Source organism: Ursus arctos, unplaced genomic scaffold (genome assembly GCF_023065955.2).
Source record: "Ursus arctos isolate Adak ecotype North America unplaced genomic scaffold, UrsArc2.0 scaffold_27, whole genome shotgun sequence".
In the NCBI taxonomy this organism is placed as follows: Eukaryota; Metazoa; Chordata; class Mammalia; order Carnivora; family Ursidae; genus Ursus; species Ursus arctos.
The window spans coordinates 11,626,951-11,915,308 of record NW_026622952.1 but is presented as its reverse complement, the minus strand read 5'-3'; the positions used below and the strand labels follow the sequence as shown (position 1 = coordinate 11,915,308).

Here is a 288,358-nt window from a genome sequence, read left to right as displayed (position 1 = left end):
GCAGCATTATTCGCGCTAGCAAAAATGCAAATAACCTCAGATCCATTCAATCCCATTCAATGAACTATTATACAACCATAAAAATAAAGAACCAGGACTTCATGCACTAATTTGAAAGGCAATATAGTTCAGTGGTTAGGAGATTAAGTTCTTAAGCCAAACATTTTAGGATTATAGCAGATCTATACCACTTTAAAAATATTTCTAAAAAGATTTTAAGAGATTATTTCACAGTAGAGGAAGTAAGTATCCAGGGAAAATAAAATTTACTTTCTTTTCACCTTGCTGTTTTTTTGTGAGGACAACTGATGTTTTCAGTGGCTCAGGCATCTGGGTTTGTAATTACAGATGACCAAGGAATGAGCCCAGGCTAATCGCGGCATCAGCAGAACTCGTTAAGGCCCACATTGAAATAAGACTTAGGTAATTACCATGAACTACCTAGAACAAATTTCAGGAAGCAAATGTGAGCTCCCTGGGGCAATGCTTCAAACCACTGGCCTCGATTCTATAGCAGGAAGTAACCTATGAGAGAGTCAGCTATAAATATCAAGTATGGGGAGCTAAAATAGAGCAAAGTGTTAATACATCTCCGGACTTCATTCTACCTGCCTTCGTATTTTTGATTTTTTGTCTGTCCTTCCAATTTCTGTCAGGTTTTTAAGAAGAGCTCATTCTAAAGTCTTCTTGCAAAATCCTTTGCAATATGGGACTGAAGTTCTGTGGCAAAACGGAGAGGGCTGGGGACTCGCAGAAGGAGGGAGTGCATATACATGTTACACAAGGCAGCCTTGCACGGTTGTGAGTACCATCTATGCATCAAGCAGCCCAGCTGTGGCAGACTGACAGCCATTTACCTAAAACCTATTCTCTCCGTGACACTTATTAACAGAAACCCACTGTTGTTGGGGAGGGAAAGGCATCCTGCTCTGCGAAACAAACCACCCCTCCCATCCTTCCTTGAATCTCAAAAAGTCTCCTCGAGACTTCTTGGAAATGTTTGCATTCATAAATGCGGGTCTTTGTTCCTTTCTTCTTCCCCCTTGGAATGTGGACGTGATGTTAAGCACTGCGGAGGCTTCTTGGGACCCTGAAGGAAAAACCAAGAATTCACAGAGACGTTGGCCCCAACATCCTTGGGCCATTGAGCTAAGAGTAGCCACTACATGTGCCCAGATTTCTTGGTGCATGAGGAATCAAAAGAAACAAACTTGTGGGTTTGAAGTATTGGTAAATGATAACTTCTGCTCCCTGGGGGAAAAAAAAAGCCCAGATTTTTAGCATTTGCTGTTTTCTGTTGTATAAGTTCTCCCACTGTGGCTGATTTCAAGCTAGCGGTGTGATGTCACCGAATGCAAAGATGAGAAGAAAGGCATGCCACCACACCAGTATACAGCATTGCATCTAGAGAGAGAAGACAGAGGCAAATAATAGTGGCAGCACAATGGCAAAATGTGCTAAAATAATAGGGGTGTGAGGATCTTTGAGTATTTATTACCTTTGTAATGTAATTTCATGGTACATTTATACGATTATTTTAATAATGACTGTATTTTAAAACTGGCTTGCAAGATTCCTGTAGATTCAATACTCAGTTCTTGTGAGCCAGGAGGCATCCAGTCTGACACACCCGGGCTTAAGCCTGTTGCTCCTAGGGGAATGCAGTCTGAATTAATACATCAGCCAAGGGTACGTCCCACCAGTCTTCAATCTGGCCCTCTTAAGTCATCCAGACCCGTCCCTCACCAAGTCCCTTCTTGCTTTCAAGCTCTGTCACCTCTCTCTTTCATTATTTTCCATCTTTCAAAAAAGTGCAAATACAGTTCTTTGTACTGTAGAAGTCCTTCTGGAAAACTCCATGCCTGTGATGGACAGACCCTAGGGTCTCCCACATGTCCATACCCTCCATAATCCCCTACCCTCAAATATGGCTGGTGCCTGGGACTTGACTTGCTTCTATCCAGAATCCACTGGCGCCTCTAACCCATAGGATGTGGCTCCCAAAAAAGTGACCGGTTGTCACTCCCATGACTGCATTAAGTTACACATGTATGAGGCTCCATCTTGCTAGCATGCACTGGAGGGCTTCTTCTTGCTGGCTCGAAGTACTACACAGCCATGTGGAGCTGACCCAAGCATTAAGGAACTGCTGGTGGCCTCCAGGACCCGAGGGCAGCCTCCATCTGATAGCCAGGAAAAGAATGGGCCCTCAGTTATACAGTCACCTAGAAATGAATTCCAACGACAACCTGAATCAGCCTGAAAGAAGATTATAGCCCAGGGCAGCCTCCAGCTAAGAACGCCTCCTCACTGGCACACAGCCTGTGTGATGCCCAGCACAGAGCCAGCGAAGCCATCCTTGGGCTTCTGACCCACGGAAACTTTGAGGTCATGAATGTGTTGTTTTAAGACACTAAGTCTGGGCTGACCTGTTGCGTGGGCTATAAAATGAATACAGTGCCTCACCATTGGTCTTCCTCCCTGCTTCCACTACCACTTTATTTCCATACCAAAAAAATTCACATAACTTAGTTCTGTGATATCGGCTTAGCATTCATTAATTCCAAAAGTGTCACCCATGTTAGCGATGTGTGTACATGGGTCCCTCCTGCCTGGATACATTCAGACCCGCCCTGTTCCACTGTTAATTGTCTGCATGACACATATTCATCAGGTGCACATGCAACGTGAGGCAGGGAGGGACAACTAATTTTTTTTGACTGATGGAATAGATGAGAATAGTGAGCAAAATGACACAATAATCGTTATGTATGTATCTTCAAGTTCAAGAGAATAGAACGTGAGAGACCTGAATTAGCAGCCACATGGATGGATGTTTGGAAACAGTTGACCACAGAAGGAATGAAGAGTCAAAAGACCTGTCTCTTGTGTGTTTTTCCAACGCTGTCAAGCAATGAACTCAATTCTGACACTATCTCCCCGAGCCTGTCCCTCCAGGTTGTCCCCTGTGCTTCTCATTGGCTGGCTACACATTGAAAGTTCCCACAACCTCATCCTTTGGTTCATTCAATTACTAGAGTGCCTCACAGAACTCAGAGAAACACTTTATTTCTTAGATCGCCAGGTAATTATAACAGGTTCTTACTCAGGAACGACCAGATGAAGAGTCTCGTAGGGCAAAGAATTTGAGAAGGGGCGTGGAGCTCTCATGTCCGGAGTGCACCACTGTCCCTGAATCTCCACATGTTTACCAACTTGGAGGTGCCTGGAACCTTCTCCTGGTCCCACCCAGTCCTTTTGGGGTGTTATGGAAGCTTTATTATATAGGCACGATTGATTTCATCATTGGCCATTGGTGATTGAATTCAATCTCCACCCCCTCTCCCCTCCCAGGAGAGGTTTGGTTGGTGGGAGGATGGGAATAGGGTTTGAACTGGAATTTCCAACCCTCTAGTCACATGGTTGGTTCCCCCAAAACCAGCCCCCATCCTGAGGTTACTGAGGGGCTTTCCAAGTCACTTCATTAATAGAAGCTCAAAACGGTTCCTTACGAATGACAAAAGACACTCCTATCACTCAGGAAACTCCAAGGGTTGGAGAGCTTTCTGCCAGGAACTGGGACAAAGACCAAATCTATTTTTTTTTTATTATACTACAACTTGTAAATCTATATGTTGAAGAAAAACTTAGGCAGGAGGAGTTCTGAAATAAGAAGTAGTTGAATTTAGCATTATCCAAGATGCCATTTAAGAATATGATTCTATGTGGGGGAAGTATATTGGTCCCAAGGCATGCAGAACAATTGTTAATTGTGGTTCTTACTGAATCTAATTTGAAGATGTAGACTCATTTTAACTCGTGGCTTGCCCATCAGGACTTACAGCACTGCACGTCCCTCCCTCTCTCCTTGGCTTGGTCAGTCTTGATATAGCTAATTGTGCCAGTTATTCATTGCTGCAGAGCAAAGAATTCAAAACTTAGTGACTTAAAATAAAAGCCATCCTATTTACTCATAATTCTGTGGGTCAGTAATTTGGACTGAGGTCGGCTGGGGAGGTGACTTTTGCCTGTGTTGCCTGGAGTCACTCAGAGAGGCTGCAGTTTTGGGGGGTGGTCAGCTGGGGGCTGGGTGGTCTAGGGAGTCCCAGCTAGGATGGCTCATCTCTGTGCTATATAGTTTCATCCTCTAGTGGGCTAGCCTGGGCTCCTTCCTGCAGCAGTGGTAGCATTTCAGGGGGACAAGAACAGAAGGTGCAAGACCTCTTGTGGCCGAGGCCTGGAAATCGTACATCACTTCTCCAACATTCTATGGTCAAAGAAAGTCACAAGGCCGCCCAGCTGGAAGGGGTGGGGAAATAGGTTTCATCCCTCGATGGGACGAGCGACAATGGCTTTGTCCTATTTTTCATCTCCCATATCAAGAAATCCATCTAACTTTATCATCTCGTGTACCAGTGCCTGGTCTCCTGTCTGTATCCGTTGGTGATGATAGTCCAACAGGATGGGAGTGAAAACCCTTTCCAAAAAGATTCCAGCTGTGATGGGGCAGCTGTAGCCTCGTTACGGTCTTTGTGGTTGTTGATAAGGTCGGGCACATTCAGTGTTCTGAAACTCTGTTGCCTGTATCTCATATGAAGAGGAGGCAGAATGGTCCCAATTTGCTACCCACGACAGATTGCTAGGGAAACGGTTGCTTTTTTACATTCAAGTGCCTTTTTCACAGCACCCTTGCTGATCAACTAGTGTTAGTTGAAGACCAGGTAGCGTGCTGACGTTTCACTAAGAGCTGTTATCTCTAGACACCTGTGGATAAACGTGCTAATGAGAGACTTTTCTTAAGGGCTCTTAGATCCCTGATTATTCCAAGCCATGGTTGAATGCAAACATCCAGAACAGTGTGTTATGCTTGATAGCCTAGAATGTCTCAGTAATACTTAATTCCTTTTGTGTTCATGACAGATCCTCCTCTGAAATAGGAACGCAGCCCTGGGGGGGGGAGGGGTGCGGCGAACAGCAGCTTAATCATCAAGCCTCAGGTAGGAAACACCAACAAGGAACGACTTCCCAGCCCTGGGACGCGTACAGAGTCGGTCTATTTCCAGTCTAATCAAGACAGCAACCAAAGTGATCTTCTTCCATCAAACGTCATAATTCATACCATTTATGGAATAATTCTTGAGAGGAGCTGTTTCTTACACTTCTTTGGTGGAGTAAGTGGCCAGTGGGAAGATTCCATATATCCCTCAAAAGCTCTAATCAAAGAGACTTAGGGACCCACACTGGTTACACAGATCTGATGGCCAAGCATCTGCAGTTTGTTCTAGTTCCTGCGGGATCAGTGTGATCCTTGATGTCTCGCTAATACCGGACCTTAAACCCCGACCTCAGGGCAGTTTTACTCTTCCCTTCTTGAGGTTTTCATGTTCTGTGCCGACTTACATCAATTGTGGTTGTTACTTTTATCAGTTAGTTGAAAGTTTTTCTTTCTTCTTAACCTCTTACACCTTCTCTTTCCCAACACTACCTCTCCTTTTATCTTCTGTCTTCCTTCTCCCATGGGACTTGTTTGCTGGATAAGTTAGGATTTGGTGCTTAAAACAGAATCCACAAAGGGATTTAACTAAGGAAGGGGTGGGAAAGCCAGAGAAGTGGTGTTTTAGGTGGAGTCTCCAGGGGAAACTTCTAGAATGCCAAAGAACTGACCACCAGAGAGTGGCTCCCTCTGCTAAAAATCAAGAAAGTAGTGGGGTGCCTGGGTGGCTCAGTCGTTAAGCGTCTGCCTTCGGCTCAGGGCGTGATCCCAGCATTATGGGATTGAGCCCCACATCGGGCTCCTCCGCTCAGAGCCTGCTTCTTCCTCTCCCACTCCCCCTGCCAGTGTTCCCTCTCTCACTGGCTGTTTCTCTGTCAAGTAAACAAAATAAAATCTTAAAAAAAAAAAAAAAAGAAAGAAAGAAAGTAGGGAATCGGGAGGCTGTCCTAGAATCTATTGAGTTTAAGAACATAGCACCATAGCTGCTGTGATCTAGGGCTGAAGAAATAGGGATCTGAAAGTCTGGATCAGAAAATCACTGCTACTCATCACTCACAAAGCCGGACAGGTGCTTCAGGAAATTCCACCATCCCTTGACCCGGCTTGCCTGTAGAAAAGAGTGAAAAGCAGCATGAAAATGGTCATTCTCTCGCGTCCTCCTTGCAAATATCACACACGCAAATCTAAAGAAAGGAAGCAATTTTCTAGCTGAAAGAATCTGGGAAATGGGGTAGTTTGGGGTTTTCTACCCTCTGCAGTGAGGACACCCTAAAAGGAGAATGAACGTGAGTGCCTGTTGACCAAATCCTGTAGGACGACTCTCACTGCGCATGCTCCGCTCTGAGACGTTAATTAGAATGTCTAACAGACGAGCACGTGCCAGGCACTCTTAAAAACTCATTTTCAACATTAGTGCGCTTGATACTTACATCTCCTCCCTAAATTAGGCATGATTGCCCCTGTTGTCCAAATGAAGAAAGGGGGGTTCAGGGAAGTTAAGCAATTTGCTCAAGGCTACAGAGTAGGAAGGGGAGACTGGGAATCGGACGCAGGTTCGTGTGATGCCGAAGGCTATACGAGTCAAACCCTATCTGGTGCCAAAGGCTATGATCTTAACCACTACGTTAGACCCCCTTACGGAGGTGCCCACCCCGTTCCCCAGAACTGGGGCCCGGCAGACCTGGCACATAGAATAATTTTCCATTTCCCTTTCTGGAACTTCGAGCTTCATTCACTTAACCCACTCCAGCCAGCTCTAGATCCCGAGGAAACACGGGCCAGCTAGAAGTCTGATGATACTCTTGCTACACGATATTAACCTTGTTCTCACCACCCAAATGCCAATTGGTTTTCTAAGGAAACAATTGTTCTTACAGAGAGACTTGAAAAGCACTTAGACACTAATGGCATAAAAAAGAGCTTGAGAAGGATTTTTAGCTCTGAGTTTGTAATCATCCCATATGCATAATGAGTATCATTCACAAACGTCAGGGCAAAGAACACAGGCCCTCGCATGCACTGTTGACCCAATGATAAGGAGCCTCTCCGTAGGTGAAAATCAAGGCAAGGGCATAGGCTTATCCACTTGATCGGGCGCCAAGGGTTATTTACAGCATCTTCCTCTACCCTGATAAAGAATGTAATTCAGAATCTGATGGAAAAATCCCCCTCGGAGGCTGCTGGAAGCATCTTTCTGTCATGGCTGATTACCAGACTAGTGTTTATTGTCAGCAAAACAAAAACACAAAAATACTGTTCTTGGCACTGTGCTTATTTTTTTTTTCCATTATAATTCAATCAAGGTTTAAATCCTCTCAACTGAGCAATTCTTCATTCAAAGGGAATGCTGCAAGAATCCACGATGGACGGAAGCGTGCGGCCGCTCAGACATGTCACCTGACTCAGAGCCCGGCCGGTCCTTTGGGCGATGGGGAGGCTGGCCTCCACACTGGAGACTTTTCCTTCTTGGACACAAACGCCCTGAGAGAGCTTCTGGTTCTCAGAGGGAATCACTTGACACACACCAACTAATCAGTAAGAAATGCTTTCGGGAGACAGGCTCTTCCAGAACTATCACTTCCTAAAAAATGTAGCAAAGGATGCCGAGAGGGGTTATTTTTATCTGAGGAGTCCCATGGGCTACACCCTTCTCAAGAGGATATGATAATGAAAATACTCCTTCCTTCTTCCTCTTTTAAGATCTCTTTACCAACAGTAAATGGTCTCAATGAGCCATGAGGTACCTTTCTGCCTAGAAGTCTCCTCGGCATGTGTTGGCACTTACTAACCGTGGGTGGTGTTTCATCGTGAGTAATATTAATGCTTCGGCATCGTCAGCCGGGAGGGTAAGAAGTCCTCTCGTCAGTCAGCTTGTCTGCTCTTTACAGCTTAACGGATAAGAATGTAATATCCCACACTCGCACCCAAACACTCAACTCCTTTTTTTGTTTCTAATATAATTATTTGGAAACTCTTCCTAACAACCGTGCGACACACCTGTCTCGATGGGAATTGTTACTGTTTTCAAATACGAATGTATTTATTCTATGCAAAGTCCAGTCTTCTTGGGGTTAAATAGTTCTAGTTCATTTGGCCTTTCCTTTCCCTCCAACGTTAGACAGTCAGCTTTGTGACTCATCTCTAAAAGTTTCTCCTGGTTGCATATTTCTGTTCTCTCTCTCTTTTTTTTTATTGAAAGATTTTATTTATTTATTTGACAGAGAGAGAGAGAGCCAGCGAGAGAGGGAACACAAGCAGGGGGAGTGGGAGAGGGAGAAGCAGGCTTCCCCCTGAGCAGGGAGCCCGATGTGGGGCTCGATCCCAGAACGTTGAGATCATGCCCTGAGCCGAAGGCAGACGCTTAACGACTGAGCCACCCAGGCGCCCCTGCATATTTCTGTTCTCTAAAACCCTGGGTGAGTTCTGATCCTTCTGAGTACAAAGTGTCCTACAATGTCCCAGCCTCCGTATGCGTGACCTGCCCTGAACGGGGACCGACCCTTCCTTACAAATAGGGACGTAAGTTGGGCAAGGGATTTATCAGCCCACCTTGCATGTGAGTGGAGAGGTAAATCGTAGGATCTGAGCCTGGGCTCAAATTGTGATGGAGCCAAAAATATATCATAGGTGGACGTGTACACTCAGCTATGTTCCTGGCGCAAACCCAAAAAGAGTGACTCGAAACTTCTCCATTCCAAACATTCCTTTACCAGCTATGTTTCCCAGTATGTCTTGTAAACTACTTTCCTTTAAAGTTAAGTGTATTTACATTTAATCTGTTTGAAATTCCATGTTTTAGGGGCGCCTCGGTGGCTCCCTCGGTAAGCATCCGGCTCTCGATTCCAGCTCAGGTCATAGTCTCAGGGTTGTGAGATCGAGCCCCCAGTCAGGCTCCACACCGGGCACGGCGCCTGCTTAAGATTCTCTCTCTCCCTCTCCCTCTGCTCCCCCCACCCACAAAAAAGAAAAAGACATTCAGTGTTTTAATTTTTTAATTTAACGGATGGTTAGCATTCTGCTAGAAATTTATGTCTACTAGCAAGGATTCAAAATAGATGTGCTATTTCACTTTTTAAAAATGTTTTCTTGTAAAATGAAAGATAAATAGTGCCTGTGGGGAGGCCCACACCCTGAGCTCGCTCGGCTCATTTATCTGTCGCTGTCTCTAGGGAGCGTTATTTTATTAAACCTGAGTCATGTCCTGACACAAAATTCATGAAATAATCTCCCTGTATGAGCACAAATCGTATAACAACAGAACCCACCCAGGGCTATGGAATATATAGAAAAAAACTGGTCAGTTTGTCATGCGGTTTAAAAAAAACAAAACAAAACAAAGGATGAGGGCGAAGATATCCCCTCATATGCCGGGGAGCGAATATTTAGTTTCCTTAGCCGCCATTCCCTGCCCATATCTAGGGTGATCTAGCATCTTCGGCTACAGGATTCTAAAAATAAACGACCGCTAAATTCCCGATTTTCTGTCTCCCTTACCTTCCTCAGTGTTTCTTCAGAGGTGTCGTCCGTGAAGTCAGTGGGCTTCATAGCAAGCCCTGGAGAAGTGTAAGTGATTTTTAAAAATCTGAGGGACATGTGCCTTCCTTGATTACACTGGGAGATTCCAGAATGTCTGACTTGAATAGTAAGTATCATCTGCATAAATCGCTCTATCATATTGGCCGCTCACACCTGTTGAATGAAGCTCCGGACACCAGACGTTCGACACTGATGTTCCAGCCTGTCCCCAACCAGAAGCTCCACGCACAGCCCCGGCCCTGTGAGCATCATGGAGACTGTTCGTAAGAGTTTACAAGAAAAGTGCATCTCTTCATAATGTACATTTCCCAGTTTTCCTCATCAAATATGCCAGTACGTGCCCATCAGATGTTTTGATGAACGTAAGATGTTCAGGATTCTGTAACGAGTTGAGAAAAATCGAGTCAAGAGCACAAAAGCTCGAGATGTTTGTTAGTCCACAGCCTTGCTGTGAGTCAGTTTAAGGTACTGGTCTCACCTCTACCACGGCCGACTCCTGTGGGTTCTTCCTTTACAGAATCTAAGGGTATAGGGTCGCAGCCCGGAAGCTCTGCTCCGGGGCACAGAACCTGGAAGACTTTCTTAGGTCGCCCTTCCACCCAGTAACGCCAAGGCCCGTACAGGAGCTGCAAAGCCCAGGAAAACACAAAGCCACCGCCTCCGGAAGCTAAAATGTAACCTGGTCTAATAAATATGGAAACCATGCCACGGGTGGGATTTCGTGGTTGATGATGTTGGGTTGAAGGGGAGTATTTGTTACTGCTGTTTTGCTTTGCTTTTTCCTCCCATAATGTTCGCTTATTGAATGAGTCTGGGGCCAGTTTGGTGACCGTGACCTCAGGCACTCTGAGCTGACTCTCTCCCTTTCCTCTATCCTCCCAGCCTCTCATAAACCCCCAGTTGTCTGAGAGTTCTACTCTTTCCCGGTCCTCATCCTCCTTCCTTTACCACCTCACGGCAGGACTGGGGGCTTCAGCGACTTTATTATTAAGCGAGGATGCTGGCAGGGCTGAAGCTAAGCTTTTAATGCATCTGGCACTGAAATTAGACACTTGTCCCCGCTGACTTGCGTGGGACTAGGGTCCCCTAGGGCTCAGACATTTTCAGGCACATCTAGAGACTAGGGGGGTGGGCACTGGGGAAAAGACAAAAGCCAAACTAGAAAAGGGGATTTTAGGTCTCCGAGAGAAAACACAAGGTGAGGGAAGAAGACGAATCATACTGTCTCAGCACCTAATGGTAGGAGGGGCAGTGAGGTTCCAGAACCAGGGCGGTGGCCCTGCCCGATGCGCGGGCATCCTCCCCAGCTGCGTGTGAGGAGCTGTACGCGTTCCTCTGGGAGGGGGAAGGGGGCCACGTGGGAAAATTGAGCAGAGAGCAGGAGCCGCTCCCACACCTGTCCTGGGTGTCCTTTGCAGGCTCACCTGCAGCCCCTCCCTGCGGCGCTGGTGTGGCCCAGGGTCCTCTTCCCACCTCCCTCCAGCAGGGTCCTCTCACTCATTCTCCTGGGTCCAATTACCGCCTGTACCCTGACGGCTCTCAACCCCTTTCTGCCGCCCAGCCTTGCCCTTTGTGCCTCCGGACGTGTATACCCGCTGCTTCCTCGACCTCTACAGCACAGGGCCCCACCGATATCCAAACCGAACTCCTTTTCCTAGCACCCTCCGCCTCCCCCCACCTGCTCCTGTGTTCCCTACCTGCCCAATGGTGCAATGTTGTCAGAGACCAGGCGAGCATTTAAAAACTGTGGTTCCCTGACAGGGAGAGCTTAGTGCTTTTTAAGTGCTGAAAATGAGGAATTTGTGATGATTATTCTAATTCAGGATTGAAAACTATTCCTCTGGAATGGCCAAGAGGAGTGGACGAATCTTGGTGACAAGCCAGCCCCATACAGAAGGTAGTTATGCTTGTGGTGAGCAGAGCATACCATACAGAATCGTGGAATCACCGTGGGGTAGACCTGAAACGAACGTGACCCTGTGGGTCCACGACGCTTCCATAAAAAACACACGCCCGTTAGGTCACGGGCGGCACTCAAAGTGTCTGTCTTTTCTGTTTCAGAGTTGGTGGCCACCAGACACAGCTTTGATAGCTCTTCGTAAGTCCTGCTCTTGCCAAGTGAAAATTTTCCTTTTACAGCTTCTACTTGACCACCAAGCAAGAAATCTGGGCAATGTGGGTTGTCTCCATCCCTGGGCACGCTGCCTATCAAGCATTGATTGCCCCTTGTCCTTGAGACTCAAGGTGTGGCCAGAGGAGCACGTCCTTGCCATCACCCGGGAGCTCGTTGGAAATGCAGATTCTTGGGCCCTTCCTCGGGCCTATGCAATCAGGGTCAACTTTTCAACGACTTCTCCAGGCGATGAGCACAGGCAGGTCAGAGAAACACTGTCCCCGCTCATGTGCCTCTGGCCATGCTTCTCCAGCTCATGCTCCAGATCCTTTAGACCTTTCTAGAGCGTAGCCATAACCAGTGCACTCTGAATGGTTTTATTTGTATAATATCCTGCATCCTGACTCCCTTTTGCTGAAACCTGTTGTTTCTAACCCTGGCTAAACATTGGAATCACAAGGATGGCTTTAAAAAAAAAAAATACAATGCCTTTGCCCTAATCCCCAAAATTCTGATTTAATGGAAAGGGAGGTGTGGTCTAACGCCTAAGTTTCCTTTACGTAATTTTAATGAGTAGCCAAGAACTGAGAACTATGGACCCAAAGATGAAGTTTCAATTCTTTATTAGGGCCCGTGAGTCCCTCTAGCGTTGAGTCCCTTGCCGGCCTTCTCCCTCTCACCACATTGTGTCCGGCATGCCTAAGACATAGTTGGTGCCCCAATGTGTTTGTTGAATGAATGAGATTTTGCACCTCCTACACCTGGCATGGTGAGTTCTGGAAAGAAAGGGTTCTCCCTGCATTCCGAAAGACACAGAGGCTGCAGTGTTGGGAGGAACCAGGGAAGGATGGAAGATACATTTTTCAATTTATGACAAAGCAAATGCCTCATTTAACACCTACCGGGGACTGCAAACAACCGTGCAGGAATCCCCTTCATGGTCCTATCAATGATTCTACACAGCTCTTCTCCTCCCAGACTGGCAGGCGAACAGGAAACAATGGCTCTTGCTACCCAATCAAATATTTTCTGCTTTTAATTGGGTAGCAACAGAGCTTTATCAAAGGCACTCAATCCTAGAGATAAAAACATATACGTTTTTATTTTGCAAATGGCTTTATTGTTTTTTTCCAGGTGCTAAAACATAACGTGCTTGTTTGTGTTTTTTGGAGGTTTTTTTCTCATTTTTCTTATATTCCTGACTGCCAAAGAGGCCACTGCCAACCACACCTTGTACACAGAATGACTGTTAAGAATTTGGCCTACTTCGTATTTTTAAAAGCAGATCAGAGGCATTATGACATTTTATCTCTCCAGCATCTCTTAAAAGTGTGGACATTGCTTACATGCCGTCATGCTGCGATTAATCTAGAAGCATTAGTGCTATCACACTAACAAAACCATACGCCGGTTGCTGCTATCACACCCAACACCATTATCCAGGATTCCTGCTTACGTGTCTTCGGTTTCTCTCTTGAACAAGCTCTCTGGATTCTGTCGTTGTTAACCTCATCCCTCAAATCCTATGCCCTGCTCCATCTGTTCAGAACAGACCCTCTGGAAAAGTACTTCCTGGGAACACCCAGCTTCAAAAGAAGAATGAGTCACATTGAAAGTACATCGTCATGTCCATTCCTGCCTCACACACCATTTGTGGAGAAAAGTCATAACATTCTGATTTCTGGGAAATTTAGGCACCTGGTTTTTCTCTTAAAGAGGAAAATCAGTAGGTCAGCTCACTTCCTTCATTCTCTATTTTAACATAGGCTTTTCTCGAATGATTTCCTCTCCTGCCACACCATGCCCGCATTTCTCCTCTCCTCGCACTTACCTTCCCCTCACCTGTTGAAGACCGGCAGCTCAGTGTTCAAAATACCGAGTTAACTCACGAGCACTTCTCTGGAAAACTGAGATTTGATTTCCAGTAACTTGGATCAAGGGTTTTCTTAAGCATTTGATTCTCAGGCTTGAACACAGTCTATTGATTATCCCATTAGCAGTGATGAACCCCACTATGGCTCTTCTCCCTTAGGGCGAATTCATTTAGTGGAAGCTGGGCTTTCCACCGAGACCCATTTAAGAGAAAAGGACATTAACATCGAAACGAATTTTTAAATATAAAATAACACTTATTTACTAACACCGAGTTCATTCTGGACAGGAATGCTCTGCGCATGGTTGAAAAACCATTGCCATCAAAAGTCCAGAAGTGTTGGGACCACTGGAGGCGAATTCCAGAACACAGCTCTATACTATAGAAGCAAACACATGGTGTTTAGGACCCACACTGAATTTTCAAATAATTCTGCTAATATTTATTGAGCAATTCGCCATGCTTCCATGAGTCCTTAAAACAACTCCAAGAGGTAGGTATGATGGTGTCCATTTTTCAATAAGTGACTTGCCCAGATTGCACAGGCAAATATGACCCAAAGCCCTTCTATTTCCCAGCCAAATACCCAGGACTCCGGCTCTCACACACCATGCCCGTCACTCTGAGGACAGTATCTCATTTGTCTTCAAACTGCATTGTTTCCTCATACCTCTGAAGAGGCTTCTGGAAACATGAGACCATTCAATTGCATGCAAATGTTTAGGTCTGTTTACACTTGTTTATTTTTCTGGGGAAAAGGACTAAGTCCAACAGAAAAGTAAAAGTTAAGAACCACCCTTTAAAACTCTATAATTGAAAGCTCTGGCTGTGCAATTGGCACCTTCGACCTCTCCCTCCCACAATGCGGGCGCACGCACACACGCATTCACACACACGAACACACAATGCATGTACACGCACATGGATACACATGTGTGCACATATGTGTGCACGCACATACAGGCACACACATGTACACGCACACACGCACACACAATACTTCCCTACAGAACCCCCACATCCTTAGTTTAAGTACCACATATGGCAAATATTCCTCTGACCCAAGGGGTATTTTCAAGACCAAGGTTGGCACAGCTCATGTAACAACTAAAAATATATCCAGGGGAAACCATTTTTGCCTGGAACAGATTGCCTTTAGAAATGAAAATTCAGAGCAGTCGTTCAGGTGAGAATTTTATTACTCCTTCAGTCTGCTCAGAGGACAACAGTAATAGATACACAAATCATCGGCTATAGATTCATTACGGACTCAACAAACACTAATTAAGACTCCTTTGCTTTCACAGCCTGTGGGATTTTTGCCATTAAAGGTATTCCCTCCACCAGACTTGTGTCCCAGAAAGAAAACAACTACCTACTGAGACGCCCGAGTGGCCAGGAAGGATGAGAGTCAATCATTCGAACGAAGGCCAGGGAAACAGTTATTGCAGGTGAGCTGGACATCGGAGGGAAAAAAAATAATGAGCCTCAAACTCCAGAATCCTGCAGCTTAAAAATATGATTTGTAAACTGAAAATTTTAGTAGCTGAATTCACCATTCACATCTAAATTGGTGACCTCAAAAGTCAAGGACACCTCACGAATAGAGAGAAGAAAATTATGGGAAGAAGATAAGAGACTCAGATGATAGATTCAGAAAGCAACATGTGGAAAGTGAATGCTGCACAAGCTGGGTGTTTACTATCAAGGCATGGCAATAGTATTGTAGTTATGTTATCGGTGAGATCAATATTGTCATTCTTATGAATGGAATGATAAAATGTCAAGGACTTGCTTTAAAATTCTCAAACAATAACAACAACAACAACAAAACAGAACAAAAAACCCATGAACAAACCCAAGCAGAATGAAGGAAAGTGCTATGTGATGAAATAAGCGTAAGAATATGTTGATAATAGTTGAAACTGGATAATGATGCAAGGGAGTTCTTTATCGTGTTTTGAAAGGAGTTAAGTTAAAACAAAGCGACAGAGAAGGGTAGAAGGTCGAGGGAGGCAACGGTACGGTAGATCGGTTGCTCTGAATCTCCCACGCCCACTGAAATGTACCTAGTTTCTTAATCACTTACAACAAACAAAACCCATAATGATAATGTACGTAGGACATGCTAGAACATGAAAGAAATGTTCCAGAACCAGAAAGAAAAGAAAAACAAAAGCAGAGACCTAAATCTTGAGTTGGGAACACAACCCATACACGGGTAAGTAGGAAGATTAATAACATATGGCAATCCAACGAAGAAGGGGAAATCTTTTGAACAGATAGTTCCCGAACAATTTGACTTTCATATGTAAAAACGTGAACAGTTACATAAGCCTGACCCTTCCCTCACGCCATCTACAAAATGTAACTTAAAATGAATCATAGACCACCTTGACATTTTTAAGGGGATCAGGATTAGACTTGATATTTTCTTTTTCTCTCTCTCTCTTTTTTAAAAGATTTTATTTATTTATTTGACAGAGAGAGAGACAGCCAGTGAGAGAGGGAACACAAGCAGGGGGAGTGGGAGAGGAAGAAGCAGGCTCCCACTGGAGGAGCCCGATGCGGGGCTCCATCCCAGGACTCTGGGATCACGCCCTGAGCCAAAGGCAGACGCTTAAGGACTGAGCCACCCACGTGCCCCTAGACTTGATATTTTCTTTTCACCAGGTCTCAGGGCCTTTCTGTCACCACCTTGGATGAATTCCTGATGAAGCCAACACAATAACTTGAAGCCTTCTTATGCCTAATTATCACCACTAACCACGAACTGCTCTTCAGGACAAAAGTCAATGTTGTATCATTCATATCACTGGACTCCTACATCCTTCGGATGTCATTACTGCTATTTGCCAAATAATTCTGGATCTACATCCTTCCAGTCACGTGATAGAAGTGCACCTCCTGTCTCCCTTGTAGTTCACTGGGGCCACGTGGATCGTTCTGGCCAATGAGTTGCGAGCAAAGAGATGCGCATCACTTCCAGTGTCATTGATGGAATGACAGCGCAACCAGGAACATTCCAGATAGGAGCAGCTCCATCAGCCTGCGTGCGCGGCAGTGATGAGCAGAGGCCCCCACAACCAGTGACGAACGCAAAGTGAGAACAAGAAACAGACCTTTTTTGTTCAGAACTGCTAAAACCTTGGGGTTCTGTTACCACACTGTAACCTGTCCCATTTCGACGACCACCACCCCAGGTGGAGGACATATCATTTTAATCACTTCAGAGTTTCATTCGTTCCTTTATTTACCAAGCCCCTACTTTGCACTAGGAATCTATTGGCTCTGGGGACACAGAAGTGCAGAAAGCACTGGCCTAGGGCCTTTGCTTAGGTCTGTGATTATAGATATAAAAATAGGGGGGAAATAAAAACTCTATTCACCTAAGTAACTTGGCTTGTCCATTAGCCTCTCTGAGGTCCGTTCCCTCATCTGTAAAATGCACGTAATACCTACCTTACGAGGGTTTTATAAAGATTAGCAACGATGCCTGGTATATGAAGAGGAAATTAAACAATAGCTATAAATATTTTCTTTCATATTTCATAAAAAATATTTTTGGCAAAGGATGAAAAGGTAGCAGACAATAAGAACTAAGTTCTCTGAATATCAGTTGCCATTTTCACATTATTCTTTACCCTAAGACATCTTGGTGTCTGTGTTCCTTTTCCAATGTAGTGATTGGTACCAATTGGCCTGCCAGGCCCGAGCCGACTAGTTCCAGGAACTGTAGCAAGTAGCCTGGGCTTCCTTGGAGACGAACCACCTCAGAGATGACCCTGTGTGTCCATGGGCCGAGCTTGCTAAGGACAAGTACCATCTTCCCACAAGCTCTCAGGAAGATCTGTGTGGAAGCGAACCTCTGACGTGTTGGGACCTTTTCTGCATTCGGGCCAGCTCAAAGGTGGGAGAGGGAAGGCGAGAAAAGATGTGGTCCCCAGAGGATCAGTAGGCCAGAGGGACCTGAGAAGGTATGCATGTGGCCTACACAATGATTTTCATCAGAATGAATGAATGTGTCTCTGTGAGTGGGTGTCCATGATTCAGGCCAGGCCCCAGTGCCTAAGGAAGGGTGTGCATGATTTAGAAGTGCTCCCCAGCTTCCTCTGTCAAACAGAAATTGAGAAAAGAGGCTGCACATGGAGGTACTTTTCTTGAGATAATCATCACTGCCATCTCGAAAACAGTCCCTCAACCCTCCCAGCAAGAGTGATGACATTTGGACTGTCTAGAAAACATGCAAAATAGCCAAGCGTTTGCTTGATCGTTAGGACTTGAGCAGCAATGGAAAAACAAATTCAGTGCTCACACCCTGGGGAGCTAAGCAAAGCCAGTGAGCTGTTGACTAACAAGCGTGAGGAATGGGCAGGTCTTCGGGGGTGAGGACAATGCTTTCAGCGTGCTGACATACTACATTTGAGGCGCCTAAGGAGCTGGTGAGTATGCAGTCAGAAACACGAATGTAAGCCCGGGTGAAAATGTTGGGGCTAAAGAGACATATTCGGGAGCCATCCTTACATAAATAGTAATTGAATCCTTGAACGTGATTGAAGATAGTCCAGATTCTGGACAATGAAGACAGGAGAGGTAAGAGGATGGCGTGAACACCATCAAGATTGCGAAGAACATCAGGTCTTCTCTGCAGTGCCGCTAGAAAAGACATAAGAAAAATAAAGAGGAACTTCAGGTTGGTCCCTGTCTTTTGTTTCAGCCATTAAAGCCTCAAAGTGCCAGTTCTTCCCAAGCAGTATAACATAAAAAAGTAAGAGCGCAAGGTTTTCGAATCAGGTAGACCGGGATTTGAATCGGTTCCAGAATGTACTACATGTGTGACCTTGAGCAAGTAATTTAATCTCTGAGTTTCGGTCTCTTCATCTATAAAATATGATAACACCTACAACAAATAGCTGTTTGTTAATTAGAGAATGACATTAGATAGTGCGTATATATACGGTACAATGTCTTGTGAATAATGTGTGCAAAAGATGTGCCATAAAGATAGTATGATTATGATTATAAAAGAAAAACAGCTAGGTGTCCAACAAAAATCCACACACCCTCTTCCGTGGTGTAGAATTGTTGCTAGAAAGTGGATGCCCAGGGGCACCTGGGTGGCTCAGTCAGTTAAGCATCTGAGTCTTGATTTTGGCTCAGGTTGTGATCTCCGGGGTCGTGGGATCGAGCCCCATGTCAGGCTCTGCGCTGGAGCCTGTTCAAGATTCTCTCTTTCCCTCTCCCTCTGCCCCTCCCTGACCCTCCCATCCTCTCTCTCTCTTTAAAATATACAAATAAATAAAATTAAAAGAAAAAGTGGCTTCCTAGCCAGAAACTACATTTCCCAGGCTCCCTTGCAGTTAGGTGGCCATGTGACTGAGTTCTGGCCAGCAGAAGGGGAGAGGAACAGACACACACAACTCCCAGGTCTGGCCCATAAAATCCTGCCATGCAGTGCTTCCCCATTCTTTTCTCCTTCGGACTGATGGCATGTGAATCTTGGAAGCCACATGTTGGAGAGAGTGGAGTGAGGCCTGGGTCCCAGAATTATGATGTGGAGGAAGGTTATCCTGCTGAACTCTTCAATCACAGCAAGAAATGAATTGTGAGTGTGTTAGAGCCATTATATATTCGGGGGTCTATTTGTTACAGCAGGTTTAAACAGCCAATAACAAATAAGGTAGCAGTTAGCCTCTTCTGATGGGTTTTATTTTTAGGGACATGGCTCCTGAGAGTCAAGCATGTTGGTAGATAATAGTATCATGCTCATGCCTTCAGGCCCCACTTCTGTACTTGTTCGGGTGCTCAATACTCAGAGATATATGCTCCAATCTTTTTTGGGGGAAGAGAAGGCATTGACCGTGTTAGGGTCAGATATCACAGGCTTTTAACAATACGCCATAGGAGACAAAGAAGGCTCTGAAAGAGGGCAGGGCATAGGAGGTTGAAGTTTGCAGAAGTGTGGTCAGTAAGGACTTTCTTGTGGCAATGTGCCAGTGGGACTCTTAAAAACAAAGGTGTCCGGGGGCACTGACTGGCTCAGTGGGTGGAGCATGTGACTCTTGATCTTGAGGTTGTGAGTTCAAGCCCCACGCTGGGTGTAGAGAATACTTAAAAATCAAATCTTTTTTTAAAAAAACCCCAACCCCCCCCAGATGTCATATATTCCTTTTTATGTTACTTACATTGCTGAAACGTAACCGTCCTTCTCCCAAAACTTAAACGAGGTTGCGATGCGCGCACCCACCCACGCACACACACTACGTCTCTATAATAACATCTCTAAACGTAGCACATGGTTTTCTGTAGAGCTATGGCTGAAACGCTTTGGGAAAGCCAAAATTTAAAAGAGTTACTACATTGTGCTCAGAAGGAAGGAAGGGTAATGGTCATCATGAAAACTTAGTGGAGCGGGGTGGAGAGGAGAAAGTGAAAAAAAAAAAAAAAAAAGAAGAGTCAGACTTTGCCAGTGTTTCTCAGTGTCCAGGAAGAAATCACTGGGCCTGGTTGATTACGGTATGTCCATACAATGGAAAAATGAGACGTCTTGGAAAGATACCCAAGGTATAATGTTAAGTGAAAAAACGAGGCATATGATGGTGTGTCTAGAATACTACCAGAAGTTCATATAAAATATGAATGAAAGACACACACAAACATGTATGTCCCTACACACATTGAATATCTCTGGAAGGAAGCAAGGATATTGGCAGGGATTGGAGAACTGCGAACACAGGTGGGAGCGTGATTCTGTTTTCACTGCATCCTCTTTTTTTATTTGAATTTTTTAGCATGTGCATGTTTATTCTTATTTTCCAGGAAAAATAGTAAGTAGTAAATAAAAAGAACAGCAGATAATCTGAAAAATTGTTTTGTAGTTTTGTTTTGTTTGACTTGAGCAAGTCAGCTACACACACAAAACAATGAAAGGGTAGATAAAATTGGATGTGCATTCTAAATTCACTCCTTTCCCTCTGATTCTAGCTGTACCAAGGCCCTTACTAAAATTATGATTGGCTTTTCATATACGTAAGTGTAAAGAGAGAAAATGAACTGCCCAGTGAGTGCCCTGTCTTCTGGTTCCCTTGTGGTTATATTTCTTATTCTAAATCGATCATCTCCTCTTGGAAGTTTGATTATAATAATTGTTCCTCTATGCCTCATCAGAACACCTACATCTGAAACTCCAACCACAAGAACAGATCTGGTAAGGGGATTTGCCCAGGAGAGCGACAGCTGGTCAGTCTGGAACATTCCATTCGCTGAGGGGGTGACTAATGGCCAGAGGAGAGGAAGAGCAGGTTGCCTAAGTGGCCCCCATGCCTAGGTCAGCCATGCTCCCCACCTCCACTCCACAAGCTCTTCCACTCACCATTCATCCGGCCCTTTATCCCATGGAACCCAGGCCATTTCTGGCAGGAAAGGGAAGAAATGCAGCTTTTTCTCATTAGCCAATGGTTCTGTACCTCAGGTGAGGGCTAAAATATTAGCGAAGGACCTGTCGTGAACCAAAAGACACAAAACAACAACGAAAGCAAACTTGGGCTATCTGGAGACTGTGTCATTAAAAATGATTTCATCCCGCTCGGCTCCAGAGACGTGATTTACAGGAGGCAGTCAGCCTACCCAGGTGGTGGGAGCTCATTTTTAATAAATGATAGCGAGTAGGTTTATCCTGACCTGTGACTATGAGTCACTGTATTTGAAGCTGCCTGACAAACACCACCAGGAACAGATGACCTTGTCCAGGGGACTTTTTCTTTCAGAGAAACTAAGTGCATTTCCTGATAGTGGGACTGAGGCATGAACGTCTCAGATCAGATCAGCCAGAGAGGCGTGGGCCTGTCAACTGAGGACCAGAGCACATTGTCGCCAGGGTCCCTTTCTCCTCAAGAGGTCTGTGATTCAGCGTGCTTGGAAACCTGGTGGGAGGAACAGCATTTCATTCTGACTAAAACTGAACTGTGGTGGGAGAGGAGGCTACATTACCTTTTGGGGGGGGAAAAAACCATATGCTTGTGATTCCCGCTGTCATTACTAATAATAGTGCAAATGAATAACAGGCCTGAAGCTCAGCAACCATTGGTTACTTCAGAGTCCCTTCCACTGTGACCGAGCACCTTTCCCAAGTATGAAATGAGGAGACTGTGCACAGGTGCACGGGTATCTGTGATGTGTCAGGCTGTGGGCCAGGGACATGAGGGAGGGATTTTGTGTGAATCCCCACAGACGTAGGAGTGACAGGGACATTGCCCTGTCAGAGGCCACAGTGTCACCCCTTTGACAGACACTCGCCTTCCACGGTCTGGGAGCTGCGCAGAGCACAGCTTGGGGCCCTTGGGGTCAGCTTCCCAGAGGCAGTAGTGAGTGGCCAGCTCCAACCCCCTTCTTTCTCTTCTCTTCTCTTCTCTTCTCTTCTCTTCTCTTCTCTTCTCTCCTCTCCTCTCCTCTCCTCTCCTCTCCTCTCCTCTCCTCTCCTCTCGTCTCTTCTTTCTCTTCTCTTCTCTTCTCTTCTCTTCTCTTCTCTTCTCTTCTCTTTTCTTCTCTTCTTCCCATTTCTTCTGCTTGTTTGCCTCTTGCTTGGAAGTACCATTCTATCATCTAATAGTACATTTTTTTAAAGGCAAGAAGAAGCAGGTGTTTGGGCTCAGAGATAACTGGGAATGGTGCTTTCTCACTCAGCTAGAAAAGGGAAGACTGACAGTCTGAATCTCAATCCCAAAGAAAAAGGTAAAGTATAGGGGAGCTAGGTCAGTCCAAAGCTGGGCAACCTAAAACTCATTTTATTTCCAGTCTTTGTTTTGGTGTAGTTTTGGCCCAAACAAAGGATGCCAAACAGATGTAGTAAAAACTTGTGTGTGAGCGCCCGTGCACACTTGCTTATATAGACAAGAAAAATCTCTGGAAAAATACACAAGAAACATAACTTTGCTTCCAGGAGGGAACTTCTTGCACGTTCCTAATGTTGAATCAGGTGGGTAGGTTACCTATCGGAGCTATGCATCAATAAAATGTATAGAAAACAGAATGCTTCTTAGCTAATGGGTATAAGGAAACGGTGATTCGCACGTGAGAAGTAATGAGTTAATGTTACAGGGAAGCGAACCTATCAGCAAATGGAACACTTGCAGATGAGGGTCACGGTAGGAGGTCTCACAATCAGATACACGCACACACAGACACACACAGCCCATTTCCAGTACATGGCGGGGTAAAAAGGTTGTGGTTTTTGAGACTCAAGAATATGTAAATCTTTAATATTTCTATTTCAATAACTGTATAAGTAACACATACCAGATAGAGAAGATATTGAAAATATTTTTTTAAAATAAAATTACACTTACTCCCACAATCAGAATGAACTATTTCAAGGCCTTGCCCTGCCTAGAGGAAGTAGAGTCAAGATACAAGACCACTTTTTGGTCATCTCTGAAAAAATCTTGGTGAGGAATTGGCCCAGAGGGAGAAAGCCCTTCAAAAAAAAATCTGCCAACCCCAAATCCATAGCTTGAGGTTTTGAATGTTTTCCATTTAAAGTCTTTCAACAAATAAGGCAACATTTTTTTCTCTCTCTCTTGGGATCATCAAGTACAGATTCCTGCAGTGTGGAAGATTCTCTAGGATCCCTTCAGAAAATATCCGGGCTTTTCCTAATCTGGATAGACCAAGGTTGAGTTTTCCAGAAAAGAGGAAGCGGGTCGCCATCAACCATGGCTTCTCTATGGCCCACCAATGATCGAGAGGTTCTAACCTTGAAGTAGGCCTGCTGCACCCCTTTGCCACCCTGTACTATTCACCCAACATTCCCTCCAAAGAAATACAATTCAATTTGTTTACTGCATTATATTTCTTAAGTTAAACTCCCTTTGGAGGGTTAAAGTAAAGTGAAATCCCGAGATGCCACAAACAGAAGGAGGAAAGGTATATTGTTTTACATTGTTTAGAGGTATAGTCGCTCAATATGGCGCCCACGCGATTCACACCATGCGCACATTGGACTCACTTTCCTTTACGTCGCTTTGTGATAGAGTTTTGCGGTTAAAAGCAGGGCTTTGAAGTCAACCAGTCTAGGATCCCATTATTGGGGCCGCCAATTATTTAATTGGGACTTTGGGCTATGTTTTGACACTCTTAAGTCTCTATTTCCTCATCTATGAAATCAGAATAATAATACCTTCCTCATGAAGTTTTTGGGAGATTTAGATGAAAAGGTATTAAAAGATGAACCCAGGAGGGCATGGTGCACAGTGAGTCAACATTATCTGTTATCCTTGTTCACATATTGTGGAAGCGAGAGTGACTGTCTCGTAGGTGAGTCAACATTGGTCATAGTTTCCTGTCCCTTTCTGCCGTTGCCAGTCTTTGACACTTGTTCTCGTCCGCTGGGAATAGAGAAAAAAAATCCATTTAATTCCGTGTGTCTGGTTTACTTTATTAGGTTCAAACAGTTGAGTGAAATTGGGTTTTAAAATATCTATGAATTTCAAATGTCTCTGGGAGTTTTGGTGGCATTTCCTAGCAATCACCGAGAGCCGGTTAGTTTTTCTTTTATTTCATACAGGTTTAGCCATGTTTAGCCAAATTCTTATGTTCTATTTTTCCAGGTTCTAGAGCCCTTTACTTCTCAGGATCCATAAAGTAACAACTGATGTCTTGAGCCCCATCTAGTTCTATCCCCGCCACCACCACGACCCACCCTGTACGAGTAAGCAAACACCACGTGGTCAGAAAGGAATGCGCTTTATTGTTTAGGATCACAGATCCCAGGTGAGCTGTCTTTAAGAAAACTCCAAACAGGGCGCCTGGGCAGCGCAGTTGTTGGGCTTCTGCCTTTGGCTCAGGGCGTGATCCTGGCGTTCTGGGATCGAGCCCCACATCAGGCTCCTCCCTTGGGAGCTTGCTTCTTCCTCTCCCACCCCCTGCTTGTCTTCCTCTCTCGCTGGCTGTCTCTCTGCCTAATAAATAAATAAAATCTTTTTAAAAAAATAAATAAATAAAGTTAAGATTTAAATGGTTTACTTTAAAAAAAAAAAGAAAAAAGAAAACTCCAAACAATAAAAAGATGGCTTCCAAAAAAATTTTTTTTTCTAAAATCCCAAGGAGTCTGGGAAGCTTGGCAAGGAGTTTTCAAAATCCTCTCTTAGTCCCATGTGAAAAATGGAGAGTCCACCAACATCAGCTCCCGGCTTCCCCAGACAAGAAAAGAACATCCCAGTTGTGCAAGGACCCAGCAAGTGACTTCAGAGGACTCTGGAGTGCCCAGCCACTCTTTTCTAGATCGTTGTGCGAAAGGGCCCAAGGTCATAGAATTTGGAATTTTTTTACATAACAAATAAGACACAGTTCCTATATCCCACAGCACTGAGAAATGTCAGCATATAAGGCACTTTGTGTTCAAAACGAACACTTTCCCACCAAAATAAAGATAGAGCCATGTATATTGGCTTAATTCCAACTTGCTTGATATGTTCTGTAAATTCCTCCAGTGTGTTCCTAAAAGGAGACTATGAGAACCCGTACTGTACTCCCACGGCTTTTCCCCTTTGCCCCCCATTCCACTCCTACCATTCCCACCCCAGCCCTACCAAATAACAATAACTTAAAAAAACTTAATAAATAGGATGCCTTGCATTTGCATGATAGGTTTTCCTAGAAGGAGGCTGTATCCTGTTTATTACGAGGAGGGAAACTAGAACAAAGTAACTTAAGCCATTAATACAAGGCACGACTGTATTGAATGAAACAAGGGCTGCAGGACCAAAAGTAAGTTCTACTGCAAACATCTCAACATTGAGGAAATGAAGAAAAAAGAAGAACACAAAACGCCAGCCCCAGGACATCGAAGTCTAGTAAATGGTGTTTTTTAATCTAAATTAAGAAGACTCTATAAGCTAGGAGTCGGGCACCAGCAGGACAGTTGCTGAGAAGGCAAAGCAGGTGAATAGAGAAGGGGAGAACTTGTGTAAGGCTGGGGCGGGGGGGGGGGTGGGTAGGGGAGGGGTGGCTGTCAGGAGAGGGAAGTTAATTTCCTGGTCGGGGGACCATACATCCCAGTTGGCCTGACGTGATCACAGATTATGCGTGTAGACCCAGTTTAAGGAGCAGTGGCACCTCCTTTCCCTCTCAGAAGTGTCTTTGTTTGGATGAGAAGTTAGCTAGTCACCCTACCAATGGGAAACGTTATCAAGACATTAAATCTTGCACGAGGGACAATAAGGAAGACTCATATTTTTTTTAGAAGAGACAAAATATGGTGAGTTGATTGATATTCCATAGAGAATGTTTCAGGGCATTGATATCAATACATAAGAGTTGATTTGGCACAGAGCAGAGCCCAGGGCATTATTATCCCTCGGGGACATCACAGCCTATTACCATCCTTTGCCCTTGAACTCCCTGTGTATTTGTACTTGCACCACTGCGGCCATGTGTAACAGTCTGTCCTATACTGTGGCTATGTGCCTGTCACACCTATTGAGTATTTCTTCTATTCAGAGGTAAATTCCTTAGGGTAGAGATCATGCTTTTTTCTCCTCTTTGTATTCTCGCCCAGTGACAAGAAGACACAGTAACCAGAAGAAGTTTGTACACAGAGAAGTAATAAATTCTTATATCTCCCACTAGAATGTTATCATTGAGGCTGCTAGCTGCCCACCAAAATCCATTTCATCCTTATTTCTGGGCACATAGCTGACCGCATTTCCCAGACTCCTTTGCAGTCAGGAGCACTCCATGACTAAGTTCTCCATCATCAGAATGTGAATGGAAATGGTATGTGTCACTTCTAGGTTTGTGCCTGAGAAAGCGGTTGCGTCTCCTCTGTATTCTTCTGTTCCTTCCTTCCAGCAAACCCACCCACCTTCCAAGCTTCACCCGTGTGGCCATTATAAGACCCTGGTTGATGGTACAAAGGACTAGTAGAAGGAAACTTGGTCCTTGATAGTTTGCGTGGAGGAGAGCTGTCTGCCACACTGGAATGTTCCCTTGGACTGTTATGTGAGAAAAAAATTAACTTCTATCTTCTTTAACCACTGAACTATCACCACGTCTCTATTATTATAGCTAGCCCGACCCAGCTAGTAGAAATATAAACTCCAGTAGGCTGGGGATCTTGACTACTTTGTTTGCGTCTGGCAGGAAATAGGCATTAAAAGTATTTGTTAAACTAATGAATAAAATCACCCCCCTGAAATGAGAATGACAGAAAATTTGCTAAGACTAGAAGGCTCTTCCTAGATACCACTAGAAAATGGCTTATCTACTATGGGAATATTTCTATGTACTTTATGAACCTAGCATTGCAGCCTATTGTGAAATTAAAGTAATACGATAATGTTGAGCCTTGACGGGAAAAATTAAAATGTATTCATCAGGCAGTTCTTTTCCGATACTATTAATGAAAGATAGTCCCTGACCAAGTCTGCATAGTATATATGCCTCTTTCAAGAAGAGATTGACTGATAAACCTGGCACAGATTAATGTAAACATGTTAAGATTATCCAAATCCTTTTGTTCTGCTTCTGATTCCATCAAGCCACTGTGTGATATTCTTTGATTTCATAAGCAAGATTTCCTATCAGAAGAAAAATAAGAAGCAGTTATTCACCAATGTATATGAACTCAACTGTTATTCGTATCCATGTAGCAGTCAGTATAAGCTGGGTTATGCTGCAGGAACAGAAACTCCCCAATCTAAGTGCTGTATAAGAACAAGGTTTTATTTATTGTGATTGCTTACCTGCCCATCATGGGTTTACAGGTGAATCCAGGATCTAGAAAGATGGAGTACCTCCCAGCTAAATGTTGTCAGTCACTGCCACAAGGGAAAAAACATGGCCATGGAGGGTCTTGAACTAGCAATTAAATGCTCCATGTAAAGTGACGACTGGGGCACCTGGGTGGCACAGCGGTTAAGCATCTGCCTTCGGCTCAGGGCGTGATCCCGGCGTTCTGGGATCGAGCCCCACATCAGGCTCCTCCGCTAGGAGCCTGCTTCTTCCTCTCCCACTCCCCCTGCTTGTGTTCCCTCTCTCGCTGGCTGTCTCTATCTCTGTCAAATAAATAAATAAAATCTTTAAAAAAAAAATAATAAAGTGACGACTGGCCTGGTTTTCTAGAGACTGTCCCAGTTTAATGCTGTAAGCCCCACATCCTGGGAAGCCTCTTAGTCTCAGGCAAATCGGGATGGTCCGTCACAGTTCTGGCCTGGAAGTGACACATATCATTTATATTCACAACTCAATGTCTAGAATCAGTCACATGGCTTCACCTAACCGCAAAGTGAGGCAGGGAAGTACAATCTGAAAATATGACCAGAAGTGGGAAGAACCAGAAATAGCTGCCAACCAGCATTAGCCTAACCCCTTATCATGTATTGGTATTCTTGGTTTTTTTTTAAAGGTTTGTTTACTTTTTTTAGAGACAGAGAGTACATGAGTAGGGGTAGAGGGAGAGGGAGAAGAGAAGCAGACTCTCCACTGAGCAGGAAACCTGACTCAGGCTCATGGGGCTTATGGGGCTCAATCCGAGACCCTGACCAGAGCTGAAACCAAGAGTCAGATGCTCAACCAATTGAGCCACCCAGGTGCCCCATAAATGGTATTCCTACTTATAAATCATTCTCTTCTGAGTTTTTTTTTTCTCCTTGCTTTTGATTCTATGGGAACTTGGTTATACACGTGAATTTTGAATTTGGCTCAGAGTATTAACTCCCCACTCTACACTGAGTTATGCAGGCTCTGTAGAAATAAATAAGCTATAAGCCCTGCCCTCAAAGAGTTTACAATTATTAAGGGAAGTAAGATACAAATATTATAATGTAAGGTGGAAACAGAAGAATATAAAGAGGCTAGGGCGTTAAGGATAGGAGGAATCACACCCCGCTGAGAAGACATTCCGAAGAGGAACCCAAGGGGAAGAGCATTACCCCCACGGTAACATCCTCTCCATTCTTCTTCATCAGAGGACAGTAGCCATGAAAACCCATCTGCCTTGAACGAGTTGAAAACCATTCTCAACTTTTCTGTACGGAAAATGAAGAAAATATTTTGCCTTGAGAGATGTTTGGCATTTTCCTATTCCCGGTTGGGATCCATGCGGCCTGAGACGAGCCAGTGTCTTACATACTATCTTGGTACATGTAAGCCCAGTGTTGAAAAAAGTACAATTACACCAAGTCAAGGAGAGAGATTTAACCACAAGTTGTGTTCAAATTGGATTCCATTCAGTTTTGTGGTGGCAAAACAGTCCCGCCTCCTACACAGGCTTTGGGGGCTAGTTCATAAATGCTATCCTTCAAAGCCCTATGAGGTCCCTCCATGAGATTAAAGTCCCCAAGAAGTTTTATGATTGAAAACTCCCCTTCGCCTAGGATTTATTTAGCTGTTCGCCTGACACACTCTCGCTAACTCTAGCTCCGGTGGGAATCGTACAGGGACATTTACTCATAAGTCACAAAACCAAGCTAATATGACAAGCAGAGAAGAGCCATCTGGCAAATTGTTTGTAAAACACTTTCCTTGTGTTTGTTAAATCCTGTTTCCTTGTAAGTCACTTACCGGGAGACCTAGCACACAGCTGAACCAATGCTAAAAGTCCCCCAAAGCTTTCTTGGTGAGGAGCAAGGGCAGGAAAAGAGTTAAAGCCTTCCAGGTATAAAATGCAGACTTAAAAAGGAAAACTTAGCTTCCTTTAGTGTTAGGCATTATGAAGGAGATGCAGGCATTATGCAAGACTCAGAAGCTTCTAAAACTTCTTTTTTTTTTTTTTTAAGATTTTATTTATTTGACAGAGAGAGACACAGCGAGAGAGGGAACACAAGCAGGGGGAGTGGGAGAGGGAGAAGCAGGCTTCCTGCTGAGCAGGGAGCCCGACACGGGGCTCAATCCCAGGACCCTGAGATCATGACCTGAGCCGAAGGCAGACGCTTAACGACTGAGCCACCCAGGCGCCCCGTTTTTAGAACTTCTAATAACTGACATTAACAAAACTAGCCTTTGGTAGGTTAAAGAGCCAGACTGCTTTCTTGGAGTTTACAAGAAATTGAGAAGGAGAGAGAGAGGAGACATGGACACACACACGCGCGCACACACACACACACACACACACACACACACACGTGGTTCCCTCAGACTTCCAGGGCAGAACCAGAGTTCTAAGACGGTTAGACGTGCAGCACAATATTCCATCCAGGACAAGAGGTATGAAAATGAAAAGGCCTCAGACTCTAACGCAGCTGATGGTGGGTAGGGAGCAGAAACCATTAGACAAAATCCAATCAAGCCCAGCAGAGTCTTTAACTAATAAAGCACCAAACTTACTCCATTTCGTTTCAAAGCACAGCTTACATCTCTCTAGTCATTGTCTTTGGGCCCTGGGACTATGAAACGCTCAAAGACTTTAAATGGGTCTTGGATTAGCAGCGGATAATTAGCAATCCCCATTTCTCACTTTGGTTTTTATTCAGGGCTTCATTAGTAAAGACCACATTGACTCTTGGGGTTTGGAATTGCAAAGTGGGGCTTCACACCCTAGCCCGCCACCCCTCTCTCCCTGCCCCCTTCCTCCCCTCTGCCTTACTCTCTCCTGACACCAGAAACACAGGTGTGGCCCCCCGCCCAGCCTCAGCTGCTCTGACCGCTCAGCAGCTGACAGCGTGGGCTGGGGTGTGGACAGCTGTTGTCCCTCGGGTTACTAGAAGTAGAGACCTGCAAAATGGATAAAACGTGTTTGAGTCAATTGAGGCGATGTCAGATGACGAATTTGCAAAACAGGAGTTTCCAGCCTGAAGTGAATGAAGGCTTTTAGCAGAGCCCCCAGTTTCCATGGACCCCCACGCATGGGAGGTGTCCCACACCTCGGTGCTCACTGACTTCCCACGAATTCGCCCCACTCTAGGGTGAGTGATGGTCCTCATGAATCCACTAGTGCTGGGAAGAAGACAGGGAAACGTACTGGCTAATATCCTGAAGTGCCTGCTGTCCCAGGATCGTGCAGGTGAGGGGGGGCGGGTCTTGTTTAAAGTCTTGTGTCAGGGATCACACATTTTCCTACTTGACTTTCTTTTTTCTTTTTCTTTTTTTAAAAATTTTATTTATTTATTAGACAGAGAGAGACAGCCAGTGAGAGAAGGAACACAAGCAGGGGGAGTGGGAGAGGAAGAAGCAGGCTCATAGCAGAGGAGCCTGATGTGGGGCTCTATCCCGTAACGCCGGGATCACGCCCTGAGCCGAAGGCAGACGCTTAATCACTGTGCCACCCAGGTGCCCCTTCTTTTTTTTTTTTTTTTTTTAAGATTTATTTACTTATTTTAGAGAGAGAGAGCACAGGGTGGGGGGGAGGAGAGGGAGAGAGTCCTAAGCACTCTGTGCTGAGTGTGGAGCCCGATACAGGGCTCGATCTCACGACCTCGAGATCACCACCTGAGCTGAAACCAAGAGTCAGACACTTAATCGACTGATCCGCCCGAAGCCCCTCTGCTTCACTTTCTCCGTCTCTCTAGGGGGCTGGTCAGAGCCAACCCCACATCTCCTGCTGGCACGTACCGTCTCCACAAACTTAGCTTTGCCATACTTTGGAGAAGAAAGTGTTGATTTTTAAAGCAAGATATCTATAAATAAGATGCATTGGAAGGATTGGGAAGCTTAAAAATCAGTTTTGTTTCAAATAAAGTTGCCAAGTCCTGGACATTTTCATGCTGGCCTCTCCAGACAGCTAGGTTTCCACGACGTATCTTCAGAAATTCTTTTTCCAACTGCGCTTGTCGATTTCCTAATTGTCCATGTTGATAAGGGCTAAAGATGTTCTGGAGACCTGAAGCTTTATTGTACTGAGCCTGAGTTGGGCTTCCACTTACTTTCAAAGCCAGTAAATGTCATCCTTTATTTTCTTCTCATTAGCCAACTGAGCGAAGAGATGAGACTGAGAGCCAGGTATGCTGTGTCTTACAGGAGTGGTGTGGACTCAGGTCTGCTGTTTATTCAATGTTTACATTTTCGCAAGCCTCCCGCAGAGATGCTCCAGGCCGCTTTGCCACCCACAAGGTCAAATTCCATTTCCATCCATTCACTGGAGCTGCTGGGACACTTGAAGGTCAAAAGCCTTTTTCCCTTTGTGCTCTCTCTGGCTTGACCCCCCTCCTGCCTCGGTCAAGTTGAAAGAGTGGGCAGATAGGAGAAGCAGGACAAAGAAGAAAACAGGGTTGTCTGGCGGGTCTTCCTCTGGTGGCAAATGTGCCTCCCACCCCTCCCCTGTCCCCCATGTCCAGCCCCAAGGTGTCGGGTTGGAAGAGGTGGGACAAAGTAATGATCAGCAGAACCAGAACGGTGAGGAGGACGAGACCAGATGGTTCACCTAAGAGGCAGTCCCAATCGGGACATCAGCAGAGTTAATTGACACATGGCGCTTCTTTGTTCCTGGACTTTGAGGAAGAAAATTCAAATCACAGGGAGCACCTGGGTGGCTCAGTCGGTTAAGGGTCTGCCTTTGGCTCACGTCATGATCTCAGGGACCTGCGATCCAGCCCCTGCATTGGACTCCCTGCCCTGAGGGGAGCCTGCTTCTCCCTCTGCCTCTGCCCCTCCACCTGACTCGTGCTTTTTCTCAAATAAATAAATAAAATCTTAAAGAAAAAAAAAGAAAGAAAGAAAATTCAGATTACGGTGTTGCACATGCGAATTACATCACAGGTCCTGGAAAGCGCCTTGCGTGTTGAGAGAGGAGGATTAACTCGGGGAGAAGGAAGCACGGAGCCTGTCTGCACCCTGCTCCCCACCCCCCTGGTACCTGCGCCCCGCCCGCCAGGCAGGGTCTTTAGGAAGACAAGTGTTTAAATACGACAGACAGCGGAGCAAAGAAAGGTTTGCAGTTAATCCAGGTATTTGCTTTTCTTTCCCCTTTGTTTTGCTCACAAGGTAGCAGGCCCCCAGATGAGTTGGGAAATATACGCAAACACAAAGTGCTCAAAAGAGATGAAATTTGTGAAAACAGATGATGGTAAGGGACAGGGGGAGGGATGGCATGGAGAATGGGTGGTGGGTGCAGAAGTGCCACTTCCAGGAATGGGTTCTGAGAAGTAACTGGGTAAATAGGTGTGAGTGTATGTACCTTAGCATTATTTATAATAGCCACAAATGAGAAAAAAACCCAATAGGACATCAGTTAAATAAATGGTGGCATGTCCGCAGAACAGAATACCATGGAGCCATTCCGAAACATTGTAAAAACAGCATCGTGCAGTTGCATTCGACATGGTTAGACGTCTACAGCGTGGTAAGTTTGAAAGCAAGTTGCAGGGGCTCCTGGATGGTTAAGCGACAGTAGAAGCTGGGACATCTGTGCTCGGGAGCACGCGTGTTGCACCGGGCAGCTCCCGGGATCACGTGAGCTGCGGTCCCCTGGGCAGCGCCGGCCGCCTCCTGATACCTGGCTGGACGGATGCTCCCAGCATTCTGCTTCTGTCCCCAGCTGCTTTATGGGACGGATTTGAAGATTTGTGATTTTGGTCACTCCTCAGAGGAAAATACAAACACCAAATGAGTCAGAGAAACTACCTGTAAGGAAAAACAGAATAAGCCCCCCGCTACCCCCCTCACCTCCGCCTCCAATACACTAGTCTGAATTTCCATGTTTCCTGGGGTCCAGTTCAGAGTGATAAAAGAGAATCGGAAGATAACCTCTGGCTTCCGTGCATGAAGACCAGATACAACCAAGCTTATTTGAGGTAAAACAAGCAGAAAAGGAGACACTGATGCCTTGTGACACGTTATGAGGACATCATCTTCCTCTGCTTCCTCTCCGCCCCCAGCAGTTTAGAGGAAGACTCTCCCTGGTGGCGGTGTGTTACAGTTTCTGTAATTTCCCCAAGCAGAGACCTGGACAGACAGATAAAACCTCTCCCAGCTGGGGAAGGACTGGGGGCGGGAGGGAGGCCCGGAGCAGAACGATGACAAGAAAGAAGGAAGGAAGGAACAGGAACACAGCTGGAAGCAGGCCTGAGGGTCCGAGTGGGGTTGGGGGGTTTGCTCTGCTCTGGTGAAGACTGAAGACACAGTGAGGACCCCGAAGGCTGAAATCCTGGTGCTTCTGAAGCCCCCAAGTCAACAAGAAAGAGGGCAGGAGAGAGGGGACAGAACGTTGGTCTGTGCCCATGTGAGTGCACCTGGGGGCTCCCTCAGTTCTCAGTGTGAAGAGAGAGTTAAAGAATCATCCAGGCTTCCATCGGCTGGGAGGAAAAGAAGGAAAGGGAATTTCCTTCTAAAGCCTCTGCAAGAGGCAAGATTCTCTTTCCGAAGCAAGTCAAGGGACAATGCAGTGCGCTCGGGTCTGGCCGGAGCCCCAGAGCCATGACATTAGAGGCTTTGGCAGTGCTCAGGGACTGAGCCTACAGAAAGGCCTTCACCTTTCTTAAGTCGGAGGGGGCCATGGAGGTGGGGAAGGGGTGGGGAGGAGATGGGGTATCTGAGGTTCCATCTGTTATTACTCCCCATTTCCTCTCCTCCTATTTCCACTTCCTGTCCCAACACGCCACCTGAGGAAACACGGCTTCCTCCCCAAATGACTGTCCTGACCCATGGCCTCATCCAGCTGGCTGGCATGATCTTGACTTCTTTTATCAAAATTTTAAAATCAGCTTTCTAAAAAAAATTGTACTTGAACAAACTTTAAGGAGCAGTTTAGGAAAGCCAACCATTCCCACCACTGCAGGCTCCAATCCTGTGATCTAAGTTTTATCACCCCTATTTTTACAGGAAGAGCCCGCAGCCCAGAAAAGGTAAGTGCCTTCCCCAAGGTTACACAGCTTCACAGGTGGGGGAGCTGAGTTGTGAATCCGAGATCCACGTGTTCCGACGTCCTTGGTGGTGTCATAATGATACCCCCAAATGTAAGAGAGCAGACTCAGGATCCATCCAAGAGCAGAAGTTCGAGGGGTTTTTGGTAAGTATTAGGCGTAAGGACATTTCATAATGATCCCAGGGCCAGGTTGTCGGGTAGCCTCAAAGGTAATAATCCCAAATGTTTCCAACCACCCTTACTAATCCACTGAAGATCTCACACTCAAGATCTATTTGGTCAGCTTGAAATACTTGGGTCTTTTCTCCTGAGCCACGGAGAGGGGGTTATTGGCCCATGGCTGGTTTAGGGGCTGGCTAACAGAGTGTCCACTGAATTTGAGGTAAGCTGATCCAAGTTCCAGGTCCCAGGGTCGTGCTGACTTGCTTGAATGAGATGGCGATCGTTTCGTTCGTTTCAGAAGGACCCTTCACCACGTGAGCCTCGGTCGCCTGCTAGGAGAAAGGAGGGCTGGCATTCTGAAGGCACAGCTCGGACCCCTGAGAGCCCGCAGTTCTGTGCTCACCTGTGACACCTGGACACGCTGTGTCCTCCCAGCATCTGTTCGCCCCTTGTCCAGGTTCTAGTTTTCTCAGCTGGCGTGTTCCCGCATCCCCTTTACCCTTCAGTCTCCCTCACTGGACATTCTATCCATAGGGGGACGTAGTTTGGACTGCACTCACTATCCCGTCTGGGGGGGGCGGGGGGCAGTGGGCGTGGCTCCTTCCCCAGACGGGGCAGTGCTTTCTCTCCTGAAGGTGCACCTCAGCAAATAAGATCTTTCACAGCTAATGGCATCCTCAGTGGGTCTTAGGTCATGGGCCTCTCAGCATCTTTGATGAAAAACTTTTAGGAAAACATCTTCGAGGAAAACTTCTTGGTCTCTCTCTTCTGAGAATTTCCCTTTTTATGTTATTTTCTACAAGGGCACGTTTCTGAAAGAAGGGTGGGAGTGTGACCTTGACTTGCCTTTCTTTTCTTTAAAACTTAAGGAACACCCCCAGTTGCCCACAACTGCCTGTATTTGGTATGTCTGCTTTCTCTTTCCACCCTGTAAGTTGCTCCCTTTCCATTCTTGGGATTCCTCAAGAGGCAAGTGTAAGGTAAGGGGGATGAGTGTTTAGGAGGGCTGTGTGCTAGCGAATGCACACACACAGACACACAGACACACAGACACACAGACACACAGACACACACACACACACACACACTTTCGTTTATTCTGTATACATTATCTCCTCTAATCCTCACAACAAACCCCTAGAGGGTATTATCGTCACCATTTTCCAGATGAGAACGCTGAGCCTTGGGGAGGTGTAGTAACTGTCCTTGCTCACTGTTACAGGACCTGGAGAGTAACTTACTGACATGTCAGTAGAAACAGTGTGATCCTTGGACAAGAGCCCTCCATCCATAGCATGCACGCATCTAGTGAGTATTTGAGGACAAATCAGGAGTGATTGACAAAGCGCCCTAATCAAGAATGAATACCTTCAGAGGCTGTTTCTTACCATTTAAATCATAGTATGTCACTGGACACTAAAGAGATTACTAATTAGCCTAAGGGACGCTAGAAATATTCCTATTGGTGAAGTGAGTAGGTGATGTATTCTAAAATAGGTCACTGGTTAGAAAGATGACCCAGCCTCCAGTGCCTTTGCATAAATGAGGCTTAAAAAGTGGGCAAATCGATCAATTGAATGCCAAAGGGCATTCCCCACCGGTCCTGAGTCCCCCCGGTTCCCTGCAGAACTACCAGAAGCCATGCCCTGAACCCCCGAGCAAACCTTCCGTGCAAGGTCCTTTCCAGAGCGCTACAAAACAGGTTGGGTGAACAGGTCGTACAAATGGACCAGTGTGCTAATAACCATTTGCATGCTTCGCAGAGCTTGGCCTATGGCTGGCTTTCACTGTCAGCTGGAACACCACTGTGGGGAAAGGGACATCAACTCACTTGTCTCTGGTCTCCAGACACCACCCCCCACCTCAGCCGCGTGGTCCTTGCCACGTGCTGAAGTGTCAGACTGGCTTAGGGGCAGTCTGCAGCCATCCCACGAAGAGTGAGGGGGCAAGGCCAGAATGTGGGGACAGGTCCATCTCCTCCGAAGCCCACGGGCCAACTACCTCTTAAAAAAAGAGGGAAGGCCAACGTGAGCAAACAGAACCATTCGAGACCAATAGCTCTGTCAGTCAACAAAGTGGGAAAAAAATCCTCTTTATTGACTGAACTATCTTTAATCTTCAGGATCTTCCATCAGGTGAATCCTTAGAAATCCTTCTCGAGTCCTAAGTTCTTTAAAGGTCAGGCTGAATATATAATCCACTTCAAGTCCTGACAGGAAACAAACGATGGCCAGCTTGAAGTATGTACTTAGAATATCTCATGTAAAATTCAGTGCTCAGGCCCGTAAACGGGAGGGGCTTGGAGTAGAAACCAAGGATACAAGTTTCTCAGTGTCCCTTTCAAAAGGTCAGATTTCTTTTAACTCTGGTGTCCCTGGACCCGGCCAGGGAAACGCACCCTTCTCTTTCATGTGGTAAGACGTCAGGCTGCTGCTGTTTCAAGCAATCAGATTGTCCAGATCATCAACAAATACTTATTTTTAGACCTGAAAGGATGAGAATTTCCTATCCTTCCACCATCCTCTGAAGGCAGTTGGGGCCTTGTTTGTGAGTATTATCAACAAGGATATAAAGCAGAAAATCCTCCAGATTTTTTTCCATCCGCACTGACAGTTGACTGAGAGCATTTCCGAATTGGACCCAAAAAAAGAAAACATTGTGAGCAGGAAGGTCACCTCGGTGGGAATGAACAGTGAGTCGCGGTCTTTAAAACGCACGCGCTTGTCTTGAGAGATTGCTGTGAGCGTTTCCCCCGAATGTGTTTATAGTAGCGAGGCCGACAGATCACCCCTGAGTTTGTCATGCTGGAAGCATAGGTTTTGGAGCCGGAAGGGGGCCTTCGAGATTGTCTAATCCAGCATTCTCACCGTACAGATGAGGAGACAGGCTGACCTGAGGTCCTATGAGCAGCTGGATACAGAACCAGGAGAATGGAGGAAAGCAAGTGTCCTTCCGCCCCCACGACCACTTACTAGAGACTCAAGTGCCTGTGGGTTCCAAGCCAAGTGCTAGAGTTCTCTGGTCTCCAGACACCACCCCCCACCTCAGCCAGGTGGTCCTTGCCACGTGCTGAAGTGTCAGACTGGCAATAGACAACAATCTCTAGATCCTTCTATACAAATCCTTTCATGATAAAGAGTCCCACTGGACACAGAGTGCCCAGCAAACCTCCTCTTCTCCACGCTTCTCTTGAGACCTTTGGGTGTGGCCTAGAAGGACTTGAAGGTTGTAATACTTGTCATTTAAGGAAATCCATGTATCCCTGCATTGTAACGAACACTCTGAAACACATTTTCTATTCCTTGTAAAATCAACTACCGATCCACCGCCAAGTGTCTGGTTTCCTGAGGACCTGAGGGGTCAGAGCCCCTGGCTGGGGCACATGGAAAGCTCTCCATCATCTGGCTTTGTTTGACGCCTTTATGAAGATCTGAAAGCATCAGCCTGAAGCAGCAATTGGAAGCGAGAGAGGCAGCGCATCTGAGACCCGGTGGGTTCCCTGGGGCTCTCCAGGTGAGTTTCTTGATCTTAAAGGGGGAAGACCTGTGCTTGGGTCTACCAGCATACAAGAATAAAAGAGATAAGGAGTGGTGTTGGGGGGCGAGAGCAAGAACCCAATCTATTCTAACCTTACTCTGGAAACTCTTAACCTCCTCACCCTTATCTCCAGACCCCTCCCCTAGACCTTTTCGCCCTTGTTTGACACTGTCCCTTTGACTCTATACCCTGAAAGATGTGTCTTTCCAAGAAGCAAGGAAGATGCAAAAGCTAGAATGACCCAAAAGCAAGAAGACCCAGTGATTTCAACATCTGACAGCCTGTTTACTCCTATTCATTCATTCAATGTGTATATTCTGAGCACTTACCCTGTGCTAGGCTCTGTGCTTATCACTGATGCTCTGGGATGAACGAAGGCCTTTATCTGTTCTGGTAACATTCTCTCTTAGCCCTGGTGAGCTGACCAGGGCTAGTCCTGACACCTCATCTCTTGAACTAGGTTTGAAGAACTCTTTATCCTTCTTTGCCTTTCATCCATTCAACAAAGACTTATTGATTCATCTACCATGTTCAAAACACTGTAAGGGTACAGTATGAATTAGGTAAGCACCCTGTCCTCATTGTCTAGGAGAGAAGATGCTTGTGTAAAAATTGAATGCCCGTTTGGGTTGTTTCCAGTTTGGGGCCATTATGAGAAAAGCTGCTATGAATATATTTATACAGTTCTTTTTATAGACATATGTTTTCATTTATCTTGGGTAAATATGTCATCCAAAGGTCCATTATCAGGTGAATAGATAAATTCAGCCAATGGAATATTACTCAGAAATAAAAAGGAATGAAGTCCTGGTATTTGCAGCATAATGGAAGAATCCCAAAGCCATGAGGATGAGCAAAAGGAGCCAAGCATAAAAGAGTTCATTCTGTACAATTCTATTTATATAAAGTTCTAGAACGGGCACAACTAATCTATTGTGAGAAAAAGCAGGACAGTGGTTGCCTCTGGCAGGGGGATTGACTGGAAAAGACACATGAGAGAAAATTCTATATCTTGTCCTATCCAGGGTGATGGTGACACAGATATACACAGTTGTCAAAACTTACCACACTGTACATTGAAAATCTGTGTACCTTATTATATGTAAATTATGCCTCAATGATATTTAATTAAAAAAAGAAACAAGGCTGCACAGGGTTTATTTGGATCCAGAATAGAAAGCTAAAATATGACAATTAGGTGTTCTTTACATGTGTTTGTTGCTTATTGTATTATTTCTGTACTTTTCCATATGCTTGAAAAATTTGCAATAAAAAATCTTTTAGAGGCGCCTGGGTGGCTCAGTCGGTTAAACGTCTGCCTTCGGCTCAGGTCATGATCTCAGGGTCCTGGGATCGAGCCGCATGACTGGCTCTCTGCTCAGCATGGAGTCTGCTTCTCCTTCTGCCCCTCCCCCTGCTCTCTCTCTCTCTCTCATAAATAAAAATAAAATCTTAAAAAAATAAAAAATCTTATAGACGTTCAAAAGCAAGAAATGAATGTAGAATAATCAAACCCTGAGTTGGAAGGGAACTTAGAGTTCATGTAGCTCAACTTCCCATCTTGAACTTGGATCTCCTTAAAGCAGATGGTCTTCCAGACTGGACTTGATCACATTGAAGGAGAGCGCTTACTACCGCCTGGGGCAGCAGATTCCAAAACCAAAATGATGAGTGTAGCAGCCAGGAAGGTACAGAGATAGGGTGCTATAAAACCCAGAGGAAAACCAACACCCCTGCATAGCCCCCCTCCTTAGGGGCAGGTTCATTAGAGAACCACCATTCTTTGAGCACTCACGAGGGGCTCCACGAGAGGCGCAGGAGTGAGCCAAAGCTGACCGCATCACCGCGAGGGGCAGAGCTGCAGCCCCTGGGTTTGTCAGGCTTTAAGTTCTGGTTCTTTCCTCTCTGCCTTACACTCTGTCTCCAGCACTGACCTGGCTCCAGGGTGAGCTGGTCTGGAGGAGAGTGGGAGGGCCAGGAAGGAGACAGCCAAGCTGAAGTCTGACCTAGTAAGGAGTCAGACCTGGGAGGCCAGGCTAGTTGCAGGCAAATGCTGAGAAGACCTACCTCCCCTCCACTCTGGACTCAGGCATAGTAAAGAGAACATTTTGGAAACTGCCGTCGAGAATGCCAAGGAATCTTCTTCCTGGCAACATTGACCACACAGCAGAAGGATGGGGCAGGCCAGCTACTCAACAGACATCACAGGGCAGCTAAGTGGCTCCGGTGGCAGAGCCCTCTTCTCGCCAGGGCTTCTCCATCAGGGGGAAAGCAGGTCCAGAGGTGCCTGTAAGCCTGACTCGTCCTATGGCCACCTCTCCCTGCAGGATCAGGTCTAGAGCCCAGCCACAGATTAGCTTTCTTACCACTTCGGGGTCTAAGTTACCAGCAACAGAAAAGAACTGGATAATCTCGGCAAGAAAATGGATGTGTTAGACAAACACAGGGTAGTTTCCAGAATTGAATCATCGAGCCTGAAAAGGGTAGGAGTCAGAGCCATCTGCGATCTGAGTATCAGAATCACATCAGCGGGCCCACTGAGACAAACCCGTGCTGGATGACCTCATGTCTGTTCGGGAGAAGAGAGGCGGACAGGCCACCTGTTGTGTCTACTGCAGGTTGTGTCTACTGCAGGCGGCCAGCCTGATCGACAATCCCACCAAAATGGAGGGAAAGCACATTGCCCTAAAGGAAAAGCATGGCGCTGTGCCCAAAGGAAGGAACGCGGGGCAAGTGGAGCGCCTGGCCGAGTTCCGCTGGGCTCAGTGCCTGGTTGTGTCCTTACCGGACACCGTGCAGGGCATTTTCCTGGTGATGGGATGTGACGAGGCATCACGGCCCACTGTGGCTACCCCGCCCCTTCCCTCAAGCCCTCTCCCTGCAGTCTCCCTGCTTGCCTCTCAAAGAGTAAGCAGAGGAAGTCAATGTCGTGCATCCCAGAAGGTTTTCTCCAACTTTCCTCCAAATCCACCAGCCAACTTATGCTCAAAACTGTGAGTTTCCGAGGACCCCCACTTCAGACCAACCTAAGTTCAAAGGGAGTGGGAGCTTTCTCTGCGATCCCAGGGATGGCCCGAGAGAGTCACCTCTGTCTGCATGTGGCCCAGCAAGGCTTCGAGCCTTCCAAGCCCTACTCCAAAGCGGGCGCTCACGAAGGCTGTGCCCTCGAGGGGCGGAGATGGGAGCGAGGCCTACGGACCTGAATGTCATCTCAGCCCTGCCCTGCGATCTGAGATCTGAGCGTGGACTCCCAAGGTGACCGGGAACAGAAGGTGGGACAAGGTTGGGGGAGAGGGCAAGGCTGGGGACAGGGGACACAGGATGATGGAATGCCCAGGGGGTCACTCACTCACCCACTAGAACGTGAACTCCCGGGCTGCAGAGTTTCCTGTGTGTTTGGTTTACAGCTTTGCCTCCACCGCCCAGAGCAGCCCCAGGCCCCCGCGGCAGTCCTGACCGATTTGTACCTTGAATGGGAAACACTAACACTGCTCTGCCTTCTTTGCAAAGCTAGTCTGGGATTCCCCCCCTCCCCGGGGAGGGAGCTGGGCCTGTGGGTGGAGAGGAGCTGGAACGTAACCCCTGCCCTTCGGTGCCGGCCGCTGCCCTGCAGTGCTCAGGGCTGGGGGTGAGGCAGGAGCCCCGCTGCCAGCGCTGCGCTCCGGAGGCCGCCACGTGGGTCGGAGGCCCCTCTGGGCAGGTGCTCACAGCAGAACCGCGGGCAGACACGCGGGCAGGAGGCGGCAGGCAGCGGACGAGGGCCGAAGGAGAGCGGGTGGTTCTGTGAGCAGAAGGGGATCAAAGACCCGCCCGGCGCGCTCTCCCGCCTTGCACTATTCTTGGGCTTCTTTTCTTCCTTCAGCTCCCGGGATGGGATGAAAAGGAGGGAAGAAACCTGCTGCTGGAAGAAGCTTCATTCGCTCCGCTCGGGAGACGAGCTGTCCTCTTCTGTCCTCTTCGCTCAGGCCCCTTGGGAGCTGACAGGGAGCCCATCCCCCCACTCCCCCACTCCCCCATCCCCCTAGCCCCCCCACCCCGGTGGCCGGGGCGGGGGGCCCTGAAACAACTTGTTCTTCTTGGGAGGCACTTCTGACAGGAGCCGAGTCCTCCCTGGCTTCCTGCCGCCCTCCTGTTTGCCAATCCCGTTATCAGTGCCCCCCCCGTGCTCTGCACCCCCATCCTGCTGTTTTGGGGGGTCTGCTGATTGTGGGCCCGAACTGCAGCCCCCTCTCGGCTTCCTTCTCTTCTGCTTCTCTCCGTGGTTTCTGTGGTCAAGAAGGACTTCCCCTGGGCAACCAGAGGTCTGGGGGTTCAGGAGAGCTGCCTGTCAAAGCTGTCCCTCCAACAGCCTAGCGAAGGTCGCCTCCTGCCTTGCCCAGCACAGCTCCTTTGGGCCAGTCGAGGAGGTCGTCTGCACCCCAAACTCACTCCTGAGCCGCCTTTGGTGCCATCTCTGCTCCCCTCACTGGTACACGCCAGGGAGCCGTAGGGAGGGGGATCAAGGGTCAGAATCTGGAGCCAGGCACCTGGGTCACACTAGTGGCTCTGCTGCTCCCAGGTTCCTACCTGGGAACCTCACGAAGTGCCCCAAACTCTGCGTGCCTCAGCGTCCTCATCTGTAAAATGGGGGTCATTGCAGGACACACCTCATAGGCCTGGTGTGAGGACGAACGGGGCTGCTGTAGCACCTAGAACAGCCCCTGACATGTGAATGCTTGATACATATTTATAATCATGATTGCAACTCTCCTCACCCCTCCTACCCCGCAGGGCCTAACCAGACGTCTCATCAGGGTCTCTCTCGTCTCCAAACTCCCCGAGTAAGGTCATCGCAGTCACGAAAGGTAAATGCTTTCTATCACATACTGGTCTTAGGTCCTTGTGACTGTGTATTGTTCCAGTCACTCCGTGAGGTTATCTTTGCTCCTCAGGGAGGCTGAGTGCCCAGCTCAGTGCAAGGCCTTGCCCGTGGATGCCAGTTACCTCGAACTCCTGCCAACAGTCTCCATGAATAGGACATTGGTGGGCGGCGGGGGCAGATTTCAAAAACAGTTTTCAAAACTGTCTTTTAGGGCCTCCATATTTAAATTCGAACAACTAAGGACTCCTTCTCAGGATCCTGTTGCGTGTTTAGTCCTGTGGACACAAAAAGAGTCATCAACCCATCTGCTGAGTTCGAGCCAGAAACCTTTGAGCCCTGCCTCCCTCCCGTGCCTCCCTTTCCCCTAGGCTCCATGTCAACCTGTCACTGGGCCCTGTGGCTTTCACCGCGTCCTTCCCCTCCTGAACTTCCTCATGGCATGGCCCTCATCCGGGGCCCTCTGTTTCTTGCCTGGACTGTTGCAAAAAGTCCTCACGGGTCTCTCTGCCTCCAGTCTCTACTACTAAAACCCCAGAGGTATCCATTCACTCCAAGAGTTAAAAACTGTTAGTGTTTCCTATTGTCTACTGTCACATTCTACACACGGCCATGATCACTGTGGCCTATGACCTCAATGGACTCAGCTCCCACAGTCTGTGCTCCTGCACACATTCCAAGTATCTCTTCCTCATGCCTGGACCACCCTCTTCCTTCTGCTGAGAACAACTTTCTTCCGCGACTCTACCTGGCAACCAGCGCCCTTCCTTCAAGACCAGATCAGATGTCACTTCCTGGAACTTCCTCCAAGTTCTTCTCTGTATCTCCGTGTTCCCATAGAACTTGGTGCAATTCTTCATTAGGATGCCTGTGGCTGTTGGTAGAATTTCCTCCCCTGGGTGGTGGCTCCCAGGGGGAAACACGGCTCCAGCTTTGTTCATTGGCCCCCACCCCCTGCACGCAGTAGATGATTGGGAAATGTGCCATTGAACCAAATAGAAATAGCACCCTAAGGGATTTACCTCCCCTCTTCTCAGCAATACTGATCAAAAGGGTGGCTTATACTCACCGCCTCAGTTTTGCTCATTTCATTCTCTCTCATCCACTCCAGCCGCAGGGCGCCAGAGACCTCCGTGTTGTGAAACCTCAGATCTCTGTCCTCGTCTTCACAGTGGGTCACCGCCTCCTCTTTGCTCACTTTCTTCCCTTGGTTCCCCAGGCGGGCATAGGGTGTTCCTCCCGTCTCCTGGTGTTCTTCCCTTCTCATTGGTGGCTCCTTCTCACACTTAGCTAGTTGCTTCTTGTCTCCCTGACCTCTTAATGCTAGAGAGTCTTAGACCTTGCTCCCAGGACCTCTTGTCTTTTTTATCTACTTTCTACCTCACTTTCTGGGTCACCTTATCCCAAGTCATGGCTTTAAGCACCATCTCTGTGTTGGCTGCTTCCGAATTGAGAACTCTTGCCTATCCTCCTCTCTTGAATGTAAGGTTCCTAAATCCAGCTATATACGCCACGTCACCACTCTGCCTTTCAAACTCGTGAAACCGAAATCCTGACCTATCTCCCCAACACCTTCTTCCCCTCAGTTCCCTCTCCATCTTCCCCCTCATGCAACCTTTTGGTTGCTTTACCCAAACCTCGAGTCAACTTGGAGTCTTCCTTTCTCTCGCACCCCACCTCCGATTGGTCACCCAACCCTGTTGTTCTCCTTCAATGTGTATGCAGAATCCTACCCCTTCTCACTGCTCTGGCCAGGCTCACCGGGCCTATTCCAAAAGGTCCCTAACTGATCACCTTGCTGCGGCCTTTGTCCCCATTGGTTTATTTCAACAAGACAACCTGATTAATCCTGTGAAAACCTGAGCCGGGTCATGTCACTGCTCTGTGCGAAACTCTCCAGTGGCTCCCGTCTCATTTACAATGGCCTGCAAGTCTCCATGTGATGTGGCCCTATTACGTTTCTAGCGGCACCTGCTACGGACGGCTCTCTCCCTCCCTCCTTGACTCAGCTTCAGCCACACTGGCTTCCTTGCTGTTCCTCAAACAGATCAGGGACACTTTGCTTCAGGGATAGTGGACTTCCTATTCTTTCAGGCGACAGTACTTCCCAAAGATGCACGCTTACCACCACCAAGTCTTTCAAAAAGGCCACTTTCCCAGTGAGGTCTTCCCTCAACACCTGTTATGATACTTGTCATTTACTTTAAAACACTTCAGGATGGTCAGTAGTGTATTACGTATGTCTCCGTTCATTTGAATTTTAAGTCTAGAGATGGTCAGTTGATATGCAATCAAGAATGCACAGTTCTGGAATGCTCCGCTGGCATTCCACTGGAAAAGGCCACACTCCAAGGCGCTGCTCCAAGAGTTTCTATTGTCCCCATCTCAAACCACAATCGACACTGCTAATTAGCACAATAAATTTAAAAAAATAGGTCTTTATTCGTGAAACTACAAACCTGTTAAGTAGCATAGTGAAAGGAAGAATTGGCTTTCTTAGGTGAAATTAAAATCATCTCTATTGATTGGCTCCAATAGTTCACTACAATCATTTAGGGACTTAGGGACACAACCTAGCCTTACATAAACAGGTTATAAGAACCCAGCAAGGCTTGCAAATGGCACCCATTGGAAGAGACTTATTCCCTACGCTGCCCCATATCCAGACATTGGTCTGGAACGATTTGTAGTTCATGATCCCAATTAGAAGGCACAGAACCTTGGAGATGTGGAAAGGTCCCTGGGAACTCAGAACAGGTTTAATGAATGATTTCAGAACTGCTTTGCTAATAATTATTTGGGTAATAGATGTCATAAGCAGAATCTGGTTTGAGATGTGTTTTGGGTATTCCCTGATGGTGACATTATGGGGGAGCGTCAAACCCTCGTACCTCAAACTTCTTAGTGGCACCTTCATCTACCAAAAAGGACCTAAGAACTGAGCATATCTAAACCAACTTATGTCAAGTTTACAAAACCTTCTTATTTAAAATTTTTACCATCCTCCCACACTGCGTATCTCTATCCCTGTTTTATTTTTTATTTTTCTCTATCAACATCTAACATCCTTCATATGTTACCTTTTGGTGTTTATTGCCTGTCTCCCCCTGTAGACGATCTAAGAGCCACAAGGTCAGGGATTTCTCTCACAATCTATTCGTCTGCTTTCCTCACTACCATAACCCACTTACAATAGCAGCAGTGCCAGGTATAGTAATAATGCCTGGATATTTGTTAACTGAGTGAATAAAAAATGAGGGAGTGCTGAAAGGGTTCGGAAGAAAAGAGGATTACTTTCAGCTGGAAAAATCAAGAAAACATAGCGTTCAATCGTGACGTGGAAGAAAGACAACCAGAGTAGTCTAAATGTGTAGGCATGAATTAATTGCTTGCCAGTCAAAGAGAGTCACGTCCTTTAAGAAAGGTCAATGAGTCTCCCTGAACTGAAAGTGAAGGAGGCAGATATAATGTCAACAGAAGTTTTGTCCAAATTTCCAGTTGATTAAAAAGTGAAGTTTGAGGTCTCTCTTCAGATGGGTTACGGTTCTGGTTTTGTATCACTCGGTTGTGGGGCGATTCTCAAACTGGTCCACGATGGGTTGCGTGAGGCCCCGGTGGGAGTGGACTGGGAATCCCACAGGGGGCAGATTCGTCTGGGCATGCTCAGAGTGGGGCAAGATCTTTCTTCATCTGTCCCCAGAGATCTGGGAGAAGGGCATCTGGGGCAGAGAACGGTGTGAGCAAAAGCACTCAGGAAAGAAAATACAGACCACATGCAAGGAATACACAGAGCAAAGGGGGACTCCAGACAAAGGGTTGAAGATGTTGGGAGAGGAGGTACACGTCTCACTGGAGACCCCTTGATTCTGGCCAGCCACAGAGCCATCAGACATTTGGAAGTCAGGAAATATGACCAGAGCTGTGTTTAAGAAGGTTAATTGAGCAGCAGTGTGGGGAAAAGGCTGGGGACGCATGGCCGGGCTGGGTGGGAGACGGGGGGGGGGGGGGGGGGGGGGGACTAAGACATCCATGACTTCACGGCTACACTGGAAAGGGCTGGGAATACCTCTCCCGATGCCGTATTTCCCTCCCCACCCCCAGCACAGCTTCAGGCGATGCTTGGGCTGCGGCATAATGACCAGTGCTTATTTAACCTCTGTCTACGTTCTGCTGCTCGGGGAAGCAAGGGGGTTCTTCTAAGGACACGATGCCCAACTGACTCTCACACAGCGGCTACCCCTGCCAAGCAAATCGTACTTGTTTCTCGGTCACCTCTTCCCCTTTTGGCACCTCCTGGAGAAGATAGGAACCAGGCTTAGAAGGGCAGGCAGAGGCAGAAGAGAGGCGGGAGAGAACAAGGCCACCGAGGGGCCGGCTTGCGCCCATGCAACGCCCTTCACGTGGCTGACCTCTCTCTCGTGGTTCCTCCGCCAGAAATGCTGCCCACCAGAGCTCGGACCACGGCCAAGCAGGAGAGTGTGTGGGAGGGACGTGGGGGTGGCACTTGGAAGGGGCTGATTCCAACAGCCCTGCAACACTCCTGATTGAGAAACTCCTTCCCTGTCTTCAGGGACGTCCTCCATGCGATGCCTTCTAGAGTAAGGAGAGCCAAGCCCTCCCCGCGAATCTGGCCCTCTCCCCTGTCGCCTTTGCTCTCCTCAACTGCTCTTAGCAATTGCTTCTGACTCTCCCGACAAGCCAGAGGTCACCCTCCACCGCCTGGGAAACTGCTAATCACTGGAGTCTGACAACAAGTACAAGTGGATTTGCCTTGGCCCCGATCCCAGGCTAGAGCTTTTCGATTTCAGTCTGTGGCCACATTGGCCTCTCCGCTAGGAGACCTCTGCCCTCCCCCCTGCCTGTCCTGGGGCAAGTGCCCTTGGAGAGAGAGGCTTCTTCCTAGCCAGCCAGCCCAGCGGGGGAAGGAGCTGCTGGAGGGTAGGTCCTGGGGCACAAAGCAGGTTTAGTTATGCAAGTGAGAACCAGGAGACCAAGATCCTTCCCTCAAAGTTCTGAGGAATTTGGGGAGGGAGGGGGTGAAAGGGCATAAGCTACTGACCCAGCAGGCAGCTGCTCACCTGATCAGAAATAACCGTGTCCGTCTGATCTCTAGATGGGCATGTCCTTGGGGGCTTCTGAGAAGTGAACGTGTCAAGAGGTGATGTGAGGCGACTGGGTCCTGAACCAGGTAGCGTGCCAGGCTCTCTTACGTCGTCACACTGAATCCTCGGCCTCACCTTGAGGTGCGTGTATCGTGTCCCGTTTGTCAGCAGAAGAAACTAGAGCTGGGAAATATGCAGTAGCCAACCTAAGAGCACACAGCTAGAGACAGCCAATCTGGGGTCCAAACCCAGTTCTGGCTGATTCTAGAACCTGAGCTCTCTCAGCTACGCAGAAGCACCGCCTGCGGAGAGCGTCAAGAAGAATGACATTGAAGATTTCAGGCGTCTTTCTGGGAAAAGGTAACAACAACTCCATTAGGTCACCAAACTTCGTATGTTAAAATCCTAACTTCCAGTACCTCAGAATGTGATTATATATTTGGAGATAAGGTTTTTAAGAGGTAATGAAGTTAAAATAAAGTCATAAGTGTGGGTCCTAATCCGACATGACCGGCGCCTTTATAAGAACAGGAAAGCAGGACACAGACACCCAGAGCAAAGGCCGTCATGAGGACACAGGGAGAAGCCAGCCACCTACAAACCAAGGAGAGAGGCCTCAGAAGGAACCACCCCTGCCAGCACCCTGAGCTTGGACGTCTGGCCTCCAGAACCGAGAAAATAAATTCCCGTTGTTGAAGCCACGCTGTCTGTGGTCCTGTTATAGCAGCCCAAGCTGACCGAGACAAGTCCCCATGTTCTGGGCGCTCATTGTTTTCTAGACTCTGTACAGGGTATTCAATGTGGAGTTACGTTCAGAATCGAGTCCCCTCCAAGAGGGAGGCAGGGAGGCCGCTCAGCCTCTCAAAACAGGACTAGAAGTGTAGGAGGGAGACGGATAGACGCTGACCCCGCCTGATGGCAGGCAGAAGCTGACTCGAGGCGCTGGCTGGCAGGGGGAGGCCAGGCCCTTCTCCCCCCACCTACTCCGAGCAAGCGCAACTGTGTTTCTCCTCCCCTTCGATGATCACAGTGAAATGCAAGGCGCCTCACTCCGGGGACACCCTGATTCTCCCTGTTCCCTCCTGTCGGTCATCACCCAACGACCGCTGCTGACCTTCCGAAGTGCTAACTGACTTTATAGAGGCAGGGACAAGTGGGAAAACCCAGACAGGAGGCCGAATAAAATCTGTCTCCGAATTTGCTGAGCGCTTAATTTGAATACCTCCTATCAGGAGGGGACAGGAGTTAAGGCACAGGAAGGGAGAGGAAGAAAGCCCCTTTGAATTGCAAGGGTGGGGAAGGAACCAGGGGGTTTTACAAAAATGAGCCCAGATGTAGAGAGGGAGGTTGGAAATGGGTGTTTCCAGAAGAAAAAAGAATTTTCCTGCACACACGTTTGTGCAGACATACACTTGTGTATATGCATGTGTGTGTATGTATTTGTGCCCACACACAGACACACACACGCACACACACACACTCGCACACTTCATCTTCTGAAGTGCAAGGTCTTGGGGAATTTCCTACAGAGAGAAGGCCTTTGCCGGAGCTGCCCTACAGGGAAGATTGCAGCCCGTCTGCCACATTTTCCTGGATTCTTCAGTCAGTTAGAGAGAAGGCACAGAAACCAGGGCCTTCCTCAGTAAGACCAGAAGAATCTATATTTTTAGCATTCTGCAGTTCGGTATCCTTCAAACTTGGTAACTCTCAAGTGGACATCCTGATCATTTAAACCACAATTTCTGTGTTTTCTCCAGCCCAGAGTCCGTGCAGTTACTGCTAAAGGTCCCCAGTCCAGTCTCCTGCGTTTCCTTCCAAACCAACAGCCACGGCTCTAGAATTGCACCCACGACATTCGTGTGCAGTATTTAACAGCATGCTTTGTTTACTCCACTTTGACTCACATGCATAAAGCAGAAAAAGGAAAAACCTCTGCCTGACCTCATAGTCTAGAAGAGAATACATTCTGACCACACTTCATTACAAGCCTGAAAAATAACCCTTGTGAAAGGGGGAAAATTACCCGTGGTGTTTGTGCCTCAGCCAGGAAGTATAGCCTTTAGCTTGGGCTCCGAGGCCCAGCCGTCCACACACACAGGCCCACGGCAGCGTGCCTGCCTTTGCACCCCTCCCCTGAGCCCAAGCAGCTGGTGGGTCAGAAGTTTGGGCAAAGCACACGCCTGTTGGTTCCGGGCAGGACTGGAAAGTGCCTGGAGCTCCTTGGAGCCAAAGGAGCCCAAGGAGCAGTTGGCCCAAGGAGCTCGCTGGAGGCTAAGCGGCTGGGTGGGTCTCTCCAGAGAACTGAGCTGTGGTCCTGGGTACCCCGGCTGCAAACATCAAAACCACATAAAAGGTGCAGGAAATGGTGGTCAAAGAAGCCAGCAACAGTGATGGGGATGGCAGAGCAGGTGACGCCCACAGGGTGGCTGAAAGAATCTCAGCAGGGCCAATGCAGCAGAGAAGCTGGGCGCAGGGGAGGGGGACGGGGAGACACAAAAACTCTCTGGGTACTTTTTCTGAGCAGTCACAGTAATGAATACATTCAAGATCTCGGTTCCAAGCAATCCGTGCAGAGCTCTGGCCTGAGGACCGCAGGTTTGCCAAGTCTCAAGAACAGAGCTGACAGGGTAGCTAGACACACAATACGCAGAGAGGTTTTAAGGTGAATTTGCTGGGAATGATCTCAGATGACTTAATTCTGCTCTTGAAAAGAAGGAAGACTCTGGGGCGCCTGGGTGGCACAGCGGTTAAGCATCTGCCTTCGGCTCAGGGCGTGATCCTGGTGTTATGGGATCGAGCCCCACATCAGGCTCCTCCGCTATGAGCCTGCTTCTTCCTCTCCCACTCCCCCTGCTGTGTTCCCTCTCTCGCTGGCTGTCTCTATCTCTGTTGAATACATAAAAAAATCTTTAAAAAAAAGAAAAGAAAAGAAGGAAGACTCAGTATAGAAGTGGGTAGTTTGCTGCAGACTAAATATTTGTGTCTCTTCAAGATTCAGATGCTGAAACCCTACCCGCTAAGCTGATGGTACTAGGAGGTGGGGCTTTGGGAGGTGATGAGGTCAGGAGGGAACGGGATTAGTGCCCTTGTAAGAAGAGCCAGGCAAGAGCTTGCTACCTCCCTCTCTGCTCTGTACCCTGTGATGATGCCGTGAAAAGACAGCCATCTGCAAACCACAAAGCGGGTCCCCACCAGAGCCCAGATCTGCCTGCACCTTGATCTTGGACAGAATTCCCAGCCTCCAGAACTGTGAGAAAGAAATGTCTGCTGTTTAAGCCACCTGGTCTGTGGTATCTTGTTACTAAGACAGATAGTTTGCCCAGTTGTAGATTTAGAGACTACCATTTTATCAAGGAAATTTCTTACATAACGTTGGTGAAAAGACAGGCACTGTGCAGAAAACAGTAAGAAATAAATGAGTGAACACGTGGAATTTCAGAAACAAAACAGATGAACATAGGGGAAGGGAAGGAAAAATAAAATAAGATGAAAATTGAGAGGGAGGCAAACCATAAGGGACGCTGAACTCTAGGAAACAAACAGGGTTCCTGGAGGGAGGGGTGGGGATGGGGTAATTGGCTGATGGGCATCGAGAAGGACACGTGATGTAGTGAGCCCTGGGTGCTATATACAACTGATGAATCACTAAATTCTACCCTGAAAGTAATAATATATATATATATATATATATATATATATATATATGGAACAAAAAGACATTAAAGAAAAAGAAATGAGTGAAAGGAAGCATGTGTTGGAGAAAATCAGAAGGGGGAAGGGTTGCCTTTCCCACTGAAGTGGTCACAGCAGGTCTCACTGCTACAGGAAGACTTGTGTGGATGCATGGGGGTGGGTGGAGACATGTCGAGGGGGTTGGAAGGAGGGGGCATGGAGAGGTCCAGGATAGCGGGAAGCAGCAGAAAGGATCTGGAGGCCTTTCACGGTGCACTGGCCAATGCGAAAATGACTGGGCAAACACTCGGCTTAAGAGCTGGGCCAACTCAGTAGTCCCACCTGATGACACAGAGCCCACCTGAGCTTTCTAATGCACCTGGCATTTTGCCAACTGCCCCTCCATGGAGGGAATGATGAATAAATCAGGAATGCTGACTTGCAGATATTGCCTAGCTTCTTAAAAAAAATTTCTAAATGAAAGGGAATAAGAGTTGTGGGATGACACTCCCGGAAATTAGTCCGGGTGTTAGTAACGCTCCCATTGAGAAGATGTGGAAAGTGAAGGTCAGAACTTATGCAAAGTTCCCCAGCTGCTAAATGGCCGAGTTGGCCTGGAAACCCACATTTGTCTGGCTCCAAAGCCTGTGTCTTTTTCTCCTGTACCAAACAAAATCCAGGTCTGGAGAGGATATAGCTCAGATTCAAAGCAACGCATCCGGATGGGTCTTCAAAAGGGACCTTTGGTCAACTAGAAGAGAAGACAGACCTCGTTGCTTTGTTCCTTGGTGGGGAGGTTCAAGACCGTGTGACAGGATACAGGACACCAGGAGTCTGGGGAAGAAGAGAAAGAGATTCGATTAAAAATGGAGTTGGCTGGGTGCAAATTAGTTAACCTCTAATAAATGGGGTAAATAGCAGGATGTAATTAACCGCTGCTTAAAGAGGACCCTGGGTATTTCCCTCAGTGAGCAAACCCCTGGGGATTGTTATGCTAATTCCAACTGAAAAGGTAGAGAGAGACTACAATTCGTAATCTGGAAAAGAATAGAGCACATTTAGCTATTTTCCTTTTGTATGTTGATGCCAGATGGCCCAAATCTTTTTTTTTTTTTAAGACAAAAACTGGATTATACAGAAGATTAGATTAGACGGAGGAAAATTTACAGTCAGAAGGGCAACTTCGCATGGTAGGCCAATCGAGGCAGATGTTGGGAGCGGGGTGCGTGGGCAGGTGGGGCCATCGTTCTGCTGGAGCGGCTCAGAACTGCCTCCCACGGAGAAGCTAGAGGGAGCCGAGTCCTCAGGCTCCTCACCTCTGCTCCTCCTTTTGTTCCTCTGTCGGGCTGGTAATCGGAGTCCCATCCAGCTGGGGGAGGTTGTTCAAGGCGCCGGCTCCAGAAAACTATGCTTTTGACCGAAGTGAACTGATCAATATCAGCCAGTGACAAAGCCTTTTGCTTTTTGCGAACATTGTTACTTAATTGTTAATTAGGTGGATATTTTTCATCCATGAATTGTTGGTTCTTGGCCTTTCCCTTCAGTCTACCTGAAAACTCAGACATAAGGGCTTCAGGGTTTCTTAATGACTAAGGGTTTCTAAAGCCACTGACCGATGGGCTAAGTGGGCCCCGCTCCTCACTCAAGCAGAGCTCAAGCTGACACTGCGATGCGTCTCTTTGCACTGCCCCGCACCTGGGCAAGCGGTGATCCAGTCACAGAGGGGATCGGGACATGCCATTGCAAAATATGCCACTTTGGCATAAGGATTGTTTTGAGCTGAAGGCAAGTGAAAAAAAAACTAGATGTAAGAAGAGAGCTCTGCTCTCCTTCCCATCCACCTAGAAGCAGAACATAAATTTCCCATGTGCAGGTGTCTCCTTCCCCCCGCATGTAAGAAAGAGAACAACCCTTATCACCAGGGACACAGACGGCACTAAGAGGAGTCTGTACAAATAAACCTTACTAAATAACCTTTATCTACCATTAGTTTCCCTCATATATTTCCTAGGTGCCCTTCCATAATTTATCAGCCCTAGAAGCCCAATCTTCCTTTGTCCAATCATTTTTCTACAATTATTGCCCTTTGTTAAAATGGCATATAAGTCCTGAAGTTGAACCACATCTTTGGTTTTCATTTTTCTGTGAAGCCCCTGTGCATGTAAAAACAAACAAACAAACAAACAAACAAACAAAAAACAAACTAACATCAATTAAAATTAAATGCCTTTTCTCCTGTTAACCTGTCTTTGTCAGTTTAATTTGCAGGCCCTGGGTATGAACCTAAGAGGGTACAGGAAAGATTTTTTTTCCCTCCCCTACAGTTATTTATTTATTTATTTTTAAGATTTTATTTATTTATTCGACAGAGATAGAGACAGCCAGCGAGAGAGGGAACACAAGCAGGGGGAGTGGGAGAGGAAGAAGCAGGCTCATAGCGGAGGAGCCTGATGTGGGGCTCGATCCCAGAACGCCGGGATCACGCCCTGAGCCGAAGGCAGATGCTTAACCGCTGTGCCACCCAGGCGCCCCCCATCCCTCCCCTACAGTTATGATGATAGTTAACCAACTGTTATACAAAGAAAACCTCAGCGAGGCCAAAATGTGGATGCAGGTAGGGGAAGAAAGGGATAAAGAAAGGGGGGGTAATCAGAAGGGGGAATGAAACATGAGAGACTATGGACTATGAGAAACAAACTGAGGGCCGCAGAGGGGAGGGGCGTGGGGGAGTGGGATAGACTGGTGATGGGTAGTGAGGAGGGCACGTGCTGCATGGTGCCCTGGGTGTTATAAGCAACTAATGAATCATCGAACTTTACATCGGAAACCAGGGATGTACTGTATGGTGACTAACGTAATAAAAAAATCATTAAAAAAAAATGTGGACGCAAAGAACAGGATAAACGTCTGAAAGGCAGGACACACACTCCTCACACTTACGGGGCAGGAAGGACTGCGTCCAGTACTGTCTACAGAATGCAGGTGGGGACATCATGGATAATGATGATCTAGGGCTGTGATGGCAAACAAGTGGCACAACGTGGCTCTTCTGTAACTTTGTTGTTGTTGGTTTTAGTGTTTCTCCAATGAAGTAATGCCCCAAAGTCCCAGATTTTCTGTGATAGTGTCAATTTGGGGCTGTTTTTCTTGCTTTCAGTAAAAGAAGATTTAGAAAATATTAAAACAAATGTGATTAATGTTTACTTCTTGGTAAGAATTTTTACAGGGATAACTTTCTAAGTCCAAAAATCCTTCCTGAGCATGTACTCGAATGTTTGGTTTGGAATATATGTTCACCAAGACTGGATCCTTAGAAAGGCGATTTAGACATTTTTTGGGGGGTCCTAAAACAAGTAAATAATAATTATGTTATTTTTCCTAGTTTTACAGATGGTAAAGTTAAGATCCAGAACAACCGACTTGCTTGAGATGATGGCAGTGTCACTAGAGTTGGGCCCACCCCTAGGTCATCTGGTATCTAGGTTGGCTCATCGGTCACAGCACAGATTTTCTAGAGAGCTTTTGCATCATCTTGGCTCTCTTACAGCTTCAGACCAATTGCTCATCTATTTTTAGCAGGCAAAACCACTGGGGAAGAGAGAGGTTAACAAATGAAAGGACAAGATACAAGGCACAAGGATGGAATCAATGTCAGAGGTGGGATAAAAGTTAAAAAAGAAAAGAAAAAGGACCTAAAAGAGAAGTGAAGGATAACATTTAAGTAGATGAAATGCATTTTATTCGAATAGGCCTTTTTCTTCCATTTCCCTAATCCCACAGCATAGTGCATCCCTTTCTTGTCTGAATCCCCCTGGCATGTTGTTTGTTCTTCCCTAATGACATTTATTAGATCCTGCCCCACAGTAACATACAATGACATTCCCACCCTGGCTAGCCCAACTAAATTATAAACTCTTTGAAGACACAGTCAGTGTTTTGGACAAATTTGTTTCCCCCCCCCGAGTTTAATGTGTTTGTTGAATAAATGAACAAAGCAATATTCACAGCTACGGTGACCATCCCTCCCCCTGCCCCCCCAAAATGCCAACTCCATTTTTATCTCCTATTTGGAGAAGTATTTGTTCCCCAAATTCGATTTTGAAAAGCTGAAGTTCTATCAAGCTGCTTGGGACATTAGCACAAAACATACAAATAAAAACTACCAACTGCAGGAGCTTCTTCAGGAGCAAAAGAGGGACAGATAGGAGCTAGAGGCTGTCCTTTGTCTTGTGGATTTGTCGCGGGCATTTTAGTGTCCCTGGCTTTGGGGAAGGAAAGGAGATGCCCGTGGAAGTTCGGGCTTGGGGTTGATGGGGAGCTCTCCTTCTCAGATTCACCCAAGGTGGGAAAGGGACTAGACCTTAAAAACTGCCCTGGCCCAACTCTTCATCTGCAGATGAAGAGACTGAGACCCTGGGAGACTGTCCTGCCCAAGATCACAAAGCTAAAGAGTGGCATAGCCTAGATGCAATAGTTTTCGAATAAAGTAGTGAACCAAGCAATGTATTAAAACCTTTCTGCAGAGACCCTAAGGTTAGAAACCTAGCATTTTAAATCATTAGCAAGTGCTACAGTATTATGCATAGAAAATAAATGTGACAAAGTCAGGACTAAAACTTGAGGCTATGTTCTTGACATTGCTTGATGTTTAGTCTAAATGCTGCAGTACCTTCATGCACTGTTTCCGAATCCTGACTTGATGGGCAGAGGTGGGCAGGGAAGGACAGGCATTCCTCAATTCCATTTGTACGTGTTGCCCGAAAACACACAGTGGACACATACTTTTCTGCTTTGAGGAGCATAAGACAGCTTCCCAGTCCTTTTGAGCATTCTCACTGCCAGAGGGGAAGCTCCTCATTCTGCTCATCTCGGGACCCCAGCCACTGGGTCCATGCAAAGCTTCAGGTGGGAGTAATGAACAGGGTACTTTCTCTGCTCAGGAAAGAGGAATCCACAGACCCTTTCTTTCCAATGCCACCTTGATTAATTCATTAATGGGTTTTCGGGCAAGTTTTATTCAGGCACTTTGGGACACGGCAGTGAGTCAGAGGTTGGCATTGAAACCAGAATAGAAGCCACAGTCCTCTTTGGGGATCTGACTCCGGGCTTTAAATTCCCAGATCACACAACTTCCTAATTGGAAAGAAATGTTCTTAAATAAGAGCAGGGGTTTTGCCAGGCCCGCCAGTGACTAATAAGGTCGGTCTAAGGACTGTCTGATGAAAGAGAAGTTGGATTTACATGTCACAGTGAATTTTTAAAGTATTTTCACCCCGAGGTTTACTGCTGAATATAAATAAAATACCTCTCCTTGGGCAATCCCACCCCAACTCCTGCAGATATGCCTCCTTAATTATATTAACTTTGAAATGACATTCAAACAATGTCTTCCTACTCAACGCCTTTGTTTCCTCCAAGATCTACCTTATAGACAAGCCATTTCACAAGGTTCCTGTGTAAACTGATTGTTTCCCACCCCCAGCCTGCACACTAATTGGAGACAAGTTTTAACATCTCTACGGCCAGTATCGGGTAGCCCTCATATTGTATTCATTAAACCGTGTACCAAATGGCTTGCACACTTAACAATACCAAACATTAAAAATTAAGAAAAAATTATTTAGGGTGCTTACAGAGGATCGGATAAATACAAAATTTAAATTTCATTTGCTTAAATTCTCACAACTGAAGGCTAATTCCCGAGTTGAGGAGAGATTTTTTTTTTTTTTTTTTTTTTTTTTTTAGTCTCTCAAAAATCAGGGATTCGCTTTCGTAATGACAGCTGCTCTTGGCGTAAATACGTTGAGTCCGAAGCCGCGGCTCCCCTCCGGGGTGCGGGCGCGCAGGCGCGGGCACACACACGTGGACACACACACACACACGCACACGCGCCCGCCCACACCACCTTCCTTGTGAATCGCCTGCGGGATTTATGGGCTTCGCCACCAAGGATTACTGTCAGGTGCCGAAAGCAAGCCTTTGTCCTTGGGCATTCCCCCCCTTCCCCGGATTTGACGGTTATTTACCGGCCACGTGAGCGCTGGGCTGGGGTCGGGCAGGGGGAACAAAGGCTAGCGGAGCGCGGCCGGTGGGGCCCAGGGACGGCTCCCCAGCTCCAGGGACACATATGAAATCAGCCCAGACCGGCCTCCGACCGAGAGGCTCCTCCAAGAGAAATCTTGTCCAAGCCCTGGTAAAGGCGTCGGCGTGTCCTGAGGCCCGGAGAGCTCTCAGCCGGGGGCCTGGCAGAGCCCGGTTCCTGGGCCGCCCGAGACGAACGGGGCCCGGGGCGGTCGGGGCTGGGGGTGCTCCTAGGAAAGGACGCACACTCCTGGTGTACCAGTGAGAGAGTCTTTAGAGTCTTACAGCCGGCTCAGCAAATGAGAAACCGGGACAGAGGCCCCCTTTGCCCCTGGGAGGAAGTACACACCCCTCCCCACGGGGGAGGACACGCAGTGAGCCTTGGACCGCTGACCTCGCACCCCGAGGGCTTGGCGCCCCAGAGCCGCCACTCGGAGGCCTCGGTCGGTGTGCGGTTGTGGCCCCTTCCAGGGCCTGATCGGCGTGCCTCTGGCGTAAAATTTCGTAAAAAGTCAGTGTTCAAAAATGCATTGCTTTTTAAAGACAATTAAAATTAACAAATTGTAAAAAAAAAAAATCCATGAACAAAATATTAAATTCTAAATACCGACAGGATCCTCGCGGTGCCGTGCTGGGCCATTTTGTAGTCCGAGGGAAAAGGAAGATTCTCCCTACTCGACCCGGGCGTCGGGGGATTCTCGGCGCAGCGGGAGGGGAGCGCGGGGGGCAGGCCTCGGAAGTGGAGACCCCCTCCCGAGGCCCCGTAGGGGAGTGGAAGGGGGGCCCTGGGGGCCCGGAGGTGAGAGCTCCGGGGAGCCGCTCTGCCAGCAACAAAGGCCGAGCGGAAGGTCGAGTTGGGGGCGGGAAGGACCCCGCGGGTTCGGCGGCCTTCGCTGCTGGGGTCGTGCTTCCAGGCGAGACCCGGAATGGAACACTCGACTCGGTTGCTACCAGCGCCGCGAGCGAGTCCTGCAGTTCCCCCCGCTCGGTGGTTAATTCTCGCTAACAAGATTTGGCAAGATGTCGGGCGAATAATTTTTGGCTTCTGTCGTGTACCCACCGCGGCGCGCACAAACCCCCTGCCAAAAGCGGCCTCTGGGAAATTAAATGCCTAAGTAAAACTGGGGGCGGGAGGAACGCTACATGACCCGGAAAGAGGGATGGAATCGCCCTCAGAACTTATTAAATCCTTTACGCGTCAATTTCTCAGGCTCTAGCTTCGCACCAAATGTAGACCCTAATTGTCATTTCCTGAGAAAACTAATTCACATGTATGCAAGAGGAGGTGAGGACTTTTCCAAAAGCCGAAAACGTCGGGTTTTTCCCCCACCCGGATTCAATAAACATCTTTAGGAAGCGTGGACGGGAGTGGCACCCCTGCCTTCCTCCATAGGAACAACACTCCGGCAATTAATGCCTGCCTCTGGGTCGTAAAGCAACAAACCCAACACCTCGCTGTTACTGGGCTTCGGGGCAGGAGGGCATTTCTCTTTCATCTTGTAAGCTGGGGCTTGCCCACGTTCCTCGGGAAGCTATAAAGCTGATTTAATGGCTTGAGATGAAAATCGATCACGCTAATGCATAAGCTAACGTCTGCGGAGTCGCGCTGATAAAACGACCGGCCAGGCGGAACGCACTCCTTAAGCCCGGGGCGAGGAGGTCCCCCCCGCCCCGGCCTTGCCCCCTGGGCAGCGGGGTTAACGGTGCCTTCTTCACTCCGGTGCGCGGGAGGAGAGCTGCGAGGCTGCTAAGGGGGAAGCACGGAGGTAAAAAACCCCACGAAACCTCCAAACCGAGCCCCGGCCCCGTTAGGCCGGCTTCCTGGCTGGCCGTTCTCCGTGCGCCGAACGCCACATAGCCGCGGCGGGGTGGAGTGGCTGCACCACGACTACTGTCGGGAGGGTCGCGCGCCGCGGAGGCCCGGGCCGGCCGGCCGGCCGGCTGCAACCCGCGCCGCCGCGCTCCATTCACAAAGTCCCGGTGCTGCCGCTCGCCTGGCGGTCGGAGGCCGCCTCCCTCTTCCTCTAGGTCTCGGTTTTATGAATGGGCCTGACGGCGAGCGCCGAGCGCCCTGTTTACTCCGCTCTTTGTGACGTCGTGTTCCCATGACTGGGCGCCAGCGGCCCTCACTCCATTCACGCGCAGGGGAGGGGGCGGAGGAGGGGCCGGCGGGGCGGAGGGAGCCGGGACGGGGCGGGGAGCCGGCGCTGGGGGCGGGGGGAGGGCGCGAGGCCCGGAATGGCAAGAGGCGGGGCCTCGGGAGGTAGTAATGAATCTGCCCCCTCCCGGGGGAGAGCAGAGGAGCTTTAATACATGTATAAGCCAAAGAGGAAACTCTGGCTGGGGCAGTGCGCGGAGCTCCGGCAGTTCGTGGGGAGCGGCGGCCGGAACGGCAGCGCCGGTGGCGGCTACGGCGGGAGCAGCACAACAGGCAAAATACAATAGAGGCAACAACAGAAGGGAGCCCGTGGTCCTCTCCCGTAAACATACTCCCCTCCGCCGCCGCCTCCCCCTCGGCACCGCGCGCGGTGCTGCCTGGTGCCCGAGGCGGCTCGGACTGCTATGTAACCGCGAGACTGCGGGAGGAAGGGGACCGGGGAGTAGAGGTCCGCCTGTGGGAGGCCGTGGGGGCCAAGTTTGCGGCCACTTCTGCACTCGCTTCCCTTAGCCCCCGCCTGCCCCTTCCTGCAGCTCAGCTGTCCTTCGCCTCCTCGCGTGCCCGGCGACCATGGTGACAGTGGAGGAGCTGCGGGAGATGGACTGCAGCGTGCTCAAAAGGCTGATGAACCGGGAAGAGAACGGCGGCGGCGCGGGCGGCAGCGGCAGCCACGGCGCCGTGGGGCTGCTGAGCGGCGGCAAGTGCCTGCTGCTGGACTGCAGACCGTTCCTGGCGCACAGCGCGGGCTACATCCGAGGCTCGGTCAACGTGCGCTGCAACACCATCGTGCGGCGGCGGGCCAAGGGCTCTGTGAGCCTGGAGCAGATCCTGCCCGCCGAGGAGGTGCGCGCCCGCCTGCGCTCCGGCCTCTACTCGGCGGTCATCGTCTACGACGAGCGCAGCCCGCGCGCCGAGAGCCTCCGCGAAGACAGCACCGTGTCGCTGGTAGTGCAGGCGCTGCGCCGCAACGCCGAGCGCACCGACATCTGCCTGCTCAAAGGTAAACTCGGGCGCCGGGGCGCGAGCGGGAGGGTAGGTGTAGCGGGGCTTGCCGGCCTACGCATCAGTAGGCAGAGGAAGTGCCTGGAGGGATCCGTGGCTGTGAGGATCCCGGCGCACTCCTTTGTGCGCGCTGGTGTGCATGGGTTTGCAAGGTTTTTGTGCGTTTGTGTGCAAGTGCGAGCGCCTGAAGTCCTCAGAGGCGGTGCGGGTGCGTTTCCTCTGTCACCTGCAAGTCGGTGCTCTTCGGAGATTTTGCGTTTATTTACACTCCCTAACCGTCAGGCCTCTTAGGCGAAGTGACTCCAAGCGTTGCCCACCTATAGTCCGGGGCGTGCTCCCAGTGCCGCTGTGCGGGTGGGGACAGGTCGGGCCTCTTGGTTTGGGGTGCCGGGGCCCTGCGCTGAGTCCGGAGAACCCCAGAGGCGGGGAAGAGAGTGAAGTGGGAATGGCTGGGTAAATGAAGAAGGGCAGATCGTGTTGCCGACATCGTGTGGAGCTATCTTGTCTCGTCCCCTGCTGCCCAACTCCGAGCTCCGCCTGGAAGGTGGCCAACTTCTCCCGCCTGGGGCTAGCCCCCAGCTCTGGGAGCGGGGCGCGGGAGGACTGAGTATTCGGGGGAACGCGAGATGGGACGGTGCCCCTTCAATTCAGGCCGCGGAAAAGTACGACCTTTTGTTCAGACCCGATTCTCGACTATCTGTTGGCTGCGTGTGCTTGCTTTAAGGGAACCCTGGAGCAACTCTTCGGGGACGGGAGTTCTTGTCAAATCTGGAAGTCAGAAACCCCGTGCTAAGTAATCCGAGGGACAGAGCGCCGGCCGCACCTGCCCGGCCTTGTCGAGCCGTGGCCCTTGGCGGTCCTCTCGTGGGGGGGGGGGGGGGACGGGAAGGACCGGCTGTGGGTAGGGGCGCCCCTGCCGCGCTGCGCCCCTGCCTCCCACCGCCGCATTCCGCGCATTCTTTCGCCGGCGTCCGGTCCTTGCCTCCGAACCCGTGAGGCGTTTCAGACCCTGGCCTTCAAAGAGCCGCTCCTTTCCCCGCGGGCGCCCTTCGCCTCCTCCCTCCTTTCCTTTTCCCTCCGGACCTGCTCAGCAGAGAGGAAGGGAGGTGGTGGCGGGAGGAGGGGCGGAAACCTCTCCCGCCGCCCTTTCCAAAAAGCACAACACTGCTCAGTGCGGGCGAGCCGGGTTTGCCCCTGCCGAACAGCGGGGGGCTTTGTTCTCGGCAGTTGTTTCCTGGCCATTTGACCTGTCAGCTGCTGGGGAAATGCTGCTGTTGACCTTCGGTTGAACTACTAAGGCGATTTTGCTGATTTTTCTTTTTCCGTGAGGGCTGCCTTTTGCACCTCCGATGGAACCTAATCCTCCTCTCTTCTCCCCAAAGCGCTTTAAGGGAAAGTGCCGGGAAGGGGTCGCACCGGAAGGGCCGGGCGCCCGGGATCCGGCGGCCTCGCCTCCCTGGTGGCGGAGCAGTGCCCGGGAGCCCCCGGCGGACGCACGTCCAGTTTCCTCCCGCGCCGGTGTGGGGGGCGAGGCTGGCGAGCACGCCTGCCCTCCCCTACCCAGTGCTGGCGTTCGTGGCAACGCGGAGAAAAATTTCTCCGGGGCGACCGTCCCCTCGAGTGGCACGGGCTGGCCGGGGTGTTCTCGGTGCCGCCCTACCCTGGACTCTCCCTCCTGATTTAGAGCCCAAGCCCGCGCCTTCCTTAGCGGGCCTCCGAAGCCAGGGCCCTTCTGGATGTCGTGCAGACCCACGTGGAGTCGGTGCATTTTGTTTTGTTTCTCTTCCTGGAAGAAATCCAGAGGGGATCGCCCTAGAGCAGCGCCGGGGCCTTGGCCCCTGGGCTTATTCCGGGCGCGAAGACACCTAAGCCCCCGGGAGGAAGTCGTATTTTTAAGGTTTCCTCCTCCGGGTCGTGGCACCCCGCTGGTCCCGCTGGGAGAGCCCATTGCCAGATCTGTCCCGAGAGCTGCCCCGCGGACTCGCCTATAGGCGCGAGGCTCATGCTCGGGGTCAGACAGGAGCCTCTGCGTAAAATGACAGCCCCTAGTAGGACAGGAGCCTCCGGGTAAAATGACAGTCCCTTGGCCGTTGACAAGCCCCTGGCCAAAGGAAAAGTGTTGTATGGGCTCTTTCCTCCCGAGGCCTGCACTGTTTCCTGGGGTCTGACCCGGTGTAGCAAGAGGGCGACGCTAGGCTTCTCCCAAGTCCACATCCTCGAGCGTCTAGGCCTGGGTGGCAGGTAGAACTAATGCCTTTGCAGGAACAGGCCCGGGCAGTAGCCCGGAAAGGTTCAGCTGTGTCTTCTAAGCAAAAGGAACCTACCTTTGGGAGCAGCCCTCTAAAATTCAGAGGGGTGGGTGGTGGTGATTGGTGGTGGTGGTGGTGGTGGTGAGGGGGGACTAGTCATGTAGTGAAGACAGAACGGCTGCCAGGTTAACAGGGCCGTATTCTATGTAACCTAGCTGCTTCTCCTATCTGTGCTGAGGAGAGGAAGTCTCAACACCGTTCCTCTTCCTCCTCTTGGCTCTCTAATGAAAAGACATCCCTAGTGAGGCCAGGAAGACCTGGGAGGTGTCTGCTCGCACAGGGCTGGGAGAGGAAAGCATGCCTCCTGAGTTCTGGCGGTGAAAATGTGGGTTCGTGGGAGGGCCCTCTGGGGGCAGGGAATGAAAGGGAAACACTGGAGGAGGAGGGAGGAAAAGCCCCTTAGATTATCTTAGTAAATGCCCGAGGGGGTTAGGGCTTGGCTGATTCGGTTCCCGTCGGAGTTGCTCATTTGAATTTTCATGTAATGGGACTTTGTGTAGGTCTCATTTCACACGTGGTTGTGAGCGTGGAGTAAACGTGGTCAGACATTAAGACCCCCAAGTGTTGGTCTCTAACAACCTGCGGGACAGAAATGCAGCAGAATATTTTCAGAAGTTATATTATCCTTCGCAGCCAAAGGCTCTCTAATTCTACCAACCAATGGTGTTTAAAAATCGGGTTTCTATTTCTGCCGCTTGGAAGGGCAGTGGTTACTCATGGAGGTGGTTAACTAACACCACGTGCAAGAATTCACCGTTAAGAGTAAATGTTATTTAATATCAGTAAAATGCTGCCTAGCCTGTACATTTCCTAATATTACCCAAGTTTCGCTAAGAGCGGTCACTTAAATCACTACGTTTTCTGGTCTTTTTGCTAATAAAAGATTCCCATTGGCGTGAACCTTTTTTTTCTTTCTTTTCTCTTCCTTCCTTCTTTCCTTCCTTCCTTCCTTCCTTCCTTCCTTCCTTCCTTCCTTCTCCTCTAAGGTTGCTTTAATTTAAAATCCTGTAAGGCATTTTTGGGGAAAGTTTAGAAATTTCAGCTTTTCAGATTTTATTACAGTCCACATCTCCTTTGAAGTCCCTTTCTCTTTCCTTCGTAAATCCTCGGATTGGGGTTTCAGACCCTGGTCATTAGAGAAAGACAGAAAGAGCATTTTCTTACCCTAATAGAAGTCATTCTTTGCCTCTCATACTTCTCAAATAAGTCAGTCTTATGCAGAAGATTTTTAGGTATAAAAATACTATTTTACTTTTCTCCTGTCTAAAATTCATCTCAGCTCACGACTTTTGTCTGTTTTCATTTGAGTTCTGATTTAAAAGTTGTCCTGGCACTGTTTTGAGAAAGGATGATCAATGAGACAGTCTAGCTTCTTCCTCCAGGTTGGAACTCACATATGGTTTAGTCCTAAGGCCTGACCATACAGATGGTGACCTGACACTTTTCTGTTGGAAACAGCCAGCAAGGCCAGTGATGGAGTGGGGAGCGCTCAGCCGGCAGCCCTGCTAACTGTGGTGACTGTCTCGTCTCTCCCTGTCCCCAGTTGCCCAGCCCCGCCCCCCAGGTCAGTGGCATCGAACAGAAGACCCTGGGGGGGGGGGGGTTAGGTTGCACCCCTCCTCCACCCAGAAAAATGAATTAGCGTTTCTTCTTACAAACATGACACAAAGCCCATGACAGCCAAGGCTTGACATCAGAATGACACAAAATGGTAGGCCTTAAAGATAATCTCTAACTTCCATTGCAGTTCGTTAAAGAATAACAACGAATGAAGCAAACTCACTGGTTTTTGCATCATTTGAACTGGATGCTTCCAAGGGACAAAAATAACTAAAGACGGGGTGTAGATACCAACTGAAAGTGAAAACCTGATCATTACTAAGCCTATCCCAGTTCCCTTGGGCTTGTTCTCAGGGCTCACAGGGGAGGGGGGCTACACTGGACTGAGGGAGGGTGGGTTTTTTTATTTTAAGATTTTATTTGGGAGAGAGAACGAGCCAGGGAGGGGGTCAGAGGGAGAGGGAGAAGCAGACTCCCAGCCAGGACCCCGGGATCACAACCTGAGCTGAAGGCAGACGCTTCACCGACTGAGCCACCCAGGCGCCCCAAGGGTGGCCCTATTTAAGGAGCCAAGAAATTCCTTTAAAAAATCACAACATCTGAAACCAGATAGCCAGTTTCCTCACTGGGAGGCGTTGCCGCCTGACAAAGGCAGTTTGACAGGAAGAAAAGTCCACTCTCCAATGGAAGGCCGCGGAAGCCCGCTTGCTGAGTGGAGCAGATAGCCCAGAAGTTCTGGGAGGGACCGCAACCCAGACCCGGCCCCAGATTGGCAGTAGGTGGCAGCCAGCTGGCGCAGGACGCCCAGGTCTGTGCCCGGGGTCCCCGCATGAGCAGCTCACTCAGGTAACTTTTCAGTATTGCTCAGGGTTTACATGGGTGCTCACCGAGGTAGCACCCACATCAAGGGACGTCCTCACAGCCGGATGACACGGACTTTCTTGCTGGGTAGCATCGGCCTTGTGTTTTTTGTGCCAGGAGAACAAGCCCCTGTCTGTGAGCCCTGCCTGTGAATGGGTGACATGCTGAGGATTGAGAGGGTAACTGAGAGAGTGACAGCCGTATTAAGATCCATGACCATTGTCACCACCAAACGACTGGCTTTCCCCATCACAGACCCCACTAAGGGTCCGATTGTGGTGATCTGATCAGCACTACATCAGCCTGCCTTTTCTAGAACACTTTCCTGCATCCTGTCCCAGCCCTGCATGGACGCGTGGCCTGTGGGTGGTCCTTTGCAGTAAGCTGTGACAGTTGCCTTGCTGTGTGAGTGTGAGAAAAAGAGTGTGGAGCTCAGCTAGGAGAGGGAGTTATTCCTCAAGAAAATTGACGGGGTGGGGTGGGGAGGAATTATGTTCCTTTTCTTCCCTCTAGCCTCTCAAGTTTCAAAATGAAGTTGAGAAAAAGAGAGCTTTAAGACTAGAAAGTCTTTTATTAAGAACACGGGAAAAACGGGTCAAAATTAGTCAGAATATCTGTTATGGAATTACATTCTGTTGGACACAGACAGAACAGGTGGAAAGTCATTGGTGTACGTGTCATGATATTCAGAAGCTCGAAAAGCAGATCCTTAGAGACACCTGCTGTCAGTCCGTAGTTTGCAAATAAAGTTCGTGGCATTTAGGGTCACAGAGTATTGGCACTTAAAGATGATACAGTCTAAAATCCTGACATCGTGGCCTTGTAGGGACATAGTCACACCTGAAACCAGAGTTCCATGAAATTATATACCCTCTTTAAACGGAATGCATTTCCAGAGGCTTCTATTCTGTTATATCCCATTTGCTGGTCAAGACTTCTAAGTGACAACCTGTAGTTTGAAAAGCCCTGGAAAGAAGCAGAGTTTGGTGAAATGTCAGGAGTGTCCTGTTCAGATCCTTTTCTGTTTTTGCATGAAAATTCTGTGTCTTCAACGGGGTGAAACCAGCAGGCTGTGCGTCCCCCAAGAGAAGAACCACCAGGAAGGCAAAGATGGGCACACAGCAGGGTAGGCTCCTGATGGCCAGACTAGCAGATGGCTTCGAGGCCAGTGGGCTGAACGCTGGCCCTGCCCTTACTTGAGGGGGGCCCTGAACCTCAGTTTCCTCTTTTGTAACATCGGGGCCAGTCACCTCAAGGGCTGCTGGTTGGACCCATGTTTGGAAAGAGCCTGGCACAGAGTGAGTATTTCCCCTTAGTAACAGTGGCTGTCTTTTTAACTAACATGGCGCTGATGGCCGTAGAGGATGGAGGCTCTTGTGGGGTGTGGGCGTGAGTGGTTTCCTAACTTGCAGGCTTCTGCTGCTACCACCCTGCCTGCATGCTCTTGGCCGGTCATTGCGTGTTCTACTCATCTGACACGTCCTGGCCCAGTGCAGCTCATCGGCCTGCAAAAAGGACCTCCTTTGGTGCTGCTCCTTGTAATGGATCCTCCAAAGCTAGGGACAGCTCAGGAGGGAAAAACCCTCTCATTGCTGCCCCTGGCCTGGGTTGCTCCAGTCCCTTGGGCTAATCTCTTCTTCACTCGATTCCTTTCTGCGTGTTCTTTAAAGATCTGCCAGAGGGAACTGACTTCAGTCATAATGATTCTGCTCCATTCTAAAGCTGTCTTCTCGCACCCTCTCTGTCCTGTTAGGAGAAGTCTGGGGGCTGTGGGGGCAGGGGATGACAAATGGCCCCCCTCGAGCCTGGTCTGGCCCCGGGTCACCTCTGTCCTGCCCAGTTGGCTGTCTGACCCCTGCCCACCATTGCCCTGGCGCCCTCTGCTTGCGGCTCTGCTGTGCTGTCTGCAGGCTGGGCTGAGCCACCTGGAGGCAGTGAATGGCCCTGATGGGGAAAGGTCCTGGACAGTGCAATGCCTGCCTTTCTGTCCGATGACCGGATCTCAGGACTGTGAGTGGAAAAAATTCAGTGAAGGCCGGGAGGAGAAGGCTGTCCAAAGTCTGGAACGTTGCCAGTAATGCTGGGTCCCCTTGTAGGTGCCAAAAAAGGAAGGCTTCATTATGTGTCTCCCCGAGGCCAGGCGCAGGGCCCCGGCTGTTCAAGGTGGTCCTCGAGGGACACTGCCAGGCCCCGACGGTTCATCACATTTTACAGATGAGGGACAGGCTCAGAGAGGTTCCATGATAGCCCTAGGCCGTACAGCTGATGATTGACTGGGGTGGGGTGCAACCCAGACCTGCGAGTCTGACGGCGTGTCAGTCTGGTTCCCTGCCCTGTACCTTCTCCGTAGTGGGAAGAACACCGTGTCAATCACTCTGAGGCCCCCACCACTTCCGGTGCCCAGGGCGGTGTTGGGGGATGGTGGTGGTGTGGGATGCTCCTCCTCTGTGACCTTGCCCCCTGGCCCTGGCCCCCCAAGACTCCCCCACTCACTTGCCTGTGGGTACTGCCTGTCTCGGTGATGGGCTTATGGAGGGCACCGCCCAGGCCTTATGTTTCTTTGAAAAAAAAATGTATATAGCTCAAATTATGTCATATAAACACAGAGATTCGTTTACTTAAACTCTTCAAATTCTGTAGAAATGTATAGAGTAACAAGTAATGGCTTTGTATATAAATGTTCACCAGCGGTGTGTCGATTGGTCCGTTTCCCCTTCCACCCTTCCAAGGGGAACACAGAGTGAGGTTTCCCGAGTCCTGTCTTAGGGACACTTGCTGGCTCTTCCCCCATCCTCCCTTCACTGCATTTGGGGCAGCTATGTTTGTAGCCTTCCAGGAAAAAGGGGTGCTAATGGGCAGGAGGGGTGCCCCTGTGCTGAGATGACCGGGAAGGCCACCAACACGCCTGAAACCGCCAGTTCTGGTTTCTCGAGCGGGTTTTCCATCCGGGGAGGTTGGGAACTGTGGCTCAGCAGGAGCCAGGCCAGTGACCAGGGAGATAGCCATTTACATCCCAAGGGAGGGAGTGGAGGGGAGTACAGAAGACTGGGGCTCAGAGGAAAAAATGTACACCGTGTTTCTGTAAGCCTCATAATGGGGCGAAGAATCATTTCCCTTCCTCAGCAAAACAGTATTTTCTAGGGGCGGGCGAGTGGGATTTGGGCAAGTCATTGACTAACCATCACACGTCTGCACGGTGGACGGTTCCCACGGATGGACTGAGGGCACACTGGCCCCATACCGCTCACACACAGACATTGAGCTGTGCCAGCCACCTACGTGACTGTCGGGTGAGCGGGTCCGTGAGAGTGGTTGTTCCGCAACCTGCAGTTTCTGTTGAATTTATGATCCACTGTGGGTCCTACAGAAAGTGCAAAATCAAAATACAAGCAGGGCCAGATGTGGACAGTCGATGCTAAGTTACTCACCAAGCCACGTGCCGGAGCTCCCAGGTGAATCAGAGACTGGCCAGGCTTTTCTGTCCTCCTGGTGTCGCCCGGCCACTCTGCCTGCATCGCTGCCCACCCCCAGCCAGCCTGCGCTTCCCTGCCCGGGACTAACCCGATTCCAGAGAAGTTGGCTGTTTATTCTAAAAAGACCTCCCTTCCCCGGAAGACGATCCCACAGATAACCATTCCAGAGCTTAGCGGCTCTCAGGGCAGGAAATCCTGCCTAGCCCCAAACCTGTATGGAGCAAGAGGGATTTCTATTTAAGCCCGTTTCCTCTTATTTTGGCCCCTTGTTGATGGAACAGCTGTTTGTGAGGCCGGGCGATTGGCATCTGTTCTGTTGCTGAGATCCAGAAGGGCTGGTGCCAGGGTAATTTTTTTCCCCCTTCTCTCCCACATCTCCAAAGGAAGGGCTGCAGTTGGGGGGTGACAGACATCTCTGTAGGTCCCAGGGCCCGGCACCAGGCTCCCTCTGTGTTCATGGAAACCCACAGTGGCCATCCTGTCTCCCATGCTTTATCATCGCCCTCAGGAGCTGCTGTGGAAGGTCCCTTCGGCATACTGCCCCTGCACGGCCTCCTTTCTGTGTCTGCATCCCCAACCCAAGTCTTGTTCCTAAAACTTGCCTTCCTGATGAAGGCCCCGCCAAAGGAAGCTCTCTCAAGGCTCCGTAGCCATTATCTCTGGGCCCACAGCGCCACCTGGTGGCCAGTGTAGATCCAGCCAGCCCCAGCTTCGTAGCCGTTCTCCTCAGTCTAGGGGTACGATACAAGTCCTTTCTGGTTTTCTGCTGTGATAATAATAGTGACCCTATTAACCCGAACCTGTTTGTCTTTTACAGGTGGCTATGAGAGGTTTTCCTCCGAGTACCCAGAATTCTGTTCCAAAACCAAGGCCCTGGCAGCCCTCCCACCTGCTGTGCCCCCCAGCACTGCGGAATCCCTGGACGTGGGCTGCAGCTCCTGTGGAACCCCACTGCACGACCAGGTAGACTCGGGGTCCAGAGCCCGGGAGCAAGCGGCAACGTGGGGGCCAGGGGGCTTATTTTCAGGTCTCTAATTTTCAGGGGTTTGGGATGCAGTGCCTCAGTTTGGGGAGAACATAGTGAGCCCTCAGTATTGGGGTGGGGTGTGAGGGAGGGTCCATTTGATCCTTGGAATTCTTCCCCTTCCCTCTTACTAGCCTCACTCTGAAAAATACAAAGACATAACTTTCTGCCTTAGCCTCGGAAGTTAGGTGCAGACAAGCGAGGACCGCTAAACCGGAAGCGTGTGACCTGCTACGTAGAAAGCTGAAAGAGCACCCCTCTTTGAAGGCGCGGCCCAGGGACCTGAGGCCACCCCCTCCATGTACAACCCACTGTAAATGCCAAGTGGACATACATGGTCGGCCAACTCCCCTAAGAAAACCAGCTCAAGCTGCTGTATTCCTTACAAGCCGACTCCTTCTAGCCCTTTCATTTAGATGGAGAGGGAGTGAATTTATGGGGTCCAGCAGCTCTATTCCCAAATCCCAGATCCTAGATCATCCGAGTTGATGTGACTCAGAAAATGTCATGAATTTAAGCCAACGTTACCTCCTGTTGCCAAGACCCCTCCTCTTGTCTGTGAGGCTGACGTACACCTGCTCTTAATGAGCCAAGCGAAGATGTATCCTACCAAGGAAGTCCCCACGCCACACACCAGATAGCTTGGCCAATAGTAGGTGTAGAGGAATGTCGCAAATGGTGCGGCAAGGCCAGCGTGGCGCCTGCCACTTCGTGTATCGAGGCGGACGGAGGTGGGCCGCTTGAACCGCTGGGTGGGGCCCGCCAGGCTTTACCGTCCTGCCCTCTCCTCCCAGTAGGGAGGAGGGGAGAGGCTGGAGAAGCCGCCAGGCCTGTCATTCCACCGGGAGCCCCATCAGGAGAAGGGGAAAGCTGGGAGGGCTGTGTTCCCAGGGGTTCTCCCTTGGGCTTATGAAAGCCCACCTCGGACAGATTCCCTCACCCCGTCCTCCCTTTTCCTGGGTGCCTTACACTCACCGTGTCCGGGGGCCTTTGCTTTCCCTTTCTGGTGCAGGGGGGTCCCGTGGAGATCCTTCCCTTCCTCTACCTCGGCAGTGCCTACCACGCCGCCCGGAGGGACATGCTGGATACCCTGGGGATCACGGCCCTGCTGAACGTCTCCTCTGACTGCCCAAACCACTTTGAAGGACACTATCAGTACAAGTGCATCCCAGTGGAAGACAACCACAAGGCGGACATCAGCTCCTGGTTCATGGAGGCCATCGAGTACATCGGTAGGTTGGCGCTGTGGCGGACGCCAAGGGCCGGAGGATGGGAGGGAACCATGAGTCCTCACCGTTGAAGGATGGACATAGGGGGCGCTGTGTCCAGCGTGTACCCATTTCCGCTCTGCCTCTAAGGGAGGCTGGCCGCCTGGATGTTGTGTTGGGGTCAGATAGGAAGATCGACTCCCACTCCCGTGCTGTTAGCCTATCCCGCCAATAACGTTCTCCTCGCGTCCGGATGTCTCTATGATGAGGCTTTGGGGATGGGGAGGAAGACAAATAAAGGGAGAGTCGGGACATTGTTTTTGTTCCTGCAAATGGAAATCCTTGAAGGTATGTTGGGATTTAAGCGGCTTTTGAACACGGGTTTTTCCCAAGCTTAGTGCATTTGGTAAAGACTCAAAAATAGCCTGGATGGGTGGAATCCTCGAGTCCCCTGCAGTGGGCTTCTCCCCTCCCCCTCCTCAGCTAGGAATGTTATTCCCTGAATGGGAGTGCCCCTCCTCCAACCGTCCACAGACAACCCCTGCCCCCCCCCCCCCACTGTCCCGGCGGGGAGGGGGCTGGCTGCCCGCACCTGCCGCCTGGCCACCCCGGGGGGCCGCGCAGGGCACTAACGGCGCCGCGCTCTCTGCCCCAGATGCGGTGAAGGACTGCCGCGGCCGGGTGCTGGTGCACTGCCAGGCGGGCATCTCGCGCTCGGCCACCATCTGCCTGGCCTACCTGATGATGAAGAAGCGGGTGAGGCTGGAGGAGGCCTTCGAGTTCGTCAAGCAGCGGCGGAGCATCATCTCGCCCAACTTCAGCTTCATGGGGCAGCTGCTGCAGTTCGAGTCGCAGGTGCTGGCCACGTCCTGCGCCGCCGAGGCCGCCAGCCCCTCCGGGCCCCTGCGGGAGCGCGGCAAGGCCACGCCCACCCCCACGTCGCAGTTTGTCTTCAGCTTCCCGGTGTCGGTGGGCGTGCACGCGGCCCCCAGCAGCCTGCCCTACCTGCACAGCCCCATCACCACCTCCCCGAGCTGCTAGGGCCGCGGGGAGCCCCGCCCCGGACCCTGCCGCCGCCGGCTCCCTGGGCTCCCTGCGGGGTGGGGCTCGCGGGGACTGACGCGGGAGCCCGGCGCCCAGGCTCCGCCCGCCCCTCCTCCGGGCCGGCTAGAATGGCAATAAGGACTGCGAATACACCTTACACGCAGACAGAACACTCCAACCGAGAGCAATAACGGCTGCCTCCGCGGGCAGGGAAGACCTCGGTTTGGTTGTGTGTCCGTGTTACTTTTCAGATAGGAATTTCTTACCTCATTTTTTTAAGCAGTAAGGCTTGGAGTTATGAAACCCACAGATCCTGGCAAATGTGCCCGCCCAGTTTTATTAAGGGGGGCGCGGGGGGAAGGGACAAAAAACAAGTTTGCCGGAAGTGCCTGGTTCTGTGTGCTTCCTTCGTTTCTTTTGTTCTTGTAACAGGTTTTTGTTTTTTGTTTTTTTTTAAGAAATCTTCCAGGATGTGGTTTTCCTTTAGAAATCACCAACAGGTGGATAGTGATGCTTAATAATAAAGGTATTTATTAAGAATTTCCTCAGCGTATGCAAGTGCAAGGAGCCTAGTGAGGGTGCGTGTAGGATATATGTATGTCCGCGCCCCGCCGCGGAGCCGAGGGCGTGCAAAGGGCCAGGCCGCTAGGAGCTGCACGGTGTCTCCCAGCTCGCACTGGTTGCGACCAAGAAGTAAGCAGGCTGGGGTGGCAGGAGGAAGAAAGGAAGGACTACTTTCTGATTCCTTTTGAAGCTGGTTCCTGGGCACAGGGAACGCGAAAGCGGCTCTAGGTCCCCATGATACAACCTTTTCTTAGGGTCAGTAATTCCGTTTGGCGGTGGGAGCCTTTTCTCACACATCTGCTGGAAGACTTGTCTATCATCTGTGATAAATGCCGCATCGTTAAAGGTGCTCCTGGAAAATTGGGTGCCATTGAGACTGTCTTACGTGGGAGTCCCACAATTGGGTGCAGTCGAGATTGCCCTACGTGGAGCGCGGCCCTTGGGGCGAGCAGCTAACTAGAGATGGACCTGACGTGAATCCTCGGGTGATGGGAAGCACCGTCTTCTCTCTTCTGCATAGATCTGTGGTTTTCATTTTAGAGGGTTTGCCTGTTTGGAGGGCAGTAGAGCAACAAGCTCTTGGCTTCTTAAAATTCCAGGTTTAGGTAGCTCATTTTTCCAGGCCCTTATTTGAATAAGACGAGGGGAGTGAACACCATGTTTGAGGTCTAGAAGGGAAGAGGGCGTGAGTCAGGAGCTGGCTGCTCGGCTTCTATCCTGGGCACCGTGGGCACGCGGGTGCCATTTTGGAATCCTTTCTTGGGCTAATGCCATTTTAAGGGGCCTCTCCAAATGGAGATAAGGCTTTTGGAGGGAGAAGGATGTTTTCTGTGGGTTGGGCTTGGGGGGAGGGAGGAGGGAAGCTACATGTGACTTCATTTGTCGTAGTGTGGAACCGTGTTGTCACGGAGTGCCAGCTTACAGGTGTTTGCAAACTTGTCTAGAAATGAGAGCATGTTTGGTCTTTGGGTTTCTTTGCGTTTGGTTGGTTTTGGTTTTCTTTTTAGCCCCTTGTGAGTCTCGATCTAAATGAACGTTCTCGCTCATCCATAAATAACTTCAAGCCTCAGTGTCAGAATAGCATTGGAATTCTCTCTTCTCCTGGCATCCCAGACAGGACCAGGTTCATTACATTTCCTTCTATAAACATGAACCTGTGTTGGCATCACTCACCCTGCCTTTGTCAAGCCCTGTCTTTGGGGGAGGCCAGAGTTCCCGCTTCCTGTTTTTTGAAAAGCCAGGGGCTCCCTCCGTCCCCGGGAGCTGCTTGGCTGAATAGGTAGGGGTGAGGTGAGGGGTTGGGGTCCTTGGACAATGGACTTATTTAGAGATGGCACAGTTGGCTGTTCCCACTTTTTCCTTGATTCCTGGAACTGCTCTGTGTTTTGTGATGAGTGAGGTCCAGTGAGTTCTGCAGCTTCGAGAGCTATGGGTTCCAACAGCCAATAGACCTGGGGGGTGGGGGAGCCTGTGGCAGGGGAGGGAAAGTCACCTGGAACAGACTCACTTTCTATAGAACAAGTGTACATTTGCCAAAACCTACGTATCGTGCTTTCCCGGACTGGATTCCAACCACACGGACATTTGGAGCTCGGGACCAGCCCCAGACATATCTTTCCCCCTGCTTCCCAATTCAAGTCTTCTGTCACCATGTCAAACTGTTATTTATAAAGCCATTTTCTTTGTACTTAATAACAGCCTGAGTCCCAGAACTCTGGGAGATAAAATAGGAAATTGGCTTGATCTTAAAAGGGGTTTTTTTTTTTTTTGTCATAATTCTGCCATCAAGAAGCCTCTTTGATGACTCGAAATAACTCTATAAGGAAGACACCACCACAGGGTCAGCTCAAATGGCCGGGTGGATTTCAGTTGGCATCTCTCCCATGAAGTGATTTCTGGTGATGCAAAATTTCTGTAATGGCCAGAAAACCTTGCCACTTTCACTGATCTGTCAGCAGTGCTGCTGGCTACCTTGGATCTTCTCTAGTGACCAAGGGATGCGGTCGGCTCCCTCCTGGAATCTTGTGTGACCCAAGGTTGTTTATGGAGCACTAAGGGTAATGGACTTGACTTTCCCATGGAGAAGTATTAGGCTGAAGCCGTTTTGCTCAGGTGCTCAATCCAGCTGGATTCCAGAGTTTTCGACAAGGTTGGGAAGCCATGAGAAAATTTTTAAAAATCTGTGGGAAAGTGGACAGAAAGGGGGTAGGATGGTCGATTCGGGTGGGAGTTGGCCACCGAGCCCGTAGTATTAAAGCAGTGGTTCGCCTTGGCTGTCCATTGACATCAACTAGGGAGTTTTGAAAACCTTGCTACCAGGCTCTCCCAGAGCAATTAAACCAGGATTTCTGGAGCTGGAACCCAGGCGTCCGTATGTTTCAAAGCTCCCCAGGTGCTTTCCACATGCGGCCAAGGTGGGGGAAACCGCCTTGCTTTCTGGAGGGCAAGGTGCTGTTGGAGGCGGGTCTCTCAGAAACCACAGCCAGGGGTTTGTCACTGTCTCGGCAGGTTCCTGCTGCCAGTTCCAGTGGAGGGACAAGATGGGTTCTCTCAGGAGCTCAGGGAGCATGCGACCTCCTGAACGGGGCACCTTTCATGCTCCTTGAAGGGCAGCTGATCTGTGGAACATTGTTAGGGACCTGAATACAGTGTCTGGATGTTGGGGTTTTGCTTAAATGTTCCTTGTCTAGCAAGAAAGATATGGGGAGTTTCACCTCTTAAAAGTATCCCCGTCCCCCAGGAGCACCCTGCCCGTCCTTAGAGCTTATGAGTCATATGAGGAAGAGGCTTCTTCGAGACAGAGCAATGCAATACTTGTAACTTTTGTAAATAGTCGCATCTTTCAGAGTGATGTCATTTCTACGTTTGATATGCTCGTATTTCTGTAGGATGTATATAGTTTAGGGGATTTTTTTTGTTTGGTTTTGTTTTTTAGAGGAGTCGACATGTCTTTTTATTTATTGCTTGAAAAAGATCATTTGAAGAAAAATAAATACATTTTCAATCATGTCTGGCCTGGTTTATCCTTTCCTTGAAAACTGCACTGCTGTGATGACTTGGAAGGGAACAAAAGAAGGTCCGGGGCATTGGATAATCCTGTGACCTTCGTGACAGAGATGGTAAGATGGTAGACCGGCTGATAAAATCAGGCCCATTTTTGTTCCCTGACCACCACCCAAGGACAGTGACAGGAGCAGGCTGACTTGCATCTCTAAGAACCTGGTTTCTCCAGGAAGAGCCTCCCGTGGAAAGAAAGACTTGAGCAAGAAGAGACAGGGAGTGTCCTTTATCTGATCTACTTTGGGCCAGGCACGGGACCCAGTGACAAGGATGGCTCCGTGGTAGGAGAGGTCATACAGCCTAAGCAGGAAGTGATTAGGGCTATAGTAGGAGAATATATAAGGCGTTACCCCCGCTGGGACACCCCCGCCCCGTTGATAACAAGGGGTCCTGCCTGGCTCACACAGAATCTTAGGACATTTTACTAACTTCATATTCCATCGGGATCACGGAAATTAGCAATATTTTTCAAGGCCAGATTGAAAAATACATGGATGAAAGTCAGTGGTTCCCCCTGCTGATCTGTGGATTGCTTGTATCAAGTTCCACTGGTACGAAAACATGTTAGTAAACTTGCATTCCCACTGTATCACTATTATTTAACCTTCTGAAAGCACTAGCCGATGTGAATAGCACGTGAAAAAAAAGGGATAGGATTTGGAAAGTTGGGAAGCCAGATTGCTTGCAGAGGATATGTGTCAGAAAAACACAAGAGAATCAACCGAAAGACCATCAGAAACAAGAGAATTAAGTAAATGCTCGATTGTAACATTAATATGAAAAAATCAGTAGCCTTCTTAGGTAAAAATATCAATTAAAAATAAAATAGAAGTCGTAGATCCCATTTACAATAGAATTTAGAGATGAAAAGCCTACAATAAACTTTATCAGAGATAGGCAAGACCCATATGACGGACATGGTAAAGCCCTGCCAAGGGACATAGAAGAACACGTAAAGGGGCGCCTGGGTGGCTCAGTCACTTGGGTGTCTGCCTTCGGCTCAGGTCATGATCCCAGGGTCCTGGATTGAGTCCCATATTGGGCTGCCTCTTCAGCGGGGAGCCTGCTTCTCCCTCTGCCGCCCACTTGTGCCTACTCTCTCTCTCTCTCTCTCTCTCTCTCAAATAAATAAACAAATAAATAAAACCTTAAACAAAAAGAACACGTAAAAAAAGTAAAGGATATACTATGTGCTGAGATAAACAGACTTAATACTGAAAAGATATTTCTCTGTAAATTAATCGACATTTAATGTGACCTCAAAACCAGCAGGATTTGTGAGGAACGTGGCGAAATGATCCTGATTCCACCTGGAGAAATAAATATGCAGAGATAGGCAGGAAAACTGATAAAGTAACAGACGGGAGAGACTCCCAAGGTGGGGGTGGGTGGGATTTACATCCTTTTGTACTGTGGGAGATTATTTAAAAAATAGAGATTCTTGGGCCCACTTAAAATTTAGAAAGTCGGAGACCCTAAAGACCCACAGTCGATTTCTGATTTAGGACTAGTTCAGGAATGTCTGATACAGCTCTGTCTTCCGTTCAATTTCCAGACCGGAACTTCCAGTTATTGTCACTATTACTATGACAATTTGCCCAAGAACTTCATGTGTAAACCCATTTTGCCCAAAACTTCATTTTGCTCACACGTTCGTAGATTAGGATCTTGGGAAAGGCTCTGCTGAGCAGTTCTCCCCTGGCGTCTCTCAGGTGGTCACAGTCAGGGACGGCTCGTGCTGCTGTCATCTGAAGGTGGTGAGGCTGGGCAGCCAGAACGGCACACTCACATGACGGTAGCCGATGGCTCTCACCTGAGAGCTCGGTTGGGACTGTCGCCTGAAGCGCCAACACAGGCCTACTTAGAGCAGTTAGACTTCTCCCAAGACAGGTCAGAGCTCCAGCATGAGGGTTCCAGCCAACGCCCCTTTTTATGACCTGGTTTCAGAAGTCACAGGATGTCACTTCCGCTCTACTATTTTGGTTGAAGCAGTGTCAAGCTTCTCAGACGGAAAAATGCAAGTTTCACTCCTAATCGAGAGACATTTGTCATCTAAGATCTACAAGCACGGAAACAGCTTTCAACCCCGACGCATACTATCAACGGTCCCGTCTGATCCAGAAAACATCACAAGGCACAAGTATTCTTAGATCAAGAAATGCTAGAAAGTAGAAAGCTGTAAAAGCACCACCCAAGGAGGGAACGGAGGTAGGAGGGTTTGAGGTAACCACCGATTTCAGGACCCCCACCTCCGCGTGAGAGTTCACCCTTACCTTTTCACATCGGTGTCCACCCAAACCGTCTTTCCTGCTACACCGTGAGTGGCACAGAGACCAGCCGAGTGCCCGATATGGAGGACAGCTGGCTAGACAGAATGTGTGTTGCATTCTCCACCAGCAGAATCCAGAGCTACCGAACCGTCAGGCAGCTGAAGCAGACAGACCTGGGTAGCTCCGGGGTCTCTGGTAAGCCAGACACGTTCCCAGGAACCCTTGCTAAAACTCCTTCCCCTGCTTCCCTTGAGCACATATGCCGTCATATGAGGTCTGGACTGGATTTTCATCCGAGGATATTATTAGTAACATCCATCAAATGGGCACGTGTCTGCTACCTCCCAACAAAGGGCTCCTAGGCATAGGAACCGCACCCAGTGGAAAAAAACGTAGTCCGATGGATGTCCTGCGTTCTGACCAGCTGGGTGGGTATCCTCTTGCTGCGAGACAGGTTTGTTAGTGAGAGGGTAGACGGGCAGGCGGAGGCACAGAAAGGGGTTAGAAACAGGTGGAAAGGATCAGTTTCTCCAACATGTGTCTTTAGGAGGAGAGGCCTTTATAAAGAAAAGTCTTCTGTTACCCTTGAGATTGGGGGTTTCCTAACTGTCCGTTCCTCAAAGTTTTGGTCCAGCCTCTAGATTCATGTGTCTCAGTGATGTGAGCTTATCTCGCAGTAATTAGCAAAGGTGCCATCGCAGTCCCGAGAACCTCGCGGCTGCCAGCAGACAGAATAGGGAGTCTTCTGGAAACAGTGCTTGGATCTCTCGTGAAAGCGGGGAATCGAGCCTTATCAGAGCAATAACTCAGGACTTGGCTCCTTCCGGGTGTCGTGGGGAAGTTCAGTGGGAAGCTACTGAACTTGGCCTTAAGGCTCCAGGTGTCTCCCATCAGAGTTCCAAGCTGATTTTATGTCACTGGTTTGGTGGTGGTTGTACAACTCTAAAATTTAGTAAACTTACTAAAGATCACGGAATGGCATACCTAAAATGGGTGAACTTTATGGTATATAAATTATATCCCAATAAAGCTGTTCAGTGATTAATATATGGAAATAGGCTCACTGCCTCAACTTTCAAAGAACACAAATACTGAGGAGTAAAAATGGAAAGTTTCTCCTCCATGTGCCTGCCCCACATCCCACTTCTTTAATTTTCGGTAACCAACTGAGCAGTTCGCGTCATTACTTTGAGACTTGTATTTATGCGTTTGACAGGATATGTCCACACACAAATGTATGTGCTTGACAGGATAATATCGTTAGCAGAATTTTTTCTCTTGTTGTTCTTTGTTACTCCTGCCCTGCCCTTAATTTGATCAGCTGGACATTTACTCTTGTTGCCCCAGGTCACGGATGGCCCTGGGCCAGAACACGGAAATGAAGGAATCACATTCTTGTCTTCTGAGTTGCAAAGGCATAAAGCAGTAGATGAGAGAGACCGTGTCTTTGCTTAGTCAGACCCTCCTGCCCTAGGGGATGCTGGTGTACACGTGTCAATCCACACACAGCCTGCTTTTTCACTTAACAGCACACTCTAGAGACGTCCTGTGTCTGTACATACGCTTCTCTTTCACCTTTTTTTTTTTTTTTAAGAGGGGGGAGCAGGGGAGGGGCAGAGGGCAAGAAAGAATCTCAAGCGGACTCCTCGCTGAGCGCAGAGCCTGCTGCGGGGCTTGATCGCATGACCCCGAAATCATGACCTGAACCGAAATCAAGAGTCTGATGCTTACCTGACTGAGCCAGCCAGGCGCCCCTCTCCTTCACCCTTTTTACAGGCTGCGTAATATTTTATAATACAGTATAGATACATGACTTTTAAATAGTATATAATTTCACTTTTTATTTCTTCTTTAGCTCAAGAATGGTATAGGAGAGTGTTTTTAATCTTCCAAGTGGCTAGGTTTTTAACTATTCTACGTGATGGGTATGGTTTTATTGCACTGTGGTCAGAGAATGCGGCATGGCTGATGGAAATGTATGTGGTGTTTATATTTATGTAATTTCTCCCCCCACACACGGCTTTTTTACCGAAATACTCACTTCGTCATAAATCTTCCTGGGTGAATCCGATAGGTAAGTTGTATTAATTTACTATTTTAACTTGCATTTCTTTTCTTATGAGATAGAACACTTACGTATTCAAGAACCATTTGTATTTTTTTCTATGAACTGTGTGTTCACAACTGATTGTCTTTATCTTACAGATTTTCAGGAACTCTGTTCTGTATGAAAGAGATTAGCCCCTTGTCCATAGTATGAATTGCAAACATTTCCGTTTGTCTTTGCTTATAATAGTGTGTTTTTTTTTTTTTTTAAACAAATACCTATTTTGAGTCCCTGCTTTCAGTTCTCTTCAGTATATACTATCCTGCCTGACTTTATTTTTTTTTAATTAATTTTTTTTATTTTGCCTTACGTTAGAGACTATTTAGAGAACAAAGCCGCTCGCTCTGTGGCTGGGTCCCCACCTCTGAGAAGGACCATCCCTTGTATTTTACCGTAATACGCTGGTGGACCCATGGGAGAAGAGCACGTCTGGCTTACTGTTCCCTTTTCCTCATAATCCTCCTGGGTCTCAACTTTGGAGCACTGATCTATAGAATCCAGCTCCGAGTCCAAAGTGGAGGAAACAAAGAATTTTCTGCTTTTCCCCTTTGTTCTCCCCAGTTTCAAACTAATTGAAAATACTAGGATTCTTGAATATATGTTTACTCTAATCACCTCCTTAAAGTCAAAGGAGTTAGGTCAAAATTAATTATTTTTATTTAGTATTTATTTCTTCATGTGCTCTCTAGGTTTCCTATCTCTATTAAAGGAGAAAGCCTATCTATCCATCTTTCATCTCTCTATGGAGCAATCTATCTATACTTTGCCAGACCACATTTCTATCCTCATCCCTCTCTCTCTCTCTCAAAATAGACTGAATTTTTAACAGTTTTAGATTTAGAGCAAAACTGGACGGTACAGAGATTTGCCATATCTGCCTTGTCCCCACATGTGTGGCCTCCCCCATGGTCAGCATCCCCCACCAGAGCGGCATATTTGTTAGTGGGTGAAGCCACGCTGACACACTCTCATCACCCAAAGTCCAGAGTTTACATCCAGGTTCACTATTTTATTTATTATTAATTAATTAATTAATTAATTATTTGAGAGCATGTGCAAGCAGGGGGAGCAGCAGGCAGAGGGGAAGAGAGAAGTAGGCTCCCCTCTGAACAGGGAGCCAGATGTGGGGCTCAATCCCAGGACCCCGGGATCAGGACCTGAGGCGAAGGCAGACGTTTCACCGACGGAGCCACCCAGGCGCCCCTCATCCGGGTTCGCTCTTGGGTGCTGTTCATTCCATGGGTTTGGACAACTGTATAATGACACATGTCCACCATCACAATATCCTCGGGTATCTGCATTGCTCTACAAATCTGTTCCACCTATTTACCCCTCTCTTCCCACCTAACCCCTGGCATTCGCTGATCTTCCATCTGCCTCCATAGTTTTGCCTTTCCCCGAATGTCATATAGTTAGAATCACCCAGTGTGTAGCCTTTTCAGACTGGTTTCTTTCACTTAGTGATATGCACGCAAGTTTCCTCCATGTCTCTTCATGGCCTGGCAGCTTGTGCCTTTTTAGGGCTGAATCATATCCCATTGTCTGCCTATGATGCAGCTTGTTTACCTGCTGAAGGACATCTTGGTTGCTTCTGAGCTGGTGCAGTTCCGAGTAAAGGAGCTATCGACACCTGTGTGCAGGTTTTCGTGTGGACATGGTTTTCAACTCCTCTGGCTAAATGCCAAGGAGTACAATTGCTGGACTGGACGGCTAGGAGTGTGTAAGTAACTTTGAAAGCGTGTACTGTTTTGCACTCCCACCAGCAGTGAGTGAGCGTTCCCGTTGCTCCACGTCCTCACCAGCCTTTGGATTTCGGCCATTCTAACAGGTGTGTAATGCTTTCTCGTTATTTCAGTTTGCATTCACCTAATGACCTGTTCAGTGGAACCTCTTTTCATAGGCTTACTTGCCATCTGTTTCTCTTCTCTGGTGTGATGTCTGTTCAGACCTTAGGCCTACGTTTTATTTGGCTTGTTCAATTTCTTAAGACGGGGTTTTTAAGAACTCTTCGTATTTTTTGGATAGCAGTACTTTATCAGATGTTGTCTTTTGCAAATATTTTCTCCCAGGCTGCAGCTTGTCTTCTCATCTCTCCAGTGTCTTTCGCATAAGTTTTTTTAATTTTAATGAAGTTTAGCCTATCAGTTTCTTTCTTTTGTGGATCATGCCTTTGGTGTTGAATTTTAAAAAGTCATTGTGAAAGACTCTGCCAAAAGACTGTTAGAATTAAATGAATTCAGTAAAGTCACAGGATACAAAATTAGCACACAGAAATCAGTTGCATTTCTATACACGAATTAAGAACTATCAGGAAGAGATATTGAAAAGACAATCTATAATTCGTTTTCTAACACTGGCAATAACCGGAGGGAAAACCCGAGTCTAACAGCGTTTAGAATCTGATCTTCTCACGAGACATTGACAATATAAAAGCAGGTAGTAGGGTCACCGCGGGGTTTTCATGCCCACTTAAACATGGAAACTTGAAAAACTTCAGAATGGTGCCTAACAATAGGTGCCAAAGTCTATACTTGGGAAGAATTCTGGGACATAAATTATGTAAACTGTTTCACCTCCTTGAGTCTCAGTTTATCTGTAAAATGGGGATTAAAATTCCTACTTCGTGGGATCATTGGGATTATTAATGACAATGTATGTATATACAAAGTACCTGGTTCGTTATAAGGTTGCAGAAATTCTCTGCCTCTAGTGCCCACGGTTCTTGGTCAAGCTGCTTGGAAGAGGCAGGCCGGACGACGAACGAAGAGGTGGTATGCAGCAAAGCAAAGTTTACTGAGCAAAAGGATAAAGCTCCCAGAGAGGGAGGAGGCCCGAGAGGGTTGCCGCCAGAGTTTCTAAGTTTAGGGGTTTTTATGAGCTCTTTTGTGGAACTTTCTTAAGCAACCGGGGTGTGCTGAGCCGTGTCAAACTGGGCTTTGGTCATGTATCTGTCCACCTATTAATGTCAACGTGCGGATGGTCTTTTTTGCTGACACCGGGGGGCTTATGTCCTAACTGCCCCTTGCCTGTGATAGGGACAAATGCTTTGTGGTAAACTGCCTTATTTTAGGACATTTTGCAGAAGTCATTTCTGCAAAGGCTGCAAATCAGAATGCTAGCGCGGTCCTAAGATGCAAAACAGGACGTCAGTGCTGTTTGTTTGTTTGTTTGTTTTTTTTTTAGCTGTCCTGACTCCGTATTTTCCTGCTGGGGACCCTGGCCTGACTACCTAACTGTCCAACTTACTCCTAACACTAAGGGCTCGGTGATAGGTATTATTTGTAGGGTTATTAGCATGCTTTCAAGTGCTTAATTCTTTCTCCTTGTGACTCTGACACTCCCTCTGGCAAAGAAGTTATGGATAAAATTCTAGCTTCCAATCTGCTACCTGATGAGTCACTAAGCACAGAGAAAGGAGAATGGAAGGAAACAATGTTGTTTGTACCATGTGCCGGGCGCTGCGCGGAGTATTTGACGCTTCCCACTGCATGAGGTAGGTCTCAGGCTGGGAATGGTGGAGGGACCGAGTTGGCTCAGTTACGTCTGCAGGCCTCCGAGCTGCCCTGGGAACCGGCGAGAGGTCTGCCGCCAGAGCCCATGCCCCTTCATTTCAGAGCTATTTCTATTTTTTTTAAATTTTTCTTTATTTAGAGCTATTTCTAGCAGGAGCCTGTGCTTCTCATGCTGTACTTGGCTAACTCCCCTGCGAGCTGAGAGGTGCGGATAAGGCCCTGCCGGGACAGATCTCAACAGGAAGACCAGAGGGACAGTCGTTATTTGTATTCTGAGTTTTAGGTCAGTTGTGTTAAGGCTGGTCAGGCTGAAATGAACAAACAGGGAAAAGAAGACACTTCAGAGCTGACTGCTATCCATACACAGTATACTTTAAAAATGTTTTTATTGAATATTAAACAGTTACAAGTACTGTTAGACATTGAGCCAAAGCACAATTACAGGTTAAATATAATCATAAAGATGTCTTAAATAGAAACCCACCGAGCAGGCAGGTGAAGTTCCTTGACGCCCTCTTTTGGAAAGGAGAGGACGAGGGAAGAAAGGTCTTTCATTCCACGTGAAAGACAGTGATGACTATAGAAGGATTTACATGCTGTGAGCGATCTCCCATGACCAAATCGATAGGGTTGCCAGATATAGTAAAACAAAGCAAAAAGCCAGGATGTTCAGTTACATGTGAATTTCAGATAAATAATAAGGTTTTTTTTTTTACCATAAATATATGCCAAATAATGCATGAAACATACTTAAGCTAACAAATTATTCATCTAAAATTCAAATGTAACTGGGTGTCTTGTATTTCATCTGGCAATCCTACAAACAGACATATGCAACAAAGCAAAGAGAGGGGATCGGAACCCCCTGCCACTGGTGGGTCACACAGAGACTAAAAATAAAAACACCACCAATAATGAGCCAAAGAGTCACTACGATGGGTTACTCACACAGACCAACATCACAACGGGAAAATATGATTAGTACTCCAAATGCTGTTGCCAGGAAACATTCTAGATTTCCTCAAAGCTGGTTTTGTAAGTGTTTTTGAGAAACCTTGTTGATAAAAGTACCTTTTCAGTTTGTAGCTATCAAAGACAAATACGACCGCCACAAAGACCAATGAGCTTGAAACGATGGAAGCAGAAGCAGGTGTTATATGCACATGAAGACTTTAAATATTTTGTGTAATGAATACAATGGTTATGGGGTCAAGGTCATCTTCTAGGTCGAGGCTATTAGCCTCAAAGATTTTGGTTCTGTTTGTACTGTTGTGTTTCCTAGCTTCTCGTCCTGAACCCTGGGGAGGGGCGTGGGAGTGTGTGAGACACCCCACTGGCAGAGTTTAACTGCATTTCTTTGCAAACACTCTGAATCAAGAAAGGGTTTTCAGGGCTGCCTGCATTAGTGCGGAGACAGGTACAAAGTAGCAAAACAATCTGAATTGTGGAGCATTAGAAATCTGCTTGAAAAAATGAGTGGTAGGATGGGTGTGAAAAGCGTAAAGCAGAAGAGAAAATGTGAATGAAGGAAGAGTGCAAATGCAATCATCTGGGCGGTGTGTTATTTCAAAGGAGGCGGGGCCCTCGACGTATAACTGGTCACACCATGAGCGGGTTTGGTCTTGGAGGGTATAAAACCCAGCGCTTCCTACTGCCCTTCGCTCAGAACCATGGCTTATAATTTCAAGTGATTAAAAAACAGTGTGGGCAACACTGAGATCCCACAGGGTATCTTTATGAGATGCTGCTGGTTCCCCCCGCCCCCAACACTGACTAGGCTTTGAAATCTTGCTAGCATTTCTTTAAACTAGAATATCTGATAGCTGAGGAATTTCAGACATAGAGAAATCGGGAGAGATTGATTAGATCCGCTCCCTAGCATGTAAGGGAGCACTACTTATGAAACAGACCCTCATCACACCAGCTTCATGGCTGTGACCTACGTGGAGACGCGCCCAACTCACGGACACCTTTCAAACACTAAGGAATGGAACTACAACTTTTTAGTTATTAGGCTATAAAAGGTTAAAAAGTTTCTGCCATAGTTAAGGCTTTCTTAAGAAGAAACATTTAATTGTCTATTAATTTCAGAATGCACAAGGTATCTGAAGATGCCTTACTTTTTAGGGTGGTTTTTAAAAAAAAGCATTTCCTAGTCATATGCTAGAAGTGTCCAACCAAAGCTCAAATATTACCTTCACAATTAACTTTCTTTTCATTTTTCTGTCATTTAGTTGACATCGGACAAGTTTAAGTTTAGTCTTTTCAGTAAAATTTCTGACACATGAAACCCTACCTTTAATGTCAGTTTTGAGTGTTCCCTGAACGACTAAAGTCTACAGCTCTATGGAAGATAAGTGCCCAACAAAAATCACAGCAAGAAGGCTGTCACACATTATCGTACAAGTGGGTTTTGGCCACAGTGGAGGCAAGGTGCTTGGAAACAAACACCATTTCTGTTTGCAAGGCTGTTTTGAGGAATCCGAAGAGCGCACGCGTTTAGAAAGGGGGGGCGGTGAGCAATGGCCAATAACCCTTGTGCAGCTGGCAGATGTACTGAAATAAAGAAAAACCTAGGCGACTTATTGCATTCTACTGCTCTTCGAGTGCACACTGAAGTGTTATTTTTTGTATAAAGACTATAATAATAGAATATTAACCTATAGTACTTTATTTGCCCTATTCAGGCATTTCTCTGTATGTATCAGTGCACTTTGCTATTTTGAGAGCAAAGGGAAATTAGTCTAGCCGCTGACATCAAGGTCAAGGAGTGCAAGGATGCCGTCATGAAAACATCCTATTATTTAATCTATTTATGTTACTGGAAAGCTAGAAATGCCAAATTCTAAGAAGGAAAAGGTAAATAAGAATCCTGGTTGTACTGCTGTTATTTTGCATAGAAGTAAAACTCTGGTTTCCATGCTGTCATTTGTTAACAAATTGGCAGAATCTTTGGAGCAGAGCACATGAGGCCTAATACCCGGTTCTGGTTGTGATATGGAAACAGAGGTACAGTCTCCTTTAGCAAGACTCAAGATGAAGAAAGGAGGAAAATGAAGGGGGTCAAAGGTAACTACTGGAGCTAATTAGAATTCCAGACTAGCAACCTGGGGAAAAGGGAAGGAGGCCAAGTAGAAGGAGAAAGCGTCTAGCCCAGAGCACTTAACTTATGCTTAATTGGGGACTCAAGAACCCAGCGGGCACTACCCAGTAAACTGGAACCATCGGGTCTAGAAGATCTGATTTTAGAACTGCAGTAAAGCTGGTGGAGGTGTCCAGATTCTCTCTCCATTTGGTTTGGGAAACACACGGGCCATTGCAGGGGAGGCCATATTGGAACTCCTCAACTTGCTCGTGCTCTATACAGTGCATACACAAGAAATTACGTGGATTTTGGCCTAAGTTAATGCCATACTTTTATATTCCAAAGGGTTTTTCACACTGGTATAGATGGAAGTTCCAAATGTAATCAACTTTTGCTAACTTGTGGGCACTCGTGATGACCTTTGGTTTTCAAGTTTTGAAAAAATGTATTTGGCTCCTGTGAAATATCAATTAACCCATTCTCTTTAGCAGATGAATAATATATACACATTCTTCCAATAACTACTATACACACAAATCGTTACAAGACAAGAAGCACTGCACACGTCTTCCTTACACGGTACCTTTACTCGGCACACACATCAGATGCGTAACATCGGCAGTTTGAATACTGAACCACAGTTTAACTTCTCAGGTGTAAGGCCGAAGTTTAAAACACCCATTCATATAGTTAGTATGATGGAAACGACATATAAGCACAGTCGAATAGTGGCTTATCTTTTTAATAAAGCTATAAAGCTTTGAGATCTATCCCATATTCCCCCTTTTATGGAACTAAGAATCACAGCTGTGTTTACCGTTTTAAACTATACCTAAGTGGGGAGGCAAGTAACATACACTTTCACAGCTACTAAAAACTATACAGATGCCATTTCTTCAACCCATTACTACACACACACACAAAAAGCAAAAAAGAAGGGAAGGAGGAAACAAAGCCCTCTTAACAAATATGAAACTCCGAAGCTTCGTATGGAATTCTAGTGCTATTAAACAAGTAGCCAAGACACAAACACCCAGCTTGGGTCACTAAAACTTCAATAGAAGCAACAACTGAGGCTAATTCTTGATTTCATGTCGAGGACCCATGCAAGATTCTGCTAGAAAACTCAAACTAGTTCCCGAGGCCTAGTTCTAGCGTTGGACTCAAGCCAAAAAGAAAGCTAAATGTATATTTTAAGAGCCTATTCTAGAATGTTTGCATGTCACCATTTTATTTTCCTTTAGGAGATTAAATGAGGTCACGGCTTAATCAGCCTGCATTAAAACACGAATTAGGTTTTGGAACTTTACGTCGAAATGGCAAGTTTGCATTACACTGTTTTCCTTTTTTTTTTTTTTTTAAACCACATTTACGTTATTTTTGCTTCAAAGCTGAGTAGATGCACAGCACGTCAAAGTAAATAAATTAATGCAGTCAATTCACCATCCGGTTCAGGTGCAAAGGGCAAGTGTGAGCTGTGTAATGGATCATCTTTCACAAGCGTCAGTGTGCACCGGGCAAAAATTGATCAAAACACGCAAAACGAAACAGCAGTGTCCTGAAGAAACAGTATAGGATTTCTCCACCTTCCTTCACAAAAATAACTGAACGAGCTTTGGTTTCAGTTTTTGTTCTTCTTGAAGAAATGGTTCGAAAATGTAGTGCTGGGACCTACAGAAACTATCTGAAGCACCTCACTCCAAATAAACCCCAAATCTGGAGCCAACACCCAAGTTCTTGCATATCTACTTACTAAAGAGGGTCTGAATCCTAGCCTTCTAAACTGGAGACAATAAAGATCACTGTGGCTCTAACGAAGTACAGTAATTCCACTGAATTTGGCAGTAAGGCAGTTACTGTTGGGGGCGACTAGCCGGTGGTAGGGCTCAGGTAGAGAGACGCACTTTTCGAGCAGGCCCTGCAAGGCCCTCCTTTCCTGCTGTGGTCTCGGAACCACATGCTCCCCGCTCGTCTCAGCGCTGTTCCTCCCCCCCCCACCCCCCCGGCCCTTGCTCTGTGTTTCATGAACACCGGACCCCTCACTCCACCCTTTCCCCGGCCGCGCGCTTCTGGGGTCTCCGGCACCGTCCTGAACGCCTCCGGGGCAGGCTGCAACTGGGAAGAGCGGGGGGCCCTCAGCGGCTTTGACTTCTCTGAACTTGGGAGCTCCTCAGTCAGGCTGACCTTTGTGCCTTTCCCTGGTAAGACTGGCCAATTCATAAAAGGAAACTAAAACGTGATATTTTTCCTTCCTGTCCCAATTTACAGTGATAAGAAGTACGGATACAAAAGAAATCCAAGTGAAAAAAAAAGGGGAAACTAAGTCTTGCTCAGCCAGAAGCTTGGGCTGAATCGCTAATGATTTTAGTCAGTGTGACTTTGTGCAAAATATCCTCAAGAAGGCTCTGGCTCATTTTCAAAGTAAACAAAAAAATGAAAAGAAAAAAAGACAATGATGCATGTTTAGAAAAAATTAAAAATGAGCCTACGTGTACGTTTGTTACATACACGTGCCATGTAGGACAAAGCAAATGTAGTGCGTGAAGTGTGAAATTTGGGAAAGTACTGGTTATGGTTTTTTTTTTTTTTCCATTTCCAAGCCTAGATCAAAGCAATCTTGTTTTAGAAATGGGCAGTTGCAATGCAAATGAGCCTGAGATATGGTAAAAGGCCGCCCCTGTAAACATTTCCTCAAAGAGAACAGTAGCAGTTGAGTATGTATCAGTTACTCATACTATATTCATCACTATAGCGATGCTTTATAAAAGACAGACAGCTGCTTTCTAGGCTGTCAGGGATTTACGGAATATTGATTTTGTTGGAAACAATCCACCGTCATCCAGTCCCACGTTTAGATCCGATGTGGCCTTTCCCAGTGGGCGTTCACTAGGTCTTCTGCTCGGCGGCTGTGGCAGTTTGTGCGGGGGCTTCTGGCTTCATGATCTGGTATGTGATGAGATACTCTGGGTACGCCTGCGAAGGACCGCAAGAAAAGCAAATCACTCCTTTGGCAGGTACAGTATTAAGCGAAGGCTCAGAGGCTATTGGTCCTCATCAATATTCTATAATACCGAAGAGCCTGCGCAGGCCGGCCAGTTAATAGGTGCCTAGACAACACACATGCGAGGTATACCTGTATCTTGCATATAATCAAGTCTAGACCCGATAATCTAGAGAACTGTTGTAATGTTATTTCCACCCTGAGCACTCTGAAGTACTGCGTTCATCCTTCGTGCACATGCCCTTAGTGGGAAAACTAGGGCAGGAGAGGACCTCTCTCCTTTCCACCTCACCTGACACAGGGCTGTCACATAGCATATGTTTAATAAAAGTTTGTTAAATGAAAGAGAAATCTGGCTGAACCAATTTCAAATTAATTACTCCCAAATATGACCCACTGAAGGTGGAAGGGTGAGGCTTGCGGAGTCACCAGTAACTTGGAACAGTTTGGAGATCATTTTCAAAAGATGACTAATAAAAGGCCACTTTCACTGATAACATAATGGTTCAGATGGAGACTCTTCACCCCATTTATTTGCTGTCTCTTTGGCCTCTGCAGTATGTGAAATGAAAGGCTCCGTATCCGGAACGGAAAGAATATTTCTTAGAGGAAATCACTACCCAAGACAACTGGGTGGGGGGCAAAAAACCCCTTAAAACCATGTACATAACAATTTTTCAACCCTAAATATAATATAATGATACAACTAGATGCAGTATTTCAGAGTGGTCTGTGATTGGAAACTAGTATTCTTTGGTGAGGTAAGTGTTTTGGGGTCCAAAAATGATTTGCTGAATGCTGACTTACAAATTACTTGCATATAGATATGGAGTAAGAGAATAAAAAGAATAAAGGATAAAAAAACTGGACTTGAAAAAGATACATGAACGTCTCTGTTGTCCACTGCAGCATTATTTACAGTAGCCAAGGGAGAAACAACCCAAGTGTCCATCAGTAGATGAATGGATAGGGCTCCTGGGTGGCTCAGTCGGTTAAGCGTCTGCCTTTGGCTCAGGTCATGATCCCAGGGTCCTGGGATCGAGCCCCACATCGGGTTCCTTGCTCAGCGGGGAGCCTGTTTCTCCCTCTGACTGCTTCCGCCTGTCGCTCCCCCTGCTTGTGCTCACTCTCTCCTTCTGGCAAATAAGTAAATAAGATCTTAAATAAAAATAGATGAATGGATAAAGAAAGTGTGATGTATATATACACACAAGGGAATGTTACAAAGCCATTAAAAAAAGATCTTGCCATTTGTGACAATGTGGATGGCTTTAGAGGGTATTTGCTAAGTGAAGTGAGTCAGAGAGAAAGATACCATATGATTTCATTTATATATGGCTTCTACAAAACAAAACAAAACAAACACAACAAAATACTAGTAAACTGAATCCAACAATACATTTAAAAAGTCATTCAGCACCATAAGTGGGAATAACTCCTGGGTTGCAAGGGTAGCTCAAAATTTGCAAACCAATCAACATGGTACATCACATTAATAAGAGAAAGGATAAAAACCATACGATCATTTCAATAGATGCAGAAAAATCATTCGACAAAGTACAACATCCATTTATGGATGGTTTAGAGGGAATATACCTCAACACAGGTTTGGCACATAGTAAGAATCCAGTATGTGTAAGTTATTACTATTAACATTATTATTATGCTCCATTAAAGATAAATCCCTCCTGAGGGGGTCTCAGCAAGAATAAAAAGGACAAAAAGTGTAATTATACATTATAATTTTATGTTGATATAACACTTTAATATAATACCTATCATTCATATTCCAATGTTCTCAGTCGATTTAATAATGTTGTTTCTCTCCCAATACCAGATCCAACTGGGGGGCAGGACCTGTAGTTGTCCTGTCTCTTGGCTTTCATTTAATCTGGAAAGTTTTTAAAGCCTTTCTCTGCCTTTTATCATAATGACATTTCTGAAGAATCCAGTCTTCCCACATTTTTTAAAAATAGAACATTCCTCACTTTGAGTAGACCAAGGTTATGCATGCTTGGGTGGAATATTGCATAGACAATGTTGTGCCCTTCTCAGAGTATCATATGTGAGACACACTCTACTTCTGTCCCTTATTGGTGATGTCAATTTTGATTATCTGGTCAAGGCACTGCCCCCTTTCTCCAATGTATGATTACTGTTTTCTTCTCTGTAGTTGATAAGAAGACCATGCAAATATCCTTTTTTTAATCAAAATTATCTCCTAGATTTAGCATCCATTTAGGATTCTTGTCACAATGGTCCCAAGATGATGATTGTCCGAATCCAGTACTCCCTCCACATCTACTCATCTGCCCTTGGCTTTCTACTGCAAGCAAAAGCCTTCCTTGCCCCTTCATTTATGTATTTGTTATCACTACAGAATCATGAACTCCTATTTTTCCCCAGCAGTTTAAAATTTATTACTGTATTTATTTTGGTGTTCAAGCTGTTTCCGATTTGGCCGGTGGGAGCCCCTCCCTGCTGGCTCTGTGTCCTTGTGACATGACCCCCCACCCCCACTTTTTGTGAGTACTTCACTACTTTCCAGGCTCACCTTGCTCCTACTCTGCTTCAGCCCTGGAATTAGCTGTTTCTCCAAAGAGCTTGGGTTCCTTCCGGCGGGGAATGGTATTAGACACCAAGAGCTAGGTCTAGGTGTGCTCACTGCTATCGGGGTTTCCTTGCTTTCAGGAGACAGTGCTAAGAAATATATGCGTATCTATGCTCATATACATACATGTGCCTACATATACTCTTACACACGTACCAAACATCCATTTATTTACAGGTGCACAAACATGCATACATGTATTAGAAATGATGAGTTCCTATCAGTACCTCCAATTTCGGTCCATCTCTACAGTCATTCTTACCATCCCCCCACCGCAGATTTGTATGTCCCTTCCTCCACCATGAGAATCCCAGCTCCCAAATCAAACATCAACACATTTACTCATTTGCTCAATCCTACAATAACCTAAAGGAGTTTCATTGCTTTGCCCATACCAGCACCACAGTCAGCACATCTACTAAAGGAAGTTCAGGATTTGGGTGTATTTCCCATGGCTACTCCACACCTTACCTGGTCCAGGACTGATGGCATATAATAAAATACTGCTTTCCTATATTACTTGTACTTAGTTAATTCCTGCTTTCTCCTTTTTTTTTTTTTTTCCTCTTCTCCATCAGAGTAGTCAAGGAATCCATTTGAAATTCAATTAATTTCAGACAAACTGATCTTTGTTTCTAGATCAATCGACAGGCATTTAGTGGTACTGTGAGAGCTAAGGGCTGGGTTGAAAAATGATAGCAGGTCTTCCTGCTTGTTGACAATTTTACTTTGGAGCCTCAAGCAGCTGGCAGGAACTTAATGTGCTACAGTGTTACGACTCAGAAAGCTACTGTTCTGTGTTAAGTGCCATGATCAGAAATACAGCGATTCAACTCATGAGACCAGCCCGTGGCGAGTACGCCCATAAAGAAAATTCCTTAAAGGGAAGCTGCTCTTTGCTCTCTGCACGGACATGTTCAGGAGCTTGCTTAGGCTGACTTGACGGGTACCACACCTGCTCGCCTCTGTAGATGACATATTCAGCATATGCCAGCCCATTCACACTTGGTCTCCCAATCACTGAGTGGTGTCCTGGAGGGGCGTGAGCCATTTTCATGGTGCTGAACTGCAGAAAGGATTTTCCAAGGGTCACTCTACAGAAAAGCATTTGCCTAAAGAAAAAAGGAAAACAATGTTTTGAAGGAAGCATTAAATCTTAGAGTGATAGAACTGTTAGGTTTATTGATTTTCTAAAAAAAAAAAAAATCAATACAAGGCAAGCTAATTTAAAATGTCACTTTTGAATCTGAATAGGGATGGGATGGGATAGGATTTGATATCCTGATTTACCATAAATAGCAGGCGCAATAGTTAAAGTAGTTTGGGGGTCATTACAGAATCGGTGACAGAAAATACCTGGCAATTTCTGACTGGTGGGAAAAAAGAAATCCTAGCAAAAACTGAGTTTCTGTGAGGATGAACGGGGGGAGACGAAAGCAAATACACACATGGCAGCAACATCTGAAATCAAGATGGGGTTTACTCATTACGAAGAAGTAAAAACCAGGATGAGATAAATCATAATGAAAGTGGACCATATACAAAAATGCTTAGCTTAAATGTATGGCTGGACATCAGCCTACTTGGGTGAAACAATTGCGGAAGATGTTAACTATTACAGAGGACAAGGGAGGCCGATTGGGAGTAAAGTGCCTTATATAAACTAGGGGTTGAGAAATGATGGCCTATGGCCTAACCCTAGTTTGCCACCTATTTTTGTAAATAAAATTTTATTGGAACGCAGCCACCCATTCATTCACGTGTCTTCTGTGGCTGCTTCTGCACTGTAAGGGCCGAGGTCAGTCACTGTGACAGGGATCATATGGCCTGCAAAGCCTAAAGTATTTCTTACGTGGCCACTTTAATAAAACTATGAACATTTTAACTACTCAGTGAGACTGGTCATACTGTTAAATGTGTAAAATAGTTATTATTCAAATAGTTTGTTAGTGTGATCTTTGCATTATAACGAACCAGAGATACTATTCTGAGTCAAATTGTGCCAGACCCGTATAATTGGGTCCTGCCTGGGCTGGCTTTTTTAGCATGCTGTTACTGATGACCCTGTGGGGTGCTGGCTTGGAATCAGCTGCATTCTCCTGTAGGTCCCAGAGGATAAGTTTTCTTTTTCTTTTTTTAAGAGACAGTGAGAGAGTACACACACGGGGGAGGAGAAGGGGGAGCAGAGAGAATCTTAAGCAGGCTCCACACTCAGCACGGAGCCCAGCATGGGGCTTGATCTCATGACTCTGAGATCATGACCTGAGCAGAAATTAAGAGTCGGACGCTTAGCCGACTGAGCTGCCCAGGCGCCCCAATTGATCTACATTAGAGGGAGGCGTCCGAGCTCCATCTCCACACTATGATGTCCCTGGACCCCGCCCGCTCAGCCCCCTGGGCCCACTGCCATGGCTACTCCCAGTCCGTGTGTGTCACACAGAGCTTAACCTGACAGGCCCTTGCCTCCTACCTTCTCTTCCTGCCCCTGAACTTCCCTGCTGCTGTGGGGGCGGGAGAAGATGCAGGACCGGCCCAGGAAGCTGTGGGCAGCAGACGGGCTGGTGGAAAGTACTGGCTTCTGCTCGCTGACTGGCTAGCCTTGTGCATTGTGCTGCATTCTGCAGATGCAACAGCCCCAAATGGGAGGATACCAGTGCCCTGTGGGGCCAATGGTGACCAGCGCCAGACAGGAGCCGGCAGGTCAATTCAGCTCTGGTCTCCCACAATGCACTACTCCGAGACGTATGAGTTCACATAGCCTCTCTGAAGACGTCTCATGGCTGAGCAAACGACCACACTTGTCATGAAACAGGCCAACTCACTGACGTACCTCCTTCTCCACCTCACTTCTCTTCATGCCCTCATTCCTGCTTCCCTGGTATTGCACTTGCCAAGAAAGCTCTAGTACAGAAGCTTTTGCTTCAGGCTGTTTCCTAGGAAATCCTGGCTTTGTATGTCTAACTGTAGCAGGCAACTGTTAATCTTCATCTAGGTTCACTTTTATGGCTTATTTAGGATAGGTCTGCAGCAACGAAGAGTTTTTGCATGTTACATATCCATGGGAACGTTCATGTGTTATTAACCACGACGGCCTTCCTAGAAAGAAGGTTCTTTCTGGACATACCGCAACCATCCTAGAACTGCTGATGGCTGTAATATTTTCATAAAGTAACAGAGAACAGGAAGTTTTAAGGTCAACAACGATAACGAATTTCGAGGCTATCTGGGTCTTTTTGGGGTTTCCCCTGAATTACAAGATCTCCGACTTTCCATCTGGTTAAAGAAAAATACAATCAACTGCAATCTTTGTAATGTACAATTCTTTCGTATTTTTTTCACTGCCTTCAGAGAGTATACTGTTATTCTCTCGAATCTGAGTTTTAAAACTCTATTTAAAAAGCTAACATTCATCTGCTTACTATTAAATCCAAAGTTAGTATTCTGAAATTGGACTTCTCAAGGCTATATGTCCTGCCTTAAAACACCGCTAAAAACATCAGAAACAAATTAAAAGTTGTGTGTCTTAGTACAAATGTTCTAAAGCTAGAGGTTCTTCAACAGAAATAATTCTCAACCTCTTCTTTTTCTGACTCTGAAGCAAGGCAAGGGGAGCTCAGGGAGAAAGTCAAGATGGAGGGAGTTTCATTGTAACCTATGACTGGCTGACATGTATCTGGTTTTTACTAGCACTGCTATTAGCTCTGCTGTCACTTCTCCTAGGAGGGTAGAGGCTGATCAGCTATTCCCATCCCCAAACCTGTGTGACTCACTATGAGTAACACTGAGGAAAAGCACTGACTTCTGCAGAGCCTGAGGAAATGATCGGGCTCCTGACCTGAGGACAGCAACCACAAAGACAGGATGCTCACCTGTGACATATGTAGCATGACCGATCTTTATGTGTGGGGCAGCCTGTGCCTCCTCCAATCCCATAAACATACTGGTTGCTTTTGGAGGAGTTTTCAGCAAAATAAATCCCGGCACCAAACATTCCTCCTATGTATGCATGTCGCTCATCAAACCCTTTATGAATAATGGCATTAATGAAAGGAGAACCTAAAAACAGAAACACAGAAAGATCAGTTTGAATACTTCTCTAGAACCTCAATTAGCTGCAAACTATTTGCACTTGGCAGGTTAATATTAAGTTATTAATAATGTATAAATGAAGTAAGATGGTCTACCATACATAAATTATTTCTTGTAATGGAATCTTAGGAGGGACCTAGTCTTTGCCAAACAAAGATGTAATATGGATTTTGCAGATGGCATCAGATTTTAGATAGCAAAGTAAAGGGGAACCTGGGTGGCTCAGCTGGTTAAGCATCCAACTCTTGATTTCAGCTCAGGTCATGATCTCAGGGTTGAGACGGAGCCCCACGTCAGGTTACATGCTGGGCATGGAGCCTGCTTAGGATTCTTTCTCTCCCTCTACCCCTCCAACCCACTCTTGCCTCTCTAAAAAAAAGATAGCAAAGCCCCTGTGGCTTTAAAAATACAGACACTTACTTCACACAATAACAGATAATCTGATAAACTGAAACAATTACACTAAACTGTAATAAAAATATTTTACTATCTAGATGGCTCATCTGGCAATACAAGTTCCGAAACCATTACAGATAAGTTCTTCTCATTCTGCACGCCCTGGAAAGCCTGTACTAACAAGCAATGCATTAGCAAACTGTACCAATGCATAATTAAAAAAAAATCCAAACAAACCATTTTTGGCCCAACACTAATATAATCAGTAACACAGGCTTTCCACTCTACTGGCGTTTGCAAAAGCCCAAGAGACGGTGACGGCCGTGCTGCTCACCGTGAAATAACATGCGCTCGTTGTGATGGTTGTGATTCTCCTCAGATACTTCCTTCTGTCTGTGACAGAATCGTTCCCGCAACTTCTTGTTGACGACTTTTTGAATCTTTACGGATGAGGAAGAGAGAAGCAAATTAGTGAAATGAATGTTAACTGCCATTTTGTAATTTGAACTAAAAAGTATGCTTTCTTTGAGAAAGGTTCAATTCTTGGTTTTTGTTTGCTTAAAACATTATTTAAAAATGATAAAGCTGCCAGAGCAGTGTAACCAAAGTTAATGTTCTGGCTTTTAGTGACCAAGTTTTCAGTTACGGCTTTTGTTACTTTACACTAGACCTGGTTGTACCTCAAAATCACCTGAGGAATTAAAGAAAAGAGAAAGGTCTTCCTAGATTCCTCCCAGACTTGCTGAATGTTAGGATACGGGGGCCTATAAATCTACATTCTTCTAGAAGCTCTCTAAAAGCTCTCCAGGGAATTCTGATAGGCACTGGTGTAACTTCCAAGGGTTAAGCCAGTTCTCAACAGATTTTATTCAACTTTATGATACTCCGTTGGAAAAGGCACATCTAGCCCATATTATAAAGATACTGAGATTAAGAGATACATGCAGACACATATATCAGATATATTGATGTAATCACTGACTCAGACTGAAAATCTAGGCCCTCAATGCTACTCGGAAGTGGTGATAAAAATTTCTGTCAGCTCTGGTCTGAATCTGTGGGTGAGCTGGGTCTCATCACCATATGTGTACCACCAACCCCAGCAGATCGAGCCTTCTGTCGGTAGCTTTCCTGTTTCCACCCGGTCTCTGTTTCTGGTGAAGTATGGTCTTAAGGGATTAGAGGAAGGTGATACCTGACTGCCAGGCAGCAGATGGCTGATTATCTTGACAGTTTAAAAATAGGACGTTTAGAAAAAATTTTTCATTGTCTATATTTGATTTTCAGATACGCCTTGCAATCCAATTTTCACCCTGAAATTTTAAAGACTTACTCGAATGACATTGTATCTGTTGAAGATGCCACCGGCATTACCACCATCTCTGTGTTCTCGAATCGTACTTTGCATCTACAAGACAAAATAAAGTAACTTTCTGAAACTCTGCCAGTATATAATTCTAAAGACTTTCCTCTGTTTTCAAATTTCACTTCTGTTACTCTGTTTTACTGATGAGTCTCAGACTCAGCGCTAATAATTAAGTAGGAGTTGACTATAAATGGTTCAACACCGTTTAGTGGGTATTTCTGATGAGAAAATAGTCATGACATAAATATTAAACTTCTCCATTTTCTCTTTATTTTCTAGTAAAAACTTTGAAAGACTTTCCTGTAAGCACAATGGGGAAACACAGAAATGAAACATCACCTTAAGTCATCTACATTACTATTTTATGTTATTGAGAATGAAAAGCAACACTGGGATTAAGTCAAACTTAAACTCCTCATGTTTCATGAATACTCATTAAACAAATGCTCAAATAAACACAAAGAATTTTAAAAAAATCAATAAACTTTGGTTCCCTGGGTGAAACAGTCCTTATTATCTCCATCTCTGCAGACCAGGCGAGGCTGGATATGCCATGTAACTAAGCGGAATAACTTTCTTCTGAACAGCACTCATTCTTCATCTGCTCTCCAAATTCAAAAGAATTATGGAAAAGTAAAATGTTTTAAAGACCCAAGTTTCTCATAGAATTGACTCAAAAGAGTTCATTCTCTATCTTACCACTCTATTTGCAAAGTTATTCATCACATTTTGGATATTATTATCCAAATTTGCTAACCACTAAGAGAATGGTTAGGCTGGAAGCTGCTGGAAGATGTGATGCTTCCCTGATGGACTGGCTGGGCAGGAGCTGAATACCCACCCTGAGGTAAGGGTCCTGACTTCCCACCATAAGAATAATGTGAGCTCTAATGAAAAGGCCTTTTTCTGCAAAATAATGGAATTAGTTAGGCGGCTTATTTACTGTGATAATACCATTAGGCACTTTGTTTATCGTGCGTAAGAAATGAGGCAGCAGCCAGCAGGAGGGAGGGAATTTCTATGGCGTCATCTGGCAGGATGTCATCCACAGCCCTACTCCGGTGCTTTACCACAGTGACTGACGACAGGAAAGGTGACCCGAGTTACGAGGCAGATTTCATAAGCAAACATGAAAAGTAACCATATTATTTTATAGTCACATTTTATAACTTTGCATGAAAATAAAAACAAGAAGGTATTTGCTATTTGTGAGGCAAGATTCTCACTTCCTGTGATTTTTCACACAAGAAAACAGTTCTAATACGGTTCCTACTTGCCTAGTTTCAAGAAAGTCTCAAGGATGAAAAGACATCTGTGGCCCACCCACTGAAACCCTAGGCTTCTTTTTTTTTTTTTTTTTAAAGATTTTATTTATTTATTTGACAGAGAGAGAGACAGCAAGAGAGAGAGAGAGGGAACACAAGCAGGGGGAGTGGGAGAGGAAGAAGCAGGCTCCCAGTAGAGCAGGAAGCCCAATGCAGGGCTCAATCCCAGGACCCTGGGTCACACCCTGGGGTGAAGGCAGACGCTGGGCCGAAGGCAGATGCTTAATGACTGAGCCACCCAGGCGCCCCCATGAAACCCTAGGCTTCTGATGTGAAACACTGTTGGCGGAGTCCTGATTCACAGTCCTTCCTGAATTTGGGCTATGCCACCACAATAGCTATGGCAGTTAGAATGACAGACAGGTGAGTGACCCTAAGTCATTGTAAGACAAGCTTCCCTCTACTGAAAACACAGGCTTAACCACAGATTTCATGAAAAGAGAATTAAAAATTCTGATGTACATTACCTCTTCTTCCACTGACTGATATTCCTTATCCTCTGGAGCAAGATCCAGCAAAATAGTTCCCTGATTAACACAGTGAAAAGTCAAATAAGGATTGGTGCCTGTAGGAAAGAAAAATTAATGTATTGAAGTCCACACTATTCAGGCTCAATTTTAGGGAAAAGTTTGTTATAAATAATTGATATTTTGGAACAAGTCTAAATTATTTGCAACATGACCCCAATATATAAAGTTATATTGAACAAGTACATCCAAAGACAAGAGAAGTAATAGAGGGGCTTGGGGATCAATTATATCTGTTCTTACAGAGTTCCCCAGCAGGGCTCAACAATTACTTGTTGAACTGAATTCAGTTATAAACATATATGAAACTATGTCTATACAAAAGAGAAACACACTGTAATCACAATGCAGTCAGGTCTAAAATCTAAGAATTATCCTACAAAAACTCTGTGAGACGACTTGCAATGGCCACTCATAATAAGTTTAAAATAGATTATTCTTGTTAATTTCATTGCCTTTTTAACTTAATGCAGATAAATAAGCAAGACTTAAGCTCAAAAACTGCTAACATTTAGTTTCATGTTACTCTTGTGATTTTATTGGCTCTGCAGTGACTAATTCAAGTTTTTCCCCTCCTTTCCCTTTGCTTTCCTATTGTGAAAGCACTTGTGGTATACACAGACATGATAAACGTGGAGGCCGACAAGGGGGAAAGACAGGAGGCTTGTAACAGCAAAGTACAGTAGAAAAAAGCCTGAGCTGCCAGTTGTGGCAGGGGAGAAAGGTTCAGGATGAGGTCAGAGAAAGAGGTCAGATTATGCAAAGCCATGTTACAAATGTCTGATTTTATCCTAAAAAGCAACAGGATTCTATTGAAAGGTTTTAAGCAATGGACTGATATGATCATAGAGTCATTTTGAAAAGAGTCTTCTGGGAGCAGTGCAGGGCAGGTACAGGGCGGGGGCAGGGGCGGCAAAGGTGAGGATCGGAGATAAGCTGGAAGGTGGTTGTGACAGTCCAGGGGAGAGATACGGTGGCCTGGATTAGGTGACCCGTACTGGACTCAACAGCAGTGGGAAAGGACAGAAGTGTGGATTCCAGAGAGATTCAGGGTATAAAGTGTTGGGGAGGGGGGTGAAGAGGCTGGGAGGACGTGCTACACGTCCTCTCGTATGAGCTCTGGGTTCAGACCACTTAGCTCAAATGCCAGCCCTGACAACTTACTTGCCCCACTAATTTCTGAGGTTTATTTATTTTCCCAAATAGCTTACCTTGTTGTCCACCCAATAGTCTTTCTACTCCTTTGATTAATTTATGGCGGTGTCCGTATGCATTGATGCCGATTTCTTTCAACTCCTCATGGCCCATATCAGCCAGTACATCTAGTGTAATCTGAAAAAAATGGAACAAAATGAATTGCTTGATCTTTAACAGTTCCTCAGTTCTTCCATGTGTCTTCAGTGCTATAATATCCATCCAAATTGACAAGTTCTTTTGTCTCCTTTTAACCATGAATTTAGAATCTTAAAGTTGTCTTGATAATTTCATCAGCTTTTTACTCACTTGACATACTTTTTGCTTCTAGTCAATGGTGAATTAAAACGGAAGAAAAAAATGCTATATAAAATGAACACTGCTACATCTTTTGATTATTTAGTACTACCACCTTTTGCTTGCCTCAAGATATAAGAGAGAACAACCAGAAGCTTGAAATGGGGAAATACCAGATCCCAGTATTTCGCAGGTAGTAGAGAAGAATGGTAGGGGAAAGAGAGAGGGGCTTAGTATAGTGAAAGAGAACGGGACAAAAGGAGAAAGCAGTTTTAGATAAGCAGGATTTATATGAAGATGAAGAACTCCCCAGTGCTAAGAAACAGTCAAGCGTGGAAAAGGCTGCCTTTGACGGTGGTGAGATTTAGAAACAAGTATTTAGTTCAATGACAGACAATTTTATATAGAAGCTGTATAAAAAATTCCAATTCAGAAAAGATAGAGTAGATGGTTCTCTCATAAATTCCCAGACTTAACAGTCCCTGAAGCCTCACATACATTCTATGGTTGTAAAAATGGTGGTTTATAATTTCTGCTTTTTCATCCCCACAAATGGAGGTGGTTAGGTGGCTACCACCAGAACTCAAAATCACTGAGCTCCTTTGTTGACTACAGTAACTGTGACTCTACCACCACCCAGTGGCAGAGCTCTGGATGTGCAGGATGCAATCTGGGGCCTTCACGTTTCTAGAGGGGCTGAACAGGCAATTTTCTAGCTCTGAAGAAGCTGGCCCTATGACAATGCAAATACTACTTTCCAAGATGAGCCTTTAGTTTTCTCTTTCCTTGGAAAACTGAGAAATCCTTTTATATACACTCTTTTTCCAACTCAAATGAGATACATTTTATCTATCTATAGTCTTCTCTTTTTACTTGCACATAACATTAAAAAAACACCAAAAACCTTAGGCCTGGCGTTCTGCTGATTTTTATTGCCAGAATGAAATATCATACAATGAGTCTGATCTTCTTGGTGCAGCAAGCATACATCACTCACTCTTTGGAAATAATTTACGATATTGCTCCTAAGTGGCCATTTTAAGAAATAATTGCTCCATTGTACAAAATGGGCAATTCACTTCCAATCACCAAAAGGAAATTTTGAGCAGAGCTTTTAAAAAGCAACAGTTCTGAGATATACATCTTTGAGACATAATAATTCACAACATAATAGGAGCCTGTATATTTTTAGCTAGATGTAATTTAATATACTTTGGAAGCTGTGCACAGGGTTTCCTACATTATTGATGTTCCCATTTTTTCCTTCTAAACTTTGGTTCAAATAAGGCTGACATAAAAACAGGATCTCTTATCGATGTGGTAGCTTCAATTAAAAGAAACCTTAAGCTTTTCTGAATTTGTACATATAATGTGGATCTGGAAGAAGCAGACCAGATCAGCAAAGGATAGCATACTCTCCATAAAGTTCTAGAGAAGACATGGAGAGTGTTTAATGTATCTGTTGATTATATAGCTCCACTCATAAAATGAATGCCTCATTGAATCCACACGACCACCCACGAAGTACTACTGACGTTCTCATGGGGAACTGAGGCTCAAAGAAATCATAAAAATAGTACACAGAAGGGCTGAGATGGATAGCCATATCTGTCTTGCCCTTGCTAATATTTTTTTTTTTTTAAAGATTTTATTTATTTATTTATTTGACAGAGAGATAGCCAGTGAGAGAGGGAACACAGCAGGGGAGTGGGAGAGGAAGAAGCAGGCTCATAGCAGAGGAGCCTGATGTGGGGCTTGAACCCAGAATGCTGGGATCACGCCCTGAGCCGAAGGCAGACTTAACGACTGCGCTACCCAGGCGCCCCCCTTGCTAATATTTCTTAAAAGGGCTGACTAGAAAGCTAAAATAACTAAACATTACATTTAGTTGCTTTGAGTCGATGGTACCCAATTTGTCCCCATATTTAACAGGCAGTGGCCACTGGAAAACCTTAAATGATAAGCTAAGGAATTCAGATTACTGTTTATTTGTTCATTCGTTCATACACAGTGTATTTAATGAATACCTTCTACATGCTAGGTATTTCCCCAAAAAAGTAACTTGTTAAACATTTCATTTAATTCTAAAACTATCCATTATAGCTCAGAAAGGAAAATTACTAGTGCAAATTGGTAGCAGAAGAGTGGGGCCAGGAATCAAACAAGGTACTACCGTAAAAGTTCATGCTACTTCTTCTACCAAGGAGATAAAAAGCAAACACAAAAACATGGTAAAGGTTGGTAAATGTTTTGGAGGAATCCCTATGGGAACTCTTAGGAACGTTCCTGCTTGGTCAAGGCCATAGGTGGGGCTGGGAAAGATGGGAGGAACAGGAAGGGGGGCGCTTCTTAGAAGATGGTAATAGAAAGGTTCTTAGAAGAAGGTAATAACTTGGCTAAGAAGCAGAAGCTAATCAAGCAGAGGAAGGAGGAAAAGGTGTTTAAGACAAAGGGATAAGCATGTGCAAAAGGAAAATCAAGTAAGAGAATACAAAACACTCTAATCACTGAAGTCCAAAAGGGCGAGAGTATAATATATAGAGAGGGAAGAAGAGCGGATGGACAGAGCAGCAGGCTAGGAGCAAATCTTAATGGGCTTTATGTATCAACTTGAAACAGTATCCAAAAGCTCCTAGGGAGGCTTTCCAGCAAAGTAACACAATCAAAGCTGTATTTGAGGAGGAGAATGGTAGCACTCTCAAGGGCAGGTTTGGAAGGGAAAGGGACCACGTGAACAAGGTAAAGATGGAGAGGGGTGGAAGGGAGGAATCAGAGAACTTCAAAATGAGAGAAGAAGACAGGGCCCAGTAAATAGAAATGGTTGAGAAAAACAAAAAAGGAATGGCAGTAGAGATTATTCCAAAAGTCTGAAAACTGGTGAACATGAGATTATTGTATCAAAAAACGAAATGGAAGTATCTGGAAGCAGGTTAGATGGATTTTAAATACGTTGCTCCACGATTCAGGCATTTTATAGTATTAGAAATTGTTTTTTTGGAAAATTGTCTTTAATTCACTTAAAAAATAACTTGGTTATCTCCAGGGAATTATAAGTTTCTTGGGCTAGTTATTTCTACCTAGCACACATTAAAATCAAATTGATCAAACCTATCAGACTGGCTAGAATCAAAAAGAAAAAAATAACAAATGTTGGGGAGGATGTGGAGAAAGGGGAATGCTCCTGCACTGTTGGTGGGAAAGCAAACTGGCGCAGCCACTGTGGGAAATGGTATGGACGGGTCTCCAAAAATTAAAAACAGAACTACCCTAGGATCCGGCAATTCCACTTCTGGGTACTTATCTGAAGAAAACAAAAACACCAATTTGAAGAGATATATGTACCGTGTTCACTGCAGCATTATTCACAATAGCTAAGATAAGGAAGTAACCCAGGCTGATGAATGGATACAGATGTGATACACACACACAGAGTAAAATATTACTCAGCCGTAAGAAAAGAATGAAATCTTGCCCTTCATGACCACATGGATAGACCTAGAGGGTATACACAAAGTAGGTCAGACAGAGAAAGACAAACACCGTATGATTTCACTTCTATGTTGAATCTAAAACAGAAAACAGACACCAGACTCACAGATAAAGGAACGAAACTTGGTTACCAGAGGAGGTAGGAGTTGAGGAGTTGGGCAAATAGGTGAAGAGGGTTAGGAGGTACAAACTTCCACTTATAAAATAAGTAAGTCACAGGAATGGAATGAACAGCGTAGGGAATATAGTCAGTAATAGTGCAATGACTTTGTATGGTAACAGATGTAACTAGACTTATTGTGGGGATACTTCTGAAATGTATAAAAATATCAAATCACTATGATGTACTCCTGACACTAATAAATTGTATAGGTCAATTAAATCAAATTGTAATCTTTAAAATAAGGATTATTCACGTATCAGCTAAATCATCTTACATATAAAGCAAATGTCACTTGACAAAGGGCTGCCTTCTGTTTTTAAGATTTATTCATTTCCTTTGGGGTAGAGAGAGAAAAAGTAGAATTTTAATGGGGAGAGAAAAATTAAGAGTTTGAATGAAAAAGCTCCTTCTTTCACTCGGGCTGCAAAGGATGCAGTCTAGAGTAACAGTTGTTAGAACTAACTTTATAATCACATTCACAGTTGATGTACCCGAGTCTGTTCCTTGGTCTTTCGATTTTGAAATAAAAATTTATGAGATCATATTTCATGAAAATACATAGGTTGCCCATATATGTCCAAAAAGTCTTCTAAGTCACAGCATTTATGTTTAGGAATTGCAGTGAAAATCAAATTGGCCTTTCCCATAGAAAAAGTGTTCTAATCAGGAAGCTACATCATAAAGCAAGGGCCAAAGTGACACTGGTACTCTATTTATAACTATGAAGGACATAGGTATGTATTACTTGGCGAAATATGTATGTTCAAACAAGTGAAGTTAGTTAAGAGACTTCTGAGAGAATAACTGTGAAGGGGTGAGGCTGTGATGCTCTGAAGGACTATTTCCTGAGACAGGAAGTAAAATAACTATATTCCCCACTTCACTGCGAGAGAAGTATCCTTGAGTAGGAGCAGAAGCACTAAGATCTCATGTGTCAAAATGACTCAGGACACAGACCCACTCCCTGGCTTAAGAGAAATAGACAAGAATTAAATGGGTACAATGTATATGCCCACTCCTTCCCTCACTACCCAAATATCTTGACCATCATCAGTCACATACTTACAGCCTGACATAGAACGTTAATGGGAGAAAATTCTATGGGTAAGTTATAGAAAGGGTTACAGAATTTCTTACTCTATAACCAAAGGCTACTCAAGTAACACTTGGAGTCAAAGTAAAAATTAATTTGATTGCCTGACGACTGGGCCAGAAGACAGTCAAACACAGTTCAATACAAAGAAAGGTAGTATATCATTTGTCTGGAGGAAAGGAGCTGTGCTGGGCAATATACATTAAATGGAATAGTCAACATATTAATAAAAAAGGATATAGAAATTATTCTGGCAAAAAGAAAATCGATGGAGCCATTTACTCAGAACAAAAGTACAGTGAAAAAAGAGAATAATAAAACTGACGAAACAGGAGAAGCTGTCAAAAGCACCAACTGTGAGATTAAACGATTAAACTATTACAATCAATAGACTGAGATATCCATGTCACAGGAAATCAGTTACTGAGAGAATAAAGTAAAAGAGAAAAAAATAAAACACAAGATTATATGGCAACCAAACTGGAAGAGTAGAAATGGAAATACTTTGAAAAATTTTCAACAGTGGATTGAAGTTATTTGTGTGAATTAGGGTCTTTGGTTTATTCAGCAAAGATGTGTGAAATGTCACAGTTACTGTGGATCTGATTTGGGAAGAAGGAATATATTAAGGGATATCCTTTGTATTTAGCGGAAGATAATGCTTTTACAATAGCTTTCATACCTTCAGGGAGGGAATAAAGGGAAAAACATTCTGTTTAGGATATTCTCATAAGAAATCTCCAGGGCACTTGGGTGGCTCAGTCGGTTAAGCGTCTGCCTTCGGCTCAGGTCATGATCCCAGGGTCCTGGGACTGAGTCCCGCACCAGGCTCCCTGCTCAGCGGGGGAGTCTGCTTCTTCCTCCCCCTCCCCTGCTAGTGATCTCTCTCTCAAATAAATAAATAAAAAATCTTAAAAAAAAAAATTTCCAAACCAAACCAGAGGGTAAATCAATGGCAGGTGAAGCCAAAGGAAAAATGAATTACTATAGAAGTCTATGAAGTCCTCACCACCAAAGGCACATCTGATGCTTCATTAAAGCATGTTTTAAAAACTGGCATAGAAGCACAGTAGGACTAGGAATTTTAACTGTCTGGACACTTGAAGGTATTATAATTTACAGTCAAGGGAAATGATATATTAAATGCCTTACCCAATGTTACACAGCTAGTAAGAAGAGAGAAAATAATCAGCATAAAGGTCTTTTAGGCCAGTGCTATTTCTGCTCAACTGTTTTGATCAATAAAAGCATAACTGCAATCAGCAATATAAAGAAATTTAGCTAAAAAAAAGACACCAGATAATCTTACAGTATAACTACTATGAAAAAGAACTGGTGTTTTTTTTTTTTTTTTTAAAGATTTTATTTATTTATTTGACAGAGATAGAGACAGCCAGCGAGAGAGGGAACACAAGCAGGGGGAATGGGAGAGGAAGAAGCAGGCTCATAGTGGAGGAGCCTGATGTGGGGCTCGATCCCGGAACGCCGGGATCACGCCCTGAGCCGAAGGCAGACGCTCAACCGCTGTGCCACCCAGGCGTCCCAGAACTGGTGTTTTTAATTAACTCCAAATTGACTATAAGCCTACGAAGAAACCAAAATGGGGCAAAGAGGCCAGTGAAGAATTTGGAAACTACATCCATACAGAGAAGAATTGAAAAATAAAAAGGGTATATTTATCTTAAAATAGGAGAAACTTTGTAGGAGAGGGTGGTTGGAAGGGTAAGTCTACAATAAGTTGATTAGGTCTTATAAATATATGAAGGGCTGTATTACAGGGTGGTGAGCTGAATGGCGGCCCTCCAAAAGATATGTCCATGTTTTAATCCCCAGAATTCATGAAGGACCTATCTGGAAAACTTTTTTTAGATCTTTGCATATGTGATTAAGTTAAGGACGCTGAAATGTGGAGATCCCCTAGTTTATGACACGCGTAGGCCTTAAATCCAATGCAAGCGTCCTTAGAAAAGACATAGAAGAGCAGACAGAGAAGGCAATGTGACAATGGAAGCAGACGTTGCAGTCACGTGGCCGTAAGCGAAAGGGGCCTGGAACCTGGCAGAGGCATGAGAATGCAGTCCTGCCAACAACTCGATTCTGAACTTCAGGCTACCAGAACTGCGGAGGCCACTGTTTAAGCCACCAACTTTGTGATAATTTGTTGTGACAGCCCTAGAAATGAGTATGTGAGCAGACCAAAGATTAGATTTCTGTGCCAAACAGGGTAAATGTAAACATAAAATTAACAGATTATACACGAGGGCAGATTTGGGCACACATTAAATTACAAGCATTTTATTACATTTGCTCAAAGTGTAACAATTTACCTTCCCACATGGATGTTAAAAGAGCAGGGTCTGGGAAAACGACTAAATACCTTTCTCATTTTAAGATTCTAAATATAGTAGTAACAGTCAATTGAAACTCAGGAACTTATTATTATTCAATCTTGAATACTGACTGTGGTCACAAAATCGTGCAGTAGTAAGTTAAAAGGTCATTATCCTGTATAAAAACAGGATGACAAACAGAAGGGTCTTAATTCATAATGCCTTAATGGTGACTTCATACTCAGACCTTCATACACATTGAAGATGTATGTGAAAACAGGATAGGTCTAGGAATATGTGGCTAAGTTTTGGTTCAACATTATTTCAGACTCATCTGGACAACAGAAACTTCATAAAGAGGCAATCTTAAAAGGGTACATTCAGGGGCGCCTGGGTGGCACAGCGGTTGGGCGTCTGCCTTCGGCTCAGGGCGTGATCCCGGCGTTATGGGATCGAGCCCCACGTCAGGCTCCTCCGCTAGGAGCCTGCTTCTTCCTCTCCCACTCCCCCTGCTTGTGTTCCCTCTCTCACTGGCTGTCAAATAAATAAATAAATAAAATCTTAAAAATAAATAAATAAATAAATAAATAAATAAATAAAAGGATACATTTGTCCAGGAATTACTTTGCTTTCCCAACTTAGCAGACAATTGCTCCGTGAAGATTATGCTAAATAGCTAATATAAAAATGTGTCATTGGTTTTAGGTGGAGTCTATTCACATATATTGAGATGAACAGCACCAACACTTTGTGGAGACCAAATAATGAAAGATTTTGAAAACATTCTTTCGAGGTGGTTTCATGGCCTAAGTTTATGTAATAAAACATATGTAGTCAAACCGCTTATAAAGATATAATGAAATAACAGTTTATGACTCCCATCACTGTTAGACAACTTTGGGGAGAATCGTAAACTACTGGATTCCCCTGGCTTCTCTGGAGATTTGATATGAGTTTTGAAGTAGCAGTTAAGAAGTAAAAAAGAAAAGAGGAATGGCAAGTAATAGCTCTTAATATTTAATTAAAAAGACTCAGCAAAAATAAGAGCTTACCTGTTCTGTTTCAAAGATGTCCCGAAGGTGCTCAAGACCAAGGCTTTTTAGGAACTGGCTGATATTCATGTCAAGACCCGCAACTAAAACAGACATATATTAAAGTTTTCAGAAAGCAGTTTATCAATCTAAAGGAAGTTACAGTATTTATTTAAAGCCACGTTCTCTGACACCTTTGGCTGTGCTGATGAATTTACATAGCATAAAAATAATCCAGAATACATATATTTAATTCAAACACTTCAGGTTATCTCTGAATTTGGTGGAGAAGTAAAAGCAGGGTTCATCTTCTTAGTAGCATTTATATTAATTGTAATATTATAAAGTTTAATTCTAAGCTTTTAGTGAAATATTTCACAGTTGAAATTAAAAACTGAATTTGCCAGCTATGGTTTCAGTTTCCATTCCTTAAGTGATCTCTCAGTTTTTTTCTGATATGATTTCAGTAAAAAACTCATGCAGTAGTTAAATAAAATATTATGGTTAGAAATGGATATACTGGAATATACATAAGAACAATGTAAATGTCAAGGTATTTATTCTATGAAGATAGTTCTTATAAACTGGTGTGTATATGAAAACATATGGACAGGCTGTCTTTAAGATAGGTGTTCAATAATTACCAAGAGAAGTGAAATCTGTTCATTTAAAAAAACAAAAATAAGGGGCACCTGGGGGGCTCAGTTGGTTGAGTGCCCAACTCTTGCTTTCAACTCAGGTCATGATCTCAGGGTTGTGGGATCGGGCTCTGCACTGGGTGTGGAGCTTGCTTAGGATTCTGTCTCCCCCTCCCTCTGCCCCTTCCCCCTGCCCACCTGCACTTCCTGCAGGCTACTCTCTCTCTTTAAAAAACAAAAAACAAAACAACCCCCCCCTCCCTGACACCAAAAGCCAAATAAGCATTCACAAGTATACTCACCTTCTCCTTCCTTCCTTTCTGCGCCCGCTGCACCGTCCCCTGTGTTGGACGCTCCTCCTACTGCCAGTTCTGCTAAGGGGCCGGTGAGGTTATCGATGCTGCTGGCGGCAGACAGGCAGGAGGGGGTGGATGCTGGTGAGATCAGAGAGGCACTCACTACGGTAGCCTGAGGTTTAAAGCAGGTAGGTAAGGCCTCTGGGGGCATGGCATCTATCAGCAAAGCTCTGATGTCGTCAGCCTAAAAATAAGACAAATACACACACACACACACACAAATACATTTTAAAATGCTAAGTTTTTCCACTAAGGCATTTCCAAATGCTTTGTGAAATTTGTCTTTAGTGAGTGCCTCATTATGGCCCACTGGTTTTTGATCATTCATTCCCCTACCTACAACTCCAAAGAGTCCCAGCAGTTTCTGTAGGTGTCAGAACTGGAGTCCCTACATAATTTTTAAAAAATATTTCATCTTTTGAAGATCCAATGTACAACTTGGTGACTTTAGTTAATAACACCATATTATATACCTTGAATTTGCTGAGAATAGATCTGAAATGTTCTCGCCACACACACCCACATGTACGAGAGTTAACTATGGAAGAAAAAGTCTAAGAATGTAGACTATGTTGATTTCTGGAAACATTTTTTAAACACTGAGTGAAACATGCATACAGTTGTTCATACTGATTACACATGTATTTAAAGAATAAATTAATAAAGATTTGGAGTTTAAAAAAATTTCATCTCATTTAAAAACAGCCTGCTGTAGTGTTCTGTTTAATCCCTTCTTTTGAAGGATTTCATATTTACACTATGTTTTGTATATGCCTAAATAATGACAATGATTTTTATTCAGTTATTTAGTGCACACTTAGTAATTTAATGTACAGTTAAAATCTGGAGAAATTTTACAAGGATACCACTTTCGTTTGGCTGGCTTATTCATCCCTGTCACAGTTTGTTAGGCCTAACTGCTGTGAGACGACGTGCGAGCCTCCGAGGACAGCAGCCATTAATGCCCTCCTCTGCGTGCATGCGTGCCACTCCTCCTGTCAAGAGCTGGCATCTATCTCCCTTCCCTTAGGTCTGGGGGCCCTGCAAGTTTCAGTGACCGACAGAATGTAGATAGAGTGATGCCTGAAGCTTTTGAGGCCAGCTTTAAGATGACTGGCAGCTTCTATTTCTTCTCTCATAGAAGGCATCTCCATGCTGCATGGAAGTTCAGGTTAGACTACAGAGTGGGGGGGGGGAGCTCTGTGGAGAGAGGCCCTGGAGGACGAAGGGTGGCCCTAGACCTTACAGCCTCGGCTGAGCTCCCAGCTGAAGGTAGGTATATGTATCGCAGACCTGTCTCGCTGAGTGCAGGCAGCCCACAGAACCATGAGAAATAACATATCACTGTATTAAGCCACTCACTTGGTTTTGGTTAAGCTACTAAGTGTTCTGAAGTGGTCTGTTACTCAGCAATAGATGCATGAGACAGAATGTGGCTTGGGAAGGTATTTCTGGTTAAAAAATCATAAATTATTGTGCATATCATTTACTTTTCCATCTTCAGAATAATACACTGCCTAGAAAGTACATTTTCTTTGTCTATCTCATAGCCTCACGTAAATTATCACGAACATCGGTTGTTGCTGAACAATATACCAGATGTAGAAGCTCTGAGATATTTTACTCATATAATTCTCTGAGGATACACTTTAGATACGTGTTTCTCTGTCTTCCCTCCAAGTTAAGTATGACAAAAAGAATTAAGTTAACGCACTGCTTAGTTTGCCTTAACAGAGTTTTGAATTATCTAAAAAATGCAAATGAAAAAAATTTCAGAAGGAAGGAAATTTGTTCTTGTTCTGAGTGAAATACGTACCGCTAAAGGTAAACCTGCTAAGGTCTAAAACTTAATGTCATCTCTGAAAGGATAAATTTAAGGGGGGCGCCTGGTGGCAGAGTTGTTACGCGTCTGCCTTCGGCTCAGGGCGTGATCCCGGCGTTATGGGATCGAGCCCCACATCAGGCTCCTCCACTATGAGCCTGCTTCTTCCTCTCCCACTCCCCCTGCTTGTGTTCCCTCTCTCTCGCTATCTCTATCTCTGTCAAATAAATAAATAAAAAATCTTAAAACAATACTAAATAATTTGGAATGAAGACTTACTGTGGCCAGATCTAAAGGTGTCTGACCTTCTTGGTTCTTCATAGTTGGGTCCGCACCATGGGCCAGGAGTAGGGCACATAACTGGGTCCTTCCTTTTTGGGCTGCTTCGTGAAGAGGAGTAAATGCCCACTTATCTGTGGCATTTACACACGTGTTGTATTTTATTAATAATGCTGCTATATCCACATGCTGGAAAAAAACAAAGGATGCGAAGAATTAAGAATGAGATTATCTGGTAAAGCTCCATCAGGTATGCTTGTTGTATTTAACATTTCATTCCCTCTGTATCTCTATTCTCATCCTTAATATTAGTTTCTTCTTTTAAAGAAATATACTTATCCCACTCCTATAGTTTGGACTCCATCTTTTCTTGTCTCCAAAATCTCAATTCCACAATTATTACTGTTTTACCCTGTGATTCTTCGTAAGTGCTTGTAAAATTTTTTCTTCAGCCTTCTAACATATTCAGGTCTACCTTAAAAGCAAACATATAAAATGAAACTATTACCTGACTCTAAGCCTCCTATCAAAGGTCTAGTCTGCCTGTCAAACTTCTGAAACAAGTGTTCTTGTTTGCTTCTCTTATCTTCCTATTTCTCTTCTAACCCACTGTAATCTGATCTATTTATTGAAATACTCGTCTCAAAGATTCTCAATGTTTTCTCTTCAGCCCTTGGGAAAGTAATGTAACATAACAAAACATTTTACAAAACTTAGTCTGTCATGTCCAAAATGACTTGAGGGTGGAAGAAATGTTAGTAACAGGTATGTTAATAAGCTGGGCGTGAGGTGATGAGATGCTGAACTGTGACCGTCAGAGAAGAACGGAAAAGAAGAGCTGAAATCAGGGAATTGTGAAGGAAAAAAAATTGGGTTTTAGAAAGACAGATTAACTGCAGAGAAAGAGAGAGAAAAGCCAAAGATGACTACCTTTCTTTTTTCAAAATTTGTCTAGAGGATTAAAAACCAAAGGGGAACCATTAACAGAAATTGAGTAGCAAAAGTTTAAGTGGGAATGAAACTAAAAGAAAAAGTTTCACTTCGGGTAAGTAGTTTTTGAGGTAAAATGTCCAAGTAATGCCGTCCTGTAAATGGTGTGACACGGAAGGCTGGAGCACAGATAAGGGCACCATTTATTTACTCACTTCCGCTCTCTTAGCTACTCACCCAACAACCAGACATTGGTGAATACCTACTAAGTGCCTAGTCCTGGGGGTAGGGACCCTCAGGGGACTGCAAAACAGAATATTGAGTTGACAGCTGTAGCTAGTTGATAAACTAAGAAAAGGAATACAGAAAGATAATTTTAAGGGGATAAAGCTTTGAGAAAACAGTATCTGGGGAAAGCAGAGTGGAAGAAGAGCCCTCAGAGGAGACAAAAGGGGTGATAAGAACTGAAGAACTGTAAAGAGGCAGGACCACGCAAGACAATGTAGGAGAAAGTTTCAAGGCCAGCAGGTTCTCTCAAATGGTAAGTTCTATATAGCAAAAAGTTTCAATTTCTTCCCAAAAGTCCTTAGAAAATAAGCTTAAGACAATCAATTATTCAACGGAAATATTAATTCAACGGTTGGGCTTTTGAGAACAGTAAAAATAACTTTATTCTTACAAGCATATTTAGGGATGCTACTTTAGTTACCACTAAAGTATTTCTGAAATTCATTTCAACTCTAAGATTCTATAATTTTGTGCAGCTAACACATTTGGGTTCTTTATGGATACATTTTCCTGGCATAACTTGATCACTTTCGATAATTAACTCAGAAGCACATTATCTGTGGAGACTGGATTTCTAACTCATGCAGTCGCTCCGCTGCAATATACTGAGTGATCAGAAGCTGACTTTCACGAGATCGGGAAGAGACGGGGAAGGTAGAAACAGATCCCAAGATGAGATTTAGGGCATGCTTCTTCATATTTTCTGGAAGATAGTCTTTGCTTTCTCTCGAAGACATTGCAAAATGAACACTTTTTCTGAGGTAATATTCAAGTTTTTAAAATATAATACTTACTAATTTCAGGAAAATAATTTCGGAAAGTAAAGAAAATTTATGAGGAAAATATAAATCAAATAACTTCTAAGGAAGCTCCCACATTGGCTTGACAGTATGAGAAAAAAAATGAAGCAAAGGAGCATAATTACACTAGGGCTTTTGAGAACCAGCTATGTTTTGTATCTTTTTGGGATTATGAATGATACATCATTATAAAACTGATTCTAACACAAAAGATAAAAATAGGTACCAACTGTGGTATTCCCCAAATTACTTAAAACAAAATAAAACCCCCAAATTTACCTCCCTTATTCAAAGGATATATGTTGAAAAGGATAGCTCTTTTTGTTCAGTTAACCCAAAAGCATGGAATAACTTCATATTCACACAATGATTCTGATGGTTAATCTTATTCTACTCCTATGTGTACTGGTGGAATAATAAAATTTGGTAGATTAATTTACATAGGCTTCCAAAATTAGATAGTCCAAGGAAAATTATGTGTGTGTAAAATGAATTGTATATGTGTTACTTATTATTCAACTTTCTTTATACTGAATTTATAGTTTACGCTTGGAGCAACCAATTACATGCTTGTTAAATCTGCTGACAAACATCTGAAAGAGCAATAAACAGGAATGAGTATATTACTACCAAAGTAGACTCAAAACACACTTCTTAAGTCTTTTAAATAGCTACACCACTGGGGCAAAAATAGTAACGGAAATTTAAGGCTGACAAATGCAATAAATAAGCTATAGCTCAGTTCTATAGCATTTATAAGAACAAAAGTATTGAACTGGAAGGTTTAGAAAAGGAACTGAACTCTGCTGGAATGTTTCCAAGAAAAGAGTCAATTTAACATGGTTTCAGAATCCAGTTGAAACACAGAACACTTTAAATGACATATACTATATAAAAAGACTATGAGGGCTTTAATTTAATTCTAGAAACCTGGAAAGTAAGGAGAAGAGAAACATGCTTGGGCTCCAGTGAAAGCCATTTTAATTGTACAATGATGTCATGAAATTTCAATATTATACATTTTAGAGAAAGCACTGAAAAATGAAAAACTCAGCAAGCTGATTTATGATATAATAGAAAATTATAGGCTTTGTGGTCAATAAGTATCAAGGTCTTACATTTATTGAATAACAGAAAAATTAACTGTCTTGTGTAAATGTATATTAAAAATATAAGACATTATAATAGAAAAAACACTCTCCTGAAATCTGTAACTTTTATTTAAACTGCTTAAACTGTGTGTTTGGTTCTCTAGTTAGAAAAACTGAGGTGGCAAGTTCTTTCTGTATAAAAACGCTCAAAGAGACACAGACAGCAGACTGAGCTCTCTAGAGGAAAAAAGGTAAAATACAAGTCAAAGAATAATTACCAATAAATAACAGCTTAAGTAGCTTTCTGTAATTTCACAGATACCTCACATGATGATTTTATCCCCAGGCTACAAGTCATTACCTACTACTGAAGCCAGTTAATCTCTGGTCTATTTCGTACTGATACCGAGCTGGTCAAGCACACAGATTACTCGTAGGGCTGCGCGATGTCAGGCTGACACCCAGCCCTTATTCTGACCAGTAGGATGCCTGTGGGGAGCAAGTTATCTTATAATAATAGTTACCACACTGGATTTTAGAGTGCCATAGGCTAGAGAATGCACTCTCCACATGCATGATCTCATCTAGTTATCACAACAACTCTGTAAAGAAGGTTTCAGCATCTGAGTTCTGCTAATGAGAAAACTGCAGATCAGAAGGATTAAGGCACTTCTTGAAGACGACCGGGTTATCGAGTAAAAGCCTAAAGATGAGATTCCAGATGTTCACATCCCCAGTTCAGGTCTTTCCATGACACAGAGCTGCCTGCAGGGTCTTGCTGGACTAAAACTCAAGAGTCATTTCCTGAAAAGTTGAAAATGGCAAAGCGTATAGTATCAAGGGGAAGCCATGTAAGTGGGGATTACTGGGTAACACTATCTCCAAAACCACTCTGCAAACAGCTTTACTTTTAACTTAGAAGCTTCTATTTCATGTGAAGTACCACAAAAATCTCCTCCACAAAACTGGTATTTCAGGACAGCGCATCACATAACACCATGCAGCCAGGCCAGTTCAAGCATCACTGGAATGAACACGATACGACGAGTGTTTTGCCACCTTAACAGAGAAATGTGGACCAGAGCCCTACAATTTCATTAAAATATCCAGCCAAGGCTTATTGTAACATGAATAAAAAGGGCCTTTGAAAGATAACAGATTTATACATCTAGAGATAATAAAAACATAATTATATCTACCCTTTAGTTAAAAGAAGACAAAGTAGCTTTTAAAATTTTTATATTGTGGTTAACATTGGTCCTTGTTTTAAATCTACTAATTGAGGGTGAGATAAATACTGATTTGACATGGTTACTGACAACAGATTATATGGTAGACAAACTGCATTAGATAACATTATTTATTAGAGCAGAGATTCTCAATGGGGAGGATGAACTTACCTACTGCCAACTGGGGACCACTGTGTCACAGGGATGTTACAGGGCGGGGAGGGGGAGAGATAAATGTTGTACATGGCAAAACCATGGCAACAAAAAAAGGTCAAGAAACCACAAAATTAAGGTTTTAGTGAATAACACGACTATTGAGTGAATAGTCATTGACTCACAGATAACTTGATTTTTGAATTTATAAAGTTTAACACCAGAAGGACTTTTAGTGACTCAAAAAATCCACCTACACAATGAGGGAAAAAACCTACTATAAACATGTTATCTAGCCTGTTAACATTGTTTAGTAGAAGGATGGGATGAACCAGGTTGATCAAAACCTCTATCACATGCTCTCTAAACAGACCGGCAAATTTTCTGTTCATTTTTACTTCGATAACTTACCTTCATTTACAAAGAGCTTAGCAGTAGGGATGTGATAACAAACAGGATAACGTGAAAAGAGACATGAAACAAAAAATGTCCATTATTTTTCTCACATGGCGTTAGAAGATGATGGTGAAATAAGTATGAAATGGAACAGTGGGCCTCTGGTCTGGGCCCTGATTGCACTGCACCTCCCTTCAGCTAAGGGCACGGCAGCTTCAAGGGAACATGAGATGAGGCTGACCTGCACACTACATTACTATTTAGGCACCAGAGAGACCACTGTACATTTAATTCTCTCATACTAGTCACCAAAGGACACACATGTGTAAGTAACATCTCAACTTTCCTATCTTGAGAATGGAAATTAAAAGGTAAAATACTTTACTTCTGAATTAAGTTTTACTTTTTCTGCTCTCTGTGACAGGTGTGAAGACTGTGACAGTTAAAGACTGATGGGATAGAACTTGTCTACATCCACAATGTGTAAAATGTATCGAAAAACACACAGATCCACCTGGTCTACACAACTGGTAGTGTAAGTTTTACTAGGTTCGGTCAAGAACTAATTCTATTGCCCACATCTATCCTTACTCCTTTGTAGATTTATATGAAGTTAAAAGACTCTGCTTTAAGTTCTACCAATCCCACCAGCTTTATAAACTCTTGACTGAAGTAGCAGTAGAGGAATTTGGAGAGAAGTATCATGCTAAGAAGTGAACATTAATCTCCAAATGATACATATTTATAGTTATAACACAGAGGTAAAAAAAGTTATATGTAACTGTGTATGTAGTATGCTAGCAGTAAATACTTAGCATGCCTGGTCCTCAGGAGAAATATGTGCTATACATCTCATATGAAGGAAGGTTAGAAGAAAATTCTACTAAATTTAATAAAAGATAATCATCTTGGGAAAGATCACTGCAGTTTCAAGAGGATTTCAGTACTAATAATATAATTATTATACTATATATAATAATATAATTATTATACTAATAATATAATTATTAAATCTGATAACTTTTAATTAATTTATTACATTGGGAAATTTCCCGTTTGTCCAACTCAAACTGGACTGTTTGCCTTCCTTAAAAGTATTCCCATTCAGACTGTCATCTCTCTGAACAGTGTTTTTTGCAGAGGGGTTATGAGAAGATGAGGATGTTTCTTATGGAGGGCAAGAGGAAGAGAATATGAAATCACAATGATTAGTTTTTACTTATAGTTTGTTAGGCTTCTGCAAATCCAGAAACCGCCCCCATCAAGCGATTCTCATTATAAGACCCCTGGTATGTACAATCCAGCATCTGTGGGTTTTTATAGTCAAACAGGGAATAAGTGAATGAACAGACAATCACATGAACATTCATCCTGTGTGATTATTCGTGTGTGATTTAGGTCTGAGTGGGCCTTGGTGACTTCCAGGCAGTCCGTTTCAACACAGGTCGTCAAGGCACTGCGATACCCTCCTCTTCCTCTGGCAGCTGATGATTATAGTCATAGTGCTTTGAGAATGGCTCTGAACTTTCACTGCAGGGCTTCAGCTAGTCAATCAAATTCTATGAAACCATATATATTAACGGCTCAACCAGTTATTTGGGTATTTTTAAGATGCTGATGATAAACAAAAGCAAGCATAATTTCCATGCCCACAAATATAAAGCCTCCTGGAATTTATAGTTTCTAAAATCTACTTGGGGTAAAGAGTTAAGATATAGCACCTGTATCAATAAATATTAAATGAACAGCCGTTACACACCTATTACTGTGCTAGACAATGTGAGGAGAACAGAAAGCTATAATGAGCGTGGCCCTTGACCAAAGGATAGTTAAGCATAATTGGGAAGGCTGGAAACACTCTGAATATGATTCAAATTGTGCTAAATTATCAAACAGTAAATGTAAGTGAAGTTTTCTAGACTTGAACTTTAGCATGCTCACCCCATAGGATGCTGCATTATGAAGAGGAATTAAACCACCTTTGTCTTGGGCGTTAACATCTGCTCCATGCTCTAGAAGATATTCAGCTACTTCCAGGTTATTGTAGCCAGCTATTAGAGTGAAACAGGCAAACATGTCAGATTAAAAAAATATACCTATATCTATGTATATAATGAATGACCAGAAAAATGTTAGGATGTTAACACTTATTGCTTTAAAAGCTAATACTACTCTCACATAACTAAAAGCCTTTACAGTAAGAAATTATATACAATTATGTTAATCAAAAGCATTTGACTATTTCTGCTCAGCATTTCTTTCATCTTCTGGTAGACTGTGTTAGGTATCTAAGAAAGGACAATGAGCCTTGGAGGTGCTGGTGACACTTACCTGCCAGGTGCAGAGGGGTTGAGTTTCTGCCCTGGGTGTCTCTGCAGTTGATATTCTCTGGGGTACAGAGCTTCTGCACTCTTGCCAGGCAACCTTTCTTGGCAGCATCCAACAAGGCAGCATCTCCTCTCAGCAAGTCCTGGATATCTGTGTCTCCCTCTTTTACCAAATCTAATGGTGTATTTCCATCTCTGTTCTTTTTGGTTGGATCTGCTCCATGCTAAAACAATAACAACAAAGTAAAACAAACGAACAAAACCAAATAGAGTTTGTATTTTGTATAGTACCTTTCTTAAGGTTTATTTTTAACCTCATCTTCACTCACCCAAGGAAAGATATCTATGTTGTATGCACTTCGGAAAAAAAAAAAAAAAGGCCATATCCTGCTTTACTTTGTAAATTCCCTACTTAGCAATAGAGTGGATTATCTCTGTAACTACTTCTCAACTGAAGGTCCAAGCCTCGGGATCAACAGTGATAGTGGGGAAGGTGCTGAGCACCTTTTACTGTTCATGTCATATACTTTCTCAGGCACCAGGCTGTCTTTGGAAACCTCTTTTCCTTTTAAGAAAGGCCTGGATGTTACTTTTTGACCAGATATTAATTATATGAAGATATTCAGTGTATATCATGAGAAGGAAGTAAGAAGAGGAAGACACACCGGTGGGGAAAAGTACTTAATTCTAAATGAATACAAAAGTTTGCTAATTTTTTACTATCCTCATTTTAAGTCTTAACACCTAATATGAAATTAGGTATAAATGTACTTGCAATTAATTTCATTTTAAAAGTTTTATCATCTATACCTATGAAATGAAATAAATAAAAGTCAAGGATCTTCATTATGGGCCTGACAGATTGCTGTTGGCCCACTGGAATAAACCAAACTAGACAGTGAATTCACAGTGTCCTGGAAGTTATTTCTTACCACCCAGTGAAAATAAAAATGAGTATCAAATACATTATCATTCTCAAGACTCATAAAAACATATCTGATACCATAAAAGTGGTGGGACAAGAATTCTATTTATGTTTAACCAGCATAAGTTTTTCTCTGGTTAAAAAAAGAGAGACAGAAAACGACATGTCTATTTTTCACATCTTTTAATTTAAAAAGAACACAAAATTATTAAGTTAGTTTCATAAAACTACTAGCTTCTACTATCTCACTTATATCCCCCAAATTTATATAACTTTGTCTAAAGATTATTTTATATTTTAATACCAATCTAATATTAAAGTTCTTGTAAGATGTATGTTTAATAATGAGCAATGCATTTGTTAATAACAAAATGGCTACTAAGAAAAAAAAATCAATGTTGATTAAGAATCTTGTTTCCCCTTGTATCAATGTTTTCTGACATTAATACCATAAGTACTGGATAAGCAGTGCAAACTAATGCAACTCTTCCCAAAACCTACCTCAATGAACTGTGATGAACTGAGCTTAATCAAATCAGTTCAGAAAGGCACTTCAGACACTACTCAAAGCTATGTAAGTATCATGATAACACACTTAAATATCCCCTTAAAATAGAAAATGGAAGCAGTCTCTATAGCACTTATTGTACTCAATAATCTACTGTGATGTAATTTTACATGCTAACCAACAAATACATATAATTACTTTATATTTTATAATTTTTAAAATTACATACTTTTAAAAGGAGCTTGCAGATTTCATATTTTCCTTTAGCTGCTGCTTCATGCAGAGGGGTAAATTTCCATAAGTCCGCCACATTGACAGAAGCGCCATGCCTTACTAAAAGCTCAGCTACCTCATAGTGTCCATATGAACAAGCATTATGTAGGGGCACCAAGCCACTAAACAAAAGAAAATTATTTTAAAGACATATAACAGATCTTTGTATTAAAATGATACTTATAATAAAAATAATATAATTCTTCTATGGCAGTGACTATACTGAACACTCACTTCAAAAGAAAGAATTCTCCTCTGGTCTTGAAGATAAAGTCAGCCATTTCCAAATAAGGATTAAAATTTCAAAAACAACCTTTCAATATAAGGATTTTCCCTAGTTTCTTGGTGATGGATAGAAATTTCACAGCAATCCTATGTTTAAAACACATACAGATATACCCACAGAAAAGTTCCATCACAATACTTTTAATTCAGGTTTCGTCGATAAAAAGAGCAACACTACAAAGTGATTTCAGGAATAATCTAATTTGGTTTTATCAACTCAGATTTTCCTAATGAAAATTGTATGCTTACTTATAAAATATACAACGCAATTTAACTAATTTATTTAGGCGAGTTCTATCTCTTGTCTTTGGTTTTTAGTTCTTAATTCCTAATAATTCAGTAGTGGTTTCTATCTATGCATAGATTTAAATATTTAGGTGTCATACGATGAAAACTCAAAATGCAAGTGAAACACAAATTCAGTATTCAGTAAGGAAAATAGTGACACCAACAATAAACTCCAGTCAGATGAGAAAAATCTAGCTGCCTCAACTTATGGGCAAACTGTTCTGAGGTAACACTAAGCTCTGGTTGGAAGGCAGCTGGCATTCTAAAAGGATAGAAAGGGGTTCCTATAAGAAAGGGTGAATCAAAAGGATAAGCTTAAGTTGCACTTAAAACACGAAAAAAACAAGGTATCGAATGCCTTTTTATTTAGAGATTGGTTTTTTTTTTTTTATGTTTTGAGACCAAAAATACTAAGTGCTAACTAAAATGGGCAATGGAAACAAATGCTGGTTATGTTCCAGTGCACTACAATACTTGGAAAGAGCTGGTGATATTATTACTGAAAATTCAAGACTGATGTGCCCTTTTTAAAAGATAAATAAATCCATAATGGTTAACTGAAGTCTAAATTGTATGGTTTAATTCTACAGTACTCTGATATGTAATTGCATAGACAAGTGCTTGCTTATTTCTATTTTGAGATGATATCAAATTAACTCCGAATATGGAAGCTCATTTTAGTTAAAACTTCCTTCTTGCATTTCTAAATAGCTGCCATGACTGCTTTAAACTCTGTCTAGATAAATTAAAATAATTTGGTAAACTAATATAAAAATATAGACTATCTGAATTAGTAAAAATAAAATTATACATCTATTAATACTGATGACTTTGGGATGGATGGCTTCTTTTGAGAACAAATTACACATTTTTAACAGCAAAAAAGAAAAGAGGATGAACAATAAATTAAAGACTATATAAACACATTCATACAATGCAATAAAATACTATTACAGGCATTAAAAAGATGAGACGAACAATTAGGTACTGATATGGAAAGACATTCAGGATACACTACTGAGTGAAAACGTAAATTGCAAAGCAGGCTGCATGGAATGGCGTCATCATTTATGTTAAAAACAAGCACTAACGCCACAAGAGCACATGCACTGATTTATACTTTTAAAAACCCCGGAGGATTATCACAAAGTGTTTATGTAATCTCTGGAAGGTAGGGTGATAGGGATTTTCATTTCCTATACTGTACATTTCTATGAGATGTTTCAGATTTTTAAAAAACATGTATTACTCTTTAATAGTGAAAAAAAGAATCTAAGACTTCAAAAATATTAAAAAAAATTTTTTAAGTCCCAAATAGCTAAATTCTAATACATACCCTTTGTCTTTGGCGTGGACATCGGCACCATGGTGTAGAAGGTACTCCACAACAGACACACGATTGTAGCCTGCTGCAAAGTGTAAAGGTGTAGAATGCCGGCCCTCCAAATCTCGGCAATTCACATTTTGAGGGCTGCAAAGTTGCTTTAATGACACACACACACACACACACACACACACACACACACACACAAAGAACATTAATATTTATTCATATGTTTCGCTCCAAAATCCTGCAGGCATCTTGGATAAGCTGTAATTTCCTAATGAATATTTATTTCCAATAGATAGTGCAAGTGATGTTTAAGAATCAGCACTCTGCTTCGCTTCACAGTGTCTACAAATATTTTTACTGTTTACAGAGCAATTTAATCTTTTTTTTTTTTTTAACATTTCCCGGCCAAAATCCTAATCAAAAAGAAAAACCCATAATAAAGCAAGAATCTCCAAGGCAAATGATGGCTTCATCTTTCATCTTCATAAGGCTTTCCTCCCCGAGACTGTTTGCCCCAGCATGTCTGCTTGTATTAGCATGCTGTCTGCCATGCTTTACCCAAGTAGGACCAACCCTGGCTGACTGCAGAACTACCCAGAGTTCTCGTCTCCACTGACATGGCAAGCAAAAAGCCTCCTAAAAAATTACATTAATCTTGCCTGGGCCATCTACTCGGCCCTCTGACCCGCTCCAGCAAAGCCATGCAGTCATCAACGCTTCCCCTGATCTTTGGGAGATGTTTGTCTAACTCTACGAGTCAAACTGATGCCAATCATGTTTTCATTTTTCATCTTTCATCTCCTTGTGAATGCAAGCCGTTCATCACAAACTCAATTCTGTCTGCTTACAGAGCAGTGGGAAGCAAAGTAAAGACCGGCAGGTTGCACCATTGGTGGTGACAGATGAATTCTAATAACAATACCTGAATAATAATTCACAATTTATAAAGAATCTCATATTCTTTCTGTGAAGCTGATCATTATCTCCATCTTACAGATAAATAAACCAAGGCTCAGAGAGGGCTAAGCAACCTGCCCTTTTTTTGCAGAGTTGGTAGGGTAAAGGGTACAATAAAGGCTCAAACCTGATCTTCCTGATTTATAATCTCTTGATCTTTCTGATACATGCTTGCTTACTTTCCTAATTACCCTCATTCAGGGAAGTGATGCAAAGAAAGGTAATGGGAAGAACAGTCAAAAAATCGAGAAAACAGTGACATTTTCTAACCTACAAGGTATGATGGCAGGGCTTTTCAGGCATTTGACAATCTGCTGCTGCTGCTGCTGCCGCTGTAATGAGCTATTATTATATAAAAACAAAGAGCCTGGAAGGCATCTGTTTCTACTGACTTACTGAGTAGGGGCCTTCCCATCGGTAGGGTAAAAGCAGGACTTTGCAGGTGGTACGATACCTACACGATGGAAGGAGATGTGGGCCAAGATGATGGAAGGGAGAGCCTACAGGCTCAGCAGCTGTATGTGGAAAAGCCCCCGACTCTGAAATCTCAAGAGCCACTGTCATCTGGCTGGGTCAAATAGCTTACCCCTTCATGGCAAGCGAGTCTGTAGCTACCTTAACGCATAGATTACAGAATCAAAAAGCAAAATGAAATAGAAGTGAATACATTAATACATAAAACTAAAGAGCACAAAAATTGGTGGTAAACACCTTCTACTGGTGTCTTAGATGACTGAAGCTGCTTCTTGCTACTGCTGGGTTTTCTTCAGGCCCCTATATTCTAAATTAATTTTTTTTTTCTCCCTGCAGAGAATATCAGCAAAACAAGGATGTGGTACAGAATGAAACACAACTCATTTTGCCAGGTTACAAAAATAAAAGCCCATCTGCTTATTAAACATTTGCTTTCTAATATTTGGAAGTTCTTTATTCTTTGTTTGATTTCATTTTCCTTTTGAATGCCAAAGCAATTTTACATTCTTCCTACCCGATTTTCATAATTTCAAATACTTTACTCAGCAAACAGTCTTTTCTTCTAATTCCTAACATTTTAATACTTTCCACAGCCTCTAGAGAAAGAAATTTACCACACTTAATTCTCATTTAATTTGTGCTTTGCTTTTCTTCTGCCGCTTACATTCCATTCACAAAAATAAAGTTGGCCTTTATTGTGAATGGATTGTTTAGGAAACCTGAAAGCTATAGTAGATTTGCCTATCAGTACATACAAAACATATGGAATTAAAAACTACATATTAATAAAATACTAAAGTATTAATTTAATGATAATGGGCACATGTAGCAAGTCTGGTGCTGAGATTATCATGTCGTGATGCAGAAAAGAAGTCCTGATCACTTTTATATTTAAAGGTTTTCTTTTATTTGCATATATTTCAAATGATGAAAAGCATGTAATTTTAATTAAGAAAAGAAGTAGTTTTAGATCTAAGAGAACTTTAAAATTTCTCCCCAGTAACTATTACAACTGAAATTTACTGTTTTTCTTTAAATAACCTACATGTTCTTGTAAGAGGGAAGAGATGTTAGAAGTGGCCACCTACTGAAACAAAAAAATTTCTAGGCAACAGAGCTTGAAAGTATTTTTCTTTCTTTCTTTCTTTCTTTCTTTCTTTCTTTCTTTCTTTCTTTCTTTCTTTCTTTCTTTTTGTTTAAAGATTTTATTTACTTATTTGAGATTTTATTTATTTATTTATCCCAGGACTCTGGATTATGACCCGAGCCAAAGGCAGACGCTTGACCGACTGAGCCACCCAGGTATCCCATGTATTTTCAACCGGTACACACCAGCAAGAATGCTACATTAGTTTGCTAAAAATCACCAAAATAGAGTTTGCTTAATAAGAAGTGACAAAGTTTAGTTTGTAAAAAATAACCTGGTATGACTGTGCCAATTTCACAATTAGCCTTTCTTTAAAAAAAAGAAAGAAAGAAAGAAAAACTATAAGACCAACCCCCGAATAAGAACAAAACCCTTATCTCTATCTTCAACCCTTTCTTCATCCCTACATGAGTGATTACAGATAGGAAACATGTGTTCTTAAAAAGCATATTCAGTATCAGAATATCATTTTATATTTAGAAAAAATTACATCTATAATTTAATGTTAATGTTTATAATTTAATATTTCTATACCACAAATAAAGGCTGTTAAAATTTTTCTGACAAGCAGAGTTACATATAGAAAAGAAATCCAGGGGTGCCTAGGTGGCTCAGTTGGTTAAGCATCTGCCTACGGCTCAGGCCATATTCCTGGGGTCCCTGGATCAAGCCCCACATTAGGCTCCCCGCTCAGTGGGCAATCTTCTTCTCCCTCTGCCTTTCCCCTTGCTTGTGCTCTCTCTCTAATAAATAAAATCTTAAAAAAAAAAAGAAAGAAAATCCATCTTCATATAAAAGTTAATTCCAAATGGTTGCAGGATCCTAAGAACGCTTTCCTAGAGCAGTAGTGAGAATCTCTTAAAAAGTTGAAGAAACATTGTTTTGAACTTTATTGTACAATATCTTACCTGGGCTTGAACTAGCTTAGAAATTTATGAATGTGGCTACAAATAACACTTTCATTAATATAACTGGAAACAACAGAGCTTTCACATAACCAGAAGGAAAGTGACTAAAATGGTTTAATGGATATAAAGCACGTACTAGAAAATCCTTCCTGGTTAAAGAGCTCTCTTGTTTATGGACAACTTTGTTCATCCCTTTTATTGTTTGGATTTGAGTAGTTTCACTTAGAAGCTTACAGTGACCTGGTTAGCAAAGTTTCAACAGCGCTACCCAGGATGTTAAAAGCACTGATTTACCTTCACAGTTTCCAAGTCTCCAGCTTTAGATGCCTCTAGGAGTCGATAGTCAACATCAGAAGTGCGTACAGGTGTACTTTCTGAATAAAAGAGAAGAAAGATTACTAGTGTTGGCTTTTAAGGAATCACAGAGTTAAGAAGGGAAAATTATTTGGTGACTGGAAAGAGATATGAAGGGGTCAGAAATTCATGAGCTCCAATCTATGGATTTTTTTAAGTTGTTTTCAGATAAGAAAAAAGTGGTTTCTTGTTTCAGTTCATATCTATCTTGTTCTAAGCTACATTTAAATAAATCTGATGACACACAAATCCTTCTCCATCCCTACTATTCCAGTTTTCAAATTTTCTGGCCAACACTTGGCAAAAGGGAATAAAGAAACATAGGAGCACGATATCAAAAACAACTTCATGACGCTTTGGTCTTACAAATGCAGTAGCAGAGCTGTGCCACAGATTTTGTTGTGTAAACCAAGGGCTGGGGGTGTGACACAAATGCTAAATAGAATAGAATTAGATTAGGCTGTTAGCTCTAGAAGTATGAGGCTAACAAATGAAGTGTTTTGATTAATACAATATAAACAAACCAAAAATTCTTTACACATTGGCTCAATAAAAAGATTTTCAAAGAAAACAACATATAGCACTCAAAATATGTTCGTGGACATTACATATGGCCTTTATAATGCACATGTGTATACACAGTCATGTAACACAAAAGGAATGAGGTCCAGGAGACTTGGATTTTGACTAGTACTGGTGACAACGGACAAATCCTTAATAGCTTAGCTTTTGCTCCTATAAAGTGAGTGTTGGTTTCTCTTAAGTCCTCTTTTGGATTTAAGACTACATTATCTCATGATCAAAGATGCCTTTCTTGAGTCCACCGTCTACATGGGAAGATCAAGTGATGCTATGAAACGGTTTTAGATTTCAGAATACTTTGGCTTTTTCTAGTCTAAAGTGCTTCATTCAGGAGAGTGGCTTTTACAGAACAGGTTATGAGAACTCTTCCATAAAAGAGAAACTGTGTTTATTTAGTCATGATAATACTTAGCAGATAAAATGCTAAGATTAAAGTGAGGAAAGAACAGAGTATTTCATATGATGAAGTACATTTTTTTTCTTTAGAAGAGAGTTTATTATTTGTTAGTTTGTGGAACTGCGGAGGAAAGAAATCAGGTCTTGCTCATCTTCATGTTCCTTTTCACAGAGAACATTCAGAAAGCATTTGCGGAATTGGCTTCCATGCTATTTTATATTGGGGTCGGTTGTGTTTGGCCCATCATCGCTCTTTCTTTGGCTGCCTTTATCCTGTTTTTTCTTGTCTTACTTGTCTCCATTCTTGCTGTGCATGCCATCGCTGCACTTATGGTAGAGGAAGTCCGTTGGCATATTACGTCTCTGTGACAGTGATTTTGGTAGTTGGTAAAACTCACTGAAACATCCTTTGGATATCCATAGGTAATATTTTTAGTTTATCATTTCAACAAAATAAAATGACATTTGTGTATATGGAGTTAGACCTTTGGATATTTTCAGATTCCAGCATTTGAGGGATACAATTAATATGGCTAAATGTTTTAATTTTAAGAACTATTTGAAACTGGCACACTGATCTTGATGCAGGCTACTTGCAAAGGGTATAATTTTACAATCAAGCAAAAATTTTCATGCAAATATAAGAATGCCTCTGAGAACTATGGAGAAATCCTTACTCCTAGTCAAAGAGCAGAAAGTAGTTATTTAAAGATATTAATTACTACAACATAAAGATAATGATTAATTACTATACAAATTATACAGTTTTGCATCCATTATAAATCCTGAACAGGCTTAGAACAGATTCATTTTTAGAAACAATGTGAACAAAATATTAGACGAAAGGATGTATATACACCCCAGGAACTTTGTACAAAGAGATGCAGAATTAAAAGGAGGATATAAAAATGAAGTTAAAAGGGAACATAAGTAAAAGAAGAGTAGCTGATATGCAAAGTACTATATTAGTAAAAAGTGTAAGAAAAGTACTATATAGGTAAAAAGTGTAAAAAAAAATTCAGAAAGTTTTAATCTTATAAATTCTTTTATAAGCACACTGGCTTTTGCAGAGTATGAAATTAAAGATTTCATCTCAAGTCAAAGGTTAAAGATGAGCTTCTAATTTCTTCTCTAATCTATTCTGGCTCACCAGAATTAAAAAGAGAAAAGGAAAGGAAAGGAAAGGAAAGGAAAGGAAAGGAAAGGAAAGGAAAGAAAAGAAAAGAAAAGAAAAGAAAAGAAAAGAGAGGAGAGGGGAGGGGAGGGGGGGGGGGGAGCGAAAGGAGCCCCAAACCTAAAGTTTCAAAGACTGAAGGAAGTTTGTTGTTATTATTACTATTATTTTTTAATCCCCTTAGACTGGCTGTTTACTGGACTGGCAATAGGTCATAGTGGCTTCTTTCAATGTGCAAATGCAAACGGGGATTTCAGTGTTTAACTTAGCTATTATAAATCCCCCAAATACTTACCTCTATAAAGGATCAGGTAAAAGTAATGGGATAACCATATTGGAATATACCGTCAGAATTATTTCATGCCAAAGTCTAGCCTAAAATTGCTGTTTAAAAGAACTGTCCGTGATGCTGGAATATTCTTTATCTGTGCTAATATAGTAGCCACTAGTCATATGTGGACAGAGCAGGTATAGAGAAAGCAGGTCTGGAGAAAAAAGTCAAATCTGACAGAATGTTTTAAAACGCTGGTTTATAAAAGTTGCTATCTGACATTGATTTTGACATAAATACTGCCAACAGTTTACAACTCAAACGCTTTAATGTAAACTACTGGCAACTACTGACTTGGGAGTTGGAAGCCCAGGTCTCAGAAAGTAGATCTTAAACCTGGTATCAACAGGTGTATTTAAATGCACCTTTAAAATGTTACCCAGAACATAACTCCAATAACTTACTATATATCCTATATGACTGATGCATTCTTTTGGGGAGTTATTACACATATAACCTGGAACGGTTGAGTACATGTGGGTATAATCAAAAAGCTTAGCTGGTACATGGTCCACAGACTATAGATATACAAGTTTCTCACAGAAATACTAGTTTTAAAAATTACACCCTTTTCCAAACAAAAAATAATTCCTATTTTCAAAACCTTTCCAAGGGCAAGATTTTACCATATGATTCTACCATCTATATTATTTTTCCAGATCAATAAAGAATATTAAGAATTAAACCAAAAAGTTCTGGTATGTCCTACGTTATGCATTTAATTACCTGTATAATGTTTTATCTTCCAAACAAACTTTTAAGAAGAATTATCAAAATAACTGAATAAAATATTTCATTTGTGATTCAGTATTTAATTTTATCTTTTACCAGAAGTCATATATTCTAATTACACTGATTTAGAAGACATTTAAAAAGCATTAAAGGATCTAACCTGCTTAATTTATTCAATCCTTTCTTTTCCATTTTGTCAATTATCTCTAAAATTATGCATAATATTATCAGAAATTTTGATGTGATAGCTATCTATTTGCCCAATTTATGGTTACAACTTATAAAATCTAACTTAAAATTCAGCACTAAATGGTTCTTGGCAAAAGTGTAAGAGAAAAAATTTAGAATGTTTTAACGAAAATCACACCTTTTAGAAATTATAATAGAATTTACTGAGAAGGCAGAAAGAGTTCCTAGTCAAAGCATGATAATCTTCTTTAAGCAAATGTTCTATTGCTCCATAGAAACAGGAAGTTAAATGAAATCATGTTTTTCATAGTTCAAGCTTGCAATCCTATTAATAGCAAATTTCATTCCTTTAGATCTTTTTAGTTTTGGTAGTAAAGGTGTCCTAGAGAGGGCTTACTTCAAATGTCTCACAATCACCATCAAAGACTAAAGTAGAAACGACACTATCTACGAATGAACCAGCATGAGGAAAGTAAATCCAATTAATCGCTTTTAAAATGTGGCACAGATACTCTTACGAGGCTGGTTAACTCTGATTCAGCTCTAACAATACATATGAGCTCCACAATTCTAGAAAGTTCCCTATTTCGGAATATAGTTGTGATTCTCAACTGTGCTGTACTTTTGGGGGGCCCTTCAGAAATTTGTGGGGTTTATTTTTGTCTTCTATAGTGTCATTTTATCCAAGCTATTACTATTACAATAATTATAAATTATTTTACTGTAACTTACTGTCATTTTCCCTTTATATTATAATTAGGGCATTTAATTTGGGGTTTTTGGAAGGTATCTGTACAGTTAGGTCACATTATCTATAAATTTCATTTCTGGATAAGAAAAGGGGATATTATAACATATGCATTATGACAAGCGGGGCACTGTGTCTGATGGAGTAAAGAAATCCTGGGTTATAGGCAGAAGAAAGTAACCAGGACTTCAGATTCCTAGTTTGTAGCCTTCCTTCTCCATTTTATTCCTCCCGTTTGTTATGTCATTCTACAGCAGATATAACTCACAGACAAAATGAAAGGGGTGGGAAACAAGAGTCAATTATACCAAATTAATTTTGTATCTAGTTCACCATTTTTCAATAGCTAGACTGTGTTATTTCCTCTAATTTGGGGGCTTGGGAAACTAATCAACTTTCATATCAGTTCCATGTTTAATCTCCCTCAATAAATTAAATAGTTAAAATATCTTAATGCTGTACTAGGTAGGCACTAATATTCAATAAGATTTTATAATTGTATTTAAGATAGAAAAAAACAAGATAATCTCATAACGGTGCAATGAAGTTAAGAAATACAAAAAAGCAGATCAGACTTTCACATATGTAAGAACAATTAATTAAAGATCATTACCAGATGAATGATTTCTTATTTTCTCTATTTGACAGATTTTAGAGCTGCCATAATTCCGCACTGTTTATGTGAGCTTTACGTCACCTTTGATCATAACACCCATGAGTCAGGTTTTCAATTTAAAACTGAAAAAAAAAAGAGAGTATATGCCTCCTTCTCATGACACCTACCTCACTCCACCAAAAAGGTTGATTGGGAGGGCCTCAGGCTAAACAGCAAGCAAGGAAGGGTATGAAAAATACTCAGGCAAAGAAAGCACTCCAAAGAGCTACTGAAAACGAGGTGCCAAGTTTGTTTATATCCGTGGACATGAAATGGGGAGCGCAGAACGTACTGCTTCTTTCTTTCTTTCTTTTTTTTTTTTAGATTTTATTTATTTATTTGACAGAGAGAGACAGCCAGCGAGAGAGGGAACACAAGCAGGGGGAGTGGGAGAGGAAGAAGCAGGCTCCCAGCAGAGGAGCCCGATGTGGGGCTCGATCCCAGGACCCTGGGATCATGCCCTGAGCTGAAGGCAGATGCCTAACGACTGAGCCACCCAGGCGCCCCGTACTGCTTATTTCTTTTAACTCACCGCTTAGAATCTGCTGCACGGCTTCGTTCCCCATCTGTGCCGCTGTGAAGCCTTGCAGGGAGATGATGGAAGGGTCTGAGCCATAACTCAGCAGCAGGCGGCAGGTCTGCAGGTGACCCGCGAGGGCAGCTCTGTGCAATGCAGTCTGACCAAGGGTGTCCAGTGCATTCATCTGAAAAATCATTGGGTGGGCACAGAGAACTTAGTATCTACTTGTTCCGTATTACACCCTAGCAAATAAATTCTTATGAGAAAATAAACTGTCAAAAGTATTTTGAAAAATGCCAGACTCTTTACTATTAACTTTTGGTTACTGCTTCTGAAAAAACATGTTTCTTACTTACCCTTCTCTGACCGCTTTATTGAAAATTACAACATACTCATCCCTGCGTTGAATGACCGTCTTCCTGTCCATCTTCCACTCCCTGCCACTCCCCTCAACAACTAGAATTTAAGGTCTCTGAGGGCTGGGACTCCAACGTGCACCACCCACCACATCCAAGATGTACACGAAATACTTTTGGATGAATGGGTTTTACCACACTTGCTCCCATAATATAAAGACAACAGAATATGTAAGCAAAGACAGTCCAAGCAGTTAATTACATTTCTTTTCTAATTTTAGTAAATAATTTTAATAGCATGCCCTCATTACTAACCTGAATTACTAATGTCTGAATTACTAACACATTTAACCCTCCCAAACAAGATTAAAATTTTCAAATGTTTTATTTTTAAAACTTTGAAGAGTTATAAAGAAGAATAATTTAGCTAGTTTTAAGACTGTTTAAGATAACATTCAACTTTGGGATGAGTGTCGTAATTTGATCCAGGATGCCCTGGCAAATACTTTTGATTCCAATCAGACCAAAGTCCATGTTCATTGTACATGCTGATTCTTTCAGAGAAGCCCTTCTTTCTGCCTTTCTGGATTATGAAATCCAGTGCAAGTCTCATCTTTCCTAAGAAGTCTTGATTACTTGAAGGCTTGATGATTATTGCCTTTCTGAATATCCATGTCACGTTAGTACTATCTTACAAATTTTAACACGGGGCTAGTTTTTGTTATGGCTATTGAGATTATGGATTGTATTATATAGGTTTTCTAAGTTTTCTAGAAAGCTCCTCTTCAGGGCAAATAGTGAATTCTCAAATATATGCTAGCAGATTATTCTAAGCATTTGTGCATACCCACCAAATACAAGATTAAAGAAAGAAAAGATTTAAGACGATTGATCTCCATGTCTCCTCCAGTCTTTCATCATTTTAAGTAATGCTGTCATACTCGTTCAGGCAAGGGTTCATCTAAATTCTTAATGGTGTTTCACAAAATTTGCCATGAAATACTGACATATTTAATTGCATCTCATTTGCCAGCAGAAAAGCGACTGTTTATACATAGTCAACATAAAAGTAGAGCCATTAGCATGTATTGCTGGAAAACATAAGCTACCAAACTAAACTTCTTGACTTTCTAGTTCTTTGTTGCCTCACCACAAGAGAAAAACTTAAAATTGTGAACATTCTAATCGTTAACATTTTTCTGGAAATTTGATAAGAAACCCACTAAATTATTTAATCGTAGTGACAGAAATCCTCAGTACAGCTTGTTAAGTCATGGGAACATGGTTTGAGAATTACTACTTCAAAATACAGATATTACCAAGTTATTTTTCAGCTCACACTCAGTGATTCTTCAGTGCCTTCAAATAAACTTGAACTCCTCAGCATGTCATTTAAGACCATTTGTAGTTTATTTTTATACTATCTTCCTTTCTACTATATTTTTTCATCACAATTTGATAGGCTTGCTATACTCCAGCTTTATCAGATTACAGTGGAACCCCATTTTATGAAGGTGTTAGTTTCAAAAGTCATTGCAAAAGGTAAAATCTGCCTTTGGTCAACATTATCCTTGCAAATACCTTAGCAATGTAATGGTAGAGACAGATACAAGGTTTCTTAGTAAATTCAACACTTGCCAGTTTTATCTTCAATGTGTTAGCAGATCAACTGAACACCAAAGACATACAGCATCTTTAAACAATAAAAACACACTATGTGTAAGGAGAGGTTATCTCGATACATATGCATGGTGAAACTTGAGCACAATACAGAAAACAGCAGATTCCCTCTGTGTCTCTTACTCTGGGGCATGCACTCATGGAGCAAATCTGGGCAAAAATCACCACTCACTAAGACTCTCTGCATTAACTTCCCTTGTTCCTCCCTACTCTCGGTTTTGGAGGGGTGGTCCTGAATGCAGCTCCACTGATACATTCTCATTTCTCTACTGAGCTATTACTCTCCGTTTCATACTCCTTATCCTCGTATATAGCTGTCAAAATCAGAACTAAGTTGTTTACCTCCTAAAAAGTCTCATAAGGAAGGGATGCAACTAATATTTATTATGCACTTACTAATATTAGGCTCTGTGCTCGATGCTATATGTAAGTTGTAAGCTATTTAAAAGCAGAAATTATGACTTAATCTTAAATGTAATTCTTCCTCTCTAACCTCTCCACCCCCAGAAATACAACGTCTAGGACAGCTTGTGAATGGCTATTGAGATTATGTGAATAAGTGAAAAAAAAAGAATAACGTATAAATCATTGTTTGAGTTCATTTATAAAAGGATTTTCTTGTTTAACTGAAAAAAGTTCCAACCATTTGATGAGGACTGATTGATAATACCAGAAAGTTAAAACCTTGAACATATACTGAAGCTTCATGTCCTCATCCTTGTTTATGCATATAAGGCATTTACTCATTTCCATAGGGGGCATTATATTCTAGTATTTTAGAAAACTATTTCTTAGATAAAGTACAAGACCAGTGTAACAAAAAATTCTTTGCTTTAGAAAATGTATATAGTTTTTATTATGAACGAATTTTCCCCTCAAACTCTAAGTAGTTATCACGCAACAAAAGAGTATCTATGGAGTACTCGATCAGACAACAAAGCTGAAGCACTGTGAGAAGTCATCAGCGATATTTAACAGAAGCACTCATTCCATGGAAACAAGTAAAATAACAAAACTAGAACAATTTGGTGATACTTTGTACAACCCAGAGAATGAACAAGAATCGATGCCAGGGAAAATGTTAAACAGACATTCGACAAGGGTTTTTGGGAGGATTATTCCTCATGAGAAGCAAATGTCCAATTTCTCAGATTCCCTCATCTCAGGACTCTAGGCTTGTCCTTCTCCGGTCTAAAGATGACTGTGGCAGCTCTATGCCATCAACTCCATACTCCAAGGCCAAAAAGGATGTTTTACACATCTACTGTAAAAAAGAAGAAATCTTTCCCAGTGGACATCCTATGGCTAGGGCCAAAAATGCCTCCCAAACCGAGGCCTACACCAGCCACAAGCAAGGAGAATAAGATTACCAAAACTGTTTCAGACCCAGCTTCTGGAAAGCTCCCAAATCGGAACCAAAGAGAGTTCCCTAGAGGAAGCTGGCAAGCTATGATCCGTGGGTTAATTCCAACCAGCTGACTATTTTGTACTGCTTGCAAGCAAAGAATGATTTTTGTATTTTTAAATGACTGCATTTAAAATGGCTATGAAAGTACCCACAAAGCCGAAAATATTTACTATCTGGACTTTTAAGAACATGTTTGCTGATTCCCATTCTGAACAAAGAAGAAAGGGAACAATGATTGCTGGATGGGAACCCGGCTGTCTGTTGGAGCCATTACTGATCTTTAAAATGATTCAAAACTGAAAACAAAAATAAAGGTCCTTAGCTTCCTCTTATATTTAACTTTATCAACATTCTAATGCTCTGCCTTTGTTTATTCTTTTATCAACCAATCATGGGATACAATCAGGGCTCTCTACAAAGTGGTCAATCTATTCTTTTTCCCTTCACATATGTATTCTGAAGTGGTTCAAGGCAATGAAGTCCGAAATGCATGTGCCTTCCAAGGTATGTGATAAATTTGTTTTTCGGGGGCAGCAGTAACTATTTTATAGGACTACAGGTCAATCCCCATTCCCTGATTTTTTGAATGTGTCATGTGGCAGGATTTGCACTGCTGCTCTAATTCAGTTTCACAATGAAAAAGGGTGATATTTTGGAGCTAGTGTAATTATATTTCATTGTGATCCCAGAGGGTTATAGGGAACTCTAATTGTTTAATGGTTTCCATAGGTTTGGATTTGTTACTCTACCACCATTCCGTAAGTTACATAAATGGGAACTGACAGTAATTCACTTTATTGATGGAGAAATATAGGTGATCAAATGACTTGGGCATGTTATCCACAAAATCTATAATTGAAAGCACTGAATAAAAGGGCCAACTAAAGGGGCGCCTGGGTAGCGCAGTCGTTAAGCGTCTGCCTTCGGCTCAGGGCGTGATCCCTGCGTTCCGGGATCGAGTCCCACATCGGGCTCCTCCGCTGGAAGCCTGCTTCTTCCTCTCCCACTCCCCCTGCTGTGTTCCCTCTCTGGCTGGCTGTCTCTCTGTCACATAAATAAATAAAATCTTTAAAAAAAAAAAAAAAGGGCCAACTAAAGGCCGTGACACCTGAAAGTCATGACAATATTGGTTTTTTTTGTCCTCTTGGCTTTGGCAGTTTTGACTCACACATCAATTCTTCACTCAGTCAAAAAACAGGCTTAACAACATTTAAGTATTCTTTATTATGTAAGAATTAAACTTCTAAAAAAAAGAAATAAACCAAAAAATAGTCTAGTATTATACATATAATTAAGCACTTAAATGGTCATTCAAGCTGAGATAACCAAAATAAATGAGATTGCCACTCACAAGGATTCTTCTAAGAACTTTCAAATAGCTATCCATACATATATATACACACACATATATACATATACATATATATATGTATTGCTCTCCATAAGTTTGTTTTTAACCTCAAAAAATGACAGATTTTATATATATATACCATCATTATTATTCATATTTTAAGGAGATACAATTTTAATTCTTAATTTATATATATATAATTGTTATATATATATAAACATATATATATAAACATATATATATATATATAAACATATATATATATATGTTTATACATATATAAATAAATAATCTGGAGTCACCAACATACATACTTCTGGAAGAAAATACCGAGTGTTACATCCATTTTTCTGATCAAGTCTTCCTTAGACCCGGTCCTCTCTATTCCCCTCCATCACAATCTCTACCAGAAGGATATGATAGAGGATGTCATCAAAGATTCTTATCATTCAGCTAAGGAGATTATTTTCACCAAAGTACAGAAACTGCCTCAAATAAGAAAAATGCTACATATGATGTGTGGTAATGTGTGCATAGGACTGGCTTGAGAAGGTATCAGAAGAACATATCTGGCAGTTTTAGAGACAAAACATATTCCCCTTTCCCCCCTGTATCTGGAGATAGAAACCTGAGGTATGCATGTTTTTCTATCTGAGTAGTAATTAATGAGTTTCCTACAGAGGGTAATTAGATAAATGATATAAAACCACAATGGCATCTGGCCTGAAATATACAGGATATAAAAGTATGATTCAAACATGCCAAAACAATCCTGGAAACTGGCATCCTGTAAGGAAATGGCTGAGGGGAATCTCTCAATATTTGGAATCAGTGTGAATAGCCTAGTCTCAAAGTGTTAACCTTGAGACTGAGTTCATCTCTCCCCTACACTTAAAGCTATCATTGTCCATATCACTCATTTGGTAATTAATCACGAGCTGTTCTGTGATATTTCTGTAATTCATCATCTATTGTTAACTCACATTGTAATTCTATTTTAGCTGTTGAATATGGGTATATCTCAATCTAAACTGGATTTCAAGTAACCTCGGAGTTGAACACAGTCTCTGTATTCCTTTAGCTAGAATGACAATGTACTTTCCCCCTAAACCAGGCCACTTTGACAGTGAAAGTGAAGAGTAAAAAAAAAAAAAAAAATGACAGGCATTAATAAAGCTGCAAGAAAGGTGTAAAAGATAAGAATCTGAAATAGGTCTATGTCCTGGTGGACAGACTATAACCTAGGGAACAGGTGGCAGGCATATTATAACCCTCTTAGCTTGAAGGTAAGAAATATCTTACTATCATCCCTTTTAACAAAAATCTTAAAAAGCTAATTTTGTTGAGTACTGCTAAATCATTATGCCAGATATTATGCACATACCTTGAGTCTACATTTCTGTAATAGGCTTTCTAGGAGACATATCTCCTCAAGATTTTCATTATATTCTCCTTTTCAGTACCTACTGGACTCACTAATTGTAACTTCTGACTAACTCCTTTGCCTTCCTGATTGAGTCATTATTTAAAATATATTATTTGTATTTTGCCAATTTCTATATATCTAATCCCTGACCATTCCTAGCTGAAATCCTACTCTCTTCATGAAATTTCTCTAATCTCTCCCCTGGCCTGTTACTACCAGTAGAAGTAACTATTCTCTGAATATCAGTCTATCTGTATTTCTCTTACATATATCACTTTCCAATTTATACAATAGCTATTCGCAAGTTGACTGTTATTGGATAAGATTATTATTACTAGATTTTAAGTCCCTTAAAAGAAGACTCTTGATCAAATTCAAACACTAGACTACTAAAATATTCTCTTAAAAAAAAAAGGTTTTTTTGAGAGAAAGAGCATGAGCACACATGTGTGCATGGGAGGGAGAGAAAGGAGAAGACAGAAAGAGAGAATCTCAAGCAGACTCCCCTCTGAGCAAGGAGCCTGACACAGGGCTTGATCCCACCACCCTGAGATCATGACCTGAGCCTAAATCAAGAGTCGGGCACTTAAGTGACTGAGCTATCTAGGCACCCAACTATTAAAATATTCTCTAACCAAAAAATATGCATTCTTCTTTCCCTAGAAATTTGAAGGGAAAAAAAAGTTAAATGCCAATGTTGACAAAATTGTTTAATATTGAAAATAACAGACTTATTTCATCTGTGTTAAGAGTATAATTTAATTTGAGTTTAAAGTTTTTATAGATATATGCAGAGCATTGTTATCCATGGTGGGATGGACATAGTTAAAGCCTCTCCTGTGAGGGATGAAACAGACAAAAGGATCACAATTTAATTCTTAACTAAAATTCTGATACACTAATCAATATTTCACTTTAAGAGGTTTTCTTTCTTTTTTTTAAAGATTTTTTATTTTAGAGAGAGAGAGAGAGAGAGCAAGTGAGCACAAGTGGGGGGAGAGAGAATCTCAAGCATACTCCCTGCTGAGCATGGAGCCCAATGCAGGGCTCGATTCCACAACCCTGAGATCATGACCTCAGCCAAAACCAAGAGTCGGATGCTTAACCGACTGAGCCATCCAGGCACCCCACTTGAAAAGGTTTTTAATCCCTTCATGTGTTGTGAACCCATTATGGAGTATGGAATTTGTCTAAGAAGTTAAATTTCAATATAATTTGAAAGACATGAAACTAGACTGTTTACTAACTGAACTCAAACTTATTAAAAGGGTACTCACCTTCTCACATACCCTGTCTGAGAAACAACTCTCTGAGCATAGCTGATTAGACTAGTGGGAGCCGATCCAATGGCTGCAGTGCGCACAAACCGAAGCCTCATTCAGATTCTCCCCTTCTCATCCCTGAGACTCAGGAGACAGTAGCTGCAGGTGGTATATTTCTAAGCCAAAGACCCAAAAAGTAGGGGCTGCAAAGCCATATTTAGGCCATAGAGAAGTAAAACAAACATACAGTCTTTAAAAAGAAGAATGAAACAGATGAACAAAGACCAACAAAGAAAAGATACCCAACAACTGCAGAAAGAGAGACAGATAGAGAATGCAGTCAAGGTACCCAATGGTTTACAAATTCCTTGTTCTAGTCTTTTGTGAATCTCAGCTACAATTCCCATAGATTATTCCTATGGGATAACAATATGGGTTCTCTCAGAAAAGTAGCAGGCACATTATTTATATAAGTATAAAACAGATTCCATTTATGCTGAGTCTAGATTCAACTGATCTGTTACTGGTAACTAAAATGTCTCTGAGACAATGGCCCCTTTGTTCTTTATGCTGACACGCTCAAACTCCAGGTATTTGAACTCTAAGAGATAACTTAAAATCCATAGCTTATTTTTTTTTTAAGATTTTATTTATTTATTTGACAGACAGAGATAGCAAGAGAGGGAACATAAGCAAGGGGAATGTGAGAGGGAGAAGCAGGCCTCCCGCCAAGCAGGGAGCCCAATGCGGGGCTCGATCCCAGGACCGCGGGATAATGACCCGAGCTGAAGGCAGACACTCAACGGCTGAGCCACCCAGGCGCCCGAAATCGATAGCTTCGAATGCATTTTATCTAACATCTTTGGGCTATAGAAACTGCTTATCAATCCACCTCTAGAAAAGCATTAATCAAATCCTTATAATGAGCTAACACATTTCCCCAAAGTGAGCAAAGACTCTCCATCACTTCTCAATGTGAGAAATAAGCCCATTTAATGCCAATTACTACTGACACAATTTCTTCTTACATACAATATAAATAAATCTGTCAAATTAAGACAAATGATCAATCAAAAGAAATTTCTCCATGTTCCACATATTTAACAGATGCTCAAGTAATGACAAAATAGCAGTGCTTTTATATACGAAGAAAAGCACTTCTGAATTAAACCTTTCATTTTTAGGTGTAATAATACCTATGCAACTGGGACTTAAATTCCACTTAATGATAGCAGACAAAGCAGTAGCAGTGAATGCCAGCGTAGCTAACAATAAGAGAAAAACCTGCCATACGAAGGATAAAATCTTCATGTCTCTCCTATTTAGGACTTACAGCAATCTTGCAAAGCTGGGGGTTGAGAGAAATAATTTTTTTAAAAACAGAAATTTACGCCACTATAATTATGAAGTAGATTTTTTCAAATGAGTTGGCTAATCCCCGCATTTTCTTATAACCCTTTCTTTACTAGCCATTTGTTTTCTTTCTTTTTTTTTTTTTTAAAGATTTTATTTATTTATTTGACAGAGACAGCCAGCGAGAGAGGGAACACAGCAGGGGGAGTGGGAGAGGAAGAAGCAGGCTCATAGCAGAGGAGCCTGATGTGGGACTCGATCCCAGTACGCCAGGATCACGCCCTGAGCCGAAGGCAGACGCTTTAACGACTGCGCTACCCAGGCGCCCCCTACTAGCCATTTGTTTTCTATCCTTTTTCTGAACATCGCCTGCTTGCCCCTCCAGATTCCTATTTATCCTCCATCCTACTCTGTGTCCTGGGAAACTCACTTATATGGATCCTATCAATGAGCTCTTTTGGTCCTTTAAGTTCTTGCTACATTTTGCTAATGGGAGGCAATGGCAGGTGACCGGTGGGGAGCAGGAGTGTGAGGGGTAGGGGTTAAATATACCCTCTCTCTAAGGCTACTTAAGTGCTGTCAGGGGCCTTCTCCAAATAGCTATCTTCTGCTTCCCAGGGACTTCTCCCTTTCCTTACCCCTTCAGGCCCAAAGATGATAATGTCTCCCCACCTGCTGCTATCCCTTGCTCGTATCCTTAAACCTTGCCCACCTTTGTATAATTCCTTTATTAAACTTTCCTCAAATTACCCACTTTGAGTGTGCTGTTTATTGCCAAGACCCTAATGAATATAATTCTCTACTCTTATATCTTTGGAACACCCCTTCAAAAGCTGTCAAAGTCTTTACATAAAAATTGCCCAGTTAAATGGCATTGCCTACCTTGATTTCTTCCTGCAGCACCGATCACCTGTTCCTTCTTCATACTCCTATTATACTCAATAGACATGTGATAGACCTGTCAGTTTTCTCTTCCCATGGCTGCTCTTTAAAAAACGTAATCTGCAAAGGTCCTTTCCTTAACTCTCAACTCATCTCTCCATATTTTCTCTACCAGGACCTTGCAACATGTGATCACTGTATTGATGGCTTTCCAAAAGATCTCTCTAATCCTAGACTGTCTTTCATACTCTGGTGCTGTATTTTCAACCACTAGTGTTGTCTACATGTCCCTATATCTTATCAACTCTAAGTACAAAATTATCAAGGCATAGGAAACCAGTATTTCTTTCTAGCTTTCTCACTTCCCCGAACCGACCACCAGTTTCTAAGTCCATTCTAACGCCCTATTCATTTCCATATATATAATTATTCCTTCATAAGTGGCTTTCATCTTTCTCTTCCTTCTTCATTGCTAATGCCACTAAACTGGATTCAGGATTAGCTTCAAGTTTGGTAGTTGCATAAACTTTCAAAATAGTATCTTCCACAGTATCTAGCCCACAGTCTTAATCATTTTGCATTTCAGTATTTGTAGTGGATCGAAACAAATTATGAAGGAACTGGTTTATAAGTCTTATATAAAAATTAAGATAATTAAGGGAAATATGCAATATATGTTTGGAAAGACAAACATAGAAAAAATACAAAGCTCATATTTACAAGTAACCAAAGTATTGCTTGTATGCCAGGTATTAAACTACATACTTATATATACATAGCTCATTTAATTTTTACACACACATGCGCACACACACACAAATACTTATAGAGGAGGTATCAACACCCGTATATCACTGATGAGTCAATTAAGGTTCCAGGAAATTAAGTTCAAGTGCACAAAACTAGAAAGTGGAGGAATGTAAACTGAAAAGTATGTCTGCCTAAGTTATATTCACAATATGTTTAGTTGAATATGTATAGCGAAACTGAACTTTATATTTATCATCAAGCTTTGAGCAAAAGAATGTTTTGGCTTATGTAAATATTACTAAGTTCTGTCTAAGACAGACAAATTAGTTAATGGTATTAGATCTCCCTATCAAATTCTCTGCCTTTTCTGATTTACTAGCCTTAGCTAGGAACTTGACAAGAGGAAGGACAGGAGGCAGGATGGTGGAAACAGTATGAGGGCTGAGTCCTAATTCAAGCCCCTCGTTCAGAAGGTGCTTTTAGAATCAAATGGAAAGCGTAAGTTGTCCAAAAATCAAATTGAAACCATGAGTTCTCCAGAAAGGACACTAAGCAAGCAAACACTGGGGCTCAACAGTAAGTAGCTAAGCTGGGTTTTTACAGTTAATTTTTACTAACTCATTAGCCACCAGATAAACCAACCCTGAAGGACAGCAGCCTGCCTGGAACCAGGGAGTTTAAGTGTATGGGAGGATGGCAATTGGTATTTATTGGTTCATAATCCTGATTAGATATGATTTTTTTCTATTTTAAAGTCCCTAACAGTAGGAGTTCTCGATTTTAGATGAACTGTAGTGGAAGGACTAGGGAAGGTGAACTATCTAAAAGTCATTCTCTATCACTGACAGGCTGTTTAAAATTACGTGTGCTTCACTGATGGATAGAGACATTATTGATGAGAATGTACTGTGAACATGAAGAACAGAAAAAGATTGAGAACCAGAGACCTCAAGTAATGCTGACTGGGATAGCTTATAAAATAATGTTATTTTTCACTGAGACTTCATGAAACAAAATGACTCATGGGAGACAACAAATAGGTATTTTCCAAAAATGAAGGGCATTGTTCATGGTTTTTCAAGAACATTATAAATGCTATAAGCTATTTTTAAAAATAGGTCAATGAAAAACATATAATGTTCTTAAGTATAGCAGAGAGCCCACTTAGCTTACTATTTTCTGCTTGACAGAGCAACAAGACTTTATTTATATAACAATGTCCTAGACGTACCTCAAAATAGGTAATAAATCTGTAGAACTCTGTTCCCTTTTGTTCCAGTTCACCTCAACTTTTTAATATAAAAACACCCAATGGTCCTTTTAAAGCAAGGATATCCAAATTTTTGGATCGTGAACTTTACGAGTGAAAAAATGTTTTGAGAACCCTTTCAATAAATATATGTGCTCATCTGTAAATTGTAACAAACAGTGCTATACTAATACATAATAGATACATGTAAAGCTTACATAAAAAGAGAATTATAAAGGATGGGAAAGAGATGAAACAATTAAAAATTTAAAAAATATTTTAAGCACTAATTTACAAAATATCTTTTGGCTCAATTAAAAAAAAAAAAAAACCTTAAAAAAATCTTATAAAAAATTGTGAGGTAGGTTTCAGTGTGATATTAAGTTCACTTTCAATAGCTTGTCCTATTGACCACATTAGCTCAAAAGATGTGACTGAGACATATAGAGCCACTGGAAAAAGTGCATTGTTAGCAATACCTACTAAATAAAAATGCTTATTTTTAATGTAATTTACTAATTATGCTACGGTTTTAATTGAAATTCTGCTAGTCAAATTGCATCTTTCTTGATGTTTTCTTATAGGTTCAAAAACCACCCAAACACAAATTAAGAAAGATTTTAAAACAGGTTAGAAAATTCTGTTTTCAAGTTTTTTAATTATATGTAGATAAAACAGCTTGGTGATACATTTACATCATTTTTTGGCAAAAAAATTTCACAAAACAGTGGACGTTTTCTAAAAATCTATTCTCAAATGTCCTCTTCATTTTTTAAAGTTTCTTTAAAAATGCAGTCACTTTCCCATTTACTCTAAAATATTTGCCTTCAAGGGTTTGATTAGGTTTCTTTTTTTTAAAAAAGCACCTACATACAAGTAACAAATACTTACAGTCATTTGTCATTACAGATGATGACAAATTTTCAACCCTCTTATTTTCATAAAAAAAAAAAAAAAAAAAAAGCACAACTAAGTATGACAATTCCTGAAAATACCAATTCATGAAATAGCCAGGTAACCTCTTTATGCTATAAGATTGTCATTCCCTCGGATTACCAACAACGTTATTTATGAAGGACCCACCATTTAGGTTGGTACCCACGTTATCTACTCATTTGGGCATGTGTAGAGTGCGATATGTCACAACATGTTGAAAGTGAACAGATGAGTGAGTTTGTCAGTGTCAATCCCTTGTTACTCAGACTCCCATTCTTCCTCAGGAGACACCTTGAGCTGACTCAGACAGGCTGACACACGGACCTAATGAGGGAGCCAGCATGAATCTGTGTATTAAATATTAGTAGACACTAATTTCTTTATTCAGAAATAAGGAAATTACTATTTAATAAATTAAAATTCTAGTATTTTTTCCCCGTCCCCAGTGGCTCATCTTATATGTTCCACAATGTGTCTACTTTGGAGACTTCTGCTTTAAAATACATACGCATGAGGATTAAAAAATTTCCAATTTCAAGTCAACTCTGAAAAACAACCAGTTTGCTTCCTTTCTCCCTCAAGCAATTCATAATTTCAGACAATGCCAAGAAAAATGGTTACCCCAAATTCATATTTCTTTAGTATTGAGGTTGAGAAAATTATCATCACTACCAGTTTGAAGGAACAAAAATGTTCTTTAGAATAAGTAGCAATATTCTGACTATCATTTACATAAATTATTCTCTGATAAACCATCAAAATCTATCAATTCCACTATTATTGTAAAACAATGTAAAGGTAAATATACTTTGAATAATAAGACCGTAGCTACATTTTACTGCTTTACAGAAGAACGACAGTAAAGTACAATAGAACACAGGTAATTATTTTTAATTAGTAACAAGATTTAAATCAGCTTAAAAAAAAAAGATTTAAATCAGCTTTAAAAGAGAATAGGTGACTTCAAATACACAGTAACAGTCCTTTACAAAATTCATTTCTCCGGGAAAATCAGAGAGAATAGTAAGAGCCTTAAGAGCAGCTAGCTACTCAATCCCACGTCTGACTTTTTATTTCTGGTGTGTGTCTTACCTTTGCTCCATGCTTATGCAGAACTTCCATGACATCATTGTGAGCTCTTTCTGCTGCGACGTGCAGGGGAGTCATGAAACTATGGAGAAGAGAAAAGGAAAATTTCCTAACTTTTGTTGCATTTCCCCTTTAAGAACCGCACAACTCCCTCTGCGATTACACTTACTCTTTATTCTTTTCATTAACATTTGCTCCTTTTCTAAGCAATAGTTCGGTCACTTGTTTTCGTTTGGGATGCAGGGAGGCCACAGCACAGTGCTGTAAAGTAAACACAACTAAGTTAATAAAATAAACTTCTATTTAAAAGTAGATTTTGGAATTAAATAGCATCTGCTGACTGTTTAGAACACTGTTCCGTCAAAACATATTTATATACTTTACATTATAGAGATGATCAAATTCTTCCTAAATATACTGGAAGTATAAGACATAAGCCTTTAAACCAAGGTGAAATTATCTTAGTTAAGCATTAAGAGAGACTTTGTTTCTTTTCCTTTGGCCAAAAAGTAATTATCCAACATATATTTATTTGAAGGCATCAGAATGCAGCCTCTCCAAAGCTACAAATATCCTTACCTGAATTAGTCAATCCTTCATTAGGTTGTCAGCCAGCTAAATCAACAGTTCTCAAACTCTGCCCCAGAGCTACTCCTAGCACTATACAAGCCTATAAGCCCAGGGACAGGCAAGGAGGCAACAGACATGAAGGAGCTTAGAGGAAGAAGTACTCTCCGAAATTTTATGTTTTATCCTATATTTACACAATTTTTGTATTCAACTTTGTTTTATATTAAGTTTGTATTAAAATTTTAAGAGTAAAAACCTAACTTATTAATGAATAAAACGAACACTCCAAAAAAGCAGGTCAGGTTTATTCTGCTGCTTTGAGTATCTCCTGGCATAATGCTGGAGAGCTTGAATGTATCTGAACCCCAGTTTGAGAGCCATGTATTTTAAGTGTACATACAGTTGGCCCATTTCAGTTTGTTGACTCTTTCAATGCTGTTTTCAGCAAGAACTGACTACAGCTTGACTTTTTTTCTGCCAGATATATGTGGGAATGTTAACTGAAGCATACTTACAGGTCTGTGCTAGAGTTATCATGTATGTTTAAATTCTGAATTCAGGAATGATTTTACCAGCCCTATACCTGAAACTTAATGTGGTCAATGACAAGGAAAATAAGCTAATCTTTCTGAAAATACATTAGAAGAAAAAACATGAATAGTTTACAAAACAATTTGTACAGTCTGGAACAAAAAATTCATCATCTTACCATTTTTCTATAACGAATGTAGTAATTCTCTGGAAAATTAAGAATAATTCTTTGGATAATTGCTCCAAAGGATGATGCAAGTACTTTTGAAAAATACTTTAATCTTCTACAGAAAACAAATAGTCTTTACCTAGCAACCATAAAAAAAAAAAAAAAAGATTCTAAAAAGAAAATCACATCTTCTATTTTATGAAAGAATTGATCACAAAAGTAGATTTATTATAATATGGTTGGGTAAAGACAAAGGTAAAAATATTCCCAAATCAAGGGTGAGCAAACGTCTATTCCCTCACCCATGAACGCAATCATCTCCTGAACCAAATTTAAAAATCAATGCAACTAACGTTCAAATGGAAATTCCTGGCATGTTAGATACTAAAGTTACTTTGAAGTTTCTGAAATGAAAATCATACTTTGTGCCTCCACTATTATTACAGACCTAAGGAATGGATTAACAATAAAATCTTACCAGTGCAGTTTCATGAGACTGTGGCTGTTTGAAATTAATGATTTCCAAAGCGAGTGTTTTTTTAACTTTGGCTAGGTCTGCTTCTCTGGCTGCTTGTAGTAAAGAATGACCTTTAAATTCATCTGTTAATGAAATAATGGTTGACATAAAAGATTTAAAATCTGTAAGAATCATTTTAGCATGATTACAAATCAGAAAATTATTAATTTTACTTATTGCTGGTATTTTACCAATAGCAGCAACAGATTGATATGATGATAAAGGTGCAAAGGATGTATAGTTAATGAAAAATTTTGAAAAATGTATGCTCTAAAATACAACTGGTTTATACTCTCAGAGTTCATAAAGATACACATACAAAGATACTCACTCCAGCTAAGTTTTAAAACAAGCAACCAAAAATGTCCACCAAATGGAAACCAGTTATAAACACATATACACTGGAATACTCTCTTAAACAAGAAAGACAGGTCTCTACATACTATCATAAAAGTATATATAATAAAATGAAAATTCAAGTAGTAAGAGAGGAAAGACAGATCGACCCAATTTTTTTGTATTGTTACTACTACCATTGCCACCACAACTAATTATAAGAAATGGTACCAAAAAGGCGCTTAGAGAAATATTCACCAAAATAGTAACAGTTTAAGCATAGAGAAGGGAAGAACTGAAATATGGGGAAGTGCAGAGTTTGATAATTTTTCAAAGAACAATTAATATTTTAGTTGTTATTTGTATAAGTAGAGATTTTTTCAAAAGTGATTTCTAAATTAAGGGAATAAATAAAAATCCAATACTCTAATTAAAAACTTATAGTCATATTTTCTATTTTACAATTTTGTTTTGTATTTTGATATGACCGCTTGCTAACAAAAAGTTGACAATTGTTCTAAAAAGATACAAATGACATGTAACCTAATACATTACATAGCAATCCTTGGCCCATACAGGCCTTTGCACCTGCCTACTACTGAATTCCTTTCTCCTCCTCTCTCTCCTCTCCTGAGTTCCTCATCTTACTTCCCTCTGTCCCTCAAAAGACAGAGAAAGACACACAGACACACAGGTGCCTTAATAACTACTATTATTGTTCAAGGTCTCAGTTTGGATACTCTGGATAAAGCCTTCCTCATGTTCCTCATTATTGGGTCAGGATTCCTTCTTATGAAGTCCATTGCACTTGCATTTGGCCTTCTATCACAGGACATATAACATGACCTTATTTGCTATAGTAGTCCTATCACTTAGTATACTGCTTGAAATTATAGTATAGTATGTATTCAATTTGTTGCGTGAGTTCTGAGTATTTATAAGTCATAGCAGGTTCAGGGGAAAAACCATTTTTATAAAACTTCCTGTTTAGTGGCACCTTATCATTGCTAAATTCCTCAAAGTATAGGAATTTCAAAATTCTGAAACTCAAAGTCAAGTTCAAATGAAATAAAAGTAAACTAGTATTTTCAAATAACATAATTATAGATTTTCATTTTAATGACAAAATTAGGGGCAAATCAAGTGAAAGAATTACAAACTGCCATACATAAGGAGGAGGATCCTGACAACTACAAAGGAAAGAGATGTACTGAGAACTGATTTCAAATAAAAAGTACAGTCTTGCTTTGGTCATCAATCTAGAAAAATTTAAATTGAGTTCAAATCATACTGGCTTTTTCTCTAATGACAAATGTTCTATGAATATCAAAATTATAAAAGCAATTCTACTTTTTCAATTACTCCTTTAAGTTCAGGAAAAGTAGTCAGAAAAAAATTAAATGGACAAATTTATGAAAAACATACACAATAAGACTGCAGTACTAAGGAAATCAAGAAATTAGGATGTAATAATGCAATTAAACATCATGATATTTTCTCAAATAACAAGAAGTAAAATATTCCTTTTCTTTGCTCTTCAGAAAAAAAGTGAAGATTTCTGCCCAAATGGACTTTCAAGTTTAAAATATTTTATTGACCTATACTCAAGAAAAAAAAAAACTCAGAGAATGGAAAATCTATCAACAATGTAATGGTCCCTCTAAATGCAAAGGTTCCATAAAGGTTTGTTTTTAAAAATCTCAAGGAAGTCTTAAGTAGCTAAAAAGAAGGCAGTAAAACTACAAATTACTCAGACTTACCCTGAAAACTTAATACTTATAAAATGCCTTAAAAGTTTCTCTTTTCAAATGCATTTTGAAACAAGAATGAAAGCTACTTTCAGCATTTTCACCTCTAGTATGTGCAGAATCCAAACTACCTTGCTCATTTGGCTTCATGGAAACAACACATTAAAAAAAGAGAGAGAGAGAAGAGCAGGAAAAAAAATGTGTGTACTGAAAATGCTATAACCACGGGTATGATCAAACTATTGTTTTTGTTTCTTGTATAATTATCTTAAAAAGAACTCTGTAATTGTGAATGCCTAGTGTAAGGCAATGGACATGATGATGAAAAGCATAGTTAGAGAAGTTCCAACTTTGTTAAATCCTTTTCTTCAAATAATTCTTTGGTAGAATCTTATTTAATAAAATAAAACATACTGAGAAGGTTGAAAAATACTCTAATCAGGAAACTTCTTTTACAAAACTACACAAATTTCCATTAAATCGTAATGTGTACAGTGGAATCAGATAGTCCAAGTGAAATACACTATAAAAACTCATAATAATATGCATAATTGGCAAAATGTTCGAAAGGAAAAAGAAGTGAAAGGCGACATGGGGATAAAGCTGAGCCCTGGGTATGAACTAAAAGAAGGAAATTTAGAAAAAGATTAAGAAAAAAAGTTCTGAGTTCAATTCAATTCAATAAACTTGCTGCTCATAGTGCACAATGCACTGTGCTGGGTTGGGGATAGGTAGGTAGATCAGGCCCAAACTCAAGTACGATCAATACATTTTTATTAGGTAACAAAGCATTTTGCAGGTGCTAAGAAGACAATAATAAAACGAAAAGTCTAAGAATTTAAATTTCACTGGGAAGACAGAACATACACATCGAAGAAGGAACTATATAATGCAAGATAACATACGACAAGGGTCATACAAGTGGGAGGGAGAATAAAGGCATTTCTACAAGGATTCACTGCTAAGACATCTGCCCAGTTATAATCTGGTTTGTGCTGGCCTGTAATCTCGTTGATGTCATCTGTTCCAGTACCAAAACAAGTTTAAATTTCTAGTTAAACAAGATGAAAATTGCAACTCTTCCTGTTTAACATAAACCAGTTTAAAATCTGCTTAAGTTTAAATGATGTTACCATCAATTTGACTCTGCCGTTTTCTTAAGTTATCATTTAAAGATTTTCTTCAGGCATTTAAGTCCAGTTACCTGATTCTTAGACTCCCGAGAGAGAATACCAACCAGGGGACCAGTTAAATATTAGGTAGGTGATGCCTACTTTAATTTAAACCTGCAATGCCCACATGTAGAATTAAATATATCTCAGTATTTAATATGACAAGTAAATGTGGTATCCTGAGTGAGATCCTGGAACAGAAGAAAGACTGCAGGTAAAAACTGAGGAAATCTGAGTAGAGTATGGTCTTTAGTTTATAATGTATCAATACTGGTTCATTAATTATGGCAAGTACATCATACTAATGTAAGACGTTGATAGGAGGGCAAACTGGATATGGAATGCATGAGAATTCTCTGTCCTATTTTTATAATTTTTCTGTAAATCTAAAACTATTCCAAAACAAAAAGTTTATCTAAAAGACACGCATATGTATATATAGGTAATATGTATCAGCATTTGAGATTACTTCCACCAAATCATAAAAAGCTTCTCATTCAAACTGGGGCAAGTGATTGCACTTGGGTTATAACACACATAAGCAATATGTGTGTTATAAAACACATGTTATAAAACATGACTGTACAACCCTGCAGGGCTTGAGAAACGGTGAGTGCTCAGTAACATTAGATACCAAATATTATTACCCATAGTACAAGAATATAAACTCTGTGGGCTCGGAGAGTTTTTTTCTGGTTTGAACACTGTTGTATTTCCAGTACCTGGCACTTAGTAAGCACGCAATGAATGGTTATTGATTGACTCACCCTCTTTAGCCTTAAACGAAAAGTACAGGATCAGAAATGAGGATTGTAAACTAGTACATGTGTAAGAACAGAAGGTTGTAAGTTGGACAAAACACCAGTTTAATAACTAAACAAAAATGAGATACTCTAATTGACAATAAGCAATGTTGAGTTCGGGACAGAAATACATACAAGTCAATCTCTCCCGGAGCTCAGGAGTTGGAGCCATATCTACAGCGCTTTTGCCATGGCAATTGACCAATGTAGGATCGGCACCATGGCTAAGTAACAAAGAGCAGACTTCCACACGATTCTTGGACGCAGCCTCATGGAGTGGAGTGAACTGCCAGAGATCCATAGCATTGACACAAGCTCCATGCTGAATTGAGAAGAAAAGTTTTAGGTCAGTGATCATTTTGCTGGATCAAATAAAATGCAGAAGATCTTTATTTCACTATAAATTTCTGTTATGACTTGAAATGTCAGTAAGTATTTTAGTTTCTTTAATTTTAGCTTTTAAAAAGAGTTTAAAATAAGGTGAATGTTTTAAAAACTTTAAGGCACCAGTAATATTTTTTAAAAACATTTTATTTTCTTAAAACCCTTAACTGGCCCACAAATCACATGAAAACTTATGACAAGTTAGAAAAAAAGCAAGTACTATTCAATAAAATCTCTCTTACCTTTAGTAGTAGTTCTGTGACTTCATAATGTCCATACGAACACGCATTATGAAGAGGCACAAGTCCACTAGATGAAGAAAGGCAAATTAAAGTACTGCAACTTCAAATAACATATGGTCATTTACCCAAGAAGCGCTAAAAGACAAAATTCTAATAATTTCCAACACCATTATATTAAAAATACCTTAGAGTATTTAATAAGAGGATACAAAGCATAGCTAATGTTTAACCTTTTGTATTTACCTTGTGTCTTGTGTATATAATCCTTAAATATAATGATAAAAATACCAATTAGAAAAGTATTTAAGTGAAAGGAAGAACATGTGCTAATTGACCGCTGCAGGCTTTATAGATCAAGTATCATAGAAAAATGTGACCTGAGAGTGAGGTGAAATATTCCTAGCATTTTATTTCACTTTGAAGGTAATTTCCAGCATAAGAATGAAATATCCGAACTACTCGAACTTGCATCTCCAAGTGTCATTCTGCATGAGCCAAAAACCCTGATTTTTGTGGTGTACTTCTCTGGAGGACTCACCTAGCGTACACCCATCTGTTTTCGGACATGCATTAGGAAACCAAGCTGTGCAAGAGCGGCAGGCATTGTGCCCCTACGCTATTGGGCCACCATTCACGTTCGGCACAACAGCTGGCTCCGGCAAGGGAGCAGCAGTACCACGAAGAGCAGATTTGAAAGGATCGATTCCCTCTCTGATCACTGCCTCAAATACCGAGTTGTATCTTCATTTCTATGTTTTCTGACATGGAGAGGGGGCAAAGTGAAAGAAACCCTCCTCCCTCCAGGGCTTCTCTTCTTTATGCTGCCAATCACAGAAGTGTTAATAGGGACCTACTTTACCTGGACAGTAAGGTCAATTATCTTTTAGATCTTAAGGAGAAATGTTAACCTATTACACTGGAGCAGACCTACTTCATATGTCCCCTGAAGACTAGATAGGGAATGGGTACAAAGTTTTCTAAAATTCACCTCTTCATTAAATAAGTGACTTCATTGCTTTCTTAGTAGTCCCTCCCCTCTCCCTCTATTCCCATACCAACCTTTGTAAGTGTTCTCAGTTCAGATGTCCAAGATTTTATCAGGATAAAAACCAAATTAGAATATTATAAACTTATGATTTTGGTTTATTAATAAAAGATGATTCCTACATACCAGGTGAATAGGACAGCCATGTTACTGGCTTATCAGAATTTTCAATTTGCTTTATCTCCCTTTCTGGAATGCCATTTGAGTTGCAAAATAATAAATGTAATTGAGGGAAGCAAATTTTAACTTCAAATAATAGAAATACAAAATTTAACTAATTTAGGCCATTACCATGAGAAAGCCTCTTTAATAAGAACATGAAAATGCAGTTTTCAAACCAAAGTTGCAAACATTCTTAAAATACTACACAAAGCTGTAAAGAAATGAGATATGTGACTTTGTCCAGTGTGCAAAAACTTTAGTGTTTTGGATGCTGAAAACAAAGCATAAGGGTCCCCGGGCGAAAGCACGCAAGGGGATAAGTGGACACACCTACCCTTTGTCTTTTGCGTGAACATCAGCCCCATGCTGGAGAAGCAGCTGCACTATCCGAACTCTGTTGTAGCCCGCGGCTAGGTGGAGAGGGGTGGACTAGAGATGGAAAAGAAAAACACAACCCCTCCTGAGATAAATCAGTCTTGCTTTGTCATTTCATCGGTGATTACGTAGACTGAAACACAGTAAAATCTAACACACAGAGAAATCGCTGAGTTGAAGCGCCGGAAGGTCACATGTCATAACTGGATGAGAGACAATTACTCACCTCAGAAGGAAACTCTAACTTCAGTGTCATTCACCTATTTCTCCGACTTGTTTTTTAAGGCCTTCAGTAATCTAGCCCTACCCGACCTTCTCTCCTTGATTTCTTACTTCTTTCCAACAGGAACCATTCTCAGCATTCTGAAAAGACTTGTCAGGGTTCATAGTCCTCGTAACCAAAAACATTCTTCCTTATCCTACTTAAATCCTGCCCACTTTTCAAGTCTGAGCGTTTCAATCCTAATTCTAGCATAAGTCCTTCCCTACAGAGCTGGCTCTCAAAACTTCTCTTGAATAAGAACGCTGAAAAGCCTCTCTAAAGAACAATTTGAAGAAACTTTAGTGGCGACAAAAAGGACAATGGACCATATTCATTTCGTGTGGCTGTTGGCAGTGGTTCAAAATTAATTTGCTGTATTGGATGCAATGACATTTGACAAGATAGCATTTAATTCTTCTATTTTATGTACTGTATATGTAGCATAAATGGAAAATACAGTTTCTTCCCAACTAATTTCTGCCACATTGATTTGAACCAAGTTATTAAAAGGTTCTCTGCTCATATTTAATATGGTAATTAAAATAATCAAACTTTTCTTTTTAAAGGAAACAACATTAATTAAAAGGTTCTCTGCAACCATAGCAGTTTTCCCACCTTTGCTCATTTACTTGAAGTTTAAATACTGTCACAGCTTTTCACATATGGTCTAATATACCTTAATGTTCTCTCATTTTTCCTGTCTTCTATTTGGGCCCTGATATTTAGTAAGATTCTCAATTTCTTTTCTTCATATGCTATAAATGGCAGGATATAAAAGAGTCACTAAATACTGCACTATTACTGCGTTCAAGGCATGCCATACATTTTATATATTCTAACAGTCTCTACATTTAGGTAATAGTTTTGAGCAGTACACAGCTAATAATGAGGAGACCAAGTAGAACAGAAGAGAGTCCCAAAGAGGAAGTCAGGAAACCTGATATTCCTGATCTTATGAAACTCTGAAAGTCAGATCACCTCATCTCATCAGCCTCTTCAAGTGTTACAAGATAAAATCCTCCATCCTAGCTACCTCAAAAATGTGCTAAGAGAAAGTTTTCTTTCATAGATAAACACTTCTAAAATGTAAAATGCCATATAAAAACAGATGATTAAAATTTCTGTACCATTAAACAACTTGCCCATCCAAATTTCTGCTTCCAGGCACATGTCGAATGTTATTGCAAATAATACTGCCAGGAAATTTCAAGTTATTTGCAAAACGGTTTCTCCCCCTCCTTTAATATTTTGAAGATGCTGCTTCACTATCTTCTGGTTTGTATCATTTTGGACTAGAAATTTGCCAACATCCTATGTTTGTTTGTTTGTACATGTGGCTTCTTTTTTGGATACTTGAATGTTTTCTCTTTATCACTGGCCTTAAGCACTGTGACTGTGAAGGCCCTTGGTATACCCTTCTGCTGCTGCTCCTCTTCCTCCTCCTTTTGTGATGCTTGGGGGTTGCTGGGCTTCTTAGATCTGTGGCTCATAGTTTTCACCAAATTTGGAAAATATTCTGCTATTACTTTTTCAAATATTTTTTTCTGCCCCCTCTCCCACCATTCTCTCTTTAGGGACTCCAATTATGTATATTGCTTTCAAAGCTTATTTTTAAGCGTTGTTAAACAGAACCAGAGCAGCCTTTAGACTAGGACTAATTTCCCCCTTCCAGTGAGGTATGACCCTTCTGAGGACCCTATGGTAGCTGAGGAATTAGGAAGTTTGTCCACTCTGGCTGGTAGCAACAGAAACGATCACAGATGCCGTGTGACTTGACTTGCCAGGGTTATTACCTCTAATTCTTTCAGTGGTTCTTTTGACCACCCCGTGTGGCTTCCTCAGACTCCTGTTAACCTCAGTACTCAGCTGAAGACAGCTGGGGGAAGTTTGTTCTCTTCTCCGTGTAGCTCTCCTTTCAATGGCCCTCTACCTGCTAACTCTTGCCACACAGTTTCCCCAAACTCCTAATTCCACCTTCTCATCTCAGGGAGACCACTGGGCTCCTCCAGGGCTTCCTCTCTCTGATTGAAGGACTGGAAATGCTTTCTAGGCAGTAAGCTAGAGCAATCACACAACTCAACTTATCTAATGCTTCTCTCTCAGGGATCACTTCCATGGACTGCCTGACGTCCGGTTTCTGAAAACCATCGTTTCAGATATTTTGTTTAGCTTTTTTTTTTTTCCCCCCAAGAGGGAAGGTAAAACTAGTTTCTGTTACTCCATCTTGGCCCACCTTCAGGACTGAATTGGACTTTCCATGGCAGTAGGGAAGCTTCCTCCAGAGACAATGACTGCTTTGGATGTCTGGCCAAGAAGTCAGTAAGCTCTTTTACAGGACTTAGCTGACATTTCACGTTTTATGAAAAAAGTGACATCTTCATTACTGATGCACAAAAAAGTTTCATATTAAGAAACTTTCACAAAATTTTGTTCATATATAGTTGATTTAGTATAACAGTTCTTCTTATTCTTAAAAATGAACAAAGTCCCCAAATGGATGAATACATACACACACACACCTGAACTGTTTATTTAGAAGGATAAAACATGAGAAAAAATATTTAGTTTCTGGATTTTTTTTTTTTTTTAAAGATTTTATTTATTTATTTATGTGACAGAGAGACAGCCAGCGAGAGAGGGAACACAGCAGGGGGAGTGAGAGAGGAAAAAGCAGGCTCCCAGCGGAGGAGCCCGATGTGGGACTCGATCCCGGCACGCCGGGATCATGCCCTGAGCCGAAGGCAGACGCTTTAACGACTGCGCTACCCAGGCGCCCCTAGTTTCTGGATTTTTAAAAAATCATTGAGACTAAAAATTATTTATAGTGCTTTGAAAATGGTTACATATTTAGTTTCTAAATTACATTAATTAGGTAAATTAGAAGACTCTGTAATTGACAAGGTAGGAAGTGATAGGAGGCTTGAAATAAAGCAGTTGTGAAAGAAACAGAGTTGAGGAGTGTCAAAAACTATTAGAAAGCAGAACTGACAGAATCTGATAACTGATGTAGGTAGTAAAGGGTACAGCAGTTCTGGTTCGAAAATGTCAGTGACAGATGAAAAGAAAGGAAGGATATAGGTTGGGAAGGGGAAGAGAGGGGAAAAGAGGAAGCAAGAGGGAAAGATTTTGAGGTTTGGGTTTATTGAATTTGAAGTGGCTGATACCATAGAGATTACAGGACTAACTAGAATACAAGGAGTGGTGATGGCTGAACACAAATTTGGTCATCACCGGCATTCATTTAAAATAATCAGCGTTGGTTGGGGTGCCTGGGTGGTACAGTCAATTAAGCATCCAACTCTTGGTTTCGGCTCAGGTCATGATCTCAGGGTCGTGAGATAAAGCCCTGCATCGGGCTCCGTGCTCAGCGCAAGGTCTGCTTAAGACCCTCTCTCCCTCTCCCTCTGCCCCTCCCTGTCCCTGTGCTCTCTCTCTAAAATAAATAAAGTCTTAAAAAATAAAATATTCTAGTGTCTGCAATGTATTTGGCAGCATGTTAAGTGCTAGGGGTCGCCTAGTAAACAAGAAAGTCTCAATACTTTGCCTTTATGAGTTTTCTCAGTCTTCCAAAACATGAGTCCCTAAATGAAACACACATATACTAATTCTTCAGAAGGCCAAAGATGAGGAGACAAAAGTCTAGGTTCTGAGGAATCAATTAGAGAAAGCAGACGACTACTATTAAATGTGACAAATACTGTGGGAAGGGAAGAAGTTCACGATGTCATACGAGGCTAGAGGCTGCACACCTAAACCACTCTGGAGGCCAGCGGAAGGGACTGGGGTTAGGGAAGATTCTCAGAAGAACTGTTTCCTAAGGGGAGGCTTGAGGATAAAGAGAAATCACTGAGGCAAAAGGATGGGGAACTTTATTCTGGGTAGTATGAAGAGCACATATTAATACCCACCCGACAGGGAGGAACTAAAAAAAATTCAGTGGCTAAGTGTAGTATGTGAGACTGGGGGAGACTCTAAGAACAATGGGAAACCTCGGATGAATCTGAAGCAGAAATTACTTAGACTGCCGTTTTGGAAAGATTGCTCTAGTTATTCCATAGAGAATCAACTGGGGGTGGGGAACAACTCTGATGGGAGAAGACCCAAATTGAAGACTGCAGGACTAATGGAGGAGAGAGATAATGACAGTGTCAGCTGGCAAAATGGTAGCAGCGCCTACGTAGAGATGCTGAGTTCTTAAGGGAGTAGATAAATTCGCAGGGAGAGAAAGTACAGAATAAGCTAGATGAGCCTTTCCAAGTAGTAGTTCCAATGTGGATGCTAATTATGCAAACTTGATAGCATCACTAGAAGGCACATACAAATCTGTAAAATGCATGCAATAAATTTGAGGAAATGGTAGAAAGCAAAAAGAAAAAGTAAAAATTAAGGACAAAGGATGATTTGAACAAGCATACACTACTAAGATCCCAGAGGTTTTTCTCTAGAAAAAAGTTCAATAGGTATAAAGTTTAGCATCTAAACATTATATACCAAAATACTATCTTCTGATGCAGAGCAATTAAAATCATGTGGTCTAGGGCTAAATTTAACGGATAGCTAACACACAGTGCCAACTTTACACCTCAATTGCCAAATGGCAAAGTAATGATAAAAGTAAGTTTCTGAATGCTAGGATAATTAACACAGTGTCATGTAGGCTTTGAAAGAAATCAAGCAGACCCATTTGTAAAATATTCACACGTTACTTGATAATTTTGTGGTGGTTGTAAACTAGTAAACACCAGAAGCAAACATTTAAGATGTCATCACACACAGGCCAGCAATCACCACCAGTCTGCACATCCTAGGTTTATTCTTAAAACAGATTTTTCGTTGGAATATTTTAAAAGCCAAGCATGAGGAGTGATAAAGTATGGAACAATTGCAAATACAAAAACTACTGTTTTCTTCTTAAGAGAATGTTATGGCTGATATTTCATATTGTAAAACGTTTATAGAAAAAAGAATTCTTACTTAAGGAAATCTCATAATCCAAAGTTTTCTTCTTGGAATCAGGCCATAAGAAAAAACAAACATACATATCTATCCTTGCCTTTTATGATATAGATTTGTGATATAGATTTGCAGCACAGAATAAAGCATGTAAGACAGCTTTAACTCACCTTACACATACATGCAGAGTGAAAATAGTGACAAGCGACAGCCCTGTTCAAAAGCTGTGGCTGCAACCTTAACGTAAGTCCAGGTGGCACAATATGAGCAGATGAATAAAGGCTTTTACATTTGGGGTTTGCATTCTTGCTTGGCAAATTTATAAGGCATATGACTTTGGACTAATTTATCAGTGTCTTGGAGCCTTGCCTTACAACGTCTGTAAAATGAGAATTGTAATTCCTACCATTTAAGGCTATTTTATGGATGACAGAAAACCGTATAAAGCACCTAAAACAGTATCACACAGAAAAAGCACGACAAATAGTACTTACTACTTATTATCACCTTATTAAGTATCTTATACACTTTGAAGTTATTTCTTAGTGGTCATTTATCAGTCTTCACCTTACTTTAGCTATTGACAGAGCTGATCACTTCCTCCTTGAACTATTTTTCTCCTTGGTATCTAGGACACCAAGACCTTCCTCACTGGTTACTCCCTAGTCTTTTTTTCTGGTCGCTCCTCGTTTTCTTGCCATTGGAGTACTCCAGGACTATGCCCTTAAATCTCTTTTCTTCAGTATCTATACTCTTTCCTTTGGTGATCTCATGCAGTCTCGCAGATTTAAATAAACTTCATACATCGACGACTCCTCAAACATATCTCCAGCTCAGTCCTCTATGCTGAACTCCCAACTCTCATAATCTAACTTCCTATTTGACATCACCACAAGGATATACAGGAGACATCTCATGCTTGTCATGTCCTCAAGTGAGCTTCTAGTATTCCCTCCAACACCTACAACGAACAATTTCCTACTGCTGTTAATAGCAACTCTATCCTTTTCATTACTTAGGTCAAAAACTTCGAGTTTTTCCTGATTACCATCTTTCTCTCACACAGTATGCTCACTGCAGTGAGAGTATTTCTGTTGGCACTATCTCCAAAATATCTCCAGAATCCAATCACTTCTCTGCCACCGGCCTGGTCTAAGTCCCCATCCTCTCTCAGCTGGCTGAATTGCGACAGCCTTTTACTTGGCATTCTTGCTTCCAGCCTGATCCCCTCAGAGTCCATGCAACATAGTAGTAATGATCCTGTTAAAATATACCAGTTAGATATACCGGTCCTCTGTTCAGAATCTTCCAACGGCTCTTCATCTCACTCTAAGTAAAAGCTAAGTCTCTATAACGATGTAGAAGGCCATAAAAAAATCTCTCCCAGTACCACTCTCCAACTTTCCAACCTCATCTTTTACTCCACTCCCCCTGGTTCACTCCACATGCCTCAAATGCCCTAATTACTAATTATCTGAAACGACTGGGAATTAGATTGTACTAATAAGTGAAATATCTTCTGAAAAAATTAAAGGCCTACCTAAATTTATTTATTTATTATTATTTTTTAAAGATTTTATTTATTCACTTGACATAGAGACAGCCAGCAAGAGAGAGAACACAAGCAGGGGGAGTGGGAGAGAAAGAAGCAGGCTCCCAGCAGAGCAGGGAGCCCAATACGGGGCTCGATCCCAGGATCCCAGGATCATGCCCTGAGCCAAGGCAGACACTTTACGACTGAGCCACCCAGGCGCCCCTCTCCCACTTAAATTTAATTTCACATGTGACTTCTTAACAAATCCAAACAACAATGAAAGACAAAGTAGTCCTGAGGGTTAAATATAAAAAAAAAAAAAAAGAATCTTATGGATACATAAGACAGCTATCAGCTTTCAAAGACCTATATAGTATTACGTGCCCAGAATACAAAATTTAATTTCTAAATCTTTTTTTTCCCATCGAGCGAAGAAATCATGATAACTGTGTCTTAAGATTTAAATGTATTATTACACATAGTCAATCCCAGAGGAATTTTAGCATTTACATTTTAACACAAAACACACATTGCTCTCTCACAAAAGACTGCTGGGTACAGGGGAAAGCATTCCTTGATCTGATATTACTGAGAAAACTTCGGAGTTAACCATTACCATACAGAATATATCCCAATCCTTGTTAACACTGTTCATCTAAAAAGCATAAAATATAAAAATTAATTCTTAATTTCTTAAGACTTTGTTACTCCATTTTTATAAAGCACACACTTTGGGACATTCCTTTGATAAGATTTTAAAATGAGATTCCAAAATACCAACACTCCTTGGGACACCTGGGTGGCTCAGTCCGTTAAGCATCTGCCTTCGGCTCAGGTCAGGATCCCAGGGTCCTGGGATCAAGTCCCACATCGATGCAGTGACTCGATCCCCTGCTCAGCGGGGAGTCTGCTTCTCCCTCTATCTCTGCCTGCTGCTGCTGCTCCCCCTGCTTGTGCTCTCTCGCTCTCTCTCTCTGGCAAATAAATAAAATCTTTAAAAAAATAAACAAAATACCAATAGTCCAAATAATTATCTCTTCTCTTGTTCTGTCTTTGGACAATATTTTGCAAATAAAATACAAAAAAGATTGTCAAAGACTGGTCCTAAAACTATTTCCCACAATCTTTAACTGTAACACTTGTCATGAAATAACATATAGTAATTATTTACTTATCTCCTCTAATCTACCCTGAGCTCATGAGAACAGAAAATGTATCTTAATTTTATGTTTGAAGGCTTAACACAGTACCTTATATTGAGTAGGGCACTGAACAGAGGACACAAAAAACCCTGTTTGGTGAATTTGACTTTAAATTTGTGTGAAAGATTTACACCTACATTTCAACACAGGCCTGAGTGATGTTTGTAAGTCATCAGAAAGTTATCTAACCTCGTGATATATAGTGCATTTTGGTTTTCATTACAATAAAGGCCCAGTTTGACCTCGATCAAATCCTCTGGAATTTTCCAGACTACAGTGACTAACTCATCCTGGTTTGCCCACGATTTTCCTGGTCCCAGGAAACCCATTCATCCCAGGCAGACGGGGATGCTTGGTCACCCTACTCTAGCTTAATGCTGAATTGAGTTTCCTGGTTCCTGGAGCTGTCCCAAGTCAGAAAATTGTGTGTGTGTCTGCATGTGCGTGCCTACGTGCAAGGGCACACAGACACTCTGAATAAAGAAAGACTTATTCCTCTGCCAAACTAGGAAAAGAATCCTATTAAAAGTTGGCTCAAGAGGTAACAAAGGATACTTCTCTTCCCATTTAAACAATTCCTTTAAAAGACTCAAGTGTAGTCTTTCTCAGTCCATACAAGCTCCCCATACTATTCAAACTCTTCCTCCAGCGTCTTGCTCTTGCTCCAGTTACAAAAATGGCTTCATAGAGTAAAACTTCATGATCTTTTCAGCACTTGAACACACATGGAAGCATCACCCAGATTCAACAATCATTAATTATTAAGACTTGGTGACACTGGCATCTGCCATCTCTTTTTTTATCTTTTATTTTTCCCAATGAAGTGTTCTGAAGCAAATTCAAGACACTGTTAACATCTCGCTCTTACATATTTCCATAGATGTCTCTAAAAATTATGAGCATTTTCCTTTAAAACCCCAAAGTTATTACACTTAACAAAATAGTGGTAAATCCATCTACTAGCCATATAAAGCACCTTTCCTAATTGTCTGAAAAACTTTTTAAAGTTGGTTCGCTGGATGTCAGCATCAATTCTTTTGGTTCTTGTGCCATTCAGTCTCCCGACATCTACAATGGTCTTCATCTTTCCTTTTTTCTCTTTTCACGATCCTGACCTGTTGAAGAGACCTTGTTAGCTGTCCCCTTTCCTGTGTGATGATTTCACTTGTGCCTATCTCTATTTCCTGTGTTTCATGTAAATCGGAACTTCCTCTTTAATGTGAAACTTCTTTAGCAAGAATACTTCACAGACAATACTTCATACAGCATTTTATCAGGGCACATATTATGTCTGGATATCCTACTTTTTGTGATAAGATTACTCTGTGTACCATCAGTTTTGCATTACTACCTCTGTGACCTGTGAATTCCAGATAGCATCCTTGTAATTTTCTTAACTTCCTGCCATCTTTTTATAAAGTATATACAAACAGAAGATCGTTACACTTAAAAATTCCAATACTTATTTCCACTTTTTTAAAATAAAAACATACTTTCAGATATGGTTCCACAAATGAGGTATTACATATGTATTTTCTCAGTTTTAACTGGTCTCAATTATCAGTTACCTTTACTCACCATTTCCTCCCCAATAGAATTCCCTTTTATATTATAAAAATGTATTCCCTCTAAAATAATAAAGTAAAATGTTCTCTCTACTTCTTCCGCTAGTTCAACAAACCCCTTTCCTGAAGGCAACCACTGTTTATAGATGCACAAGTATCATTTGAGATTTTTTTTCTATGTGCATGAACATGTTTTTCTGAGTTTTTTTTGCTGTTGTTTTAGTCACACAAATGGATCATACGATACTCTTCTGCAATTTGCTTTTTTTCTTTTAAAATATTAGTATATATAAGTTTATCTTATTCCTTATATGGTATTTCCGCTGTGTAGCTATACCATGATTATTTACTCATTGTCTAGAAGTGGACAGTCAGGTTGTTCCATCTCTGCTCTGGCTATCTTAACAAAAAAACACCTCGTTTAAACTTATAATTTGATTAAGAGAGATCAGTATTACCCCTTCTACAAATAAAATACTATTATCAGCCATTAATATAAAATTCCCAGGAAAATATAATAACCACATAATCAGAGCTAATTAAATTTCTTTCAAGCAGAGAGATATGATTAATCTGCTTGCTAGGTATACTTAAGAAGTTCTTTGAGACAGTGATACTTTAATCAAAATCAAAACAACTTGCAAGCTAGAGAATCAATATGGGCATATATATTTCCACAGAAATACATATCACTGATGCCTGTATTTTCAGGGAGATTTAAAATAGTACCATAATGAAGATTAGACAATCTCCTTGAAGTTTCTCAATTCTTGGGCTCTTATAAAGAGAATTTAAAAAAGAAACTATCTGGGGAATGCAAACTGATGAACCCAAGTAGAAATAAAACTTTTCTAAAAAGATATTTTGAGGCACCTGGGTGGCTCAGTCATTAAGCGTCTGCTTTCGGCTCAGGACGTGATCCCAGAGTCCTGGGATCGAGCCCCGCGTCAGGCTCCTCCGCTGGGAGCCAGCTTCTTCCTCTCCCACTCCCCCTGCTTGTGTTCCCTCTCTGGCTGGCTATCTCTCTGTTAAATAAATAAATAAAATCTTTAAAAAAATAAAAATAAAAAGATATTTTATTCATACCTTTTTCAAAAACTAGGTCTCCTTTAACTTGTTCCTTCTACAGACTGTACATTACTCGATCCTCCTATTGTAATGTTTTCTCTTCCAATCTTTTCCTCTGGTCCTGGGCCTCCTGATCAATGGTTCTCTAAAGCACAGTACCTCGAGCTAAACACATATAAGGCCTCATCACAGTGGACTATATCAGGACTATTACTTTGCAATAATAGACATGACACCACTCCTAGAACGTAAGAGTGTTTAACATATTAATGTTTTTCAGTCACAGTCTCTGTAATAGGGGAAGTTAGCTAACTATCATACCAGTTTCTTCACCGAGCTATTTTCAGACTAAAATGAAATAGAAGATATGAAAACATTTTGAAAATACAAAGTTGTTTATTGAAAATAATAGCTAAAATCTACTAGGGACTTTCTAGGTACCAAGCACTTTTCAAAATGTATTATAATGTATTAACTTGTATTTACTCGTATTTACTTTTACATACTGATTACCAGAGCTAGAAACTATTATAATCTCCATATAAAGGGCGAAACTGAGGAACAGGGAGATTAATACAGCAAGTTAACAAGAGAGTTAGAGATCAAATCCAGACAGCCTGATCTCAGAACTCCCATTCTGCTTTCCTTCTTTTCCTCTGGCTGGGAGCTCAGGTGCTGGATACCATGTTCAGAAATGGACTACCATGGCAGAGTGGCAGGAAGAGTAACTCCTGGTGGGCAGGGATCACGTTGGTAGCTCTGGCTACCTCATGGTAGTACCCCATGGGTACTATATGTGCAACCCCAGGAATGATGAGAGTGTGACCATCCCACTGGATGAGCACCCCTGAAATGCAGGGCTTAACAATAGTTGTCTAGAATAGTAAGTATTAGAGGACAAAAAAAAGTAACAGGAAATTGAAATTGGATAAGACAATTTATCTGCATCTTTCCTAGTGCTGGGTTGTTGGTTTTTGCTTTTTTTTTTTTTTTAAGATTTTATTTATCTATTTGACAGAGAGAGAGAGCGCACAAGCAGGGGGAGAGGCAGGCAGAGGGAGAGGGAGAAGCAAGCACTCCGCTGAGCAGAGAGCCCGATTCCAGGACCCTGGGATCATGACCTGAGCTGGAGGCAGACACTTAACCGACGGAGCCACCCAGGCACCCTGTGCCGGGTTTTTCTACATCTATCTAACAGATAGTCATTTGGTCTCTTGAACTAGACCCCTGTAGTTGCCTCAACTGGTTTTTCCAGAATAATTTCCTGAATACCTTCCTGGTCACCCTCTGGCTAAGTCAATATATCTCCCTAACGTGTACAACCTTAGTTCAGCACTAAGTCAGATATGGTCTGATCCAAAGCAGTGAGCTCTCATTTTTTTAAAAAATGTATTTAAGCAGAGTCAGATGTCAATCTGTCAGAGTTCTCATAGGGAAGGTTCCAACACTACACTGGGCGGTTGGACTAACTGCCATTTAAGTTCTCCTCCAAATAAGATTCTCTGAATTCTAGATAGGCTACATGGACAGAGGTAAATATGATTGCTATTTTCCAGCCTCAGAGAAGATATTCTTCCAAAGTAACACATGTCATCTTTAGGAAGGAACCTAAGGCATATGAAAATCTGTAGAATTTATGAAAAATCTTATAAAGTTTCTATACTTCAGCTGCCTTATATAGTAAAAATTTATTTTTACATTGAGACCATAAAGGACTATCTTTATTTTAAGTGTATGTATTGGGAAGAGAAGGAGAGGGGAAAGGAAAGGAGCATACAAGAAAGAACAGGAAATCCACAGAGGAATCTTTGTGAGAATAAAGTTCTAAATGCCAACATAATTCAATTTTAACTTAACGTTCTCATGATGGAAACTCCAAGGGGATTCTTCAACAGCCAGAAATTTGTTTTTCTCTTTTCCAGCCTCGGATTCAGCAGAATTGAAATGTATGCATGAAAATGAGTTTCTAGCTTCCTCTCATTGGGTTTGTATGGGAAAGGAAAAAAAAAAAAAAGAATGCTTAGCACTCTCAGAAGGTGCAACATTAATTTTGCATTGTTTAATGAGAAACAGCTGGCAGACTTTCTGGAAACCAGGTTTCATGTCTGATACTAACCTGATGCTTTATACCTTAAGCAGAAAAGTTTTCACACAACTCAAACCTCACATGAATTCCTTTTTATGATTAATATTCACAGTCTCAGGTTTTAAAATCTAAACATCAAAGACTCTAACATTCAACAGATAGTTGACTTATTCTTGAAACAGGACACAAGTTACATCTAAAGATTATTTATGAGGGAATCATTCCCCGTTAGATTATTAAATAGTCATTTTAACTGTGTAAACTGGGAGAAATTCCTGTAGCTGATTTTAATGTTAAGAGCTCCAGGACTTGGGAGATATGCTATCACCTCAGAGTTCCTTCAGTGATAAAGTCCTTGTTGTTTCTGAGCTTGTATATGTGAATTTGGCAGCCAAAGCTAGCCAAGAGCAGAGGGCTCTACTTCTGTTCCCTACCCATAGCCCCTTCCCTGTTCTAAGAGGTACTAAACCCTCTCTGAAACTAGGACATTACTTTAATGGGCATTTTTGGGGTACTCAGAGTAGGGTTTTATCATCTTACTATCTTCAAAAAAGGAAAATCAATATACGAAACGTTTTATACTTTAGAGTTTGTCTATTTTCAAATTTCCTAATTTGGCTACCCAAATATGATTTCAAATAATTACACATGGTATTCATAGCGTTGTTTCTGAAGTTTTACTACCGATGCTATTCTTAGTAGAGAAAGACATTTTCTTATTAGTCACTGAAAACAATCTTTTTAAAAAAAGCATATTATGGGGTTTCTTGATTCTTTTAGAAATTTTCCTTTATAATTCTAATTTAATTGAGTGAGTAAGTAAATGGATGAACATGCATGGGGGAAAGGGAAGCAGGCCTCCTAAGAAATTATTAGAAAAGTAGTATTTTTAAAAAAGGTAGTGATACGAAAATAACCAGGTGTTATAGCCTGAGTGTTTTGGGTCCACGCCCACTCTGGCAAATTCATATGTTGAAGCCCTAACCCTAATGTGGTGGTATTTGGAGACAGGACCTTACGGAGGTAGGAAGGGTTAGACAGGGTAAATGAAGTGCAGTCCTCATGATGGGGTTAGAGCCCTTATAAAGAATAGACATCCAAAAGCTTGCTTTCTCTCTCAGCAAGAAGGCAGCTCTCCACAAGCCAGGACTGCCCCTCAGGAGAAACTAACCATGCTGAAACCTTGATCTTGGACTTCCCAGCCTCCAGAATTGAGAAATAAATTTCTGCTGTTTAAGCCACCTGTGGTATGGCAACCTGAGCTAGGATACCAGGTAACTGGTACAAAATGAATTAAGAAATTAACAGTTCATATTGGTTTTATATTATGGCCAGACCACAGTTCCTAATAATGCTCATTCAAAGCTATGGATAATCTCAAAGTTCTTAAGTCCGTATTAACTCTTTCCTTTTTGCTGCTTCTCATCAGGCCAGAAGGTTCTGAAATCAGATTTCTCTTTGTCCCTAAGCAAGTCTTCTTACCCACTAAGGTTCACCCTTCACTAAAAGGATTTAAGAACTTTTTTTGAATACTCTACTGTTAACTGACGTTAACCCAACAGTTTAAACCAAAGAGATTATATCAAATCATAATCATTATAGGGCTATTTTTAAATATCTTCATCAGGTAGTAACTGATACATAAAAACATGTTAATAACACTGCCCTCTATCCCATTCAACCACAGAACCTGGACATCGGCAATAACACTGCAGCTACTTGGGTGTGTTTCTTCCACATCCTCTGCCCTTGCCACTCTGCCGGATGGATGTTTTTCAAGTGAATGCTGCAGCTGTAATCTGCTGTACCCTATGAAGTTTTACTTGTAGAGGCAGAAAGAGCACTTTAAATTTAGATTCTTGCCATTTTGAAAGAATACTCTTGAGCGTCACACTTTTGTAACCAGGCTTCTAAATCAAATTTTAGTAATGAATCATACTCACAGCAAAATGATTTGGTACTCACTCCTTTTCTATCCCTCAACTGGTAACTGTCTACTGTTGACAATTGTGGGAAACACGCTTTTTGGATATGGCTGTAGGAGAAACCAAAGTTAGGAGGAGGGTGGCTAAGCAGAGCTAAAATGAACTCCTGTTTCACCACCTGCTTTTTAACACAGGTCCCTTCCACTAAAACCTCTTTTCTCAAAGAGAGAAACAGAGCACAGTTGGCATGGGTACTAATTACCCTAACCAGTAGAAATGTCATGCTTGACAAAATCGAGACTGTTTTAGTAGAAGCGATTCCCTAATGAAAAATAAAAAAGACATTTTCAAGCCCTTATTGTTACAAAACGAATATACACAAGCATAAAGATTGTATACAATATATTCCATCACAAGTAGGCAAGAAAACTTGCTCTAAGGGATTTCTGCACTGCAGTAAGACATGCACTAATCAGCAAGATGTACTTTAAAGAAGCGATTAGATTAGATATATAATTAAACGTAAAGTACTTGAAGAGTTCCCTAATGCAGACTTATGGCATTTTGACCTTCCTGTAATCCCAAGTAACATCTGAACTATGGTCCATAAAAGTTGGAAATTAAAAAATGGTATATGACTTTTCATCTACCAAGACTTGCCAAGAACAGAAGAGGATGATAAAGGCCACAAAAGGCCATAGAGAGCCAGGCATGGGCCCTCAGGTAATGCTAACACTTTCTTAAAGGAAATAAGGCTCTATATAAACTTTATTCCGGACTCCAGGGGTGTCTTATCTAGTGTGACTCCATACATCCTCATATAGTCTAATTCTGTATGCCTGGTAATTGCTACTAACTCTAATGAGAAAAATAATAAAATACATTATGATCTTAAAATGTTGGAGTTTAAAGGTATTTTAGAGGTCATATGGCCCAAATCCTTCATTTTATAGGCTAAAAAATGGAGAACTCTGGGGCGCTTGGGTGGCTCAGTCAGTTGAGTATCTGACTCTTGATTTCGGCTCAGGTCATTATCTCAGGGTCATGAGATTGAGCCCCGAGTTGGGCTCTGTGCTCAGCACTGAGTCTACTTGAGATTCTCTCTCTCTCTCTCTCTCCCTTTGCCCTACCCCTGGCTCACATTCTTTATGAGAGAGAGAGAGAGAAAGGAAGGAAAGAAGGAAGGAAGGAAGGAAGGAAGGAAGGAAGGAAGGAAGGAAGGAAAAGAAAGAAAGAAAGAGAGAGAGAACAGAATCTTTTAAAAAAAATGGAGAACTCAGAGATATGACAAAACTTGCCTAGCAATAATTTTAACTTAAAACTTGGGTCTTCTAGCTTCAAACTCCTGCTTTTTCCCATAATACTATGAGCAACCCCCCAAAAAAGCACATGAAATTAATTTTTGCATTCCAAGAGGGAAAAGAATTTAAAATGTAAGATATAAATTCAAAATAATTAAACATATCTAAAGAAATAAATATATTTGGAAATTTATCTTTAAATCTTCACTTAACTCTTCCTCATAGCTATGAAAGAGCCATTTTCAATAATTCACTTGAGAAAAGATGTAATCTTTCCTGCCCAAAAGATAATAAGCACTGAGTCATATTTTCTTAAAGTATGGGTATTTCAATTATCTTTACTAGATAACACCCCCAAACTGCTGGCTTACCTGGGTGGTTCTACTCTACATGGTATGGGCTAGGGTGCTAGGGATGGCTGATGTCACCTGGAAGCTAAACTGGGAACTCAGTTGAGGCTACAATGTCTGGGATGCCTGGACAATGAGTCATTTAGAGACTTAACTGAGCTCAGGTGGGTCACTGTCTAGAGGCCTCCACGTGGCTGCTTGGGCTGCCTTATGGCATGGCAGCTGGGTTCAAAGAGAAAGCATTCCAAAAGCACTAAACTGGTGGCTGCCAGGCCAATTCAGGAGCTAGTCCCGAAAGTGGCATAACACCACTTCTGCTTTATTTCATTCATCAGAGCAGTCCCAGGCTTAGCTCAAAGTCAGTATAGGAAGGAACGAGACCAAAGCATAAATAATGAGGCATGGTTTCATTTGAAAGGTCTTTAAGGTAACAATCTACCATATAATGGCTGTTTAAATCCTGGTCAAACATGATATCTGGTGGAGACTCACACGGAGGGAGGGAGCTGTTAATCAAGAATACTGAGAAATTCTATATTACAATAAAACAAATGTATATAACCCTAAAACTCAAATGTAAATACAAAAGAAAGTTCACTAATCTTATATATTCTTTGTGCTTCATTGGGTGTGTTTATGGAACTCAAATGAATACTGTGACATTATTTTCAGCCAGATATTAAGTTTTAATAAATACAGGCTTAAAATGGTTATTTATATATATATCTTAAAAACGTGCTCTTGAATTTATAAACTGTTAATATAAACAAATTAATTTATTAAATGTGATGTTTTGGGAGGGTGGTGAACACCAAGCTCCAAAAGATTTAATTCAATTATATGCTTTGTAGACTACCTGGTAACAGACATTTTATCCAAAGGATATCTGTGACTGAGCTCGGATAATAAAGACAATTTCCATGGTGAAGTGGGGGAACCCAGGAGTACTCAAAACTATATATATGTCCATTCTAAATATGTCCAAAAGCTTCAAAAACATGCATCAAAGGAGTAGGGATCTAATTTATTGAGGTTCTACTATGTGCTACAATGGTATACCTTAATCACATTATTTTACTTCATCCTCTCAAACACCTTGTGGAATGAGTATGATTATCTCCATTTACAGATGAATACATTGAAAGCTGTAGAGCCACGGTCACACACTTAGAAAGAGAAACAGGAGAGAACAGAACCCAGTCTGTCTGACCTCCGAGTCTATTTGCTCTCTCAGCTAAATAATTCTTTTATGGGTATCTTCAACGGTGGCACTAAATTCTACTTTATTTCTGATTGATCTCTATTAAAAAGTAGTTTTCAAACACTTTACTTTTCTGTTTCCAGAATCTTATTATTAACTGTTTTATGGAAGCAAACATTTACACAGCAGTCTGACATTTAAAGATATCCTTCAGTTAATGTTTCTGAGTTTAAATCATGCTCCTCCAACTGCCTGTTCATCTAAATTTGTGGTTTCTTAGAAAAGAGCATCCACGTCTAAGTACTAATGCTTTAAAATAAAGGGGCCAAAAGAAAAAAAATCCACCTTAAATCTACACTTTATAATTGTATGACAGCAAAAGGAATCATACATTTTTTTTTGAGCATTAGCTTCAACGTACAGGATAATGTCTTAATCATTCTATCAGGTGATGAGCTCCTTGTGAACCAATACCATTAAACACATATTCATCTCCCATGTCACAGCACAGTGACCTATACACTGTAACTGAGTGCTGGCTGAATGAATGAAAGGAGCAGAAAGAAACCTAAAATACCAGAAATTACACTGAATACTTTATAAAAATAAATTACCAACCAAATATTCATTACTTTCATTATTTGGTGACAATCGTAACGACAGGCACAGCACACGCATGCAACGATACACATTCCTACTTAGCAGCACGTACAGTAATGCCCAACTCCAATCTATTTCCTTGTCACAAGGAGGGGATAGATGAAGGACATTTATTTTGGAAGGAGAAAAAGGCAGCCAAGAAAGGGAAATGACACAAGAGGGGCCAAAAAGAACTCTGAAGAGGGCTAAATATTGGAATAATTTGAGATGTATTCAAATATTTTTTTATTCTTTGTATAAAGGTATCCTTATGAAAATTAATATTGAAAAACAAGAAACCACTACCACCTTAAAGTTACATATCAAACAATTATTTGGCTGATTGCTAATAAAACATCCGATCTTGAGAGAAAATACTCTAAAGGGAGAATAAAGGACAACAAATCTAAGTTTGAAAACATAGGGAAAAAAGAATTCTAGAAAGGGAACAATCTGTTTGAAAGATCTAGTTGCATTTCACTGCAATTCAAAATAAGGAATCACAGAATGTTATGTCTAATCATAATGGGCAAGTGATTGAAGAATAAATTGTATCTATGCCCCTATGTTTCTAAAGTGGCCGTTATTTAAATGTGTATCTAAGTGTACAAAAGTGGCATGTTAGAAGAAAATATTGTAACAAAATTTTGTCTTTGCTTTTTGGGGTAAAAAACAACTGGAAATTTCTCAAGTAGCCAAACTCCACTTTGATTTACATGTAAAATAAAAGCATAAATAACAACATAAATTACTTCAAACCTTATTGGTACTTCACTATTTTCAGAATTCTACAGGTTAGAAAAACAAATGTCTGCGGGAAATGAAAACATTAACCACTCATATATTACCTAATTAGATAATCACCAAGTCACAGTATAGAATTAAGAGACTATTAAAAAGTTACATTGTCATTGTATAATCCCACGTATTACGCTGAAAAGGAATGCTGCAGTCTAAAACCCCCACATATATCAAGGCAAATTCTGCACCTACTAGTTAACCGATAAGGAGCATTTCTTTTCTAAAAACATTACGAAATCGACATTTCCATGGGCTTTTTAAATTTACAAACCAGGAATCCTAGTAAAAACAGAGACAGGCAAGGACTCACTTAAGCATTAACACAGTCATTTAGAAACCCTTTAAAAATAAGTTTGATTCTGCATTGTGTTCTCAAATGCAAATTTAAGAAATAAAACTTTACATACCCAACTTACTATATATGTAAAGTACCTTTATCCTCTTGTTAATATACAATCTGACTTCCTAATTCTAGATAAACACATGCAAATGGCCTGAAAAAGTACTAAATATGTAAGACAGACTTGTAATTTCACAGCTAGATTTGCTTACACATTTTCTTGACACCAATAGCAAGAAAACAAAAGATACTGTCATAACTAAGGGATCTTATCCCAATCTCCATTAGCACCCAGAATATTCACCACTTTGTGGCTTTACTGTAGCTGGCACATTTAATAAGAACTACTTTGTGCCATAAACAAAGGTAATATCTAAATATGAACATAATTCAATTTTGATTACGAAATTTTATTTGCATTTTGCATACTGATGCACAATTGTGAATGATTTTTTATGTTACGTGCATACCACCAAAACCCAGTAAATGCTTAAGTCTCATTTCCTTTTTCTATCTAATTTGAGCAAATTAATAATCTAAAAAAGTATAGGAACACATTTTGGAGAATTACTGCATTATTCATATGTTATGAATCCTACAGTATAATATTAATTTAGGAAACATGTTCTTAAAAATGTTCTATACATTAAAATATATAATTTTCCTTCATCGTATAACTCAAAAATAAATTAGTACAATAATACTAGTAATAACATATAATAACAGAAAATATAAAGTCCCCTGTTCACATACTTCTGAGTTAATTTTCTAAATGGAAAAGAGCATGGATGATTTTTCACTCAGAGGATAAAATTACGTTTATTAGGGAGCATATTCATCTTCTAAGATTCCGCTACCTGCAAGGTGCTGGGCTTGGTCCAGTGCAAAATACAAAGAGCTTATGGATGAATAAAGGAAAAATATCTGTGGTAAATGCCATAGAGTAATACAGAAAAGGAGCCATAGGAATCTGGGTAAGGAATACATTGGTTCCAGCTAAAGGAATGAGGGAAGTATATTCTCCTTTAGGGAGAAGGAAAAATAAAGGGGTTCTATACAGTTATGCAGGGGGTGAGGCAGGGAGAAGAGGTAATTTGTTAATTATCTGTGTTCATGCTCTTTAATTATTATGATTTCCTGAGCTACTCATGTGTCTGGCAAGGTATAAGGGTGAGGATGGGAGAATGAGGCTGGGGTGGAAATCGACTCCTGCTACAGTAATCTCACAAAAATTCTGTAATATTAAAATGACTAAGAAAACCTGACGTCGGCTGGGCTCTAGACAAGCTCTGTATAAAGACATAGCTACACTTACTATAGTTAAGAAGGCCCTTTTCTGCACCGTGATAAAAGTCACTTTATCTACTGAGAGGACCCAAACAAAATCTGGAGCTCAAAGTAACTCAAGAATGTTAAAATCCCCAAAGCAACTTCAAAACTGAAGGAAAAAAATGAGCAGTTATCATTTAACAACATCTCCCAAAAGTCATCAATAATGAGTAAATCTTTGTTAGTTTATAGCTTGAAATATACATAATTTAACCTTCCATTAAAGCAGAAGTCTTTCCCCCAAATTACCCAGAGAAACTGAATGCTCACTAGGCCACGTGATATTTCACAATATACAAGCCAGCTATAATAACAAATAGCATATATTCTGAGGGGAGGATTCAATTCTTTGCCACTATTAAATGGGTTTCATTGGAATGGGAAAAAAACGTGGAGGCACTATAAAGACATTGTATCTAAGGGGTGTGCCATCCATCCTCACGTTTTCCAGAGCACATTTTCACTATAAATAATTTCAAACGAACTAATTCTTTAAATGTTAGGCACAAAATGATTTTCCTCAATATTTATGGTGTGACTTTACAAATATTTTATGTTTTTAAAATACAAAATCTATCCTTAAACATTAAGATATGAGCTCTCATTTTAAAAAAGACTTTACAGTACTGAGTGCTTTGTTTTTCAGTATCTATTAGGTAAATCACTGCAAAACTTTGCAGTCAATTATCAGAGGCTGTGAAGGGTTACAGTTCAGCCTATAATCTGCAAAAATACAAAGCATATCACGAAGATGCCAGCTGTACATTTTATATATACGCCTTACGTTTATAACAATTGTACATTAATGCAGACTCTTTCTCTCTCAATCTATTTTTTTCAATATTCTGTGATAAAAACTTAGTCAATTAAAGAAACAATAAACAAAAAAGCTGGACTGTTACATACCTAAAAAATTGTTAGCATTTTTCTCAGCTCTAAACGGAAAAAAGTGTTGGTATCTAGCAAACATATCTCCCTCTGCCAAATAGGAAATCAAAAATGTAAATATCCCATCAAAGACGGGTAAAAACAGGACATAAACAAATATTTCCAGTTTCCACGATCATACACGGAAAAAATACATGTTGTTATAATTTTAATCACCGACAAAGCTGCAGGTCCATTTAACAAACAACTTTTAGTGTCTGACATTTAAGAGAAAAGGCTTAAAATCCATGCTTCACCAGCTCTATGAATATGTCACAACTGCCAGTAACAGATACAGCAGCATTTCATTTTATGGTCAAAAGATGCCAGTAAAAACACAGTTATATAGGACATATATGTGTGTATATATACATATATATATGCCAACTTCAAAAATTTTCAGTATAAAGCAAGAAGAAATTGTTGAAGGAGGATATTATATTTTAAGTAACTTACCTTTCGCCCATCACTTGCATGGCAATTCACATTTAGAGGAGTCAGTAAAGCCATTAGTTTTTCTTCATTACCACTCCTGTAAAAAGGTAGTGAGTCAATTCCTATAAAATTACAGAGCTTCTTACGAATATTTATGGTTATTTTTCAGAAAAGTGGAAAACAATATGGGTTTGCTTTGATTTCTTGTATATGGTTCTCAATGGATCTCTTTTGGTATATTCAATTAAATTAATATATTACTAATTAATTCCTGTTACTCATCATACAGTGGTACATCTTAGGTAATGTAGCTTTCTATATTTTTACTTGTTTTATTTATCTGCATCAAGTCACCTTCTTAATTACAAACAAACTTTATTCTGATAAGTGATCTAAAACACTGGACTTAAAAATACATACAAAATGATGAAAAAAGCTAATGAATTAAATTATAAATGACCAAGAACAAAAGAAAATAGATGAGAATTTTAACATTTACTTTATGGCCCCCAGTCAAGCTTTGTTAGAAAAATTTTCACAGAAAAATGATGAGACAGGTATTTAAATACTCCAAGAAGATCATCGGAAAAACTGGGCAACTAAGATCTGCAGGTATCCTCAGAAATGTTTCAAATAAAATTAACCTTATAATCTTTACCATGTTGAAAAACTCAATCATTTAACATACTAATCATGTAAAATAAAAGTATACAGAGACTGAGTATAAGGTCTTATCTGCATTATCACGTAAAATCCAAGCAAGACAATAACATGTTATAATTTTTATAGTCCTCCACCTGCCCTCCCCCTTTTCTCCCTTACATGCATTATACTCACTTAAAATGAATGGAATCACTTACCTAGCAGCTTCTAGGAGTTCGTCTTTCTTGTATTCACCTAGATGATTGCAAAATATCATGCTGTTAGCATTTGGCAGAAGACAGATTAAGAAATGCAGTAGGCAGCAAATACAGAATTAAATAGAGAAGAACAGAAAAAGAGAGTCCACACCCCGCTGGGTGATGGAGCCGTGACGTTAGCCAGCTTGTGAAGGCAGCATCACCAGTGCCTTGGAGACGGGCAGCAAATTGACGCAGCTTCTTGTCCAATCCTCAGATGAAATAGCTTTCTTCAGACAACCAATGAATGCTAAATCTCGTGTCCAGAAACACATTCCCTCTGATAACAGCATGCCAGCTGAAGACAATGTCCCCTCCCCCCTTTCCTATTCAGGCTGTCACAGTATACTTGTGAAGCATAATACATTCTGAGACAAAAGCAAAATAATGTGGCTCTTAAAGGTACAAATTACTAGGCTTCAAAAAAACTCAGTTTTATTTGTAATGACATGGAAAGTTTTCTCAAAAAAAATTAATTACCGTTGCTGAGCATTATAGCAGTAGAAAAAAAAATATATCAGCATCATGAAGCTTTTGCCTCAATAGGGTAGGTCTGTAGACTAGAAATACGTGAACTCTGTACCAAATGCTATGAACCTCTTGGAGGCAGCACTCCAAAAACCAAAACAGTGAATACATTCTTAAATGACAATAATATTCTAACATCCTGTAGTCTTCACACTTTATACAAATTCATTCCCAAATTTTAACAAACAAGAAATCTTGAAATTGTTTTTAAAAAGGAGGCTGGGGTCTCTGAGAATAAGCAGATAGCCAACTATTGAGATGTGGATAATTCTTCTCCCTTCTATTTTTTAAAACATCACAGACTGAAACAAGGTATATAATTAAAAACCTTCTATACAAATTTCTTAGAGTATTCCAGATCTAATAATAAGCTTCTTTTGCAAGCTCAATTGAAGGACAAGGAATTTTAATAATACAGTGTTTGTTCATTCAATAAATAAAAAGAAGAGCCAGGACTATGATTCAGCTATAATATGCTGACTCAGTTTGCTATATCATGAAAGAAATAATTATACAAAATGTCTAAGCAAACAATTACATGAAAGCAAATATTAAGCACTCATATAAGAAGACATGAAATTTTAGATTAAATGAAAATGTTACTCTACTAAGAATCAAGCTTAAGTTATTTTTAAAATCTTATCATTTATAAAAAAAAAAAAAGAAAAAAAAATCTTATCATTTATAAATACGGATTTCTTTGCACTTTGTTTCCATTTTGTTACAGATTGCAGAATATTGATGCAAATACTATAAAGATACCTACGGACAACCAAGCCCATGTTTAAATTCTATAACCCAACATTAGCAAATATTCTTTTAGTTTAAATTTTGTCTTGCTTCTCGGATTATGATTATATTAAAATCTGGAAACTGTAAACAGTTATTTTCAAATAAGGAAAAAGTTATTAAATATCTTTTCTCTCCTAAGGAAATTTTATACACCACTAAAGTCACAGATTCAACAATATACACGGATAAGCTAGAATGCATTATTCATGATCATGGAGTTGGGTCTTTCCAATTTCCCAAATATTGTACTCCATCCACATTCTTCAACTAATTGAATTTTAAGATTTATATTACATTATGTCCCTGCCACTAAGGTTCCTATCTTCCCAAAGTCAAAGACCTGCCTTTACTACACATTTTAGGGGGCAATATGGAAGTCAGTGAGTCAATTTAAAAGCTTCTTGTGAGGAAAATGGCATAACCCATACTCTCAGATGCCTTAAGAATCAGGAGCAAAGTAAGTCAAATTATGAAATTATCTGTAGAAGTCAGTCTGTCAACAAACATTTATTTGAAAGGTCCATATGTCAGATTCAAAACTGCAGAAGACACTACTATAATCTCTGAACTCAAGGAATATTCGTCTATTAAGTGAGACAGACAACCACATGATTCTGGTAGAGTATGAAGAGAATCTTATGAAATGCTGTAAAGAGCTTAAAGCCTAGTCTAACTGAGATTAATAAGAGACAGGGTAATTGTGGTTCAAAGAAGGTTTCCTGGAAGAGGGAAAATGTGAGGTGATGCTCAGGTGAAAAAAGGTGAAGGAGAAGCAAGCAACCAAAGTAAAAGAAATGAGGAGGGAAATAGGAGGTCTGTAAACCTGAAAACACACACACGGCAGGGGAATGGGTGAGCAAGCATGAGACAGAGAAGGAACAGATCACGAATGACTTTCTAAGAAGTTTGAACTTTATTTCAAAACCAATGAGGACATAATTGAAATATCTTAACAAGGGGAGTGCAAAGTATATTTAAAGACGTGTAAGTTTTGTAATTATACTCTACTTCAGTGAACTGTCATTGGGGAGAAAAGTGGCCCAAGAGGTAGGGGGTGGGGAGAGACAATGACTTCTGACATAGTTTGTATTTTGAGGTAAGTATAAATTCCCTGGTTAACAGTCAAAACACATGAAAATTGGGAACTGAAGTACCTACTACTAAAATCTGAGTCATGGTGAAATATAACTCTCATAAGTTGGAAAATAAAACTGCAAAGTACTTGGGATTTTCAAAGTTCAACTCAGTCTACTTACATACGCTTCTCATCAAGTATAGCTTATTGATGTTTTCTCCAAAAGGCACATTTTTACAAAAATGTTATTCCTGCATGGATAAGATGATAATCAACCAAAGCCTTCTAAAGGAAACATATAAGTGCATCTGACAGAGTCAGGCACAGGTATTACAAATGACTTTCTACTTTTACTGTTAGAGACTCTAGTACTTTAATCAGCTTTTCTGCAATACATTCCAACATCCACTATCTGGTGCCCAAGGACCATAATCCATAAACAGTCGAAGCTATTTTTCAAATGCTACATCTCAGGAACAACTGACAGTGAATTTAGAGTCGCTTGTACATTCCAACAACAAATCTGAGCCACTTACTTAACAGCCAAACCACTAGGTTCTGTCTCGTTTTAGCTGAGAATCTGAAAATATTCTGGCTGAGACTATGGTGCTCTACGGAGCATTTATATTCTTTAATAACATCCAGATAAAGGCTAGCAATAGATCAGCCAGAAAGGAAACTAGGCAATTATAGTCAAGATAATAGCAGCCGGGAATGTTTAAAATAAATGGCTTGTATTTTTCTTTGATTAGAATAAAATAAGTGGGCTTAAAAAAAAAAGCAAGTCACGAAGTTTACTTTTCAAAGTCTGACTTGCTTTTTTATTAGTAAACTAATGATAGAATATACGTAAAAATAAATACACACACACACACACATAGGGAGGTATGAGTCAATGTGTTTAAGGAGGTATGCTATCTGAAAGAAGGTTTAAAAAAAGGTTAAAAAATGTTAAAAGTGAAACTACCCTTTGTATTTTTCTGAGGTACGTGGAAAAAAACTTCTCTATTTACTTAATATGAAGGCAAAATTACTTTTTGAATAAAAATGAAGAAAACTTAATAAATAGGAGTCATAATTATTGACTTATCTCAATTTCAACATTTTAAAGTGCTTCTGCCTCTTTCTTCGGCAACTGACAGGATCAAAATAGCCTTAGTTTTGTAAAACTGAGTCTTTTGGTTTTGTTGAGGTGAAATAGCATGGAAGGATTATGAACACAAAATCATGAATTCTTAGAGCAATGAAGGACTCAAAAAGGATTATGACTTTTCTCTACTTTGAAGCCATGCGCAATACACGCCTATAGTTACATCTTCTTAGATGCAATGAGGGGAATGTAATTTGAAAGTCACTTTTCTCCTGTCACCTCACCTCCAATTTCAGAATCGTCTTCCTAAGGGATCAGCTGCAACATATTCATTTACAGTTAATGAAATTGACACTGAAGCAGTTAAATGAATTGTCTAAAGTTTTACTGAGCATTATTCATGATCTGTCAGGCCCTGAAAAAGGTTAATATGTGAACACAAACCAACAAATCTGAACTCTAGAAGACAGATGTAAATAAAAGAGTAACAAACAATAATAGTGATAAAGCAATTTTAAAAACAACAATAACTAGCTTTAAATAGGTTAAGCCTATTTATATTACATAAGCTAAATATTTCCATCAAAACCATTTTAAAGCATTTGAACTTTCATATGAGCTTGTAAACATGGACCAAAAAAGTGTATACAGGGCCTAACCTTTTAGTTTGTTTTAATATCGTGGACCAAGGGAGTAGGAAGAGAAAAATTCATTCTGGGTCTACTCAAATGATCGATGCATTTGGTATTTCCTACAGCATGCTTTAATCCCTCCTGCTTTAGATCTCTCAAGGGAAGAGCTATGTAAAGACTTTAATCAATCATCTCAGTTATCAGGTTTAGGGACCCTTAAATTGCTGAGTGCTAAATAGTACCATGAATTGATAATTTTCACAGAGATATTTTCTCATCTTATATTTCCCAGCAAATATAAGAGATGAACAGATTCTTACAGCTCACCTGATAGCCCATATGGGGAGTAAAATATTAATTTAGGTGACAAATACCATTGTATTTTCACTAATAGATTTGAAAACTTAGAACCAACTACGTAGTTGTGGAAGGAATTTCACTAATGTACCAGGAAATAATCTAATCTCAAGAAGGTAAAGCTATAGGTCCTCCACCAAAAGCAATTTTCAGACAGACTACTATTCTACTATAATAAACTCCAGGAATTCTTGAATCAGTTCTTCTCTCTCAAATCTTTCATAAATATTTTCAGGACAATTGGGGAAAAATTAGAAAGTTATCAGAGTTCTCAATGCCTTCCTCCTGCTTCTGAATCGTACCAGTCTTCCCACTCATTCTGATCTGGATTCAAAGTCCATACCATTAGTTAAGTCTAGAATCATGGTCAAACTAAACACTCCACATCCATTTTAAATACAGAATCATTTGGGGCTTTCAAATTCTAGGCTTGAACAGAGTATTTTCCTAGTGGAGATCCTTTTCTTCTTTTGCCTCCTACAACTCTGACCTTTTCAATTAGCCTGTATTAGCTACCATTAAACATGACCTGTGCTATAATACCATAAAACCTCGAAGCTCTGCTGTCCAATACACTAAACAGCACTCTCACGTAGCTGTTTACTTTTATGCACATTAACATCATAAAAAAATAAAAACACTGTTCCTCAGTTGCACTAGCCTTATTTCAAGTTTTAAATAAGCATGTGGGGCTACTGTCTACTACAGTAGACAGCGCAGGGAGAACGTTAGAATAGTTCAAACTTTTTGCGACCATGCTATTTTAGTGTTTTTATTGAGTATTTAAGAAGTCATCCTGAGGGGCGCCTGGGTGGCACAGCGGTTAAGCGTCTGCCTTCAGCTCAGGGCGTGATCCGGGCGTTATGGGATCGAGCCCCACATCAGGCTCCTCCGCTATGAGCCTGCTTCTTCCTCTCCCACTCCCCCTGCTTGTGTTCCCTCTCTCGCTGGCTGTCTCTGTCTCTGTCGAATAAATAAATAAAATCTTTAAAAATAAAAAAAAAGAAGTCATCCTGAAAAAACAAAAGAGAAGCCACCTTTTACTTTAATACACTATTTTCCATATTTTTCTTAAAGTTGTCGCTGCCAAAACTCTATAAACTTTTTGTCTCCTACTAAATACCAAACAACTTCTTCATCAGCATGAAATATAGGGGAAAACACTGAACTGTATGATAAAAGATCTGGAGTGAATTCTAGCTCTGCCATCAATTTGCTTGTGTGACCTCAGGAAAGTCACTTTACCTTCCAAGGACCTTCCATTCTATCGTCATCTGGAAGGAGAGGGTGAAGGGTTAAATGATCTCGGGTTTCAGCTCTAAAATTCTCATCCCTTATTTGATTCTCAACCTTGCTCAGATCTTTTTTTCTTTTTTTGCTCAGATCCTTTTCTATGACAATTTTAATGTTGCTCTAAACAAACTTTAAGGAAAAACATAAAATTATCTGGGGTACAAAATCTCTACTAAACTACTATAAAACATACCACACCTGGGACTTACAGAGAAAGCAGTAAAGCAATTTTACTCAGCCTATACTATTTACTTAGTTAATTCTAAATTTTTGTGAACACTCCAATTAGAAGCTAAATGAAAACAGCTCTTTAAGAAGAAAGTGGTGATTTGTATAATTCTGATCTTTAATTATAGATATTTGTTTTGTTGGTAAGATTTTTTTTTAAAGAAGAAAAGTTCATCTAAGTATGGAACTAGATACAAACCAAATTATTATTATTTGAGAAATTTCCAATTCTTTGGGAAAATGGAGATGTCCTACTCCCTGCAAGGCAGCTGAAAGTCAATTTTCAAAGAAAAAGACCCCCAAATACAACTATATTATACTATATAACAATATTAAAATGAGTAAAAAATAACAGCAGATTACATGTCAATGCAAAAACCTAAACCAATGTCTTAAAACATTCCAAAAACATAATATAACATTCAAACATAATAAAGGCTCTGCAAAAAAACATGTAATGCTATTCATAAATAATAGAACTGTTAACAACTAGTTTCTTTGTATGCAGTAATATGACCTTGCTTAGCCCCAGCAACATCTAAGATACATGTCCCATTTATGGACTCTTTGCAGAGTTTCAAATAATTTAAACCTGTTTCTGACATTCTGTCAATTGTATTTGACATGTAACAAGACTTTTCACTGGACTTTTGTTGTTGTTTTGTTTTGCTTACATTTTAGGATGAGTGTTAAATCCTTTTTTTTAATTTAAATTCAATTATCCAACGTATAGTACAACCTTAGTTTTTGATATAATGTTCAACGATTCATTAGTTGCATAGAACACCCAGTGCTCAACACATCACGTGCCCTTCTTAATGCCCATCACCCAGTTACCCCATACCCCCACCCACCTCCCTTTCTACAACCTTCAGTTTGTTTCCCCGGAGTCCAGAGTCTCTCATGGTTTGTCTCCCTCTCATATTTCTTCCCATTCAGTTTTCACTCCCTTTCCCTATTGTCCTCTGCACTATTCCTTATGTTGTTGTTGTTTTTAAAATATAAATATTATGGGGCGCCTGGGTGGCTCAGTCGTTAAGCGTCTGCCTTCGGCTCAGGGCTTGATCCTGGTGTTCTGGGATCAAGCCCCACATCAGGCTCCTCCGGTGGGAGCCTGCTTTTCCCTCTCCCACTCCCCCTGCTTGTGTTCCCTCTCTTGCTGCCTGCCTGTCTCTCTGTCAAACAAAAAAATAAAATCTTAAAAAAATAAAAATAAAATAAAATATAAATATTAAAATTTGGGATATAAATATAAATATGCATTGTCCCCCAAAAAAGGTTATGTTATAGGATATATATACTCTCTAAAAGACTGGACATTAAAAGCCAAAAAAAACCTGTTCCTACAGGACGTTATTAACCAATGAGATATTCTGCAAAGTGTGCCTGTACTTACAAAGAAAAGGACCTTTTAGATTATGCTGTAGAGGAAAAGACCTTTTGATACATCAAAAAGAAGACAAGAAGGGAGAGCTGGGTGAGACTGGGAGACGTGGGACATTGATTTTTTTTTACTATCACAATGTCTGTTCCTAAAAGGTCTGGAAAGGTAAAACCCATATTTGATCCAAAACAGGTCAATAGTTTCATATTCTTTGTTTCTACACCAGTGGTGCTTTTTCCCTAGTCATGCATCCAAAATTTATTTGCAAATCCCAAATCCAAAAAGCTCCAAAACTTAACCAACTTCGTATACATAGCTACCATACACTTCATTGCATAAATATTAACGTTTGATTACAAGCTGCAGCACCAGATTCTACTGGGATGCTTTATAAGATTACTAGATGTATAGTCTTATTTAATTTGCTTACTGATACATAATTTATCTACAATAAAATTTACCCTTTTTAGATGTATGATTCTGTGAATTCTCACAAACTTATACAGCTGTGTGACCATTACCTCAAGATACAGAACATTTCCATCACCTAAAAAGTTTCCTCAGTCCCCTCTATAATCAATCTCCTATCCAACCCCATTCCATGGCAATCACTAATCTGATTTCTGTCCCTATAATTTTCCTTTTTTTAAGAATGTCATATAAATGGAATCATAGAATATGTAAACTTTTGAATATGGACTCTTTGACTTCGTATAAATGCTTATTCATGCCATATAATGGCATGCCATTATATGTTGTGGACATACCAATATTTGTTCTTTTTTGACTGTTAAGTAGTATTCCATTATATGAATGCACCTGATTTTGCTTACTCATTCACTAGCTCAACAACCTGGCTTGTTTCTTTCTAGCTTTTGTGATTATGAATAAAGTTACTATATAAATTCAGATTTTGCAAGGACAAATGTCTTCATTTCCGTGGGCAAATACTAGGAGTGGGGGTGCTGAGTTGTATAGTAAGTACATGTTTCAACTTCATAAGAAACGGCCAGTTATCGCTTTTTAAAAACTTGAAAAATTCTTAATTCTGGAGTACAGATGTGTCACCTATCAAAAGGAATAAGAACAAAATAGAAAAAGTTGACTAATGAGAAATAAGACAGTACTGCCACAACCTGACAGCTAGAAATCCCAACCCCTCCTCTTGTAGGGGCAATTCGCCTGAACTGAACCAATTTGCACACCTTTTAGATCTTCTACTCTCACTTGTGCTTTTGTATATTTTTAAACAGGGAAAACACACAAACTTCATCTCTTCACTCGAGAAAGTGTTGGTATGTAGTACCTGCAATCCCAGAGCTATGAGAATATATGAACCACGCATATTTTGATTTATAGGAACCATACTGTTATCTGTGAAAAGAAGATTACTTTCCTGCAGTCCTTACTCTTACCAGGATGCTTGGCCCCTCAATGCATCAGCCTACTGAGGACCTGGGGTTTTGTGAGACACCTACTTGGGGACTGTCCAACCACTGCTTCCTACAAGTATAAGGAACTAAAAAAAAAAAACCAAAAAAAAAACCCCCCAAAGGCTAATGTAGAAGTACAAGTGACTACCTTTTGAGTGATAGAAGAACTGCCTTGTCTTCACTGTAATTATTGTGTACGATCGCATTTATATTCTTAGTATAATGTATTTGGTCCCTGGTTTACAAAGTCTCTAAAAGATGTAGTAACCTTATTTACAATTTTGGGTCTTCTCAAGAAGCGCCAGTTGTGATTAGCTTCTTCAACTGCAAATGCTTAACTATTTTTCTTGTATTTTCCCAAAAGTATCACTAAATCTCTTATTCAAGGTTAGAGTTAATTCACTTTAGTGAAGTCTGATTAACGGTATTATTCTAGGCATAATCTTTCTCATTCAAACTCTTGTTCTTTTTTTTCAAAAACTGCCATTCATTTATTAGTTCTCCTTTGAATAACATCCATTCTTTATGCATTTAACAAATACGTGTCCAATACCTACAATACGCCAAACATAACACAGCCGCTACTACTGTATTGTGTACTGAATCTTGAACCCGTAGGAGAGAAAGTGATAAATTCAGAACACCAGGAATGGCACCAAACCCACAGAATATCTCATTCATTTATCAGGCAGCAGCGCAAAACCGTTCTTGATGGAAGTGTATCACCCGTGTGAACATTATCTGTCAGGTGTGTTGAGGAAAAGTGGTTGAGGACCACTCATCGGAGATAACAGAGCTAAGCACTATGGTTTTAAAGCTTTTAGATATTTACCAGCGTGACTGAGAGATAGAGATACTATGTGTGTCTAGGTATGTCTGTGTAAATAGAAGACTCAGATCAGGGTAATGATAGCTTCTAACATTTTGTGAATCATGGACCATCTTAAGGAGCTAAAGAGACCAGCTTTAGACCCCCTCCCTAGAGAGAAAATATCTTGCACATTTGAACATATAGTCAATTCTTTGTTTTAGAGTTTTTACAGGCTTCTTGGATTCATAAAGGTACCAGAGGTTAAGAACTTCAGGTTTGTGTTCATTGATTCTAAATAATAATCTTACAACAGGCTTGGCAAGATAAACGATTTGATATCCTTATTTTAAGGACCCCCAATTTTAAAACTATGTAGTGACAAAACTAGGACTGTACAAATCTCTGCCCTTTGACAGTATTTTTAATTGGAATGATATGGAGTGATAGCATTAAGTCAAGTCACATACAAGCTTGGCCATACAATTCTGGGCAGGATTTTAACATGTGGAAATGGACTGCAGGTTGGGTAACTATCTACATAAGCAAAGAAGTTCAAAAAAATCAAGGTGTATTTGGGGAAAAGTGACCAATGTCAAATATGTTGCGAAGGAATGGAGGACACTGAATAATATTTCAAAAGAATACATTTGATCTATTTTTTTGAAGGATATGGAACATTATGTTGCAGAATCGAACGTCATTTTGTGTTAGCTTTATTGTGTGACTACGAATATCATGTTACATAGCTTAAATAGTAAAATTTAAGATATCTGTATCTTGATCTTAGATTAATACTTTGTCCAATAATCTTGCTGAACATAACCACAGAAGCACTTTGTTGTTTCAGTTTGTACTTAATGAATATATTACTATAGATTCAGACTTCATATACTGAGAAACACCTGTTAAAAGTTAGAATAACATATTTAAATAATATAGCTGGTCTATTTAATTATTAATTTAGTTGTTAAAATTGAACAGCCTTTCATTCTTGTATAGCCCATTTCAAGACAGACACTGTGGGTTCACAGTTCAGCTAGGAAGCATTTCAGACATATTAAAGATAATGTTCTCCAAGAGAAGTTTTGAAAACCATTGTATCTAAAAGGCCATAAAAAGAGCTATTGAGATATAATGCCTGGAAAATCAGTTTGTCCTTTTCCTGAGCGTAATATCAGCTTCAAAAAAAAAAAAATCTGATATAGATTAGAATATTCACTTAATTTACTTAACCATTTTTTTAATAAAGTTAATACAATGGGCTATTGTACTACTATGACTACTTTTGGTTTCAACTATTCTCTTGTATTTTAATCTATTTTCCTTATTTTGTTCAGTCGAGAAGGAGATATAGGAGAATGCTTATTATTTCAGAAAAATATGGAAAAAGACTTTAAAGTTGAAGAAATGAAGAGGACATACCTGCATTTTTGGGAAAAATTATTTTGTAGTATTTTGCTTTTGGCAATTGTTTCAAGTCTGCCTAAATATGTCAGAAAAACATTTTTACTTGAAGTAGCAAAAAGGAGAAATAAAAGATATTTAATCTCAGATAATCTTAAAATTATCTTATTGGGATATATTCTCCTATGTAGAGTTGACATAAAACCACAAGTCAACTGTACATTTCATTTTCTTACCTGAAATATACTAAACCCCATCTTTTAGTATCAGTTTTATCATCTAGTTCCTTATTTTAAATACCTAGCAAGACAGGGCAGCAACATTTCTATCAGAAACATGTCTAAGACAATCTTACATTAGTAACAATGAAATTTGAGTCAACATTCTTTGTCTTTTGTATGTGCCGATATAAGTTTGCCTAGTTATTATTTCCTGAAGGGCAGAAATTAGATTTATATAATTTTCAGTGCTTGATATCTTTTCAGAACATAATTAGTAGAAGTGCCTTGTTCCTCTTATTTTTTAGAAAGCTGCTTAGATTAACCTATGACACACATCATTTCATGCATACAACATTGCCATGAGGTTCAGACACTGATGGTAACATTAGTTTGTTTTTCCAAGATTTTTTAGTTTCGCATTATCAATAATTTTATTGTAGAATTTGCTGGTAAGAAATGCTTATCACCATTTCTAAACCTAGATGGCCAAGGACAAAGATTGCAGGTACTACAAACAAAAGTTACTTGGATGATGAGATCAAATCTACATATTGGTTCAAAAAAATTCTTTTGAAATAATGATTTTAATATAAATACTTCACATCAAATATTAAACATTTCTAAAGAAACAAGATGTTTTTGAATATTTTGGTATTTCCTCTCTTTGGTGGGCTTATTTTCTTCCCATGAATTTGTCAACTACTCTCATATAAAAAATTGTCACTTGTCTTATTATAAAGCTGCTACCATAAAAATTAACTCTCTTGGAACACTCAAAGACTAAAGCACTCCAGATAGCCAAGTTTTCAACATAACTGCTAATTTAGCAGTTTAATTCCTCTGCTCTTGATGGAATTTTTTTATGAAATATATTACACACCTGTATGCATTCAAAAGTGGGTTATTCCAAACATAATTTAGCCTTTCCTGACAAATCAAGGCCAATTATTATGAACCTCAGCCAGATTGTGCAACAATAAAGCAGTGCTCTCTGGGCCTATTGAGATATGCAAGGGCAGTCGTAGCTATCCAAAATGGTTCCAGGATACTATGCATTTTATTCTTTTTAATGTATAATTTATTTTTCTCTTTTTCTTCATGTTAATGAATCTCCTTAATTTAGAGTGTCTAAAAATGCTATCTAATACAAATACAATTCCAGGCATATAATGTTATTTAAAATTTTCTAGTAGCCATGTTAAAAAAAAAAAGTAAACAGAAGACACTAATTTTAAACAATACATTTATTTCACCCAATATATCTAAAATATTACCATTTTACCCTGTGGCACTAAGCCCATTTCATGTGCTCAATAGCTACAGGTGGCCAGTAGCTACTGTTTTAGACAGTTAACATCTAAGACTATCATGACCTGGAAGATTACAAAGCTCAGTAAACACCGTTACTGATGTCAGAGCAAATTCTGCAGTGAGAACAGTTCTCCGAGGTGCAAGCGCCTTCTGATTCAGAGCATGACTTCTGGACATGTATTTGGCAGAGGTGGAGTGCTGGGTAGGAGAGGAAGAAAGGGAAGGGCAGGTGGAAGAGGGAAGAAGAAGAAGAGAAGAAAGGACAGTAGTAAAAGCAGAGGGATGGATGAAGTTAGGAAGTGCAAAGAAACCAAGAATGAAGTTTCTGAGATAGACTCTGAGAAGGCTAGAAACTCAGAAGTGAGTAAAACATACAAAGTACTGAACATTAACGACCAGATAATGCGGAAATGAAGCTTTTCTTAGTAGGTAAATCGGGCTTTTATAGATGTATGCAACAGTGAGGAGAATTCACATTAATTAAGGGCTGAGGAATCCTTGCCCCACACTAGCGTATCCAGAGAGAGACCAGTGATGGCTACTGATGACCCACAAGAGGCAGCACAAGCTTTTTACAAGCTACCTCACTCAAATGCATATGCCAAGGAGTGACTGAGAGTGTGCTCAGATAATGTGTCCAACACACCACTGACCACTTTTACTGAATCTTATAGAGATCAACAACCTTACCAAAAGAAATATAGACCAATTTCTAGTGACACTCAACTCCTGGGCAAGGGACCAAAGGACTTGACAAATTCATCATCTCTTCTTGAAATTTAAAAGGAGCTTTGAAAAAAAAGGTTATCTAGATAACATGAAAGAACAAAATCTGGTCTTGAGGAACCTGAGCTTAGGATATAAAATAATGGCAACTGGTGGCGAGCACTACCAGAAGAACATGAGTAATACGGATAAATACAATGGCCTGCTATTAGAACAAAAAAAAGAAAAGAAAAGAAAAGAAAAGAAAAGGAAAGAAAGAAAAAGAAAGAAAGAAAGTTGACTGTTCACATATACAAGTCAAGAAATACTTAAAAATTGATTTAAGACTAGCCCAGATTAAACTACTCTGAAGCTGGTTTGACAGGAAACTCAATGAATCAATGTAACATTTACAAAAAAGCAAATGGAAACTTACATTGTATCAGCAGAATAAAAAAGGTGGGAGTGGGTGCTATTTAGCCTCCAGTATAAAAACTAAGAATGTAGAGGTGGTGGTTATAGTTACAGGAAGTGTCCTCTTAGTCGTGTATTTCAGAGCAGCTCTTAAAAAGAAAAATGCATAGCCATATATAATCTAGTTCCAAAAAGAAGTTACTGCATTTGGCTTAATTAATGGGAGAAATATTTCTAACCATTTAAGTTATTCAGCAATGGACTAATGATGTTAGAGAGCTGAGCATACAGTACAGAATCCTGATGGAGTAATGGAAGAGATTAGCTGAGCTCTAAATCTAAGGTCCCTTCCAGATCCATGATTACGTATGTATGACGTCTATGTTACAGTTGTATACTTGTTAATTATAATAAATTTAGACATAAATTATAATATGCATGCATTCTTCAGTCTGCTCTTCATGAGATCCACCCATCAGTCTCTAAGTTCAGTTCATATATAAAGTTACAGATCTTACTATCTGACAGGCACTTTCCTCGAATGAACTCATTTAATCCTCAAATAATGTTTTGGTTCTATTATTACTTCCATTTTACACATGAGGAAACTGAGAAATAGAAGGTCATATAGCTAATCGTATTAGTTTCCCTTTGTCATTGTGACAAATTACTAGAAACTTAATGTTTTAAAACATGAATTTATTCTCTTACAATTCTCGAGGTCAGAAGTTCGAAATGGATGAGCAGGGAGGGCTGCATTCTGGAGGCTCTGAGACAGAATCCATTTCCTTGCTGTTTCTAGCTTCTGAGGTGTGTGCACATGCCTTGGCTTGTGGCCCTGCATCCCTACAGCCTCCATTTCCATGTCACATCTCTTTCTCTGACTGGCCTTCTTTCCTTTCTACAGAGACCCTTGTGATTGTTGGACCTCCCCCAGATAACTTAAAATAATCTCCCCATGTGAAGATCCTTAACTTAATCACATCTGCAAAGTCCTTTTTACCCCAAACGGTAACACTGACAGGTTCTGGGTAACAGCACGTGGACACTTCTGGGAGGCCATTATTGTGCCTAGTACAACTAGTATTTAGCAGATGGAGGATTTTTAACCACGATGAACGCTGCTTCTCAAATACTGCTCCTCTATAAATGGAAAGTACCATACTTTCTAAGGCATTCCCTCCAAGTTGCTAGGAATAAAATATTTTTTTCAATAAGGCTTCAACTTAAAGCCTGGAGTTAAAGACTATAAACCAAGAAATAAAAGTCTACCTGGCATGACTTTCTTTTGGAGAATAAGCTGTTTAAAAATATATATATGCTGAATATCTAAAAACAATAGCTACTCTACTCTTTGGTTAAGTTTGCAATGATATGTAAAACAATCTTTATCAATAAAAATGTTTGTATATTTTGAAAGAAAGACTGGTGAAATTCTGAGGAACTGCCTCCTTTCAAATGCAAAAGAATTAACATTTTTTTTTTTGTAAATGCATATATTTTACACCCCATCTTTAACTATTAGGCCCAGGTTAGGAATAGCCTAGGGAAAAACATAAATCCAAACAGAAAAGCACGACAGACGCCTGTTTCATCTTTCTTTTGATAAGTGCTTTCTTCCTTACTGTGGGGCATCTTCCTCCTTTACTATGATTGTGTGATTGCAGTGGAGTTCCCAATCACAGAGCTCTGCTCCACCACAGCCAATCATCATATTCCAGCCACAGGTGACGGATCCGGATACAGATATTTGACAAAAGCAGCTCAGAGTTCTTCCCTGAGACACCTCACTATACAACTTGGGAAGAAGCCCTCTTTTTACATTAGAAAAATAATAAAAGCTATAGAGTTGTGGTCCCAGAGCTGCCAACGACCATGGTCCTTAACACATGAAGAGTCTAAGAAAACAATAACAAAAAAGCAAAACACAGAGAGGCAGTGGAGACAGAGGGGCAGGGACAAAAACAACAGAGAGGGGAAGAGAAAGAACAGGAGTGAGGGGAAAGAAGCAGAGAAGGGGGCAGAAGAGCGCTCAGAGAATGGGGCAGAAGGAGGTAGGTGGGTTAGAGAAACAGTGACATTCAGATACATGATGCAGTTTGAGTCCCTGGATCCAGCAGTCCCTGATGTCAAATCTATCTTTGCCTTTATATAGTTAATACCCTTAAACAACAAACTTTGTCAGTTAAATAATAGTAATTTGATTCATGAGCGTTTACAATGTGCTTTGTTCTCTTCCCTTTAACTCCCCCACTTCACCTTTAAAGACAACAGGCAAATTCAAACCAATCTTGAGCAGCTGAAGTCTCCAACCCACTTTTTAAAAATATGGCTTTAGATTCCAAGTAATTTAACACTGCTATGATTTAAGTTTATTTGCTTAATATTATTTTTAAAATGGTGTTTACATTTATTTTTATGTAATTCGCAAGGCCCTTTAAAACATATGTTATATAAGTACCTCACTCAGAAATAATTTTCTAGAAAAGGATATACATATATGTATATATATTATAAAATATAAAAGGATATATATATAATTTTTTTCTTCACAAAGTCTTTCTGGCAAAAACATTTCATTTGTATCTGGGATTTTTTATATAATCTTTGATACTAGGTAAGATTATTAGTTATCACTGAGGGCTTCAGAGGGGAGGGGGGTGGGGGAATGGGATAGGCTGGTGATGGGTAGTAAGGAGGGCACGTATTGCATGGTGCACTGGGTGTTATACGCAAGTAATGAATCATCGAACTTTACATCAAAAAGCAGGGATGAACTGTATGGTGACTAACATAATATAATAAAAAAACATTAAAAAAAAGATTATTAGTTATTAGATAAGGGTTAATAATGAGGCTCTCCTAGAGCTACACATGCTTATTGCAGACAAAACGTAAAAGGAGAAGCTAAAAAGCTCTAATTGGAGTCAGGATGGTGTGTGACCACTGTCTCTGATCTTTTTTCTCTTCCTCTCACTTCATGACTGTCAGCATAAAGAAGCGGAGGGATGTGCACTTGTTCACGGGGAGGCGTGGCCTGGGCCTGGCTCGGGAAGCACTGGTAACTCACAACATAAAGCATCACCTTTTGTGCCACACCTTTTGAATGAATCGTAGGTCTGCTACTATCTCACGAAGGGAGTTTGACCAAATCATTTAACCTTCCTCTGAATTTCATGCCTCCCATCATAAAACGAGAAAGATAATGCTTATCCTATGGGCTGCTCTGAGGGTCAGGGTAACAAACATACACAAAACACCCAACAATGCTTGACTCGCAGTAAAGGTGATGATGATGATGATGATGATGATGATGATGGTGGTGGTGGTGGTGGTGGTGGTGAAGATGATGATGATGATGCTTTTCAAATTTTTAAAGCATTTGATTTACTAATGACTGTTTATTATCTCCACCTGGAAATCACCAGGGAGGTAGGACCTCTTTTTCATTAACATCAGTGAAAGAATTTTGATTAACTAACATTTAAGGACTCTGAGGAAACAGATTTCTCCACACCCCACTAACTTTTTCTATAATAAAATGGCTTTTATATTATGAAAAGAGAGGGAGGCATTTTGTCTTACTGCCCTAAGAATTCTTCTGGGTCCCTAGAAAGTTGTAATCACACTATGAGAAGAAAGCTATAGAAACTGATGTACCATATAAATAAAATAGTGGGAAAAATATAGAGTGCTTTAAATGATTCTCAAGAAAAAGTGAAAGCTATTCAAGAGAAGATAATTAGAAAAACCATGCAAATGAATTACCCTTTTTCCTCTGCACCAAAAGAGATAGAACCTTATTAAGACAGATGGAACCTCACAAGGAGTAAATCTCTACTTCCTCATTAGAGAAAAAACTTCATTCCAAAAGAAAGATGTATGTACTGGTAATAAATTCTTATCCTACAGACACTTGATATTTTTTTAAATCCTAGTTGGTGACCTACTGATTTCAAGTATACCCCATGTTTCAATAATGTTAAGTCATAATGAAAAATATGAATTCGTTACTCTATTTCGTATGTGTTTGGTTTTCTGTTCATTTTTAACTTTAGATTTACTTTACATGTAATGATTTCATGAAATGCATATTGATTTTGGCATATTTTTATCTGTCTGTAATAGAAATGTACCAATCCCGCAATGCAGCAATCCTTATGAAACTCAGCTGAAGATTAACATGCACTTATATAAGTAGTCAGTATTTTAAAGCATGAGTTTTGAGATAAACAAAAAATAAAAGTAACCTAGAATTAGTACTATGGTAAATACTGGGGAAGTTCAAGTCAGCCCTGCTGATGATTGTTTCCAATAGGACATGGACAAGGCCACATAAACCAATGTTACTCTACAAGGCCATGCCACAGTTACGGAAGCGTCTGACAATCCTTTCCTCTGAGTTACTATGCTTTCTTAATAATGACATCACCAGCCTGGCTTCTGGATCAGTTCTGCTAGTCACCGACTAACTCATGCCTCTCTCTCTCTCTCTCTCTCTCTCTCTCTCTCTCTCTGTGTGTGTGTGTGTGTGCGTATATATCTTCAGTACATCAGCTCAGAGTAATCACTAAATAAAGCACAGAAATCTGTGACTGGCAGATTGGAGATATCTATTTCCTTTTCCTTCCTTCTTGATTCTTTATTAGTAGGTATTGATTAATATCTTAGGAAATTTTACAAGTGGCACATTTGAAACTCAAGTTAAATAAGCTCCTACCTATTACTATCTTCAGGAAAAGGTTCCAAGGTTATACAAATTCTAACTTGAAAAACAACAAGCAAACCAGTGCAAACACACAAGCAAACATACTTTTACCCTCATTCTAGACCTTAATTTCCTGTGTTCACGCTTTGCATAATGATTCTAGTCATCTGATGCCTCCTGATGGATACAGAAGAAAGTGCTATCTATTTGGCAGAATAATACTGTTGTTGCTAAGAACAAGCTGGGAAAGAACTGTATTTTTTTCCTTTTGCTCAGTTTGTTTACTGCATTTGTTTCATGCCAAGCTTTTAGATGACCAAGAAGTAATTGGAGAGTGAAACTGAATAAGATCATTTGGTTTTAGTCTAGGCCATATTTTTTTGACACTGTTGAGCAAAAGTATGGAAAAACAAAATATTCTAAATGGAAAAATACACAAAAATGTTAGACAGAAAATACTAGGCCTCAAAAGTGGAGAACAACCTGGGTATAAAAAGTGCTGAGTTCTTGGCTTTAAGAATTTCTGTGGAGAATCAATGGTTCCCTTCCTCTGTGCACCGTTAACATTTTCTATATTGTACGAAAAATCATTTGTGGGTCTGCATTCTTTGCCTATTCTTACATCCCCAAGAACATCCATTGTGGGGGTTGAACTCACAACCCTGAGATGGAGAACTGAGCTGAAATCAAGAGTTGGCTGCTTAACTGACTGAGCCACCCAGATGCCCCTAAGGGGGGTTTTTAAAAGAGTACCATCCTAATGGGTGTAAAATGGTACACCTCAGATTTCTTTTATATTTCTTTTCAAGACTATGTCTAATGTATAAATTTTTTCTGAAGATTTTATTTATTTGACAGAAAAAGAGAGCACGCACAAGCAGGGAGAGTGGCAGACAGAGGGAGAAGTAGGCTTCCTGCTGAGCAAGGAGCCTGATGCTAGACTCAATCCTAGGACCCTGGGATCATGACCTGAGCCCAAGGCAGATGCTTAACCAACTGAGCCACCCAAGCACCCCTTAATGAATAGATTTTTAATAAAAACTCACTGCCCACGATATATATAAATGACTCCAAAATATGAGTAAAAATCAAATCTCTCTGGATAATTTCTCATATTAAATGACATTTAATAAAGCAGATTTTGGTTTTTACTTGATCTGTCTTTTCCTTTCACAGACTTAAAATTTATATAAAAATAAATGATAAAATAGTCATCTTTTCATACCATTATGGGAGTATAGCATAATCAGCTGCTTTATGACAACAGGGATAAAGAAGTGTAGTATTTATATACTTGTAGTCATGCAGTTACTATGAAAGTCTTCCAAAAGAGGTAAAATAATGAATTTTCTATGTTTGGGTTTAAATTTACATGAATTTTTATGAGATACTAAAGTATGTGCATTTATTTAGTAGTATTTTCTTTGCAGGTATAAACCAAGGAAAGAATTAACACATTTCTACTAAAGGTACTATTATTCATTTTAAATAGAGAATTAAAGTTATTTCCAGAAAAGACCTGATGAGAAATTAGGGCTTAAAAAAAAAAAAAAAGTAAGAGGGGAAAAAATGGTGTTCAATATTCTAAACTAAATGGAATTGAGTCTTATTTCAGGGACAACATTAAAGGATTTATTTTATACATAAAAAGAACAGTCTGACAAAATTACAGCGAGATAGTTCATGGTTGGTCATGCTTATGAAGGATGACATTATTCTGGCCCATTTGCCACATCTCAAATTATTTGTCCCGAGCCCAAAGAGAATATAGACACAAACAAAATTTAAATTATGTTTGTGGAAATCGTGGTGTGACAAAAGTGGGTAATTGTTCCAAATAAATTCACATTTCTAAGTTGTGATTAGGTAATAATAGTCACACATTTTAGAGAAAGCTATAATTAACAGCAACTAGAACCATGCAAATGCTGAAAATGATTCTTCTTTTACATAATCTCTCATTCTGCACTAGCAAAAAATACTATGCATTCATTTTGAGTAAATGTGGTTTAATTGGTAGAGCCAGCCATTTCTATAATGGCTTCTGCAAATAATTACACGAGAGTGATGGCAAGGACTACCTAAGAGTGAGTTAGTACAAAATTTCAGCAAGCTATTTTCCAATTCTTGACAGCCTCATGTTTTCCATCTTGATAACCTTAAAAGATTTAAGGCAAACACATCTACAACAGAGTATAAAGAATTATCTGTAGCTGTTAGAAAGTGTAAAAGTTTTAAGTCCCAGGGGGTCACTGATTTGCCTTGAAATATAAGAAGACTTGCTGAGGTTATCTGCCAAAGAGTGAAACTAAGAAAAGCTTTAAGATTCATTCTCTGCTTTGTGTGAAACGGAGATCTATAGTTTTCATGACAGAGACTGAACTGAAAAACTTTCATATTTTACAGAAAACAACTTGTGGAGATAGGTCTCCTGGGGAAGATACTGGAACTAACAGTAATTCCAGAAGTTGTTTCAGGAAGGCACGTAACATATCATCATAACTGGCCATCAGGTGGTTTTGTGTAAATAACTGTGACAGTATCCTTATATACTTAACAAATAACAAAATGACTGATATATAAGTGCTAAGAAACATGCGATTTGAAAATATACATACAAAAAGTTAACAAAGCATTCACCTTCTAAACACTGGGAGAATACTCTGCATCTTAAGAAATACATTTTAGTGGCAATGCCTTCCAAGCAAAGATGACCAGGGACACAGCTACAGTTGAACAAGCTGGTCTGTTAATTTGTCACACTGAGGAGGAACACAAGAGATGGGAAACAGTGGGCATTTCAGTAAGAGAGTGTTAGAAAGAATCTATTACAGCATTTGAGCTTTGTTGGGAGACTTGGGAGGAGGGCCTAAGGACGCAGAGGTTTGTCTTGCTAGAAAATGGGGGCAATTGTATGGCTAGCTAAAAAGGCAGCTGACACTACTATCAGCCATGTGAGGAGGATGTCTGGTTAGATTGTGGTTCTCAATGACTTTGCTTTTGTCTGTGGCCTAGATGGGTCACGACAGTTCATGAGTATGAGGTGCTATTTTCTTTCTCAAGAGGAGCATATAATTGATAATGAAAACATTACTTCTATTGATTAGCTGAGCGCAAATTTACAAATGAAAGAAAATGAATCTATTTTTGGAGGACTCTTGCTATGCCAAATGTAATTCTCAGTCACTGCCATCCATATAACCTAAGATTCTTGAATATAACAGATCTAGTCAGATAGTGATTGATTTATTTTCCAATATTATAATCTAACAAAAAGTGGACAAGAGTGAACAATTCTCCAATAAGTAACTCAAATAGTATATAGCATTGTATTGAAGGATAAACCTAACATTGACAAGATGAAGATGTAAGAATATCAAAATTACCACTGAGGCCTTTTGATATATTCCCTATATAAGTATTTTTCAGCTCAAGAGTTCAGATACAGTGGAAAGATTTACAGAGGTCCATGATGCTCTTCTGCAATTATCCTTTGTTGAATAAATAAAAACACATCTCCCATTGCTCCTGAACTTTCCTGATTACGTTGGAATACCAAGCTTTACACAATCTACCTGAAGACATATGCAGAAATGAGTGTCTTAAGGGAAAATGAATACAAGATTCTAAGTATTCAAACGTACTCAAAGAAGTCCTATTGCTTCTGTACACCCTTCAATTCGCCTCCTCACTGCTACAGACTCACAACACAAACCAAAATGGACTGTGACACTAAGAACTCACCATCATTTTTGAGGAATAGCTTCAGCAGTTAATTAAGCCCACTTAATTAAATCAGAGATAAATACGAAAGTTACTGAACTGCATGAAACACAGAAAACATAGTAAATATATGTAGTATTATCCTACGTGATGAAAAGATACAAGGTCCTTCATTGAATACTTAGGGAAATAAGGGCTTAATTATATGTACATGATTACACAGTAGATAGGAATAATAAAGATTATGCAATATATCTTAAAGCAATCATATGTACTTTATCATTTCAATTAACAAATAAAATTCATTTGTTTTAGCCCACAGAGAAAGGTTTGGTCAAAATCAAAAGAAAGCCACTTTCACATCCTACCGATAAAAACTTTTCCTAAGCTGTTCTCCTTATGTTGAAACAACTTACAGTTTGTTAATGTGGGCAACTTGAAAGCCTAATTGGTTTTCATACCAATTAAAGATAGATCTGTTTTTAAAAATACGCTAGTGTTGCTGAATTTTAACCTTAAAGAACCTATAAGGAAGCGCTCTCATTTGTTTTAAATAACAACACTGAGAACATTCAGACTTAATTACATCACCCTATTGGACAATGGCAAACTCATTCGCAAAGTGTGATGATAACAGTAGCAATATTTTTCAATTCAGGTTCATAGGAAGCAAGTTAACTTAATAATAAAAATGGTTAAGACAATCGTTTGTTTTGAAGGAAAACTGTTAGAGGTCAGGCATTTTATAAATTTAAGTCTTTCTGCCATCTATGTAGCTTCCTAAGGACTTCACTCATTCTGTTCTCTATGAGTAAAATTTTCAGGACATCTTCACCCCATTTCCCTTTCTCTCCGAGTTTGTGGAAAGCTTTCCAGTTATTCATTCCTCAAAGTGTTCTTTAGCTCTGTGATCCCGGCACCAGCCGTACCATGTATGCACACGCATTTCTCTTGTAGGGCTCTATGCACGTCATCTTCCCCTTTTTTTTTCCTATTCCAAAAAAAATTTGCCATTCTCCTTTCTATAAGAGCAGACTCTTACAGTTTTTAATATATTAAAAAATTTTTTTCTACTTTATATTTTTAAATATTTCTTAGGGGAGACTATCTTTACCTTAATTCTTTGGTCAAATCATGTTAAAAAATATATCAACTTTTATCTAACCACTTTCCTCTGAAAAGTATCACATAAGGACTTAAAGTAAAAAATATCTGGAATAATATTTTCCATTCTCTTTTCTTTAAGAAACAAAATATACAAACTATCATTCAATAATATTATCTCTTTGTTCTGAAAGAAAATGAGTAATCACGTAAAATGGATATAAACACACGTGCGTGAGCACGAGCTCGTGCGCGCGTGTGCGCGCGCACACACACACACACACACGCACATGCACACGCACACAGATGTGGCTGTATGATCATGGCTATTTTCTTCTCCAAGAGTTTAGATGTTTAGGTTCAAACCCTGCCATAATTCAAAGTATCACCCACAACATTTATACATGAATTTGGCCTAAAATGTTCTTTAAATAATGAACAGAGTTAACACTGACATGAAAGCCAGGATTAAGGTAAATATAGAGAAATATAAAAGGATCCAAGAACTTTCTATGAATCCCAGTCCTTTAAGTTGTCAAATGTCCCTTAATTAAGAATTAAAATATCAAGAAAGGTATGTATAAAAATACATCCTTAAGAAAAAGGAATGAGTAAAATCACAAACTTTTGGTATGATGATACTAAGTATAAAGCATTTAAATATTGCTTCCATTCTTGAGTTTCTTTCCCTTCTATATTCTTGGCTACCCTTCTCTTCTATAAAAAATCATTAATATTTCTACTTGGCATGTTTTTCTTTTTGCTGTATAAAGAGTACAGACAAGCAGTTATTTTATACTCCCTTATTCGGTTTTTAAAAATGAAAGAAGACTTATTTTTCAAACAAGTCCACAAAATTTGTCGCTCTTCTAGAGAAAAGAATACCTCTCTCATGTCTGTCTGTTACTGCCACCGGCATTCTAATGACTTCTTAAAAAATAAGAGTCATTTTTATGTCCCGTCATAAGCAATACATCATTCACTTTCAGTGCAACGGAGGGTCATAGAATAATAGAAAAACAACACAGAAAGATTAGAACATCAGTGGAGATTCTTTTTTACTCAGGGCCTATTTCAAAACACTGATGCCAAATACATATAACTAAAATTAAGAGCAATGAATTTCTCCCCACAAAGAAAAAACAAGAGGGAGAGAACATAAATAAAAACTGATACATAGAGTGTTAGTCCTGTTCAGAAAGTAAAGGATTATAACCTAACCTGAAGATGACGAAGTTCTGATAATCCACAAATCAATGGATGGTCTATTTGTAAAGCACTGATTTCCTGTCTAATTAATCTTCTAAAAATTACTTCTTTAAAAAGAAATACCCACATATAAAACAATACTCATAGTCATTTCAGCTAATTATACATTTTCCTCTTTCATTCGAAAAGACTTGAGCATATGATTCACTGTATTCCTCTTCATGTCCAGTCAAGCTGTCAGTTCCGATGACTTTTCAATGCCCACGCCAAAAAAAAAAAAAAAAAAAAGTCACGCAATTTAAACTGTCAGAGGCTGATAATCAAATGCACAATTTTAAGATACTCAAAATTATTCACACTGTAAGTGAGCCCAATCCTTTCGCTGAGAAGAGAAAATCCAACTCGCCTACCTATAACAGATACACAAAACTAAGAAGGCTAATTCGGTTAAAAAGCTTCCAGGGCACTAGGACCTACCTAGTGGCCACTAAGGTGATGCATGCTCAAAGGAGGAAGTGAATATATCCTCACCCAAAGAACACTGAGTGTATTGGGTTCTTTGAAGTAAAACAAGAGAAAAGGATGCAGATATGATTTAATGCAAAACAACCTCAACAAATTTAATGCCCAAGAGTTTTCTTCAGAAAAAGACAGAAAACAAAGACAGTTAACAACCGTAACAAGGCTCATAAAATGGTATTCTGATCTAAAACAAGGCATGCGCACTTGGACCTCTACTCACAGAATAGATATAAACATTTAATTTTGGGGGAATAATAAACAGAAAAGACTACAAATGCAGTTAGAAGTAAAATGTAAAGGAAAGAAAAAAGATTGAGCTTTTCCTAAACATGAGTAATTTGAAAAAAACAACACCGAGATCTGGGGTTGAAAAGTATAAAATAGTATAGAATGACTATATAATTTATTAATCAAACTCTGTCACTTTTTTTTTTTTTTTGCCTACAGTGATAACTTGAAAAAGCTTTTTATTTGAAATAATTTCAAACATAGAGAAAAACGGCAAAATTAGTACAGAGGATTCCTGTATATTCTTTGCCAAGACTCCCCAATTTCTAACTTTTCACCTATGTGCTTTACATCCCCTCTCTCTTTTTTCCCTATAGGGGCCAAGGGCAGGTCACCCCAAAATATGTTTGATATACTATTTTAAATAAGTTACTTAAAAAACAACTAGTGTAAAGGACACTTAGACCCTCCTCTGTCCTCCTGAAAGCAGGAAACAAATCTTCCATACGAAAAATACCCTCCCTGTACTGAGAAGTAAAAAGATATCCTTATCACCAGAGATAGGGACCTGAAAGGTATAGGAACAAACCTTGTCTTTTTTTCTACTAATTCAGCCTAAATTCTGCTTAGAATTCCCTACTAATTAGAGTTCCCAAACACCTGTTTCCTTTATCCTGTCAATCCCCACAAATATATTATCTGTCTAAAACGTATAAGAATGCCTTGGTCGTTTCTTTAGGTCTCTATTTCATGATTGGGCCTCCATGCACATGTACTAAAACTTTGGTTTTTTTTTTTTCTCCTAGTAATCTGTCTCACATAAATTTAATTCTTAGTCCAGCTGGAAGACCTTGAAGGCAGAGAAGAATCTTTTCTTGCCCATCACCCTCCGTATTTCTGTGTATGTCTGTATAAGTAACAAATAATTTTTCTGAACCACTGCAGAAAGTTGCAATGTATCGTGTCTCTTTCCCTTTTATTACTTCAGCATCTGTTTCCTAAAAACAAGGATATTTTCTTATGTAAGCATTGCAAAGTAATTAAATTCAGGAAATTAAACACTGGTACAACACTTTCATCTAACAGAGAGAAAGTATTCCAATTTTGTTATTGTTCCAATAATATCCTTTATAGCATTCTTCCCCTCCAGTCCAGGATCATGCATTTTGCATTTAGTGGTCATGTCTCTTTAATCTCTTTTAACTTGGAATAATTCTTCAGTCTTTGTCTTTCAAGACAATGACATTTTTGAAAAATACAGGCCAATTATTTGGTAGAATATGCCTAAAGTTGTATTTGTCTGATGTCTTTTCATGAGATTTACTTATGCATCCCTGGCTAGAATAGAACATAAGAGATGTTATGTCCTTTTTAAGTATTACATCTGCCAGCATACAAAAGTTATTTGACTCTCACTGATGATATTAATTTTGCTTTCCCAAAAAAGGTACTGTCAGATTTCTCCACTGTACAGCTACTGTTTTCCCAAGTAATAATCTACGGGCAGACATGCTGAGAACCAGCAGCATATATATACTGTACCTCATCAAATCTGGTCCTTGAGATTCAGCATCTGCTAATGTTTCTTGTCCTAACCAGTCTTCACTGTGATGGCTGCGAACAGTGACTTTCCATCTCCAACAGTCCCACCACATTTATCAACAGGCAATCTAACAGCAAGAAAGAACCTCTCCCCGTTCATTCATTCGCTCACTTATTAATCACTGTATAAATATATCTATTCCTATTTTATCTAATGGATTATAATCCATTACTATCCCTATCTATTTTCTTGCTCAAATTGTCCCAGATCTGGTCAGTGGGAATCCCTTCAAGAAGTCTCCTGTGTCCTTTTGACACTCCCCCATTATTTTTTTGAGCACTTCCTTACTTCGTTGCACAATTAAGATGCTCCAGGTTCATCTTATACCTTCCTGTACTAGCCTGAAATCCATTATTTTTTTTTTTTCAAAGAGCTCTTTTAATAGCATATAAGGGAATAGCATGTAGAAACCCAGATATGGAAGTAGGGGTGCTCCACTGCTGCAGGTGACATACCGCCTGTAGGCTTTTCTGCAGCAGACCTAGAAGATTCCTCTCCCCCAGCCACCACCCATGATTCTGAAACCTACACCTTCAATTCAACTCCACAAGGTTCTCCTTTCTCTTCCCACATTCCACATTTGTAAGTTTCTTATGCTATAGTAAGAGCCTTGGCTCCCAATGCATTTATTCAATCTTAAAATATACATAAAATAGTTTCTGAGTTACTACCCCATATCAATGCAAAACAACCTAAAAGAACCCAAGGTGTGTTTGAAATTACCTTTTTTCCTCCCTTCTAGACTGAGGGTATAAAGTCAAAGTGCTATGTTCAAAAGTTACTTGGATTAATACTTATTTCTCGCAATGTGGTTATTTATTTGAAATGCAGATGGTTCATTTGTTTCTGTTTGAATTCAAATTTTAGGGTCCCCTCCCATTCTTGATTTAATTTATTTTTTGAATATGTAAAACATCAACATGCTTCCAGAAGTTAAAACTGTATCAAAAGGTATACTATGGAGAATTTCTTACCTTCTTCTTTGCCAATGGAGTCCCCACACCCTTATAGGTAACCAATTTCAATGTTTTCTGGTTTAGCCTTCCTGTATTTAATTTTGCAATAATACTACTTCTAATAATAATCAGTTAAATAAATCTTTTTAAAAATTTTCCCTTGTGTACCAGTAATCTATTTCTGCCTTAAAAATTACTTCAAGACTTGGCAGCTTGACAGAACAGTCATCTCACATAATTTCTGAGGGTCAGGAATCTGGGAGTGGTTTTCTAGATGATTCTGACTTAACATCTCTTAACAAAGTTGCAGGTAAGCTGTAGACTAGAGAATATGCTACCAAGTACTCTCTTGTGGCTGCTGGCAGGCCTCAGTTTCTCACAGAATTCAGTACCTCTCTATAGAAGCTTCTCTATAGGGTAGCTCACAGCATGGCTGCTTGCTTCCTCCAGAGCAAGTGATCCAAGAGGACAAGAAAAAAGCCCAGGACCAAAGCCACAACCTTTTATGACCCATCTCAGAAGTGACATACCATCAGCTCTGCCATTAGGCTATCGGTCACAGAGAATAACTCTGACACAATGTGGGTGGGAGGGACAGCATAAAGGTACGAAGGAGGACAGGCAGGTGATTGGGGATTAGATACCACTCTCATTCCTTACAAAAAGGACAGCATCCCATCAGTACCCTTTCATATTTTGTTCCAGTAAACAGTATTTCTCAGCGAATTACATCCTCAGTTTATAGAGAAGTTCATTATTTTATAGGTGTGAAATCTTTATTATGTTTATATACCACATTATTCAACCATTTTCCTCTAAGTGGGAATTTAGGAAGGTTCCAATATTTTGCAATTATAAATAATGAATAACCTTCTGCCTATATATTTTTATTACTGAAAATCATAAATTCTTAGAAAATCCAATCTGGATCACCAATGCATTAAACTCCCTTGAGAAGATCACTAATTTATTTTTTGAAGGGAGATTAAAAAAATTAATTTTATTTTTATTTTTTTAAAGATTTATTTATTTGAGAACAAGAGTGAGCACAAGCATGGGAGCAGGGAAGGGGCAGAGGGAGAGGGAGAGAATCTCAAGCAAACTCCCTGCTGAGCATGGCGTCCTACACAGGGCTCGATCCCACAACCCCAAGATCACGACCTGAGCTGAAATCAAAAGTCTGACGCTTAAATGACTGAGCCACTCAGGCGCCCCTTAATTTGATTTTTAAAACAGTTTTATCATGAATTTCTTAAGAGCCTAACGGAAGTGGTAATGTGTCATGTTGCACAATCACTACCTATATCCAAATATCCCTGTGGAAGAATAACATGAATACAGACAGCAGTAACATCATTAAGCCAAAAGTAAAAGACATGAAAGAAAAAAGGCAAATGTTTCAGTGAACACTAACACCTTCAATACAAAAGGGTGACAATGAGGTAGAAGTAAAATGATATACCAATCTCTAAGTGTCCAAGAAAGAGTTCAAAGGGCTCGAAAGCTGCTTAAAGAAATGGATCACCTGGTACTGATGAGAAAGGTCAGAGGCCAAAAAACGCTTTCATAAAACAGTAGGAAGATGAATTGTATATTAGAAGACAGAATCTATTAATGCTTAATTTCTCAAGTATAATAGTATTCAGTCTGCTTCTTAGGAGATACATGCTGAAGTGTTTAGGTGTAAAGCCCCACAATATCTGCAAGTAACTCTAAAATAATTCAGAGAAGAAAAAATATGTATATAGGGAGAGAGGAAAAAAAAGATATAAAATAAACCTGGAAAATGTTAACAATTGGTAAATCTATGGGAAGAGTATATAAAATATTCATTTTACTATCCTTTTAATTTCTCTATAAGCTGGAAATATTTTTAAAAATGATGGGGTAATAGTAGTAGGGAAGCTTGACATTAGCAATGACATATGAATCATGCAATAGCTCAACTGTTCATCCAGTGGATAATGCTATTCTGAGGCAGAGTAGCAGCTGCATTTGTATGAAACAGTGTAAGTTGTAAAAGTTTCATTGTATTTCAGTATGTGAAATCTATCATCTTTCCTCTTTTCGAAGGCCTAATTACAAGTTTCAACTATGGATATCATTAAGTTCTCCACGGATACAAATAACAGTAACGCCTAAAACTGCCACTAATGATCTACCCAAAGCTTTTTTCAAAGATTTTAATGTAAAATTTGATTACTTCTGAACATACAACCCTGAGTTCATCTCCCCCCCCTTTTATAAGAAGACTTATAACTGAGTCAACCACTGAAGCATGCACCATTGCCATTTCAGCTTCCATTTTATGATAACTACATCTGCATTCCAGAGGTGGATTCACGTTAAAATTCCCTAAAAACTTGTCACCTGTTTCTTGGGGGAAAAAAATCAATTAACCATGTCAGATTCTGTTTTAGCTCTATTTTGGAAAAGTCTTTTATAAACTGAAGAAGATGAAAAGCCAAAAAGAGAAAAAGCGAAAATGAAGGGCTTACAAATATAAAAACTAAAATTTCATAGACTGGAATAAATGGGAAATTTTGAAGCAGGTTTACCTTTTGATTGTGGTATCTAATTAAGTCTACCAAGAAAAAAAAAAGACAAGGTTGTTTAGTCACATGATGAGAATTTCAAATTAGGTTTTTAGTAAATTTCCTTCCATGACACCAGATAACAACTTAACTTTATAAAATAATTACCCACGGCTTCTTTTTCATCAGTATATCTTATGACCTCTAAGCAAATACATGAAAATACACCCACAAAAATCATAGCACACTGGAGTAGGATTGTTCTCAGTCAGAAAAGGTTCTCAATTTCCTGCCTAATCTGGGATTATGATTTTGTATACAAACTATACAAATTAATCAACTAATTATCTGTAATTGTCCTTCAATAACAAAAGCTATTATTATTGGGTCCTAGTATGGGTCAGATATTGCGCTGGTTATAATGGAAAATTTTATATAGCGTGAATTTTACACAAAAGGTGCTTTTTATTTTTGTTTTTTTTTTCATTGATGTGATAAGGATTCTTTTTAAAACAATCTAACTAAAGAGCGAATTTGTTCACTTAAGAGCAGCTGGAAAAGGCACTTGCAGATTCTGGGATCAACAGATTAACACAGATTTAATAAACAAACAAACACACGCTAGACTGGAAAACTTACCAAAGATCCCTTTCTGCATTTTCTTATTGTCAATGGCATCTTACCTGACTGATGTCGCATTTCTTGCACACTCTATAGTTCTGGAATGCTATTTTGATACTGCCATGTAATAGCGTTATAATAAAACAGTTCTAGTTTATGAAGCACCAATGAACTGAATGATCATTCATTTAACACATATTTAGAGAATGCTGACACCACACACCATGAACAAAAAAGAGAAAATCTCACTTCTCAAGAAGCCAGGACTGGAATCCAGGGATTGGAAGTTAAGCGATAAATAACCAAAAAAGTAAATAAATGAAATCATTTCAGATAGTGACTGATCGGTGATGTAAAGGGTGACCAGCAGCTGGACTGGACACTAGTGTATTTGAAGGGTTAGGAAGAACTTATTTTAGGTAGTGATTTTTGAGTTGAGACCTAAATACGAAGAGAAAGTAGTTACGAGAAGATCTGAGGAAAAGAGCATTCCAATGAAGGAACGAGCACACCAAGGAGAAGACAGAAAAAGGTAGAGAAAGATAAAGACAGAAACCAGCTTAGAGTTCATGGTTAAGAGAAATGCAGACAGTGTAGCTGGCCTGGAAGGAGCAACAGGGAAACTGCTAAGCAATGCAGTCAGAGAAGTAGGCAGGAAATAGATAAAAAGTTTGAATTGTATTCTAAGTAGAATTACTTGTAAAGAAATGAATGAACTAAACCAATTAAATTTTTAAAAAGTTTCTTGGCTACTATATAGACATTGGCTAAAGGAAGGCTGACAGGAGGCCGTCAACAGTGGTCTAGACCACCACTAATCAAACTAGGCTATTTTCCTACTATTGTCCACTGCCTTATGCCAATAATGAGCCTGTCAATAAGCCAGAAAGATCAGGAGCTTTTGCATCAGAATGTAAATCAGTGCAATGTGTTTTCATCAAAGAAGCCTTACTATTAAAAAAAAAAAAAAAAGTTGGCTAAACTAAAGGTGTACTTACTGATGTAGCTGATTTATATTCTCGTGCCACTCCCTTACCTCACTGCAAGCCAGAAACAAACAGCTCACCAGAAGCAGCCTAGAGACCACATTTTGCTTAGCCCTGGTCTACCTTACAAGTTTTGATGGCAGTAGGAAAGACTGAGAGAAGTAAATTTGGAATAGATTTTGGAGATACAACCAACAGAACTGGGTGATGAATTGAATATAATGTATGATGTCAAGAGAAAAATCAAGTCTGTCCTGAGCAACTTGGTAGATTTTGATGCCATTTCTTAAGAGTCTGAAAGGATGGGCTTGATGAGCTTGACAATGGCACTGGATAGGGAGATAAAGAATTCTGTTGGCCATGTTGAGTTTGAGATGTTTATTAGACAACGAAGTTGGAAGTGTCAAATAGGTAGTAGGATATATATTTCTAGAGCTCAAAGGAGAGGTCAGCACTAGAGTCATAAATTGGTGGGATACAGGGCTTGAGGAGCCAGATAGATACTATTTAAAGTGAACAGACTAGATGAGATCACCCAGAAAGTCAGATAGGAAATGAAAATCCTAAAACTAAATCTGGGCCCTTCCAATATTTAGATGTAGAGCAAAGGAGAAAAAATCAGCACGAGAAGGACCCATCAGTGAAACTTGGGGGTGGGGAGTGGGGAGCAGGAGGGTATGGTATCCTGAAAGCCATTAGAAGACTATTTCAAATAGGCAGTGATACTAAATGGTGCTGAATGCAGCTAAGAGGTCATATAAGGAAGTGACCACTGGGTATACAAGGCAGAATGTACTGGTAAACTTGGGAGAAAAAAGAAAATATTTTATTACAATGGTTAGGGGCAAAATTTAGACCAGGTAAGTTTAGTTCAGAATAAAAGGAAAGGAAAGAGTAACCGTGGATAACTTCTTATGCTCCACAGCGAAGCAGAAAAATGGGTTCCTAGAGAGTAATGTAGGCATCAAGAGAAAAATTTTTATTTTTGTTTTTATTGTGTTTTTTAAAGATGGGCGCTACCAAAATCCACATATACACAAATGGTTATAAGCCAACAGGAAGAGCATAACTGCAGAAGGTCCCTGAGCAGGTGAAATGGGATGAAATCCAGAGCAAAAGTAGAAGAGGGCTGACCTTATTAGATAGAAACAGAATGCTTCAGAATGCTTCTCCCACTGAAGTTTTTTTTTTTTAAACTAGGCTCCACACCCAGCGTGGAGCCCATCATGGGGCTTGAACTCACAATCCTGAGATGAAGACCCGAGCTGAGACTGAGTCAGTCAATCCGCTGAGCCACCTGGATACCCCAGGATACTTCTCCCATTGTAACGGAAGGAAGGCAGAGTATGTGAATACAGGTGTAGCTAGGTTGATGGAATTAGCCACAGCAATAAGTTCCTGTTTGATGCTATCTATTTTTTCAATGAAATACGAGAAAATAAATTAGCTGAGAAAAAGCAGTAGAAAGGGTGCTAAAGATTCGAGGAAAGAAATGGTTGAAACAAGAATTAAAGTCAATTTGAAGTTTATGCTTATGATACTAAGATGGCATCAAACTCCTCTCCATCTCTCTCTCTCTCTCCTCCCCCTCCCTCTCCCCTCCCTATCTCCCTCTCTCTCTCTCTTTCTATATATAAAAAGAAAGCCATATATATTTTTTCCAGCCACATTCATTTCTTGAGTAGAGGTATAAAATACACAGAGAGTTGGGCTTAATAAATACTATGATGCTGCCAGTGAGTACACTGCTCTCTAGCCAGTAAACAGTGAACAGTGTGCGTGAGGGAGGAAAGACAACGGTGGGCAATAAAATCTAAGCCGGATAATGCAGATGTTCTTGATTCCAAAATTCTTCTAACTGTGCTGTAGAGCCAAGGCTGCAGTCCTATACTATAGCCATAAACCTGCTGCTAGTGATGTCTTTTCCTCTGTCTAGCATAAAAAGTGTTGAGAACACTGTGCCTTCCGTGGTCATCAACAACCCTCCTGAGGTTCCAAAGCTTCCCTCAACTGCTCCCTAAGCAAATGGGTCTACACATCTAGTTAGCCTCTGCCTACCAGCTAGCACATGTTCCTCACTGACGACTGCTTAGACAGCATGTTGGAAAGTGTGAAATGCAGGTAGGTGTAAGGGCAATTCCGTTTGAAAAATGCCAAGCATACAAGCAGGTATCTGTTCAAAGAAGGTTTTTGTTTTAAGTCAACTTATATCTTTTGCATCATATCGTGCTCCAGTTTCCCCAGCCTTATGAATGAGTAATGTAAGACAGGGACACTGACACTGTGGAAAGGATGGTATTCTGTAAAAATTCCACCAGTAAATTCTCCAACACTAAGCTGGTTACTTTAATTATGAAGCCTTGGTGATGCGAAAAAATCACCAATTACTCCCTTTATTCCACTACTAAATGACACCTTGTTTTTTTTTTTAATAATAAAAACCTCATGCCATATGTTTGTGACTTTTTAAAGTTTCAAAATTTAATTCCTCTGAATGAGGCAAACTAGGAAAATACTGGCTACCTTCCCCCCCACCCACCACCCCGGCAACAACTCTAGGGCTGAGCCAAAGAGTAAATGAAATTAGGGATCACCATAGAAAGAAGATCACAAAAGAGGGGACCATATGCTTTTCTACCAGTTACCAACTGAAAAGGAGCAGGCTCTTGGTAACTTTCGCTATCAGTCACAATTATTTCAATTGTAAAACTAAAATAATAATATTGCTTTTTATTCAGTTAAAAAAGCAAAAGTGCTTATCAAGCAATGGTATTCTGTGCAATACTGTGTGAATAGTACTGAGGGTCCAATACTACCTATCCTAACTCACAGTTATTTAAATCTATGTTTCTAATCAGCAGGAAGCTTTAGAAAAACAGACATGCCACCAAAATTCCTACTATTTATGTAGTTTCATTATATGCATAAATCCTCAGAGTAGCGACTCACTCCATATAGTAATGACTAATTAAAAATGATTTCAAGACTTCTACTTCTAGGAAAATGGAGATATACTTTCCCCTATTCTTCCTACTAAGGATACCTAAAAAACCTGGATCTTATAAATAAAGTAAACATGCAAAGACTCTCATAGGTAGACAGAAAAAGGCAGACTGGTCAAGGATCTCGATATCCAAGGAACAATAGGGTGGTGAGTTTTCAAGTTCTTTTGCTCCATACACACAGACTTAAGAATTGGAGAAGCTGGCGATCTAGAAATGAGAATGGATGCAGACAAAAGAAATCAGGCTCTCTGACAAAGGAGCAGTAAAGAGACAGCCTAACAAGACAGAAAACCTTTAGACAATAACCAGCCTATTCCAGCCAAATACTACAAAAAACAGAAACAAAAACAAAACTTAAAACAAAACAAACAGAGAACAAAATAACTGTGGTTCCACCCACACCCAGGAAGCAAAGGCCTAGTGATGAGCCTAGATTTACAAGCTCATTGGGAGCCAGGACTTTCATACCCTCTAGGTAATAATTAGCCTCTCCTCACCACAGTGTTAGTGGAGATCACAGAATGCCACAGACTTTCACTACAATTCAGTGGAGTGAGGCCACCCTCTCTCACCTCTCACCCTGTGATATCAGCTGAGTTTATGTGAAGAAAATCAGCAAGGATACATTAAAAGTCAACAACACCATCAACTAACAGGATCTAACATTCGTTTAGAGATTACTCCATCCAATAACAGCCAAAACATATTCTTATCATGTGCCCATGAACATACCAAAAAAGACCACATCCTGGGACATAAAACAAAAACTTTAAAATGAAAAGAAATGAAAACATAAGGAATGTTGCCCAACTGCAATGTAATCAAACTAGAAAGTAATATCAGAAAGGTAACAGAAAAATCTCCAAACATTCAGCATCTAAATATTTCTTCTAAATAATCCATGGGTTAAAGGTGAAGTCTCATGAGAATGAAAAAAGAATACGCTGAACTGAATGAAAATGAAAATAGAACATAACAAAATTTGTGGTATACAGTTAAAGCAGTACTTAAAGGGAAGTTTATAGCACGAAATGCATACATTAGAAAAGAGAAAAAAATCTCAAATCAATTTTCTAAGTTACCACATTAATAACCTAGAAAGAGAGCAAACTAAGTCCAAATGAAGCAGGAAGAAATAATAAAGAACAGAAATCAATAAAATTGAAAACACAAAAGAAAATAACAAATCAATAAAATAAAGAACTGGCTCTTTGAAAATATCAATAAAATTGACAAATTCCTAGGCAACACTGATAACATAGGAAAGACAAATGACCAATTATCAAAAATGAAACAGGAGATACCATTATAGATCCCGCAAACACCAAAAGCCCGATAAAAGAAAACTACAAACAAACTCTACACATAGGAATATGACAATTTAGATGAAATTGAGCAATTCCCTGAAAGACATAAACTACCAAAATTCATACAAGGAGAAATACATAACCTAGTAAGCTCTGTATCTATAAAAGCAACTGAATCAATAACCTTCCAAAATAAGAAAGAACCAGGCCCAAGTGGGTTCACTGGTGAATTCTACCAAAAGAAATCTCTCCCAGAAACTAAAAGCACCCAACATTTCCTAAAGAATACTTCCTAACTCACTCTATGAAACCAGCATTACCCCAATACCAGAGTGGGGTGAGGGGCAGAGGGAGAAGCAGATTTACCGCTGAGCACAGAGCCTGATGCAGGACTAGATCTCAGACCCTGAGATCATGACCTGAGCCGAAGGCAGATGCTTAAACGACTGAGCCACCCAGGCACCCCACCATACTACAGTTTTGTAAGATGTTACCACTAGGGGAAAATACTACAGAAGGTACAGGGGACCTCTGTATTACTTCTTAGAACTGCATGGAAATCTACAATTATGTCAAAATAAAAGTTTAGTAAGAATTTCAAATAATAGGGCTATTAACCTTTACAATACCAGAACACTAATGAATTCTAATGTCACATGTGTTATTTTAAGGAAGTCAATGTTAACAGCAATTACTTTATTATAAGAAATTTTAAAAGAACCATTTAAAATAGCCATGATTTGGTTATAGTTGAAACTGTAATCCAAAATGCAATGAAGGTGCTGTATGACTGCTACAGTTCACTGGGGAAAATGACAGCTGCTCTCTGGGTATACACTAACAAGTTATTACACTTCACAAATATGTCATTTTTGATGAGTTGAAAGATCATGCTGGTTTTAATGATGTAAGCCTGCTGGCTTTAATTATACAAAAAGGTAGATGGGAAGAGTCTGAAATACTAGAGTGCTGGGTTATCTAAACAGAAATTTTCCATCCCCCTTTGCTCCCTATGTATACATAACTGCCTGTACTCACATAAGGCTTACTTACATTATTTGAGGTGCCCCTTATCTATGAAGAGTTCAAACATTTTGAAATTACATCTTTCCTTACAGATTCAAAATACCGGTTTTCTTAAATGTGTCAAATGAATGTTATTCAAGAGAGGAAAGACTTAAAAATAGCTTTTATAAATTAGATAAATCATTTTTATTACCCAACTAATTCATTTTATAATAATATGACAATGAATCTTGCAGATAATATTAATCAGGTAAATTTTCTTTTTTGAAAAGAATAATCTTTTAAGCTAAGAAAATAGAGAAACATGTTAACAGACTGGATTGAAGCCCTGAATTTATGGGTTAGTCCAGTTTTTCAAATATTTTTATACCACATCCTTCTAAATGAATAAATACGTAAAAAACCGATTCTACATAAGAGCACTGATTCTGGAGCCAAACGGCTTGAGCTCAAATCCCCAGTAATTTCCCTTAATGACTGTGTGAACTCATAAAAGTAACCCAACCCCTCTGTTATCTGTAAAAATGGGTACAATCCTATCTGTCTCCTAGTGTTGTGAGGATTCAATGCCTTTAGAACAGTGCTTGGCTCACAGAAGCACTCAGGAGTTGTCAGTCGTTATTATTATTATTATTATTATTATCATTATCATTATTTTTATTATTATAACTAGATTCAGTAAGGCTTTGACTTGTTTACTGAAGGTGTAACACTTTAAAATTTAAATCAATATGACCTATGTCAATTAAGGTCTTTTTAAAAAGGTACTAGTTTTATATTCCTCTTCTAAATTTTTTTCATATTTTTAAGGTTTCAAAAAAGGTGTTTCAATTACTTTTAGTAACAAAATCTTATACTTTCCTACTCATATCCAAAATTATAGACCGATCAAAGCATTAATAAAATTTTCTGAAGAATTATGTGGTTAAGGGATTAACATTTTCAACATAACTTTAAAGAGTGTTCACAATGATTTATTTCAGCAATAACACATTTTAACTTTCTTACTTACACCAAAGGGAATTTTTTTTTTTTTAAACCAGGCATTCATCTTAACATAACAATAATTCTCCCTAATAAAAATGAGGTGGATAAACATACAGCTTTTCTTTAAAAGTAAGGCATTTCCTCTTATGGTTTATTTTCTAGGAAGCATATTATACTATTAGACTTCTTAATAACTGATAAAAGTAATTCCTAAAGTTCAAATTAAGGGTAGGAGAAATCAGTCTTCAATCACGTAGGCTGATAGTAACAAAGTACTACACCTGATATGCACATGTCACATTATAGTATTAGCTAGTATGCAAAGCAGCATAGTAACGGAGCAATGCCAAAAAAAAAAAAAAAAAAAAAAAACAGTAAAAATTAGGCCCTGGTTTGACATCTAGAAGTCTGAAGTGACAGCTGCAGGCAGTCTGATCTTTCCAGAAGTGGAATGTTCTCAATCAAGGGAGCTATCCAAGAAATCTACTGAGAAAAGGCTCAGTACACATCTCATCTATCATACCAATTTATTCTTTTAAATGCACAGTTTTAAGAGATGTACATGACTATAACAATCCAAAACAATTTTTAGGAAGTAGAATATTTAATAAGACTATTACAATATGGGCATGAGATATCAAATAATTAATGGTTAATGAGTATCTGAAGAACCCGGAAAATATGTTGCCCTCAGTCACCAGTAATCAGATCCTTGAAGTATTTGTTTTAATCATTCCATGTATTTGTACAAGTCCTGGGCACAATGAAGTGAGCAAGGGGCACAATGAAGTGAGCAAGACACACAACAGTCCAAATCCTTGTAAAGCTTTCATTCTATTGGGGCAAACAAACAAGAACAGAAAAATAATGCAATTTCAGATATCAGTACATCCACAAAGAAAATAAAGAAAGCTAATGGGATTGAGGACAAAAAGACTTCTCTGAGGAGTAAACATTTGAGCTGAGATTGGACTTGAACTACGTGAAGTTCTGGCGCAGTGTTCCAGGACAGTGAACAGCATGTGTTAGTCCAGACACGGACAAGGGCTTCATCTGGTGGAAGAAGGGCAAGGAGCCAGCTATAGCTGAAGCAAAGATCATGGGAGAACATAATGGAAGACGAGATCAGAGACAGGCAAGGCAGGGGCCAGATATGCTATAAGGTAATGTTATGGCTAAAGAGTCTGGACTTCACTTAAGGGTAATTGACAATATAGTAAAGAATTTTCTAATCATAGGGCTGATCTAGGCTTTAGGAAGACCACTCCAGCTACAGTGAAAAGTGAGTGAAGAGTAAGTGGAGACAGAGAGACTTGCTATGAGGTTACTGATGTCATGAAAGAAAGACGATGAAGGCACATACAAAGGCTAAAGCAGTGAAGCTGGTAAGACACGGCTGGACTGGAGATTCGAAAAGACAGTAGATCTGAATTACTGACAGGGTGAATGCACAGTGTGAAAAAAAAAGAAAGGAATCGTAAATTTTGGCTTGAGCAAAACCTTGCAGTCAAACCTATCTGGGCAGGGTCTAGTTCACTGAAGTCCTCACTGATCATGCTGAAGATTCTGGTTCATCTGAAAAGCAGTAGGAAGCAGTGGAGTAGGGGGAAAAAAAAAAAGTAGGAAAAAAAAAAAAAGAAGTAGGATTCCAGATATATTTTGTTGATTTAACATGCCACACTCAACAGGCACGTGCCAGGCCCCTCCACGTTGCCTTAGCCTGAGTCACAGCTGAGTCCTTCTGGAAAGACTGGGAGCCAGTCCATCAATCACAGGTTAGGATTTCCTCAGAAGTGCAATGAATCCAGGTTAAAGCTTATTCTTGGGACACCTTGGTGCAAATACATCCTTCTTCCCTATTTCCCTACCCCTAAACCTGCTAGGAAATTGCTGGGACCAATTATCTCAGCAACCTTGTGACCATCTAAACTCACCCACTTTACATCCCTGTCATCTCTGGTTCTGCCGATGATAAACACTCCTTTGGTCATGTATCCTCTCCCAAACTCTCAGCTTCAATCTGTTGTTACCCCTTCTCCTGACTCAACTTCCCACTGTGCCCTGCAGAATCTTCCTTACAGGATTAACAAACACTCCGACATCCCTACCCTCTTCAATGAACATTTTCTGTATCAACCAACTTTAATTTAAAGGACGCTCTCCCCATATAATACCACATGCAATGCAGCCCTCTAAAAAGGAAGCTCTTTATTCTCCAAATCCTCCAATACTTCAATCAGGAATGAAGAGATATAGCATATCTATGGATGCTAAGACTGAATATGATAAAGAAGCACAGTTCCAATGGAACTGATAAAATGACTCGAAATTCACAAGGAAGCGTAAGAATGAAAACAACCTACCTAAAAGGTAAACCCTACAGGATTAGCTCAAAAAACTAAAATAGATCCACAGAAGGGTATTAGAAAGTCATTATAAATTCATGTTGCAGAAGAATACTTAATTCTTTCTGAGAATATCCATGGACCTAAATATTTTTTTAAAAATTATTATTAAGCAGTATGCAATATATAAGATTGGTTTGAATAAACAGAAAGAAGAGTGTGGGGTATGTGTGCTCAGAAAAAAAAATGGTTATAAGTAAAATATACCTAAATGTTCTTTCTTTCTAGGTAGTAGAATTAAGAATGATTTTTTCCTTTTTTGTACTTTTTCTATTTTCCTTAATTTTCACAATGAATGTATTTCTTATAATTAGGGGGAGAAAGGCCAAAATAAATTTTTAAAAATCCAGATTCATAACACACCCACACTGCTCTTAAATAAAATTTACATAGGCTATTTTAGACTTTTCATATGCTTATTTCCTAAAAACAAAAACAAAAACAAACAAAAAACCACCTCCAAGTCCTTTAGTTGACTGCCTAGAACTTCAGAGTAGCTAGCAAAAACCAAAAAGCCCTCAAGATTTCTTCTAAGCATGTCATTCGCTTAGCACAATAATTCAACTAAGAGTTTGATGACTCTCTCCAATTAATTATTCTCTTTAATACCTAAGTGCACTATCCAAAGCAAATGGCTCTTGCAGGGGGTCCTTAACATAAAACTAAAGGTATGTGGTTGTTTAATACAGCTTTATAAAAATCCATGCATTCTTTATGCAGAAGGGGTTATTAGTCATTTACATATTTCACAATTCCCTGTAAAAGAGATTTTCACTTTGTTAATTTCCTTTAAGGAATATACATATACACCTATATACAGTTTTGGCTAATGCACAAAAGTAATAACATAAAAGATATTACAGAGTTATCTTCAGCAACTAAATTCCTAAAGAGGAAAAATATTAAGAATAGAAAGTTTACTCCCAAGGTAAGTACTAGTACTACAACTGCATCCGGCATAAAAATAATGACATTTCACCCAAAATTATCTCTAATAACTCTAAATTAAGGCATTCCTTTCAAAAGACTCTTTTTATCAATGCTTTATTGTTTTAATTTAGCTTTGGAAATATTTCCTCCATAATTTCATTAGAAAGAACTGCACAGAAGAGAACCTGCATGGCAGAGAAACATTTTCGAATGTTTTTCCCTTAAGTGTTAATTCACTATATTATATAACATGAATGTGTAAATATCACTAGCTTATATTTTCCACAAAATTAACTACTATTACTAGAATGTTTTTCTTTTAAATCATATCTGAAAAGTTGTATGTCATTTCCAAAAAAGTAAATACGAAAAGCACGATTAATGAATTCAGTATTATGACTAAGAAGAGTTAGGATCTTCCATCTAAGCTACGTACAGCGTAAGATGCTTTTCCAATCAAGTTTAACAGATATGGTATCTGTCTTCCAGGAATCTAGTCTCCATGAGTTATTACGCCAAAGCTCTTTTGCAAACTAACAGTAACTGATATAATCCCCCCAGAAATCGTTTCAAATTAGGAGATGGCTTCTTGCTGTTAATAATTCATATTTAAACTTTGTCTTTGGAAAAACTGAAGGTGGATCTAAAAACAGTGTCGCATGAAATGAATCTAACAACCGGACAGGGAAAGGTTCTGAGGGATGAAGAGAAGGAAAGGTCAGAGGGAGGACACTCAGATATAGAGACGGTCTTGGTCAGCATTTCTAATGCACCTCTGTTACTACGAACGAACGCTCTTTCTCCTTTGGTCAGAGACCACTCCAAGGCTGCTACTATTGCCCACTGCTTGGTTAAAAAAGGAGAGGGAAAGGCTGCAGAACCTAAGGAGGCCTGAAGCTACATATTTTAATTTCATTATTTAAAAGTGTATAATTATATTTAAATGTCCTCTTATCTACACTGGCTCAAAATAGCTTTGTTCCTCTAGTGGGTGTTATCTTGATTCAGCAAGCAAATCACTTAACCAATTCACTTAACCAAATCACTTAATTAATTGAGAAAAGTCACTTTACTTTAGCAGAGATTATCTTAATTTTAACATGGTGGGACGTTGTCTTTCTATGTAGAGTAATTAAGCAAAATTCCAGATTATTTTCAAAGCTTTCTATATATAAACACTTTCCATTCACCTCAGAATCTTTGATAAAAATGCACAGCATGTACTCTAAACTTAAAAGTGAACGTAAGATTTATTTTCTTCAAACACGGGCGAATTTCAAAGGACGGTAAAAGTCATTTACTTTCACACAACCTAAAGCAATACTGTTACCACTGCAGTGACAAAGAGGCTCCAAATTACAAAGGTCAGTTAAGTAAAAGAAGGCAAAGGCAGCAGAACTCAGATGCTAAGAATAAAAACAAAAATAGATCCAATGCAGCATTCTGAGAATGAAGATCAATGAAAATAGTTGCTCGGTATCATAGCACTTATAGCAGTATTTTCTATATTGTTATGAGACAGCCTTTCTATTCTAGCACTTCCTCTTTGCTGGCTCTTGACATTTGCCTTAATAAAAACCAATACTTAAGCCCCAAATTTTCATGATCTGAAATGAAAAGGTAACACGTTGCTTCATCTACAAAGTACTTAGCTCCCACGGGCAAAGTGAGAAGACAGGGTAAAAATACAAACAGAAGGGCAAGGGAGGACCAGCATCATATTTTATTTAACTATTGCCCTGAGTAATAAGGCAGCAGGTTGTCTTTCCAATCAAAACTACTTTTATAAAGTAATACAAATGCCCTTGTTTGCTCAATGGTGAAGGTCTTCAAAAGAAATCAACTGAAAAGATGAGATACAGGAATATTATGATCTAAACCATAAAAAAGGACTAAAAGATGAGTGAATAATGTATGTTATCATCTAATGCTGTAATTCTCAGAAATTCTAAGAGTAAACGGTCTTACTGCTTATGCTTATGATAGCATAGAAATTAATGAGACAGTTAATAAGGCAAATCAATAATAAAGTAGAGATAATGGCATACATATTTGTTGAGCTTCACCAGCAGGAAAATAAAATGCAGCGCATAATAATTTTATAAAATCAAACTAGTAGTTCCATAGAGAAAATAATCTGGTAGCTGGCTGTTTGCTTACCTGTGAGGACAGCTTTTGCTGAAGAGTCGGCCAGGTCCAGGGCGGATTTCCCATCCGTGTTCCGAATGTTTGGATCAGCTCCGTGCTGCAGCAGCACTGTGCAGGGAAAGCAGAAACAATATCTCACCTCAGGGATACAAAGATTATTTCCTGGTAAGTGTCGCCTCGGCATGGTGTAGGCATAAACATACATTGCACAATTTTTTCTCTTTCAAGAAAGAAAAAAAAAAAGAAGCAAGCAAGCAACAGAAAGGTGGAAAAAAAGCACTGCAGCAAAGGATCCTCTCTAGAGTAAAGCAAAGTTGGCAACTTGTGGTACAGTATTATCACATGACTTAACATCATAAACACGAAACTAGAAAAATCTTGCAATAGACAGTTTGGGTTTGCCTCCTTCGGGCAGCAGGATGGGAAGCTGTGTGCTCACGGCCTCACACCGTGAAATCCGCTAGCCGTGAACCTCCCTATCTTTACTACCGCTGTGGCTGCTTGTTGCTGCTGCTTTACTGCTGAATTTCCTCACGCTTCCTCTCCTCAGAAGAGTTGTAATACTGTGCAAGCCTTTTAGCAGCTCACTGCTTACATATGAAACTCACCATAACATACTGGCTTGCTTCCAAGAAGTTTAGCAGGCATGGTAATGCCTGCAACTCTGGTCCCCTGCAGGCAAGCTGCAAAAAAGAACTGCCTTCCACAATAATTCTTCCCATGAAAAATGTTTAGGACCAGAAAATCACTACACACACATGCTAAGGAATGAATGTTGCACACGCTATAGTCGGTAGAAAGTGGCTACAGAGAATTTTCAGACATGGAGGCTCCCAAGACAGAAGCACTGTTTAACTAAAATCCAGATGTAGTAATTTATTAATCCAAAACATTTCTCAACCACATCTGGAATGTGAGTGTATGGAGGTGTGTGTGGGGGGGTGCTGCTGTAACACTGCCCAACCAATGGTTAAGCTAATAAATACATTAAAAACTCGTCCAAACATGCAAGGTTCAATTCCAAGTTATTCTAATAATTCAAATAGTTAGAATTTTGTGTACTCCTGAGGAGAACAATAGCTGTTACCATTTACCACTATCCTACAACATAAATTGAAAACAAAGCAGAAATTTAAATTCAAATAAGTGGTTAAAGACATGTTATATAATGTCTAAAAACACCTGAGCCGCTACTGTTGATGAGTCCCAAATTTTCCTTCATTGACAGTTACAAGCTAAAGCACCTACATTCCTTTGGAATATTTGGAAGGCAATCCTCATATATTACTAAGTAATAAGTCCTGCTGTTTATAAAGCTCTTCCCCTTCGTCTAATCCATAAGCCATCTAGTCAATAGCTTTATTATAATGTACAAAGGAACAGCCTTATCTAGAATTAAGACACGGCTGCTAGAACAGTGTATGTCAGCACCTCTTGCATTAAATCTTGGCTACTTTCAGATTTGGGATAGTAAAAACTAGCCGTGGCTGAGAGATTTTGCCAAGCCTTTCTGTATTATTTCAACCTTGAATGTAAGCAATCATAATTATTTTCCAGATGTTTGCAAACTGACTCAAGAGGAAGTAGAATAAAATAGCAAGTATCACAATATCGAACTGTAGTTACTTGTTCATCATCGTGAATAAGCTCTCATGGCAACAGTTTTTTGTTTTGTTTTGTTTTGTTTCATTTCAAGAAGAAATCCCAACCTGAAGGTTTGGTGTGTAAAGGGTCTTTATCATGAAGCCAACTCATGTATCAAATGTAATGCTGACAGCTATCGCTTTATCTTTACTTAGTTGCTGACTGATCACATGCAAAGGGCAGGAAAACAAAGAAGTAACAGCTACCATGAAATGCAGAGATTTTTACTGCATGCAAGGAGAACTTCAGAACCTGCTTTAAACAAGTAAAGCAGTATGTTAATTTAACAAGACCTGACAATGATATGATGGGAGCTTTTATTTTGCAGCTTTTGAGGTAGAGGCAAAAAACTGAAAGCCTTACTGTTCCCCCAAAAGTCATCTAAAACCTCAATCTTTTTTGTTGTAGCTAGGATTTTACCTATTATCTCTGTTACTTTACAAGAGAAATCTGCCATTACAGTTCAGCTGCAGTTTTGCTTTATTTTGGGTGACGTTTAAAGGGTAATCTTTTTACTAGAAATACCTGTTTTCTAAAGATTTTGAGTCCCATGTATTTCTTCCATCAGACCTGAATGCACAGAAACATCAGTGCTGAGTAATGCAGCAACAGAGAAAAAGTTGAATTTTCTAAACCAGATGCCGGTAACAAAATCCACATTAGAAAATATTCAACCATTTTTAATTAATTGGATAGCAGCTAATTAAAAAAACAAAACTCAGTAGAGTTAAGAGTTTGGGGGGCAATAAAGGGATCTATAACTAGAAGAAAGCTAACCTTCTCGGACTTGTATAAAAGGGCAGTGCTGGGAAGATTACATTAGAACAGAGTGGCATGCAAAAGCGCTAAGCACCAAGCCTGATATTACACAGCAGCTAATGATAATATTTAAAGCGCATTGGTAAATGTAGACCTTGTTTACACTCTCAACTCTACCACTAACTACTAATTCAATGCTCTGTCCTAGAGCCAACTCTTTAGATCTTTACAGATAGTAAATATGTAAGACTCTAGAACATATGGTCTCTGTCCAAACTACTCATCCAGGCCTCAACCTCATCCTTACAGAGGAAAAGTAGCCACAGACAATATTTAAAAGAATGTGTGTGGCTGTGTTCCAATAAAATTTTATTTATGGACAGTGAAGTATGAATTTTATACAATTTTCATGTCTCACAAAATACTAGTATTGTGATTTTTAAAAAATCATTTACAAATGTAAAAACAATTCTTAGCTTACAAATCATACAAAAAGCAAGGGGTGAACTGTATTTGGCCCATAGGTCATAGTTTCCCAACTCCAACCTTGGGCAGTGATATACTATGGACTATTCTAGTTCCAGAACTCTTTGCAATCCACCTACATTGAAATAAGCACGGAAATTAAGAGGAAACATTTAGAATTGTGTATGTTATTTTAAAATTATTTTTTCTAGCATTTCATTTTTATTATACTTTACAAAATTATTGGCCTGCCATGTACTGGAGAGGAAGAAAACTGGTCCTCTACCACATACAGTTTAGGAAGCAATGAATCAGGGCACATGTAAAATTCTCTGGGCCAGACTTCCACATGTACAAAGTGAAGGAGCTGGACTAGGCAGATGATTTCTAGATATCTAAGGTAGTTGACAGCCAAAGATGATCTGAAATCTTAATTAAAGAAAAAAAAAAGTTACTTCAAGTAGAACATTTTCCTTCCCCACCCTGTAATCAAAATTTAAAGAATTATTTTTTATGCACCCTAACACTTTAACAGTAAAACTCGAAGTTGAGCCTATAATCAATGGAAGTTGTGGGGGACATACTAAAATGTCCCAAGCTTCTCCCAAGCAATTCCTCCAATCGAATTGCTGTTTCACACTATTCTCCATGGGAATCTGTTTCCCTATTTCCTAACACCAGAAGAACAGCACATACATCAGGCAAAGGTAACAACAATGGCTTTCAAGAATGTCAGTCTACACTTGAACTGGTGACATGTACAACTCTCAATTCTGGCTGCTTCAAATTTTGCTTTCAAAGTTCTGAGCTACCAAATAGTAATAAAATGTGACTTCTGATATATAATGCAATTAGAAATCCATCTTGTAACATCAATATACACTGACAAGACAGTAATATGAAACAGATTCTACTTTAAAAGTAGCACTAATGTCTGAAGCAAAGTTCCCAAAATATACAAACAATATACAGAGTGAAGTTTGAAAGAAAAACAAGGAAACTAAAATCTGAGTAACATTCAGTACATAAATTCAAGACTACTGTGGTCATTCAAAATCTCCTTATACTATCTTTACCCAATTAGGACATCATCAAATCTGGAATCCCAAATGACTTAACTGTATCCAATTGTTCAACTGATTTATCTCAAATCCATTTATCTCCTTTAGGAGATAAATTCAGTTTAGGAGTTTAGGAGGACGGAGAAAATATAGCAGCTGGCATAACAACAGATAGTTAAAACTAAGGTAGGATTACAATATTCAAAATGTCATTCTCAAAAGAGCTTATGGCAAGAAGGACATGTGATTTTCCTTTCTAGTGCAAGCATTCAGCTACAATGAGCCAGATTCATGTCTTTACCCTGTGACCAGCAAACACAGTAGAGACTAAAGTTGTTTCATTCCTCAAAACTATTAAATTTAAGTGTTCATATCATTTTAATTCTTCCAAATAAAAAGAAAATATTTCTACATGTATGCAAAGCCTATCAAATTCCTAGAAAAATTAAAAGTGCTACTATGATAAATTATATTTATTTTTTGATAAATTATATTTAATTATAGGTATTATTAATTTATTTAAAAAGATAAAATAAATAGGAAAAATATGAATTTTCCAAGCTAAAAATGTAGCGAAACTTTTAGGTAAATTATCAAAAAGCGTTTAGTATAATTCTCACTTATAAAAGGTAGAAACCTTCTATTAAAATATTGTAAATGCTTTGTTATGTGAATTTTAGAGTTACATTAACGGTCTAAAACGGTGTTCCTCACAACGCACACTCAATTTTTTTTTTAAAAGATTTTATTTATTTATTTGACAGAGAGAGAGAGGCAGCAAGAGAGGGAACACAAGCAGGGGGAGTGAGAGAAGGAGAAGCAGGCTTCCCACTGAGCAGGGAGCCCTATGCGGGGCTTGATCCCAGAACGCTGGGATCATGACCAGAGCCGAAGGCAGATGCTTAATGACTGAGCCACCCAGGCGCCTCTGAACACGCAATTTTTAAAGAAGTTACGTTTATGTTAAAATGTGTTTCGTAGTCCTCTTGCTCTTTAGGAGTACAGAGATATTCATTTGACTGAGCTTCCAAAATCGAATCACACAAAAGACTAAATGCATTAGATTTTTTAGCAAATAAAACCTAATTTTAGAGCAAAATATCAAGGGACGAAATTTTAACTAGTTATAATCTTCAATGTATAGGACCCTCACCAACACACATGCTTGTAAAAGACATTTTTTCTAAGTGATATACATGACATATTCTGTGGTTGATACATATTCAGACTGCCTCTCCCATAGAAACATGTACAATATTATAATTGCATAATACTAGTATTATACCACTATAATGCTGTACATATTTATATGCTGTACGTATTATTTGAAAGCCATGTATCTTTTCCTTCAGCATACACTTTACTTACTATGGCATAAAAGTAAACTGTATTTTATTTTAAAAAATCATCAAGAGTTGATTTATCATTAAGAGTAAACATGAAAATTCAAGTAACATGAATATGAATATATATATATAGCATGATCTTATATAGTAGTATGGCTTACTGGATTAGAACTTACATGACACAATTTCCTGTTTTCAGTATTGGCTGAACAATCCTTAGGCTGTAAATAATGAACAGAACTAGATTCGAAACAAAAATTTAACTTCTTAAAATCGTCTAAGAGCTAATGAGATAAAGAATTATTAGTCCAAAACTAAGGAGCAAATGGGAATCCAGAAGATAAACGTGTATGGAAACTGCCTTTGTTCTGAAACCAATTACTAGTACAGAAAAGTATAAGCTGTCCTTTCAATGTCTCATAGGGCAAAGGGAAGAGCAATCATTGCTGGGCCCCCCAAGTCAAGATCCTAACAAAGACTGTCCACACAAAAAGGGCTATATTCTCAGGACGACGATAAAGTGATGTGAACTCACCCTAATTACAGAACCATATATCTGGTTGGAAAAACTAGGTGACCAAACTATCTGAAGCCTTGAATTTGATTCTAAGGTGGTCCCCGATTGGCTTTAACATCAGAGTATCTGGCAAACATATACATCCTCTCAGGGGAAGGTACCTTCAAATGGAAAAAGTTAGCCCTATAAATAAATTTATAGTAAAATGCCCAGCACAGAGCCAACATAAACAGGCACAGAGGTAATCTAAAATGCAGAAACAACAACTAACATCAATACACAACACAAAAAACAGACCCATAAAAACTTCAGATACCAGAAAAGAATTACCAGATACAATATAAAAAGAACTATGTTTATCGTGTTTAATGAAATAAAAGACAAGCTGAAATATCTAAGTTAGATGAAACTATAAGAACTGATAAGGCAAATCTGTAAAACAACCAAAAAGAACCTCTAGAAATAAAAATACAATTAAATGAAATTAAAAATGAAGGCTTCAATTTCCAGCCAAGATGGAGCAACAGTAGCAGACTAGCCCACTCTTCCTAATGTAAATAATTACGAAACTGGACAAAATATATGAAGCAACTAATTGAAGGCAATGGTCAACAGTTGTGCTAAACTGTGATCTTTGAAAGAAAAGGAAACTCAAAAGGTGGGTACCATAATCACTCAACTCTCCCCGAGACAATTTGGCAACCACCTGCAAACAACTAGAATCAGAGCAGAACATGGTGGTCATGCTGAGCTAAGACAAGAGATCTGAATTCAGAGCAGATAAACTGGTTGGAATCTGCAGGATGGGAAACTGGGGAGGAGGGACTATACAGAGAGCAGAGCTCAGACGTCTTTGTAGAGGTCCCCTGTTGATAACAAGGCTGTGGGCTGGCCTGTATAGTTTGTGTAAGACAAGACCATCTGAGGCTTAACAGGTAGCAGCTGCTATTGGGTTGAGTACATAACAGAGTCAGTTGAGGTCAGAAAGTACTGGGGGGAAAGTAGTGCTGAGAGAAAGGGGAAGTCTGGCCTTAAGAAAGTATAGAGATCCTAAAAACACCTCCTCAACACAGTTGGTGCAGAGCTGAGAAAACAAAAGGCCACCTTAGTTATGAATAAGCATCACACCCTAGAGCAGAGAGCTGGGGTCTACAATGTCACCAATTTCCTTGTTTCACTATTATTAATAACATTTGCACTGACAGTGCAAAAGCAACAAAACTGCTGGTACCTTAGTACAAAGCAAGGCAGTGGCACCAAACTATACTAGTGACCACTGCATTCTTCACTACCATGCAATTGCCTTAAAAGAAAAAAAAAGCAGTTTCATTTTAGAATGTCCTTAATGACAGTAAAAATTATTAATTTTTAAAATCTTGACCCTTAGATACACATCTTTTTAATGTTCTCAGTGAAGAACTGGAATGTACATAAAGGACCTCTGCCTATCAAAGGAACAAGAGTTGTCTCAGTGAAAGGACTTGTGTGATTACTGAGCTTGCAAGCTGAACTAGCCACTTTTTGTCATGATGCATCATTTTTAATTAAAAGATATGAATAGAAATACTATGGTCATTTAGACTTGGGTATCTGGCAGGCATTTTTAAGATGTCAATGATAAAATTCAAGCGTTCGAGCAAAAATTAGACTTTTGTAAAATTTTTTATCTACTTGTATGAACTTGAACTTACTATAAACACTTACACTTTTCTGCTGACACTGATATAACAAATGTAATTTTTTGATATACTATTTAAAATGTGTCAACATTTTGGAGTTTCTGTCTCACTCAGTGAATCAATATTTTCAAAGCGAACAATGGAAACTGTTACAAAATCATGTTTGGGTACAAATTCTTTCAAAGTGAAACACAGACTAATGTACTGTGATGTTACAGAACACAAGAAGTTTTCTGTTACGGCTTGTTTCCTTACTGCAATTACCCATTTAGAAACTACCACTTGCAATATTTGGATTGGGATATCAAAGAAGAATATTCACAATTATTTGAAAATGTTATTAAATACATTTCCCTCTTCCAACTAAAATCTGAATCTACTTCATCAGAACGTAACTGTACACAGAGGAAGATATGAGGATCCAGCTGACTCTTATTAAGCCAGATAATAAAGATAATTTGCATTAATGCCAGTATTTTTACTTTCTGTAGTTTTGATTTCTAATGTTATATATGACCCTTATAAACGAAATCTCTTCAGAATGCAAAAAGACCAAAATATTTGAAAACTGCCCTAGAGAAAGCCCTAGTCTAGACACACCTTAATGAATTCTAAAACCAAACCTCAACAAGATCTGCAGAGGAGATAGTACGAACATTGAGTCCCACCATGATAAAGATTTTAGGAAACACCTTGGGCTTCCCACAGAAATGCACTAATAAAGCATAAACTCAAGTATGCAGAAGTTCAGGGTGACTTGCCAGCAACCAAACTCTCTGCTAAAACAAGAATAAAAATTTTTCAGAGCAAGATAATGAAAATAACATTGCAGCCTCTATAATATCTACTACTGGATTAAAAAAATTATTAGACATATAAAGAAAAAGGCATATGTGATCCACAATCAAGAATTTAAAAAAACAGTCAAAAGAAACCATATCCAAGATAGTCTAGATGGTGAACTTAGCAGACAAAGACTCTAAAGCAATGTTATAAATGAGTTCAAAGAATTAAAGGAAAATATGATATGAAAAAGTAAACAGAGAGAGATACTCTTAAGAACCAAGTTGCAAATTCTAGACTTGAAAAGTTAAAGGAATCATGTTACCCAATCAAGATTTATTATAAAGCTACAGTAATTATGACAGTGAATTATTGGGATAAAAACATATTTAGATCAACAGAAAAGAAAACAGACCAACACATGTATGGTCAATTGATTTTTCTATAGAGAAGGCAAGGTAATACAATGATGGAAAAATAATCTTTTGAACAAATTATGCTGGAACAACTGCTATCTACATAGACAAGAAAAAGAAAAACACAAAGTTTAACTCTTACCTCACAGGATACAAATTAACTCCAAATGAGACATATACTTAAATATAAAAGTTAAAATAATAAAATCTATAGGACAAAACATGGAAGAAAATATTCATGACCTGAGACAGAAAGATTTTTTAAGATAAAAAGGGCCTAAACCATAAAAAAATATTAATCAATCGTACTGCATCAAAATTAAGATTTTCTGCTTTTCAAACGACACAATTATGAACATGAAAAAGAAAGCCACAGACTAGAATAAAATAAAATATTTGCAACAAATACATGTGATAAAGAACTCAGATCCAAATTATATAATGCTGAGACTGTAGAAATGACTCTGAAGTAAAATAATCAAGAAATAGCTTTCTATTGTGTAAAAGTCCAAGTTTTTATTCATACCTGTTTAAGTCTTTGTCTTTCATACAGAAGTCACCAAAGAATCAGAATTCTGTCAACATATGGGACTAGCATACTTGTGATACATTACTTAATTTCACCTGCCTTTTTGTGTCTAATTAGATGCCTACTTATTACTTTTTTCCATGTACCTCACTGGAAAAAAATAAGACTGCATTTCTTTTTTTTTAAATTTCAAAAAGCCAAATTCTCTGTAAGTCTGTTTCACTTACTAATGGCAAAACATCCTAATTAACAAGTTGAAGAACATAGCTGTGGTTAAGAGACGGCCCTCTCAGAGCTAGAAGGCAGGAGTTAGAATCCCGGTTCTGGCCCCTCCCAGTTTCTGGGGCCCTAGGACATGATTTCACCTCTCTGCTCTTCTGTTTTCTCATCTGTTTAAAAAGAGAGAGAGAGAGAGAGAGAGAGAGAGAGAGAGAAACAGTACCCAGCACACGGGGGAATTAGGAGGACAAAAAGATAACAAAAAGAATAAATATTTGAGGAGTCCTTAGAACAGTGCCCAGCATATAGTAGGCATGTGCATAAGGCAAACGAGATTAGGAGGTACAAACCTGCAGTGATAAAATAACTAAGTCACGAGGATGTAAAGTACAGTGTGGGGTAGATTCTCGATAATATCATAATAACTTTGGTGACAGATGGTAACTAGACATACCATGGGGATCACTATAATGTATACCTGAGACATGAGAAAATATTTACTCACTCAGAAAAGTAATCCAAGTAAATAAAAATTTACTGAATTCACACAGAAGAGAAATTCTTTATGATCAAATTTTGGCATGAAATTTTATAATAATAAAAGAATCCTCCACTTAGATTTTGTTCCCATTGTCAAATTTACCTATAAACATAGACAATCAAGAATTTTTTAAAAGGCCCATTTCATCTAGAGTAACCTAGAAACAGATTATTCTGTATATATATATAGTAGATTTTTAGAGCCAGATCAATGACATAATTTTTTGCAACAGAATTAAACCAGGCCATGATACATCTGTGAAATCAGCATTATCTGCTTACACAAGCCACAATTTAAGATAAAGCAGGCCCTGGAATAAATATAAGAAAGATTATAATAAAGGATATCTCCTTCTACCTGGAAACCCCAGAGAGTCAAGTCTAAAAGAAAGTACTGTCCAGGAGTCAGACAAACCTGGGTTTTAGAATACTGCTCTGTCCTTTGCAATTGTCTGACCTTACGCAAGTTACTTCACCTCTGTCAATCTCAATTTCCTCTTTCATACAACACCACCTTCCTCAGAGAACTGCTTTTATAATTAAGTGAGACAATACATATAAACCTAGCTTGGCTCTTGGCATATAATAGGGACTCAACAAACACCCTGTCCCTTCAATCAGGATCTTTTCATTTGCCTTTCAAAAACAGAATCATGTACACAGGAAGTACTAAAAATGTATCTGTTGGACTGAAATAAAGGCAAGAGGGTAACAGCCCCAGGAACAATGAATTCATTTGTGCCAAGTCAATTATTGTTTTATGTTTCCTTTTATTTATGGGGAGATTCCTTATTCAAAAACTTGACTAGACTCAGCTAAATGAAACACCAGTAAGGAATAAAGCAGATAACTTCAGTCTAATTATGCAAGCTTATAACAGGATCACAGAATTTTTACAGTTCTAAGGGACAATGACCACATGCAAAAGGTGCTCCCCAATTCATCTCTGGGAGAGAAGGGCAGACCTTACCTACCTTTTTGAAACCTTCCCTAAATTGTCACCCTCATCTCCCCTCTCTCAAAGCCTCAAGGACTTAGTATTCCAGGCAAACTCCCCATTAGTATAAAACATTAAGGCCAATTAAAACTAGTTTTAGTACCACTAGATACAAGGTTTAAAGCAACACATTTAAAAACATTTTTCACAAGGAACATAAGCTTGAACCCATACCGTAACATTCTGACTCTGCTTTGGGTGATGGGCATTAAAGAGCGCACATGATCTAATGAGCCCTGGGTGTTACACGCAACTAACGAATCATTGAACACTACATCAAAAACTAATGATGTACTTACTATATGCCGGCTAACTGAACTTAATATAAATAAATAAACAAACAAATAAATAAAATATTGTTTTTAAAGAAATTATATGACTACTATTATTTTCCTGTACCTCTGAGAATTGATTCAATAGACTGAACTTCAATGTACTGTTGTACTTTCAATCTGACAGAGACAAAGAATGTAACTCTTTAAGTTTTCATTCTTTGGGAAATACACCAAATAATTTTTTTAAGCTGACTTTTGTTTTTCTATTGGATTTGATAAATTATCCTATTAGCAATATTCTTTCTTCTTCTCTGTTTTTTGCTCTAGTGTTTATTCCCATGGCTTATTTTATAACTGGAAGTGTGTACCTCTTAATCCCCTTCACCTGTTTTACCCACACACCTCTCAACCAATATTACAATATTTTTAATAATAGTATTTAATCACACTTTTACACCCCACCTCAGCTCCTTTCCCCAAGGTTGAAGAAAAACAACTGATTTCATGTCTTATTAAACCATAATTCAAGTTTAAGAAATTATACAGGCTATGAAACAAAGGACATAAACTAATTCACATTGATGGTAACAAAGAATAGCATATGGTAACTGCCACTCAGTCCATCATTAAGCTTTTACTGAGTGTCAGAATACAAAACCCACCTATGAGAACACCTTACCGCTGCCATCTGAGGGAAAAGAGAATGGACGGGAACAAGCATTTACTGAGGCTCTACCTGCTTTATTATTTCGCTTAACTTCCATTAACAACCCAATGCAATATGCAGGATACTCACTTTATAAATGAGAGACTGAGGCTCATAGCAACTAAATTACTTGTGCAAGATGACAGTTTTTAAGCAGTAAAGCAGAATTCATACCTAATACTAAAGCCAGGCATTTAATTTCTACCTTATCATCGTACACAAGTACAAGGAAAGATCACCCCAGAACTGTAATTCAAGCTTTCTTCTTCTTAGGTGACTTCTGAAAGGCACATCTATACATTTGTCCTAAATACCTTACCTACTACTTCCATGACCAACGACCTCTTTCTCATCCCATCAAACAATTCCCCTGTGGGAATGCATGAAACCAAGACTCAGAAATAACATCCACGACAGCTTGGGTTCCATTTTAGGAGACCCACTAGAATACTTTCTTCTCTTGTTCCCTCAATCCTCATGCTCAAGCATATTCTTTCTAAAGATCAACACTCAAAACTATGTCCCAAAATAGACACAGTAAATAAAAGGCAAAATAAAATATATGTCCTCTATCTCCAACCATGATTACTTGTACCACACACAGCTAATTTAGAAATTTTCAGGCTTGACACAAAATAAACATATATTTGGATACCCTGTGGGATTTTTCTTAAGATTTTATTTATCCATTTAGAGAGAGAGAGCTCATGTGTACAAGTGGGGGAGGGGCAGAGAGAGAGGGAAAGAGAGAATCTTAAGCAGACTCCACATTGAGTGCTGAGCCCAACATGGAGCTGGATCTCACCACCCTGAGCTCATGACCTGAGCTGAAATCAAGAGTCCGACACTTAACAGACTGAGCCACCCAGGCGGTCCATCCCTACGGGATTTCTTAATGGCCTATTTGTAACTCATATCTAAGGGCAAAATATGAAACAGCTCACAGTAAGTTTTACCTACTTAATCCTGGATTCTGTTTATGGATGAAAAGTCTAACACCCCTCCATTTTATTTTATTTTATTTTATTTTATTTTATTTTATTTTATTTTTTTAAAGATTTCATTTATTTATTTATTTGACAGAGATAGAGACAGCCAGCGAGAGAGGGAACACAAGCAGGGGGAGTAGGAGAGGAAGAAGCAGGCTCATAGCAGAGGAGCCTGATGTGGGGCTTGATCCCAGACCGCCGGGATCACACCCTGAGCCGAAGACAGACGCTTAACTGCTGTGCCACCCAGGCGCGCCAACACCCCTCCATTTTAAAAAGAAAATTAACAGATTCCAATAATTTAAGAACTAAAACAAGAGTACCTAACATTTTAAAGCCTGAAACTGCAATTATTACACTTAATTTTCTCTGTAGTTTGGTCAGCCGAGAATGAGGAGTGGAAAGGACTCTGTAAGTCTTTCTTTCCCATCTGGACCTGCTTCTGCAATCTCAGTTACCACAGAACTATACAAAGCAAGGCCACAGCTTTAATATGCACATGTTTCAGATAATACGATAACCATGTAAAGGGAGAACTGATTACACGAACCATCTGCCTCAAATACCATTTTCATACAACCACAAACTTAAGCCATTCATCATCTCACTGAAATCCAGACTGTTTTGGATCACCATGGTTAATCTAAAAGCAAATGCAAATGTATAATTAATTCCTTTAACTGGCAGACTTGAGTCATGCAAATCCTTGCATCACTTCAAAACAAGCATGAGGGCTTTTTTTTGCTGTTCTTGGTTTTTGACCTTTTTCCCCCTAATTTCTTTAGGCCTTAGGTTTTTGACCTTTTTCCCCCTAATTTCTTTAGGCCTTAGGAAAATGAAGGCATTCACTCTGGAATTTCTAATAAAATGCAATGAACAAATATAAAACTCTGTATATAAATATATAAATATAAATACATATATATATTTATATACTTACCACCATTAACCAGAATGCCTACCAAAGTAGTCCCAAATTTATCAGGTAAATGCATAAATATTCTAACTTTCTTGAAAGCAGTTGAACCTAAGTGGGCAAGTTATCAAGACAACAGTGTTCAGTGTCGGTGGGGACTTTTTCAGAAGGGAAAAATTACTATCATTCTTGGCTCCTCTTCTCCTTTTTAAGGATATAAGTGTGGAATTTTGCCAACTTTTACTTTTTATGAAAATGCTATGTTGAGACTTGTTTAAAAGATCCCAATTCAGTTTTTATACAGAAAACTGATGTTAAAAATGCCTATGGGAGGTATTCTGGCAGAAAAAGGGAAAAGAGACAATCATGAAACAAAAGCAAGCGAATCATATTCTCAAGGGCTTCACTGAATTTTCAATGAATTTCTGCAAAGAGTAAGGAATATGTGGGAAATGACTTTCCTTAACCTAGCTCATTTATGAATGACATATAAATACATAATGTGACAGACTAAATCAAGAGCCCTAGTGGAGATCTTCAGCAGCTACAATTTCTTTGGTTCTTATTAAGAAGTTGTGGCTTTCCAGGAATTTATGCTAACGTAATTAAGGCTTACACATATATTAATGAAATGGATATTCTCCATAGTACTATTTATAAAACAGAAGTGAAAAATCAGAAATATTATAAATGGTCTAATATGGGTGAGTGATTTAAAAATAATGGTTATTTTCATATAATTCTTGACAGCCATTAAAAGTGATATTAGATAAAATCTAATTTTATTGAATTCATTGATAATGAAAATATTGATAATGAAATATATTCACAACACAAAGTGAAAAAATAAGAAAATGGTATGCATGGAATGATCCCATTTTTATTATAAAAAGGACTATATACACAGGTACAGTGGGTCTAACAATATTGTTCAATAAAATTCCTACAGTAATGGAAATTCCTATAATCTGCACACTCTGATATGAAAACCAATAGTCATATATGGTTATTAAGCACTTAAAATGTGACTAGTGCAACTGAGGAACTAAATTTTTGATTTGTTAAATTTTAGCTAATTTTCATTTAATGGCTACCAAATTGGGCAGAAAACAAGGTGTGACCGTTGTTACGGGTATACTTTCTAACTCTCCTTTAATGAACACCTATTACTTCTAATAATACTCTTTAAGACAAAACCACAAAAGTTGTTAATTTTGAGATACTATGTTTAAAATAACAGGAGGCAAGAATGTCCCCAAGGCAATCCAACACTGATCCCACGCTTCCCACGCCCACCTCGAATGCATGCCATTCCAAGTTCCAGGGCTTCTGACCTCATCAAAGGACAGGTAACCATGGAAGTGATCCCGTAAAACTCCATTCACAATAGAGCTTATACAAGGAAAGTAAATATCTCTTTCTAGACAGCACATAATATAAAATGGAGTTACCTTGATTATGAGAGGGATATTACGTTAGGAGTGAGTTACAATAACAAAAACTTGGTTTTAGTTTTAGTAAATAAATTATCTTGAGATTTTGTTTTTGGGTGTTTTTAAATAAGGCTAGGTAAAGAATACTACTTTAAATCTGCTAAATATTATATGATCTAAAAAGCTAAACTAAAAATAAAGAAGAATTTATTTGGCAAATTTAAAAATTGAAATTAATTTTTTATGCTTAAATTATATTCTCAAATAAATCCCACTAAGCAGAGAGAACTTTCAGTTCTCAATCAAGAAAACATTTCTATTATAACAACTTTATATCAGCTCAACAGACTGTGGGAAAGTAACAACTTTCTGCTTTCTTCACTGAGAAAATGGTACATAATGTGAATCATCTGCCTCATGCATAAGACATAAATACTAGTGAAATTAATTTGGTTAAGTACTTTGAGCTGCTTCAAGGGAAAGCACTTTATTATGTATCACCCATCCACAGCAATTTTTGGTACATCTGCCATCATCACCTTTTTCTTTCTTCTCCCCTCCTACCTCAATTCCTCAGTTCCTGACAGCAGCAATTCAAAGATTTAATTCGCAAGTAGCAACAAAAACTGTCTAACTGCCCATTCTTTATAGAAAATCCACTATAACCAGACGTCAATGCATGACTGGAATCAATACTCAACGACCTCTCCTAATGAAGAACAGCAATTTAACAAATGACAGATAATCTAAACATAATTTATACCTGAACACAAAACGTGTTTTGTATTTCTACATGAATATGGGAATGCTGGACATACCGCAAATTCACCTAACTTTAAAATAAAAACACTTCAAAACAGCACTTCAAAACAGCACCTAATCAAGAAGTGGAAAATTACTTGCCTTCCTTATCCCCATTAACACAGACTTAACGTAAAAAAGGCCAGATAGAATCATGCCATCTTCTTACAAACTGCTTTGTCATTCTGCACACATTTCTTGAGTATATAATTAGTACCAGTGATAGGCGATAAGAATACAAGAATGAGTAAGAAGATTATTGTTAGTTCCTTTCTACAGAGAACTAACAATCTATCAAGCAAGGAGAACCCAGTAAGATCTAAGTGGCATACTACAGAAGCCTATGACAAAGCACTACCATATTTGGAGCATACTCAAATTCACACCTTATCTGATTCAGTTTAAGAGACTCTCCCCTGGTCCTACAGTTGCATTACAAAGCAATTTTAATTTAATAATTGTGTTTATGACCCTGGTCTATTTGGAGAACAGCTCCAAGATCTTTTTCTCCAAAATGGCATTCAGACAAGTTATTCTTCTTAAATGATCATTTCTTTATTGTTTATCTTTACTCTGAATTCAATTTCATAAACAGTGTTTTCAGTCCGGCTAATCTAGGTTACGTTGCAGTAACAAAGCGCTCCAGAATCTCATAGGCTTAGCAAAGTAAGTGCATTTCTTACTCACACAAGTTGAGAAAGTGACAGCAGGGGAGTTTCCTTACTGACAGACCTAGGCTGAAGAGAGCTCTATGTTAAAATGTGATACCTACATAACCAAGGTAGAGAAAAACAAAACATGGTAAACTGCTCTGGTTCTTAACACTTCTGCTCAGAGGTTATATATTTTGCTCCCACTCACATTTTGTTGGGAGGATAAAGAAGGAAAGTAAATATATTCAGTGGACAGAGGACTGTTTACTTCTAGATGCCAAGAAGAACTGGAAGTTTAGACTACACCAGACTAACAAGACCAGTGTTTGATATTTAAACTGCTCATATTTTCTGTCTTGATATTGTGGAAATGTGGAAAACTATGCAAATTCTACCAAAGCCAATAACATGAAGAAACAGCTGAAAGGACATCTATGTGTCCTCCGATCTCAAAACAAGTGGAGGGAAAGCACAAACGAAAAAAAATGTTTAACTGTAAGGAATTACTGAGTCTTTCTTTCTAGAAAGGTTTCAGGCAATAAGCTATTACAAATAAGCCATTTCCCTAAATTATAAACATATACTTTGAAATGGCAGGGGCAAACAATGTTATCACAAAAATAAGCATGCATATTTTAGATAATTATTTTCCAATTAAACAAGGTCCACCTGACTTTTACTCTTAAATCTTAAAATTGACCTAGACAGTATATTGTTTTCATTATGGAGTGGCTTATTCTTTCATTTTGATTTTTAAAAATGTATCCTAAACAAACTGTTATAATGCAATTCCAAAACTGCTTTCCCGTATTTCTGTAATGTAATTAAAATTATAATCCTATTTCACCATAAACTATTTTTAACCTAAGAATAATTGTCTAATAGAAACCTTACCTTTTTATTCCAGTGCTGCTGAGACACCAAATACTATTCTATTTTAATTGACAAACTGGACTTCACCAAAATTAAAAACCTTTTGCTTGGCCCAAGACACCATTAAGAAAATGAAAGGTAAAGCACAGATTGGGAGAAGCATTCACAGTACACATATCTTAAGACCTATATCCATAACACAAAAAAATTCTTACAACTCAATAATAAGAATACCAAAAAAAAAAAAAAGATCTGAACTGAGATCTCACAAAAGAATATACACAAATGACCAATAAGTATATGAAAATATGCTCAACACATTCAGCCAGCAGCAAAATTCAGCTTTTTATAAAGTTCAACAGACACATCATTCCACCTAACAATCCCACTCATAGGTATCTACCCAAGAGAACTCAAACAATATGTTCACACCAAGACCTATACACCAGAGTCCACAGCAGTCCTCTTTGTAACAGCCACAGACTGGAAAACACCAACGTCCACCAACTGTACTACATCCATGACGGAACACTATACAACAACAAAAAGGAACTACTGCTGAGCACAGTAATATAAACTGCCCAACTTTTAGCTAACTGGACTCACAAAGAAAAAGAAGACTCAAATAGCCAGAATCACACATGAAAGGAGTACATTACTACCAAGCTTACAGAACTAAGGAGGATTATAAAGAAATAATTAGGAACTGAAAGGGAAAACGAGATACCCACGTGCCAAAGAATGAAGTTAGACCTCTTAATCTGTCATATACAAATATTAACTCCATATGGATCAAAGACCTAAAAAAAGAACTAAAACTATAAAACACAGATGAAATGTTTAGAAGAAAGCATAGGGTTAAATCTTCATAACCTGGGAGTTGGCAAAGAAGTCTTAGGTGTGACACCAAAGCACAAACAACAAAAGAAAAAAGTAGACTTTTTAATGTTCATCAAAATTGAAAACTTTTTCACTTTAAAGTACATTATCAAGAAAGTGAAAAGACAGCACAGAAGAGGGAAAATATTTACAAATCACTTTTCTGGTATGGAACTTGTATCTAGATATATAAAGAACTCTTACAGTTCAATAATAAAGAGACAATCCAATTAAAAATGAACAAAGGACATAAACAGGTATTTCTCCAAAAACTATATACAAATGGCAAAAGGGCACACGAGAAATGCTCAACATTATGTAAAACAAGACCATAACGAAGTTCTGGCACAGAGTAGGCATTTTACGGAGTAGGCACAGAAATACGTAACACTCGGAAACAGTGTAAAATAAGGCAGACAAGGTTCCTGTGTTTCTATCAGGCACAGAGTAGGGAAGAGTACACCGAGGCGATAAACAAATTTATGATTAAACAAATATACAACTTCAGGTAATAGGTGCTATTATGTAAAATGAAACATGGTTGGTAAAATGAAACATGGTTAGAGAAACCAGACAAGCAGGGCAGGGCAAGAAATTATGAGTGTCATCGGGCAAAAGTAAAAGGAATTAGCATTATGTGTGAAAATCTGGGAGGAAAGTGTTCTAGGCAAAAGGAATGAGCACATAGACTCTGATAAAGAAACAACTTCGGCTCATTCCAGAGACAGTAAGGCCAGTGTAGCTGGAACATGAAGAAAGAGAGAGGACACGCATGAAAAATTCATGATGTAGGTGGGAGTCTGACCTAGATCAAGTAGGGCCCTGATAAAGGATTAAGATGTCATTTAAGAGTAATGAGAATTCTTTGCAGAGCATTTTAACCAGGCCAATGGTGTGATCTGATTAGGGCATATAACCTGTACAGCTGCACAGGGCCCCACGCTTGGTTTAATGCTTTGCTGTCACCATCTTAAAATTCTTAATAATGGAAACATTCAACATGTATTTTGTTTTGTTTGTTTGTTTGTTTTAAAAGATTTTATTTATTTATTTGACAGAGAGAGAGACAGCCAGCGAGAGAGGGAACACAAGCAGGGGGAGTGGGAGAGGAAGAAGCAGGCTCTCAGCAGAGGAGCCTGATGTGGGGCTTGATCCCAGAATGCCGGGATCACACCCTGAGCCGAAGGCAGACGCTTAATGACTGAGCCACCCAGGCGCCCCCTCAACATGTATTTTGTAAGCAAAGTCCAATGGGACAATGGAGCATGCCGCGAGAGAAGAGGGACACTGGGCGGCAGCACATGCACACACAGTAAAATCAGAAGTTAAAAAAAAAGACGGTTATAGACAGCTGTTGAAAGATATTAGAAGGATATTTGTTTTTTTTTCTCCCCCAGAAACAGTATTAGGTATCCTTTAAAGGCATAATGAGATGGCTCAAAGAATGTTAATTGTCATTCAATATTTGAAGGGATCCAAATTCAAAACCCAACCCATGTTTACTTCCTCCTCTCCCTGACTCACCCCACCCTCTGCACCTCCCTACTCAGTACCTCTCTGGGAATGACACCCAGTCGCTGTGGTGAGGCCTAAAGAGCCATGTCCATACTAGGGAACATCTCTGGTACCAAAGATGACTGATGAAGAGTCAACATCTGACTCAAGCTGGGGCAGTGGATTCTATCTCAGGTTTAAAAACCAGAGTGCACTTGAAGCCAAGGCACATCAACATGAGTGGAGAATTCTAGAGTGAAGGTTCATGGACCTGTGCTGCTCAAGTCCCCAGAGCTGGCTTGGTTCTTCAATTCTGGGTTTTCCTGAATGGTTGACTCAACCATTCGACACGCACTCTGACAATTTTACATTGTTAGAACTTCATATATTGTCTGACCCTTAACAAGGGTCCTCTAAAATGTAAACGATACCAGACCTTTTAGTGTAGCTGATCCTACCACCACCCATGATCCAGAATTCCTATCCTGCTTCCAGTTTTCTACTTTTCCAATCAAATCTACTCAACACAAAGGGGATTATGCTTCCTTTAATACAGGTTTGATGGCTTCCATACATCGAAATCATTGGCTACAGAATTTTTTATCACATGAACAGAATTCGATAAGAGTAGGGAGGTAATTCTGTGATTTCAATCACTATTCTTAATCAGAAAGTTTTAACCATAAGATTTAGCATCAGATTAACGAGTAATGATATTTAAATAATAAAATTAAATCATTTGGGATAAACTACAAAGATCACGGAAAACTCAACTGTTTTGATTTCCAAAAATGTGACATGGAACATTTTCTTACTTGAGATAAGAGGAATCTATTCAAGCATTCACATCGATTTTATTACTTAAAATACTCCATCAGTTTATATTAACCTTCAAATCATTATTTTTTTGGACCAAGTATATCACCATCTATTTTGATGCTATAAACATTTTTAAATCCTGTTTTATTCACCAATGTATAAATCTAAATGCCTAGCAAGTGCCTGGAACAAAATAGGCACAAATAATACTTAGTAAAGGAGTAAATGTTTGAAAACGATAAATAGGAACAGATATCTAACATGCTTGCTATAGAATCCTTCATGGACAAAAAATATTCAGCATGTTATCACAATAAAAACATTCAGCAGTCAAAATCTAAGTCTTCTAATTTGAGTGTTTTCCTAAAAAAATGGAGACCACACTGGAAACCATAGGGGACATAGATCACATCATGGCTGTTCATACCTACTGTCACCACAGGGTTCGTATCCACATTAGTCAATCACTCACTCAATATTTATTACCAAATACCTACTATGATGTACAAGGTTTTGTACGTGTAGTTAGAGACTCTAAAAAAAGATATATCTCAAAAAAATTCAGTTTACTGAGATATATGTGTAAACAGGCCATTTATAATTTAAAATGGTACCTCAGTTTCTTAAGGTATAAAATGATGATAATAATACCTCACAGGATCATTATGAGGATTGAATGAGTTAGTACAGCAGCTCAGAAGCACTATGTGTTTGTACTATTAGACTTAAATATAAAAAAAAGTTAAAAAAACAAAAGTCAATATCTACTTTAGTGGCTAGTGCATTGTAGGTGTTCAATGGTGAAGGTCAAAGTACGGAGAAGGTCCTCAGGCAATGTGCTATTTGATTTGGATCTTGAAAAATAGATAGAAATACTCAAATGAAGAGTGGTAAGGTGTTCTCTAAGTAAAAGTGGAATTTTCAAGTTTTCTAAGGACATAACACATTTGGCAGCATGATAAGAGTTTCAGTTCAATTATTTCCTCCTTGGATTGTATGTCACCATTAGATTCATTCCAAAATCTTCCATGGTTCACTGAACACCTGAAATCAAACTATCCAGGCTGATATCAAGATACTCTATAACATGGAACTAACTTTCCAATATTATCTTGTTACAATTCACTGTAAGACTTTACTTTCTGGTTAAATTGTACTGTACTGTTTTATTTTTATTATGTTATGTTAGTCACCATATAGAGTACATCATTAGTTTTTGATGTAGAGTTCCATGATTCATTATTTGCATATAACATCCAGTGCTCATTACAACATGTATCCTCCTTAATACCCATCACAGGGCTAATCCATCCCCCCATTCTCCTCCCCTCCGAAACCCTCCCTGAGTCCATAGTCTCTCATTCGTCTCCCCCTCTGATTTCCCCCCCTTCAGTTTTCCCTTCTGTCCCCTAAGGTCCGCTGTGCTATTCTTTTTGTTCCACATACGACTGAAACCATATAATTGTCTTTCTCTGCTTGACTTATTTCACTTAGCATAATCCCCTCCAGTTCCATCCATGTCGATGCAAATGGTGGGTATTCATCCTTTCTGACGGCTGAGTAATATTCCATTGTATATACGGATCACATCTTCTTTATCCATTCGTCTGTTGAAGGGCATCTTGGCTCCTTCCACAGTTTAGCTATTGCGGACATTGCTGCTATGATCATTGGGGTGCATGTGGCCCTTCTTTTCACTACATCTGTATCTACGGGGTAAATACCCAGTAGTGCAATTGCTGGGTTATAAGGCAGCTCTATTTTTAACTTTTTGAGGAACCTCCATACCGTTTCTTGTTTTCAAAAAGGTACCATCTTCTTGTTTCTCCTAACTTTTATTCTACTCTCCTCACTCAAATATATGCAAATAACTCTCCATCCTTCAAGGCTCATCTCGATTTCCACCCTCTCCATGAAATCTTGGTTCCCTCGAATATGCTCTCTCCTCCTCTACGTCCTTACAGAACTTCAGTACAGTATGCTCTTGCTGAGCCTTCTATCTTACTCATCTTAGCCTCCTATGCAAACACAGTTGACCATCCACCCAAACTTACTCCCTCTTCTTCCTACTGAAGAAGATTTGATTATATTTGGGAAGCAAGGCGCCCAGACCTAGGCAATAAATTGTGATTGGTCCTAATTCTGATAATCCCATTCCCATTTGCCAGTGATTAATCAAGCGATGAGCATGTAACTTACTTCTGAAAAATGGATTTTTTTTTATTTATTTGTTTTAGAGAGAGCCTATGAGTGGAGGCAGGGGGGAGGGGCAGAGGGAGAGGGAGAGAAGCAGACCTCCTGCTGAGTGCAGAGGCCCGACCTGGCTCATGACCTGAGATCATTACCTGAGCTGAAATTAAGAGTTGGATGCTCAACTGACTGAGCCACCCAGGCGCCCCTGAAAAATGGATTCTTAAGAGAAAGTCCTCTGGAAAAGATTTTCCCTCTTACAAAAAAATCCTAAGAAGAAAAGAGCACCCTTTTGTAACCTCTTTCTTTCCTGTTTTGAGTACTGATGTGAAAATGATTCCTTAGAGCTGCTACAACCACCCTGAAACCAAAAGAGAAAAGCTAACATGTTGGCCTATTCTCTACTTACTTCTGAAACTCTTGAGTCAATCCTGTAACCTCATATAGACTTTCTATTATACGGGTTAATAAGTATTTGTTGTTTAAGCGATTAATGGTAAGGTAGTCTGTTATTTGAAAGTGAGTATATCCTAGATAATATAATATCTTACTTCATTTCTAGAAAAGGGGCAAAAGATATGAAGAGACAATAAGCAGAAGAAAAGACATTCAATATCACTAGCCATTCGGGAAGTATAAATTAAAATCATCCTGAGCTATCCCTACACAACTACTAGAACAGCTAAAATAAAAGAAAGTGACAACACCAAATGCCAGCAAAGATGCAGAGAAATTAGATCTCTCACATACTGCAGTAGGAATGGAAAATGATACAACACTCTGGAAAATAGTATGACAGTTTCTTTAGAAAACTAAACATACTCTTAACATATGACCCAGCAATCACACTCCAAAGCATATATCTCAGAGAAATGAAAACTCATATCCACATAAAAACTGCACATAAATGTTCACAGAAGATTTATCTATAAAAATCAGAAACTGGAAACAACCAAAATGTCCCTCAATTGGCGAATGGCTAAATCATGGTATATCAACATCAGGAAATATGAATCGGCAATTAAATAAAACAAAAACAAAAACTGAAAGGCATTGTGCAGAGTGGAAAAAAGAGCCAATTTCAAAAAAAACCCACATACTGTATGATTCCAGCATTCTCAAAATGACAAAACCATACAGACAGAAAACAGATTAGTGGCTGGTCGAGGTTAAGGATGGGTTTGGGGGAGTCGACCATATAAAAGTATACCATAAAGAATGAGAGGGATTTTGTGATAATAGTTCCATATTTTGATTGCAGTGGTAGTTACGTGAATTTCCAAATGTGATAAAATGGCACAGAAATATATGCACAATGTATCAATACTAGTTTCCTGTGTTTGGTATTACACTATAAGTCCATAAGGTGTAACCAATGGGAAAAAGATGAAGGATACATGGGATCTTCTTGTACTATTTTTGTGACTTCCTCTGAATCTACAATTATTTCAAAATAAAAAGTGAAAAAATATAATAGATGCTTCTTCTTATGTAAAGAGTTTTAAAGAGTCAAATATAATAAAGCAATATGATTTTTAAGATCTGTGGTTTACTGGGAAACACAACAATCTAGCAAAGACAACACAATAGAACTTCTTGAGGCACCAATGTAAAAGTTTCATCAACCCATTATGCAAAGATTTATAGATTCAGTAGTATTAGAAAGAGATGAGAACATGTATTTTCTCTTTAATAAACATTTTATAATTTTGTGAATATTTTGTATTATTTAGTCTTGGGGTTCTACAGTATACACAACTGACGGATTCCTAGGCCATCCTAGCCAGTGTCAGCTTATAAGAAGTTAAGAGCTAAAAGCTTAACTTCACCTCCTACTCAATTATTAAACACGTTTATGTCCCTATAATAAGTCCCACAGCCTTATCAATCACCACTGACTCATGGTGACCAACTTCACTGCAATCAGTGGAGAGGGAGATAAGATACAACATACTGATTCAGGAGGCAGGAAGTCTCCGGAATCCAAAAACGGGTGAAACAAATCCACATGTCTCCAATGCACCCAACATCAGCAAAGACATATTTTTCTGCAACTTTTAATGATAAAGAGATATTAGTAGAAGTTTTCAGTGGGGGGAAAAACAGTCTTATAATTTCAAGAGACTCTATTAGCATAACATCAGAAAATCATAATCATCAATAAAAATATTCAAAAAAAGAAAATTAATTTTGAACTTAAAAAGTTTCTGGGGCAATAAAGAATGCCTGTGCTGGCCTGTGGAGATTTCCCAGGAAAACAAAGTAGTGTAGATACAAAGTCGCTGCACTCAACTGGAAAGGCCTAATTCAATTCTGTACATGCAGAAAAATGATCCCGAAGGAGTGTTTATAATACAGCTTTATATTAGGAGTTTGGTTTTATATTCTAATGTTTATCAAGGCATACACCTATATTTTTAGTTATATGACAAATCTTAGTATTTTGATGGTAAGAAATGGATTTTCTGATACAAAACCTCGTATTATAACTGATACTCAAGGACCAATAAATGAAATAAAGTAACTCAAAAGGGAAGGTAAACTAAGAGCCAGTTTCATGTGGTTGGCCATTTCACCAGCAATTTAGCAATTAACATTTCCTCCCAGAGTTAATAGTTAAGGGTTCCCCTACTACATTACAAAATTTCCTTTTTTCAAGGAAAGCTAAGGCAAACTACAGCACACAAATAAAGTTATCAACAAACATTAAAAGGACAAATCCCCATCCCCATACCAAGAGAGTCTGCCATGCATTCAGTTCTCTGTGACAATGATACCAATGACTACTGATTCTTGTCATCTTTTCCCCATCTCCATTAACCTATTCCCTCACATCCTCACATCTTCCTACTTGAACCTGAAATGAAATGATGAGATTTCAACATTACCTTTCCTTTGCTTTCTGGATCACCGAATAAACTAAAATATCAAACTGCTCATTACAGTCCGAATGAATGGTCTCAAAGCACTTCACACAGTAAACCTTTACAATGGTTACTGGACTCATTTTAAGAAACACATGGACCGCCAAGTGCAGAAGATGAAGATCTGCCCTCAGTAATAACAGTGATTTAGAGGTCGACAAGAATGAAATCTTGAGGCTCTCATTAGTCTTCAATTCAATCTAAATATTTAATTGCGCCTCACATTGAAGACAATAAAATTTCCATTTTTAAACGTAAGAAACAATTTGGCTGTCAAGTTATACACTGTTTTTCAAATTTTCATCATGTAGCACCTGATGACAATGATGACAAAGAAAATGTTCCGTCCAGGGGCGCCTGGGTGGCGCAGTCGTTAAGCGTCTGCCTTTGGCTCAGGGTGCGATCCCGGCGTTATGGGATCGAGCCCCACATCAGGCTCCTCCGCTATGAGCCTGCTTCTTCCTCTCCCACTCCCCCTGCCTGTGTTCCCTCTCTCGCTGGCTGTCTCCCTCTGTCAAATAAATAAATAAAATCTTAAAAAAAAAAATGTTCCATCTAAATAACTGTCTGTATAAGGACAAGTACTCTTCACATGAATTTAATACAAAATCTCTTTTGTTTCAAAATGCTGTCAGTCATATTATTTAACCCAAATCTCAAAATACTTCAAAACAATAATTGAAGTACAAATGAGTCCACTATATATTTATTAATCTACCTATTATAATTATTTTAAGAATACATACAAATATTATCCTTCTCTACCAACATTGTTACTTACCCTAAGTGGCTGAAACCTTAAGTACTATCAAGAAAGCAGTTAAATTTTATCAAGAAACATTCTACTACTCCCTTTAGAAAATGCCACATCTTAATAAACTTTGAAAAAGTACCTTCTATTACTGTTACAATAAATTATCACAAGTTCAGTGGTTTAAAACAGCAACACAGATTTATTATTTTAGTTCTAAAGGTTCAAAGCTGAACACCTGTTTCAGTGGGCTAAAATCAAGGGGTTAGCAGGGCTGCATTCCATACTGGAAACTCTTTTCAAAGAGAATCCATTTCCCTGCTTTTTCAATCTTCTAAAGACCCCTGCATTCCTGGGCTCAGGGCCCCCTTTCCCCATCTTCAAAGCAAAAAATGACTGGTTGAATCCTTCTTACAATGCATCACTGACTTGCTTCCTGTCTCCCTTCTCCAATTTTAAAGAATCTTGTGATACTTGGGGCCCACCAAGATAATCCAGGATAATCTCTCCATCTCTAGGTTAGCTGACTGGCAACCGTAATTCCATCTGTAACCTTAATTTCCGTCTGCATGTAAAATAAAATATTCCTAGGTTCCAGGAATTGAGATGTGGACATCTTTGGGCCATTATTTTGCCTACTATATATAGCATGTCCCTTCTTATAGTTTAAGTTTCAAAAGCACAACTATAACACACATGACCCTCTACCATCTAGTATTATTTCTATAAAATAACAAGGTAAAAATAAATAGAACAGTTCCATTATTTCCATTTGATAAACGAAGAATTAAGGCACAGAGAGTAATCTGCCCCATAATCTGTCCTAAATCAAAGTGCCTGCTAATTAGAGATCCAAGAGTAGTCACCAGGTCCCCTGATTCCTATTTTATTGTTCCTTGCTGCGGACCACAATAGTCTTTACTACTCTAAGAGCAAAATCTTCCCTATTGCTGATAACTCCTTTGTTCATTTTTATCAGGCCACAATTTAACAAGTCATCAACTGGGTTATTTATCACTTAATCTCACACACACACACATACTCGTACATATGTGTGTATGTTAATACAAAAATTACATAAACTGTATAATGTAATAATGTCTGCTTTAATTTTTTTCTAAACCAGGATCTTATCCAGGTTAATATGTTACATTTGACTGAATGAACTTAAGTTTTATCCAGTTGAATGCTTACCAATTAAGGCATGCCCTTTTCTATGGCAAAGAAAGAGAAGAACAGATAAAACACAATTATACAACAAAGACTCTCCAAAGGGTAAATAATGGGGAAAAAGGCAGAAATCCAATTACATATTAAATTATTAATTGAAATTCTAAATTGGGATAAGAAAAAATGAGAACTGTACCTAAGAATTTTTATTAATTCATTTCAACAGTTAACTTTAATTATGGTATTAAGTGATACTCTGTATAGTTGACCTAATCTCTCCTAATAAACCAATTTGTTTAAAGACTTCTTAAAAAATACCATCACATTTCTATCTTCTCTTGCATTTTTCAATAAATTTAAAAATATCTGAATCAGTATTATGTAATACAATGGGAATATTATTTCTGATCATGTTATTTTTCTTTTTTTTTTTTAAAGATTTTATTTATTTGACAGAGAGACAGCCAGTGAGAGAGGGAACACAAGCAGGGGGAGTGGGAGAGGAAGAAGCAGACTCCCAGCAGGGAGCCTGATGTGGGGGGCTCGATCCCAGGACCCTGGGATCACGCCGTGACCCGAAGGCAGACACTTAACAGTTGAGCCACCCGGGCACCCCAGGTCATGTTATTTTTCTATTAACATGAGAATAGCTACCAATTACTGAGCATATACTGCATAGATATTACACAAAGGTACTTTATTTGCATTCTCTCATTTAATCCCCTTAACAACTATATGAAGTACAGTTATTACTGCCACTTTAATAACTAAAAGACAATAAGTAACTTGCTTAAAGACCCACATCTTTTTTACTCCAACCCGTATAATATAATGCCATTGAGCCTGAAAATTTTTTTTAAGTGTTAATTGTTAGACTTTAAGTAGCAGTTTGAATTTGAGGTTTCCAAGTAAGATATATATATATAGTAAGGATCCTCTTAGTCTTTGCATGCAAGACAAATGCAGTCAAGCATTATTTGAAAGTACAGAGAGAGAAGAAAAAAAGCAAGTGACAGGAGCTTTGGTTCTTTAAAATAACGTCACTTGCTCCATTTAGCCTCTTATACTGCCAGAAAGCTGAAGAATTCCTTTATCAAGAGAATTTCAGTTTCTTTTCTTCCAGTAGTCTTTAGAAGGTATTCCACTGACTTCAAGCTTTAAGTGCTGTAAATGTAAAGTCCTTTGCTTAATCTCCGCCCACTTATTCCCCCCCCCCCCCCCCCCCCCGGCCCCTTGCCTTGTAGACAACTTATTCTTTCTGCTTGGAAAACTTCAGTATATATACATGTATCTTCCTCAGTGTGTCTTTTCTCATCAATACAGCATGGAACTCTGTGGGCCTCTTCAATCTCAAGACTTGGGTTTTTCCAGCTTATCATTTGTTTAATTATTACTGATCTCTTCTATCAGTTTTTTTTTTTCTTTTTTTTTCCCTCCTGAAACTCCAATCACATGAAAGGTTTCAAAAGAATGTAGACTTCCTGGGTCTATTTACCTTTTTCTTTACGACTTCCTGATGCTAACATTTTGCTCTGTATTTGCAGTTATTTCTCACATGATCTTCTAGGCTACTAATGTGGTTTTTCTTTAATTCATCTATTGAAGTTCTTACTTTGGAAAAATATTAGATTGTTTTGGCCTCAGGAAGCTTCTTCCATATTACACTTTAATTTCCCCGAGGGAATCTTTTTATTTTTTCATTCAGCTGTTTATCCAACCCCTACAGAAGTTCTGGGCATATATTCTGATTGTTCAATCTTCCCCTCTTCGAGAATTTTTCATTTTGTTTACTGGGCTTTCAGATCTAAACGCTGGGTATTCCAATCAGTGAGAATCCTACAGGTGTTACAAAACCACACACTTCCATTATCATTGAAATTGTTTGCTTGGAAGTCAGCATGCTGTCTCATGCCTGCTGAGGAACCCAGAAGTCTCCAAAGGGAACATGCTCTGTCCCCTTCTCCCTTGAGAATCACAGAGTATAAGAAGAGATGGGAGTGTGGTATAAATGCTAATAGTGTGGATCATGGGAATTATATAAAGATTTAAGAGATTTCTTTATTATCTGAGAGGCCCCATACTGGAACTTCCACCTACCAATCTTCTCAAGATCTCTGTATCAGTTATATTCATTGGGAATGACAGAAACCAATTCTGTCTACCTTAATGGGGCGGGGCCACTACCAACACTGCAGGAAAAAAAAACTGCTGTTATGAACGATTCCTTTATATCTCCAAGTCTCTGTACTCAAAATTCTACAATATAGAAGGGAGTGTCCGATTGACCAAAACAAGGCCATCCCTGTCTGCCAGGGTAGAAAGAAGAAAGGTCTGACTCCGTAAGCTTCTGTATTTCTCCCTACAATGATCACTCATTGTTTTAAATCTCCAAAATCAGAAAAGCAGTTGGATACTAGCTACCCAAAATTAAAAAAAAAAAAAAAAAAAAAGACAAATGTCCATTATGACTTCCAGACTTTATGTCCGTTAACTTTGTGAAAGATGTGTCTACAACTTGTTTTAAAATGGAATTTCAAAGCACTAACACTTGATAGTTTCAAAAAAAATCACATGACATATATTCAGAAAAGAAGATGTCATTTATTTTAATTTTTGGTGACTTTATATCTGGGAGTAGAGCGAAGCAGGGAGAAATGAATAAGTTCTGAAGGTAGAAAAAGTGTTAATTTCTAAAGTAAATTGGATTTGTTAAATATAATATAAAAATTATATCATCAGCATTAATATAATGAACCATGACCTCTCTTCAGTAGTTGGTTTAATTATACAAGCATTTAAAGTTGATTTTTTAAAATAATCTCAGGCTGTATTTTGTTCTTTTTGATGGCAGGTACATAGCATCTAAGAAAACATGGAATAGACTTTTTGTTTTTTTAACTGGAAATCTGTACCTCTTAATCCCCTTCACCTGTTTCACCCATACCCCCAACCCCCTGACTTCCCCTCTGGCAACCACTAGTTTATTCTTGTATTTATGAGTCTGTTTATTTTTATTTGTTTGCTTTGTTGGCATAGACTTTTAAATTGTCTTTTTAAAAAAAGTCAATAAAGGGTAAACAGAAGAAACCAGGAAATCTACATTACACAGTCAGAATTCAGGTTGAGATCTTAGCAATAATAATAGCAATTAATAAGAGCTATTACACCTGTCAGAATGGCTAGACTCAAAAAGACAGAAAATAACAAGTGTTGGTGAGGATGTGGAAAAAAAGGAACCCTCAGGCCCTGTTGGTGGGAATGTAAGTTGGTGCGGCTACTATGGAAATCAGTATGGAGGTTCCTCAAAAAATTAAAAATAGAGGGGTGCCTGGGTGGCTCAGTTGGTTAAACGTCCAGCTCTTGATTTCAGCTCCATTCACTGGTCTCAGGATATGAGACTGAGCCCCACACTGGGCTCTGTGCTCAGTGGGGAATCTGCTTCTCCCTCTTTCTTTCCCTATCTCTCTCCCACTGTTCCTCCCCCTGCTCACACGTGTTCTCTCTCAAATAAATCTTAAAAAAATTTTTTTTAAATAGAAATATCAACATGATTCTATAATTCTACCACTGGGTATTTATCCAAAGAAAATGAAAACACCACTTCAAAAAGATACATGCACCCTATGTTTATTGCAGCATTATTTACAATGGCCAAGATATGAAAGATATGCTAGATGAATGGATAAAAAGATGTAGTATACATTAGTATACATATACATATAAAATGGACTATCACTCAGCCATAAATAAGGATGAGATCTTGCCATTTACAACAATATGGATGAACCTAGAGGGTATTATGCTAAGGGAAATAATCAGACAGAGAAAGATGAATACCAGATGATGTCAATTATATGCACGATCTAAAAAACAAAGCAAACAAACAAAAAGCAGAAACAGACCCATAAATACAGAGAACAAACTGACGGTTGCCAAAGGGGAAGGTGGTGGGGGGATGGGAAAAATGGGTGAAGGGGAGTGGGAGATACAGGCTTTCAGTTATGGAATGAATAAGTCATGGGGATAAAAAGTACAGCACAGGGAATATAGTCAATGGTATTGTGATAAACAGCATTGTATGGTGACAGATGGTACCTATACTTGTGGTGAGCACAGCATAAAGTATAAACTTGCCTAATCACGTTGTACACCTGAAACTAATGTAACATAAGTCAATTATATTTCAATTTAAAAAGATAGCAATTAATATTATTTAACATTCACTGTATCAAATACTCTAAGTACTTTACATGTGTCATCAGCTAATCCTCCCAAGAACCCAAGTATTTCCATTTCCCATGTAACAAAACATGGTAGTTAAGTGGCCCCTAGTCTCATATACAGCTGGTAACTGGTCAGGTCAGGATATAAGCCCAGAAGATGTGCTTTGAAGCAACTACCCTGCTGCTGCCCTTAAGTCAGGGATAATGTGCCTTGGCTCTACCTTTATAAATATCAAAAGCATTGATTATTCTACCACACATATAGAGATAGAATTAATATGAAAATAATCAGGGAAGCATTTCATCAACTAGGCAAAAACCTTTCAGAAATTAATTCTGCACACTAATCTCTCAAAACCATCAGACTCAAACTTTAAACCATTTGTCTCAAAGTGGAAATTTGCCTAATAGTAAAATTTCAGAATCCCTTAACTATACTCAAATTCAGAAAGTATGATACATAAACTATCAGAGGTTTTGGTATATCTGGTTTCCTAATAGGTTCCTGAAAGCTAATTAAATGTACAAAAGGGTCTACAACCAATCTTGTTTCCCATAGTAACTATTTTAATAGCAGCTGTATCCTCAATTATATTTTGATTATAGTTTGAAGGTGCCCTTTCCCTTCCCTCAACTTTTATAAGACACAAGAAGTTAAACAGAAGGAAAGCAATATGTGCCAAAGTACACTGAGGATCGTGGGGCTGGGGGACAATGGGGATCCATTCTTTAAAAATTCAAGTACTATATCTAGTCTTCTGTTTCAACAGAACCTACATAAAAGGAGCATTTTCACTATGTACTTTTGGGAGGGGGATTAGGAGGAGAAGGAAAGAATATTAATTTCGATAACACATTAAAAGCATTGACAGAATGAAAAATTCAGAGGGGTACAGGTAAGAAAATAGAACACTGAAGCCTAGAAAGGATAAGAATTCAAGAAGGTGAAAACCATATAAAATTCTACAACTAATAACAAAAGAATCCAACATATATGACAAGGTAAAGCAAGAAGGAATGAAGATAGAGAAGTTATAAGTCTAGATTAGGTAAGAATACATACCGAGTTCAATAATAATTATCACATGGTAACTTACCACAACTTAAGAGGTTTTGTGTTCAAGAGAGGGTATTTTTTCAAGCTTTTCAGGGTAGTTTTAGGTAATGACTTAGTCCAGGATGTGGTATTTTAGTGAAAGACTTAGGAAATGGGAGAATCAACTGAAAAGGGAAGATCTCAAAGATCAAAAAGGACCAGGGTATCCAAAGGCTCATGTCAACGGATGTGGAAGTGACAAAAGATAATAACAGAGAATGTGATAAAGAAGTTGTAGGTCAGGCATTGCAATAATTTGAGGGAAAATGAAAAATATACTGGAGGCTAGAATAGATAGCTATAAAGAGAGAGAAAAATCTTAATAACCACACCACCATACATCTTTAAAAATGACACATATATTTGAGTTTTATGATAAAGATAAACGTGAAAGATTAAACTTGAAACGGATGTCATCCCAGAAGACAACAGTTATGTAAATCAACCTGCCATGGGCTAAATAAACACCCACCACCTTGAAGGTCAAGAAATAGATACACTCAGAAGAAACTATGCTGGTCTTCTGGAAGCTTGTTTTAGATTTAAGAATGAAAGGTATACAATAAAGCAAAATCTAATGTGTGTGTATATAATATTGTGTGTATATAATATATATATTATACACACACACACATTTAGATAAATATGAAAGAGAAAGAAATGTTGATTGAATACAATTTCATATCATCTCAAAATTTAAAATGGCTGAAAAGTTCAATTTTACTTGAAATTGCTTTTTTCCTAGCCTATGGCACATGTTGAACATATTAAGCTTTGTACTACTGTATTTGAGCCACTGGCTCAAAGCTTTCCGGTGCTAATAGCTGGTGTTCACTTTCAGCAACATAAAGTAAAAGATTCTGCCTTCGTGCTAGATGACTTTCCTTGAATCAACCTAAAGCATCCAAATATGTCATCCAATTCAGTAAGAACTTGTATTTTCTAATGGCTCTCATTTGATGCTAGGATGGAAAACTGCAGTCTTTCAAAGAGACTGTAAATTAACTAAATTTGTAATAGTAATCCATCAAAATTTAGTTCCACATCAGTTAGCATTTGACTTGCATTTGGAGAGTTAATGTTGTGAATCCTGTTCTTAACCAACTTTACATTGCCATCTCCCTACTTCCCTTCGATGGAAAAAAACTGCTTCTAAGAATAAGAAGTAACAAAGCCTTCTTTACTTATTCTGAGAGAACACTATTCCCACCACAATAAAAAAAGAAAAAATGGTAAACCTTTATTTAAAATGTTATACCTGTCAGACTGATCTTACAACTTAGATATCATCAAATAATACTTACCGATACATACGTCGATTTTCCCTTTAATAGCAGCTTCATGCAGAGGGGTATAGTTCCAGTTATCCCGAGCATTTGGATCAGCTCCTTGACACAGTAACAGACTCACAACCTCAGCATGGCCGAAAGAACAGGCATTATGAAGCGGGATGAGACCTCCATCATCACGAGCATGGACATTAGCACCCATCTGTAGTAAGTGTTCTACGACATCCTTCCTTCCAAACCCTAAAAAGAAGGATAATATACACTGAAGCAATTTTGTAAAAAGATACATTAATACTTCTTTAATAATATTAACCAATATGAACGCTTGCAGTACTGTCTTCTATAGCAAAAAGGGTTAAAAAAAATTGGCTACCATTCAAATGGATTCTCTCCTCTTACAGAACTCAGAACTAAGAAAGCTCTTCCTTAAGTCTTTGTGCAGTTCATTCAAGAGACATTTCTTTCTTTCTTTTTTTTTTTTCCAAAAGACATTTCTTCAACACCTTTTATGTGCCGGGCAACTCTGCTAGAAATACAAGATGAATAAGACTCCGGTCCAAGGCATGCATTCCCCCTCATGCTTCACAAGAAAAAATTTTATGTGTAAAATCCATCTATTTTAAGAAATGAAGGTTATTTAAATACTACTGACAACCAAATCTAAAACAAATTACAACACAACATTATACCAGAAAAACTAGAGAAGAATGTATGGATACCAGAAATATGTGGTAATAGTTTGGTTATAAGAACTACAAAAAGAACTAAAAATAATGCCAAAATATCTACTCTTGGGACTGATTGCCAAACTAAAAGCAAAACAATGTAAGCTTGGATTTAGTGAGTCTGAGGAAACAATATGACAAACAAGTGGGGCATTTAGAAAGACAGAACTAGAAAACTGATAAGTATCAGAATTTTCAGACAGAAAAAGCGGGGGGAAAGAACGGGTCTGAATCAGTGTAAGGACTAGGCACACACTGAGAAAGGTAAAAATTACCAAGAAAGTACATTAGGGAAGTCAAAGAGCAACAACAGCACACAAAGTCCAGCATGATGAGGATTTAGAAGAGAAAAAAGCCATGGACAATTTTAAATTATAGCACAGTGATGAAATTACAAGTTACACTGTAATGGATTAAGAAGAAGATTATAAGCATTAGTATTTTTATTTTTATAAGCTAATATCTTTCTTAATGATTCTTTCGCTCCTACTTTAAATTTTATCTGGTCTTACTGTCTAAGTATCACTACCTCCATGCTATTATTTACTGTGCAATGCAGTTAGAAAGTGGCATCATAAACAAAACTAAAAGCATAAAATGGTCCTATCTTCCTTCATTTTATGCATATAAACTGAGAACTATGAGGAAAACAGAAAAAAAAATTATTTCAAGATATGTTCTCCACACTATCTACATTTATAATTCATTCAATCCAGGAAAACAGGCTCTAAGAAAAAGTCTCCAAAACAAAAGATGTGTTTCCACAGATACATATTACAAAGTCAGAATTGGGTTTCCATAGAAAATATCCTTCAAAAAAAGCTGAAAATTTTGGGTGAAAAGAGGTGAATAGTGTATTACTAACTGAAATACCAAAAGTATAGGATACATGCTAATATAACTATCACCATCTTGCTGTTGGTTCCTTAATACCTACACAACTTTCACAGATGTTAGGTTCTGTTTATTTCTCTAACTTCAGCGTCCTTCACTCTACTATCACAGCCTTACTCTTCGTTGGGCCATAGCTGCTTTCCTTACTCATGAAGATTTCATGATTTTCCTTTTACGGATTTGAATAAAGTCTGCATGGCAAACTCACATTCCCTAATCAATGCACTGATAATATCTGAGAATGAATTTCCTTTCTTCACTAATAAGCAAGTAAGTTAAAATAAGATACTTTTTAAAACTTATCAACTGGCATTTTAAAAAGTATCCATTGTAACTTTGAAGCAAAACGGAAAGTGTGTGTTTACTTTTTACTAGTACTTTCAGACCTAAAATATAAAAAACAAACCAAAAAATATTGGTATCAAACTGAGTGTGGGGAAATGGAATTGTGCTCACACACTGATAATTTGAGCGTGAACTGGTACCACATTTTAGAAAAAAATACAGCTTTATATGAGCAAAGACTCTGTATCAAGATGTTTATCAAAGCATTACTTATAGAAAACCATGGAAACAATTCGAGATGTCCAAAAATAATGGCTCTGTTAAGTAAATGATGGTTTTTCATATATCATCCTGTACTAAAAGGATGCTATAGAACATTGTGAATATACTTAATGCCACTGAATTATACACTAAAAAATGGCTTAAAAGGTAAATTTTATTTTTTAAGTTTTAAGATAGAAAAAAAGATTAAATCACTAAGAATTTCCTTTTCTTCTCTTTATCTGTTTTCCTATTATCATAAAAAAACACAGTTTTGTATAAAATTTATCTAAGTGTATACACATACACGTTTATAAAAGAAGGTGGAAGTAGACAGTCAAAATCAGTAGACAATGAAGAAATTATCTCTTTTAACTTGGTCTTGTGTTAATAAAACATATTATTAAATCAGAGGTTTTGTTATTCACAACAGTCCCCTATTTAAACGACTTAGAAATTTAGCACTTAGTAATTTAGAAAAGTTCATTTAAAATGTAAAGTTTACTTACAACCTAAATTTTACCTGTTCCATTGAGTAAAATCAGAATTGGTCATCATTCTATAATGTTAAACGCTCAAACATTATTTTCACACATAAAGAGAATTCATTATCTCTGATGGTTATACAAGGCCTCTGTTTCACAAACAAGGTTTGTAGTCATAATTATCCCTATAATTGAATTGCTTATTTGGGTCTAAAGAACCAAAATAAAAATAGTAATTAGGTTCACAGTCAAAGAACTGCATAGAATTTGAAGTAACTTATCACTAATTAACTGTTCAGAGAATAGTCCCTAAGTGAAAGCATTACAGACACATACTGCAGACAAGATTTTCAGTGTCTCATTTCATTAAGCTAGCACATGTTTAAAAAATAGCTAAATCACAATTTTTTAATGTAGCTGCTTATACACAGTTGCTACTTATACATGTATTTATGGCTCGGTGTTATGAAGTTCAGAAGGAAAACCAATACACCTTCTCTCTCTGATCCAGCAAGACTGTAATTCTCTGATCTTTACCAACACACAACATGTGCTATTGAGTTATACTAGAGGTATACTTCAACTTTTACAAAAAAACTCTTTTTGCTCGAAGTACATGCCCTATTCTTGGCCACACTAAAATAACAATAATGGTTAAGTAACTAACATTTAGTAAGCTCGTATGTGTCAAAAAGTATGCCAAATACTTGACGTGCATCAGCTCCTTATGATAACACCCTGTGGGAGATACCATTATCCTCATTTTGTTAAGTGGTTCTTTTCCTCAGTGCTGATATTCATGAGCTGTGCTTCTCAATACACATCTCAATTCTGTCTACTACCCAGTGCTACCATCTCGGTTTGTAGTTCCATGATCTCCCGTCTAGACTTCAGCATACAGCCTTCGAACAGCATATAACCTTCTAACTGGTCTCTCTGCTGTCACATCTGCTGCCTTACAATTCACTGTTAACACAGTAGGCAGACTGATCTTTTCAAGGCATATATCAGAGTAGGTCATTTTCCTGCTTAAAATCCTGCAGTGGGTTCCCTAATATTAACACATGCAATAAAATAATGCTACAAACTCCTTAGGACCTGCAAGGCTTTATGTGAGCTGACCCCTCTCACCTCTCCCATGTCATTGAGTTTTATTTGCCCTGTCTTTCACTTTCGGTTCCCTGAATATGACAAACTCCTTTCAGCCTAGGGGACTTTGAACTGTTCTCTGAGAACTTGCACCCGGATCTTCACATGCCTCACTCCTCCTGCCATCCAACTATCAGCCCAAAGATAAGCAACTCAGAGGACTCTGACTGACCGCTCAATTTAAAGTCGCCTATGCATGCACACATACTTTTCCATCATTATTTTCAATAGCACGCAGTTTTACTTTCTTTCTGCATTTAATCACTACCTGAAATTACCTCGTTCATTTACCTACTTGCCTTTTATATATCTCACCATTCAAAGATGTGTCATAAAAAGAGGTACTCTTGAGTTAGGAGCTATCTCATGAACCGGTGTGTCTCAAGCATCTAAAATAGTGCCTGATACACAGTATGGCTTCAGTAAAATATTTGCTGATTACATGAATATACATAATGTTGCTTACTTCGTCATAATTAAATCAAAGAGCAACTAAGTAGCTTTTAATTTTATATTTTTAACTTACAGAAAGAAAACATCTAAAGGCTTTTCCAGCTACAAAAATATCAGAAATATTTTTAAATATTTACAAAAAAACAAATTTTCACAAAGGAAAATCATCTGTAATGCCATCATCACCCAGAGATAACCACATGAACATTTTGATGATTAAACTACCAGATTTCTTTTTTTGCATGTGTGTATATGTCTTTGCTCTGCCATATGTCTTTGCTCTGCCTCTTCACTTTTCAACTATCTTAGATATATTTTCAGGTAAAAATTTCAAAAGTATACATCATTTTCTTATGAATTACTTAGCCTTCTACTACATGAATATGTCATAAGTTATTTAGTTGGGTGGTTTCACCATTATAAAAAGGAGATTTTGCCATTATAAAAAAAATTAAAATAAATATCCTTATATACATGTCTTCATACATCCATCCAGTTCTTTATGATAAATTGCTTAAAGTAGAAGGACTAGGCCAAAGGATATGTGTTTAAAATTTCATATGTTGCCAAACTGTCCTCTAATTCAGTGTATCAATTTTCATTTTTAACCAAAATGCTTGAGTACACCCATTTCCCCATCTTGTGTACGTGAACACATATTTATAATCTTTACAAAGAGGCAAAAATAGAAAATGCACTCCTTAACTTACATTTTCTGGGCTTAGACAGTTGCTCTTTTTTTAGAAAATTAAATATATGAATACAGTTGAAATCTCTCTTAATCATAGTCTTCTCCTTTCTTCCCCGAAGATCCCACTACATAAGCTCAATGTTTGTTATACTTGCCTGTATTTTTATACTTTTTATCTATGTGTGTTTTTAAACACTATTTCACATTAATATATTTACATATTATATATTTCATATTCCATGTTATTATCTATATTCATATTATATTGTCAATATCACATGGTCTTCAATATCTATTAGTGAGATTAATAGTTGTGACAATTAACCCCTCTTCTTGCTGACCCACAGAAACTCATATTGCTCAGGAATTGGTCGGAATGTAATATATTAGCTAAGAGAAGGTAAACCTTTCCCCAGTCCAAGGAGTGAATCCTGATTACTCTAAGCCAGAAAGGCGATTCTATTCCTCTTTGGCAGTGACTGGCAAGGAGACAGAATGGAGAATCTAGAAGCTTCTGGAAAGACTTTTCTCCCCGCTAATAGAAGATATGTAGAAGAAAAAGGACCTTTTCTCCTCTCTCCCTTCCTCTCTATTTTTAGAAAATTCTCACATAAAGTTATGACATTCAGAGCTGCTCATACCACGATGGGAAGGTCAAGAGAATTATGAAAATCCTAGCATAGAACCCTACTGTGCTCACAGAGTATTCAACCAATTCTTGAACTTCCTACCTCTAGACTTGTCAAGCAGGAAATAAATGTCCTTAGGCTTAAGTTTCTGTTAGTTGAATTTTGGAATTTTTGGAGCTGAACCCATGCTAACTGATACAAATATTTGTTTATATGTTTACTGATCATTCAAGTTTCATTTGTCACCCTTCAGTTCATGGTCTAGACCGAATTTTTTGTCTTTTCTTATTATTTTGTAGATCTTTATATATTCTAAACACTAATCTTGTATTGGTTACATTTATTAAAAATACATTATTTTGTTTATCTTGTCTTTACACTCTATTTACAGTGTTTGATTTCAGACAAGTTTTAAACTTTAACATAATAAAATATGTCAATCTTCCCCTACACTGTGCTTTCTACATAATCTGTATGAAATCCTTCCTATTCCTACACTGTTCGTACATTTTCTTCTAGATTACTTTTATAATTCTGCTTTCCACATTTTTTTAAAAGATTTTATTTATTTATTTGAGCCAGAGAGAGCCAGAGAGCATGAGCAGAGAGAGGGGCAGAGGGAGAGGGAGAAGAAGACTCCCCGCTGAGCAGGGAGTCCAGGCTCTATCCCAGGACCCTGGGATCACGACCTGAGCCAAAGGCAGACGCTTAATCAACTGAGCCCCCCCCACGGTTTCCACACTTAGATCTTTAATCCTCCTGTATATATGCTATCGGTTACAGATCTAATGTTATGTTTTCCACAACTCTTCTCTTTGGTTGATCAGTTTGTTTAATAGTTTAACTTCAAAAAAAGTCTAAAATACCAAATAGGGCAGTATCAATCCCCCTTGTTCCTCTTAAAAAATTATCCTGGCTATTACTGCCTTTTGATGTTCAATGGAATTACCTTTAAGTACCATGAAGAAATGTGTTAGAAAAAAATTTTTAAAGACTATTGATTAGAAGTAATTCTGTAAAGTTGACAAATTTACAATACTGAGTCTTCTAATCCATGGATATGATATACCATGTTATCATGTATATCCATGTGTATCATATACATACCTCCCCTCAAATTCACACCTTTTATTTTGTGTTTTTTCTCCATTAATATCTTGTACATATTTGTCAAGGATTTGGGGGTATTTTAAGGTTTTTGTTGATACCGGGACAGAGAAGGCAGTGGTACATTGGGGCTGTCAATAAAACCAGATCAGACAGAGCCTCTGAGTCATAAGGAGTTTGGATCCCAGTAGGAGTTTGTCAGCCAAGATTTGTCTGCTAGCTGATGTGACCAGAGATCGTTACGACAAAATGAGGTCAGAAGACAGGCAAGAGCTAGATTACGTAGGGCCTTTATCAGTGACAAACACATCCAGCTACAAATAATGGAATACTCAACTAGTGATACCTCAAAAAAAGAAAAAAAAAAAAAAGTAGAGATTTCACATGTCTCACTAAACTTGTCCACTCAGAGGCAATTCAGGCTCATACAGCAGTTTAACAAGAGCTCTTTAAAAATGTTTCCACCCTGGCATGCTTAGCATGCATAAGCTACCTTCTCCTCGTGTGGCACCTCATGGTCACAAAAGAGTGCTACACCTTGGGGCGCCTGGGTGGCACAGTCGTTAAGCGTCTGCCTTCGACTCAGGGCACGATCCCGGCGTTACGGGATCGAGCCCCACATCAGGCCTCTCTGCTGGGAGCCTGCTTCCTCCTCTCCCACTCCCCCTGCTTGTGTTCCCTCTCTCACTGGCTGTCTCTCTGTCAAATAAATAAAAATCTTAAAAAAAAAAAAAAAAGAGTGCTATACCTCAAAGCCTGGTATTCGGGTTCCCACACAAGAAAGAAGAGGGCAAAGCGAAAAAAGGATTTCTCTTAGTCTTTATTATTAAGGAAGCCTCTCTAAGATACTCCCACTTATACCTCATTAGCCAAAAACTAGTCATCTGTCCAGCTCCCCAAAAAGTCTGGCAAGTCAGTTTTTTTATAGCTGGGCACACTGCTGCCTTCTACAAAATAACCAACGGTATCTGTCGCAGCTTCTAAGTCATGAGTAAGAAGTTTGAATTTTATTTTAAGTATGTGGGAAGCCCTTTATAAGAGAAATTACTTGATTGTACTCAAGTCTTAAAAGGATTATCAGTTGGCTATGTGAAAAGTAGAATGAAGAAGGTCAAGAGCAAAATCAGAGAAATAGGCTAAGAAAAATCTACCATAGTTTGGGCAAGAATTGACGGTGGTTTGGAGTAAGACAGTAGCAGTACCGACGGGTCAAAAAGGAAAGGCAAGAAAGACTGGCTCCCAGGTTTCTAGCCTGAGCAACTGAGTTTATGGAGGTGCCATTTGGGGAAGGGTCAGGGCAAGCAGGTAGCAATAAAAAGTTCACCCAGATGAACTGTTCTTCTCTAACTCCTAAACTAAGCAATGTGAACCTGTTTTGTAAACTGCAGTACACGCTTTCCCCTAAACAGTGTGTGAGAAACAATTACATTATTTTACATATTCTAAGAAGTTTTAAAATATACTATGTGGAAATCACTGTGCTGGAATTGTGAGGAAAACCTAAATTCGTAACACAAAGCCTAGCCTCAATATGTCACCAGTTAGACCCCAAGACCTGACCTTTACTGCCTACTTGCTTGTACCGACTAACCTTTGTCTTACATTTTTTCTTAAGCTCGTCTTTCTGGCTTACCTCTTAACTCAGACAAATGAAACCCAAAACCACCGCTCAGATGATGGCAACTACCCAGACCACCCAAACGCCTGACATGCGCCTGTGCAGATGGACTGTGGAATGACCCCTGGAATGACCAGAAATTACCTTTACCTCATTATAATACTAAAATCTCCCACCAAGGAAGAACCTCAGCCTCATTTACATACATACAATGTATGTGTAGGCATGTTTCCTTAAGGCCCATGCTTAACCTTATACCAACCTCCACATATATGACAAGTCTTCCCTATCTGAACATTCATCCTAACCCTAAACAAAAGATACCCATTCACCCTTTCTTGGGGAGTCACGACTTTGGAAGCTATTCCACGTGATCTCCTCATTTGCTGCAAATAAAGGTTTTCTTTGTGCAACAACGCACCTGATGTAGTTTCTTTGACTCACCAAGGGTAAACTTCATGTTGGTTCGCTTACAAGTATACTTAACTATTTTCCTTATTCTAATGTTAGAGTTTAAATTAAGGCCATTCAAAAACATTTCAATGCCAAATGTAAGGTCATTTGGCATCTACTCACCAAGTCCGAGTTTAGAGACAGATAATTGTTTCACTTATGTTCAACATTTTAAGCCTACCTAAAATTAAAGCTTCAAAGGAACAACCCTGACCAATATGAAATCTTATAACTAACAACTGTGACTTCTGAAACATAATAAAAGAAAAGAAACCTAAGGTGTTTGGGATATTTTAAAGTGATGTTTTTATTTATGGTAGCAAAGTCATAGCCTAAAGATATTTTTCACCCTAATTAGACTGTCAGCAAAGCAACAACCACTGTACATCATTTGAACTATGAAATCCATTGACCTACACTTATATACTCAATGAGAAAATTTATATTACATCTCCCATATTTATTTATTTTAATTTTTTCCTTAAGGATAGAAAGATCTAATTATACTCAAAAGATACTCAAAGTAAGAGCAAAATAAGTTTGAGATTATCTAGGAAATAACTCATGAACTCTCACATACATCATTGTTTTTCCTGATATAAAGGAAACCACAAAAGCTAAGCTGGGATGGATAAAAAGGTACTTGATGAAAGATGCGAACTGTTCATTATTCTCTCTAAAAACATTAGAAAAATTTAGACTCTAAAACAGAAGAACCTACTTACTTTCTTAAGCATTATCTATCTACTTCCATCGAAATAAAAAAAAAAACAAAAACTCTTACCAATGACAATAAAATTACTTTCAATGAAACAAATTCAGCTGTGACACATTTATACAATACATATAACGTTTTTAAATAACTTTTCCTTCCTGGTCAACAGACTCATCATTTACCTATTTAACATGGTAGGTAGTTTCAGGTATCTGCTAAGCACCTCTAAAGGTCCATAGTAAACACAGTAAGTAATGTATAATTTCACTGAATTAAAAATCTGAATCATACCTGTATCTTGGCTGATGTGCAGGAGGCAGCCTCAAAGTTATGGGGGGGGTGCAGCAGAGCAGCCCCATCTCTACATGATTTTCTAATTTTGTTCACTTTCTTATAAAGACCTACCTTCTAAAGTCTTTTAAAGTTTCCAGTTTTACTACATTTTCTGAAGAAAATTACATGCTATAATGGTATTCTCTAATCTGGGGAGTGGGGAAAGTCTTGTGACATATTCTTTAAAAATGTCAAGGGTGTTCTATATACTAGGTTAAATTCATGCAGTCCAGTATATACAGAACCACAGACACCCCGTAACAGATTCCTGGTTACTTTATAATAAATATTCTATGACAAAGAAACATGAATTTTCTATTTAATATTCAAAGTCATCATTGCTTCCTCTTCTAATTTCAATTCTAACTATATTAGCTTTTAAATAAAGAACTATTCTACACTTCATTAGATCAGAAGTCACTGTTAAGCAACAGGGAGTATGCATATTCCCTGTTGTTTCTAAAATAACAATTTAGGAAACAAACTACAGAATGACTTCAATGTCAATGAAGCTGCATGTTTTTCATCTGTCAAAGGCAGAATCTCATCAATTAATTATTCCACTTTGTAGAACCTGATTTAGAAAAGCATTTATGCTGGGGCGCCTGGGTAGCTCAGTCATTAAGCATCTGCCTTCAGCTCAGGGCGTGATCCCAGTGTTCTGGGATCGAGCCCCACATCAGGCTCTTCCGCTGGGAGCCTGCTTCTTCCTCTCCCACTCCCCCTGCTTGTGTTCCCTCTCTCGCTGGCTGTCTCTCTCTCTCTGTCAAATAAATAAATAAATAAATCTTTAAAAAAAAAAAAGAAAAAAGAAAAGCATTTATGCTTAGATAAAATCGTATTTAATTAGCAAGTGTAGTCAAGAATGTGTGCCTTCCCCAAACCGAACTGAAAAGCAAAAGGGAAGAGATGAATCCCAGATTCTGGCTTAAAACAATAACAAAAACAACAGCAAAACATCCCTTGAGGAAGAAAAAGAAAATGTTTGGGTACCGCTGTGAGAAGAAACATCAGCTTAAGAGATAGATCAGGTATCCTGGACAGAGAAGAGGCCAGAGGAAAATGTCCTAATTGTGTTCTTTCACTCCCAACACAGTCACATTGTCCCCTATGCTACTGTGGAATATAAAGCAGTATTTTCAGCCCGGTTCTAGCCAACAAAAAAGGAGTAACATCAAGGTAAATTATTAGAACTTGGGGGCGCCTGGGTGGTACAGCGGTTAAAGCGTCTGCCTTCGGCTCAGGGCGTGATCCGGGCGTTATGGGATCGAGCCCCACATCAGGCTCCTCCGCTATGAGCCTGCTTCTTCCTCTCCCACTCCCCCTGCTTGTGTTCCCTCTCTTGCTGGCTGTCTCTATCTCTGTCGAATAAATAAATAAAATCTTAAAAAAAAAAAATTAGAACTTGGCTGAGGGGGGACGAAAAGTACAGGTGGACTCCCAATTAGGCAATTACAATGAAGGTGACAACACTTTGAGAAGATAAGGGTCAGAGAAATTCTGTGCAACCGGGGTGGAAACTGAGCAAAAATTTCCATCCAGAGCCTCTCTACCCTGAGGCATGTCCCTATTTAGCCCAAACCACCTGGAGGACCAAAACAGAACACAGGCTTTCACAACCCCTAAACCTGACCCCCATCAAGCTCATTCTCCCATAATAATGCAATATTGGCCCAACTAGCTGTTAGTTTCAAGGGAATATAAGCTCACAGCGGAAAATAACATGTCTGAGGAGTGCAAGCACCATAAAAAAACAATAAACCAGAAGGAGAATTAATAGACAAAAAAAAGAAAAAAAAGACATTTAAAACTGGCAAATTAAGTGCTTCAGGAGAAAACAACGGAGAATACCGAAAGCATGACAGGAGAACAAAAACCAATCAGGTAAAACCAACTGGAAATATTGTCATGAAAAATGTAAGTGGAAAAATAAAAATATATAATGAATTGATTGAATAGTAATGAAAATAAAGAATAAATTCCCGATAAAAGCAGGCTGAAGAACTATCCCACTAAGTATCTGACAGGGATAAACAGAAGAAGAAAGGAGAGGTAGAGGATGGGAAGAGAAGATATACACACACATAGAAATAATGACAGCACTTTTCATAATTAAAGGAAAATGTAAAGTTTCAGATTAATTAGAGTTCATAAAGCACTAAACAGAATGGGCAGACATGTTATGTGCGATCTGGCAATATTAAAGGCTATGGAATTTCTAAATCCTTCAGCAAGAAAACAGAAATTTTTTGACTTCAGACTAAACTCAACCTTCTCAATTTTAAGGAAAAGCATTTTGATGCTTAATTTCATATGTAGCTAGCTTTTTATTTACATGAAAGAGTAAAATTAATCTGAGATATGTAAAATCTCAAAGCTGAACACAGAAAGATATTAGTTGAAAGTACTCTCATCAGAATACTTCAGCACGATGAAAAATGGATTTAGGGATGTGTGTGTGTGCGTGTGTGTGTGTGTGCATGTGTGTGTGTGTGTGTGTGTGTGTGTGTGTCTTCAGGAACATTGAAAATTAACCTTCTGGCAAATAACTGCAATGTGTGGGTTACAAAGAGCACACAGCCATACAAACTTAACTGAGCCTGGGGTAGGAAAGCTTCCCCAATGAAGTGATATTCTGAGCTAAGGTCTGAAGAATAAGTAGTTAACCAGAAAAAAGGATTGGAATAAATATCCCAAGGAGGACAAGGTACAGTATATCCAAAGCTCAAGAGGCGGGAAATGCTTTATACATTCAAGTACCTAAGAGAAGCTCACAATGGTTCAGAGGCAGTAATAAAGATTCTGAAACAGGCAACAACATGGAATCAACTAATTTTCTACCACAAAAATCATGGAGAAGCAGGATCATCCTTCAAAACCAATGTACCAGAAATAAAAATCCTTTAAATTCTGTATGTCAGGGGGAAGAGTACGACTGTTCCCTACCAAAGTAGCATAATTCAAAATTTCTGCAATGCAAATTTAAGTATCAGAAAACTGCAAAATATATCTATATATACACCAATCTTAGAAGACAGAAAAGCTGAAGACTCTTGAAATTCCACGGAGTTTTCAGTCTTCTTCCATTTATTTCAGTATATTATTATAGAAGATACTTTTGCTATAAAAGTAGAAACAGAGGGGTGCCTGGGTGGCACAGCGGTTGGGCGTCTGCCTTCGGCTCAGGGCGTGATCCCAGCTTTGTGGGATCGAGCCCCGCATCGGGCTCCTCCACTATGAGCCTGCTTCTTCCTCTCCTACTCCCCCTGCTTGTGTTCCCTCTCTCGCTGGCTGTCTCTATCTCTGTCGAATAAATAAATAAAATCTTAAAAAAAAAAAAAAAAGTAGAAACAGAAAGGTCAAAGACAGCACAATGAATTAATCACATAGTTAACTAGAAGTCAAAGGAAAAAGAAGCAAAATGTGCCCTAATAAATACCCCTGCTTTCAGCTGTATTAATAATGAAGAGACTTCATCTTCATTTTTATTTTATGGTTGTACTTACTACACAATAAAGGGTTCAAGGAAACTGCTACCTGATTAGGAAAAAAAAAACTTTTTAAATCCTTACTTTTTAGAATATAGCAAAATAAATTCAAAATAGATTAAGGTACAAAGTGAGAAAATGAAACCATAAAAAAACTGAGGTGGACATTTGCATGATTTCAGAATGGAAATAACTTTTTAAACATAAAATGGAAGAAAACAAAAAGAAAAAATTTAAAGTCAACAAGTTTGAAAAGGTTGTAAATAAAATTAAAAACACAAACCAGGCAAATTTTGCAATGATAAGAAAAACATCAAAAGGTAGAAGAAAAAGTATAAGGGAAAAAAATAATTCACTAAAAAGGAAATATCAATTATTTTAAAAAGTAAAATCAGTTACTCCAAGATATAATCAAAGAAATGCACACTAAAAAATGATGTTTGGAAACATGTACAAAAATAATCATAGGAGCAATATTCACAAGAACATATTCATCACCAGAACAGATAAGTAGCGGTATATTCACACCATGGCATTTCTTATAATAATGAAAACGAACAAACTACAACTATGCAAGAGAGAGGAGTCGTGCACAATATAATATATACTATCTAATATCATTCATAATAAGTTCAAAAGCAGACAAAACTAATCTATGGGTAGTATAGGGGTAGTGATTCAGATGACACAAGACAGGGGTTTCAGCTGGTGTTGTCAAGGGTATGGTAGTAATGTAAATTAGTAGAACCTTTTAGTAAAGCAAAATTAGTAATAATACAAAAACTCTCTAGGAATATATGTATAGCATTGCTCAAAAACTTTCAGCAATCACCCTTTTAGTTCGCTTCATAGGCTCAAAACCCAGAACAACTATAAAACTAAAATTTCTTGAATCCCAAGCCAGGTTTTTCTCAGAGATAATAACTACCTTATTATCAGGCTTATAAGTAGTCATTGAGTCACAACTGTCAAAATACTTCCTAAAACATAAAAGGTTTTACAAATATTAGATGTTCTTAATCTCACTAGATTTGAGAGCCTTACTCTGCGTTACATGTGTCCTCAGTGATTCTCAACTCTGTCTGCACGTAAGAATCACCATAGGGGATTTTTTAAAAAGCAAAGCCTTGCTCCTACTCCTGAGATTTGACTTAATTGGTCTAGGGTTAAGAACCACTACTCACAAAGTGAACATCAACATCAGCATTACATAAGACTTGCTAAAAATGCAAATTCTCAGACTCTACTCCAGACCAACTCAATGAGAAATTTTGGGAGTGTGGTCTAGCAAACCTGTTTCAACAAGCCCTTCAGGTGATTCTGACGCAGAATTTAAGAACCACAGCTCTAGTGCTTCTGCATGTTTATAATCCTCAGAAAATTACATGTAAAATTTGCTGTTTAAGTATATCTTTCTGGGGAAAATGTTCATTCCTTTCATCCAATTCTCCAAAGAGTGTTAACAAAATTAAGAACCACTTATATAAGCTCAGCAGCTTTCAAAGTGTGGTGGGTACATGTGGTGGCTCCTGAGACTTTTCTAGGAATCTGAAAAGTCAAAACTATTTACAAAATAATACTAAGATGATTCTGACTTTTTCACTACCCAGACATTGATACTACATTATTTTATAACATCATGTGTTGGTCATCTGGAAGACGTATTCATGGTGCTCTTGATGATACAATGGCACGTGAAACTGCTGACATCTTGGCTTGAACCAAGACGGTGGCACCAAACTATACTAATAGTCATTGTATTCTTTACCACCAGGTCCTCACAGTTAAATTAAAAAAAAAAAAAAAAAAAAAAAGGCTGCCGGTTTCACTCAAAAATGTCCTTCATGAAAACGTAAATATTATTTTATTAAACTCCAACCCTAGGGTACACATCCTTTTCAATAGTCTTGTGACAAAATGAGAAACACACATTAATCACTTCTAGATACCAAAATATGGTTGTCTTGAGGAATAATACTTATGCAACTGCTTGAGCTCAGTTTGACTTGTGTATTTGGCAGACATTCTCTTGAGAATGAACAAAGTGAGACTGTCACTTCAAGGAAAACAACACACGGTATTTGTTCCTAATGACAAAATTTGAGCTTTCAAGCAAAAATGAGAATTCTGTAAAACTTGCAGCATCTGCCACCATGAGCTTTATAGTTTCCCAATACGTGCTTTTCTGTAAGACTGGTGGTAGTAGTAACAAATATGCTTTACAATTTATTATACAGTAAAATGTGTCAGCATTTAGAAGATCTGCGTACCTCAGTGAACTATTATTTTCCAAATGACCAAAACATGTATAGAGGTATAAGAGCCATCTGTAAAAAAATAGACCAATGGATTTTTAACATAACAGAGTATGAAAAACTCATTGATACGGCTTCAGATTCCAGGTTGCAAATAACCTTCAAGAAACTATTATTTATCAAATTTGGGTGTAGTGACAAAGAAAAAAAACTATGATTATCTGAAAATGTTATTAAAATAGTCCTTTCTTTTCAAACTACGTATCTGTTTAAAGCAGGACTTTCTTCATATACTTCAACACAACAAATGGCATGCAGAAGCAGATGAGACTTCACCTGTCTTCTATTGTCAGACATTAGAGTGACTTGCAAAGTGTAAAATAATGCCTCTCCTATTAATCTATGTTTTGGAAAATAGTTCCTTTTCATTAACAGTGTGATGTACTCTGACATATAAGAGAGTTTATTATTATTTTTTTTAATTGCTCAGTTTTAATTCCTACTATGATAAATCTCCATAGACATAATCCATATAAACAAAAGCTCTTTTAACTCTTTTCGAGAGTGTAAAAGAGTCCTGAGATCACAAAGTTTGGGAACCTCTGCATTTTGATTATAAACTTCCTAAAGGGCAGAAAATAATGCCATTCTTCTGACCCTGCTCCTTTATAGCACTTATATTTATTGAGCTGTTACTGAACTACTACTATAAAACCTTACAGCTCATGCCAGATTCCTGAGAAATAGACCAAAGGGGGAAAAACACTATGGAATTGTCCTACTGGCTGTTAACTAAGCAAGTTGCATGAAGTTCTTTTAAATTTCCATACACATTTCACTCATAGTGAGTCTCACACTCCCAGGAAAGGACTGCAGTCATTCTCAGAAACGTGAATTAATAGATATAAAGGGTATCCTCAATATATCACTGATTCACTCTACTGAATATGCTATTTTCCATATTTCATGTTGGTAATACTAAGAAATGAGTGTTCTCTAGGACAAGAGAAAGACCAAAATGCCACTATGATAGATACCTCCATTTAAAAGTGTTTAATTGTGTTAAAAAAAAAAAGTCTAATTGTAGTAAAATACCTATAACACAAGATTTACCACCTTAACCTTTTTTTTTTACCCCCATTGGTTGCAACATTATTTTTTTTCAAGTTTTTAAATCTCAGTTAGTTAATATACAATGTAATATTAGTTTCAGGTTGTAGAATTTAATAATTCATCACTTACATACAACACCTACTGCTTCTTTTTTTTTTTTTCCACGAGAGGTACAGTTTATTGACCCGCGACCCCCAGGACAGCCTCCTTCCCGGCTCCTGCAGGGGGCAGGCCTGAGAGGTCACGTACAGTTCCGCTCCTCGTCCTCGTTCTCCAGTAGGTAGGCTGGGTGATAGGTGGGCTGTCCTCCCGGGGTCGGGTACTTCAGGGCCAGGTTCTGCACCGTGTTCTCCCGGCCCCCCAGTGAGGTGTAGCCTCGGTCGTACAGGATACAGTACGGGACAAACAGCTGACGCAGGAAGTCGCAGATGTCCCTGTAGGTCCAGTCCAGCAGCGGCCTGACGCGCATGAAGGCAGGCCAGCCAGGGTCGGTGGGGCTGAAAGGGCAGAGGCTGCGGGAGTAGGGGTCCGTGCGGCGGGTGCCCATCAGGACAGCCTCCAGCTGGGGGTGCCGCGTCTGCAGCTCGCTCAGGGCCTGCTTCATGTCGCCCTCGGCCTCCAGGACCTGCAGGTTGTACCTCTTGATGGTGTCCTGTAGGAACTGCTCCAGCTCCGAGAAAGGAGAGACGCTGCAGACATACAGGATCTGGAGGGGTTCCTGAGCACCAGGGCATTTCCGCTGCACGGCCGCGTGGAAGAGGTGCAGGAGCGCGGTGCCAACCGCAACAAGTGCTCTCCTTAATACCCATCACCCATCTGGCCCATCCCTGACTCCCCTCCCCTCCAGTAACCCTCAGTTTGTTCTGTATAGTTGATTCTGTTTCCTAGTTTGCCTCTTTTAATATGTTCATCTGTTTTTTCTTAAATTCCACATTATGAGTGAAATCATATGATATTTGTCTTTCTCTGACTGACTTATTTCGCTTAGCATAATATTCTCTAGTTCCATCCATGTTATTGCCAATGGCAAGATTTCATTCTTTTTGATAGCTGAGTAATATCCCGTTATATATATGCCACATCTTCTTTATCCACATCAGTTGATGGACATTTGGGCTCTTCCCATAATTTAGCTATTGTTGATAATGCTGCTATAAACATCGGGGTGCTATAAAAACTTCAAATCAATATTTTTACATATTTTGGTAAATACCTACTAGTACAATTGCTGTATCATAGGGTAGTTCTATTTTTAACTTTTAACAGTAAAACTCCATACTGTTTTCCAGAGTGGCAGCACCAGTTTGCGTTCCCACCAAAAGTGTAAGAGTGTTGGGAAAACTGGACAACTCCGCCATAACCATTTTTAAGTGTACAGTGTAGTGGCATTAAGTACTTTCAAATCGTGATTCCCACATGCTTTACTCAAAACGTATGTTTTTTCCTTGACTACTTCTATGTATCAAAACATAGAGCAGTTTATCTTCAAGATTTTCTAACAATTTTAAGCAGTCTTTAACTGAAAGGAATTGCTGAAATATTCTTCTTACATTTAATTATGAGGTTTTTCAAAGATTACTTCCAATCACACTTTTAATGTTTATATAGCAACTGACCAAAAGGTCAGTCCAACATTCTGATAACTGCAAATGTTCCAATACTCTACTTCCCAAAAACGTGGTCTCAATCAAATCCTAGTCACAATGATTTAAGAAAACATCTATATGCAATTTTGCTCTTTTTAATTTTATTTTTAAGTAGGCTCCACACTCATCATGGAGCCCAACATGGGGCTTGAACCCACAATCCTGAGATCAAGACCTCAGTGTAGATCGTTGAGATCAAGAGTCAGACGCTCAACCAACCAAGCCACCCAGGCGCCCCAGTTTTGCTCCACTTTAAATGTTTAGGAAAAGAGCTGGACAGAAATATGACATAATGACTATATGAGCTGCCTTGGGGTAGTGAGATAATGGACTTTTTACTGTACTTTCCAAAATTTATACAAGTACTTTTATTCTCAGAAAACAAATTTAAGAAAGCAATAACAACTGGCAAATTATAAAATGACTCAAATGATTTTATTTCTCATTGCCACCAACTTTCTAGTTGAGCTAGCATGAGCCAAATGATTTTTTGGACAGCCAGATGTGGGTTTAAATCTGGCTCCATCATTTAACAGCTTTGTGATCTTGACAAGACATAACTCTCTGAATCTCAGTTTCTTCATCTATAAAAAAAAATCAAAATCTACCTTGTATGGTTGCTGCTGTAAGGATTAAATAAAATTACACGGGGAAAGCACAAAAGTTACTCCCAGACAATTGTTACTATTTCTATTAGTTTTTATACTATTATTTAGTAACAATATCAAAACTAAGTTCATTCATATATGTGCCAACAGAACAGTGAAAGCACTTTGATGACAAAGGACTAGACTAATATATAGGGATACATTTAAGAAAGATGATGAAAAATCAGAAGCATTAACTTACAAAGTTCACTTGCTCAAATATTTATAAAGCACATGCTATGAGCGATTCAATGAATTAAACATTGAACTGCTCGTATTACATACTTCAAATTATCTGCTTTCATAAAATTCCAGTAGGGTAACAATTATACTTTCCTACTGTTAAATTTTTGGATATTTTGGGGGAGGAGAGGCAACTAAGTTTTTGATAATTTGCTACAAATTTTTATATTAGTCCAAAGGGTTTTTTTCCAAATAAGAGAGTATTTTCCTACAAAGAAGAAATGCATAGCTTGGCATCTCCTCTCAAGACATTAGGGGAAAAAATAGCTAAAATGTATTCATTTATTCACTAACTGTAATCCCATGTCATTTCTTCTTAAAAAAAAAAAAAGAGTCGGTAGTCAACATGAGAACAATGTGAGCTTTTGGAAAGGGAGAACTGCACATCTTATTAACAAGATGGATGAGAATGTCAAAATGGTTTCCGTGGTTGGTGAATATATCAGAATGAAGACATCCAATCTTTTTGGTGTCTAGTTATACATATATATACCCTAGCTTTTCAAAAGCATTATAACTGGGCATTAACTGGACATCAGGCATTAACTGGGTATGCTCTAGCTTTTCAAAAGCATTATAACTGGGTACTTAGGTTATTTTTAAACTATAATTGATGATGCAGGGACTTCAGCTTTAAGAATTTTTGGTCAATCAGTAAATGCAGTTTGTACTTAATACAAATCATCTACAACTACCAAATGCCTCTTCACTTTTTAAAAAAATCTACCATATAAGAATAAAGTTGCAAGTCCAAACAAACAAACAAAACAGCTACCACCAACCATTAGTGTACTTTTTGTTACACTGAGAAGGTAAAAAAGAGAGCAGAAACTTTACATCACTTTTTCTCTTTTTCTACCATTAGAAAGTACCCTAGTTTAAATTGAATAGGGAGCTGACACGCTCCAAAGGGGGGGGGGGGGCTTAAGCTCACAGTTTTAATTCTATACACAGATATCTGAACAAACAGGCAAAACAAGTTTCCACTTGACAAAGAACCCAGCAATTCACCGTAGGGAAAAGCAATCTTGGACATCTGATGAAGCCTTAAAAGGAAAACCCAGCAAGCACACAAAACCAAAAACTCTTACCTTTTCTCAATTACTCAAAAACTGATTTTTAGAAAATGACCCTCAAATTTATCCTGAGGACCTAAACTTTAATGGAAATCCCATGATCAAGGCTACATCCCTTCCTGAGCATTTCTATCAGAGGAATAAACAAGAGTCAAAGGAACTTTAAGGACCTTGACATGTGGGAAAAATAAGAATCAAGAGACACTGATCTATTCAACTGTATCTACTGCATATTTTATAGTGAACCACCCAAAAGGTTTTTGTTGTGGAGCAAAAGTAGGCTATTAAAGACATTTAAGAACAAGCTAGTCTAGTGTTTTACCCTCAACTCATCACAAGACTCATGATGATGTTTATTCCTTTCCAAAACCTAGCACTACAATAAAATATATTTTTCTTAGTAACAGTTACATTCCTTGATTGTTTCTTCTCCTGAGATCTAAGCTTGAGATCCCATTTTTAAACATATGCATGCTCACAACTTGGGCCTTGATGATATGCCTTCTACCTCCCAGATACATTTCTTTCCCCTTTTAACTGCCAAAGAATCACTTCAGGTCTGGAAAGAATGAACACCTAGCTGTGATCTATACAGTTCCTTGGGAAGGAAGGGGATGTCCCAGGGGAAAGAATAGAAAGAAGAGTAGACAAAACTTCTTGTCAAAAACATCTATATAAGTAGACTCTGAGGAAAGCATCTTATTTTAAAAAGGCCCTTAACAGAATGTCTCTGGTTAATGCTCCTAGAAAGTGGTACAGAGGCTATATAAGCTGAGATATAAAATGGTGGTTTCATAATTTAAACACTACTACTGTTAAGAGATGAACCTTATAGAGAGACTTCATCTATCCTAGATCAGACTTGCATGTCCAACACTAGAAGAAAGGGGAGTTACCCTCAACATCTCAGACTTCCATTTTTATCCTTGATATTATTTATTAATTTCTATAAAAATGAGCAATGGAAAAAAAATTGAGGTGAAATCCTATGCAAAGTTTTTAATAAGAATTTGAGCAGAATAACATCCCTAAAGACAACGCATGCCCGAAGAAAACACTCACAAATTTACTATCTACTATTTCAATACGGACTAAAAGGCAACATGAAAATGATGCAAGATACGAAAAAGTAGCATATATCTGAATTAAAGATAAGATGACAGAACTCAGAAAATAGTTCAAAATTTTTTAAAAAATCATTTCAGAAGTAAAAACCAAACAAGAAGGGAAACAAAAGGGAGAAAAAAATTCCAGAGAACAATACCCCAGTGTATGCCTTGTGATGGGGATCACAAACTGCAACCCAAGCGCCAAATATGGCCACCACTTGCTTTTATAAATAATGATTTATTGGAGCAGACCACACCCACTCATTTATGTATTGTCTACGGATACTTTCGTAGCACAAAAGCAGAGCTGAGTAGTTGAAACAATTGAAACAGAGACCATATAGGGCACAAAGCCTAAAATATTTACCATCCAGCCACTTACAGAATAAGTTTCCCAACTCTTGCCTTAAGAGAAATGGAAGGTAAAAAGAGAACATTTTTTAAAAGCAAAAAAAAAAAAAAAAAAAGAAGGATATATTTTTATTTTTTATTTTTTTAAAGATTTTATTTATTTATTCGACAGAGATAGAGACAGCCAGTGAGAGAGGGAACACAAGCAGGGGGAGTGGGAGAGGAAGAAGCAGGCTCATAGCAGAGGAGCCTGACGTGGGGCTCGATCCCAGAACGCCGGGATCACGCCCTGAGCCGAAGGCAGACGCTTAACCGCTGTGCCACCCAGACGCCCCCTTAAAAAAGGATTCAATAGTATGCAACAGTTACCTGGGCTTGGGGTAAGGTGGAAATGAGCAGTTAGTGTTTAAATGGATACAGAGTTTGTATTTGAGATGATGAAAAAGTTCTGGAAATGGACAGTGGTGACAGCTGTACAACACCATGAATGTATCTAATGACAATGAACTAACACTTAAAAATGGTTAAAATGGTTAATTTTATATTATGTATTATTTTACCACATACACACACACAGCAAGTGGCAAATTTAGAGAAAGGTAAAGTTCTAATATACATAAAAGGGGAAAAAATACTAAAAACTAAAATTGAAGAAAACTTTTCTAAAGTACAAGATCTGAAACAATGTAAAGAAAAAGCACAACATATATCTGAGAAAATCAATTTAGAGAAACTAAGAGTAAGAGAAACTCTGTTAGAATATGTTGACGTTATGCAAGAGGAAAAAATCCTTTGGACATCTAGGGAAAGAGACCAAGGAAAGAAAATCAGATTACCATCAGACTTTTCACATTAATGGTTTTTACCAGAAGAAAATAGGAATTTTTTAAATACTCAGGAAAGAAAATGAGAACCAAAGATTTTATATACAGTCAAACTGACTTCTAAGAAAAAGGCAACGACTTTTATTGCCATTAAAAAAATTTCAGGCAATGCTGTTTCCAGGACACCTTCCTGAGTAAACTCTAGAAAACAAGTGACAGACCATCAAAATAACTAAAGATATCAATATTACGACTAGCAGTGAGCATTTGCAGCAGAAATGTAGTTATAAGTAGTGATTTCAGGTAGCTACTGCTACATAACAAACTATTCCAAAATCCATGGCTTAAAATAACAACTACTACTTATTATTCTGATGATACTATGAGCTAACTAAGCTCAGTCAACTGGAGGCTTGATGAGGCGGGAATACCCAAGGTGGTTCACTTACTCAGCTGGCAGTGGGTACTGGCTGAAAGCCACGAGCCTTACTTCTCTTTTCCATGGTCCTTTTCAAAGCATGGTGGCTGGGTTCCAAGAAAGTTCCCAATGCATGAAAGTGAAAACTTAAGCTCTCTTAAGGCTCAGGTGTTAACACAGCAAAACTTCTGCCACATTCCATTCATCCTAGCAAATCACAAAACCAACTCAAATACAGGGGAAGGAAAAAGGCTCTACCTTTTCGTAAGTGATACAGTATACATATATATGAAGAGGAGGAGTATATGGTAGTCATCTTTGGGGACTATCCATCACACATATACTTGTAGAACTAAAACTAAATGAAATTTATAAGAGAAAAACAAAGTAAATGTGCAAGACAGTTACTAGGACAGCTCCCAATGATTCCCATCTCCCATTGTATATGCCCTTGTGTAATTTCCTCCCTTTCAATACAGGCTGGTCCTACTGATTTCCTCCTAGCTAACAGAATACTACAAAGGTTGATGAGACAGTACTTGCAATATTACATTTGAAAAAGACCCTAGCATCCATCTTGCTTGTCCTCTTTTGTTCTCTCACTTATTGGCTCTGAAAGAAGTCAAATGTCATGTTGTGAGCTGCTCTATGGAACTGAGGAAGACCTCAGTCCAACAACCTGCAAGAAACTAAATCTTGCTAACAAACACATGAACAGTTTGGAAGCAGATTCTGCCTTCAGTCAAGCCTTCAGATAAGACCATAGCCCCAGCCCACATTTTGACTGCAGTCAAACGAGAGACCTTGAGCCAGAAGACATCACTAAGTTATGCCCAGATTCCTGACCCATACCTGGAATCTTGACCCAAAGCAACTATGAAATAATAAATGTTTGTTACTTTAAGCTCTTAAGTTTTGGGTAGTTTCATAAACAGCAATAAGTAACTAATACAGTAAACTCAAAATAAGTACAAAGAAGGAAATAATTAAGAGAACAAACAATGGACAAAGTTAACAAAGCTGAAAGTTGATACTCTGAAAAGATCAACAGAACTGATAAACACCCTGGCTAGTCTAATCAAAGAAAATATAAATTATCAGTATGAAAAATAATAAAGGAGTTTATCTCATTAGCTCTTAGAGACAATAAAACAATAATAAAGCAGAATGTTATAAACACACTTATACAAACAAATTTAACAACTTACATAAAATAAACAAATTCCTTGAAAAATATAACTCACCAAAATTGAGGGATAATAACTGAGACAATTTCTTAACCATCTACCTATTAAAGAAATTAAGTTCAGTTCAAAAATCTTCCCACAAAGAAAACTACAGTTCAGTTAGTTTCACTGGGGGATTCTATCAAATATTTAAGGAGAATGATGGCAATTCTCCAAAAACTCATTCAGAATATAGAGAAACACTTCCAAATACACTCTATTAAGGCAGCATAACCCTAACGCCAAAACCTGACAAAGACATTACAAAAAAAAAAAGAAGGAAAGAAAATAACAGACCAATATTTTTCACAAGCTTAGATCTAAGCAAAAGTCTTTAACAGAACATTAGCAAATAAAATCTAGGAATATATAAAAAGGATAATATACATCATGACCAAATAGTGTCTATCCCAAGAATGCAAAGTTGACTTAAATTTCATAAATCAACATAATGTAATATATTAAAAGATTAAAGGAGAAAGCCATATGGTTATCTCGATATATGCAGAAAAGGCATTTGATAAAATTCAACACCTTTTCATGATAAACCCACTCAACAAACCAGAAATAAAAGAGACCTTCCTCTATCTGATAAAGGACAGCCATGAAAAACTTAAGTTTTCAAACTTAAGTTTCAAAAACAAATACTTGATGGTGAAATATTGAACATCTACCCCCTAAGAACTGGAACAAGACAAAGATGTCTACCCTCATCACTTTTATTCAACATTATCAAGAAGAACAAATATAAGTCATTACTACCTCTATTTGGAGATATGATTCTTTAATAAAATCCTAAGGAATCTACAAAGAACTACAGGAAATAATAATTTTCTAGGTCACAGAATACATGGTTAATATAGAAATTGTTCATATTAGCAAACAACTGAAAAATAAAAAAAATTTTCAAAACCCAATACATTAAAAAAAATTGGTACAAAAAAAATCTCGTGGAAGACTCCCACACTAGAATTTATGAAAATAGCTGAGAGAAAATAAAGGCCTAAATAATGTTCATGGATTGGAAGACTGTTAAGATGTCAACATTGTTAAGATGTCAATTTTTCCCAAGTTGAGCTATACATTTAACATAATCCCAATTATCAGCTCAGCATGCCATGTTGTAAAAACTGACAATCTGCTTCTAAAATTTCAATGAAAATTCAACAGACCTAGAAAATCCAAAGCATCCTGAAAATGCTAAACCAAGTTGGAACATTCACATTATCAACTTCAAAACTAACTACAAAGCTACAGTTACCCAGGCAACGTAATTCTGATATAAAAACAGACAAACAGATCAATAACACAGAATGAAAAGTCTGATATAGACCCCCACTTATACAAATATCTGATTTCTGACAATGGAGAAAAAGCAATTCAACAGAGAAAAGAAAGCTCTTCAAGAAATGGTTCTAAAAAAAAAAAAATGGATAACCACACAGAAGGGGAAAAAAAACCCTCAACTCAAGCTCACAGATAACAATAAACATAAGATTGATCACAAAGCTAAATGTAAATGCTAAAACCATAAAGCTTTTAGTAAAAAACATATCTTTGTTACTTGGGAACAGGTGAAAGTTCTTACCCAGGTCATAGGTCACAGGAAACAATAACTATAAAATCAATATATAAATGACATAAATTTAATAAAATAAATTTAAATTTAAAACTTCTGTTCAAAGACCCTATTAATAATGGATCAGCACAACATGCATAATGTGTAGCTACCAAAGGACTAATATGCAGAATATATAAAGTACTCCTAAAACTCAACAATAAAAAGATAAACCCAATAAAAGTAAACTTTATCCAATTTAAAAGAAGACAAAACTTCATAAAAGATATATAAATGGCAACTAAACACATGAAAAAGTCTTCAACATTAGACTTCAGGGAAATGCAAAATAAAATCACCATGAGTTACTACACATTCCCACTAGAATGGTTAAAACTCAAACTTATCTGAGAACATGAAATGGTGAGTAGAACTCTCATATATTGTTAATGGGAATGTAAAACGGCACATCTACTTTGGGAAAAGGTCTGGACATTTCTTACAAAACTGAATATTTACCTACCCTAAGCCCCAGCAATTTCAATACTAGGTATTTGCACAAGAGAAAGAAAATCTATGTCCACACAAAAAATTTTTTTTCAAGAATGTTCACAGCAGCTTTATTCATAATAGCCCAAAACTGAACTAGCCTAGAAGTTCAATAGGAGAAGGGATAAACCAACTGTAGCACATGTACATGACGATATACCACCCAGCAGCGAACAGGAGCTACTGACACACGTAACAACATCAAAACCATGAACTGAGCAAAATAAATCTTACAGAAAAAGAGTAAATATTATATAATTCCACTTCATATGAATTTCTTTTTTTTTTTTTTAAGATTTTATTTATTTATTCGACAGAGATAGAGACAGCCAGCGAGAGAGGGAACACAAGCAGGGGGAGTGGGAGAGGAAGAAGCAGGCTCATAGCGGAGGAGCCTGATGTGGGGCTCGATCCCAGAACGCCGGGATCACGCCCTGAGCCGAAGGCAGACGCTTAACCGCTGTGCCACCCAGGTGCCCCTATATGAATTTCTAAAACAGGAAACTCGTAATCTAGAGTGGAAAAGTCAGAACAATGTTTGTATCTGGGACAGGGACTTAGGAAACAGGCATAAGGAAACACTCTGAGGTTATGATGACTTTCTAGAAACGTTTGAGTTGCATAGGTGCTCACATTTGTCAAAACTCAGTGAATGTACAAATAAGATTTGTACAGATTTTACACTAAAAGACAAATCTGTAAACAAACACTGAACTCTAGATAATAACATGCATATTCTGGCGTTGTTAGGGGAAGCTGCAGATGCTTGCAATCTGAGCACTGACATGCTCAAAAAAAAAAAAAGACTGATGGATGGAGGAATACATAAGCAGATTGATACGTAATAGAAATTACACAGTATTTTAATTTATGCAAACAGTCTTCTATGTTGACCAGTTTGCTTGTTATCAACTTTTACATAACATCTTATAAATAGCTATTTTGGTCTTTAAATCATTTGCCTCCGAAGAGTGGTATCATTAAAGTGTAAGAGAAACTTAGCACACCTTTCTAACTGAAAGTTCTATGTAAAGTTTTAAAGGGTACCTTAAACAAAGCACAAGGTTTTAAGAAAAGACTAAAAAAAGAGAAACTGGGAAGACATTTACAAGCTAGCTCCTTTTACCAAATTAGAGCCTTCTTAAACCCTGAGGCAGGGCATTTGCTTGAAAGTATAATAATCAAGGAGCTCGCCAGACAATGTTTAGTACAAAAAGATTCCCACTCCAGGACTGAAATACTCTGACTGCTTTCTTAGCCACCGATGGGTTTACAGGACACAGTATTGTTTGAGTCCTTTTTTCAGGTGTAGGAAATTCATTTGTACAGCGGTGAAGAAAAAAAAAAAAGACAAACATGGTCATGCTGAAAAATCAGAAGAGTCAGGAATGACTTAGGCAACATTTAACATGGTTAAATGTGTGTTGTTGTAGATACCATCCAAGTCAAAAGAAAGCATAAAACTGTCATACATATTTTGCTGGTTTTGATACCAAGTGCCTCATTTTACATATCCTAATCTTATGTTAACTACTGAGGAAGCCTATTTCAAAATTTCATCAATTTAAAGTAAGTACCCTGAAATCTTGAAATGCAATGCTTTGTTAAAGCCTTTTTTTAAGACCACATCTAAACTTTTCTTTAAAAAGAGATCTCATGAGTACATCTCATACTGGTCCTTGTGACAAAAATATGTCACTATACTAGGAACTAAACTTAAAAGATAAGACCACTCTAAATTGATTCTATTTATAAAGCTTTGACTGCTGTCCTTTGAACAATAGAAAACCAGGGTCAAGGATCTTATCTGTAGAAGAGAAAGTCTTATATAAACTCTAGTCAACAATAAAAGACTGGTTCCTTTTGATATGGCCATCTTAAGAAGGCATTAGAAATAGTGGTTTGAGAATCTGTATCAACAATGGAAACTGGAGATTATGTTTCTAATTCTGGATAGAATGATTCCACTATTATCTCCAAGCCATATTTGAAACAAATCCAAAATGGGATAGAAAGAATTCTTAATTCTGCTGCTGGGAAGAATTGTAATATTTTTAAAAGTCATAAGGATTTAAATATGACTTCACACCAATTCTGAGATCTTTAAAATGGTTTCATTTATTATCTGGAACTATAAACTCATTTCTAAATGGAAATTAAGGCATTAACATTCTTTCTCTCCAATCTTTGGGTAAATTGGACTCATCCTTCAAATCCCTATCTACCTAGAAAGACTTCCTTAAATGCTCAAAACCAGGACAAGAATCCCTTTTGCCTCCTCCACAACGGCATATTACAATAACTCTGGGTTACTAACTTTGTGGGGTTCTGTCATTACTGCCATTCTTGTTTAGTCTTCCCTATTGGACTGTAAGCTCCATAAGGGCAAAGACTATCTGCCACATCAAAATTGTGTCAGTATATAACACGTGACCTATGACAAGTGACAGAACATTTGTGGAACAAATGAATTATAATTTCTAAACTTTCCCATCCAAGGGATTGTTCCAGTTTCCTTTTTTAAAACAGCTTTTCCATGACAATCCCATTACACACATTCTAACCAACTAAGAGTCAACTGAGAATTACTGTGAACTACTCGTCCTACACACAGAGAAGACCAGTTTTAACCAATTTGTTGTGCTATGCACACAAACATGAAAGTATGATAAAATGACTACAGAGTGTTACGTTTTTATACCATGTACAGTTTTACTGTTTTTATGATTTCCACAACTCAACTAAAAAATTTATTTCTTAAAAAAGCAGTTCAAAGTCAGGTTCTCATCATTACAACATTATTACAGGACTGTGTTTTACTGTCTGTCTGGTAACTTATTTCTGCACACATAAGACTCTAAAACAGAATAAAAAGTAACTATTGTGGCAAACAGGAAAAAGTTGATTTGGGAGACAAGCACTATTTTATGTGTGACTAAACCTAAGTAAGTACATTATCATAGAAATAAATATAACTATCATCTGTTAATGATTTTTTCATAATGCGGTATGGTGAGACAAGATTTGTGACATATGCTAAAACAGTCCAATTTGGAACAAAGTATGCAAAAGAAAACCTCAGTTGATTCACTGTATCAGACTTAGACCTTTAATGTGGCCTAAAGAAAAAGAAATGCTACTTCATCTAAAATAAGCAACACCCTTGAGCAAATACCTAGTTATATGGAAGCCTGTTTATGATTCAATTCACTAAATTCCTAATAGTATCTATACTCTCTAGTAAGTATCTATACATCAAGAATGGATCCAGTAATCTAATATTGACTTCCTGTGTTTCTCATATTGCAGCTCCTGACCCATTAATGAACCACAAACAGCAGTTGTAAAGAAATGAATGGAATAGGGTATAAAATATAAGACAACACACGTGATAAGGGAAAGTATTATTTCCTGAAACTTGTGATTCAGTTTCTGTGTGTATGAGACAATGTAAAATAAATTCCTAAGTATAGGCTACAATAAAAATGTGTGAATGCTCCTCTTGGGAGTTCATGCCCCCAGTTACCTCTTCTGCGAAAACACTGCAGAAGTAGAAACTCTCCACCACAATTACTCACAAAATGAAAAGGACCTTAATCCAGGTACAGGTTTTAATAGTTTAAGCTTGATTTCACAAGCTCTAAAATCAAACTGAGTTCAAATCCAGGTTCCACGACTTTCCGGGTGAATTTGGACTTATTTAAACAATATGTGCTTTGTTTCTGTCATCTGTAAAATGACGGTAATAATATCTCTCAAGTTGGGGTAAAAACAAATTATACATATAGTAAGTTCTTAACGTACCTTTTACCATAAATAGAACAAATTAAGAGTGACATGTATTAACACCACAGCAAAAAACTTAACAGAAGGTATTTTCAATGTGTTATCTTTGGTGTTTGTGGGTGTGTGTGGTGCTTTTTCATTTTTTAATTCTATTCTATATGATTTTTATCACGCATATATAAAACATACATTTTTCATGTAATGTTTGTAATGTATATAACCTTATTACCTTTATTTTTTAGAATATAATAGTAGGTATCTGGGCAGTGACATTATAGTCCTTTTTTAAATACTTCTCTATACTTTATAAAAATAAATTATGTGTTTTTAAAAGACAATGACCAACTGCTGGGTCAAAAAAAAAAAAAAAGACAAAAAGTGTGTGGTCCACGATTTAGGAACTAGCATGTTTTTTGGGAGAACCAACGTGCCAGATGCTTCTAAGTCCTCACACAAACTTAGTATATCATTTTCGCCCTGAGAAAACCAAGGCAATCGAGATAAGGTAAACTGTCAGACAAGTAACAAACAGAAGTGTCCAGGACTTCAAAGCGTTTATTTCTTCTACCATCACATAATGCATCCAAATATTCTTCTCCTGTTGTTTCATATAGGCATATTTTAATCTACCCAGTTAGGTGTAGGCTCCTTGAGAAAGGGGGAAAGTTTCACAAATTTCATTTATGTCTTTCATTGGCTTAGTAAGACTACGATAGATCCTTAAACACTTGTTGAGTTAAACTTCTTTTGGTCTAGACTATTCTCATGGGATATAGCCTTGTTGTAAAAACGAAATAAACTAGCAAACAAAAGGCAAAACTCTTAAGACTGCTCAAATCTAACTTTATTCCTTCACACTCGTAACTGAAAAAGTTAAAGTATACCCATATCCGGAGACTACCACTAAGGGAGTCTGGAAATGAGTGCAAGTAACACTATGCAAACACTAAAAAAGAATGGATTCACACATTCCCCTACCACGCCCCCGTCATCCAAGCACTATCCTAAAGAAAGAAACCTCTAGTCTTCCGGTGAGGTGTTGAAGAACCATAACCACGCCCCCATTCTATTCCATCATAACTTGTTTTCTATCCCTACCCGGACCCCCGTCCCCAAGACCAAACCCCTTAATAAACAAAAGTCTCTGACCTGCAGCGAAGTGCAGGGGAGAAGACTTCCGGCCGGCCATGTCCTTAGCATTCACGTTTGCCGCGTCCACCAGCCTCTTTACCCGGGACACGTCCCCATTGCGACAGGCCTCCAACAGTTCCCGTAGGGCCCCGCTCACTGCTGGGACCCCTGGCCCAGGTCCCGCTGCCCCAGGCCCCAATGTTGCTGTGTTGCTAACTCCTGCCGCCTCGGGGCTCTCAGCCAAGCTCGATCCAGGGGAGGATGGAGAGGAAGATGAGGAAGAAGTCGGGGAAGAAGAGGACGACGGTGAATTGTTACTGCCACCGCCGGCTGGGTTGGGAGCTACCCCGACGGCAGATGAAGCGGAAACCGCCGGGGCCACGGGAGCGGCGGCGACGGTACAGATTGTGCTGGTGGTACTGCAACAGCTGGTACTGTCAACCGGGTCCGGGGATCGAGGCCTGTCGGGCGGATCCCGACTGCCATCCCCCTCCGGCAGCGCTAGGCCGTGCCGCGGAGAGGCGAAGGGGGCCAGGCCACCCGCCGTTGGGGAGGCTGGGGTGGTCCCCGGCGCCAGGCCGGGGCTGAGTGGGGGGGGAGGTGGTGGCGGCGGCGCCGAAGCCCCTGGGGCGGGCTGGAGCTGTTGTTGATGATGGTGGTGATGATGCTGAGAGCGACGCGACGCCGCCATCTTCGGACTCCCCCAGCACTGTCACTGCGGCAACGGCCCCACCGCCCGCCCTCACTTCCGACCGCTAGGCCAATTAGCATCCAGCGCACAGGAAATGATGCTAGGCGGAGTGGGAGGGGCCAAAGAAGAGGAGGGAAGTATTGGGAGCTCCGAGGACTTCCACAGACGGGGGCGTGGCTTCGTGACTGCGGGGCGGGCTTTGTGACGCCTTGGCGGGCCGGCTGCGGAGATTTGAAAGTTGGAACTGACCACTCCCTAAATGGGGCACTTTTCCTCCATTCTCGGTTTCAGCTTGCTTACCTTGCCCTGTTCCGTTCTGTTGCCAAGTCACCTTCAGTCTTTTGTGTCTTACTCTAGAGCGTGCTCCTGAGGTGTAACTCAATGCAAGAAGGGAATGTGTCGTTTATTATGTCTCAAGTGGCCTCGTCTGAGAAATGGAACTGAGAGTCCTCCCAGAATTGTTAGCAGAATTAAATGAACTAACGTATACAAAGCGTTCTGACCGTTAATAAAGCATAACTATATTTAGCCAATTGGTAATTTTTTAAAATGGAGTCTGGCCTCCTCCGCCCCGTTATTTCCTTGGTCTCTATGTCCCTTCTTGTAAGCTTTCTCGCTCTATCCACTTTGTTAATACTCCCACTTAAAAATAGTGGTTCAGATTGCCAGGATTGGCATTCAAGCTCTGTAATTTACTAACTGTAAATTTGGGCAAGCTGTTTAACCGTTCTGTGTCTCACGTTCTCCTCTGCAAAACTGAATAGT

At 40.0% G+C, this 288,358-nt stretch overlaps 2 protein-coding genes and 1 long non-coding RNA gene across 3 annotated transcripts; 1 reads left to right on the top strand and 2 right to left on the bottom strand.

Annotated features, from left to right (window-relative positions):
• Positions 1-45,261: 45,261 nt before the first annotated feature.
• On the bottom strand, positions 45,262-59,797 carry LOC130541918 (uncharacterized). The gene is made up of 4 exons (XR_008956024.1): positions 57,664-59,797; positions 52,407-52,471; positions 47,942-48,148; positions 45,262-46,582 (listed from the first exon to the last, which is right to left on the bottom strand). It is a non-coding gene; the product is annotated as an uncharacterized LOC130541918 (long non-coding RNA).
• Positions 59,798-60,010: 213 nt separating this feature from the next.
• On the top strand, positions 60,011-75,930 carry DUSP4 (dual specificity phosphatase 4). The gene is made up of 4 exons (XM_026508363.4): positions 60,011-60,876; positions 69,899-70,044; positions 71,118-71,337; positions 71,969-75,930. Exons 1-4 carry the CDS (start codon positions 60,447-60,449, stop codon positions 72,352-72,354), a joined length of 1,182 nt encoding a protein of 393 aa, XP_026364148.1. The 5' UTR covers positions 60,011-60,446; the 3' UTR covers positions 72,355-75,930.
• An 8,309-nt stretch (positions 75,931-84,239) lies between these two features.
• On the bottom strand, positions 84,240-287,704 carry TNKS (tankyrase). Its single transcript, XM_026508362.4, has 27 exons — positions 286,921-287,704; positions 255,700-255,924; positions 221,261-221,356; positions 177,530-177,566; positions 176,691-176,766; positions 154,711-154,805; positions 153,170-153,236; positions 152,679-152,865; positions 148,446-148,567; positions 146,867-146,958; positions 146,701-146,779; positions 132,968-133,139; positions 127,569-127,648; positions 123,792-123,937; positions 121,839-122,004; positions 120,181-120,400; positions 119,791-119,900; positions 112,963-113,151; positions 110,808-111,045; positions 109,889-109,971; positions 101,482-101,602; positions 100,211-100,308; positions 98,386-98,460; positions 97,387-97,492; positions 96,437-96,623; positions 93,523-93,679; positions 84,240-89,928 (listed from the first exon to the last, which is right to left on the bottom strand). Exons 1-27 carry the CDS (start codon positions 287,591-287,593, stop codon positions 89,842-89,844), a joined length of 3,984 nt encoding a protein of 1,327 aa, XP_026364147.2. The 5' UTR covers positions 287,594-287,704; the 3' UTR covers positions 84,240-89,841.
• Between the last annotated feature and the right edge of the window lie 654 nt (positions 287,705-288,358).

Bases quoted from the DNA above. Each gene is read 5' to 3' on its own strand.
- DUSP4 (XM_026508363.4), top strand. From the start codon at position 60,447: ATGGTGACAGTGGAGGAGCTGCGGGAGATGGACTGCAGCGTGCTCAAA. The intron at 60,877-69,898 runs GTAAACTCGGGC...TGTCTTTTACAG, and splicing joins CGACATCTGCCTGCTCAAAG to GTGGCTATGAGAGGTTTTCC. The intron at 71,338-71,968 runs GTAGGTTGGCGC...TCTCTGCCCCAG, and splicing joins GGAGGCCATCGAGTACATCG to ATGCGGTGAAGGACTGCCGC.
- TNKS (XM_026508362.4), bottom strand. From the start codon at position 287,593: ATGGCGGCGTCGCGTCGCTCTCAGCATCATCACCACCATCATCAACAA. The intron at 154,806-176,690 runs GTAAGTTACTTA...TTCCATCTCTAG, and splicing joins ATGCAAGTGATGGGCGAAAG to TCCACCCCTCTCCACCTAGC. The intron at 146,959-148,445 runs GTAAGATTTTAT...TTTACTTTACAG, and splicing joins AGTCTCATGAAACTGCACTG to CACTGTGCTGTGGCCTCCCT.